Source organism: Diadema antillarum, unplaced genomic scaffold (assembly GCF_040938485.1).
Source record: "Diadema antillarum isolate AM-2024a unplaced genomic scaffold, OU_Dant_1.0 seq00000586_RagTag, whole genome shotgun sequence".
NCBI lineage: Eukaryota > Metazoa > Echinodermata > Echinoidea > Diadematoida > Diadematidae > Diadema > Diadema antillarum.
In genome coordinates, this window is record NW_027271520.1 from 2,315,804 (window position 1) to 2,553,699 (window position 237,896).

The 237,896-nt window shown below is 38.9% G+C and overlaps 6 protein-coding genes and 1 non-coding gene across 7 annotated transcripts; 6 read left to right on the top strand and 1 right to left on the bottom strand.

Annotated features, from left to right (window-relative positions):
- The first annotated feature begins 7,331 nt into the window (after positions 1-7,331).
- On the top strand, positions 7,332-47,148 carry LOC139735599 (uncharacterized). Its single transcript, XM_071646355.1, has 16 exons — positions 7,332-7,463; positions 8,279-8,374; positions 11,832-12,063; positions 14,039-14,107; positions 20,249-20,341; positions 32,238-32,384; positions 33,132-33,157; positions 33,792-33,946; positions 34,388-34,554; positions 37,474-37,532; positions 39,545-39,609; positions 40,187-40,322; positions 41,047-41,074; positions 42,263-42,314; positions 44,507-44,621; positions 46,110-47,148. Exons 1-16 carry the CDS (start codon positions 7,401-7,403, stop codon positions 46,194-46,196), a joined length of 1,590 nt encoding a protein of 529 aa, XP_071502456.1. The 5' UTR covers positions 7,332-7,400; the 3' UTR covers positions 46,197-47,148.
- A 3,361-nt stretch (positions 47,149-50,509) lies between these two features.
- Trnat-agu (transfer RNA threonine (anticodon AGU)) lies at positions 50,510-50,583 on the top strand. Its single transcript has one exon. It is a non-coding gene; the product is annotated as a tRNA-Thr (tRNA).
- A 16,155-nt stretch (positions 50,584-66,738) lies between these two features.
- LOC139735571 (solute carrier organic anion transporter family member 4C1-like) lies at positions 66,739-153,113 on the top strand. The gene is made up of 11 exons (XM_071646328.1): positions 66,739-66,842; positions 125,236-125,735; positions 130,627-131,092; positions 134,396-134,492; positions 139,109-139,230; positions 140,356-140,616; positions 142,472-142,670; positions 143,336-143,492; positions 149,832-150,013; positions 150,923-150,987; positions 151,434-153,113. Exons 2-11 carry the CDS (start codon positions 125,421-125,423, stop codon positions 151,892-151,894), a joined length of 2,325 nt encoding a protein of 774 aa, XP_071502429.1. The 5' UTR covers positions 66,739-66,842; positions 125,236-125,420; the 3' UTR covers positions 151,895-153,113.
- Positions 153,114-159,195: 6,082 nt separating this feature from the next.
- LOC139735625 (tyrosyl-DNA phosphodiesterase 2-like) lies at positions 159,196-167,827 on the bottom strand. The gene is made up of 5 exons (XM_071646379.1): positions 167,443-167,827; positions 163,806-164,388; positions 163,046-163,265; positions 161,598-161,765; positions 159,196-160,986 (listed from the first exon to the last, which is right to left on the bottom strand). Exons 2-5 carry the CDS (start codon positions 164,123-164,125, stop codon positions 160,681-160,683), a joined length of 1,014 nt encoding a protein of 337 aa, XP_071502480.1. The 5' UTR covers positions 164,126-164,388; positions 167,443-167,827; the 3' UTR covers positions 159,196-160,680.
- Positions 167,828-171,674: 3,847 nt separating this feature from the next.
- Positions 171,675-181,089, top strand: LOC139735600 (uncharacterized). Its single transcript, XM_071646357.1, has 7 exons — positions 171,675-171,712; positions 173,669-173,741; positions 174,512-174,724; positions 175,621-175,722; positions 176,452-177,315; positions 177,810-178,130; positions 180,944-181,089. The coding sequence occupies exons 1-7, from the start codon at positions 171,710-171,712 to the stop codon at positions 181,087-181,089; spliced, it is 1,722 nt and encodes a 573-aa protein (XP_071502458.1). The 5' UTR covers positions 171,675-171,709.
- A 7,673-nt stretch (positions 181,090-188,762) lies between these two features.
- LOC139735601 (uronyl 2-sulfotransferase-like) lies at positions 188,763-199,407 on the top strand. The gene is made up of 8 exons (XM_071646358.1): positions 188,763-188,768; positions 190,576-190,749; positions 191,606-191,749; positions 192,377-192,459; positions 193,212-193,368; positions 194,684-194,784; positions 195,524-195,678; positions 198,513-199,407. Exons 1-8 carry the CDS (start codon positions 188,763-188,765, stop codon positions 198,671-198,673), a joined length of 981 nt encoding a protein of 326 aa, XP_071502459.1. The 3' UTR covers positions 198,674-199,407.
- Positions 199,408-212,620: 13,213 nt separating this feature from the next.
- On the top strand, positions 212,621-232,950 carry LOC139735602 (solute carrier organic anion transporter family member 4A1-like). The gene is made up of 12 exons (XM_071646359.1): positions 212,621-212,743; positions 215,091-215,612; positions 218,277-218,600; positions 220,306-220,507; positions 222,156-222,252; positions 222,789-222,910; positions 223,787-224,041; positions 227,456-227,651; positions 228,723-228,885; positions 229,468-229,637; positions 231,522-231,586; positions 232,464-232,950. Exons 1-12 carry the CDS (start codon positions 212,714-212,716, stop codon positions 232,733-232,735), a joined length of 2,418 nt encoding a protein of 805 aa, XP_071502460.1. The 5' UTR covers positions 212,621-212,713; the 3' UTR covers positions 232,736-232,950.
- Positions 232,951-237,896: the final 4,946 nt, after the last annotated feature.

The following is a 237,896-nucleotide window of genomic DNA, read 5'->3' on the forward strand; positions in this document are numbered from 1 at the left end:
GGAATAACACAATGTTTCAGACTTCTACGACAGAAACATTGAATTTTCGTCATTTTTTGTACACGATCAAAAGGAAATCGTGAGGTTATGACATGGTTAGATCACTCATAAAAATTATGCATATTCATATCCACTTTACAAGAACTGTTTTGCAGAAATTAGCAAAACTTCAAAATGTCATTTAACTTCCTTTTTTTTCCATCCAATTTCAGTCAAATTTTTACCGTTGAACTCGCTAGATTTAACTTTTTTTATCAGACTAACTTATATTTTGAATGGTTTTCCCCTTTAAGGGATAGAAACTTACATTGCACGTCAATTTTCTTTTCGGCACGACCGCCGTGGACAGAGCATCTGAGAAGCTGTTGGTTGTATGCCGAGGATGGCCAAAAGGTGAGTACGCTTCTAACATCGTACTTATGAGAATGACAGTTTTTGTACCTCACATTCATGTTGTTGTTCGCTGCGGCTACTGACGGAGCTGAATAGGAAAAAAATGAAGGCAATATCGACGTTGTTAAAAGTGAAAGTTGAATGTTGTACGAGTGACGCTTGCCGCTGGCTTGGACCTGCCCATAGGGAATGTGGGGTCAGGTAACACTCACTGTAACTATAAATTGTCACTGCCTTTTCGACTAATTATTATTATGAGGTGGTGGTCTTTAGCGAGCGTTTTGGTGTACAGTAGGACTCCACTTATCCGACCATCGATTATCCGGATTCTCTGTTATCCGGACATCGACTGGCTGACATCTTTTTTTTTTTTATGTTTACATGTATTTTCAGTGCCGAATCTTTCTCGAAGCAAACACACGTTCAACCATTATCGTGCGAATACACAACGGGACATATTCCATTCATCGCAGCGGACTGTTAGTAGCTTTTAAGTCAGTTCGTAACACGATGTCAATGACTGGCGCCACGCTTGTCTCTGGCACTGAGTGCACATCAGTGGTACAGTACAATGCAGCGGCAGTATTTGACGAGTCGCAATATCGATCTCATTGTCGGTCAATATCAATCAAACATTACATGAAAGGACATGAAGGGATATTTTACTTATATATCCGTATCATATGAAGCATGAAACATGACAATGCCATGAAGCTAATCATATAATATCTGTAAATTGGTAATAACGTGTGTATACCCCTAGCATGATGATTATGTTAGAAAGTGCTGTATTTGAGCATACTCTCTTATCCGGCCAAATCGATTATCCACCGGGTCCCGACGTGACCGGATAATCGAGGTCCTACTGTATTTGCGTGTGCATATAGTGTGTGTGTGTGTGTGTGTGTGTGTGTGTGTGTTCGTGTTCCTATTACCTTGCGAAAGCTTGCGAAAACTCTCTTTCTGCATGTTCAGGTTGTACATCATGGCGTGCAAGACTTGTTTGTCATGTCATTGTTACGTGTCCATTTGGGGTTTTTCTTTTTCGAGAACAGAAACGAAACAGACAACCTAACTTTACACAAAAAGATTTTAAAAAGATAGACAACTCACATCGTCTTCCGGTACATCTCACTCCTACGTCTTCATGATGATCGTCATCGCTTTGTTTAATTCCCCAGGCCCCGTGATCGCAGTCCCCAAGGAAACTTTCGTGCCCAAAGCAATACGGTCCGTCCAGCCATATCTTGCCCGTGCCCTCTCCGAAGTGAGCTTCACCAAAGAAGTGGGATGCCGATTCGAATCCTAGCTGTCTGCAGACCACCTGAGCGTCGCGAATATCCCAACCATCGTCGGTCATTGTACCCCACACGTTGTTACACTGGATCTCAACTCGGCCCTCAAAGTTACCAGATCCACCGACAAGTCGCACTTTACACATTCGGACATTTAAACACACGCCAACACACAAAATAAACAAAATATGGATAAATAATGTTTGTAGCACAAACATTGTTACACCGGCTCTGAAATCCTTGTTCGTGATCGTGGTCATTTCACTTTTTCATTCATTCACTTCAGTCATTTATTTTTCCATTTCCAACAGAAACACATAAATAATTTTAGAGAAATTGAATACATAAACTTCATCATAATACATCATAAAGTATAAATTTACAAAATATTGTCAGTATACAGAAATACTGGAAATGGGGAAGCTGGAATGCTATAAACTGATAAAGCAGTGCTTGTATAGGGTGTATTCCCTCCACACGTAATACAACATGATTAATAGACTGATAGTCGTAGTAAGCTGAACCATCAAAACGTCCCACTTCACACAATTATTCATCACACACACACACACACACACACACACACACACACACACACACACGAATAATGAATGTAGAGCACATTATGATATAGTGCGTTATCTCGAATGCACTATAAAAATCGTATATGCAAGTCATATTTGAATGATAGTCTTACTTACGTAAGGCACAAAAAAGTTGAATGGGGCCTAGAACTTGGACTGATTTACATAAGAGCTAATTCTGCACTCAAAGTGCATTATTAAATGGAGATTATAAAGCCCATATAAAATATAAATGTATTAGATGACTGAAAGCAGCAATATTATAAAGTAGAACACATCAGTGAAAGTTTGAGAAAAATCAGAGAATCAGACAGATAGATTAAAAGATATAGCTTTTAAAGTTTTCGGTGCCAACAAAGGAGACTACTGCATAAAGAAGTCATAAAGAAAATTCAACATATTTTCAGATTCCAGGGGGGCGTTTCATGAAGGAACTTGTCGGATAAAATGTCCGACAAGTCAATTATATCCGACAAGTTCAGAGCAATCAGCCAATAAGACTAAAGAATTTCTCAAAACTTGTCGGATATAATTGACTTGTCAGATATTTTATCCGACAAGTTCCTTCATGAAATGCCCCCCCCCCCCCCTGGCTTCATGAAATAACATTGGATATACATCTGTCAGAAAGCAGGGGTATAACCCATTATGTCAGTAACAAATCAATGGAATATAATTTACGCTCTTCATGAAAAATTAAATTTTGTGGAATTTTCCTTATATTTTCTGCACATTCTTGTCCATACTGACATCGAGAAGTGTATTGCTCTCCTTTGTCCAGCAAATTCAAAACTTGAGGGTGGGTTATATTATATGTACCCGGATACACCTGACGAAATGGCGAATATAAGTACAACATGACCGTCTTTTCATCATTTCGTCATTTCGCCATTTCGTCATTTTCTTCATTTCGTCATTTCGTTGTTTTAAATTTGTGTATTATATGTAATACATGCAAATCTTTTTCTTATGTCTGTTTACCCAGGATGTATACCCAATAACGTTGCTTGTAATCATACATATTCATAAATTAAGCTCATTAATGTTCGCATGCTAGGTCATGGAGCTCTACTGCTCCACAATTCACTATTGCTATTGCCACACCCATTCACAGACTATCATATCTCACACTCATACATAATGCATATTTATTTACATAAATACATATTCCTATGTATTCATGATCATTACTATTCATGAGCTCATTGATATTCATTAGCTCCACCACTCCACAGCTCCACTGCTCCACGAGGTGCATCCGGGTACATATATTTACTACTTGGGTTGTTTGATTTTCCTAAAACTTTCATAGTCGTCTACTGCTGATATTGCTGCTTTCACTCAATACACATTTATATTTGGGTTTTGGTTTCCTTTAAGTCAAGAATATGGCACTACCGGGTTGGCACCATATTTTTCAAATCATAGAATTTTTCCATGCAAGCTTTTAATCAAGAATTACCATGTCACCTTAAAGAAAGCTGTAAATGTTAAGTGATGCCATTGTAATCAACCACAAAGCCTGTCATTAAGTACACTAAATACTTGACACATGAAACCTGCATAGTATTCAGCGGGGTAATATATGGGATTTATTCATTTCATATCTATAACATCTTATCTATCCAGGAATCCTGTTACGATGCTATGGCATGTACTCTTATTATCATTGCCCAATGATTTATTTATTGGGCTATTTTTATTGTTATAGGAAGAACGTCATGTAGGCCTACTTCACGTTTTGACTTGGGATGTCATTATGTAATTCAAACATTAAAGCCTTAAAATCTGTAAAACCTTATCCAATGCATAATACCCTTTCACTGTTCTTTTATAGCAACAACGATGATTATATTTGGCATGTTTGGTTTTGATATCAGACTTTCCTTCTTTGTGTAACACGTACGTGTAATGCTTCATTGTGATGTTAACAGCCTGTCGATATCTATGTTCAACATTCGTCTTGCAGTGTCTTGCTGTCGTAGATATTTGAATCCATTTTTTTTTAAAGATAAAGAACACATATTTGTGGTAGTAATCTCCCTCGACTGTTACAAATTTATACAAGTGTACTGTATGAGACATGGATGTGGCAATCTTTACAACGGCACATCCTTATATAATTATTATGTTATAACACCAGTACATTAAGGTTTTAATGTCTGTGAGTAAATCAGACAATCTTGTATGAAACTTTGTTCTTTTCCACGATAGAAAATATCCGTGACTCATAACTGTAATAATTATAACAATGACTGAGGCCGAGAAACAAAGGTTCGCGCGTGAAAGTTGAAACTGGAGGGGTTTTAATGCGTTTCCTTTTCAATTCACATTGCATGATTACTAAGACATGAGAGCACTTTGGGGCGAGTAAGTCTCACAGTGTTAGTTATATGAAAGGTACTTAAACCTGAAACACAAACTAAGACAAGGAAATTCAAGGAAATTTTTGAGGTACCAAAACTTTTTATTATCTTTAAAATTCATTCAATCCCTTAACGGTATAAGGACTACAGAATGAGGAAGTCAAGTGTTAACAGAATCAAAATACCCCAAGGTTTGAATATCATATTCTTTCTCAACTGGCAGTATATGTTTGCTTCACGGCTACAACCTTGTTATGATTTTTGTTATTTATTTTGTTTTGTTTATTCTATACTGCAGGGATGGCCTTTTAATTTTTGTAAAACTGCTTTCCATCGACAAAATCATTTTCATAAGTGCTGTTTTCCACAGTATGGTATCGGTTTTGATTGATAAGGAAGGAACAACTCACATTTGCCCCCTTGACAGTAATCGGTACAGCCGCTCTAGGATGGACGTTACGACATTCGCAATTTTCTTCCTTTTATTTTGGGCAACACAATTAATCTCTTATTGACCAAACTAGTTTCCTATTGAAATTATCCATCAAATTATCTGATCCAAGATTTAAACAGACTGTGTAGTTTGTTTTAATCTTGAGTGAAAAAGGAAATACTGCACGCTGAGTAATGACAAAAATTCGTATAGTTGATTTTTTTTCGACAACCACGCATTCTTTTAGTAGCAACAATGAACTTCAGTTACAGATGTATACAAATGGGATTTCATGAATCCAAGGTTCTTAATAAGTAGAACATAAGTATCTTGTAAGTGTTGGCTTAAAACAGCAATGCGGGTGCTAATAAAAACCTTGAATTTATCTAGATGATTAGGATGTACGTACTGCAGACGACTAGTGACAAATTTTAGCGTTCTTGGCATTTTTGTCATTACCTTTCCTCATGAGAATGTTTTGCAGATGATTTTATATCAGATATCATGCAGGGTTCGTATTTTGGTGCAATGTTTTTACATTCTTTCACCAATATTATTGAATATTTGTTTAGATTCTAAACATGTCGGTCATGCTAAGCTGCAGCCCCTCCAATACGCGCAGATTTCCGTCGCGTCCACAATCTCTGTAGTTTTCCCATTTGTGATTTCGATGCCGTTCAAGTACCAGGTAACTTCCGTCGAAGCCAAGACATCAGACGCAGTGCAAACAGCTCTCGCTGGGCGATCTGCTAATAATGGCGTTTGCACCTGCAGCATCACTGACGCAGCTGTTGTCGTGATAGCTGGAGAGAAATAAATATTGATAATGATCATCAAATGAGAAAATACCTAAGGTCTAGACGAAAAATCATGACACTCTCACGGAAAATACCAAATGTTTTGCACAAATTTGTATTTCTTTTTTAATCTTGACACAGCTTTTTTCTCTGGCTCACTTTTGTCACACGTTGATCAATCGAGTATCAATCGATGAACACAACGAGAAACGTAAAAACAATGTTACTGGAGCTAAAGGATGTGAAACTCTATACTGTCTTTTATGATCACACTCACCATAAGTTTCAGCGAACAGTAGTAACTTGATAAAAATCAGATGCATTGGATGCGCCATTTTCTCTGCCAATCTTTGCCTGTTGTACAGCGAGGGTTTAGGCAAGATGTCTACCAACACGGAAGGATGAGGAATGTTTATGTAGTACATTTTAGTTTCTGACACTTGTTTCAGGCACGCGACCCCATAACATGCAGAATATTGATGCGCGTAACAATAATTGGCCAATCAGAGTTAATGGTGATGTCATTCTAGAAAGTAATGCGATCTCCTTGTCTAGTCACTCTTTATTCTGGAGCAGTGTCCAATTTCGACGATCATTTCTGTGGTTTTCAAAACGAAGTAGGCACATCCTATACAATTTTGTCCGCCCACTTTCCCAACGAGATTGGCCTATGGATCGATTATCAAATCTATTTCAGGCTTTCAAGGGGGAAAAAAAGTTGTGAATTGCTCTGAAGGATGACAGTACGCTACAACTGTAAAGCAAAACACGAAGCGAATAAAGAAACCATTAGGGCCTATAAGTGCATATGACACATACAATAAGTGTGCGTTATAAACGCTAAAAAGTTTATGTTAGTAGGCCTTGTACCCTACACTTCTCGGAACAGTCAATAAGTCTGTCACTTTTCACGAATTGTTGGAAAGAGAGGGACATTTATAACTTTGTAGATCACGCTAAATTTACGTCCGAAGTTACTAGTCGATTCCCTGACAAACCATCCAATTGTAGGGGTTGTTTTGACTTCGTGGTTGTGTTCTGATGAGTTGGGTTGTATTTTGTTTTGTTTTGCTTAGTTTTTGTTTTTGTTTTTTTCTTTTGTTTTGGGACTGGTGGCGCGTGGGGATGAGAGGGGGGTTAAGGCTCAATATCAGTTTACTGTCTGTAACCCACCTGCCTCTCACACAGCTGGCCTGGCAGCCCTTATGGTTGGGTCTCTCGCTGTTGCTGTGTGTTTATAATATTGGGTGCTGTATTAATAGGCCTATTCATATTGCACTATGGCTATGCCTTCAGATCTGCCAATGCACGTATGCACATGCCTATTGCCGTACTGATACCGGGACCGCCCATTGTGCTGACCCACTCCACCCCACAGCAGTGCCCCCACCCTGGCCCCACCCCCACTCCACTGCTATCATATATTTGAGCTAGCTAGCTGAGCCGAGAAATCCTGGCGTAGTGTGTGTGGGTCAGTGGCATTTCCATCAACCCTTGACGCAGAAAAGGGCCGAGATTTGGAACGTGTCACGATGGCAACTCCTCAGAAGGTCCAGAGTTACATCGAGAAGCACAGAATAAATGCATTATTTGAGGTAAGATGGTGTTCATATCGTGTAGAAATACACTGCACTCGTCTACAAGTAGATTTCTAGTATTACTAGGCAGACAAGTTCGAGTTGTGTGGTCCCGTACCTTATAATCGGTGTTGTTCATCCGGCCTACTGGAGACTGGTTCACCACTGCAGCTGCACTGGTTGATCATTGACATTAACTTATTGTTGATGTTGATTACCCTTCTTCTCACAGAGAAAACAGGTGTAAAGTTTAGATCTAGACCTTTAATAGGACAGAAAAAGAGAAGAATTCAGCGCCGATGTCAGGCTGACACATGCAAAAATCTTCTCTCAGACTACAATTAGAAATATATTTGGTAAATGGTAAAAACAAAGGGAATCTTCTTGGATTTTTACAACACATCTAAACACAGTGGATGTACTGAATAAAGGCAGACCAGCTCAGGTCCTTCTTAGGAGCACATGCACATACAACATACATTGTAACCTGTAGCTTTACATTATTTATAGAATGAAAACATGTCAAGCGTTTGGGCGCAAAGAAAGTACCTGTGAATATGTAGCAAATGTATTGCATGCACTAAGTCTCATGAATTCTATTCACACAGAAATGATTGTGTGAGTGTGTATGTGAGAGAGAGAGAGAGTGAGAGAGAGAGAGAGAGACACACACACACACACATTCATAAATATTGTGGATGTTTTGTTTGCCTTCTGTTAACGATTGCAAATGCAGTGTAGAGATTTTATTTACTTATTTACCAACAACAAACTGCTCTTGTATGGTACATGTACATTGTACCTTTATTTTGTGTCTATATTATTGTTTGCAGGACTTAATGAGCAGACTGGTTCACAACTTGCCAGCAGAACCAGTCCCCTACCTCATCAAAATACTGCAAAAATTTGATGAAAAGGCAAAGAAACAGGTAAGGAGACTCAGCAGTAAATGATCGTAACTCTCCCCTTCTCCCAGTCAACGTATGATTGCTAGCAATACACATATCATTTGGATTTTGTGAGTATCAATAATGCATCATATCTGTTTAACTTGTGCAGCATGTACCATCATGGAAATATTGTGATGGGATGTTCTATTATTATTTGTATTGATTATTAGTTGTTCGTTTTAAAATAATACTGGGCTAAAACATAAAAATTGGACAAATTTGATGCCATTTATGTCCCCTGAGCTAGGATAACTGTTTTGCAATATTTTATTTCACTTAATTTGAATGTTAGAGTGGCTATTGATACTGTGTAAGGTGGGTTAAAAGGCTGGCTTACTTATAATGTATCTATTCAAATTTATGAATAGTACATGTATGTTTTGTGTGAGGACAGAGTAGTTGTGAGCTATGTCATCCCTCTGTAATCTAAGTCTAATACTGGTACCTGATATCCAGTTTGCAGGAAATTTTATTCTGAAAGTCAGGGAAGCTTCAGAATATGCATGATAAATGTTAGTATACAACCAGTGTGTATTGGCCTATTGTTGTTTGAAGACCGGATACGACACTTTCGATGAAGAATTTCATTTAAAAGCTTAATATGGTTCGATGAATTCAATGCATGTAGGAATCAGGAAAACATATCGTATTGTAATCCTGCATTGTTTGTTTACATATACTTAAGGCCAAGTAAAAAAAGAAAGTAGTTTCTCGTCCGGGTTTTTTGAGCAAGGCGATGAGGGAGGTCCTTACTATTTGATATCTTACTATTTTTTCGAGGATTGTCAAAATGAAAGTAATATGTGTTTCTCGTCCGGTAATTCTGAGAAAGGTAACGAGAGAGGGCTTTACTGTTTTCTATATCGAATCTATGAAATGAAATATCACTCTGGTAGCTGTGTTATGAGAGAACAGGTCCCAAGTGTATGTCTTGTCTGCACTCTGTGCATTTTCAAACAAATAGATATATGTACCATACTTGAAACGAAACTTCATGCATGCAGAAATACATTTGCTTTTTCTTTCCACTACAGATGTCAAGGGGAAATGACCATCTTAATACTGGTGTTTAGTGTTGTAATGGCATTTCTGATACCAGTGTACTTGCAATTCTGATGTATTGTGCTATTAATTGAAACAGGTATAAAACGTGCATGTCTTTCAACAAATGTACGACTGAGATTAATTCCATTATATTAAAAACACTGCTTTATTTATCATTTGTGTTTGTGACTTTTTGAGTCCACACAGCTGGTATGTATCTGCATTTCTTCATAGTACAATTGTAGCACATTCAACTGGAAAAACTGGCTTGTTCAATTGCAGATGGATGTCAAAATGATACTGATATGGCATTATAACATTAAACATTTAAAGATGTTTCTTCATGTTCTAAAAAGACATTTGATAATCACTCATCATTTGGATGATGAATGATTGCATACCAAAACTACATAATTATGTAGTAAAACGTGTACCTGTGCTGGTATAAAGTCACATTCTCCCTTCATTTCTTCCATGCCCATCATTACAGTGCTACCAAGAAGCAGCAATGATATAAACAGCAAAATACAACGTGTAATGACAATTTCAGTTCACGCTCATCAAAACTGCTTATTACTTTTCAAAGTTTTGGCTATCAACATTCGTTCGTGGGTGTATTTTGTTTGTTCGTTTGTTTTGTGTGTTTTTCCCTCGTGAAAGACGTAATGATTTTTTCGTATCGAACGTAAACTGCATGTTTACCGTAAACAAGCCATTCAGCTCAGCTCTGATGGCGCATTCGATTCATCGAACTTGCAGTAACCTCTCATAGGCAGGCACCCTAGGAGCACATGGCGCATTCCTGATTAAACTTGAAAGTGAAGCCACGTGTTTGCACATCGGCGCTTCCACACACAGCGCGGCATTTTGCGATCATCGTTATAGCAGACTTTCCGATTCCAGTCAGGGGAAAAGGAATTGGAATACTTCGGAAAATACTGATGTTTAAAATCCAATAAAATGAAAAAAGCCTGAAAACAACGCATGATTATGTTTTCATAGTAAACGATAATTAGAAACACGGAACAGAGTATAGCATCCGCTCACAAAGAAGCTCTCTTGAGAAGATGAAAGCATTCCACGTCCACTGCTAGATAGTGGAAGCTTCCATAATCAGCCCAGCAAATTTTTGGAGGTACATACTTGCACTTGTACACATTCATTGCGAGAAAACAATCAATCAACGCTGAACATTGCGTAGTTTGGCATCTTTATCGTGCTGGTGACAAGCTCGATGCTTCGGAATGTGTCATAACGTTATGTTTAGAGCCTGTAGGCCTCATAAGTCGATGAGTTTAATTCAAAATAGCAAAAAGAGGGAGATTGAAAAAATAAGAATTCTGGTAGAAAAATACGAATTTTGGAGCTGCTGAGTACTAATTTGTGCTTCCAAAGGTTGGCAGCTCTGGTATTTAAAGCCGTTGGTTCGCTGTGCACACGTGCGCTTGAGATCGGTTCTCTCCATCACTGCACTCCACGATTTTTTTTCCAGCTCCAGAACGCGCGCATGCTATTATGCTGGCTGGCTGGTTTCCTCTATTATGTGGTTACATTGCGCAATCAATCTAGCAGCACATGAAGCGGGCAGCGAGCAACAGCACGAGAAAAATGTACAGAAGGTGCTCAACGTCCTGTCTACATCACGACGTACCGAGTGCGCTGTACATCACAGCCCAGGCCGCGCCCGCGCCCCCGCGCCCATCCAACTACAGTTCAACTGCTTTGTACGTGGGTCATTCCTTCTTGCCGAGCTCGCAGTGTGAAATGCATGCGTTATTACATACGCACTACAGAAGCTACAACTGTACTACAGATAAGTAGAGGACGCAAGGCGTAATTAGAAATGAGACATCACGATTGGTGTTAGGTGAATTGTCGATTTTTTTTTTTTTTTTCAGCGGCCGAAAAAATAGTAAAATATCAAATACTAGTAAGTCGATGCGGCAACTGAAAATTGATGCGGGCGGGGAGCGGGCTGGGACGAGAATTATGAATTTCTTGGTATTTTCAGCGCCATTTTGAAAATAGTAAATAGTAAAAAAATCGATGCGGCGGCCAAAATCGATGCGCGCGAGGACGAGAAACTGGTTTCTTTTTTTACTTGGCCTAAGCTACTGTAAACGTTTCAAGCAATTCCCCCAGTATTGGGGGGGGGGGGGAGGGGGAGGAATGACTTAGAAAAATTTGTCAGTGGAATGCTACAATAATAACTTGATCTTGATCTTGATATCGTTGATGTACAAATGCCTGGTGTGGCTATACCGTAACATCCCATACAACTAATATCTGATTATAAAAATAAGATAAATCATGTGGTGAAACCCCCCAATTTTTGTATCCTTTCATTATCAATGGTGCGTGGAATGATGAAAATGGTGTTATGAAATTCTAGTTCAAGGAGAATCCCGTTGCACCCAAGATCAAGACACCCAGCCCAGGGCTCTCCCGCACGGGGCCCAAGGTGCGTCCGAAAGATCCCATGTCGAGGAGCACCCCCACGCTGAAAACCACGCACCTCAGTCGCAGCACCCCGCACCTGTCCAAAGAGACTACCAGCCCAGACAAGGGTGGGGCGGTGGGCGGAGCAGCGGGGGGCAAAGGCGTCTACTCCTGGCAAACTTCTTGTAAGTTACCTGCAGGTTTCATAATCAACCCATTGCTTTCAGAAACCAGTTGTACCATATATCAATCTACCGAAAGTTGCCCTATTTTGCAGGCAATGAGTTAAAGATTCTCTAAATTCATTCAACATGAAATTCTGTTGTGATCATGTTTATATGGGAGCTTTGATAGATTTTTGCGACGTGGACGTTCAGAAGAAAAAAAAACCTGTTGAACTACGGACTAAGCATATCGCTTTCAAAATCGAAACTTGCATCGCCTGAGTTTTCACGTTGAATTGTGGTCCATCATTGTGGCCCCTCAATTCACAACACAGAGAGCTACTTGATGCACTGATCAATGGGAGCCCCATTTTACTTTTTATAGGCTGGGTCTTCAAATAATCTATTTAGAGCTACTTTGCAGGGAGAGAGAACGGCCAACGCAATCGTCTAAATGTCTGCGTCGTAAGTCTAAAGCTCCCTAATATGTCATTTCTCTAGAACTTCACATAGAATTGTACAAGACTGTATGTGACCATGCAGTATTGCATCTTCAAGATTATAGCATTTTAACCCCACATGAGTTTCAGTGACATTTCCTCTTCCAGACTACATTATGTATCTTCAAGAAACCATCAGGGCTGGTATTGATGTGTCATGTGTGAGTTTTCAGTTTTTGATACTGTGCCTTGCAAATTTTCTCATGCCATTGTTCCGCTTAAGCTCTTTTACCTCTGACATCACAGACAAATTGAGACGATTTAATCTACACTTGAGTTAATTGAATTTCTGTCACATTAATGTCCTGACAAGCTTATGCCATGGCATGAAATCATTCTGAAGATAAAATTTGATGTACATCTTCCATTGTCTGTTGTCTTTTCTCTCACTGCTTTTATCCCCTTTTCATGATAGAGACAGGGTTTTGAGACTTCAGCACACAATAGCGTTTCTGCAATATGATAAGTCATTCAGATTTGAACATCAATAGATTGCAATATTTTTGGAAGACTAAGCCGTGCTTGGTTGAGGCATGTTTGATATGCATTTTTTCTTCTTTTTAAAATACCAGTTCAGTACAGTGACGGAGGTTCATGTTTAAATTCAGTCAAATTTCCCAAAATGCTCTTTTTTGCTTGTTTAAGTAGTTTAAAAGTTATATCACCATATCATCATTATTATTACTTCTTCTTTTTTATTTAAATCTAGATTGAAGTTAAAAGTTAGTTTACAGCATTTCTGTGATTACAGGGGGAAAAACGTAATCAAATGAGCACTTGTTGTCAGTTGTTTCAGATAAATACACATGCAGAATAAACATCATCAAACTTGATGTGTTTGTTACTGGATAGTCTCTGTATGTATACTGTATGTAAGGGTCAGTTAATTTCATAGCAGTTTCCACTTTTACAGGTTAGAATTTGTAATTTTTTGAAGAGCCCCTGAAGTGGTATGCACTATCGCAAATGAAGGACAACTCTCTAGGGGCTCGACAGGGGAAATGACATTTGGAAAATCTGAGCTATGTGGTCCTACATGCTCACAGAGTGTCTAATATTGTGAAAATATTAACCTATGAAAAAGATTAGAGATTAGGATTAATGCTAGATAATTAAAATTAACCAAAATTTGTGTTTCTCTGGATTAACAGTATTCATTATTTTCAATGAACTTTAGTGATGGATTAAACCCTTCAGTAAACAGTTTTCTCAACATGCCGATGCCTTGATAGTTGCAGCATTATTCTCAGAACTTTTTTATGTGTTTTTTTTATAGCATTTGAACATCGTACAGCTTAGTCAATCTTGAAATTGAGCCGTTGCAATTGTGATACGCTGTTTCTAAGATTAATTTTCATGATGAAGCTCCTCTTGAATGTAACTCTTAGCCCCTACTCCTTTTCTGCCTAATCACTAATGCCTAGATGATAATTTGGCACTGTTAACCAATCCTTGCTCCCCAAATGCCACTGCTTCTGTCTCATTATTTACTTTAGCTGTTCCCTCCAGGGAAATACAGAGAGGATATCAGAGGCCCTGGGCCTCAAACATGAAGAGGGACAAGTGTAAGTTTGTATCCAGCTCTGTCCCAGCTCCCCACATATGCATTTCTGTGCTGGCTCTGTGAATCTGTGCTTACTGTTTTTCCTCTGCTATATATAGCGACTTTGCTTGCAAAAACTATACTTAGAACAGAGAAACACTCACATACTTGTGAGATGCTTCAACCGGGGTTATGATAGTTTGCTGAAGGTAACATAATGGGTTATAGGCATATCAGATTCCACTATTCATTTCTGAAAAAAAAAATATATATTTTTCTTTTTTTTTCAGATAGATTGACTAATTGAAAATGAACACCATAAAAAAAATTATATTGAAATTCAGTTTAGTATACATGTATTTAAAAAAAAAAGATCAGGCTTCATGTAGTGTATAGGTACATGTACATACATGTAGCAATCAACGATGCAATGTGCATGTAAATATTTTCAAATTTCCCCATTTGAATACTTTTTGCTTACATACAGGTCCTATGCACAGTGTGAAATGTATCCCTGGTTGCCTGGAGTAAGGCTGTTTGAAAGAACACACTTTATACACATACACAAAACACCCCCAAACTCATTTAAAACAGCATCCAGAAAGCTAACAAAAGTAATGGAAGAAAATTGGTCAGGAACGGTGTGAAACACCTGTCACTCATCAATAAACCCATACGTGTAGCTTGCAATATTCTCATGGGGCCTGTGTAAAATCTGTGGGTACTTTAGAATCTTGTAGGGAGAGGGTTAAAGTCAATCTTCAGCCTGCCGCACGGAATGAAATAAGCGTGAGCATTGCATGATTATTCCCAGCCAAGCTCTTGCTTGTAAAGTACCATTCACTGTCCCATCCACGTCCCCTTAATTCTCATGACAGCAACCTGCATGTGTATTACACACAACCGAATCCACCCCCCCGAGTGAGGGCTGATCAAACTCTGTACCCATTTTCAGCAAAAAAAATATTGCCCTTTGAAGTGACAAAAAAGAGGTGTATTGCAGTATAATTTAGGGGCAGTTGCCTGTGCTGGTGTGTATTATATTATTTCATATAGTGTGCAGTTTCATCTTTCTCTCTCACAGAAACTCCTTTAATAATTCTCCTTTTTTTTTTTTTTTTTTTTGGTTCTTTCTCTTGTGTGTGTGTGTCAGAGCAGTAGTCTTAAAGAGTTTTCTGTAACTTTTTCTTTTTGTAATAGCTGTCCTGCCAGTTTTACCATGCTACCCTGTGAGTGAATTTAGTGTGTGCTAGACCAGGCAGGTGGAAAGGAGAACCCGAGTGGAAACTATTTTTCAATGCCTAGAAATCAGCATTAGTTATGGATTAACGTGCTGAGATTAATTGACTGAAACAACATTGATGAATCAATTCAGTTGTGCATTCTCTTTGCCTGCATGCCCGGAAACTTACTATAAGCGTAACACCTTAGCCTAACTGTGATATCTTCTGTAAATCTTTGAAGTCCAGTGCTCATCGCTGACACTTGGCCCTGCCTCAGACATTTTCTTGGAGATCATGCCTGTGAGGGGCTATTTTATCCTTCTGCTGGCAATGGGGGCTTAGCTCTGTGCCATGAGACAATACAAGTCTAACAAAATGCACTGTTCAGAGCAACAGCACCAAATCATAGTGTGCTATTTGAGGAAAGTAGCAACACTCTGCTCACTTTTTTATGTGATTATTACAGCGAGAGGGCGTTTAACACAGAATATCGCATTGCAGGTCTCCTAGAGGTGAGCATTGTGATCAATGTGCAGCAGAGCCCATGGTTTGCGATTAAAGGGGTCGGTAGTTTTGGTTGAGACCTAATTTCAGGTTTCTAACATTTTTGGGTGAGATAATGAGAAACCTCTTATGAAAAATGAAAGAGCATGTAATTCTATGAGGAATTCATGTTTATTTGATGAAAATTGATTTTGAAATGGCTGACATATCCAAATCAAAGCGATTCTAATAAAGTGTGGGACCCACATTTTATTACGATCGATTTATTTTACTTTGTTTTTGGATGTTTCAGTCATTCTAAACCCGATTTTCATCACATAAACTGTGAATTCCTCTTAGAATGGTGTGCTCTGTACTGTATATCATGAGTGTTTTCTTGGTATCTTGCAAAAAGGTAAAAGCCCAATTCTCATCTCCACCAATACTGTACCATCCCTTTAACCCTTTCGGTGTCAGTAACTTTTGACAGTTTGTACAATGCTATGGGGTTTTGTGTGCCAAACAGCACTCAAAGCACACGAAGGGTTAAAGTGCAAACAAAGAAGAACATCACATGGTGTTGGTGACAAGCATTGGATCAAGGAAGCTCTTCTTGAGTGTTCTATCCTCTTTCCACATCTCTGGATCTAGACATATTAAAAGATATTTCTTCTTCCCTCTTTTTCGCTGTCAATGGCTTCAAGTATTTAGCCTTCTTTCTGTTTTTTCCAATCTTGCATGCAATTCCTGTAAGTGTCCATTGCAACTGCTCCAAACAATTCCTCCCCTCTCAATTTCAACACTTTGAATACCTTAGATAGCAGACCGCAAAGTGTCTTCTTTGTTATACCATGCTGCGTAGAAGAAAGACATCTCCTGTACTGTTGTGAAAGTCTAGCTTGGTAGACTCAGTTTTGAGACTGAAAGAGTTGGATTCGAATTTCTGTGGTCCATTGTTCCCTCTGCTTCTGTAAATCTGTGCAATTATGGTGCTAGCTTACAAGCACATGATGCTCAGGAAATTGTCGATTGATGTTTGTCAGTTTTTGAGTGTAATGAAAGAGCACTTGACTTCCAATATTTCCTTCCAAAGGCAGAAGCAATGTTTCCCTGAATGCATGGCATTAATAAGTTAAAGGGATGGTATAGTTTTGATTGGGATGGGGGATTCAGATTTTAACTTTTTGTGAGGTACAGTGTAATCCGAAACCACTTATGAAATATTATGTTATGTACAGTGTGTTAATTGTCATGATAAACTGATTTATGTTCATCAATTTTACATTCAGACTCAGGGTTCAAATCAAGTTCAGGTTTTTGTATTTCTTTACAGTGTACACTTTCCACTATGACAACCTAATTTACCATAAGTAGCAAAATATGTGTAAATCAATTAATTACATCATATTATAGGTCAAGGTATTGGAGTGCAATCATTTATTTGAATCCTATTCTATTCAAGGTTTTGTCACTTTAGTTTGTCTTTTGTTTAATTTTCTGTGTGTTCTGTTGGCAATTTAAAGTAAACTTGAAATAAACTTGAACTTGTTGAGGTCAATTGCACTAATCAACTCCAGTGAAAGCACTTCAATCCCCAAGTTGTTACACTTTTTCATCAAAATACTAAGAAAGTCGTTAATGAGCTGTAGCAAGATATTACAGTTGAGTGATCTTTGTGGAGTAATGAGTTTTGTTGAACCCTTATTGTTGCTCCGTTTATCCTTTTTGAAAATATCTATTTATCTCTTTTATTTCTGCTGTGATTAGTAGATGAAGTACATGTACCTATGTGCAGCGTGCATTCAAGCTTGCATGGCAAAAATGTGGCTCCATAAACATTTCCATATTGTGTGATCACCTCATTATACTGACTTTCAGTTTACTAGTGAGATACATGTATTATGTTTTTCTATGTCTTTTTGAGTCCTGCAGTGAGTGTTGATTGTCAAGTCATTTCTATGATCTGTAGGCAGCAACTTAGCAGAAAACTTTTACTTGTAGTATTGTCCATGGATTGGCATTCACATCTGATTTCTCATCCATCGAAGTTTATATTATAGATATTTGATATGATGCCCCTGATCACTACATAGGTATGCATTTAACACCGTGTTCATGAAGGACTGAGTAAAGTTGATAGGTTCTGAGTAGTTCATTCATGTTAGTCATATAGTTGTACAATTCCTGGTTCAAAATCAAGTCAAATGCTTTGTTCTTCACTATCAGCTTCATGATTTACCCTCCGAATTACGCATACAGAAGCAGAATTATGTACTTGTGTACATCCTGATGTAATGATGATAATCTGAATGCATCATCATGAAATAAAAAAAATAAATGTCGGTAAAAGAGATTAATGTTTTTGAGGAGTCCCCGAACCCTAACCAGTTCTTTTCCCTTTAAACCTGTGAAGAAATTGCAGCCCAAAGGTAGGACCCATCCAAGCCCCTCTCTGGCTTCCACTCTATTTCACGATGTGCTGAAATGTTGTAGACACGGGGAGAAATAGACCAAGGATATTGGGAGAAAATTTCCCGGTGTGAACAAGACACTACATGATACCTAACACTCTGAATTGATCAAATGTACTGCAGGAACAGCCAACTCTGCAGTACTTGAAAGTTAAAGTGCCTCATTTAAGTCAAATTTCTTCCATTTGCAAGTAAATTTTTGGACCATATTAAAGTGGTGTTAATTACACTTCCTGTACTCTCCTGTAGATAGTTTTAACGCATACATATTATACAAATTATGTTTTTTGGGGATAGAATATCAGTAATTACAACCCTATCCCCTCCCTATATATAAAATTGTGAGGTTATTATGTAAAAAAAAGCAAAACAAAACAAAATAAGATGAAAAAGAAATGATATGTATGATAGTAATTTTCCTTTTTGAAATAAATAAGAAATAGATAAATAAATAAATAAATAAATAGATAAATAAATGAATAAATAGATGAATAAATGAATAAATAAATAAATAAATAAATAAATAAATAAATAAATAAATACATAAATAAATAATAAATGAATAAATAAATGTGTGCATATACACATATGAAAGAAATCTAATGGTGCATTTATTCAGCAAAGGTCAATGGGAGATCTGAGGTGAGTTGACCTCATCTCATTTGCATAATTTTATTCATGGTTGCAACTGATATCACAGTGTAGTAAAGGATACAAGGCTTGCCTCACATAGCAACAGCTGATATCTGTGTACTTGATTCCAAGTATGATGCACTTGATAACAGGTGAATTGGATAGTGGGGTATATTCATGTACATGTTTAATATATTGCAACCATCCCTCTGCCATAATTTTGAACCTTCTCAGTTCTGAATGAACCCTTATCACTGACCCAACACCTTTTGGAGTTGAAGTAGGCTAAGAATCAATAGCTACGTTCACACGCAGTTGCCAAACTTGAAGTTTAGGACAAAAACTTAACTGTCGATGATTAGCTCCACTTGTGAATTCACGACGCGGGTTCACACGCGCACCTAAACTTTAAGTTACAACTTACTAGCGAGCCCCACTCGATTATAACGAAAGTGCAGTCTTTGCTAAATGACCTTGTGCCCATTCAAAATAGCGCAGCGAACGAGACGCGAGGTTCACGCTAACTCACAAGCTCGTTGATTATTGTGTCCATACGGAGCGAAACTATGAATGGGGACCCCCCGTGGCTCTTGGAGAGAGCGTAAACCCCAAGATGTCTCGGGGTTCTAATCATCGACTGAACTTTAAGATTGCTAACTTTTGAGTGCGTCCACACGGTGCTAAACTACAAGGTAATCATCGAGAGTTAAGTTTTTGACCTAAACTTTAGGGAAAAGTTTAGGAACAGCATGTGAACCTAACTAATGAGGGGGAAACTATGACCTTGAGTGACCTTTGTGTCATTTTTCCTGGAAGGTTAAGGCTGACAGGGATATTATGTAGTGTAATCAACTGATGCATGGTCACCTTGCGACAAATTTTTTGGACTTGTAGGAATATGTTTTACCATTTTGCTGGTGTTTCTTTATAGAAAATATGGAATGCTGAGAAATGGTCTGTCAAAAAAAAGTTGCACATAGTATTAGAATAATGTAGGATGGACAGTTTTACTTGATGGTTAAGAAATGAAACATTAACATTTCGTGAGATGAAAAATATGATAGAATGTCAAGCTTGAACTTGATACTAAAAAGATAATAAAAAGAATCATTATATTTGCTCTACATCCAGTATGATGAGCTCTGATGTACAGTGTACCTATTATATATTTCAAATACCAAATCTTACTGTACTCAAAGCAGAACACATAACATGGGTTGGGGGTGGGGGGAGGAAGGAGAAAAAAAACCCTCAGAAGATTATTGACAAGATATGAGTGTATTAGAATGAAACAAAACTAACCGTAGTCTGTTGATTTCTATGCCATTCCCTAATGGGTGTGTTCCCACCCAGCTGTCCCCGGAATCTACGGTGAGGACAGGGGCTATGAGAGACCTTGGATAGCGAACATGAAGAAGATCAAGTATGAACAGTCCCTACAGAAAGGTGAGTGTGCCGTTTGAATTTTATCTCCATGCAATCCTTGGGAGGTTGCTATGCAATATTTTCAGTTCATTGTGATTGGCAACCAATTAATGTACATTTACAAAAGGGAGCACTTTTGTGCCAATTGATAGACCATATTTATTCTCATCTTGTGGCAGTCATAAAAGTCAGCGGTGTCATTCCAATAAGAGTTGATATCATGTACTGGATCAATTATATTTTTGTTTTTATCATTGCAAATGATATGAGCACATGAATTCTTTTCCTCAATTTCTTTCTTTCTTCTTTTTTTCTATTTCTATTTTTTTTTCTTTTTTTTTTCTTTTTTGGTCTTATCAGGCGATCTTGATCCACATTTTTTATATCTCTTGATTTTTTTTCCCACTAATTCCCCAACTCGTTCTTTGCCCCTTTTTCTTTTGTTTCTTTTCCATGTACAACCTTCCCCATTTTCATTCGGGTTTTTTTTGAGTGGCAGAGAGAAAAAAAAAACACATTTTACAGGCATTAATTTTTGCCATCACATATGGAAAACATTTTCAAGCAACACAATTGCATGTCTGCCATACTGAAAAAAGAAAAAATCATTTTCATTTTCAGTTTGTTTAAATTTTCGATTTTAAAATGTCAATCATTGATTGCATCAGAGGTGCTTTAAACATGAGTGAAATGCCTTGTTTCATCATTGCCACCATCAGCAAATATTAATGCAACACTCGCTTTTATTTACACCCAGAATAGTCATGTTGACCCTTTGAGGACTGCATGTTTTCTTTTGCTTTCTTTTCACATGTATGTGTGTGATCTATAGGCATTCTCCATAGACCACAACTAGAGATATATTTTAAAGGGCTTGTATAGTTCTGGTTGAGACCTAATTTCAGGTTTCTGACATTTTTTTGGTGAGATAACGAGAAACCTCTCATGAAATATGAAAGAGCATGTAATTCTATGAGGAATTCAACATTTATTTGATGAAAATTGATTTTGAAATGGCTACGATATCCAAAAAAGAGTGATTTTGATAAAGTGTGAGACCCACACTTTATTATGATCGCTTTGTTTTACTTTGCTTTTGGATATTTCAGTCATTCCAAACCCGATTTTCATCAAATAAACTTTGAATACCCCTTAAAAGGGTATGTTCACGTTTGTACTATACGTAAGTGTTTTCTTGGTATCTCGCAAAAAGTTAAAAGCCCAATTCTCATCTCCACCAATACTGTACCATCCCTTTAATTATGTTTCCTCCATGTACCATGAATGAATTAACAAGGTGGCAGATATAGAGTAGTCTACCCAAAAAACATAAGTATGTGCATGCCTTCTCACCCTTTCGCATTTGACTTTTCTAGACTTGACTTTATGTTCCTTGTCTGTAGTAAGTCATCGCTCATGTGCCTATATCATTTGCAAAATTACAATACTTGCATGCATCAATAACACTGGAAAGTGCATCGCATCAGTATATTTAACTTCATATCGGAAATCTTGGTACATATGTGATATTTGAACCCCCCCCCCAAATTTTTGGTTTCAGCTGACATTTAACTTGCATGCATGTTGTACAATGTTTTATGATTGTGAGAGATCTATATACATTGTAGTTGCATTATTTCATGCATATTATTGAACAAACACTCAACAATATTTTGTACTTAGTATCCATTATTTCATGAGACTACTCTTGTGCATTTAGCACATTTCAGCAATAATGGGGAATTATAGGAACAAGTACACTTTTGTGGTTTTCCTTGAATAATACAAATATGCTTTATATGTAACCCGCTACAACAAAAGGATCCTTAAGTCGCTGACGGGTGAGCCGAGAAAATCGAGTTTGAAGTCAGATCACCAAAATCTGTCAAAACGTTCGGATTTCTGTTTTTAACATAATTTTGTAGTCTAATGTATCTTCTATCATCTGCCGAAATTTCGAAGCTAAATGATCAAAGGGAAGGCCTGAAAATAGCATTTTTGTGGTCCATGCTTGGCTCGTCCGTCAGTGACTTTAGGATCCTTTTGTTGTAGCGGGTCACATATCGTCGCTCGGGCGACAAGACCTCGTATCTACAAAATGTCAAATGTTCAGGAGAGCCAAAAAACATGGCGGCCAAAGCACTATAGCAAATGGGATAGCCTTTCCTTTGACATGCTGCAGTGGCTTCATTTTGGGAGTAAGACAGTTGGGATTTGGCCAGGACATCACTTAACCCATTATTTGACCATTAATCCAAAAAGTCTTTTTCACCAAAATTGCAGATACGAGGTCTTGTCACCCCAGCGACGATATATTGATTATACAATATATGCAGTGTATATACATATCATGTAATGGTTGCAGGTATATATGCTATTTACTTCAATGACATTGTTTACCGGTGGACCATCTCACCACATCACCATATAAGGTCACAGACAGTCAAGCAAGGGAAATAACAAAATGGGATGATTTTTTTTTTAAGGAAATTTTGTTTGAGATTTGCTACTTGTTCAAAAATCAAGAGGTTGATGTCATACATGTAACTACCTCCCATCTGAAGTAATATTGAAAGGTCTATGATAAAGGTCTTTAATTTGCAGCCTCTAAACAAAGTGTGATTCTATCATGTTATGCCAGAGGTCACATCTAATTTTCTCAGATTTTTTTCTTTTCATCTACTTGCTGGCTTTCTTACCATTTTGCAAATTAGTCTTTTGTTGTTGTTTTTTTCATTTGAAACAGTGGAAGAGGAATTATTGGAAAGCTCTGAACCTTGCTAAAAAAAATCTGAAAATACAAATCTGAAAATACCAAATTTAAGATACAATGTTTGCTGACTTTCTCAGGTGTTTGTGGTGATGATTCATATGCAATGAGTTGAACTTTTAGCCTGGAAGGCATGGTATCTACATGTAGTCCCATGCATTGATATTTGTGAAGCATGAATGAGTTACCGTATGCCACCTTCTACCGATCTGGCTTGAATGATTTGACAATGTTCTGTTATCATCTTACATGATGAATTGTTTTTGCATTATGCATATTTTTGAAGGCAAATTTATGATGTTTTGCATTAATTTCCCCTTAATTTATCCATTTTTTTATTCTCCCCCTGTTCTCTCACAAATGTGATGCTGTCCGTATTTATTTTTGATGTGAATAACATTCATATTCAATTTGTCCTGTTTGATTTTGCTGTGTGATGCATGCATGCATTTTACTTGCACTTCTAACTTTGTGTGCCTTCTTTGTTTCTTGTCATCATAATTTGCCGTTGATTTTATTATTTTTATGTGTGCTTTTACGATGTGAATTTCCATGGGATTTTTAATCATTCTTTTATTACAATCGAATAGAAAAATATAGTTGACCAATATTAATTAAGGATAATTAGGATATGCAATAAATAGAGGGAAAAAACACAAATGTCATACCAAACTGAAATAGAGGGAAAAAAAATGTTATATCAAACTGGTCTACATCGGCATCTTTCCAAGCTACAAATCTACTCCGTGTAAGGTATTATAGACCGCAAAACAGTACAGTCCTTTACAGTTTACTTGGTGATGGAGAAATTGCACCTTTTTTTTTTCTAGTGATTTGAAAGACCAGTACCAAAACTCACCTGCATTTTCATGCATGGAGATTATCAAATCATATTTTGCATTTTGTTCTGACTTCATTTTGTTATTTGGCCCCTTGGGTTTTACCAGTGAAGACACATTGCAGGGCATTTAATAATTGTGTTGACTTGATAGTAAACCATCTCCATTTACAGTGTGAATATGTGGAAGGTGATAAAGTCAACTGAATTTTTCTTCTGTGCATGAGGTACAGAGCACTGCCCCTTTTGTAGATGGAAGCCATCAACCTTCCAAAATTTTTATATTGATATCAAAGCAGGATACAAGTTAAACAGTGGGGACCCTTTCAGAGCAAAAGTAATGTGACATCAAGTCTACTCTGTGGCCATCCATAATATATCAGATTAGCTCTGTTGTTACAGTTCTTTTTGCTCATAGAAATTGAAGCCTTAATGTTTTAGTTTTAATATGAATATCATTGTTGATATACAGATGCATACATTTTGGGGTTGTACATGGTACTGTACCTTGTAGAGTACCATCAATGCTAGTTAGCCATTGAATGACCCATTTTGAGCCTGATTTCCGCGAACGGTACATCTTGATATACCCCTCCCCATGAAAGATTTTTTTTTTTTTTTTTTAATTGTGGACTATAGTTGTTTTTCTTGTCTTTTCCTCTTTTACTTCTAATACTCTACATGTTTGTAGCATTGTTTTTGGTCAGTGTTAAATTCAGACTCACATATATTAGTTTGACCGATACTGGTAAAATGATATTTTGTAGCTTGCTTATTTTCATCATCATTTCAACTAATTGTCATGATGTATTTTGTTTTCCTGTAGGCATCATAACTTTTTATGGTTCATTCTCTGGTAGGGTTATATGAGTTTTCTTCATCTTACTTTTTTTTTCAAGATTAATTTTTGACATACTTCTTGTAGAGAGAAGCAAGTGAGATATTTAGCTTTGTTAGAATAAATTCAATGGCTGTGGGATTTTGTCAATTTCAGACTAGAGTTGTATTATTCTTGTAGTCTTGGTAGAGCAGTAGAGTTGGTACTAACCACACTTTACCGTAGATTAAGTGCTTTGCAGTCTATTGCTTGCATTCCCCCATTTACTTTCTGTTTCTGGCCTATTAGTATTGTCGTGGTATTTTCCTTGGAGTGTTTCCCAGTAAATTCATTAGAATTTGGATTGTATTGCTGACCAAAATGGTATTGATGTTTTGCAATGTACAGTGTGTTCACTGTGGATCTCACTATTTTTTTTTTCCAGTGTGAGGCAGGGTAGGAGAGTTAGGAGTTTACCAATTAGAATGTTCAAAAATTTCACTAATGTTTGAAACTCATTCATTTTTGGAAGGATAGCTTGTGTCTGCTGAAATAAACACAAAGTTTTAAAATTCAATGTGCTGTGGTACACAGAACCAGGGAGGTGAACAAGACAGGAAGCTGTTATCTCCTTCAATGTTTAAAGGTGCATAGTCCCGGTAGTGTAGAGGGCGCTGTCGAATGAAAGTGCCAATCACTGTTAGCATTGATATGGAAATTGCAGAAGTTGAGCTGTCATCAAGAGTAAAGTGCGTAGGTGTTGCTAAGTAACATTGCCTTCGTTGTCTTCTCTGCGCATCGCGCAGTCTGTAGTAATGCCAGGGTGCGTGCATATGTGCTTGTTATTATGACATCACAAAAGAAGTTTGCTAAAGCTGTCATCCCCCTCAGCCGAATCATGAGCCGAACTGTGATCGGACCACTGACTACAGTGAATCGGACTTCTTCGGACTTGGGGAAGTAGGCCACAGCGTAAGCGCTAAAGAGGAGTCGATAGCGTAGGTCTCTATAGGAAACTTGCACCTTGCGCCCGCGTACGCATTTGACTAAAACACCAGGACCATGCACCTTTAACAAATTATATGCACAATGCAAACTAAAAAACAATGATACATGGATCATTAAATTCATTTATTTGAACGACTAACTCACATTTTGTTTACACTTGCCGAGTATGGGCATTTCTTTGATCATTAGTCATTGAGAATGTCATATTTTTCTACTTTCTGTGCTCTGGACTTCAATATGTTTCTTTTCTTTTTGTGGGGGGGGGGGGGGTCTTTTTTGGAGGCATTTGTGGTTTGTTTGTTTGTTTGTTTGTTTTTGTTTGTTTTATGAGTTCCGCTGTGAAAATTTTAATTGTCTGCCGACAAATCTTGATTTTTCAATTGATGTATCGATCAAGGCTTTGCTGTGCAGCCCTTTCAAAATGGGATCTGTTTTTTATGGTTTGCATCTGTCTGAGGAGAATTTCATTCGGGGGGGGGGGGGGGGGGGGGGGAAACAGAAAAACTTTTTCTTCTGAACTTTCCGATGATGCATTGACAGCTTAGAATTAAAAGACCTTTGACTCATCAAGTGCAAGGAACCAATTTTTTTTAATTGGTTTTTAACAATTTTGCTATTAATTCTTAGTGTTACATTAGATAGAAAAAAAATTTCCTTTATAGAAGCTTTTTTTGTGACATATTTAATTGTTTGAGTTGCCATATTATTTTCGAAAGCCTTATAATTGCTAGATATATCATTTCTAAAAAATTATCATCATTCTTAGATTGGGAAAATCTTAAAGAAGTAAAGTTCCTGTATTTTTCTCAAATTGGCAAATTATTGTTGTTGTCTTTTATTTTATGCAGAATCAGTATTAAAAATAATAAACTTGGTTGCTTCTATCTGATCTTTCTCTAAAAAAAAGATATGCACTGGATTTAAAGGGGAAGGCTAGTAACTGATCAGTGGGAATCAGTGGAAATGCTGGGAGATGATTGTTCCAATCCTTATGGGATTCATTCAAGAGTTCATTGTATATCTATTGTTGTGTGAAAATGATTTGCTTCAGAACGGTCTCATATTCAAGTAATGTGCAGATTAATGCCCCGTCACTGACCAGGGACGCTAACCTGGAAGCATTAAACTGCACATTACTTGAATATGAGACCATTCTGAAGCAAATCATTTTCACACAACAATAGATATACAATGAACTCTTGAACGAATCCCATAAGGATTGGAACAATCATCTCCCAGCATTTCCACTGATTCCCACTGATCAGTTACTAGCCTTCCCCTTTAAGCATTGCCAATTTGATGAAATTTGACAGTACATTCCCCAAGGTCTTAATGTGATATTACTGTAATACAAAATTCTTAGGATTGGAACCTTTGTGGTTCTTAGCTCAGCTGAAGGTACATGTATGTAGTTGTATGCACCGGCTGTAACATTGGATTCCTAACGTTCATGTAACACCGGGTTGTAGAGGGTGTCTGTTTTAACAGGTGTTTTTTTGGGTAGTTGTGGAATTGTTTTATAGCTGGTTATTATGTCAAATAATCTTGCAGACTGTATCTTCTTCTGTGCTCCTGCCTAGCAAGAATTCCCTCTGCCTGTCTGGTTTGTATCTTCTCCCTCTCCGACTTTCTCTTCTTCTTTTTTTTTTTTTTTGTCTATCTGTCTCTTTGTCTCCACTAGAGTCTCCAACTCTCCCATTTTCAGCGGGAGATCACCCATCTTGAGGCCATTTTTTCAAAATCTCCCTCTCTTCTGCTTGAGTTTGATTGTCTCCCACTCTAGCTACATGTCTTCGGCTTCAGATTTATTTTCTCCTGGTTAAAATTCAGCTTTCTCTTGCTCGACCTTTACTAGTTTGGTCCCATGTGTTCAAAAAATATCAAAGCCTGAGAAAGCACCAGGGAGCGTCTATAAACATGGAGCTTCTTGAGACCTTTAGCAGGTCCTGGACCCAGACTGTAAAAGGGACATTGCACTTCGAGCTCATGATGTGTGCTACACATGAATGATGTTATGTAATTTGCATCTTCATCATGCAATCAATGTCTCCACCTTGCTTGGGGGGGGGGGGGGGGGGGGGGTCTCGCTCGAGGCAGGAAAATCTCCCATTCAAGAGATGCTTGGGGTTTGAATTCTGTGTATCTATTTATTTAGCTATCCATCTATCTATTTTCTATCTATCTATCTATCTGCCTATCTATCTATCTATCTATCTATCATCTGTCTATATACATCTATCCATCTATCTATCTATCTATCTATCTATCTATCTATTTATCTACATCTATCCATCTATCTATCCATCTATCTATTATCCATCAATCTATCTATCCATCCATCAATCTATCTATCCATCCATCAATCTATCTATCTATCTATCCATCTATCTATATATCTATCTATCCATCTATCTATCTATCTATCTATCCATCTATCCATCTATCTATCCATCAATCAATCTATCTATCTATCTATCTATCCATCTATCTATCTATCTATCTATCTACATGTGTCTATCTGCCCGCCTATATTTCATTCTCAGTCTGTGTATCTCTCTCTTGTTTATACTTGCCTTTTCTCATTTTCTCTGCCACTCTTCCTAGCCTTTCTTCAGGCCCTTTCTAGTAGAGCAAAGGGTCATACATTTGTCTCCTGTGTGACAGACATTTTAAACTCCTTTGTTTGAACCATACCCCACTTGTTTCAGTTTCTGATCAGAATGCAAGTCAAAGCCAATCAGATGGTAGAGTTTCAATTCTGGTAGCATGATTCATAAACTGGGTTTTGATGCATGGTCAGTGGGCAGATATTAATGATGAAGTGCTAGCTAATTTGCTGTAGGCAAGGCAGTTCATTTATTTAAACTGTCAGTGTAATAGCTGTGTTGAATTAACCCATTACTTCTTGGGAGCAGGTGTACAGATGTATGATATCGTTGTAGAGTTGTTCCAGCACAAAGTTAATGGCTTTATCTAATGCCATCATACATCATTCAATTGGCACATTCACAGTCATAAACATCATAATTGTTCTCCAGAACATGACTTATGAGACTTGCACAGATGCAGACAAGTGTATGGTTGTGATTATCAATTTTATTCTTGAACAGCCCTTCAATTCACTCTTTACATACTAATTCATTTAGTTACAACTTTTCAATTTTTAATTCTTAATTAGTTTATTTACACATTTGTATATGCCCAGACTGATTGACAAATTGATAAGTATTTCTAATTGAGGGGGCTACCAAGTTTGTTTTTTTTTCCTATGGAGAAGCTGCAGCTCAAAGCAATCACTGTGAATACAGATAGACTGTTAGACAGCTTGTTTCATGTAATGGCCAGGGATAGATGGCAATTAACACATGAGTTTGGCCACAAGACAGGACCTCTCTTTTTTTTCTCTCTCTACCATAGTTGGGGAAATTGCTTCATTGTAGATCTAGATAAATTCTTATTTTCTCTTGTGTCAGTAAATATCAATGTTGATTCCTGTTTGTTTAAAACCAGGTTTGTATTTTGTTAATGCTAAACTGGAATCTTTGGTAGAGAACTGAAAGTGCTAGATTTTACCCCCCAAAAAAGAAGAATAAATATTTGAATACATTATGATTATTATTTTGACTCATGCTCTGAGGGAGTACTACTTTGCCTTGTTGCAATTGTAGTGGAGCTTGTTCCTGTTTGTTGTGAATATTTTGTGTACTCCACCAATTACAATTTATACAATTTTCTTTTATTGCCTCTTTTCAGTTAGTTTTGATTCATTTTACCATATTTTACTGCATTTATTGGTTTATTTTATTTAACGCTGTTTTCTTTTATTTCATGCTATTGCTTTTTCTTGTTTCAAATTGTCCGTGTAGAGAAGTGTGGTAATTCTCGCTATCGCCAATGACGTAAAAAGTACCCGGATGTGGCTTTCTCGTCAAGATTTAGTTCACTTGGTAGCAAGGGCACTTCCGGCGCGGGGCATAATTTGCACAACGCTAGCGTGCGCGTACGTGTACCTTACCTATAGCGCAGCGCCGACCACGGATACTAGTACAGTAGGCCGCTGTACTGCCCGAGCCAGCGAGTGGCCAGGCCTGTCATGCATACTCGTACACTGTAGTCCCCGCCGCCGGCGGCCGGCCTTTCTTGCTAGCATGCACCACTCACTGCACGCAGCGCATAAGCTAACACATACCGGTACGGCGTACATCACAGATCAGTCATCTCTGCATACGCTGAAAATATGCTGGAAAATATTCACCCACCTGGATATACAGTATATCGTCATGGAATGCCCATCTTTTTTATTTATTTGTTCTCTGTCGAAATGTCGCGAACACAATCGGGAACGAACAGTGATCTCGAACTTATCCTGTCTCCAAAGCAATTTCTTCCAAGTAAGTACACGTACGTACAATGTACGTAGGCACTGTACTAGGTCTACATACCTAGTGCTACTACCACTACTAGTAAGTCGCGCGTGCACGTACTGCGCTGTGGAGTCACCCGCAAACTTCACCCACGCTGCCACGTCACGTCTCGCATGCCAGTAAGGGTCCTATTTCTGCAGATTTTTTTCATTTATTGTCGTGCGAACAACACATGGCAGCTTCGCAGCAACAACCAATAGTTGTAGTAACAGCAATTTCTTAAGAATGGAGAAATTTCAAATCATATTAAAGCTGTAATTCAAGTCGAGAAAACCGGAAGTACACGTAGAATACAGTCGGTTGTGTGTGTAAATCGCATTAGTCACGTATCACGCGCGTACGAACGGAAGTGATTTTGCTACCGGACTATCCCATAATGCACCGTAAATGACGCTTAAATCAACATCCGGGTACTTTTTACGTCATTGGCGATAGCGAGAATTAAAGGTACAGCATGTACAAGGTCCCAGAATTCAAGAGGGGGCTTTTGGTTTGCTTGCTGCCGTCTTTATTACAAAGATTAATAATGTAAAGCTAGATATCTGTCACTCAAAGAAGATCACATATTTACATACAACTTTTTTCTGTGGCTAGCCAGTGAGCAAATTGTATTTTAAAAAGAATTGTGCACATTTGAAGTACAGCTCTGAAGGCGGAACCTGACAGACACAATGGCCGAATCAAGAGACAAACCAAAACTGGCATTATTTACAATGTACAACCATTTTTGACACACTTACAATGTATCACCTTATGAATGGACTTCATTTGAACATTCCGAATATATCAGATGTGTAGGCACATGTAAAATGCAACAGCGCCCTCTTGTGTCCAGGGTCCACTTCCCCTTTAAGTTCTATGACAAATCTTGGCAGCAGTGCTTAGTGTGGGGCTGTGTGGTGCCAAAGGTCAAGTACCCTTCAAATTTTGGACTAGTCCCAGCGCGATCTCTAGTGCAATCTAATCACCTTTAACTGTGCTTTGGGTTTAGAAATATTATAGCAATGTTCTCCCAGCATCTCAAATAAATGCTTACAAAATTAACATGACACACACGAAATGAAAACATCTGTGCATGCAGACTGCCAACAGTGCTTTTCAGTCAAATGCTTTTAGTTAGTAGATAATGCGTTACTTGAACTTCAGCTTTGAAATGCACTATAACTTACAAAAGGAAATTTTGAGTGGATAGAGATAATGCATGCAGTTATCACAAGCTACATTCATGATTGCAGCTGTTGCTTATGCAAGTGTAGCCTTCACCATTCTGTGTGCTCTTGATTTACAATTTTGTAAGTGAAATAATTTGTATAATCTTGTAATGAATTCATGGTGTAGCATGCACTTCATTGCCCATTTAATGTTACATGTATTGATATTCTATTAAGAGCATGATGATCTATGTCTGTAATGATGTCACTCTCATTAATTTGCCTTGATTGTTATGCTCCATGCTCCATGGCAAAAGAATTTTCATACCATTTGAAAACTTAATAGTATGAGGTGATTCAAGTCATAGAAACCCTGTTTGGCCCCAGAGGTAACTGCAGATTTCTCCAGGGCAAGCATTCAGTCCTGCACCAGTTTGTTTTGAAATGTATTGCTAAAGATTTGCTCTAATTGCTCTAACAAACTCTAGAATATTGTAAATCAAATACAGAACACTTCCATGTGATAGTCCAGGCCTTCAGTGAAACCAGTATGAAGTCCTCAAACAGTCCTGTATACAAATACAAGACAAAAATTCAGAGAAAGGCTGGAATTACAGACTTAAGTCTTCATCATGTAGCAAAACATTGAGGCAAAAGTCAGATGCATCTGTAGGAAATATGCAATCTTGCTTGTTGATACACAACACAAATGTTATATCTTACGTATGAATGAGCAACATCAAGAGGAATGATTGAAATGAATAGATGTTTGATTCTCCAAAACCTTATAAAAGTATTTTTAAGCTATAGTAGCTATCTGGTTTGTTATTGTTTGTTTGTTTGTTTGTTTTTTTGCTCATTGTCAATTTTGTCATATTGCTCCATGCAACCCACACTGCTGTCGTCCAGCCCGCAAGCTGCGGAAGAGCTCCAGTGCCGGAGGGGCAGAGGAGGAGTCCAGTAAGTCCACACCGTCCAGCGAGGCGGACGTGGAGCAGATCTTTGTCCAGTCCCAGGAGAAGCCCCCACAGAGGCCCAAGACCCTCTTCAGTCCAGGTGAGGCAGACCCTGTACTTTCATCTGTGCTTACTAATACTTACTTGAAGATACTTATGTACTTACTAATATTTGCTTTTAAATACTTACTTGTTTTACTTAATACATATATGTACTTACTTATACTTACAGTGTACTTGCTTGCTTACTTATTTTACTTGATATAATGTACATACTTACTCACTTGCTTGCTTACTTACGTATTTTACTGAATACATATTTTCTTACTTACTAAAGTACCTACTTATTTTACTTACTTCCTCACTTACTTACTTACTTACTGACTGACTGACATACTTACTTCCTTACTTACTTCCTTCCTTACTTTACATACGCTGTACTCACATGGTACCAGTACTTTGATGCAAACTTAGTACATGCTTACCTAGTTACAAGTGTACTCACTTATTTACTACCTACTTATATATACTTCATCAGACACAATGACAGACAGAAAGTATGAACAATGGAAGGAAAAACTGAGAATTTGCAACTCTGTCCTTTGTGCTTCTTCCTCTATTCTCCAGTATGTTTGACTGATACTTCATGTACACATTGTATCTGAGTATAAATGAAATACATTTTTGCTTTTTCATATTTCTGAAGTAGGGCAGAAAGATAATGGGGATGAAAAGAGAGAAAGCAAGAAACATAGTGAAAGAGAGAGAGAGAGGAAACAATTATAAGATATAGTTTATTTTTTCCTTACTCCTTGATGAACATTGTCTGTCTTTTTTGTTCCATCAGGTGCACAAGCGTGGGTCTCCGAAATGGTATGTATCTGTTTACAGACCTTGCCATCTAATGAAAACTTCTAACTGTAACCTGTAATATACGCGAACAAAGGAGAACTGACCACAAATGTATAATTTATAAGTGAATTAAATAAACTTCTAACTATAACCTGTAATAACTGCAAACAAAAGGGAAACTGACTAGAAATGTACATTGTATGTAAGTCATAAGTGAAAAATTTTCCCTTATGTATTACCTTTAATGTGACATCAGCTTATGACTCGTGCTGCTGCAATGTAGCAAACTGCAAAGCAAGGTCAATGTAACATAGCAAAACATTTGCAGAAATCTGATGTTTCTGTCTGGGAGAATACCTCCTAGCATTCAAAGAAAAGGAAAAGAGAGCCTTGTAATTTGAGTAGATTTTTATTATCATTCAGTTACCGAGTCCCAACATCTTAGATAAACTTTGATGTCTATTGTAAACGGCTCTGTTTTTTTTTTTCTTGTCGTTGTTGAAACATTGTAAAATTCACATACATGTATCACCCATCATCACAATACCCTGATAAAGTCACAGCCACTCTCTGCTCCTATCATGCATCTTACGTTGCCATGGGAACTCCTCTGACTCTATATCCTACCCCCATTCTCCCACTGTGCACTCTGCAGGACACAGGGCCATACAGACCCCCTCCTCCCAAGCCCTACCAGCCGCCAGACCAAGTGGAGGAGGCTTTTCTGAAGGAGGAACTCTCCACAGACAAGCTGACCAAACTTTACGACAAGGATTCATCCTCCAAGCAGGAATCAGAGCAACAGAAAGTGTAAGAGGGATTTTTCCTTTAATTCACCATCTTATACATCATTGTGGTGATGTATGTTGGTGTCATTTTTAAAGTCCTCTTCTTCTTGGAATACTAGATTGAAGTGAGTAAAGTTACACATCAGTTTATAATTATAGCATGCATGTTTTTTAGGTTTTTATTGAAGAAAAAGCATAACATACAAACAAGAACAAAACAATACATGTATTATGATTTGATACAATCAAACAAGGCATTACACATTAAACATTTAACTTACTAAAAAGTAAATGCTAAGGTTACAATTTTTCAAAGGCAGTGTTATACTCTGTTTTTTGTTTCACACAAATATAAGAGAGCAGTGAAAACATACTTCTGGTAAGGGTTTGAGAATCCATCCTGCACCATTTCATATTTGCTCTCCGCCCTTCACCCCAACCCCCCTCATCACCTCCCCTGCAGTCAGGAGAGGCGGGCCAAGCCAGACCAGAAGGCCAAAAAGCACAAGGAGGCGTTGGCAGCCCTGGTGGAGGCCCAGAGGAAAGTGGAGACCCTCGGTTACCTTGACAGCGGAGGAGACGCGGGGGACCCTGACCAGGGAGGGTACGAGGAGGCCACAGACATGCTTGGTAACATCTCTTGCATCATTAACTAAAACCCTAATGCTACGTTTACACCATGTTCCCGGCGGCCACAGCAGCCCTGTTTGCGCGAAGCATAGAGATGAGATATTCTCCTGTTTTTTCCCCCTCTGTATTCTAGTTGTCTCGCCCACCGGAGGTGAAGGCGAGACTAAGGGATCCAAATGGCGTCCGTCCGTCGTCCGTCCGTCGTCCGTCCGTCGTCCGTCCGTCGTCCGTCGTCCGTCCGTCGTCCGTCACAAATGTTAAAGTTTACCTGCAAGACTCTCTTATGATGCATAACTTGGCAACTGTTACAGCAATGGCAGCCACACTTGGGTGATAGAAGCACTAGGGGTATCTTCATGTTATGGTGTTGTCAGAAGTCATGTGATGAGGGCAAAGGTCATTTGAGGTCATATATTAAAGGGTATGTGCAAGACCCTCTTTTCTATGTTAAAGTTTACCTGCAAGACTCTCTTTTGACAAATAACTTCACATAAGTTGCTTGGATTACAACCTAACTTGGGTCATAGATGCGCTGGGGGTACCTTCATGTTATGGTGCCGTTGGAGGTCACAGGATAAGGTCAAAGGTCATTTGAGGTCATACGTTAAAGTTTACTTGCAAGACTCTCTTATCACTCGTAACTCGACACATGTTGCTACAATAGCAATCAAACTTGGGTGATGGATGCACTTGGGGTACCTTCATGTTATGGTGCCGTAAGAGGTCACATGATAAGGTCAAAGGTCATTTGAGGTCATATGTTAAAGTTTACTTGCAAGACTCTCTTATCACACATAACTCAGCACATGTTGCTACAATGGCAATCAAACTTGGGTGATGGTAGATGTCTCTTGGGAAGTTGAAGGTAACCACAAGGTCAAAGGTTACAGACAGGGGTCAACGAACTTTTAGGGCCCAATGTTAAGTTTTTAGGGTGCATTTCGTTTATGGCTCATAACTTTTGATCCCTTTGTCCGTTTGTGACCAAACTTGGATGGAACATGTCCCTTGGGGAGGTGAAGGTCGTCACAAGGTCAAAGGTCACAGAAAGGGGTCAACAAACTTTTAGGGCCCAATGTTATTTTTTTAGGGCGCGTTTTGATTGTGGCTCATAACATTTGATCCCTATGTCCGTTTGTGACCAAACTTGAACGGTAGATGTCCCTTGGGGAGTTAAAGGTCATCACAAGGTCAAAGGTCACAGAAAGGGGTCAACAAATTTTTAGGGCCCAATGTTAAGTTTTTATGGCGCGTTTCGATTATGGCTCATTACTTTTGATCCCCTTTGTCCGTTTGTGACCAAACTTGGATGGTAAATGTCCCTTAGGGTATTGAAGGTCACCACAAGGTCAAAGGTCATAAGCAGGTCAATTAACTTCTGGGAGTTATACAAAATATTAATTCCTTGTACGCGAATGGGCGAGACACAATTTGGCGATTGCCTTGTTTTCTTTGTTCCAGTCCTAGCTGCAAGGAACATGTAGCTTTCTGACTCTATTACCTCCACCAAGGGGGGAGGTTATGTTTTCGTTACCGTTGGTTTGTTTGTTAGTTAGTTCGTTCGTTCTTTCGTTCGTTCGTTCGTTCGTTCATTCGTTTGTCTGTGTGCAAAATAACTCAAAAAGTAGTTGACGGATTGAGATGAAACTTGCAGGAAAGGTTTAGAATGACACAAGTAACAAACGATTAACTTTTGGTAGTGATCCCAGTATTTTGGGGGAATTTATGAAGAATTTTTGATATATTGGCAGGTAGTGTCAATGAACTTGGGAGTTCAGGCTGCGCATATTTGAGGTTTGCATGCACGCTCTAAAGTGCGTGCTCTAGTTTCTGCTAGGGTGAGGCGCGCGGTGCAGCTGAGGGTTTATGACGTAACAAAGGCTTCTATATTGGGAAATCAGGCGGCTTTCAGCACACAATGCAGTACGTATGGGTGGAAATCACTGATCTCTGTGGAAGAACAAGATCAGTGCGGGTGTAAATGGGCTGCATGCTTGGCGGAGGTCTGCGCGCTCAGTGCTTCTCTAGTTACAGCATCTGGTCAGGCTAGACTACACGATATTTTCATTCGCGTCTGAGTACGAACTGCCTCCAAGTTTTGTTAAACCCTATTATGTGCCGTTACATTTTCTTGTGTTCACGTTATTATTTATTATGACCTACAAGGTTTCTCAATAGCGCTGGACTGCCGTGGCAAATTTTTTGACAGTTTAAAAATCTGACATGGCATTCATGGCAATCACATGCTGTCACGTTTGCCCATCCCGTGTTTCGGTGTTGTCTCACATCTATCCCGTTCTGTCAACGGTGGGTGAAACGTGACTGCCGTGGCCGCCAGGAACATGGTGAAAATGCAGCATATCTCTGCTTTGTTTGCTCTCTGGCACAGATGCGCATGTATATGGATATTAATTGTCAAAGAATGGAAATTTGATAAATCCCCCAATTCCTAGTGTGTCACCATAGCTTTCCTATTGGACTGAGGTATATTGCTACACCTGAGTGGGCTTGCTAATCTACAACTGAGTCAAGTTAAGATGGATTTCCAAATATTCATAAAAACGCTTGGCTCGTTAAGCTAAGTGCAGGGCACATAAAGGATTAATACAGTACAGAGTTATGAGTGGGTAAGGGCTGTACAGAGCACACACACACACACACACAAAGGGAGTATACATGGTTGAGTTTTGTAGGAGGTGCCTCATGCTGGATGTGATTTGTATTGGTGTAGTATCCCATTAAGTGCTCTTCATCACCTAAAGGTCAGCATCATGCAGCAGTGTGTTCTCTGATCTATATTAACCCATTAAAGACGAGTCCTGAATATACTCGATTAACACAGGTCCAATGCATGCGAGTTTTCTCTCAGTATGGCAATGAACTGAATGTTTTGTTTGTTTTGTTCCTTACTTTATGAAGAGGATGCCAGTGATCTGATGGATGAGGGCATCACAGATGTCAAAACAACCGGACAAAAGGTGAGGCTTATCTTTTCCAGTCATTCATGGGGACGATGTCTTTCATTGATGCACTCTAACGAGTTCACATTTTCATGCATGTCCCGTCTTTTTGAAGACTTCATTATTTATGTCCAAGGATTCCTCCATTTCACACCAAATCAGCTGATGTCTTTTCATTTTGTATCATCATGTGCTAAGCTCAGAACTTACTCTTTATTATGTATCTTGCACATTCCACTTGTGAATAGTGTGATTATGATATTTTTGTGCATAGAACAGAAACACAGAAACTCGCACTAAAAGAGAGTCAGGGTTAGAAAGTACAATGATCATGTGATTTATGCCTTTTTGTCTCGCCCACCGGAGGTGAAGGCGAGACTAAGGGATCCAAATGGCGTCCGTCCGTCGTCCGTCCGTCGTCCGTCCGTCGTCCGTCGTCCGTCCGTCGTCCGTCGTCCGTCACAAATGTTAAAGTTTACCTGCAAGACTCTCTTATGATGCATAACTTGGCAACTGTTACAGCAATGGCAGCCACACTTGGGTGATAGAAGCACTAGGGGTATCTTCATGTTATGGTATTGTCAGAGGTCATGTGATGATGTCAAAGGTCATTTGAGGTCATATATTAAAGAGTATGTGCAAGACTCTCTTTTCTACGTTAAAGTTTACCTGCAAGACTCTCTTTTGACAAATAACTTCACATAAGTTGCTTGGATTACAACCTAACTTGGGTCATAGATGCACTGGGGGTACCTTCATGTTATGGTGCCGTTGGAGGTCACAGGATAAGGTCAAAGGTCATTTGAGGTCATACGTTAAAGTTTACTTGCAAGACTCTCTTATCACATGTAACTCGACACATGTTGCCACAATGGCAATCAAACTTGGGTGATGGATGCACTGGGGGTACCTTCATGTTATGGTGCCGTAAGAGGTCACATGATAAGGTCAAAGGTCATTTGAGGTCATACGTTAAAGTTTACTTGCAAGACTCTCTTATCACACGTAACTCAGCACATGTTGCTACAATGGCAATCAAACTTGGGTGATGGTAGATGTCTCTTGGGAAGTTGAAAGTAACCACAAGGTCAAAGGTTACAGACAGGGGTCAACAAACTTTTAGGGCCCAATGTTAAGTTTTTAGGGCGCATTTCGTTTATGGCTCATAACTTTTGATCCCTTTGTCCGTTTGTGACCAAACTTGGTTGGAAGATGTCCCTTGGGGAGGTGAAGGTCGTCACAAGGTCAACGGTCACAGACAGGGGTCAACAAACTTTTAGGGCCCAATGTTATGTTTTTAGGGCACGTTTTGATTGTGGCTCATAACTTTTGATCTCTATGTCCGTTTGTGACCAAACTTGGACAGTAGATGTCCCTTGGGGAGTTAAAGGTCATCACAAGGTCAAAGGTCACAGAAAGGGGTCAACAAATTTTTAGGGCCCAATGTTATGTTTTTAGGGCACTTTTTGATTGTGGCTCATAACTTTTGATCTCTATGTCCGTTTGTGACCAAACTTGGACAGTAGATGTCCCTTGGGGAGTTAAAGGTCATCACAAGGTCAAAGGTCACAGAAAGGGGTCAACAAATTTTTAGGGCCCAATGTTAAGTTTTTATGGCGCGTTTCGATTACGGCTCATTACTTTTGATCCCTTTGTCCGTTTGTGACCAAACTTGGATGGTAAATGTCCCTTAGGTTGTTCAAGGTCACCACAAGGTCAAAGGTCATAAGCAGGTCAATTAACTTCTGGAAGTTATAAAAAATATTAATTCCTTGTACGCGAATGGGCGAGACACAATTTGGCAATTGCCGTGTTTTTGCAGGGAGTCTTTAAAAAAAATGAATAGATAACACAGGAACATACAGCATTATTATATAATACATATTTTCGAAATTTGCGTCTGCAGACCAACATGTAAAAGCACTCTTGAGGGATCATTTAATGAAACTCATGGTTCTAGTCTTTCCTGTAAAGTGTTGTTTTCTTATTTTTTTGCTTTTTTGTGTCTCCTTTGCCTCGAATTGGAGCAGGTGCGGAAACGACCCCCAAAACAGGTGACTGAGGTGAAGGTTGGTGTATGCAGTAAGTGTGCAAGGTGAGGGTTAAGGGCATGGTCAGGATTCATGAATAGATGCTGTCTCTCGTCTCCTCTGCTCCACCTGTTCCTTCCTTCACCATCCTCCTCCATCACTCCCTTCTTTCCTTAGCATTTATGTTGTCTTCTGTGGTTTCTTCTTCTATGCTTCTACTTCACTTCTTCTCTTTTTATCTTGTTCTCCTCTATTCTTCTTGTTCTCTTTCCACTTCTGTTTTTTTTTAACCTCCTGAAGTCATTAGTCGAAATATCTGTTACCTTGATGAGAATGACTGAGTAACAAATCAAGTTTACCTCTATTATTGAATAGCAGTGAAAGGTTGTATCCATGTCTCAGAAAATTCAACTTTATAGAGAAAATCGTAAACAAAAATAAGCAAAATCTTTTTCTGACAATCATGTTAAGATACACTTGCCTTTGGCCAAAGTTTGACAAAGTCTCAATAGATGTACATTGTGCCTAAGATCTGACTGAAAAGAAAGGCAAATTGAGATCAAAGGTCATTCTCTTATTGTGTACTTCTTTTCTTATTTCTTGTTTTGTTTTGCTCTTTCTGCTGCCCAATCCTGAATGCAGTGTGATCCCAGGTGGGGCTGGTATGGGGGCGGGCCTCACCCAGGGCTATGGGGCCTACGCCAGCATCGACAGCTCCAGTGAAGTCTCCTTCAGCTCCAGCTCCGACTTCGAGAGCGCCTCGCAGGTGACGGGCCCCGTAAGTCATTTGAAAGTTTAGGCTTTGCACTTTACGTGTTGGTTCTACAACATGTAAAGCACTGTGGCGTGTTTGTGCTTTCTCAAGTATTAATTGGTCAGGTTAACACGTTCCCTGATCAACAGTTTTTCTGGTTACCTGATTGGCAAGTAGACACTGTGGCAGGTTGGTGTTGAGTTGACAGTTTGTCATTTACCACATTGAGCTTTTCACACTGTCAGGTTAGCACTGTGGCAGGTTGACATTGTGTGAGGTTAACACTGCAGAAGGATATTTGTCACTTTATCACTTTGATCTTTTGACACTGTCAGGATAACACTTTGGAAGGTTAACACTTAAGTGTTTAACACCTACAAAGGTTGACACTTTAGCAAGGTAGAACTTTACACTCAATACTGCTGTCTTATGGAGAAAAGATTCAAAAACTACTTTCACCTGTCAATTATTAGAAGAGAATGACAATTATAATTTGTCAGGGTTCCCCCCCCCCCCCAGCCATTCATGCAATGTTTTAATATGATAATATGTTTACCCCGGACCCCTTCTTCCTGCCCTCATTGGTTTTGAGGCATGCCCCAGAACCGCCCCCATTGTGGAGCCCAACTTTCACCTGTGAACCCTGTGCTAGGTTCAAGAGTTAGCAGCCTTAAATAATTCCCCCCCCCCCCCCATGAAATACAACAAGCCATGTCTTGATTTTGTTTTAATTTCTTTTTATTTACAGAGACCGATGGCATGGGAAAAGGCACAAGGTAAGCAAAGAATATTTCTTGTGAATTCAGGTGTTTTGTTTGGTTTTTTCCTGTTCTTTCTATGTATAATTGTCATAAAGGGAGAAGAGTGTATTCTACAATCACATAGGAAAGAAAATGATGGAAAGACTGAATGTAAATTGAAGGAATGTATTCAACATTATGTCAAAGTGTGTGTCGGAAAGAGTGTTATGCTGTGATAACTTTTCAATTATTTGAATCATGGCACCCATGTGTAGCGATATTTCACATACAATAGCTCTATGTATACAAAGAAGTGGTATTATGTACTGAGATACCAACTGTTACTTTTTTGCAGTATTTAGTACTGTTTTTTGCTCAAAATACTGTACGTTTCTTGGAAAATACCATTTTTGCAAATTTCATACAACAAATGTCAGTTGCAGGAAAGTTAGAAAATACTTCTTTTCCTTCAAAAACGTGCTTTTCAGCCATCAGAATACTGCAGTGCTATTTGTGAGGTTCGCATCCCTGTGTGTATGCCATTTGCATTGTATCATTGTATCATAATAATGCAGAACATGTAAGCACAATGGATTTCTTCATTAAGGCACAAGTTCATACATTAATCAGAATAATATATTTGATATTTTATGCTCCAGGAGGCAGTTGTACAATTGAACAAACTTGTGAAGTCATGCTCAGTGGTATCTAACTTTTTATTCCTACAGATAAATTTGTCAAAATCAGTGTTTCTTGTTGTTATTATTAGAAACAACCACAGAAACATATGAAGAGTTTGTTCGCAAAAACCGATAAGTCCATTTTTTAAGATTCGGAAGTACGGTCTCTGTCATAAAGTACAAAATAATACCTCTTAAATGATATATTGGTCACTACATATAAGAGTACATTTTTGAGGTTATGGTCAAAAGAAGCAAAAATTTTCTTATTATTCCTTTTATTTTTCTTGACTTTTAATCGCAAATATCTCCATTTGGCAAATATGGACTTATCGCTTTCTGCAAACAAACTCTTCATATTTTCAATATTGGGTGCCATGATACTAAAATCTCATATGAGAATTGTAACTGCATCATTTCTTTTTTTTTACCTGGTCACAATTTTCATCAAAACTGAGGATGATCTGAAACAGCCACATTATTACAGTAACTGCAGCTTGAAATCGTCTTATCTACAAATTGTATTCAATTTATGTTTATTTAGGTGAAGAGACAAGACCAACAACATCCATGACTGCAAGGAGTATGACACATGAGTGAGTTTCTTTCTCTCTTTCTCTCTCTCTCTCTCTCTCTTGTATGGCCAAATGTGGTGGGTTGATACCTATCTGATTATTACTACAACTTTATAGTTACCCAATACGTCTCTCGAGGGTTCAGTATTACTGCAACAGCTGTTATTTTTGCGAGGTGAAATTTTTGCAAATTTGGGGAATCTTTTTTGGGGGGTTGCGAATTTAACAACACAAGAAAATATCGCGACATGCTAGGGTATTGATGCACTTACAATACTGTAAACGTGGAAATTTTCGCGGTACATTAATTTTCGCGGATTTCGCGCTACGTTCGGCTAGCGCGAATTCAAAAACGCGCGAATATATCTTCACAATTTTCTATGCACATTTTGAACGGGATGAATTGTGTGCGCTTCATCGATGATACTGCTACGTAGTACAATGTACAGGCATGTTTACGCTACTAGTACTGTGCGAAGAGACGATAGATTGCTGTGTACTGTAGCATGCAGTGTGCACCGCGCGCACCGATGCTACATTCCCCCGTGACTACGGTACTACAGTCACAGCTGTACTACGTATTTGAGTGCTTGTACTCGCAGTCGAGCCGCTCGCTACGTCGCTTGTCGTACGCTGGCATAGCAAGCTATGTAGCAGAGGCTTTGGATGAAAGCAGTGAATGTGTACTACAGTAAAGTAACCTGCTGCGGAGCGCGAATTTAAGAACCCGCGAATACGTTTTCGAGCCGCTCAGCGCGAAAAATTAATCGCGCGAAAATATTGACGTTTACAGTAGTCTAGATGTCAAATTGCAAAAAAACAAAAACCTGGCAAAAGTGTCTGTGACCTTCTCTTTGCCGAAATATCTGTACGCAAAAATAAAAGCTTTTACAGTATTCGCCTACTATATTTTTCAGTGTGCATGTGTTTGTGTTTTCCATTTAGAAATGGTACTGCCTTTTTGTTTGTATCCTGATGGTTATAAAAACCTTCCAATCGTTCTGAATTTCGAGGAAAGAATCTGAATTTTGACCATTCCCAGTTCTTGTTTCAGTAGGAGTTTCCTATTTTTCTTCATAATTTCTGTACATACCCCTATGGGAATTGCTCTTTCTTTCCTACTTTTGAGCCAGATCACATTTTTCTGTCAGAAAGGTTGGAAGGTCAGGTCATATAAGATGTGTGCTGTATGCCAATACATTGTGTCCGTTAATATCATTGTGAGTACTTGTTCGTATTCCGTCTCTTTTTGTAATGACCTTCATGAAAGTGCGGAAAAAGAAGAATTAAATTAAATGAAATGAACCCATCATGTGCTCATGCACTAAGCTGTTACTTGGCCAAACTTTAAAAAAAAAAAATATTTACATGTAGGGACCCAAACAGTGCAGGAACAAAGTCTGAAAATGTTTGCTGTGTGTTGACTAGATTTTGAGATACATTTAGTTTCAATACTGTGAGAATTCCTTTTTATTTTTAAATATTACAATGATGATTCATTAACCCTTTAGCTACTGAAGATTCTGTACATAATAGCCTGTTGTTCCCTGGAAGGTACAGCAATATTACTCTTCATTTCAACAACTTTCTAAATCATGTAAAATAACTCACTGCATGTTTATTTTTGTCTATTATAAGTTATTTTTGTTTGAAAGCCTATTGACTTTACCAAGACATAGGTGTGTAACAGAAATAATTCTGACACACTTTTGTTGACTTTTGATCTCTTTCAAATTACGTAATTGTATGTTCTATATATGACCCTGCATCACAAAACCAACAAAAAGTTGCCAGACATGGATTTTTGGTTAAGGGCAGATTCTGAGAGAGCAGACTCTAAGCTTTAAAATGATATATACCTCGATTCAAATTGACTCTCCCAACCTATGTAAATATTTGAAAGAAAGCACACACTCTGGAATAAAACACACTTTCCCATTCATGTTATGATCCCAAATTTAGGAATAATGTAAAAGAAGAGTAGTTCTTTCAGAAAATATGAAAAACTCAAGATTGACTTTGTTGACCCATTTCACCTGTTTTGAGTCCTCATGTAAAATCAAGGGGTGCGACATTTATTGGTTTTGTGATGCACAGTCATATATGAAAAAAAAAGATGATAAAGCATAAAACTATCAAAAAACAGATGAGCAGTTTTGGGTTGTTTTGGGCATTTCAGTTACTAATGGGTTAAAGTTCTATGTCTCCCACAGCCAAGCGAGTGAGCTCTTCAAGAGTTCGTCAGGAAGGACGGTGAGAATACAGAGCAGCACTGAGGTCAGGACGTCACAGAGATGGGAGACGGGATCGTACACATCAGGGACGGAGGTTGGTTCCCCTCTCACTTCCACCTTCTCTTGCCCTGGAAATCTTATCTTGCTGTGGTTTAAAGATAATATAAAGTTTTGGTACCTCAAAAGTTTCCCTGATTTTCCTTGTCTTAGTTTGTGTTTCAGGTTAAAGTACCTTTCATATAACTAACACTGTGAGACTTACTCGCCCCAAAGTGCTCTCATGTCTTTAATAGTAATCATGCAATAATGGTTTCATACCAGAGCAGAGCGGGCTCTGAAAAATTTGAACGAGCCATTAGTTTGACTCGACGCGGTACCGCGAGAATCAATATACACGTATTGTATGAAACCATTATTACATGATTACTAAGACATGAGAGCACTTTGGGGCGAGTAAGTCTCACAGTGTTAGTTATATGAAAGGTACTTTCACCTGAAACACAAACTAAGACAAGGAAAATCAGGGAAATTTTTGAGGTACCAAAACTTTATATTATCTTTAAGTTGTTTTTGGGTGTGCTGTTTGGTGGGACACTTACTAGTTGTAGTCAAGTGAAAATGTTATAGCATCAAGCATTAAAATGATACGAGACTGTTATATTCACTTTATTTTTTTACATTTTATTCATATGAAGTATAATTGAACATTATATGTATTCAAATTAACATGTAGCTATTTGACACAAGAGTTTATATGGGTTGATGTAAGGCACATAGAGAATTATCATGGATAATGTGCTAGATAAATCACTATTATTATCATCATTAATGTTACAAGTAAGTTGTGTCTTTAGTATGATTCCAGTGTACAGAGCTGCCACGTGGGTGTGTTTGCACAAAAGTTACAATCTTTTCCTTCTTTCCTTTTTTCCTACATCAACAGTAAAAAAAAAAAATGTATTTGAAATTTTTAAAGAATATGCATGTTCTGTGCATTGATTGGGTATGCTTAGTGTGTTCGGTTGTTTCAAATTTATATGATATCATAAATATAATATATATTATTATGTTACTGACAGCAGCACTTAGGTGAGACACTTAATCCTCATACTCTGTAAAAGTGGATATTTTCGCCCGACTAATTTTTCGCCCTTGGCCGTGTGAGAAGACTTTCGCGTGTTTTTAATTCCGCGGAATCAAGACATCAAGTACTGGAACATATGGCAGGCAAAAATATCAGCGTGCTTTTATTTTCGCGCTAGCTTCTCGTTGCGGGAAATGTGCGAAAATTTCAACACCGCGAAAATTTCCACTTTTACAGTAGTCTGTAGTCCTTCGGTGAAGACTAAGAGCTTTCAGTCCTATGGTCACTTGCAAAGAATTTTTGTTCCTTTTTTTAATAGTGGACATGTAAAACAAGTCATTATTCACTTCAACTTTAGTGGCAACTTAGAAATTTTGATACAGAGGCTGCAGAGACATAATGTGCAGTGGTCGGCAGTTTAATTTATGTTTTGACTAATACCAATGACAGTCTTGAATCCGTCATCATCTTTCCCCATTGCTCCTTGTTTCTTCGCAGTTTGATCGGGGAGTGAGCCGGACAGAGGCACTTCAGCAGAGCCGTTCCTGGCCCCAGCCGGACTCCGACGGGGACTCCAGCGTGTGAAAGACTGAGAAACTGCCCCCCTAGATAGAGTAGCAGGGACAACTAGCCATTTTGGGTGGTGAAAGAAACCAAATTTAAAACCAATAATCACCGCCTTCACTCTTTGCTCTCTTTCAATGCCAAATTTTGCTCATGACAACAACATGCTGCCAAAATTCTGCTGTGGTTACTTACGACACTGTCATCGTACCATGGTGTAGTCATATCAAGCACATTTAGGTGAAAGACGATGCTTACCAAAGCTGAAAAATTGATTGTGATGGCAAGTATTTTCCCTCATGTAGAATGGCTATGTATATTATACATCTACATCATTTTCTCCATTCCATTTCGAGCAAAGAAAAAAAAAATCCCACTCTTCAGGATGGGCAATCTTGTGGAAAAACAATAGTGGGAAGTCTTTATAATACAAAGTTTTATTACAGAAAACTTTTATAAGATAAAGTTAGATTAATGAATACTCACATTCAGTTTCATCAAGGTTGAACATAATCTTATTAGAATGAAAAAGATGAGAAAAACTATATATCGTTATGTGTGCCATAGATGTGATGCATTCCTTTTATTTTGTAATTTTTTAAGACACAGAATATTTCTCTTGATCCACTTCAAGATTAAAGATGGTGAGGTATTTGGTCGCTGGCATTGTCCATTGACCTAACTGGAGGTGTCTTGAATAGGCAAAGTCACCTTGGGTGCTTTCAGTTTGCGTAACCACTGTGATCTGCCACTCAAAGACTTTACTCTAAAGGGACTGTATAGTTTTGGTCTTTTAACATTTTTTTGAGAGTTAACCCGTTGAGGACGGTTTGATTTTGTTACAACACACATTTCCCATAGACGCCTGCCCGAGTATACTCGGGACTCGTCCTCAACGGGTTAATAAGAAACCACTTATGAAATATAAAAGAGCATGTAATTCCAAGAGGGATTCAACATTTATTTGATGAAAATTGGTTTTGAAATGGCTGAGATATCAAAAAAAAAAGAAAAAAAAAAGAGCAATCCTAATAAAAAGTGGGGCCAACCGTTTATTAGGATTGCTTTGTTTTACTTTCTTTTTAGATGTCTCAGCCATTCCGCAACCGATTTTCATCTAATAAACTTTGAATTCCTCTTAAAATGGCCTGCTCTGTATCATTTTATATGCATTTTCTTGATATCTTGCACAAATTTAAAAGCTCAATCCTCATCTCCACCAATACCTATACCATCCCTTTAATACATTGGCACACCTCTTCACAAGTGCACAATGATCATTTCAATGTTGGTCTTTCAATGGCGTGATACTAGTATTGAACTCATGATAGCTATCTCTCAGGTCCCGGTTTTTGAGCCGCAGTTGCAGAATTATGAGTTGTTCCCCAGATGGTAGGAAGAGGCAAACTAGGTTGTTCATGATTACTTGAAGCATGCTCAGATGAAGTGCCATTTTCGTGCTTCGGTGACGCAGATCCAGGAAATCAAGTGTCTGCAGCTATGAATATATTAGTGGAGGAATACTACAGTGTATTAGCAAACATGTCACAGTACCCAGATATTACTGTTATTCTAATGTCAGATAAATGGTGATCAGCAAATTATAGTCTTGAATTAAGACCCCGCAGCTTCAAAATGAAATGATGGAAAGAAGCATGCTGAAGATGACTGTCTCACAGCCTTGCATGACTTGTTGGGAGTCTTCATGGCTGCAGAGTATACTCACTACTCAGAGGTAAAGTATTGCCAACAGATCTGTGTAGTTTATACGAATAAAAGTGGAAGACTTGAAGCAGGACCAAGTGGCATGTGATGTATAATGGTAACTTGCACGCTTTGTGCAAACCATATTCAAGAGTTAATTAAAGAGAGGTCCTGGAGAATCCAGGATTCAAGAGGGCGCTGTTTCATTGACAAACAGCAGTTTTATCTGAGAATGCCGAAATATGTGCCACTGGACACCATATTATTCGGTAATTTCGACACTTAGCGCATCTGCTGCATTCTGAATGTCTGAATGAAACCAATTGTGACCCGCTACAACAAAAGGATCCTAAAGTCGCTGATGGGTGAGCCGAGAAAATCGAGATTGAAGTCAAATCACCAAAATCTGTCAAAACGTTCAGATTTCTGTTTTAACAGAATTTTGTAGTCTAATGTATCTTCTATCATCTGCCGAAATTTCGAAGCTAAATGATCAAAGGAAAAGCCTGAAAATATCATTTTTCTGGGCCATGTTTGGCTCGCCCGTCAGCGACTTTAGGATCCTTTTGTTGTAGCGGGTCACAATTTGTCATGCGAGTATGTCAAAAATAGTCAGAATACAGTGTGAATTTGTTTGTCTCTGGATCAGGTATGTGAGTGAATAAAGCAAATCAAGAACAATTTAATCTGTACAAAAGTGAGTGCATGCAATAATATGTACCCGTGATCTACTTTGATTGACAGTTGACTATCTTTACATCCTCAATCTTTGTAATAAAGATGGCAGCTATCATCTTGCCATCCAACAGCGCCCCTCATGAATCTCAGATCCGTGTGCCTTTGAGCATTTTCTTTATTGATAAGATGTTTTCAGGTGTACAACAAGGAGAATCATGCGACCAAAGGCATGTTCCAGGAGTGTCAGCCTGTACTAATTGCAAAACATCGTAAGATGGTGACCTGATGTGGTATATTAACTATGTTGACATTACTATGTAGTAACTCGTTAGACAATCCTCAATTCTTTTCCTTTCTGCTTGTTGTAACGACCATGACAAATCATTAAAGTTATGAAGCAAATGACCTTTATAGGAAGAGTAAAGTCTATGCGACTTACTAGTATATTATATTCCTTCTTCATATTCTATCCTAGACTGATCTTACAATACAACCATATTGTATGCATTTTTTGTCTCTTGTTTTTTTTTTTTTAGCATGAAAGCTCCTAGATTCATGTTCTTATTGTAATAAGGTCTGAAAGCTTTCCTATGTATACAAAGAAATATTCCTTTACACATTTTTCTCTATCATTTGTGAAATGTCTTACTTTATATATCATCAGTGGCTGAAATATTTCTTACTATAAATGTAGTACCAGGTACTTAAGATCTGCATGCTGTAATCCAGAGTATACACTTTGTGCATGTCCAAAGTATGCTCAGTCAACCTAGCCTGGATTTGACTCTTTGAATACAGAAAATCTGCATGATCAGAGTCAGGATTTTATGGCATATGTATTGGATTCAGAAAGAAACAAATGATATCAATTTCATACTGCAGTGGCTTTTGGTGGTAGTCATAGCCAATGGTCTCAACTTGTGTCATTTATACTGGATTCAAGTCATACATAGTGTGTGTTGTATTAGTTTATTGGCAGGCTGTTACGTTACAAGTGATGATAATGAAATATGCCAAGTAAATACCAGCCGTGTTCATTTCCAACGTGAAAGTAGAAGACTACACAAGATGCATTTTTGTGCGTTGAGTGTTGCCAGTAGAATAAGTGTGAGCATGTGCATATACTTGAGTATATGTTTGTATACCACTGTGTGTTATATGTATACCAGTATATTTACAGTATATCTATCTCTCTATATCTCTATCTCTCTATCTCTCTATCTATCTATCTATCTATCTATCTATCTATCTATCTATTTATCTATCTATCTATCTATCTATCTATGATTAAAAGAAGAATGAGTCTCAAATACGCCATCTGTAGATCCAACAAGAAGGTTTTAATTCACAAAATTTTCAGCCTGCCTCACGCCTTCGTCAGAGTAGTGTATACTAGGACAACGATAAGTTTTTGCAAACATGAATCCTAACATCATAACATCATAACAATGCTCTGAGGCAGGCTGAAAATTTTGTGAAGTAAAACCTTCTTGTTGGATCTACAGATGGCGTATTTGAGACTCATTCTTCTTTTAATCATAACATTCGAAGTCCAACACGTGGAAAATTCCAAGATGAACATAATCTTATCTATATATATATATATACATGTATATATATATATGTATGTATGTATATGTGAGTGTGTGTGTTCATGTGAGTGTGTGTGTATTTGTATGTATATATATATATATATATATATATATATATATATATATATATATATTTATCTATTATTATTCGTTTCTGGTCAGTTTTCCCTTTCTTGTTTCAGAATATATTACCAAAAGCTGCATCGCTTCGGCGATCCCTCGCATTAATTCCAAAGTTGATTTACATCCTTTGGGTTTATGTCAGGTTAATGTGTGTGTGTGTGGCACACATACACACACTATAGATTCTGACCACACGAGCAAAGAGAGTTAAGGGTTTGGGACGAACACCGATCTAGGGCTTTCAATAGCTCAGTCGGTAGAGCACCGGTCTAGTAATCCGGAGGTCTCGGGTTCGAATCCCGATGAAAACCCATTTTCTTTGCTCAAAGTTCTCACTATTTATATATATATATATATAAAATAGAGAGAGAGAGAGGGAGGGAGACATACATGTATATTACCTTTCTTGCAGACTTACCATCTGTTTTGTATATGTATTTATATTTTCTCTTATCTTGCTCTCACAGCTCTTGTTCTCACACTTGTACACCTTGTCGATCACGTTCTTGTATATTTTCGCCGATTTGATTAGTATTGCCGTCAGTCACTCTCTGTGTTTGTTTGAATTCTGTTCTTTTATTTTTTTTTTTTGCTATCTCATTCAATGCACAACTATTTGTAATAGATTTCTGCCAAAACTCTTATAAGCGTCACGTTCAGTCAAAGTCATCTCATTTTCGTGGATGTACATAAAAGTGACGTGAAGTTGCGCAGTTGAGTTTATGCTCAAAAATAGAGTCCGGGTAATTTTGATATCCCTTTAATTACCACATCCTGAGTACCGGACATGGCCTGGTTGACTTACTGACCCAGATTTATGTAGAGAGTGCTGACGTATGCATAATTAATGTCTACGTAAGCACTGCGCAGACAAGGCCAAAGATGAGTGTGGAACTGCATGCCCACAGTCCAAATCAATACCTGCATTGATTAGATGATTTTTGACTGATAGAGAAAAGTGTATGGTTACGTAACCATTGTGGTGATTGTAGTCACGTGAATGATGACGTTGTATGGAGAAATGTATGTGCGTGGCCCATATTTTGCGCATGAGTGAATAGTGGCCGGAAACATAATTATCCAGAGTACATGTACTTGTTTCTGCCCGATGACATCTCGTTCTCTACCCCACATATCACGGGTCGAGTATCGTATGGCTCTTGATCATGAAAAAAAAAAAAAAAAAAACCACACACACACACACACACACCCATCGTCATCATACAGTATTGATGTGTAGTAATTTTCCATTTGCAGATAGTTAGCAACACGACTTCGTATGTTGGCACTTTGGAGATTAATACTGAATACTGAAAACCTAACAGATCAAATATGTGTGTAATACTATTAATTATATAGGCTCTATATATCCTATGTACACGTATATATGTGATAAAAACCTAAAATGACATTACAACTCTTCAACCTGGCGGGGAAGAGCATGTTTTAGAAACAAGACATCAAACAGGTATATAGGTCTACATATATATATATATATATATATATATATATATATATATATATATATATATATATGTATAGATAGATATGTATATATGTATATATATATATATATATATATATATATATATATATATATATATATATGTATATATATATATATATATATATATGTATAGATAGATATGTATATATGTATATATATATATATATATATACATTTATAACATTATATAATATGAAGAGTTTTCTTTCAAAATTTTGTCAGAAATGTATCTATTTTTTCAGCAGTCCCATACAGCAAACTCTTTCAAGTATTGAAATTCTTGTGAGAAAATGGAGAAATCAGGCTGTGAAAATTGAATTTTGTTGCGAAAGGTGCTGAATCCAGTAGGATCCAATCAAAAACTCATGAGCATACTTGACAGCACTTTGACCCCAGAGTACTTGCTGTGTACGCTATAATTTTCGCGTACATAAATTTTCGCGAATTGCCGCTGTCACACATTTTCGCGAGTGGTTAAATTCGCGATTGGGGGACCAGAGAAAATATGAAGTGGCAAAGAAAGTGTGAATTTTCAACTTACTAGCAAATAAGAATGATACTAGTTATACACTGCATGAAAAAGACTTGCCAAACTCTGTGAACTAGTAAGTTAGAATTCAACATTTTTGAAGTGGTTAAGTCCATCGCGCTAGATTTCTGACGAGTGGTCCCCTAGATTTCTGACGAGTGGTCCCCTTGCGATAATGGATTGGCTCTCTGCAGTATTCGTAAGTAGACGTGGACGTGCGTAAACAAGCTTAGCCAGTATGGTCTGTTCGGTAAGCCGTGACATGGTAGACTGGTACTAGTACTGAAATGTTCGTATCATCAAGACAAGGGATTCATTTTGGAAGGTAATATTTTCGCGCGTTGTTAATTTCGCGAATAGCTCCCGACTCGCGAAATTCGCGAAAATAAAACCCCCGCGAAATATATAGCGTATACAGTATTAAGGCTGCGCTGACTAGCTTTCCTGCCTGTGTAGCTTTCCAGATGACACATATATTACTTGATTATTGGCTGTGAAATGTTACATTTCTATGCGAACAACTTCTCTAAAGAGAATGAGGGAACGGGGAAGAATGTATATTAGAGACAACAAATAATCGCAGAAAAATACACCAAGTCACAGAAACTGCTCAATACAACATTTACGTATTGTACATCACCATGCTAAAACTTTTGTTGCTAAATCCCTAAACTCCAAAGTAATATAATAATAATAATGATAAATCAGTATTATATAAATATTAATTCTTTAAGATTTAGTGTAGACACGTAGATTTTTCTAAGGCACATTTTCTCACTTCTCTTATAGGATGCTATTATGGGACGTAAAGTCATTGCATGAAAACAGTTAGAAGCATGTGAAATGTAAAAAAATGATAATATTGGCCCATCTCCTTACCATCAAAAGTGGATGTAATACCTTTTAGAAATGAAGTCTTCATACACCAGGTGTATTATGATTCGAATAAGATAACTATAGGGTACCCCAAGTTGTATAGTATAATTCACTGCAACTGCAGCTATTTTGGTGTTGATTGCAATTGATCTTTGGTTTTTAGCTGTAAGGTACGACGGCAGCCATACCCCCATTAAAAGATATATATGTATATAAATAAATATATATATATATATATATATATATATATATATATATATATGACATACAATTGCTATAGCATTGACAACGATGATGATGAAAATCCAATTGATCTTTGGTTTTAGCTGTAAGGTACGACGGCAGCCATACCCCTATTAAAAGATATGTATATATATACATACATATATATATATATATATATATATATATATATATATATATACATATTTATTTATTTATATGTATCATATACATATATATATATATATATATATATATATATATATATATATAATATATATATGACATACAATTGCTATAGCATTGACAACGATAAATCACACTGCTAATAATAACAATAATGATAATGATGATAAGTGTTAAGTCACATGGTACTAATTTAGCCAATCACAGGTTATGTCATGGTACGCTATACAAATTTACCACATCGCTTTGTGTACGTGATTAAGGTCAGCCGACAGATGTGCTATAATGACTATCGCAGACGAAGCAACAAAGCATGTAATACTCTTCAAAGCCAGCCTTCCCGCCCCCTCACCATCAGGTTACACTATTGGGATCGGCCCGCCGGTATACAACATGATATAATGTGCGTACAAGCGGGACTCGCTGTTTTCTTGGAATCGCTATTAGCGTATATACGGTCCTGAAACATTCATGTATATCTTGTATCATACACATGTACATGTATTCATACACTCTATCCACACTTATATGCCTACATAAATTCACAAGCTCAATTACGAATGAAATTATGAGTGAAGTCGTACAGAGTTACACTCGTGAACACTTACAAATATATGTAATATATGCACATGCACCAGGTACATGATTATACATACATACATGCATACATAGGCTACACACATGCATACATACATACATGCACCCTTACATACAAGGCCCTACACACATATACAGTTATTTCAAACATACTTATTATTTACAAACATTTATACAAAGACACGACTCACGTGCATATATTCAAGTATACATGTACAGTGTCATCTATAATGTTCAGTGTCAGCTAATAATTATATGAGTATATAAGTAACGTGTGAACAATTTGGAAATCTGGGGGCTGTACATCTCTTGAAGTAAAACATAAACAAAAACAAAACAAAAACAAAACTTTTGACGAGTGTGATCTTCACATAAATGAATATGACATTCCATAATATTATGTAGTATCATAGTAAACAGAAATACAAAACCGAAGTCAGGTTAATGACGGAGACACAGACAGACAAAAACAGAAACAAAGACCAGGATATTACGGACATTGACATTGGCAGGGACATCAACTTCGACGTACATAAAAATGATAATAATATGGGACCCACCAATTGTACATACAATACAGCGGATTGTGTGTAGGCCTATACAAGAATCCCGTTACATACGCAAAGTTTGACATGAGAAGACGATTCCTCCGGTCCCCCCACCCCCCCCCCCCCACCCCACCACCACCATCGATCATGAAATATTGAACTGTGCGAATTCATCTTGTACCCTCTGCATTATGCTGCCAGTATGACAGTGAATCTGCAATCTAATGTTATGTTGGAAAATGGAATAAAGTAGAATTGAACTGACTTGGAATGAAGAGAACTAAACCGAAAGACAGTGATCTAATGAGACAGCAATACTGCTGCAGTCGATTGCAGATCTGTCTCTCAAGCTGACGAGGAGACATTTTGATCTGTTAATCCTTTCGGCACCTCTGCTTGCAAGTAACATCAACATCTTGCATGTGGTAATAACAGGGTTAAATCATCTGTGGTTACTATACTAGATTGATATGGCAGACAATTAGAACCTCTGACCATCTAAGTTGGCCCCATGTGATACAGCGATCTGCATCGTTGTAACCGTAAACCGCTATACCCATGAATAGTTGCACGTATTCAAATTGATAAAGTCTTTCTCATGCAGGCACGCCAAAGTATATACATGGCACTGACAGAGATGCCAAGTTCAAAAAACTTTTATGAGTGAGATTTTCATGACTCGGCGTCTCGGCGCTCGCGCGCATGCGCTCGCGAACAAGGGGATGTCCCCCCTCCCATGGTAGGGAGCTTTTTTAAATTATTAGCTCTTGATGATGCGATCTGGTGCATACTTAAGTGACTATTTTTTTACTAATTTTGAAAGACAAAAGGGAAATATACCTTCAATTGCAACTATCACTTTAATCCTTTGAGCTATGCTCCTTATTTTTGGCCCAAATTGCAGACTTCACCCGATGCGTGAGAAAAATGGTTGCCATGCGTGAGATCGTGAGACAGACCCTAAATGCTTGAGTCTCACGCAGAATGCGTGAGACTTGGTAGCTCTGCACTGATTTCAAGTTAACCCGTTCCATTTAGAACATTTCAATGATTTTGATGAGTTTGCATGGATCGGCTATAGTGAGATGTCATAGGCAGCGGCAATGCTTGAGACCCTCTGTGTTTTGAGTGCTGATTGACATTGAAAAACTCCATGGGCCCGTTGCATAAAAGTTACAATTATGGTAACTTTGCCATCCAATGGTAACTTTCATGGAATTCTTGATTTTGATTGGCTGTTGAGTATTGTTGCCATGGTAGTTACCATTAAATGGCAAAGTTACCATAATTGTAACTTTTATGCAACGGGCCCCATATCATTGTAAACACTGTCCAAAGTCCCTTGCACGAAAAGAGGGTTAATAAGCTGCCCTCCGGTTTACATCTCTGCTTTGTATACACATTTTTTTTTTGTATGTATGCCAAATGGGAAGAAATGCTTGTTAGCATTCCTCTCAATTTCCAGCATCTCCGTATACTTTCCATATCAAAATTATTTTGCAAATGTATACATTTCCTTGTAATATCATACATTGTGATGTGATTTATGTATGCAACTTCTGTAAAATAGCTTATGTTTCTGCTGGAAATGGAAAAAATGAATGGATGAGGGAATGAATGAATGAATGAATGAATGAATGAATGAATGAATGAATGAATGAATGAATGAATGCACTTTCACGGGAGATTGCCACTATCAACAAAAAACTTTCTGAACTGGAAGACTCTACATCGTTGAACTCCGCCAGGCTCGACGAAATTGAGAAAAAAAGCTTCCAGTTCTGGAGAAAAAAATGGCGGAAGAAATCTCTAGGCTTCAGAAGAGTCTGACATTGATGGAAATCTACTGTCGTCGCATGAACCTATATACTGTTCTACGGAATAAAGGAAACCCCGACGAAAATGTGGAGAATCTGCTCAAAGATACCTTTGCCTACCTAGGGTTAAGCCACGAAGAAGCCTCCACCATCGCCCTGGTCAATGCGCATCGACTTCCCCGACGCAATGCACCCACCCAGCCCAACGAGGGCCCTGCCCGAGCCCCAGCCCCTCGCGCCATCATCGCGAAATTTGTCTACATGAAGGACAGAAATAAAATCCTCGCTGCGTTTGATGAGCGTCAACGCCAGCGCCAGCCACGGGCATCCAACGCCTCAACTGCGGCTGACCCGCAGGAAACCCGCAGAATAACAGTTCGCACGGACCTCCCACCCGCCCTTAGGCTGCGTTCACATAGAAGTATTCGGTATTCGGTATTCGCTATTCGGTATTCGCTATTCGGGCACCGAATACACCATCACCCGCACCGTCAACTCACCATCCCATGAGGTGAGGATTTCTTCCTCCTACATCCCAGCAAATCTTATTAACAATTTCTAAACTGCATCAAAATGTCAGTCTACATGCTTATTTTTGCTAAAGGGCAAATCCAGACCAAAGTGTCATTATTTCATAAACGAGAGACGGTATACGCTGCAAGAAAATCGAACAAGTTCGATTCCCACTTTGCTATACTTTTCGCAGCTATTCGTACTTTCGAATAGTGCCCTCTGATGTGAACCGGTGTGAGGAAATCCTATCGTTCGATTCAAGCTATTCGCGTGCCCTCGAAAAACGAGCCCGAATACCCGAGTAGTATACTTCTATGTGAACGCAGCCTAAAAGCCACGAGAAGTTCCCTCGTGAAAATCGCGTACAACATGAGGAAGGAAAGAAATGTCTCCACCAGAATATCAGTGGCTGGTACCAGAGTGCTGCTCTACTGGAAGGAAAGAGGCACAGCAGTGTGGAACCAATACAAAGATTAAATCTTCATTCCAATCTTCGGCCAAATCATTTACTGCGTTCGCTTGCTTTCTGCTTTTTTTCTCTGACCCAAGGATTTATCAGTAAAAAACCACAGCGTCTACGGTAAGCGACGAATCCTATCGCAAACTCTTAGCGCAACTTAACTGGTTAGCTCTCTATTCCACATTAATTTTGAAGAATTTTGAATTTTGGTGCCCTTTTAAACTTCATTTACTACACAACTGAACTTTGATGCTAATTCACATCATTATCCTTTTTGCGAGAAGGCTGAACTTGATGTCAAAAGTGCTGATACAACCTGTGACTGTGTATTTGAATGCTCTGTATACTAAACTAGTCGCGTTTGTCACGTACGAACACCGTCTACAGTATGTTTCCCAATCAGTTTGTTAACCAACTTCAATTTGAAATTTATAACCGGTTTGGACACGAATGAACGTCGTCCATAATACGCTTCCCAGCAAAATCGTTTCTTATAAATTGAACCAAAGTCCATCAGAAATATGTCATTTTATTTGATATCACACAAACGAACGTCGTCCATAATAGATCTCTCAGGTAATTCGTATTTCACACTTGAATCAGATTCAGTTTGAAATACGTAGCGACAAACAGTATAATCAACAATACTTCTGCAGTGTTTTACGCTGTAACCCAGTGTTGTTTTATTACCAAGGCAGTCGTTGTAACCGGATAATTGTCATTTATCTTCCCCGTGTTGAATTGTGTTGAACGACTTGCCTAAATTGCTGTGAAATAATGTAATATTTGTTTTTCTACACAATTTCACGGATTGTTCATTGGTATGTACGTAAACGGCTTGACATGATTCCTGTTGCACCTAAAATTTAACTGTAGGTTATATCAAACCCAACTTGATTGATTTTAATACATTACCTACAACTTTTATTGCTATTGGGTTTTTTTTCTCAACAACAACAACAACCAAAAAGTAATAACATGGGTACATTGTACCACTAATCTGTGAACAGAATCTGTATCATACTAATACTTTTTTTCCCTTGCTTACAATAGAAAAGGGTTGACAGAAGGAAAAAAGAAAATGTCATCTCTGCTCGTCATTGTGTTCACAAGTTTAGGGAGGAGTGGTGGCCACAAATTGTCTCTATTGGAATCGGTTAAAGAAATGTGTAATTCCGTTCTCGTGTTAATGGTATTCCTGCTTCTGTTCTCAGAGGTTGAGACAGTTGCGTTTACCTTGTTTGATATAGTAAGTTTTGATCTATGCACATTATGTTCAACGTCATTTTTTCCTTCTGTTTTTTATGGAAGGTGTAATTTTGTTGAAATGCCAAATGCAAGTTCCACAAAGATTTTTTATTTCTTTCATAAATGTGCCAAGCGTGCACTTTTAAATGCCTATAATAATATCACTAAGTGTACAAACACAATTCTTATTTGTGACCACGTGAACTTGATCCTTCTCTTTCTGGTATGCAGATATTCCAGTAGCCAAATTCAAACCCCCTGTCATTATTCCTCACCCAGTGAACACAAGCTGTTAACTAGTGTCAAGTGTTTCTTATTTTCTGGTCGTAACCGTTCAACGGACATTTTTGCTGTCAAACTCTGTACGTACGTAGCTACTCAAATGTGTCACATTTTTTCAAAGGGAAAAATAGTCATTCCAGTGTCTCTGCCTGCTTTTGATACAGTTCTCTTGCTGCTTGTACCCACAAACACAGGTGTTTTTGTTTGTAAATCATTCCGTGAAATTTCTACCTCAAGACAAAAATTGTACTCGTACGTCATAGTCCATGGGCCAAGACCCGAAAAATGGGTTGTTGGTACCATCTGAGGTGGCACAACCTTTTTGGTGTCAGTTTGTTTGTCGGGCATAGATATGCTCATCAAGCTATGATAGCATTTCCAAATGAGTAGCTTAGTCATAATAAATGAATTTTTAACCAATTTGGTCTCGTTTTTATATCCCTATACTTCTGAATCGAAACTAAACCGCTATACAAAGAAGAGCACTGCCTTCTGTATGTCCACAGGTGTTCTGTTGTAAACGCGGTGCGCTTAGTCTTTATTCAAGGCAGCGAAGGGAATATCCAAAGGGTTATGACGTCCACAACTGTCACGCGGTGCGCTTAGTCTTTATCTAGACCAATGTACCGTTATCATATCTAAAGTTCCTCATATAAGGGATTATCTATACTGTTTTTATACCACCCTAGCAACAAATAAATCAGTTTTAAACAAATATCACTCCGTTCATTTACAATATCATTCATTATAATGTATCGTAGTGTACCGGTACATTGTTTTTGCATTATCTTATATTGTTGGAGGGAAATAAAGCGACATTGGCGTGGTATCAGCGTTTTCACAGTAGCGTTATCGCCGGAAAATGATAAATAATTGAAAGATACGGTAAAATTCATGAGAAATTGCTTTTGTTGTTGTTGTTGTTTTTAGATAAAAGGATATACACTGTATCATACGCTTTGGATATTCCCTTCGCCGTCTAGAATAAGGACTAAGCGCTGTGAACATCATAACCTTTGGATATTCCCTTCGCTGCCTTGAATAAAGACTAAGCGCACAGCGTTTACAACAGAACACCTGTGAACATACCATAGAGCTGCATTTTACAGCTCTATGGAACATACAGAAGACAGTGCTCTTCTCTGTAAAGCGGTTAGTGTCGATTCAAAAGTATAGGGATATAACAACGAGACCAAATTGGTTAAAAATTCATTTACTATGACTAAGCTACTCATTTGGAAATGCTATCATAGCTTGATAAGCATATCTATGCCCGACAAACAAAATGACACCAAAAAGGTTTTGCCACCTCAGATGGTACCAATATCTGGCCTGGCCCATGGACTATCAAGTTTGGTCGACGCATAATGCTTGATCATGTTTTGTGCACAGACTTTCCTTTGCCAGGTATTCAAGCATCTTACATAACTCAACCAGGTGAATGTCATCTTCTCTCTAGACAGCAAGCAGCAAACAAGTTCAAAAGCAGAATTTTGTGTCAACAAGTTTATGTAATACCCACTGTTATGATACTTTTTCACAATGGCTAAGTCAAATAGTGTGAATGATATGAATAATGAAATTGTTGTTATGTCTGCTCACGCACCAGACGAAGAGGATGTACCTGTACATGCCACAAATAGCGAAGAAGGTGATAACCCTGATATAATTAGTTTTTTGAACTCACAAGCTCACGAACTGATACTTGATGTTGATGTAAACGACAGCAGTCCTCAAATGCCACCCACAGAATACCACATCGAAGACGATTTAATTTCATTATCTCATTCAAATCCAAACCAATTTTTTATTTCACACTTTAACGTAAGGAGCATAAACAAAACTTTGATCAATTCAATATGTTCGTGAATCAAATTAAATTTGATAGTCAAGTTATCGGAATCAGTGAAACCTGGTTAAAGGAAACATCACCTTCTTCGCTATTTACCATTGATGGCTTCACACTTTTGACTAACAACAGGGCAGGTAAAAAAGGCGGCGGAGTTGGGCTTTACGTCGCTCAAAATTTGAATTATCAACTCTTAGACGAATTCAGTTTAATGTCTGAAGTTATTGAGAGTATTTTTATTGAAATTAGGGTTCCAAATAGCAAAAGTATTGTTGTAGGTGAAATATACAGACCTCCAAATACAAACCCCACTGAATTTACTGAATCATTATCCGTACTTCTAGCTGATACATATTTTGTGAACAAGAGTTGTTTTATCATGGGTGACTTTAATTTCAACCTTTTAGATGGTCACACCAACTCCACATGCCAAGATTTCCTCAACGTGATGCTATCCGAGTCTTTTTCACCTCTTATAAAGAAGCCCACTCGAATTTCTGATGTCACAGCAACTCTAATTGACAATATTTTTGTTAATAGTCCCCTTTCTAATATCACGTTTGGTATAATAGTGTCTGATGTATCCGATCATTTTCCGATTTTCGCTGTTATGCCCAATTTTAACATAAGGAATGCCTCTTTTTATTCGCCCAGTTCTGGTTTTCGAGAAATTGCAGAAACTAATCTTAGTAGACTTAGGGAGAGACTAAGATCCGTTGATTGGTCAATTGTTAATAACCAAAGCGATGCAAACTTAGCTTTTGAACACTTTTCACAAATACTGTCATCTGCATATGATTCCAGTATACCCGTTAAGCCATTTACTCGTTCAAACCGTAGAAAAGTTCCCAAAAAAACCTTGGATTACAAAATCTCTCCTTAGGTCTATTAACCGCAAAAATACCCTTTTTTATAAATACAGAAGTGATCCTAACAGTCGAAATCGGTCTCGGTATGTGCATTATCGCAACGTTCTTACATCATCCATACGTTAGCCAAAAGAATGCATTTTTCAAAGCAATTTATCAAGTATAAAAATGACATCAAGAGTACGTGGAAGGTGATAAATGAAGCGCTGAATACTAAAAAGAACATTGACCCCCTAGGCATATTATCCATAATGATAAGTATATTGAAGATCAAGCTGATGTGGCAGAAGTATTCAATGAATACTTTGTAAGCATAGGACCTAATCTTGCCAGCAGTATTCCACACTCAAACACTGATTTTTATTACTTTTTAAAAGACCAGAATCAGCAGTCTCTTTTTTTCGAACCAGTCATTGAAGAAGAAATCAAAGATATCGTGCAAAATTTGAACAATAAGAAAAGCTCTGGATGTGACGGAATCACCAATTTCCTCCTTAAAAACATCATTAATGAAGTAGTTACACCATTAACACACATTTTTAATTTATCGTTATCTACTGGCATAGTTCCACAAAAAATGAAAATAGCTAAAGTTGTACCAATTTTTTAAAAAAGGACAAAAAGAATCTGTGATAGATTATCGCCCTATTTCTTTGTTAACTTCATTTTCAAAACTTCTTGAAAGGTTGGTATATACGCGCACACACAAATTTCTCGAAAAGTGTGAAGTTTTATGTAACTCCCAGTTTGGTTTTAGGAAAAACCACAGTACGACCCATGCCTTACTCACTTTTATCCATAAAGTTACTCATGCTATACATGATGTCTCCCACACTATTGGAGTTTTTCTTGATTTTTCAAAGGCCTTCGACACAATTGACCATGATATTTTGATTTACAAGCTACGACATTATGGTATACGTGGGAAGGCTTTGGACTGGTTTCGAGATTATTTATCAAACAGAAAACAATTTGTGAGTATAAATGGTCGTGATTCTCAGTTAAAGTTAATTTCATGTGGTGTTCCATAGGGCTCCTTATTAGGCCTACTATTGTTCATTTTGTACATTAACGATCTTCCTAGTTCCTCGCCAATTCTTTCCTTTATATGTTTTGCTGACGACTCCAATCTGTTTTTTACACACAGAGATCCTTATACTCTTGTTAACACAATGAATAAAGAACTTAAATCTGTGCAATCTTGGATATACGCCAATAAATTGTCACTTAATATCGATAAAACTCATTGTATGCTTTTTAGCAACAGTCTTAAAACCCTTCCTTGTAACATTAAGTTTAATGAAACTGAATTAAATCAAGTTAGTAGTATAAAATTTCTAGGGCTTTTTATTGACAGTGATTTGTCTTGGAAATCCCTCGTCAGTTATTTAAGTAATATTCTTTCCAAAAATACGGGTGTTCTTAATAAACTGAAGAATGTTTTTCCAAGTCAAGTCCTGCTTAATCTTTATTCTACTTTGATTACTCCGTACCTTAATTATGGTATTCTTGTTTGGGGGAATGCACCTAGAAATCTTCTTGACATACTGTTCCGTGTTCAAAAACGCGCCATCAGAAATATCAACCATGTTGGATATTTGTCCCACACGAATGATTTATTTTTCAAAAATAAGATACTGATAACATCAGATTTATTTAGTTACAACGTCGGCATATTTATGTATAAATTTTCTGCCAAGGAGTTACCGGATGTTTTCACTCGCATGTTCAGGAAAAACTATTTGATTCATAATTATCCTACCCGCCAAAGTGACGCATTTCACCTTCCACGTACTCGAACAATTTTCGCTAAAAAAACGATTGTGTATACGGGCCCTAGATATTGGAATGACCTCTCCCCCGAAATGACAAGCTGCTTGTCTTTATATTTAGTCCATGGGCCAAGACCCGAAAAATGGGTTGTTGGTACCATCTGAGGTGGCACAACCTTTTTGGTGTCAGTTTGTTTGTCGGGCATAGATATGCTTATCAAGCTATGATAGCATTTCCAAATGAGTAGCTTAGTCATAATAAATGAATTTTTAACCAATTTGGTCTCGTATTTATATCCCTATACTTCTGAATCGAAACTAAACCGCTATACAAAGAAGAGCACTGCCTTATGTATGTCCACAGGTGTTCTGTTGTAAACGCGGTGCGCTTAGTCTTTATTCAAGGCAGCGAAGGGAATATCCAAAGGGTTATGATGTCCACAGCTGTCAGGCGGTGCGCTTAGTTCTTTATCTAGACCAATGTACCGTTATCATATCTAAAGTTCCTCATAAAAGGGATTATCTATACTGTTTTTATACTACCCTATCAACAAATACATTAGTTTTAAACAAAAATCACTCTGTTCATTTACAATATCATTCATTATAATGTATCGTAGTGTACCGGTACATTGTTTTTGCATTATCTTATATTGCTGGAGGAAAATAAAGCGACATTGGCGTGGTATCAGCGTTTTCACCGTAGCGTTTTCGCCGGAAAATGATAAATAATTGAAAGATACGGTAAAATTCACGAGGAATTGCTTTTGTTGTTGTTGTTGTTTTTAGATAAAAGGATATACACTGTATCATACGCTTTGGATATTCCCTTCGCCGTCTAGAATAAAGACTAAGCGCTGTGGACATCATAACCTTTGGATATTCCCTTCGCTGCCTTGAATAAAGACTAAGTGCACCGCGTTTACAACAGAACACCTGTGAACATACCATAGAGCTGCATTTTACAGCTCTATGGAACATACAGAAGACAGTGCTCTTCTTTGTATGGCGGTTAGTTTCGATTCAGAAGTATAGGGATATAACAACGAGACCAAGTTGGTTAAAAATTCATTTACTATGACTAAGCTACTCATTTGGAAATGCTATCATAGCTTGATAAGCATATCTATGCCCGACAAACAAAATGACACCAAAAAGGTTTTGCCACCTCAGATGGTACCAATATCTGGCCTGGCCCATGGACTAATTCCTTTAAACGCAAATTAAAAGAGTTTTTATTGAGTGCATATCTTGCAGAAACTGAATAATGTTATTGTAATGTCTTATGTAATATTGTGGTATGTTATTGTCCGATTAAACATTCTTGTCAACACGCTGCAGATTCCATTTTGGGTCTTGCTGTCAGGCTTTCCGAATTCATCATTATCAATTCCACACTCTACTTCGCTTCCCTCTCTTCCTCTTTCCCTCTTTCTCTCTCTAACTTTCTATACAGAGCTTGACGGCGGACACCAAATGGCTTGATAGCTGTACATGTTACTTCTTGTGTCTTACTGATCATACCCTGGCGATAGCTTTCATGCAACAACAGTTTGTAGTGTATATACCAAAGTAGGCTTTATGATTATACAAATCATGTTGTACTCCTGAAACCAATGATAACTCGGTCACAGTAATAGTTCACAGTTTAGTTTTTTTTTTCTTATTTAGCACCCTTACATCATCTGGTCTTATCTACTATCCGTTCTCCGTTTCTTTTTCACAAACACTGATTACTCGGGGCTTACAGCCAAACAAGCTTGCTTTCATGTAGGTCCCGCCATACTTTTCTTTGATCAACCCCATCTCGATTTCGAATTTGACCAGTTATTACATATAATTACTGTGTTATCACCATGTATATTGTTGTGTTTTGCACATTGTTTACAAGGTGAAAGAACTTGTTTGATTTCTGTTATAATGTCCATAAATGAGAAGGATATAATATGATATGGAAATAAAATTAATTGAATTGAAAAAAAATTGAATTGAATGAATGAATGAATGAATGAATGAATGAATGAATGAACGAACGAATGCATAATTGAATGAATGAATGAATGAATAGATAAATAAATGAATACATGAATGAATAAATGAATGAATGAATGAATGATTACTTTCACGTGACATAACATCATCACGTGATTTCAGGAAATGCAGATTAGTGGAAAACTTGGTAAAAGTTTTACTGTGACACCACGGATTGTTGAAGAGTTTCCATTACATTCAAAGAAAACTTCAAAAACTTTTCCACAGATTTTTAAGAAAACTTGTTGTTCAATCATTCACTAACTCTTTATCACATAATAATCTTGGTGGAAACGTCCCGTCAAATCAATTAAGATACTCATCTCTATTTATGCTGGCGCTGAATGAGTTTTAAATACACCAGCACTCATATCATCAGATCATAAACGCTTGGCTTAATTCTATCTATCCTCCAACATCTATCCATATTATAGGCCTATCTATCCATCTACCTGTCTATATCTATCTATCTATATCTTTCTCTCTCTATATCTATCTATCTATCTATCCATCTATCTATCTATCTATCTATCTATCTATGTATCTATCTTTCTATCTATCTACATTGTATCTATCTATCTATCCATCTGTATATCTATCTATCTATATTCTATCTATCTATCTATTTATCTATCTTTCTATCTATCTATCCATCCATCTATCTATCTATCTATCTATCTGTCTATCTATCTATCTATCTATCTATCTGTCTACCTGTCTTGGCTGTATCTACCATCAGTATACCTATTATAATCATTACCTCTAAGTTTTTCCATAACCAAATAAGCGGGTCTCGTTTGCATTCATAGGTAATAATCGTAATGCTACAGTCGTGAGATATTTAATTCCATATCACGTCTGTGTATGGTATTATGGAAATAATCACAGTGCGTGGTCGGCTAACAAGCGCATATCATAACTTATATTACCAGTTTGGAGAGACTGTGATAATCGAAAAATAGACTCACCCCGCCACGCAAGGGCGCTATGACGGAAGGACACGAAATTACGCCTCGTATACTGAGTAGTTAGCGAGCAGGGGGGGGGGGGGGGGGGGGATTGGGTAGAGAGAAAGGGAGAGAGTGAACGCATTATGATGTGGCCGCGCTTATGCGAGGAAAAACCCAACGTTGCCTCCTCCACAGCTCATTTCGCAAGCTCTCCCTCCTTGTGTGTGTAGTCAGAGCACCGGAGCTGTGGAATTACTGCGAAGTGAGACGGCATCGAGTTGCTCGTAGACTGCAGCTATCCACGTTGACAACACGTAAGTACTAACACATGCCTGCATGCATAGTAGTTTCTCTCTTGTGAAGCATACCCGTATGATTCTGTATCAGTCGCGATTTTTTGTCTCTAGGAATAGATGACATCGCGCACCCCTATTGGAGATGCGTCGTGTCTCTTTCAGAGAACTCACTGTATACATGTGACTACTCGTAATAGCTACATGCGAATCTGTTGTTTTATCTTTGAGTCATGAGTATGTTGCGAATATTGTGCCCCTAGGCAGGCAGAGAGACATCCGTACTGATTACTCGAAGCGAAGATATTCTTATACTTCTCTCTCCACATCGTGTTACATACAGGCAGTAACACAACTGAAGTTTCATAGCAGGCTTTACTTTAATATCTGGAGCGCGTTCAAATATTAGAGGGATTAGTCCAGGCTAGGTTCCATAGAAAGTGCACCTAACCTTGTTTATCAATATATACAATGTTTTTTGATGGTTTCTTGTCAATTCGAGGGTGCTGATTCCAAATCCGATTGATGCCACTCGCGTAACCTTGAGCATTTTCGGCAAAATGCAAAAATCTAAAATGGCCGCCAGATATGCTAATTTGGCCATGATAATCCCATTTATGTCAATTTTATGACCGATTATTACATCAAACATTTTAAAATTTTTGCTCCTTGAGTAATTCTATTTGCACATGCTAGAAAATTTTCATTTAATGTAGGTACATTTAGTATTTTAAGCTTATTTTCAATTCAAAATGGCCGCCATTCCTATACTCATGTACTTTATGAATGGCAAAAAAAAAAAAACCATGCATAGAAATAGAAAACGAATTTGCTGTTTTTCCAGTCACATACCTACGCTGTTATCAAGTTTTGCATGTGCAATGCAAATCTGATGAGTGCCACTTGCAACACAAGCAAACAAACAAACAAACAAACAAACAGAAAATATATTCTTTGTAATCTTATATGTTCTTTTCAATACAAAAATTCAAAATGAATGCCACTCATATACCCCTGTACAATATGAACGATAAAATGTACACGGAAATAAATGAACTTTCTCTTTTTTTTCTGTCATGCAGCAACACTGTTTATCAATTCGGGTGCTGATTAGAAATCAGAAGAAATCAGAAGGTTGTTTAAGGCTGTTTTATTTGTGATGCAATCATCCAAATTTGCTTCCTCAATCTGAATTTTTCACAAGGAATTTGGGAAAAAGCCCAACAAAACTTGAATTGATCATCACGACCGTTTATCAGGAATTATTAGACATGAACATTTGATACCTACTTGCCTTGAGATGTTCAACTTCATAAAATTTACTCTGATTTACTGAAGCTAAATCTCAGATAATAACACAAATGAAATTTCCAAATAACTGTCTAAAATTCACTACCTAAAATAACTCTAATCTAAAAGCGATATTATACAAACTGTTCAATCCCCTCTTCCGAGAAGGAACATGAGGCAGGGGAAAGTTGAAAAAAGGGACCACCCCACTTCCTTCCCTCAAAAAATCTCCGATATCAAAAAAAAAAGCTTTTCATGTTCACCCAGAGTATATGATTTGCTTGAAAATACAAATGACAAATGACCTTCTGCCTGATCTGTATAAAGTAGATCAGATTCACGACTGGTTCTGTGATGGCGTGATTTTTCACCTATTATTTTTTGCTCAAGGTTGGTTAAATTTAACAGCATGAACTTGTGTACTTGCCACTGTAAAATTGGTTACAGCTCGTTATTCCGAAGGTTCGTTATTCCGAAGGCTCTTTAATCCGAAGATTCGTTAGTCCGAAGGTTCATTTTTTCTTCGGAATAACGCCACAAATGTTCGGATTAACAAACCCTTTTTCATTTTCGAATTAACGAATCTCTAGGTATAGGGAATTTGTGTGTTTCCGATTGACGACCCTTCGGATCAACGAACCCTTTTTCATTTTCGGATTAACGAACCTCTAGGTATAGGGAATTTGTGTGTTTCGGATTGACGACCCTTCGGAATAACGAACCCTCGTACATAGCGAACCTTCGGAACAACGAACAGCACCCGTAAAATTGACACATTTTTGTGTCTGGAGATGAGTACACTGCTCTTACCTTTCCTTCAGTGATGAATTGTGGAATTATGAAATATTTACCAATGTTAGTACAATGCAGGTGATTCATGATAAATATAATGGGATGAGTCCATTTTAGTCAAGGGGCTTGTTTTACACCTGTTTGCCCCCACCTCTGCTGCTGCCCAGCCCTGCCCGACCGCGACCCCTGCAATCCTGCACTTGCCTTACAAGGTACTTAGGGGTCACTGGGTGATCTTGCCATAGAAAGAAGGTAAAGACGTGGGGACTTGCTTGAGCACTCCTTTACAGAAGATCCAAAGCCCAACCTTACCAGCAACCATCCACAGAGCTATCTGACAATAGACATGCTGACATTCTTGCCTAAAATGTAGCCATGATAGGTGAAAGGCTTCACTGTTCTCGCGAAAGATGAATTTTACCACCAGTTTTCTCGGAGTGAATGTCTTTCCGTATGATGTCCAGGGAGACTCTAAGATTTCTAAAGTGCTGCCTCATTCTGAAAGCAGTGCTATAACAACTTCACACTGCTTGTCTTTAATTTTCAGCACTTGCAGCTTCAGGATTTCGCAGACCAACTGACTTAGGACTCTGAATGATGGCCTCCTCCAGGGTGGCTATAAACTAACTCAACTCCTTTTACCATGGTGACATGATAATCACTTCATGAAGGAAGTTTGCTCGTGCAGATGATCTTTACCCTTACGTCTCATAGAATGTCCTTGGATGACATTAGCCGAGTACTAACCCATCTCATGACAATAGAGGAGTAATTCTCCTTCTGGAGACTTTGCCTCAACCTTTACATGATTACCATTAAGCCCATGCCTTCCATCTTAGCAACCATCTTGCCAATGCTATAATGTTCAAGGTAGCCTTCTGTGGCAGGCATAGGCTAAGGAAGTCTACCCTCCTTCACTGGTGCTCAATCACTCTCCCTCCTTACGCTGGAAGGAAAGGATGGCAAGTGTCCCCGTGCAGTGGCGTCTACGCATACCCTGATCTTGGCTTCCAGTCATGATAACCTGATAACCTGACCAGGGCGCATTTCATGAAGCGTTTTGTCTGACAAATTTGTTCTCAGCCAATCAGATTCAATGGTTTTTAGGCTTATAACAGTTTTTCCAAAAAAAGTATATATATATATATATATATATATATATATATATATATATATATATATTCATTTATATATCTGACAAAACGCTTCATGAAATGCCTCCCTCCCCCCCCCCCCGAACCTGCCATCAATGTGTCTGAAATCCCACAAGCCAATCTAGATCTCCCCCCCCCCCCCCCCTCTCCCTATCACTGAAAGCTTTGTCTCTGGCCTGGCAACAAAGCCAGACGGCCTCAACGGACTTTCATCCTGGTCCTATGGCAAATAATCACCCTCTGACCCTCGAGGAAGTCATGGAAGTGCTGAACATCATCAGATGTGGTTGCAATAAAGGCAATTGCGGGTTGGACTGATATGCATCTTTAGTCCTATAATCCTGCAAATTTGGGGCTGATGTCGCCGGCTGCCAAACATCAAATTAAAGAGATCTTTGAAGACAATAATAAAAGAACAGTTTTGGTTTTAAGACGAATGAATGACCTCATGATGTCAAAGTATATATAATAAACACATGGGAAGTGTGACAGAACTGAAAGAGGTACTTCACATTGGTCCTTGGTTTTGAATAGTTTGAAAGGTATTGCGTTTGGACAGTTTTGTTTATACCTTCACCACTGTTTGTTGTTGTTTTAATTCAAGAAGAAAATAAAGTTTGCTCGATAACATCAAAGCGGTACTCTTAAATCATATCATATAAAGTGATGGAAGTTATGATCCATTTTTCAAACTCACCACAGGACTCCCCCCCCCCCCCAAATTCCTTGCACCATTTCTGTCCCTATTAATAATGGTTTAAGTGAAATACATGTTGGAAGCCTTGCTTTCTAGCTTCCCCTCCATTTTCAACATTATTTAATAAATACCATGTATCTAGATTCTTAACATTGTGTGAGTATTGCATTTTTATATGCAACCTGCATGCAGAACAGGATGGTATATTGATTTTTTGCGTGATGTGTAGTGCACTTATATTCTTTGATGAAACAGAATAAAAGATAAGAAATTGTGTTAAACATCGTAGCTAAGGGTTACCATTCATAATTCAAATAATTCAAGTAATAATCCAAATTTATGTGGTAAATAAGGACTTTCGCATCACTAAAGAATAACTTTTTGTTAAGAACATCCTTCAGATATTATGATCAGCACTAGATCTTAATAAACAATGTAGCTGGATGTCAGAAAAAAAACCCCCAGCAAATTGGCTTTCTATTTCCACATATATTTTTGCCACTCATATTGTACAGAATAAGAGTGATCGACGACCATTTTGAAAAATAGAAATACATGTAGGGCCTATATATTGTAAGTGGCACCCAATATATTTGCGTTGCACACGCAACACTGACTTTATAACAGCTTAGGTATACGGGACAGGAAACACAGTAAATTTGTTCTATATTTCTATGCATTTTTTTACCATTCATATTGTACATGAGCATAGGAATGGCGGCCATTTTGAATTGAAAATGAGCTTTAAATACCAAATAAATCTATATGAAACGAAAATTCTTTTGTAAATACAGATGAAGTAACTCTAGGAAAGGAAATGTACAAAGTTTGGCGGAATAATTGGTAATAGAATGCGCCTTATTCTGATTATCAAATTAGCATATTTGGCGGCCATTTTGGATTTTTGCATTTTACCGAAAATGCTCAAGGTTACGCGAGTGGCATCAATCGGATTTGGAATCAGCACCCTCGAATTGACAAGAAACCATCAAAAAACATTGTATATATCAAAAAACAAGGTCAGGTGCCTTCTAGCCTGGACTAGATGGATAATGGTAAAGAGGCCAGTAATCAAAGTTTATTCATCTACAGACAGGCAGACAGGATCTAACCTGGGTCACGTCACATGATCGTAATACCTTCCCAGTGCAACCTAAATACATGCTACACAGCATGGGACCAACCCACGCATCCTCCACCGTGCATGCTGCCAGTTGCTTCTACATGCCGACACTATACACTTCTAGTTGGCCTACATGTACCGGTGTTTATCTCGTACGAGGAAAGCAGGGAGGCGGGAGAATGAAATAAGATCATGGACAGGGGATGCTGACAAGTGTACTCTGAGTAGCTGAAGAATCCGTTAATATACCCACACCTTTCCCGCTTGATACTAACCTGTCATATTCCGCAGGTTAGCACAAAATATGATATATTTCTATTATGCTAAATCCAGCTCCCCTTCCCCCACGTTGTGCGTATTGCGTCCCGCTGCGTAAAGCTGAAAATATTGAGAGCGCTGTCCTTCCGATACAAGACCACGTCGATATATTCAGGGAGGTGTTACATTATGTACGCTGCACGTATTGCATAAATAGTCAGTTTAATCAAGGAGGTATAGGGGCCATACCTCCTTAGTATTATATTCTGAGGTGACTAATATTATTCTTGACAATACACACAATGCTCCACCTAGTGAAAGAAATTTTCTTTATGACCTGTAGGGTTACAATATGTTTGTGTATGATATGCTATCTAGGCATACGCGCCCTGTATGTTATTCGACTGTTGTAGTATTTCTGATTATTTTGTCAACATCACGCAATCTGTATCCATGGTGACTCCATGATAGCAGGGAGGTTAGACGAAGAATGAAGCAAGTCTAAAATGAATAAGTTATTAGGAAACTTAGCCTAGTTAGAGCAGAATTATACTTATACCCGGCTTTGAAATTATATTAATGTACTTGTTTAATAATGGTAATACAAACCGTCCTAATTGTTATTTGACAAGTTCACAAAAACGGTCAACTTTGACTTACAATGCCTACCAATAATGATGGGTGATAATAATGATAAATCTTCTTTAAGAAAGGAACTTTGACAAATGTCACCCGGGTATAATTATGATCATGTTATACTCAATTATACTTCATAGTTTGTTTGTTTGTTTCTTCATAAATAGTCATGTTATTGAATACTGTTGATATAATCGTTGTAAGAAATAGCAGTTGTAACAGTAGTAGAAGTAAAATCAGAATTAGTAGCAGCACATTGCAATAAAAGTCGCAGCATAAGTAACAGCGATATCGTTATTACATTGTAAGGTGAGTTCTGAAAAAAAAATCACAGCTTTTATGGTTGCAGGAGTTTTAGCGCTATTGCTATAAAGCAATGGCATTATTTAGTTAAAGACTGGTGTGTGTGTTTTTTTTTTACATCCACTTGCGATGTTGTTACATCAAGCTTCTGTGATATATCGTAGTCGCAGACATCCTTCAGTACATTGCATACATGTTTGGAGAAAGATAGCAGGAGATAGGGGCAAGGGGGGGGGAGATGCAGGGGGAGAGATGCAGGGAGAGAAAGAATTACGGGGGGGGGGGGGAGGGGGGAGAGGTTGTTGATATTCGAGGGACGCGGAATATAGCGTCCTCGAATCAAGAGACCATACAGTTGGCTAGCTCGCGCGATAGCTAGCGGGCCGAGACTGTAGCGAGCTTGTTATTAGTCCCCCTGCATGACATTAAAAATTTTGATTAATGTCGTGCAGTGGACAAATGCTTTTCATGCAGAGTGAGCTCATTTGGTTTCGTCTTCCAATCAGAACTAAGTTGTTATTTATCATACTCCTCTATATTCTGCCCATCCTAAACATACATTGTAAATTCATATTCACGCTTTATGTGTATAAACAGGGCTCGGGGCCACTAAAGATTATTGTCGGGCCACCAAATTTCCAGGCTATCTTTTGGAAGCTCGATCCCACAGATGAAATAAAAAAGAATGATGAATTTACATTCTCCCTTTTATTTCGGGCCACAAAAATTTCAAATTCAAAGATGTTACTGAGCTGAACGGGCCACCACAGGATATATATATATATATATATATAAATTACAATGGAATGTTACTCGATGCTATAATAATCATAAATTCACAGTGATTAATATTTTGAGGAATCGTAAAATTTATGGTACACAGATTATGTCCCGGGTTTGAAACAAGTGACTTAAAAGTCATATAAATTGAAGTCTTTTACCAGATACACTGTGAAAACATCGGTGTTAGATTTAACACCATGGGTGTTAAATCTAACACCGATCAAACTTCAATAGAGGACCACACCCACAGGTGTTAAAAATGCACTGTGATGGTGTTGAAAAGTGTTCACCTGACACTTCGTGGTGTTAATTTGACACTGTACCTGGTGTTATTTTGACACTGTACTGGTGTTAATTCAAAAATGACACCACATGGTGTTGATTTGATTTTTGTTGGTGTTAATATCAATGGTTTAACACCCGTCCAGCTTCAATAAGAGACCACACCAGCTGTTGTTACTGTGGTGTACATTTGTTTTCACATTTTTTCAAAAATCTAGTATTTTAATGTAAAATTCTTGATCGTCTTGTTTAAATTAAAAATCAACAAGAAGTGCAGTTACTAAGAAACTCTTCAAAAAACAGTTTTATATTTGAACATGACACCCGGAGGTGTTAATTTAACACCATAAATGAGCACCGAAAATTTAACACCAGCTCGGTGTTCACTATTTAACACCGGACTTTTTGCAGTGTAGACTTAATTACATGATGACACGGTGTTTGATCAGTATACTTTGACTTACAAAATAGTCCCACTCTCTCGACACTAATAGTACATTTCTCCTGAGTGTAAATTTGATGTATTTATCTTTCATTGGGTCAATGTTTAATGATTATCATAAATAATAATCATGTTTTATTATAGGTATCATGGCTATTCACAGATTCTCTGTAGCGAAAGGAGAAGAAAGGTGACCAAAAAGAAGGAGAATGCAAACTCCTTTGATTTACTTTAGCAAAAGCCTTCTTCAAAGGACATACATATTGTACTTCTGATAGAAAGACCCAAAGTCTTGAATGGAGGCTAATTTCATGGCCAAGCAGTCTTCTGTGCTGTCGATGGCGCGCGTTTCCATACACGGCGTTCTGATATGCACCTGCCGCTGCGGCTGTTCGCGGACACTTATCCAATGCGATGGGCGGAAAAACAATATTTTGGAATTGGATACAAGTAGGCGCGTCCTTACCCGAGCGGAGGTATGCCACTGATGCTACTTTAAGAAGGTGATGTCAGTAAATCTAGTCTACAAATTCAGACCAGTGTAAACTAAGCTTTTCAAATGCGCAGACCTTGTAGCGTTTGTAGTCCATGCATGAAGTTTGAATTATGTAGGGGCCTACTTCGCTCTTTATGCCCTCTCACTAAAATTGCGGTTAGCAGACGACGGAAGTACAAAATGTTCGATTCAAGAGCATTGGTGGAAACTGAATTAAGGAATGACAAATTACATAACATGAAGCACCAGTCAGCTCAACCTGTTACTTCTGTCGTCGTTAGAGGGCGTTGATATTCTTGATAGCAAAATAGTACACATGATACTGGCAGATGGTCTGGAAGCCAGACTAACACTGTCGTGACCGTGATGTAAGACAATCCATGTCAGAAGGCTCACTCACGCGCCAAACATATCAATACATCAAAGAAGTTTAATACATATAGAGAAAGATTGGGGTATCAGTTATGAAATGTGCAATTACCAGCAACGACCCCCCCCCCAAAAAAAAAAAAAACACACCCCAAAAACAAAACAAAACAAAACAAAACAAAACTAAGAGACAGAATAATTAAACGCCGAATTACACCATAGGTTCAGTACACTGTACCTCCATACCCCTATGATAAACCAATCAGCCATTTCCACTGGTATTTAAACGGACGCTGTTGCTGCACCCAAGACAACATTCAGATGGTAGTTTCGAGTGATAGAAGCAGTGGCGGATCCAGAGGGGGGCGCAACCGACGCACACCCCCCCCCCTTTATTTTTCGTTAAAAACAAAAGAAATAAAAAAATGAAATGAAACCCGGATGTGGCACCAGAAATATTAGTTGCGCCCCCCCCCCTTAACAGAATTCCTGGATCCGCCCCTGAGAAGGATCGAGATGAAGGAGCGACAAGTTTCTGCCAATGACGTAACGACAACCCCCAGCGAACAAACAAACAAACAAATAGAAACTAGTGAAAATGTGAATTCCTTTTATTCAAAGGAATTGGTACCGATTGTGAACAGTAAAAAATGAAATTCATCGACTTTATAGATAGTAGCACTGTTCATAAAATTCATGGCGCAAATGAAAAACCCCATTGTGCAGGTCGTATCACTTTACGAGGACACACCCTGAAACCGGACGATGAAATTTGATATTATGATAGTTTTTGCTTATTGAAGGAGAATGCGAGAAGACTTTGAGCTGAAAAGAACCTTGCAATGGTTTCATTCCTGGAGAGGCGTGTCATTGAATTTCGATGGCTTGATGTGCCAATAATAATACACTCTCTTTGTGATTATTTCCGCGAACTCCCATCTAAAGCCATATAGCTTAACATCGGAATAACATTGTAATGATAGTAGTATGATATAGAAATTAATGACTGTACGTGGCATTCTGGGGGAAACTATTATGGAAGGCGTGTGCTCATTAGCGACCTTCTTAAAACATCGACAGTAATCTTGAAATAGTGATTTATCATCGAAACTTTGTTTCAGTTTGTTTTATTTCTTCACTGTTATGAAAGAAATCAGTATGACAAATAAAAAAAAATATCACATGAAATATAAACAACTGTACTCATACGAGATATATATTTATGTGAATAGTAAACCCACATACTTTGTCACGGTATATCTTCAAGTATACTTTATAGTGGAGGTTTATATCGATAAACAATACGCTTGTCTTGGATAATGGCCTTTATGGATACTATATGGTCTGCTACAATCGTCGTAGCTTCTATAGAATGAAAGACCAGTTTTCTCCCTCAAGAGAGTAAACCAACTAATTATCATTTTAACGATGATGATGATTGAAATAACTATATTATTATAATCATCATGAACACCACCATCAATACATCATCATCATCCTCATCACACGCACATTGTTTGGTGATACTCGTAGCTTGAAAAATCATCTTCTCCTTTTAGGAGAAGCTACTATAAAAATGTTGACCTATCAAAGGCGAATCCACTCTTTAGTCATGTACAGGCAGACATTTAGTGTAAGCCAAGGCCACTTGGGATGTTTGCTATACCCAGTCGTGGCAGTGTGGGGCACCCGTAACTCGCGGCCGAGCTATATAGTGCGATATGGTTTATCCGCAGAAAGCTTTCATTATCATAATCAATATCGACGAGGGCATGCTGGCCTCCCGAACCATTATTCTTCTTCTTCTTCATCTTCTTCTTTAATTCTTCTTCTTCTTCTTCTTCTTCTTCTTCTTCTTCTTCTCCTCCTCCTCCTCCTCCTCCTTCTTCTTCGGACTTATATGTCTTCAAGCTATGGGTTCCCTTCTTCTTTATACGAGATTGACAATTTTCGTCAAATTTTCCCTTGGGGTCTGGTTAACGTTCAATGATACCTTGGAATAGATACTCCGCCATTGCTATTATACGTAAACCTCGCCCTGAAGAAAGCTTGACCAATCAAGTGAATTAATCCGACAAGAGTAATATCTTTTTCATAGTTTATTTTCCAGACCAGAGGCGTGTTTATGCGTTTCAAAAGTGAAAGTAATGCTATGCACCCTTCATGTTACAAAATGCTGGCATTTCGGGTTCCCTTCTTCTTACGAGGTCGACAATTTATTTTGATAATTATATAAAATCATGAAAAAAAAAAGTAGATTCCTATCTTGCATTGTGATTCAACCATTGTACTGCTAGAAGCAATATGAGCATCTTTAAGGATTTTCATCGTGAAAAATAACACAAACTGAAACAACAAACAGACTATACCTGCTCACAACTAACCCATGAAGTTCCAGTGCCTTCAAATTCCATTGGTATCATATTTACCGTGGTAAGGAGTGGCCATGTAGTCAGATCTACATCCACTTTGCTGACTTCGTGCTATTGGGCTGTTTGATTCTAAATGTCTGAACGTCTTCGTGCAAGACTAAGATGCTTCCTACCCCTGTAGCGCTCCACAGTGTTCATACAGTTTGTGATGGCGGGAAAACTTAAAGTGAATGCTCCTTACTTAATTTTAGTAAAGACGATTAAACAGAACAAAGTATAAGTTTCATAGCAAGAACTGATTTTACGTCATGATTTTCTTGTTATGTTTTTGTTCTAAGTGTATTTCCCTGAAACACTATCGAAAGCAAAAATGTGATATTTGAAATAAAGTTTGATTTGAAGTGATATGAAATGTATTTTATGAAACACGGCATCATAGCATCATAATAATCATCAGAATTAATCAGAAAAGAAATGAAATAATGATTTAAGAGTCTTTCAACTTTGTATGCATGTTTTTATGGAAAGTAATGGGCATTATGAAATCATGTCATTGATCGATAACTCAGTAGAGTACAGCTTCCCTTAAAATTCATCACTGCGTAGTCATGGCAACCCTTCAAGATGTTGGAAGGAGGACAAAATTCATTGTTTTCATGTCATTGGATACAAAATGTAGTTTTTATCAAAGGGTGATTCGTGCATATAGGTCAATGGGATAATTGTGAGTTGATGACATCGTCTGGTCATTTCCATTTGAAATATGGGATTATATTCTGTGAAAATGTGTAGAATCTTCCATTTCATAACTACTTTCGATGAAGTTTTTATCAGTGCTAATAAAATCCTGTTTGTAAACAAATGTCTTGCTACTCTTTGATTTCAAATCTCCTACTGCTGATGAAACAACCTTAACAGCTCAACTATGACACAAAAACATATTTACAAAGAGACACAATTTCAATTTTAATTCAATTTCAATATCAATTTATTTTAAAGACGGAATGTACCAATGAAAACACAACAGATTTGGCTAAAATGAGATTTTTTTTCAATCAAGGAAAATCAAGGTTTACGAACAAATTCATAGTCAAAATCATTTAGAATCAATATTATTGATGCAGTTTTTTCTTCCATATGTTCCACGTTGCAGGGGCCGTCATAACAAGCGAACGTAATGATGTTTGATGATATGGCAGCCCTTTCCTCGTGACAAAACGACTGGAAAACTATTTTAAATCTCGTTCAATCCAATTAGGGATAGCCAAACAATAATTTAGCATATTTAATCATAATTTCTGTATCAATCAAAGCCAAATTGATCTTGGGGTAATATTTCGCTTTAAAGCCAGGGCCCTGTCGTCGGACGAGCAGCAATCAGTGAATGCCTTCCCGCTGGCTGGACAGTGAGCGAGACGCTGCCGCCTCTTCCGCAAACAGCATGGCGGGAAAAAAAGTTTGCGATTGTCCTAATTATTTGGCAGCTGTTCATTTGACTGTTTGAAGATGGTTAAGTCCCTTCCGTCCATTCTCAAACAACTGATGATAACTTTCCAAGTCTGACGCAGAACCAGAATTTTGCTCCGTAGCAGGATTATATCGCGAAAATGCCACAAATTATCATATTTTATTAAAGTACTCGTTCCTTCATCTTGTTGCTGAGGTAGGTTGAGGATGATATCATTCCACACCCTTGTGAAAGATGTATCAAAGCCAAGTGCTCTTGCCATTATGCAAGAAGAATGAACACAACTTATGGTGAGAATCTCTTTATTATTTGTTTCTTTAAATTGTTGTCCATTTGTGACATCACGAGTGTTTTTTGCAGTCCTCTTATCCAGCGATGGCTGTATACTAAAACTTTAAAACGGATTGTCCGATTTCCCTCACTTCACTGATGTTTTACACTAATATCAGTGTTCATTCACTCAATCCGCTGCTATAAAGGCTATTATTCCCCTTTAAGAAAGACGAACGAAAAAGACGAACGAAAAGAGCACATATTCCAGCTGGATACAGTGAATATATCTCTGTATATGCATTGCATTTGGTTTATGTAACCACTTTGCCATGCACAGAAATCTCCTTGCCGCCTTGGACGGTCCATCTTCGCAAATCTTAACCTGAGAATTCTCGATTGGTAGCGATATTTGGTTCATCCTTCTACATAGTCAGCAGGTCATGGTCATAATTATGAATATCGATCGAGTTCCAGAGAAAAGAGAAGAAAATATGAGCTTGAGGTAAAGCCCAAACATCCCAACCATTAACCTTACCTTATACCGTTGTCAAGAACTTCCATTGCTTTCGCACGCGGTAAACTTATCCATGGTCGTGAGAGGGTTAAGTTTTACAAGCATCCACTCTATGCCATGAGCTGAAGTGATTTCGGAGGTAATCATTGCTGTCCCATCTAAGAGCCATCTATGTAATTAGTGCTCCCTCGATCACTGCAAGCTCTAATCGAGCAGGGATAATTATAGCCACTGTCATCAGCAATAATGATGTTTATACTTCCCGATATTCATGATGGATAATCATTCTAATGCGGCGTATTTCACTCTCTGGAGTGTGCACTCATTTATGTTTTCACTGTAGTAGCTTGGGAAGGATATTATTATGAAATACACTGGACAGGATGTCCTGAGTGCCGCACAATTCAGTGCAATTTGGAGAAAGATGAATTTATGAGTGAGTGAACGACTGAGAATTGGATGAAGAAACTCAACCACTAATGTTTTCATATTATAATTTTGATAGAATGATCCGTTTCCCATATTTTTCTCCTCTTATACCCCCCTCCCTCTTTATGACTTATCGCTAATTCATGATGTGAGCAACTTTTATTTGGAAGTCATTGTCATGTAGGCCACTCCGTTGTAGGCCCATCAAATTATACCAATTCATGTTACAAATAACCAACATCATCATAGATATATTAGGTATATTTGTATCACCAGTTACATAAAATTTTCCCAAAGATTGTTTTATAACCAAATAAATCACAACACGTGTAGCAAGTGACGTGATACTTACTGTGCGTATTATCTATAATTGTATTATATTGGATAATATATTTTAATAAATACAACGGTATAAAACATTCCATCCTGCCGGGGAAACGCAGGTTCGAGCGTTACGATGCCATTTTAGGTTTTTATCACATACAATTTACAGTATGTGCACGCACATTGTGTATTATTTAACAAGTTATATATATTTTCCACGATCTTCGTAACCGGAGAAGGTGACTTCAACGAATTTTGACCTCTTCACCATAATAAATGGAGTGTATTTACGGTCCTGTGAAATATGCGGGTAGTATCATTGGGCATCACGATTCCATCATGTACTGGCTCAATGATCTATCATTAGGTGTATTATTGTCCTCGACAGGAAGATTATTACTGTCCGCTAGGAGTCAATTATTATAATGTTAGCTCTTGTTCTGCATTGGAATAACTGGCCACATACCGCGCAGATCCGGTACATGCCATGAGGTCCCTGCTGGGATCAAAGAGCTAGCTCTATGGATTGAGATTTCGCTTTATTCTCATTATTATCAAGTGTTTTGTAAACTCGTCAACCCCCCAAAAATAAGATACAAGGGATTTGTTTTATTTCGACTTCACAAAAAAGTTTGATTTATCAGGCAGTTTCGTTCTTTCAGCACTCTCTCTCTCTCTCTCTTTCTTTCTTCGTAAATTTTCGCAACACGCAAGTGCGCGATAATGATAACAATAATCATGATAGTGATGATGATGATGATGATGATGATGATAATGATAATGATAATGATAAAGGATGATAATAATAACAATAATAATTGTTATTATCATTATTATTATTATTATTATTATTATTATTATTATTATTATTATTATTATTATTATTATTATTATCATCATTATTATTATCATCATTATCATCATCATCATCATCATCATCATTTTTATTATTATCATCATTATTATTATAAGAAGGAGAAGAAGAAGAAGAAGAAGAAAAAGAAAAGCCTGAAATTTGATTTATTTTTGGGAACAGAAAACTGTTGCAATGGCAGGCATACTATAGAAAGAGATCAAGTTGTAGCGAATGCATACGCTGTCGGTACTGGACATGAAATAAAGCACAAACACAGGCACACGCACACCCAACCAAGACAATAATATTCTAACCGTGCACACGCTATCTGTATTACCCTAATTATTGTGTAAAAAGAGGGGGAAACTCTTGCTGGAAACCTACACAGAAAACCTCTTCAAATCTGTTACGGATTAAATTGTTGAGATGCCTTCACCAGACGTTATTACTGTTCAGATGGCGTTCTGCAATCGTTAATTATTATCTTTCCTGCTGCATCTACGTTTGACCGCGTCTCTGTGAAGGTTATACGGCAGTTCTAGTATAAGTGGGGCACACTAAAGCAGCTAGCAGAGCTGTGTACAAACTCCGTAGTTTCGACATGGTCAACAAATGACGTTTGAAGCACTTGCATCGAAAGATTTGAGGAAAAACCTCGACAACTGAATGAATAAAGGTAGAAACGAAACAAAGAAGAATAAGACAGAAATAACTGGCAGTACAGGGGTTGTATTGGCAATGCACATGCAATTATGATTGTAGTATACAACATTTAGAAGTTGTAGTAGCAGTAGTAGTGGAAAGTAGTAGTAGTTGTAATGGTAGAAGTAGTAGTAGAAGTAGTAGTAGTAGTAGTAGTAGTAGTAGTAGTAGTAGTAGTAGTAGTAGTAGTAGTAGTAGTCATGATAGAGGGCTGGACAATATAGGGGTGGTATTTGAAGCAGTGTACAGCGTAGAAGTTGTAGTAGCTGCTGTTGTTTATTGTTGTTGCAGTTGGTACATATTCCTGCAGTATTCTGCAATAGTTGTAAATAAAGAACATGTTCATGACTGGAGAAATGAAATGTGCAGAGATGGAAATTTCGCTATAAAAAAGAAAACAAACAAACAAACAAATCTGAAAACAAAAGGTCCAAACGGTATAGTTCTCATTATCATGTAAATCCGGACATTCACGAATGCATTGCTTCATAACGTATGAGATAATCAACAATGAACCGGCCCGTTAAAGGGTACTAATATAATTATGTGTAGGGCCTATTTATTTTTGCTTTCATGGATGTGTTCGCATTTAGCCGTATACAATGTACATTGCGCAATTTCACTTCACGGTCATTCAAGATGTGTCCTCTCGGATTATGCATGCATTTGTCGGCATTTACTGCGAATGCATATAGCCCATCATGCAGAGGAGTTTTTATCATTTTTTGACAATTTTGTGTTTGACTAAAACGAGGGCGAAGGAAGTCTCAAAAGTGGGCCGAATGAAGAACCCTTAACTATGAATAATGAACCCAACTGGTAATACTGACGTGGAGAGGGGAGGGTTAAATCTCCGCTCGCTCAGAAAACGGCGCGTTAATACACAGTCGTCTGCTCAAGCAGCACGCTAAGCGCATGTACAACGTTTAACGTTATAGGGCATGTACTATAGGAGCTTGCATTCATGTTTGTAGGCACTGCTCGTCGACATTAACCCCCCCCCCCAAAAAAAAAAACAAAAAAAAAAAAAAACAAAAAAAAAAACAAAAACAAAAACAAAACAAAACAAAACAAAACAAAACAAAACAAAAACCAATACAAAACACAAAAAACCACCACCACCACCAACAACAACAACAACAACCATACAAACACAAAAACAAACATTAAATAAAACAAAACAATAGCAAAACCCTTTCTATCCTAGTGAAAGCAATCATCACTCTTTAATATTTGTTATGAAAGAAGGTCCAGCATGGGCAGCCGCTGCGTTAAAGGGAAAATTGAGTCGGACAATTACAATGTAAGGTGTGGTTTGTAGATGTGCTTGTTTGTATAAATCATTCGCATTCTTATTTGCCGATACAGCTATGACTTCCAAAGTGAGAACGTGTTGAAAACTAAAGAGAAAAAAATAAGGCCTATGAAAGCTCGATTAGTAAGTGAGTATAGAGTAAGTAATTTGATGTGTGAAGGGTGGAATTGTTGAATAAATACAAAATTGTAGATAACAGTCGGTATTAATATAAATGAACCGCGAAACATTCACAGTGAAAACCCACTATGCAGCGCAGTGATTTACTGGAATGTAGCAAACTGTCATGGATACACGGTATATTCCTTGGAAGATGTGGGGGGGGGGGGTTGGGGAAGATACAAATATACCATTGAGTGGATAAGGCAGCTCTTACCCTATATACTTCGATCCACTTTTTGGTGTACATATATTATAATGCAAAATGGTGCTTATATTTGTTCAATTGTTGCTGCATATTGGAGAGCCAATTTGATCATGGAATGTATTTTCTCCATTATTTGAGGTTAGTCGTATCATGATAAGACGTAACAGTACTAAAAGAGAAGATCGCAAGAGGAGGGGGGGGGAGCGATAATGTCCTGGTATGATGATATGTCCGCTCAATTTCATTTCCGGGTTCATGTTCGTTGTCCTAGTTAAAGAACAAAACTTCATCAGAAATTCAGAGCAGCACCTGTGTAAACACAATAACGAACACGTCCCCCAGGGCTGTGTGGAAAAGAGAAAATAAGAGGAGATGTTGCATATATTTTTCGCTTCCGCGTAAACGTTTAGGCAGCCGATGCTCGTTTCAAAAGAAAGTGGCTAAATTGTAGTAATCGCTTGATTTATTCTGCAAAATATTCATTAGGTTCTCAAAATACGTGGGTAATTATGCATTATAGCACAAAGTGCTGGGGTTATCTGTTTGTGGAAGTAGTTGCCATATTCGCAAACAGAGAGATGACCTTCAATGTTTGAAGTGAGATAATGCTTGCGTGGTGGAATATCGAAATGGATGAGTGTCGTATTGTTCTAATCTAATATGTATCCGATATACTCTCATTCATAATACATCAATGGTGTTTTCAAATGTTCATCAGTATGCCACGCAGGACACTTGCTTGTAACTTTCTGGGTAACTGGAGCACAAGCAGCAATATTGCGACACTTTCTTTTTGTTTAGCAACTGCACGAAAAATAAATGATCTCCATGTAAGTTAGAATGTTACATTGTTTTCCTTCCTTTTCCATTGTAAATCACACCATCCTCAACCACTTCGTGTATTGTTTCCCTTTTCAAAGCCTCCACAACACCTCCGATTTGTTGTTTTTCACGTGTTTTCTCGTCAAAAGTTATCGCCGTGGACATCGGGTCTCTACTCCCAGCATCTCCCCACCCTTTACCGCTCCGTTTTAGGCTTTTCAGAAACGGAGCACATCTCCACCCCCCCCCCCCCCCCCTCGGCTCTCTCTTTCCTTTTCTTTCAAACGGGATGACATGCGATCGTCTGTTCTGGACGACACAGATAAGGCTTTTTCATCGAACGATTTAGCATTCCACTAGTGTGTAATATCATACTCGTTTAGTGCGATGAACTGGTTGAAGCAGAAAAACAATAACCCGCCGCACACGTATTGCCCAGCACTGTGTTGAACGACGACAACTTTTCAATTCACTTTCCAGGTTCCCTTTCCGCCTAGTGTTTTTGTTTTTCCTCGCTCCTAGCAATAAAGTGTATCAAACAGCACAACAGCAAGGATCCTGCTTCCTTGAAGTTTCATAACTTTCCCTTTAAAAAGGCTTTTTCCCGAATTTGTTTTATTTCGCTGAATAGTCGGATCGTTTCCTGCTAATGATCATTTTGATGGTTAAAATGTAATATATAGTGATATATGATGACACAAAGGATCTTTTTACACTTTCTACAGCACATCAGGGAGTTTCCTGTAAATAATTCAGCCTTCGCTATATTATGATTGCACTGCAACCTATAGAATCCTCCCCCCAAGCCCTACCACCCCCCCCCCCCCACCCTCACCGCCACGCTAGGGCCGTCATGCGAATCATGATCACGACGATTGACTTCATACAGAAGAAAGTTTATTGTTATAACGATAAATGTCCCGCCCGTCCATGCTATTTGCAAAATGAAATTCATGCCTGAAAGCAGCCGCAACCTCATTACTTATCTAAATCCTTCAATTTGTTCGCAGAAACAGTCATGCTCGTGCTGGTTATTGTCATGATATTAACTTTTCTTTCGTCTCTTGCAGTAACATTAATATCCTTTTGCCCTGATTTGGAAGTTTTGATAAAACAAATATGTACAGAGTATACTGTTCAGCAGGACTATATCTGTAAAATGATTCTGATGTTTTGGCGCCTTTGAAATCTTTCGAACGTGTGTTCGAGGAGAAAACGCTTCTTACTTGGCCATTTTTTTTCAGCCTTTTCAAAGTAGAATTCTTATTATGAATGTTACTGTGAAACCAGTATAGGACAGGACAACGATTTGTAATGCCACTCACTATTATTGGTTTAGACATAATTGCACTTGAAAAGGTTTACAGTCCATTTTAAGCCACAACGTTGTCTTCAGTCCCAAACGTTTATGACCAGTTAAAGTATGATCTGCGTTATTGATTGTGGTTTGCTGCAGTGTTTTTTGATCATGTACGACAAATTGCCTGAATTGGGATATCGCCTATCAAACTTGCATTATGTTGCTGATGGCTTCCTTAATGTGATTTTCTCATAAACTTTTAACTTCGTAAATTTTACTGTTTTAAAGGAGGAAGTGTTCTGAGCCTGGTTCAAATGCTGGTTGCTGCGTTTTTCTACTTTTGTGTAAGCATGTGGGAATGCACAATGATAATGACAGTTGCGTAATGGCCGTAAGTGAATTGCATTCATGCCACTGGTTATACATAGAGAAAATTGATGAAGACGATTTTATATTTTCAGTCGGATATAATTTATTTCAGAAATACTGGATATTGCATTTCTTCATTGGTATTGACAGAATGTTACAATCGCACATCAGGTGATATCGGTTACATCTTGGTGTCTTGTCTGAGAGTTCATCATACGTTGAAGTCTTGAAGAAATAATTAGAATGTCCAGGAGAGTATATCATAAACGCACTCGTGTTGTCGATCGCGATCACTGGCTCAGACCCAAATAAAGACAGTGCATAAAGAATCTCCTTGATACTAGACAGCTCGGAGAAACCATGGAGTTACATAATACTATCCATGGAGACACGAATAGTTGGTGTACAGCCATGAGACCTTCGCGCAAACCATGGACCGTGCTCAAACGCATGCGACTTGTTGAAAAGTTTGGCAGGAAGCAGGAAAAGGGACGGGAACGTTTTAGCTGGTGCAGAGTGGTCTTGTTTGATAACAGAGGAAAGGGGGAAATGTCAATTTGCTCTGTAGCGTGGAGGAGAGATTGCTACCAATTAAGCAATTGTCTCAAGGTGACATCAAAAGTGAATTCGAGTACAGCCACATGGCAGTGTGGAAAAGTCTGCAGTGAAGTGAAATAGGAATCATGGCCCCTTTCTTTTTTTTTTCGGCGCCGCCATGCCATCTGAGCAGCTATTACCCTTGGCTATTTGCCACATTGTAGTCTCTCTTCAAGTCTGTTTGACGGTCATCGATCTTGTCACGCGACTGGACAAGAAGTCTAGCTGTAATCATTTCCGAACGTACATATTTTTTTTTCTTTTTGTTGCGCTACATGTATATTACTGCGCTATATTGCTGCGCTATACATTCCGATATTCCAAGGTCTCACTGTAAGCTGAATGCGATGCCTTCTGTCAATGATAATTGCCCCCTGAGGGATTTCAAGCGATGTGTTGCAGTATAGACTTGAATAGGGTGTGGTCACCGGTGACGTGCGCGACATGATCTTAATCTAGCTCCAACCTTCTTCGGTAGATTGGAACGTAGTATATATATTTTTTTCTCTCCCCCCCCCCCCCCAACCAGATCATGAGTCATTCTATACAATATTGAATGGTATATGCTTTGAGGAAGGTTTATGTGTTCATTCTGCAATTGTCATTCCTATAAAGAGTTAGATAATAAAAAGAAACAAAAAATGTGTAGGGGACGAAAGAAAATAATAGTGTGTGTCTCTGTGTGTACTATGTGTGTCCTGATGTGTATCAAATGTCAGTATTGGAAAGTGTGTAACATGTATTGAAGCCCAAGAGCGTAAAAAGGAAAACGCGATCGTTTCATATAATTAATGTTCAACGGGTGTGGACGTTTTAACGGCACCTATAGGGGCACTGGGTGCCGGTCCTGCAGGAAGCTGTCCTGTATCATGCTGAAATATCTGAATTTATTCTTGACTGTGAACTCTGCTTTCAATTTCACGATTCGCTGGCCCCGGCAAGGTCAAAGAGAAATTGACTTTTAAAGGGTTGTTCTGGCTTGCATTATCCTCTTTGAAAGTATGTATACGGTGCAAATATATAATATATATATTTTATTTTACATATTCTATATGTTACATATCATATGTTATATATAATATGTAATATATTATAGAGTATATTATAGGCCTATATTATATATATATTATATATATATATTATATATGTATATATATATATATATTATATATATTGTATATATATATATATATATATAATATATATATAATATATATATATATATATATATATATATATCTTTTTTTAACGGAAGTTGTAGTGTTTCATGTGGGTGTTAAACCTTTCTTCCCTCTTACTTTGCTCATGTAAGGACGTGCTTTCCTTTTCTCGCTTCAAGCAATTTATCTAAATCTAATTTATCTAATTTTAATTGTCTAGAAGTTTTTTTTTTCTTTTTTTCTTCATTTTTAGAGAGAGTGAATAATATGCTTCCAAATGATATTTTCACCGATAAACTTGTCGTCAGTGGAGGTTATGATGGCTTACAAACAATAAGGACAACAACAACAACAACAGCAGCAGCAGCAGCAAGAGTATCACACATGTACTCACACACACACACACACACACACACACACATTCAGGTGGTTGAACTCATCGCACGAAACCACATTAACGTCATTTGGGATGGTGAGCCGCAAAGTGTATCCAACTTTCTGTGTCATTAATACATTTATTAATTGTCTCCTAGTTCTGAACTGATGTTGAGGAAGATAATACACTAGTATCACACCGTGCATCAACGTGGCAATACATTCACACCTACCTTGTTTTGGACCTCTGTACTTGGCGCATAGAACACCGTTCCCTTTTATGTGTAATTACCTTGGCAATCAACATTATTGCAACTCTTGCTGCGTTATATGAAGGTCGAGGTATATAATCCCATAATGGCCACAAGCGAACGGGATGTACAATGTTACCAGTAATTATGAAATGCACGGCTCAGTAGAGTGTGTTCTCGCCCTATAGAGAAAAATCCTCCCCTTCCCCCTCAAAAAAGCGCAAGAGAAATAAACTGATACCCCCCCCCCCAAGCGTTTGTCGTTGACATTATTTGTCCTTTATCTTTTTCGTTTTGCTGATTACCTGTCTATTTTCAGAGGAAACCCCACCCCATGATATGTTCAAAGTGACTTTGAGAGAGAAAAGCACAGTCACACAAAGTGACTTTTTAAAAAAGTTTCATTAGAATTCGACAAAGAATGACAAGCTTCTGAAATATTTGCATGTGTCCATGTAAAGTGGTGAGCGTCACTTTTCTTCTTATACAAGACGATAGTGTCATAACCGTGGAATTGGCTTTCATTGGTTTGAACATGGAGATGATTATTTGAATAAGAGGGATTATGTGGGTCAATAACTTAGTAGCTTTAATTCCTTTGAACAAAAACACTATCCCTGAGTCATTTCGGTGGAATAATTTGATGCGAAATTTATATCACGGTATTGCGTCGGATTTTCATTCTATTAAAGAAAAAATAGGAGTCTGCGCATAGTGAAGATTTGTGTTAAGGTAGATGTGAGACTCTTTTATTGTTACCTGTATTAGTTTTATAAGAAAGGATGTGAGAGGTAAATATGTCAAAACTTTCATGTGTTCATAATGTTAAGTTTTCTTCATTTTAGTATCGTAAGTTGAAGATTGAGTGGAGTATTACTTCAAAATGAAAGCACACGTGATTCGATTGAGAAGATATGAGAGACGAACAGATGCTGTCTTATTAAAAAACACAAACCTCTCCTTTTTCCCCTTGTATAGACTCTTGATGATCACAGCTATAGCTCTGCAGTGTGAGCGGCGCTCGACCACCTTGTTATACGCCGGGCAGCCTCAGTCACTTTCTATTGCGTGCCTGCCTCTGCACAGGTGGCATGATTAATTGCAGGGCTAAGATTGCCAGACGTTCGCGATGTATTCTAATGGGACATAATTGAAACATTTGATTGGGAATACATGTTATGCTCGTCACTGTGCAGACCTCGATGGAAAATCGGAAAGGCAGAAGAAGTTGTCGGAGTGATTTGTCTGGATGTGAAATTGATTAACTTCCGGCATAATCGACAAATTCCGACTCAGTCTGTAGGCCTACTGATAGAAAGAAGTCGAACTATTCGTGGATGTGTAATTGTGATGTTGAGTGCTTACAAAGTTTGCTTTTCTCTTTAGGTTATGTTCTTTGTTTTCTTTATATAGAGATGCACTCTGACGGTAATAACTTCAAGTCACGCATACATTCCTCACGCTAGTCGTCGTAAGATTAAAAATGTGTGCGTCCTGCGGGGTAGGATATGACGTCATGCGATGAAGACAGATAGTGTAATTTTACAAAGTTTGCTTTTCTCTTAAGGTTACGTTCTTTGTTTTCTTTATATATAATAGAGATGCACTCTGACGGTAATAACTTCAAGTTACGCATACATTCCTCACGCTAGTCGTCGTAAGATTAAAAATGTGTGCGTCCTGCGGGGTAGGATATGACGTCATTAGATGAAGACAGATAGGTGTAATTTAAACGCTGTTTTGAGCTAAACATTAGAGTATAAACTGTGCGTAAGATCGAGATTAAACGTCAAGAGCATGCAATTCAAGTTATGTTATATGACAAACAAATTCCGTAGTGTGTATTACTCCTGTTAGACAGCCCTTTTGAAATTCATATACATTCCATAAAAAACAAACAAACAAACAAACATCTGGGTAGATTTTGGTAAGACATTTACCTAAACTCGTCTTCTGGTTTTATTTTTATGTCCTGTAGTTGCTTGCTTTATCGGTGCCTAAGTTGTGTTTCACTTTGCTGTTCTACATCTGTGACGTTAGTCAAGTCCATGATAAAGTCAGGCAGACGGCTACCAATCTACTAAGCAATCTGCGGATCGATTTGTCGATTAATTTGTTACTCTACTGATCACAAGGTCGTTTAGTTGTGGGCCTGATTTGTCTGCGAGAGGTGTAAGCGGCGGTAATTATTTAGCAACTTATATTTGGCCACTCCTGGGGTAGCTGCATATAGTCGACATTTCTACCGGTCTTTTCATCCGGAAGCGGTGCCCTGGAACAACACGCTCATGAAAGCTGAATGCATCGCCCTTCGGCTATGAATTAAACATTGTACATTCCTCTTGTATATTCTCTTCATTACCTTCACTTTACCGTTTACGCTTATTGAGAAATTAACGTGATGAAGTTGGTAACATACGCGCGGCACGCATTCATTTTTTTTTTACCGATACGCACTCGGATGAACTGAAGTGTACTCGCCACTTTTACCGTTGACATTTTGCGTCGATATCGATGAGAGTTCCCCCCCCCCCCCCCGTACAAGAAAGTACAGCGACCTCCGGTAAATTCGTATTCATTTTCCATTATCGAAAGAGGTACGAGTAAAAAGGCGATGTGTTGCGGGACAGTTTTGGAACAAGGAGTTCGGATTGGTTTCCGCCAAGAAGAAAAAGGGGTAGATGTCGCATCATGACATCATGGGGCCCTGTAACGAGACTACTTCCGATATTCGATCATCGACTGTGATGTCAGAGGCCACACGTTATCATGGCAACGAGACTTGAATCAGATCGCGAAGAACATCATCTAGCCCTGAAAAGTCTCTCCCACGAAGAGCCCTATCCGAGGGACGACAGAGTTTGAACAAAGCGTTGTTATGATAAGGAACATCTTGAAGTGACAAAAGAATAAAGACGAATAACATGGGGCGAAAACTTGGAGGAGAGTAAAAGAAGAAAACACAGATGAATGGGAAGAAGAAAGTGATAAAGTCCAGAGAGAGAGAAGAAGTAATCGGAAAAGAATACGAAACAGAACTAGAGATTGTAATTTGTCATCACTGACAAATTAAGGTGATCCGATTTTTTTTTTCAATGATTCGAGTCCTGATCGCAATAGGCATGACCATACAGGTTTCGTCTGTTGTTAAAAACGTTGGCCGTGTGATGTTTGAATTCTCGTTTAGAAAAGGGAGTCATATCTGCCATCTTTGGTACCAAATTCTGTATAGACTGAATAACGAAGATACAGCAACGAATACATATGACCTTTGACCCACCTTTACACTCCCAAGATGGCATCTGAGGAAAAAGTGGTTATTTTGTGAAATGATTCTTGCGACATCGCCTATATACGTGTGCAAAATATGGCAAAGATAGGACATGTATTCACCAAGATACAAAATGCAACATTTATGACCTTTGACCCTTATTTACATACCCACGATATTGTCCAATCAAGTAGTTGTTATTTCATGAAATAATGTTCGTGACATGAACTAAACATGTGCAAAATATGGTGGTGATAGGGTATGTTTTTCTTGAGTTATCGCACATAAAGTTGCAAAAAGAAAGAAATATTTCAATACATCGAAGATAAACTTTAATTTCAACCAAGTTTTTTTTTACGTGATCCCGATATCGTATGAAAAAACGAAGGGCACACTTACGATAGCCAAAAGACTCAGTTACAACCTGTTAATATCTGGGAGAAATTCACCGAAGGGTAAGTGAGCTAGTGCTCGATAAAGACTATCATGTCAATTTTCACATTTAAAAAATTCCGTCCCATAGAGATAACACGTCATAACGAAGATACAGAAAGAAGTACATATGACATTTGACCCCAATTTGCACAGACAAGATGGCATCTGAGCAAAAAGTGGTTATTTTGTGAAATGATCCTTGTAACATGGCTTTTACGTGTGCAAAATATGGGAAAGATAGGACATGTATTCACCAAGATACAGGATGAAACATCTATGACCTTTGACCCTAATTTACATACCCAAGATGACGTCTGATCAAGTAGTTGTTATTTTATGAAATAATGTACGTGACATGAACTACACATGTGCAAAATGTGGGATCAATAGCCATTGTTGTTGTACATCTATCGCACAGAAAGTAGTAAAAAGAAAGAAAAATAAAGAAAAAAATATGTTATTTTATAGAAATTTGAAGGAGAAGCATAAAAAAATCAGAAAAAGATAAAGTTATGAAGGGAGATTAAGACTAACTAAAGAAAAAGAAGAAAAAAAAGTATTTAAAAAATTAAAAAATATATTGGCAGGGGTGAGCCTCGAACCAGGGACCTTAGGATTACGAGTCGGATGCGCTATGCAATGACCTATTTCATGCTCCATAGGCCCTGTGTATTAAGCAAAATGACGCTGCATCGAAGCCACGTGCCATTTTTCAACCAAGTTTATCGACGTGATGACGACGTCGTATGAAAAAATGGAGGGCACACTTACGATAGCCCGAAGTCTCAGCTACAACATACTAAAATCTGGGGAAAATTCACCGAAGCATAAGTGAGCTAGTACTCGACAAAGATAGTCATGTCAATTTTCACTGCCAGAAAAACTGCTCTCCCATAAAGATAACACGTAAACTGGTCAAATTTGACAAGGTTACTTTCAATCCATTTGTACGAGGTGATGCCGTCATCCAACCAAAATTATGTTTTTATATTTATGAAAGAACATTTTATAAGCTACAATATATTGAAATTTGGGTGAAAATTGGCAAAGGATAAGTGAGATACGCTCGAGTAAACTTGAAATTTGATGACGTCATTTTGAAAATTTACTTTTTTTACTTTATTAAGAAATTTGATATCTTTTAATCATTTTGTCAACATCGCCAACCCATGACATGACATGTACAACTCATCAGCTTTCAGAATATGTCAAAAAAATGGGAGGTCACCGTCCATCCTGACGAGTAAAATCCGATTTAAAATTGGCGGTTTTTTGGCATAGTTGCACAGTGTATCCCCATTGACGCACGCGCGGAATTTTGAATTTGACGGGCCCGTATGATGTCATATTGAGTCGGATCGACTTGAAACTTGATAGAAATATTCCTTGACATTGTGGACATCCGATCCGTGTGAAAAAACTGAAAATTTCTATTGCATATGAGCTGTGCGTGCGTATATGCGCGCGCGCGTACGCGTCCGTCCGATTTTTTCAATTTTTCAAAAAATGCTCCAAATGGTCTGAAACGTGTGCAAAAAAAATTTGAGCTCGATTTGAGCATACAAATATTTCAACGCGCGCGTACGCGCGCGTTTTGAGATAAAAATGAATTTTGAGAATATGAATAGAATCCACTTAACTTGAAATATATGTGACGTAAATTTCATTGAAAAACTTCATTCCATTAATGAGATATGATTGAGAATGTGTTTTCATATAATGACGTCATAGTGACGTCACGGTCGACTGATCACTTTGATTTTAGTTCGATTGCCGTCTTTGGGACACGATACATACATGGTGTAAGTTTGAACTTGATAGGCATAGTACTTTCTGAGCTAACCTCTGCACAACTTTTGGGGAGAAATAAAGAAAGAAAGAAGAAGAAAGAATCCGTACAGATACAATAGGTGATCCGAGAGGATACTCGGATCACCTAAATATATCAGAAGAGAGAGAAAGAGGGAAATGTATGTGACTATGCTTGGCCTGCTTAAAGGAGAATTGCAAACCAGTTTCAGTCTGAAAAGAATGGGTGAAATTTTACAACACAATTCTGAGGATTTGATGAAATTCGGAGTAAAAGTATAAGGGAGTTGTGAAATTCAAAAGATTTACTACATTACTACATTTCTCGAACAGCTGATGACATTTTACTTTTTGCATATTCATAGACTACTCAAGAACTGTTTTTTGAAACTTGGAGAAATTTCACAATTTCATAACTTTCCTAATTATTATCCGATTTTGATCAGATTTGCACTGTTGTGCTTGTAAAATGGTTCTTTTTCCTATCCAACTAACTTTTAACTGGTTCAGAATTTTTTTCTTTAATTACGCAGATTGACTGCTGCTACAAGAAGTCACTATTCTAGCGTGAATTGTTATCATATAATATCTTTCATGAATAATGATAATAATAATAATAATAATAATGATAATAATAATAATAATAATAATGATGATAATAATAATAAAAATAATAATAATAATAATAATAATGATAATAACAATAATAATATAATATCACAATAATATAGTAACAATATAATAATAATAATAATAATAATAATAATAATAATAATAATAATAATAATATTTAGACCACGTTGGCTTCCATGCATGCCAAACTATTCGGTCACTTTTAATCCGTGGCATTCTACCTCCAGCTTCAAGCCTTGTTGGGCAAACAGGTTTCCTGCACTGAATCTCAAGTCCTATAATAAACTAGACATGATGTGGCTGGAGAGAAATAGCTCGGAGCCTTGAAGCGAGGCTAGTAATTGGTCACGTCCATTGATTCAGAGCCAAGCCTCTATCAGGCCTAGCTCCATGGTCAGACTTTGAGCGAAGAGGGAGTCCGTAATTGAGGGAGTAATATCGCTGAAATAAACTCTTTACTCGTGTCCGAACAAGTACTCCCTCAGCTATGTCTTTAGTCAGCTAAGTCTTTAGTCGGTCACAAGCTTTGCTTTTGCGGTTCCTTCGTATTTCGCATGTTATAGAGAATTGTCTTTTATGTAGCTACATACGCATCATAATTATTTTGTATTTTGCTAATTGCTTGTTTGTATCGTGTTTCTTTTTTGTTTAGTACATGCACACAATGTGAAGTGAAATATGAAAATAAACAGCTGGAACTGTTCACTGTGTCTCGAGTGTAAGACCAGCACAGTTTCAGTAATTCAATTCAATTCAGTCTGTCATAGATATTCCCGTTTTTTCCACAATCCTCTAAACTTACCGGAGGCAACTATGATCAATCGGTGAGGGCACGACTTTGACATTTTCTTGAGATGTACCGATAATTATCGACATAATTCAAGGGATCTAATCTACGCATTCATTAACACAAATGATATAACAGAAGCTTATCAAAATATCATTGCTTTATGTTTCATATCGCAAAATTGTAATCTCCTTCGTATTAGACTCGGAAAGAAGGGATTATGATGTATTTTAATCATTCTTTTATAATCCCTTTATCCTAAGATCACTAGTCGATCTAAGCGCTAATGGGAACTTTATAAGAAGCTGCTGCTCTCTTGATTCTGTAAAGTTGTTCCATTCTTTGAATCAAGTCCACTTTATTTTTGTCCTTTGTAGTGTATAAAGATTGCGCTTCCGCGGAGAATGCTGTACTTGTTTGCTCGCGCCTCTTTATCCATATATCACCGACAAATTCCCCCGCTTTGTGCCACTGGGTTCATCAGCATTGGATATGTGTGGTTGAAGTACGGGGTAATGTCAATCCAGACGAGGTATACGCTTTTATGGTGTGTGATTTATTTCTCTCTGTTCTCATAAATAGCGTCGAGAATGAGAATTAACGAGGCTTCACTCTCCAGGAACACGGACGACCATGAGGTTCTCCTGTCAAGGAAACCAGCCCGCGACTTAATAGAGAAGGACTGGCAGAAAATGTTCTTCACCTTTTCCGTAATGCAGACTCGCGTCAGAAAGAGGACTTCGCAACAGTAACTCATCGCATCTTCTCCTTTCATGCCGCAGGTGCAGAGTATAATCACTATCGGCCGTGTACTGGTATTCTGTGAGGAGGAGGAGGAGGAGGAAAAGGGGGAGGAGGAGGGGGAATGAGGGAGGAGGAGGAGGAGAATGATGGAGGAGGAGGAGGGGGAATGAGGGAGGAGGAGGAGGAGGAGAATGATGCAGGAGGAGGAGGAGGAAGAGGGGGAATGAGGGAGGAGGAGGAGGGGGAGGAGGAGGAGGAGGAGAATGAGGAAGAAGAAGAAGAAGAGAAGGAGGAGGAGGAGGAGGGATGGAGGGGGAGGAGGAGGAGGAAGGAGAAGAAGGGCAGTAGGAGAAGGGTGAGGAGGAAGAAGAAGAGAAGGGGAAGAGGGGGAGGAGGAAGAGGAGGAGGAAGAGGAGAAGAAAGAAGAGGAGGAGGGGGAGAGGGAAGTGGATGGTGAGAGAAAGAGAGAGGATCAGGATACAATTTATCATAGTTATTATTGTTATTATTATTATTACTACTGCTGCTACTACTACTGCTACTACTACCATCACTGTTTACATCATCATCAATAATGTCATCATCATTGTCATCTTTTCCATAAACACGAATAATAACTATTCCGACTCTTTTGTTCTGAATAGATTGATTCTCTTTAAATTACGCTGCACGTGAAGTCATTTTTATTGGGTCTCGAGTTCCACGCAGACGGATTGCAGCTCCGGAGGTAATATTGTTCCTCTCCCGTTCAAGGTGTAGTGGTCATCGATGAGGCGAAGTGATGGCGGTATTGCAGCGTATTTAAGCACCGAGGTAAAAACATTATGTATACAAAATAGGCCCTCTGACTGGCTCAATGCATGTTCTATTAGTGTCATTCGCAAGTCGGTCTACGGGAGAAGTTTGGTAAGGTGGACCAACCAGCATTTATGGAAGGAAGGAAACATAAAGTGGGGAAACTCCCCTTGACTTTACGATAGACTTCTTTAACTCTCTGTTGCTGGTAACGTTAAGGTGGGCAAAATGTTTAACGACTGTGAAAAATAACTCATCGTCGCAGATACGCCTCATTGGGTACCACATGCCTCCATTCCGTTATTCCTTGCATGTGCCGGTTGTTCGCGAATAATGTTGTTAAACGATGCGACCAAGCCATGGCACGTTGTGTGCAAGATTACCACTGGGCTGTGCGACGGTGGTCTGACCTAGTATAAGTTGGCCAAAATAAGGTGTAAGTCATGGCGGTGAAATGCCTAGCCAATTTGCTGATTAATAACCTAGCCTAAATTACGCTAGCCTTCGATTCCCAGACGCGTGGATTAAACTTTAAGTTGTCACGCGCGAATTTCCAACTCTGAAACTCTTCAAATTGTGATCGCCTGCAAAAGGAATCAACACGATTTACCTGTCCAGCCAGTTGTAGGGGAGCGGAAAGTGTGACCTGAAAAATGTCGATATTATTGCCAAACAGGTCGCGAAGAGTGGCCGGTCCTCCTTCGCGAGAGACTAATTAAACTGTTACCCCGTCTCCTTGTTGCGTCTGCTGGCATCATAGTCGTGAACTTGGGTGCCCCAAAGTTCACAGTTATTTGGGGGATTTCCTGTTCCTTGATCGAAGATTAATGACGTCAGAGGGTAGTCGTGGCATAACTCTCTTCTCGCTGCAATCTCTGCCAATATATTGTTACTCGCCTTAATTCGCCGGGATCAGACGGGTCTAATGCTTTAGGTGGAGCGATCAACTAATTACCCACAATCCCTCATTAAATTTGTCCTCATATCCTTTCATCTTTTCTTCTCTATCCTTTCTGTACCCCCTCTCTCTTTCGCGGATAACATTCGCTGCTTTAATTGAGCAAGAAGTAAACACATATATTCCTGTCAAGACGACAAAAATAATCTCTCAAGATGGACAGAGAGAGATGAGGGTTGTAATCAGGGTTGTTTGGCATTTTGTGATTTCGGTTTTTTTCTTCATCTGTTTCCGTATTGGTTAGTCCATGGTGCAATATTGGTCTCTGTTTTGTGACGATTAAAGCGACACTGCTGCTAATGAGTGATATCGTTAATGATTTGATTCTCTTCTGATTTGTTCCTATCATATTTTGTATGTCTGCACCATCGACAACATAGGTTATATCGATTATTGTTATCATGATCGTTCTTTGTGGCGAATCGCATCCGTCGGAATTGACCTTCATCCGTAAGCCTAGATTTATTTCATTTGTACGTCCTCGTTCGGGTCGTCATCTCGGTTGTTTCCTATGGTTGACCACCTCGTTCATAATTCGCACAGTCCGCACTTATCCCCCAACGATGCGTATCCAAAAATACAGCAGGTACGCATCCCAATTGACCGACCCCCGTCCCCGATCGTGTATAGCCCCCCCCCCCCCCCCCCCCCACCCTCGGGTCTATCTTCCTTACCCTGATTGAACGCGTTTCATTTTGAATCTCATTCACACTGTGGTTCACACGTAGCCCTGGGACCCGTTTCATTCAACTTGTTATCAGTAACAACTGCCACATTTCTATGACAAATTTGCTTTCAGCCAATCAGGTGCTAGGATTTCAGTAGCTTATAACAACTATCGTAACTTGTTATTGATAACAAGTTTTAGGAAACGGGGCCCTTGTTTCCATTCACGTCTGGTCCCCCTTCACACCACGTCCTGTGTCTCTTCAACTCCCTATTCAGTGTCCGTGTTCGTATTCCATCACAAGTCAACCTTGCTAGTGTTCTTGCAACTGTGCGACTGACGAACTATATAATAGGATAGTCAGTCCGAACCATAGGTATCTGTGTCCTCATAGCCTTAGCTCTCATGCAATGGACCACTACTGCTGTAGAACAATGAGGCCCATGGTATGCTTCTTAGAAAGCATAACTGTGCCTTCTCTATACACAGTGTGCCTTCTACCTTTTCCACTTTGTTGAGTTGTGTCTCTGTGAATAAGTTTCTGTGTCTATCGTGTATGTTCCTCCTAAAAAGTGAAGAGAAAGAAAAAGGCGGGAAAAGGGGGCCTCTTGTCTCCGAAGAGAAGGGATTACCTGCCGATGTGAAGCATGCTGTTGACACACAAGATTGGCATGGGTGATACGCGCTTGCTTGGATTCAGACCAAGGAACTATCAAGCCTACACCAAATAACGATTTATTCATTAAATCGGCTTGGATCGTATTTCGAAGATGGCAATAGCCCCCGAGTTGCGTCATAATATTCGTCCGAAGCCTGCCCGCAAGTTTTCAAGCTCTTTTGTATTAAATCTTCCACGCAAGTGCACTATGTGGATGTGTGTGGTCAGAAGGAGATATAGATTCACCATATACGAGCTTTCCTTTGCATATTTGAATTAATGGCTCTGTGTATTGTGGATGAGGCTCCACCGGGATCGTGAATTTTGATAACCGGCGCCATTTTGTCTCTCCGCTGTGAGCTCAGGGAGTTTGCGCTATTCATTATATTCCATGTACCGGCGTTCTGTTCGCCTTTTCTGTGCGTAAACAAATATTTCACGTTGTGATTTCATGGCATTGTGATGCACTGGTATCCATTATTATGTCCAGCAGTATGTGTTTTAGTATTTCTCTCTTTCATTTTTACGATGTACAGAGTGGATTCTTTACGCTTTCTCTCTTCTGTCTTCTGTACAAACTTGGTTGGTGTTTTTTTTCTCAGTTCACGAAGACGGCTGTAAGAAGAAGAGTGCATGCTCTGCAATATGTGCAAACGTTGTTACCTGACACGGCGCGACAGTCGCGAAATTGAAATGCCAATTTGCGTAGGATACGATTGCATGCGGCAGAGTGCAGAGTGCAATGAGACAATAAAAGAAAAGAAAGCCCTTGGAAAAAAGAAAAAAATAAAGAATTCCTAACAATCTCCGAGATTGATTTGTTGTGTTTGTTTGTTTTTTGTTTTTTGTTTTTTTGGTTTTGGTTTCAAAGATATAACTGACTCATTATTTTCCTTGCGCTGAAGTTATTTATGCAACTACACCTGTTAAGAAAAGTGGCAACAACATTCTTCAAGGACTGCTATTGATCATTTGCTCTAATGTCTTTTTTAAAGAAAGGAATGTGAATTTGCCTTCAAGCTGGTGAATTTATTCCTCCATTCTTTGTATACTTTTCACTTATACGAGGTATCTCAAGTGATTTTTGTAATCTTTTTTTATTTTTTTTACATTTTTTTATTTTTAGAAGGGAAATGTTCAGACGACAGTACGTGAGTGTTTTCCCTTATCGTTTGAAGCAGTCATTTATTACTCGAGTGATTAGCTAGTTTCAGCGCCAGGGAAATTGAAGAGCTCCAGTATAAATTGTATTTGGCCTTTTAAGGACTCAGAATGGTATTGGAGAGGGCGCGGGGGCGGGGGATCACATTGTGTGTTTAGATGACCCGAAGACTGGGGGCGAAGCGACGAGTTCGGCATGGTTCAAGGAGGGGCAATATTTTATTCATGGAGGGGCAATATTTTATCATGTCGACCGAACACTATTCAAAGTGACAGACAGCTAGGCGTATAGAAGGTTTACCACAGTCATTCGTTTCTTATCGTATCGAAAGGAGGCGAAACTCATCGGGGTCAGAAAAACGCAGTCATTATGGCCTGTTACCGCTGATTAAACGAGTAGTCCTATCATGTAAGGCGATGGTGAGGGCATTATATTTGATATTGACTGCCATTCCAAGATGACGACAGCATTATTATCTATCGGAAAGATTCGGCTCCAAGTACCCTGTCCACCTTGTGAGAATAGAAAATGTCTTTACCTCATGCGCCGGCACAAAATATATTACGATTGCTTGAGGTTGTGTTGAAAAGCAAATTTTGAAAGTTGAAAACGGGGTAACGTCCCTTAGTTATTAAAATGACTGAAGCATTTTCCCCCTGACTTTCTTTTGCAGTGCCCTGGACAGATAATTTCATGGGTGACATTTTCGCTGTCAAATTTTCGTAAGTTTGTTTGTTGTCTGTTTTAAACTTTCTCTCACCGTTTTTCTCTCAAAAGTCGCCGCTGGTTTCGCGGTGCAGCTTTTGGCGCAAAGTGATTGTCTCCGAGGGGCAAAAGTTTCCCGCGCAAAGGGCAGATTCTCCCTTCAACCATGTCCGAGCAGACGTCCTCTTCCGCGTTTCTGTGTCAACGATTCTCAAGAGGATCAGTTGTCGTGATTATCAGAGAAAACTCGACGCGCCGGTGAGAGTCGTTCAGCGGCAGCTTCCGTCTTTCCCTACCGAATCCTCGGCAGGAAACGGAGAGAGGGCATTGGTTGAACAATCCAATATCCCGCGTGAGACTGTTATCCAAAATTTGGTGCTATTACCGATAAATGACATTTCCCCTCCGAGCAAACATTCTCCCCTGGCTCTTAATAAACACATTTAAATCATTGGCGACTGGTCGCTCAGAGATTATGAAGTACTCAACTTTGCCCTCGCCATACGTCCTCAGTACTTGTGTATACTAGGATGGCGAGAAAAAGGGAGAGGGAGAGAGTGGGAAAAAGATAGTCAGAATCTTGAATTTACGGATCTGTTTTTACTGCTTGACGTTTAGTCTCAGCTCGAGTCCAAGCTTTCCTTTATACCCTATTGTTCGTGAAATGTGGAATTTTTTGCTCTGTTTTGCTTTCTCGAGTTTGTACCAGTTTTCAACGGATACACACATATCAATTTTGCCCTCCATACTTTTTCCTCTCGCATCCCCGGTTAAAGCTGAATTTGATGTGAGTAGAGTTTGATAGAATGTCAACTGCGGGCCGGGCAAGCAGAATTAATTCTTGAAGTTGTACGATATCATTGTCGTCGAAGACAAGCTTTAGCATTGTTTTTTGATCACATCCACACCTTCACATGTCACAAGTATTTCACTGCAATTCCATGATCACCAGTACCTCTTGACACCTGCCTCATGTCGTATAGTATGAAAGACAAGGAAAGAAACATCTACCTGGCCGTAGAAAAGGAGAGAAAAGGGTGTGGGGGAGGGGAGGAGGAGGAACAATCTTTGAGCGTTACTAATTAGTTATTCGTGATGAAATTCACCGAGAAAGTTGAAGCGTCACTAAACCGAGTTGAGGGCGTAGTTTTAATAAAACTTCTGGTTCTACAGCGGCGTTTGATTTTGATCTCGCGGCTGGACGGGAGACTAGGTATACGTCGATTGAGGGTACGTTCTCGACAAGCTGAATCAATAACCGCCTCGCTCGCACGATATCGGGTCGATGCGGTCGACCAGACCATCTACCGCCATATTGCTGCTCTTTGATCATCCGCGAAAACTTCTGAGATACATTCTAAGGTAGAATCTTTAAAGTTTTCTGTCACTCGTTCTCCCGTACTCTCTCCCGCTCTATCGTTTACTTCCCCCCCCCCCCCCGGCTTGTTTCTCCGTATTTCTTCCGCCGGGACGCTGCAGATCATCCACGGTAATTGCATTATTACAACATTTAGAATTGATTATGCAGAATCTTGAAATTCTCCCCTCTCGTTTTCACTGCTGTCCTTTCTATTCCCATATTTACTATCCCTCCTTCCGCCTTTTCTTATTTCTATTCCCTCTCCACTCTCTCTCCATCTTCATAAGGCATAATATCCCATGTATGTCGCTGAACCTTTTTCACTTTATTAGTGTTGAGTTATTCATATAATGCCTGGATCATTGTCATTCATGGAACCATACAGGGGGAGTTTCGCGAAGCACCTGTGTGGATTCAGTGAGTGCACATTCAGTTTTGAAAAGGTAAGTTAGACTCGGAAATCTTGTACGTGCATGGGCTGAGACTCTCTCTCTCACATGGAACCTCAATTTTATGTTCTATCGGAGGGAAAGAGTGTTTTGCCTTCACTCAGATTCACGTTGATCGAACCCAGGCCCAACCCCGAGCCCTTCGATTGAAAGACAGATACCCTACCACCGACTGAGCCACTATCGAACGTCGAATGAATGTATTCAAGTTTAGTCATTGTGCAGCAATATGTGTAGTAAGGTATAGAATCAGTTTGCTGTCGAAAATCCTGAGCAAAGAGTCACTATTTCAAGAATGGTAGGCACCAAATTAAGTATACGTTTCACTTCACATGCATGACAATCTATGTGGCAATCCATAGTTTTGGCATAAGACACGTGATTACCATTGTTTTCTAGCACTGTCGTGTTTCTCCTAGAAGTGGAGTTCACCGGCGTTCCACAGGTTGTCCCTGCAGTTCCCCATGGCAACGTATACCACGAAGCTGGTGGATGTTGGACCTACACCTACTACTCCTAGGCTCCTCCACCATTCCGCTTCAGGAAGTCCCTCCTGCAGGTGTTCCGATGGGATTAAGGTCTGACGACATAATTATGTCCATCTAGTCGTTGATTGCAACAATGGTCGCCTCTAAAGCTGAAGATTGTCCTTATACTTATCCAAGTCACGTGGTGCTTCCTGCCAGACGACCGAGGAATAGGCGAGGAACTGCGTAGTGTATGTCGCACAACGTTCCGTTGAAAGATGCCTGAGGAAGAGCGAGGATGAGAACCTCAAAGCTGTATCCGATGTATCCAAGGGCGGACAGGTGTAACGCTGTTTCATTTTACGAGCATAAAACGTGTTCTTGTCTTTGTGTCTTTACTTTGAGGATGGCCTTCTGCAGAGATATGTAAGCAGTCACTACAATGCTTCGCTATTGCATGGAGCTACGTTGTAGCTCCATGGTTATTGCCTTGGTCTGGACTCTGTATTACAACCGTGAGAAACGAACAGTTGCCGCGTCACGGAATTTTCTTATTACAAATTTGAAGTCTACCCCTGTTTCTTGTTTCCAATGAAACAAGTGATGATGAAATTTGTTGGGAATATGTCATTTGTATATTTGTTTCGTTTTGTCATGTTTAAAAGTGGCAGGCACATGTGTGAATAATCAAGAAAGTACGACATCTCTAGGTTACAAGTGGGAGATAATTAGCATAGTCCCACTTGTACGTTTTTGACGGAACATTAAAGTTAGAAAGAATTCTTATTAGCGCCCTGGCATGCGGAAACTCTTGTAGTATACAGCTACCATGTCAGGCGTTGTTACAGCGTGGAGGTCGGTTTTTTCACCTCTCGATCTAGTTACTGCAATCCAGATCGAATACAACGCCTCTCGTTGCTAATGAAGATGTGGCTCTTCATTGGCTTCAAGCAAGTCGGAAGAATTCTGACCGGACATTTTTTTTAAAGCAATTTTTACTGACATCTGACACTAGGCCCTCCTCCTTCAAATTCATTTGCATGCAAAGTGTTTCTCTTTTCAGCGATTCCTTTCGGCGCCTCAACCAAAATAGCGACAAGGGTTCGTTCAACAAGGTTTCGAAAGGAGTTTTTGGACAGCACAATTATTGTTTTGATGTAGGGAGTTTCAGTTCTCTGACGGACCACCACGGAACCACTTTACATGATTGTTATCGAGGGCGGCGCCATCTCTAAACTGAAACTCCAATAAAGGTCAGGCACTTATGACATCGATTTCATGGTAATGTGGTTGCTTGGCAACAGGGATTTATACGAAGTACGACCGAGAAGGAAGCGTGGTTTCACTGTAGTTTTCATTGTACGTTGGCCGCCATAACACCCAAGGCACGCATCCCCCTAGCGGAGAGATTTAAAAGAGCATCTCCCTGTAAGATAAGAATAGAAAGTTAAACTAAAGAAATATAGAAGAAGAAGAAGAAGAAGAAGAAGAAGAAGAAGAAGAAAGAAGAAGAAGAAGAACGAAGAACGAAGAAGAAGAAGATGATTATGATGATGAAGAAGAAGAAGCAGCAGCAAAATAAGAAAAAGAATAGAAAATGTCGTCAGAGAGATGAGAACAAGAGAAGGAGACAATATTAAGCGATTGCTTTCCTTGCTAATGTTCTATGATCTCTCTCCCCGCCCCTCCCTCTACCCTTCCCTCTCTGATCCTCGTCTTTCTTAATTCAATTTGGTTCTCTGATATTTTGAGTTGTAACCTCAACAGCAACATCCGCAAATATTGTCAGTAGTTTGTAAATGAGATGAATGAGCGTTTGGCTCAGGCTTATATCCAGTTCCTTTGCTCCTGCCAAAATTTCTCATTCTTCTGTACTTTCTGGCGTGCTGTGTTGCCAAGTTCCGTCTAGATCCACGGTGCTTTCGGCATTATACACGGGTTCTGTAATGTATGGTGTGCGTAAGAGATTATTATGAATTCCCCTACACAGAATGCATCGATTCGCCATCTTGGATCGTGCGTCCGTTCGAACTATCGACTCAACAAGACGAGACTGAGATTACAGAAGCCAGTCCGTAATGGCATAATTGATCGGCAAGACAAGTCCCACGCGATCCCCGCTGATTAAGACGCAGTAAAAGAGGTCCGTGGACATATGGCGCGCCTTGGTTTATGTATCTCTAATACGTGATGTTTACGCAAACAATCATTCTCTCCGAGTAGAGCTAGAAGCGGAAGACGCCGCGGAACATTGCCTGAATGCATGCTCAGCACATAGTCAGGGAATATAACAGATAAGCAGAAAGAGAAACTGATTACTGGTGGCTTTATTGCACGCTGTACCCGCGGAAGGGAAGGTGAGGGGGGGGGGGGGGGTTGCGCAAAATGATGTCTATCATATCGGGCACGACGGGACGCAGTCCAATTTGGAACGTAAACATCCCGCACTCAAGAGGAAAAACTTGAGACGAAATCTTGCCACGATTTTCGGCGGAAAATCCGGAGAGGCTTGCATATCTATGATGAGTGATGAGAGACCTGAAATTATGTTGCTAGGACAAGGGTGTGTATCTAAGTAGATATTTGCGTTTCAGAAAAAAAAAAAGAAAGATGATTACTATTTGCATGGTGTTCTTTCACCACACAAAAGACTCCTTTTCCCATTCCTCTGTCTGTACTCGGATCTTCACTAAGTGTTGCAAGAACCATGGACCCTAAGAACCTATCAAATGGGTTATTTTGGAGATAATGTATGGTATTGTTTGTTTGTTTATTTGTTTTTTACAAAACAATTATCATGACAGATTCGTGCACAACATCAGTGGGAGGGATGTGAGTTGTCGGAACCATCTCATCATACCCCAGGCTGCATGTGTTTTTGTTTTTGTTTTTTGTTTTTACACAATGTGTGGTTGCGACTGATATCATGTTTGTTTGTTGTTTGTTGTTCATTTTCCATCTGTGAAGATGGCTGGATAGCCCATATTCAGCTACACTAAGCTGGTCTTCCATGGGGTCCAGTTAAATGTGCATGGGGTGGGACCACTTCATCATAATTTGATGATAACATGTGAAACTTCAAAATACCGTAATGTCAATTATTCTGCTCCTCAGACTTGGTAAAGTCAACCGGGTGCTGCTGCTGCTACACATGGTGTGGAATCGTAACTGAGGTTTAAAGGGACTACAATGCAATGCACAGGCATGGTAATTGACTTGGATTCTATGCAATGCAAATACATGGTAATTGACTTGGATTCATAATAGTGCGATACCCTGACCATGCCAAAAGGAGTATCTGAATAAGTACCATGTCGTAATAATATTTTTACTATTTTTCTTCCGATTTCTTGCATGGTTCCCTGCTATGTCATTTGTTAATCATGATAATATAATTTATAAAAATAATTGATAAAAAAATATTAGTAACATGGAAACATGCAAGTTTTGCTCAGTGTAGAATTAGGTGCATTACAATGTATTTTATTAATTGAAGTCAACTCAATTCATTAATGACATTCATATTTTAGCAATGGTCGACAGATAATGTCAGGCACGCACACACACACACGCATACGCGCACAGTGTATCATTTTGATTGTATGTACATTCATTCATCTCTTTCATTCACTGATTTTTCCATTTCCAACAGAAACACTTATAGATATTTTACAGAAATTGAATACAGAAATTTCATCATAATGCAAAATGAAAGATAAGTTTACAAAATGTTGTAAGTATGCGGAAATGCTGGAAATGGGGAGGAATGCTAAAAAGCAGTGCTTGTAGGGTGCTTTTCCCCACCTACATATTGTAATATAATTATGTAGGTCTATATCTGTTTATGTATACGTGTGTATGTACATACTACGGGCTGCGATACTGGTGAAGTTCAAATTCTGTGCAGTGCATGCTTGCTTGCACCACCATACTCGTTGTCCGACTGCCACGCCCTACCTCCTTGTAAATTCCTTCTCCTTTACATACCCCCCTTTTTTTCCCCACATTGGACAATATCTGTTTTCAATCGCACGTGACATTTCCAGCAATTATGTCTCCATAGAATGGGGCAATTATGTGCAGCTCGCATTCGTGCGTGCGCTATATCGTCTTCATCTTATGTGTTTTATAGTGGCGCGCTCTTCTATTACATCAGAGGAAACACTTGCGTGTCATCGCGTGCGCTGATGCTGTAGAGATTGCGCAATCCGCATCACACGTTAATAAGGAAACGACTTTGTAAATCGATATTATGTATTAATACTATAGCTAGAACAGGAATGAGTGTTTAAAGGCTGTTGGCACCCTTATCACACAACGTGTCGAAGGCAGCTGCATTTTCCTTTCTAGATTGGCCTTTAATATCCGTATGGAATATGTCAATATAAGCCAACAAAGGCACAGATATCAACCTTGGTTTGCTTTCAATATCTTAATTAGTGCTATAATGAGTATGCTGACACAAATGTCGTTTCACATGAAAAGTTAATCCATTTGAGGATGGACTGGATTTCAGGACATCCTCCTTGTAATGCTGATACTGCCGAATGCATATTTAGTGGCCTCAACTTTTGAAAGTGATTCTTGCCAGAAACTGTGGCAAAAAGAGAAAAAAAATACAAGCAAGAAAAAGGAAAGGATTGGCAACAACGCTTACAAATGGAATTACCTGGTTGCGATATTAAGGAAGTGATGTTTTTATAGTTGTATGATTGTATGAATGCATGATCGCATGCATATTTGTAATTGTTCTGGTGTCAGGGTTTTCTGTTCGTCTTTGGGTAAACCTGATAAAAGGAATTCTCTCCTTTCTGTTTGCCCGTGGGTAAATATTATATGGAATTCATTCCCTTTGGTCCTTTCTTGTAATCCTTATACATCATGTTTATTTGTATATCACATTCCCCCCCCCCCCTGTTTAATGACGAGCGTTGAAGTTAGATAAGAATTCGGTTGTCAATGCTAATAGTGCTAATGCTAAAGACAAAGTAATGATTATGGTGGTAATGAGTAAGACAAGGACTAGCGGAATGTGATATGAATGGATAATTGTCAAAGTTCGGAGGTCCCGAATTCGAATCTAGTGTCCTGCCAAGTATTTACGTCCTTGATGGACGAGATGTCTTTACCCACTAATGTCTCTCTAGACCCAGATGGTGTAAAAATGGGTACAGTCAAACCTGTCTATAACGGCGAACCGAAGGAGACAAAAAGTGATCGTTATAGACAGATGGCCGCTATAACCAGGTTCATGAACGTGGCTTTCCTCTGTTTAATAGAGGAATTGTTTTTAGTGGTTGTATGTAGACAGGTGGTCGCTATAGACAGGTGGCCGCTATTAAGGCAGGCTTGACTTGGACCCGGCAATGATGGGGGAATACTAATGACAGAGCCGTCTGGAAGTAAGAAAGATAACACTGAAGAAGCTACCCTGGGACAAGATGATTATGATGATGATGATTTCTGCTACTGCTACTGCTACCATTGTAATGATTCGGGTGATTATTATTATTATTATTGTGATTATTATTATTATTAATAGTAGTAGTAGTGGTAGTAGTAGTAGTAGTAGTAGTAGTACAGTGTAGTAGTAGTAGTAGTAGTAGTAGTAGTAGTAGTAGTAGTAGTAGTAGTAGTATCACTATTATCATCATTTTTATCATTGTCATCACCATCATCGTCATCGATGTAAGTATTAGGATCATTATTTCCGTAAATAAGGAAGAGGTGTTTATATGTTATTCGCTCCTACCGCAGTTAATCTAAAGGGCTGTGAAATGAATTTTGCTCTCGTTTTGAAACCGGGCTAATGGCCTTCCGTATGGCATCAAACTGTGATATGGGGACAGCGACTACCGTATCGCCCAGTGGTCCGACCACAATATCGATGTCGATGAACCGTTAGCAGCAGCCGTGCAAGACGTCGCGCCCCAGTTCACCTAGCCTTAGGTCAAGACCGTAATGTGCTTTTTTCCTCTCTGGGATGAGCCGGTCAACAGGAAAATGAATTTGATGGTAGCGATAAGGAAACGGATAATGATGATAACAATGATTAGAATAGTAGTGATTGTGATAGACTATACATAATTCCAGTGGCCATACTAATTGCAATGATAAGAATAAAGACAACAGCAACAACGTTTACTAAGTCTCATATAAAGGGTTGTAATTCACTTCAGACGATGTTTTGCCTAATTGGAATGGATTGTGAATGACAATTGAATTCTTGACGTTAGTCCATCTTCATAATGCACGAAAAGCTCGACTAATAACTGATAGTATTAGTAAACAAAATATTTCTGGCGTGACGTTGCGGTGATATTGATTAAATCTATCTGATTAGAAAAAAACAACCCCATGGCGTATTGATGTGTTGCGATGCTCATCTGCGCTTATTGACCTGTATATGTGTGACTCATGACTTACATTTCCAACATAATCGACGTCGTCTAGAAGAGAAAGTGGTGAACTGGGCGGAACCGGACAGAACTTGTGCTAGATATTCTATAGGCGCCCAGAATCCGGGATGATTTGATATTTCTGTAATCGGATGCGACATTTCCCCTGATATTCTTCGATACGAGCGACAATCAATGTTAACAAGCGAAGCGGCGATTAAAATGTCCTATCCCGCAAATTGGGAAATGATGCGGTTGTCAAGGCAACGATGTGGTATTTGTTCTAAAAAAATAAAATAAAAAAAATCTGATATCTGTACCGATGTTTGGAAATGACGATATAAAAATTTTCATTAACCCAAAGTGGATCATGCAAAATCAATTTTCTATGTGGACAGGCAAACATCCATCTCAATCGTCACGCACTGCAATACCAAAGCAATTATTTGCGTCAAGGCCTAAACAGCACGATAACATAATGTTTACACACGGGCTGCAAATACACATTGCTTGATCATTATGAAGTGATTTAATCGAACATAATTGATCATGACGAGTCTTTAGCTCTTCAAGATTCCTTTTCTTCTATCTCTCCTTCTCTCGCTATCCCTCCCTATATCTATCTATCTATCTATCTATCTATCTATCTGTCTATCTATCTATCTATCTATCTATCTATCTATCTATCTATCTATGTATATCTACCTATACCTACCTATTTATCTTTCTCTGTCTGTTCTCTTTCTTTCCAACCACTTCTTCTTTCCCTCCACTTTTTAAGTTAATATTGTAGTTTGTAAATACTGTTTTCATGTTTTATCACTGTGGTGTGACTTTGGAGTATAGTGTTCTTAAAACGTGTCTCCTTTTGACAAAGGGGGTTCTTCACGCGATACGACGCGACCATCAACTACTCGTGGTATTCGATCCCATGCGTTTCTACGCGGTGCGCTGCATGGTAAGCTATCTCCTCTCGAATTTTTCTCGTTATTTCGAAGATTTGTGAATCCGACAATGAAATAACACTCTAAGAAAATGAAATGGTAAATCAATATTTTACATGTCACTTTTCCAACCTTTTGTTAAATGTTGAATTTAACACTCAAAATGTTGAACTTCCATTACAGAAATAGTAGATGAACATTTTGAGTGTTAAACATGTTTAACATTTACATAAATTTAGAGGAGTAACAGTATTTGAAATGTTGTTTTAACATTTCATTTTTTTTAGAGTGAAAATTCGTTATTCCGAAGGTTCTTTATTCCGTTTACCTATATCAATGCTTATTAATGAAATAGGGTTCGTCATAATCCGAACATTTGTGGCGTTACTTCAAAGGTTCGTTAGTCAAAAAACAAAACAAAACTAAACTACATATAAACCAAACAAAACAAAGCAAAACAAAACAAAGAAACGCTATTCCGAAGGTTCCGAAAGATCAATTCAAAATTAAACACGGATCGTTGTCCCGAAGGTTGGTCGATCCGAAAATAAAATAATATTGGTTCGTTATTCTGAAGGTTTGTTAATCTGTAAATGAAAAGACGGTGCGAATTGGGGAAAGGGAGTGCGTATAACGTTTTCGTATTAACGAATCTTCGGAATAATGAACTGTCACCAACTGACCAACCAGATGGGGAAAAAGCATCCTCTTCCGTTTGGCGTCAATGGACAACGGACGATGACCTGTCACGTGATTGCATCACGTGACTACAACGGACTTGTTTCTTTCACTGATACTTAAGCATATCCATTCAAATGATGAAATGGGAATGGATTCGATTTTGCAGATTTTGTCAAGACACCAGAGCAAACAGGTTAACGGAAACCAAGGGTGCTGCGATTACTTTATAAGTAAACATTATGCGATGTACTGTATCAACATATACCAGCATAAAGCACACACACACACACACATACTCATACATGCAATGATATCGTGGTTTCATTTACATTGAAATATTAAAAAAATATGGGTGTGACCGGCTTCAATTACAAAACAAAAATATAAAAGAAAACCCAATGTTAGGGTGATCGCTTTCAATTTTCATACGATACAAAGAAAAACGTATAGCGCCATACTGTTGGCCTGACATCCGCAACGCGACATAAGATATGCATCGAAACCTGGCTTTGTCGAAATAGAAATGAGCGTTTCGTCACATCTGCCTCTGTATCTGTTTCAATCGTATTTCCGTCATGTGATATTCAGCATGTTTGCCTTCGATCAGCACAGAGAGGAAAAAAAGCCAGGTATAAGAAAGAAATTTGAGGAGAGATAGAGGAGGAAAGGGAGAAGTCACGTAGTGAAAAACGAAAGAATACGTAAAGAGGAAGAAGAAGATGAAAGATAGACGGAGATGAAATCTCGTCTTCAATCGTGGTATTATCAATAGAAACAATGTTGCACATTTAAAGCAATCATTTAGCTGTTTCCAATTATTTCAGCTGGTAGATTCAAATATTATTCTATAACTTTGACCAACTGAGTTTGTGTTATAGTCTTGTATGAAAAAAAAAAAATAAACTCATTCAAAATCAAGTCCATCCAAAGATGAAGAAAAGGGAACCCTTGATTTAAATGGGACTCGAGATGTTATTTTGACAGAGCAAATTTCGAAATATTTGACAAATGGTCTTTTCTAATTAATTCTGAATATGATCCTCGTATAGTGGCTCTTGTACACTCCTAACACCAGTCTTGCAATGCCTCTTTTTACAGTTATGAAAGAGTTTACTGAAAATAGAAATAATTCTTTAATATTTCGCACGATCTCTAAGTCTTTGCGAGTTGCTCGTTTGAATGTCTCTTGGATTTCATCGAGAAATCGTGGCTGCTTTCCGACGGTCGTGCCTAATGGATATGACATAGTTTACTAGGTTTAGGAGTGGAATGCAAACTAGTGTGTTTGTAATATTCGTGTCATGTGGTGGCGTGATAACAACCATTAGATAGCTCTCCATAAATCGTTTCGGCATGCAATACTGTTGTATATACTATACAAACATCATACATCATGCCATACATCACGGTATACTAGCATCAAAAAGGGAGCTCTTTCCCATATCCAAGGGTATAGAAAGCTTCTTAAAATAGCGACATTCGTGACATTAGGGCGCGTCAAATATTTGGCCTAGAACCCCAACCCGACCTCACCCTCGAGTCCCTCCCTTATCGCTCGCCGTCTCTCCACATTCCCAGGGGCGTCACCAGGGGGTGGGGATGCGTTTATATTTCTTCCGGGTTTCATCAGATAAAAGGCTTTAAAAAAGGCCTTCAGAGGAACTTTCTGATTCCACTTCCGGGTTTTTTCAGCTGACAAGCAAAATATAATGATAATAATAATAACGATAATAATGATAGAAAGGCCTCTTATCCGCGCGCATGCGAGGAAGCGAAGTGACCGACCCCATATGAGCGAGAGGGGGAGGGCTTGGGAGGGGGGTGTCCCACCTCTGAGACCATGGGGATTTAAATTGTGCATGCATACATGAAAAGTATAACGTTTTTAAGGGTCTGAAGGGGGAGGTGCGTTCAAATCCAATTCAAATTCAAATTCAAATTCGCACCAACGCACCCCCACCCCCCTTGACGCCCATGATCCCCGACGTTTCCCACATATTCTTTCTCCCATCTTTCCCCCACATAAGCATAACTTTGTGCATAACTGACACGGACTTTCTCTGCTACTCATACGAAAATGTTTCTTTTCATCGTTCTATTGTGGTCCTTTGTATGTCGTCTAACTTTGGCTTGGCATGCGACCAAGTCATGGATAGTAAAGTGCAGTCAACTTCGCCCAAGTCAAATCCAAATGGACGCGAGAAAATCCTTCGATATAAGTGAATGTCGACTTTCAATATACAGTATTAACATTAAATTATATCCATCCGGTGTATATTTTTTTTTCGACTTCACCAATATTTCGACTTGTGCGAGGTCGACTGTATTACACGCTAATATACTACAATCATAATTATTTTTGTCGTCTTCAATGTGTACATTATTTTGAAGGTTAAACCATACATCCCTACTCCAGTGTCATAGATACTTCCTGTCTTCCCTCAAAAGTCAATGGGCAGATGGCCTAATGTGTCAATATGTCATATAGCCTGAGTTGTCACCCAAAGAAATTTACGAGATCAAGCAGATGCCGTGGAAAAAAGTTAAAGGTACTGTTTACCATTGTGAGCAGTGATTTAAAAATGTGTTCGAGATATTACATTTGATGCATATGTGTAGGTCAATTGTATCACAAAGCATCACACCATATAGATTCGTAATAAAGCCTAAAATTTAAGGAGATATCACTAATTTTCCTACTATACCATAGACGGTTTAGTTTAGAAACATTTTTATTATAACTATTGTTCACATTTTGTATATTTAACAATACTTAACATTGATTATATTGATTCCAATATTTACATTGGTTGTTTCTTTCCCTAATTCACATTTTAGAACTATTTTGAAGTACTAAAGCTGGGTTTTTGTTTCATCTGCAAATGGTAAAAAATGCCTTTCACGGGTAGAATTGCCTGGAATAAGGCCAACGCGAAATGGCAGGCAGCGGAGCGTGCGTGACCACTCGCCACACCTGAAAGGTCGCGCGACCTTTCCCGGAGGCAGTCAAGCAGACCGTCCCATATACGTGTAATAGACTTTTCTTCTCCCAAGCCCTATAATAAGCCCTCTTGCATACCCAGCATACCCAGGCAAATCCTCATAATTGAATGCTCTCCCTACATTTATGTTCCAATGTATGTTTGCTTGGTACCATCACAGCCATCATGACTGAAAGAGGACAACCTGCATCACGTGCAGACTGCAGATTGGCCATATCAGTGCCATTTTACGAGTCGGAGTCATATCAATTTGGAAACACTATTCATTTCATTTAACATCTATGCATTTATTCTTGTTATAAATTAACAATAACAAAAATACATTATGTTATTGCAGTAATATAGTACAATATTACTGCTGCAATGATTATTATTACCATCTGCATTATCATCTTATCCATGTGCCATCACTTCTTTTGTTACTTACTGTCATATCAACTAGTAGACTACGAAAACTGTTCTGCAGAAATTAGCGAAGCTTCAAAATTTCTCAACTTTTTTGAATTTTCATCCGATTTTGATCACATTTTTACTGTTGTTCTGGTAAGATTCAACTCTTTATACTTATCGGAATAACTTATGACTTGACTGGAATTCCTCTTTAAGCTACACCCTGAAGGTGGGTGAGGCAGTTGACCAGGGCACCGTTGGATGATAGGTCAGTCATACCTTCAGCTATGACCAGAAGGAGAGAAAGTTCGAGGTAAACTTGAAAAATCTTATCAGAGCGGTGTTGAATCAGTATACTAATAGTCTAACGTATTTTGTTTCCAAAGGTAAGACTTTGCCAAACTGCTCTGCAGTGTATTTAGCGCAAAGTGTATCATGAGATATTTCAGTAACTAAAAGTGTAGGCCCTATACGTGCCATGTGCATATTCCTGATGACATTTCGCTTTTTTTAGGTTCATAAACAACATTATCCAATGATAGATTACTATCTTTGCGAGATGTGCGATGATTGCAAGCTGGATTTACCCAAGCTGAGATGTGCAAACCGTAATGGCTAAAAGATCTCGTCTGATGGCAGACTTTGTTGCCATAGAACCTGCGATATAGATACTGACGTCATCACTTTGAATAGTCAATCAACAGTGCCGCGGTTATTGTGGCATAATAAAGAGGGAAAATGATATCTGTTTCATAGAGGAGGTGGGGGAGATGTTTGATTCTTATTTTGAGCATTTCTCGGAGTAGGCATATCATTTATTCAGAGAACGATTACCTATCGATTTCTTTGGATATAAGTCCAGGTAATAAAAACACTTAATATTTTCCCAGGTGTCGTAGTAGGTACCTGGCAATGCTGGAGCCCTCTATAGGGGAGAAAAGCGTGCACTGAATAGGCAATATACTGAGTTTATAGATAGAACTTGTGAAGTTGTGACTTTCCAATGTGATGTTTGTTGCAATAATGAAGTGATTGCGAGTCCGTAATGTCTTCAGCACGCAGTCTAAATGCACAAATTGAAATGTGAGTGAATTATCATGCGAAGAAAATTATATTCATATTATTTCATAATATACACCCCATCCATGCCATCGGGCACTGCAAAATACCTGACGGTGCTGGAAGCCAATAGTCAACGCCATACACAACATCCGTTACCAAGCGCAACGTATAACTCCAACCCCCTCAGGAGATTTGCCACAAAGGCACCACGCTGAGATAGGCAGTGGGGTGATGGGGTCTCAGTCTACGGAGTTCGCTGTCCTCCCGAGGGTTTTATGTTTTTTTAGCCACCATTCACGCAACTCTAACCAAAATGGCGTGCCGCTGGCTCCCCAGATCGAACGTAATATCCGGTCTTTGATAAGACAGGGGAAAGGGGTAAATTTATGACGTCATCTTAACGGCGGGAGGGAAACGTGTCTCTTACCTAGATAGAACCCCCACCCAGTGTGATGCCTTTAAACTTGTTTCACTTTGATCCGCAAACTGTCATGGAATCATGTCGTAGTTTTCGTTTTGGTTTTTACACTCAGAAATCAGGACAATTTTGAGGCAGATCATGAGCGTGTTCACTAGAAAATGAAAATGGTCATTCAAGTGACTTTTGAAACTCTGCTGAAACAAACAGTGATAGTCTCTTGAAGTTTCCTCTAGCGAGTAAAAGTTTGTTTTGTGTTTTTTTACTTCAGTTAGGATATAGTTTGTATGGACGGATATGTTCCACCATCATGCTGGTTGCAACTAAGTAGTTATATTGTGGAACTGACATCTCTTGTATTTCTATATGAGTCACTAAAGTGCAACGATTTTACCATGCATGGTATAGGCCATCACGGATGTTTATAGAGTGCAGGGAATTCATTGCATTCTGGGGTGTGACACTTTCGCTGCTGCGTGGGCAGAGGTTATGTGATGTGAGGGCGCTTTTTTTTTTAAATTTAACACAAGACATGGTGATCATCGGCGTGCGTGCCGAACAACTGCCTTGATGCATTCTGTTATATGCTACACTGTCAATTTATTCCAACAACAGCGCATCCTTTGTAGTCTATTTTTCTCGTATTCTGCAGACCTTTTTCTCGGGAAGAATTTGCACGCTTGGGAATGTTTATAATGTATGTGAGTTTTCAGGTTTGGTTGTCACGCGAGAGGAGGAAAAGGTCAGATGTAACAAACAAACAAACGTAATGCTTTTCCTGCAATGTAGTTGAAAAAGGAATCGTGTCGTAGCATTCGTTTCCAGCATTACACCTTATACAGAGAGAGAGGCACAGCCATGCTCTAAACAGACGCGCGTACGTGTATCATCGAAGTAGGACTCGAGAGTGCTGCTCGAATTGCACTAGCTCTGCCTTGCACTTTGGCCCTATACAGTATGCCCCCCCCCCCCCTAAAAGAAAAATACAATCCACTTTTCGCATTGATAACACCCAATATGACTAAACCGTCTAAATGCTACTTCAGGGTGGGTCTTAAAGTATAACATCTTTGCTCTATTTTGCAGAAAACCCCATTCAATTTGGTTAAGCGGTCACAGAGAAATGTGGATTGTTGAAAAGCATGTCATGAGTCTGATTCTTCCAAGTGTAGCACTTGGATGCTCTTGGAAATGGAAATCAATGTGTGAGCACAATAAACAGAACTTGGAGGGAAGAGATTTCTGACATGCTCGACAAAATTCCTCATTTCTCTTTGACCACTGAAGCGAATCGAATGGGGTTTTCTGTAAGATGTAGGCAGTGAGTTATAGTTTCATATCCTGAAATTGCATTTGGATTGATTCACTATTTTTAAAGCTACCGTTGCGGAGGGCGCCGTTGTAATTTTTGGGGGACATTATAGCTGGCTGAAAGAAGACCGCTGGCGAGCATGGCGAGTGTTGTTGCACCCCATTTGAAAACTGCGCAGAAGAGGAGTAATTTTCACAGCAGTGTTGAACATGGACCCAAGCTCTCCTCTTTGAATACGTAGTTATTCTGCGTCAGAGCTACTGCTTTCTGTGTGTGTTGGGTAGTCATTCCCATGCACCCCCCCCCCCCCCCCCCCCCCAACACTGATCTCTACCCCAAGAGATCATCCCCCAGTGTTGGGGAATCGCAATTAGCTGTGTGGTAATTGCCGCTGGGGGCAGCATCATGACAGTGCTGTGACTATAATTTCCAAGAGGTCTCATATGGTTAAAACAATGGAAATGTAATGTGATGACGTCATCACCGTATCTAATTTGCACTTATGGTGCGACCATTCACACTGCCCCGTTTAAAACACGTGACTGTTTAAATTGCAAACTTCATTACTTTTTGTCTGACTGGGATGAATATCCTGACTTTAATTTTGTGCATAAAAGCCAACTTGGTCATTGTGTGACATTGAACTTTATTGGACATAATGCGTCATTTTCCTCTTAGGAACTGAATGTGATGATTTTACATCGCCTGTGATCTTTTCCATCTGTAAAGAGGGGGGGGGGCATACAAATTTCTAACCGAAAAAAGACAAGGTTTTTCGCATTCCTTCCCTCTATACTCACTCAAGTGGTTGATTCTTAAGGTGCTCTTTTTCGTTCGGCAGAATTCTCTCAAAGGATTGCAGACCATGAATACTAAAACCGTAGGGCCTACCTGATAAGAGTAGCACCTGACCTACGGAACATTGTTTACAATCGACAAAAACTGTTGATCGTGATCGCTGCCCCGTGCAGACGATTAGGTGTAACTCGCGGGTCGGCGTGCGCCCATGTCGATCATTGCCAAACACATTCTCTTCTCCGAGACGCACGAAAAGCGCGCGGCGTAATGATGGATACACAATCTTCGGAAGATGCGAAACATCCAAGGCATAGATCGGATCGTGATTTGACATGTGTGTGTGCAAAGCCAGCGTGCTAACACGAGTGTGCGTATGATGATACGCCGCGAACTCGCTCGTATACCGACGTCGTGTATCGGCGGCGAGTTTGGCGAATACATGTATTACTAGTACTGTGCGTTTTATTCATTACCTGGTACTCAGATCGCCAGTGCTCAATTATTTGTAGTTACCTGCGCTGCCTTTTTCTCCCGTGTTTCCTCGAGCAACATTGTATCTTTGAACCCAACTGTGACGTCGATAAGACGTCAGCGACCTGATCCATGGTACTCGCTGTTATGATAAACAATGGTCGAAGTCGGTGGAAGGCTATGTGTAGTGCGTGATGTTTTTTCTCTCTTCTTTAAACAAAAAATAGAAAAATATTCCTGGAGGGCATTAATCTCTGAATTGCTATTTATGACCTGGATCTGTGAAGGTTGGATCGCCAAAGGGACCATTATGATATTTGAGACAATCATTTAGCACCTAGCGTGCAGCAGGCATGGATTAGTTTGATCGTGTACCGTCGGTTTCTCTATATTTTTAGGGTTTTTTTTTTCATGGGTGTCGTTCGATTGTTTTTAAAGGCCAAACAATGTTTGTTTCTACATGTACTGTATAGTTTTCACGAAAATGTGTTTGACAACGGGTAGTTATTCTGTCCTTTCGTCACCACTTAACAAACGTTCTGTGAATGAGAATAAACTGTTTCATGTATGTGATAGTTTGATGGGAATGAGAGTAGAACAAGAAATAAACAAAAGACACATATTCGTTTTGTAAATAGGCTAGGTTTCTACAACATGCGAAATAAAGAATGCCGTTTGGACTTGTGTTAGACACACGCTGAAATCAAGCCGGTTGCTTCTTAATCATTCTTCCTGCAGACCCGTTCAGACTTTTCTTTTAAGGAGCAAATTTTGGATCATCATAATTGCTTCAGAACGTACAGATGACTCGACAGAGAGTGAAGCAAGCGATATCTAATAAATTGGAGCGCCAGGAGCATTCCGGTCGATTCTTACATTAAGGAAATGAGGAGTATTCTCTTTTTTTTTTCAAGAGAGCGCCGTGAGCTTAAAGTTAATCATAATTATTTCAACCACCTCTGAACTCGCGGCAATGGGCTAGCAATCTTCGGTATTGAAGGAAATGAAGAAGTAAAATTGCTGAGTGAACATATGGTATATAATATATTTTCCTTTTCCTTTTTGTCGGGCACCACCATTTGCTACACCTTCAATTCCTCTTCCACCCCCCCCCCCCAAAAAAAAAAATCTACAGAATGCATGCATGTGGTAGTAATCATCATCAAATCCAAAACTAGTTTAGAATTCAAGTTTGAAATGATAACTTTGTAGACATGGCCTTAACACAAACTATACCAAATGCAACACTTTTAGGCTATAAGATAAATGGAAAGTTTTCCATCAGTCTTTAAACATTCTACTTTTAATTATGTGTCCTTAATATACTTCCTCCCTCCCCCCCCCCCCGAAAAAAAAAATCCTGGGTTATACGTACCTGTCATTACACTCCTATACACACTAAAGCCCCATAACCGTTTCGCTTCAGCACTTGTCCATTTTTGTTTGTTTATTAAATGGCTATTATCTATATGCAAGGCTAGACGTTAACTTTTTCTTTTGGTACCCCGATCGGCTTATAGGGGAACCAAAACATATCTTTTCTTAAAACGTGGTGGCCCGACATTCATTATTTTCTGGTGGTCTCGGGTCATCCGGCCACCGCTAAATGGTGAGCCTAACTGGACAATAATATTATGACGTAATGTTCGAAAGCGATGGCTTGTGTGCACGTATGTTTCATTTCATTTCATTACCATATTTTGCGTGCGACGCCAAACAAACTAAACACATGCAAGATTGAAACATATAACCGGTAATTGTAATTGTAAAAATGATGCACAACAATACAGTTGTAATAAAGAGAAACAGTAATTTTATTCAGTGGAAAGTGTACCAGTCAAGAAGCGAATGTACAACGTGGTGGCTGTAGTATGGAATGTATAATGACATCGAAGTGATATGGGAGGGGATAAAAAATAATGACATAAAGTGTCTAATGCAGTCTGAGAAGGATTTTTGTCGAAAGACCCTACAGACGGACTGTAAACTTGTACACTGTATAAAGGATTCTAGTGAAAGAAAAGACATGAGGAACATCGAGACAAAGTGGAACATGGAGGCACGTACTTGCACATACACGACGCAAGTACATACGGCCACATACATGATAAGACATCTATGCATTATTCAGCGGGGCTTCGATCTATGCCAAGAAACCTGTATAGAACAAACAAAAGACAAAGAAAAAAATAACACAGAAGAAGATAACGAAATATGCCCGCACTGGCATCAGGACGTGCACGTTGTGTGCGCACACTTATAAAGTCACATTCATGTACTCTTCATGTACTATTCATGCGCGTACTCTGGCCCCCGGGTGGTTGAGGGCCTCATAGAGAATTTTATGAAAGAGAACGGATCTGATCGTCCGACGATAGATGAAGATAACTCAGTACCCCCATACGCTCTGCATAAACGTTTTTGATTGGATGAGACTTTGCAAACACTTATGAAATCATCGTCAGGATCTTGATTCAGACAGGTGTATACTAGTAAACAAACCAACAATCACACAAAGAAACAGGTGATGTATAGAGAAATAGGTACACTTTATAGTGTGATTTAACGAAGTCCCGTCAGTATAGTAGCCATGGTAACCGTCGACACCTTTAAATTACCGCATGCGGATTATGTGGATTCAAAAGTTAGGAATATGTAAGGTTCGATGCCGCCATCGTTGGATGTGAAGACAACAACATTTTGTGACGTCACGTGTGGACAACGATGTAAAGAAACTGTGAAAAAAAAATCGACTTATTTTTAACTTTTCTAGCATAATGAAAGGGCATTTGGCTTACCTCTTTCAGAAAGCAGGGGAATGATATTACCTTTACATAAAATGTCAGTAACAAGTTGAGGGAATGAGTACTTTTCATTAAAGTGGAGTTGACTATCTGTTAAAGGTTAAGCTATGACGATTACTGTGTACCCACACTTTCGCATGTTACACCAGTTCACCAGCCTTGCGTAGCTTTTCACAATTGTATATAGGCCTACACGAAAAGTGTTGAACTCTCGACGACTAGTCATGCACATTCCGAACTGTAAAGCTTGTCTATGGTAAGTTTCCGTAGGTTTTTCACTAATCGATGGAAAATAATTATGTTTACTGCAAGTGCGTTGTATTATGCAGCTGAACCAAAGTTGATTTGACTTCTGTCGTTCCATTGTCGTGACTTACCGGGATCAAGTCCGTCGCGGTAATTCAATCGTTGGTTTCTTTGCTCGTACCAAGGAGGTATTGATATCTCCTTGCCCGCTCTCTTCGTCAGAGCTTTTACAGAGGTTATAGCAGCTCATATCTCGTCCGTGACGTGAAAGGCACGTGCAATACTCGCTTATTATGGTCATTGACTTGAGGTGACTAATGCAGTAACGCGCCCAGTCTTTCTGATGTATGACTAAGCGTGCTTAAGCAGCAGAAATAGTCTGAATGGAGTTCGTCGTCTGCTTTAAGACGTGACTTTCTCACCTGTGAAACACTTAATCCGCGCTTCGAAGATCGTCACCGAGCTTTGCTGCTGGCGTGTAAACTTAAGTCTTGTTCTCCTGCATGAGCTGTAACTCCAAGATGGACTGTGTGCGATAGTATGCAATGATGCTTTGAAGTTTGTCTGTCTTTAAACGAGCAGTGAGCTCAGAGATATAACGGTCATAATACATCGCTTCTATGCCGCCCGGACTGACAGACGTCTAGACGTTTTGCAGTTGTTTGTTTGGATGTTATATTTGGATAATCATGTGCTGATTCAATGGTGTACACGGCAGTCATACTCATAGTAAGCCTATTGTCTATTATCATGAATGCATTTCATCTACATCTACACTCGTTGTACGTCATGTTGTCTGTCACTCGTTCAGCAGAATTTCGTATAATTATGCAGCTTTTCTTTCGTCTTCTGATTTTTGTTTGCTATTCGGAAGTGGTTGGGATATCCTTCGGAAGCCTACTTGCTGAATAAGAACGCCCATCATGATGTGTAACATTGACTATTACTACAACGTTTTTGTCATTTCCTTCACCTCGGTTTGCAGGAGCGCTGAATTTTAAATTCGATTTCTCCTTCTACGAGCCTGTTTGTACAATCCATGTTATCAATGTTATCTCATGTCAACTTTAACATGGAAAGAACACAAGGTTATTACGCATATTCCTTTTCTTAAGCCGGAAAGAATAACATGAAAGTGAAAAAGGGTATGTGGGGCCAGCAAGATAAATGTCAGAGAGTACTATTCTACTAGTATGTTTTTATTTGCCCAGGGTAGCCTCTTCAGTGCTTTCCATTGCTCTGCACGTAGAGGGCCCGGCCATTATTACTTCCCCAGCATCGATAGGCTCCATTTATACACCTGGGTCCAAAGGGACATCATGGGGTAAAAACATCTTGTCCTAGGTCTGGATATACAAAACACTCGAACTCGGGATCTCCGAACACTGCCAATAGACCGGTTTACTATTACCAGTGATTACATATTCAAATTGATGGATGTTTCTTCCATCCTGACAAGCTGCTCTATTCTGTATATCTCAAAAATACTGTTCAGTACGTTGTACATGTGCTTGGAATCCAGTTTGTATACATCAGTTGTTGCTACGTCGGGCACACCTTGGGCAAGTTTTCGTGTTGTCAAGTAGAACCATTGTCAGAAAATATATGTAAATGATTGTGTTAGTAAACCGGTCTATCATTCTGTAGTCCTATACACATACCGCTAATCTTTGGGTACATGAGCAAGATCCGTCAATTACACTATAATGGGCTGTTTCCATTGCCATAGAAACGGGTATACGCCTTGCTTCGGCCTCTATGTCCTTTCCATTGCCCGTCAATTATTATGATTTCGACTTTACGGCCATGACTTCTTTTCGTATAGGTTATTTACAGTTGCAGTGGGAGTGTGGTGATCAACACTGGCAAAAGTGTGCTTGTAATGGTTACATTTTACAATTTTTAAGCATTTTCAATGAGTTTGGACATCCATGCTGAACAAAGTGTAGTGTGAAAATGCAATGCATAGCCATGTTAGGCGTGAGATTGAACAGGGATATAATGCTTATAATAAGCATTGCGAGAATATTGTTATTGTCGTTGTTATTATTATTATATTATAAGCATTATTATCATTATTATCATCGTCATCATCACGTGCACCCATGCCATAATCATTTTACAGCAAGACACAGAAAAGAAAAGGAAAAGAAATGTATTTTACGATACCAAATGACGGAATAGGGCAGTTTCTCGTCGCGTTGCAGAACTTACATAAGGGAACCGTGCGCTCGAATTAATGTAACTGTTTGGGCATTATGTGAGTCAGTGTGTGTTGGATATGTTCGTGTGTGTTTGTGATGCGTGAGCGTGAGCTATGCCTCTTGTAAACACTTACGGTTATGTCGTATGTGTTATGAACTGACGTTTGTTTAGATAAAGAGAGTCGATGCTAGATAGATAGATAGATAGATAGATAGATAGATAGATAGATAGATAGATAGATAGATAGATAGATAGATAGTAGTAGTAGTAGATAAGTTCGGCGAAACATAGAATCCGAATGCCATGAAACGAGAGCTCGGGAAATCGGGGGGGGGGGGGCGTTCACTACTGAAATGCTACGCGTCTCAAATATAAGTCGTAGCGGTCGGTCGACTGTAAAGAAAGAACAATTTCGCCTTCGGTGAGTTCGCAAATCGAAAACTGTCGTCTGCTTCTCGCAATGTCTACACCGCGAGGAATATGTCCGCCGGTGAACATGAAAGGCATATCTGAATCGCATTACACAATCAAATCGCATTCTCCGGCGTTATACTTTTGACCTTTCAATTTCCTTTCTCCCCGTTTCTCGTGCGTGTGTCTTTGTCTGTGTGTTTGGGTGTGTGTATGTATGTGTGCGCGTTGTGTGTTACGTGTTTTGCTACAGGCACAGGAAGACCTAGTTCTCGTCCGTGCGCCCTGCTGGGGAAGACTGATTCATGCGGCTGGCTGCGGCGACCACAGAGAAAAGCAGCATGACAGTGAGTCTAGCTGCCCGGGAGATATGACAGCCGGGAGAGAGGTGGACTCATCCGCATCGCGCTTTTCAAGCACTGCTCCCGCCTTACTGCCATGGCGACGCAAAGCCAGAACCCCGCGGCGCAGACGACGCCGTTCTTCACGGTAAAGGACCCCGCCGGTCAGGGCGTGCCGTCGGCCAAGCAGAGCACGGAGGTCATCCAGTTCGTCAACGGCGAGACGGGAGCGTCGGGCAACGCGGACAAAGTGGCGGCGACGAAGTCACCGGCGAAGTCGAACGAGCTGGACGACGAGTGCGAGATCGAGGAGTTCAGATGTGGATGGTGCGGATGGCGACCTCAATGGCTGCAGAATTTCAACTCGGCGCCATGGTTACTCGTGACGCTCACTGCAGCCGTGGGCATTGAGGTAATCATTGTAGAATATTTTCCGTTTGTATCATAGAATGCCACAAGGAAACAATCAGTAAAAATTTAGGCCTATAGGCCCATCCTTTTTAAAATGCGGAATGGGCCTGTCCTGGGCCAGCCATGTGAAAGGGGGGGGGGGGAGGCAGACCTTTTTTTTTCTTTAAATACTGACGTATTATAATTTTGTGCACATCTTTACAACAAAGGTTGTTCATGACAACTTCTACATATCCTTATCGAGGCTTGCCCGACATAGCAACAAGTAGGCCTAATACATAAACACAAGACTCCAAATATTTTAACTACGCTAAGAATACACGGGTGGAGGGAATAGCTAGTGACTAGCTCCTTAGAGGGAAATGATATCTGAATTTGAAATACACTAAATAATTAACTGGCCTATCGGCTGCTTATGTCGCTTCGAATTCAGGGAACTTTTTCGTTGATGGCTAGCCACGTTACACATAGACTTCTTCGGTTTGGGTTCTGATTCTTACGTTAATTTTTATGTCAACCATAATTGGGTGGGGGTGGGGATGGTTCAAGTAAATGTATGCCTAACAATAGTTGATTTATGCACGGACATGGCAATGCACCTGACTCATTGTATGACCAATTAGATCACAATATCCTTTTATTTTGGAAGCCCTCCAGTTATAGCCGGCATTAGTGTTTTAAACTGAGTAGGCCTGTACGTGCTGGTAAATGGCAGTTTGCACAATATCCCTCGCTGTACTATTGCAATGTGTAACAAGCCTTGGGGAAAACTCTCTATCTATCTATCTATCTATCTATCTATCTATCTATCTATCTATCTATCTATCTATGTCTGTATGTGTTTGTCTGTCTAGCTATCTATCTACTGTATAGTCTGTATCTTTCTCTTTCTCTCTTTCCTTTGCATGAATTTGGATTGTGTTTTAACCTTGTCTGATGGCCTCTATTTCAAGGGATGTGTACTTCTAATTGAAATTGGAGATTTGTGATGTCTCTCTCGATTTCCTATGAGGTTTGTAATAGTTGGACATCACAAAACTATTGTTCAATCCCCAACTTGACACGGCTGCACTTTGGATCGATCAAAAACCTCTAAAAGTCTCGAACTGATTGTCCGATAATCCTTTCGAACTTTTCCACTAGTTTCTTACTGATATGTCTGCGTTTACCAAATATATTTGTTCGGGGTAACTCGCACTTTAAGCATAAGCTAATAAGACAAATTCTCCACTGCTTTTATTGAATTGTTCGTCATCTAAGTCAGAGATTTCTCTTTCATCATGTATTTTATTTGAATATCATGTTTTTGACACTGCATGCTTCTGCTTCAAAGCAGCACTAACACTGCGACAATGCTTAAGAGAAATTCAATGATTTTCACACGAAGGAGACGTGTTGTAGGTTTCAATGTAAAGTTTAAGAACGAACAGTTACTTCAGTTTGATGTGTGAATGTGAGTGTGATTATGTGTATGTGTGTGTGTATGTATGTATGTATTTATGTGTGTATGTGTGTGACTTCTAACCAGCTGCGTGTTATTTGCATCACCATATCGCACCGACGAGCCAAACATATGCTCCACACGCTCATGTGTTTATCAAAGTCCTAGGCATGTGCCAGTGCTTACAATGACATTCAGCTTTGCATCAGCCAGTGCGACACGCATTATACCGACTGCCATACTTGAACAACAAGCATCGGCTGCCAATACCGCCATGCTCGAATTGTAAACGTCCCTTCTCATTTACAGTGGCATTGATTTATGCAACACACGAGCTCGTAGTCGTGCATAAATCAGGAGGATTAACGAGGTTTTAAAGACAAGGAGTAGATGTTACCCTAAAATGTAATTCTTCACGCACCCTCCACCTCCTTTTTTTGTGTCTTCGTCGGACGTTATAATCAAAACTGAGGATGTGACTCAATTAACACTTTATCCAGGACAATGACGTCATTATGTCGTCATAGCACTTAGAAAGATTTAATTCAAACGATCGCGAATGGCTTTGCGTACATACCCTTAAAAAAGGAAACGGGCGGGGCATGCTCATTTCAGCGTCAAGAGATGGGGTACGAAGCGAATGATGTAGGAGTACGTGATGTTTATTTTGTCGAGTGGGACGGGGTAGATGGGGTGAGAAGTTTGAAGCCGACTGGAGACGGCGAGCGGTGACGAGGGACTCCGTGGGATACGCGTCACCAGCACATTCTTTGAAAGTTTAACTCGTCCAATCCTGGAAAAAGTTGCCACAGAGGTAATCACTTCTTCATCCTCAAATTGGCAACTCTGAATTTTACTGCATATTAATTCATAGCAATCAATGGAAATAGATTGGATCGGACTAGTTGAATTTCATAGATCTGCACATACTCAGAAGGACTATTAAAAACCCTGATTTGAGAGAGCTAAAGCAAGTCTATAACGTGCTGGAATCTGTTATGTCCATACCTGTTTAGAGGTTTTTGAAAATTGCATGAAATTAAATGAAAAAAAAAACACCCCAAAACCAAAATCATTCGAAACACCAATGAACAATGGGGGAAATGCCGTGAGAAGATATAGTAGCCAACCACAGGAATATTCCTGGGACTTGCTGTTGCATTCAAGACCCAGTGCAGTGGAGTTTGGATAGCTCTTTTAATTGTAATGCTGGCTTCATGTGCAACGCATTGTATCGAACACGACTTGACAATACCGACGTGACATAGAAATATGTTCTTCTTTCACAATCACGAAAATTATGATCGAATAATATAAGAGCAGTAAGTGTGAAATATCGTCCCGTATATCCCGCTTTTATATTCTGATCAATTTTATCCTCGGCTATAATTATGTGAAGTTAGGTTGCGATTGTATGTGTTGGGAGAAGAGTTTTTGATGGTAGCGTTCTTCTGCACTTTTGATTTTAACCATTTGTGCACAGATTACTTACACTGTTTCTAGTAAATTTTGAAGGACTCCTCAATTTTCGGCGCTGATCCGCAAACCATACTGCAAATTTGGAGTGTTAAATTTGCAGTCTTTCTGACAAAGGACCCCTTGGAGTACTCTGCGTAATGAATCCCATCCCCTTTGAAATGTGTTACTAATATAAAGTGAAAAAAAATGGAAGTTACTGTTGTTTGATGCGGAAGACGAAATTCATTAAATGCGTATTTCATATACAAAAACATATATATTTCAAGGTTATCTTCAATGTGTATTATCACACATGGCATCGATCGATAATGCCCAGGTGTACAACTAACCATACAGAAACGTGTTTACGTCGTTCCTTATAGGCGTTCATTTGGCTGCTTCATCCCGTAATATTATTTGAGGAAATCCATTCGCGAAATATGAATACCCTTACGGAAACATACCTGAGCGCTGGTGAAAAGCAGACGTGCTAAACACTGCGAACACAATCCACAAAATAGGCAGTGGTTGCTATGGCAACCTTGCCACACGCTATCGGGTGTTTTAGAATTCAACACTTCCATATGCGCTGAGCACTTAGATTAGTCTCGCTGATCGTGCTGACGTTTCGACGTGTGTTCATTAATAAAGGTCATTCGCCACCACAGGGAAGTGAAGTGTGAATCGAAAGAAAAGACTGAGGGGAAGAATAAGGGTATCGGATGATTTGGTTACTGTGTTTTCCTCGATCAAGATTCCACGATGTCAAAAGTCAATTTATATAATTTCTGAAGCAAGGCTCAACTAAGAATTCAACGGGGAAAGAACGACATCCTTGAATAAATAGTGACTGAATTTTGTAACATGCCTGAACGTAGAGTTCAGATGAGCTTGACTGAAGTCAATACAGTGAGAACCAGCGTTTTCCAGTTACCATGATAGCTGATACTGAACAGTTTGACCCAAGTCCATACCAGTACGTTTGTACATCCTTGGTCCATACCAACCAGACACAATAACATCAGGATTTAGATTGAATTTTTTCGTCTATACTGTCCACATTGTTTGCATATCGTTTCATTTCATTTCTTCTTTCCAGTCAGGCGCAGGGATTTCTCACTGTACAGTTTAGATTCCGAGTTTGTTTGTTTGTTTGTTTGTTGTGTGTGTGTGTCTGTGAGGATGTGTGTGTGAGTGTGTGTGTGTGTGTGTGTGTGTGTTTGTTTGTTCCTTATACCTTCATGCGCATTATTGTTGGTAACAAAGTTTAGATAAATCTGATATTACAGCATAATCGGTGGTGCCCGATCAATTTGAGCTTTATCATTACCTTGGTTTGGATCCAGACGTTTGGTGTGTAGGCCTACACTTATTCCGGGGAGCGTCATTGTGCCATGGCGTATAAGAATAACTTCTTCCGGGGCAGGTGAAATGCATTTTGAATGTCTTTACAGCGTCTTAGACTCAATGCACCAAGACGGAGATATGGCCATCGGTTGTCATATAATACGTACACGATTCATTTTATTCATGAATTATAACAACTGACATTAGATATATTAAACTATGCTGTGAAAGCGTCGTTTCGACTGTGTCCTATGCTGTAGGCTCACTAGGCTGCAACCCTGTTGTATAAGGGGTAAAACAGTAACATAGCTCCTATAACCACTTCGTAGATTTGATCGTCAGCACACAATGCTCTTTGCCGATGGGAACAAAATGTCCAGTTATTACAGAAGAAGCTTGAATAAGGAACAAATTCGGAAACGCATTGAATTGTCTATTCACATTAGTCTTTTTTTTACGTACATGTTCATTTAAACTTCACAACGTCGTAACAAGGCCCTGAACATACTCAAAGAGTCCCGGCGGCAGTGTACATGAAATGAGCAAAGTTTTGTAAGACATGTTTGGCCAATTGTAATTATCAAAAAAAAATGATGGAAAATCGTATTGAATATTGATATATCTCATCTCTATTTCTGATCCGTAGGCCATGCTCGTGACTGGGTTTGTCACGAGCACGTTAACGTCTATTGAACGCCGATTTCAACTGCGGAGCCGCGATCTTGGCATCATCATCAGCAGCTTCGACGTGACGAGCATCATTCTCGTACTCTTCGTCACCTTCGTCGGCGGGCGCGGCAACAAGCCCCGATGGCTCGGCACCGGGTGCATCATCATCGGCGCCGGCGCTCTCATTTACGCCCTGCCGCACTTCACCACGGGCAACTACCGCTACGTGACGTCGCTGGTCTCGGCCACCTGCGGGGCGAGCGGGGCGGCAAACTGCTCGGAGCTGCTGAAGGAGGAAGAGACGCCGTCCAGTCTCTCCAAGTATATGTACATGTTTATGGCGGGACAGACACTGATGGCCATTGGGTCTTTACCACTGAACACTCTCGGCGTCTCCATGTTGGACGAAAGCGTGTCTCTAGAGCAGACTGGACTCTACATAGGTGCGTGTGGCAAGCTTGTGATTGTGAAGTAACCGTTGACAGGGATTTAGATAGCGGCGGCATCAGAAACCTACATCAGGGTCATTTTTTTTTTTTTTGGGGGGGGGGGGATGAGGAGAAAGATGGCGTTACAAGTGCATCTTGCTATCAGGATGGAGGTGCACGTTAACTAGCATGGTTGATTAACTAAATCTACACAGGTTTGAGACCCCTTGATCCTCTACCTGAGCGTACAGATTAAATTTACTTTCCTGTATAAAGAGAGGGAAGGAGGAATGTTGCATTCAAATTGAAACTGCATCATAATTGCTTAGCGTTCATATATCTACAACGCTGGTAGATGCCCTTCACTTAGTAAAGGGATCTCTGACCTAAACAGTCATGGTATAGATGATCAAAGTGATGATGTCACAGTCTTTTGTTATAGTTTGGGTTGGAACCAGGTGCGCACCTTAGACACTCCGGCCAGGTGAGGTTTGTTTAGAACTAGTTTCCATGGCGATGAATGGCTGTGACATCACACGTTGATACTTTAAAGTTGCGCGGTTGTATGCTCGTTCCCAATGAAGAAAGAGCTTCGCGGACTGTACAGAATCGATTTGCTATAACTTTGCTATATTACTTGAAGGAATCCGTCTCGGAATTTGAAGTACACCCAGCTGGAAGAAATCAAATGAATTAAAAAAAGACCCTTGGATTACGTGTTCTATCATGCTGGCACAATTAGTATGGTGAGGATATAGCTAGGTCAAAACGTTGTTGTGGGTAGGCGTGTGATTCTGAAGTGTGATTTGTGCCTCCAAATAGGGATCTTATGCATTTTATTATTCTCTTTGAAATGAAGCGACAGCATCGTAATTATTATTTCAGTCGTGGTTAGCATGGCGAATTTTGAGCTGGGGGTTTTCCAATCATAACATTCAAAGAGGAATATCAAATTAGAGGCTGCGGTCTAGACTCCGAGGCAATACCCCTACATTCAATATTATTCGACTAAAGGCCTTCGGATTCATTCAGGAGTATCAAAGGGACTATGCAATACAGATGCATGACACCTTGTATTGATTCATTGTACCCTTATCATCTATTATATGGCTAGAATAATATCTAAATGGGTGCCATATATTGTATGCTAATTTTTCGTCTATTTTCGTCGGATTATTTGGATATGCCCACAGAAAAACTTCTCAATCGAAATCCTGTCAATGACATCATCTGATATAGTACTAATGTGATTGATAAACGACATTGGACTGCACCATCCCCTATAGACTGAACATAACTTGCGTGTTTCCCTGCAATGTCTTGTTCATCATATTAGTAACATTGATTTAACACTGTGATGATGTCACTGAGAGAATTTTGGTTTGAAAGGTTCTTTTGTGGGCGTATCCAACTAATCTAAAGAAAAACAGTAGAAAATCGTTATAAGATATATCGAACGTATTTAGATATTCTTTTCGCCACTTATGTAATGTTGAGGGGTATCATGAATCAGCACAAGTCAACACGAATTTGCATTGCATAGTCCCTTTAATGTATTTTGTTGTCGTGCATGGAAGGAATCGGTTTCTCATCCTGATCGGATTTTCCGTTACACGGGGAATTTCGTGCAACGTTAACCGTCGCAAATCCTTCCTTTATCTGTAAGGTGAAACAGACTTTGGCAGGCAACGCCCGTTTCCGAGTATAAGGTACAGTAGCATAATTATAGAAAGCAATCTCCCCCCCCCCCCCCCCAGATATCCGGGTGGTGTCTGAACAGGTTTTCGCTTATCTCACAATGTGTGACGGACCATTATCACAGAAAGTGATTTCATCATAGTAATCTAATCCATTGCGATCAAAGTAATATTTGGCAGAGAGGAAAAGAAGGGCCCTGTTAATCTTATATCCATTTGCAGTAAAGGGATCCTGGTGGCTGGAGTAAAAGGCCATCGGAAATTGAGAATCCTGTAAGGAATCGCACGTCCTGTCCATATTTTTTTTAATATCTCCAAGTCCGCATAAACATACAGTAGTCTGTTTTAAAAAACGATTTGTTTACGGTTTTTTGAGCCAAGAAAGAAAACAGGTATTCAGATTTGTTAATTCTGACGTCGAACACTCCGTATGTCTTCTCATAATACTTAGCAAGTTAAAAAAGTCAGGGTTTTGTTGAATTCGCCACTTTCTCTGGTTGAAATGAAAACAGGTGAAGAGTTCATACAACTCTTCCTCCCCACCCCCCCCCCCCACACACACACACACACACTTCTATACAGCCGACTGTTGCACTATTGTTTTCCTGTGGAGAAAGGTACCATACTGTATATACATTGTAGGTCATCATGAGACACAACGGTGTGTAGATTGAATCGCAACCTGGGGGGGGGGGGGGGGGGGGGCAGAACTTTGGGCGATATATGTTCATCTACCTTTACTTATACCACTTGTTCATTATTCTTCCCTCTCTCCTTTCTTGGGTAAGGATATTGAATTATTGTTATTGTTGTTGTTATTATTATTATTATTATTATTATTATTATTATTATTATTGTTATTATTATTATTATTATTATTGTTATTATTATTATTATTATTATTATTGTTATTATTATTATTATTATTATTATTATTATTATTATTATTGTTATTATTATTATTATTATTATTATTATTATTGTTATTATTATTATTATTATTATTATTATTATTATTATTATTATTATTATTATCATTATCATTACAATCATTACTACTACTACTACTACTACTACTATTTTTTTTTATCGTGACAATGGCTCGGCGGGTTGTTTTGTTTTAGATTCCAGTACTGATAGGAACTGATTGATAATTGAAACAATCAAATCCTGTCCCTTTCTTTCTTTTCTTTCTTTTTTTTTTCTCTTTCTTCTTTTTCTTCATTATCGCCATCATCTCCTAATTGCATTAAATATCAATTATTACTATTATTATTATCATTAGTAGTAGTAGTAGCAGCAATAGAAGTATTAGTAGTAGAAGTAGCAATGATAGTTTTTAGTAGTAGAATTATTTGTAGTAGTAGTGGTAATAGTACTATAGTAGTATTAGTAGTAGTAGTAGTAGTAGTTGTTGTTGTTGTTGGTGGTGGTGGTGGTGGTGGTGGTGAAGTTAAAGTATCACTTATGATATTGTAAGAAGAAGTTGAAAAGAAGCGTTTCATAAAGGAGTGTATCCTTCCTAATAAATGGCAGTAGTCTTTTCAAAAAGCCATCGACTCCATACCCCTGTTCTTTACTACCATCCTCCATCTGAACGTAATCCGATCTCTCCCGCTAGGCATCTTCTTCGCTGTGGCGTCCCTGGGTCCTGCGGCCGGCTACATGCTCATGGGAGTCTTCTTGAACACCTTCACCGACTTTGCAGCGCCTTTCAGGTAAACCAAGCCGGTTCTCCCTTTCACTTCATAAAAATATAATCTAGCTGCCGCGTTATCCAAATCCATTCTTTGTAATGCCATGTCACTGGATAACAAGGATTAATTCAGTAAAACAAAACGACAAAAGCGCGTGATCTCGAGAGAGAGCGCGCGCACACACACACACACACACATACACACTCATACAGAAACATGAAACCCTTGGCATGAAATAAATTACCGGTACGTATCAGAGCGTTGCTCTGTCTTTTTTTATTATGTAACGTCATCGTCGAGAAAAAATATTTGTTCTTATTAGGATATGATTGGACAACTTATTTGTTTTGCCTTTTGTGTGCTATAACGTATCTTGATACTTTTTTTGATATTTCATTTTGTGTTTTTAATCAGGCTTTGCAGTGCGTCGCACTTTACTTCGAGTAGTTAAGTAGATGGACACAGAGTTTTACATATAATCAATATCATAGTATCATTCATTTTATTGTCATTACTAGTAATACTTCAACTTTTATCATCAAGAAATAGCATTAATTTCTTGTGTTTGCATGCAGTTGTGCTAATGGCATTTTCATTTCTGTAAAAAAAATGGGAACTCAAGGGGTTAGAGATGATTCAATATCACGAGTTCACGCGTGACGGATAGCACTAAATCAATAAAAGTAGTTGTCTGCAACTAAACTCATCTGTATATATATATATATATATATATATATATATATATATATATATATATATATAATTGTTTATCTTCGTAGAACTTAGATTAGACTAGCTAACTAATTAGATACTGTGTCAAAAACAGCGCGGATATAGCAAAAGACAGTTGTTGAAGTAATTGTGCATAGTTTAGGCAGTATGGAATTGTAATTTAACAAATACGAATAGCTGACTGCTACTAGTACTACATTTAAAGATCACAAGTAGTGTGGATATTGCAGTGACAGTGCTCAGCAGAAGTTGACTGGACTTGTATTGGATCGTGCCAACAGAATTCATAATTATTTGGACAATAGCTGATCGCAGTTGTATACAGTTTAAGCACGCAAATCTTTACAGTGATGTCGTGCAGAATCACTGGCTGTATGCCACGAAAAGTTTGACGAACTCTTGTTGTGCCAGACGATTCTACACGTGTATTTTTGCTGAGGGACGCGTGTTGCCGATCGAACTTCTGTTCATTACCTCTGGTCTCTACAGTGTGTAATGTCAGATGACACGTGTCCAACCGTCAAAACCACAAATGTTGGAGGTTTCACAAACAGCTGAATCACGTGGTATTTGACCTTTATTTTCTCTGTATAGATGCCAACAAATCGAGTTAATGTGGGGAATAAGTACCCACTGCCCAAGTGATATTTTCAAGCAGATTCTCTTAGTAATAACACAATCACTTGTGTGACTTTCCATGGAACACAATTTATCCACTAGATTCAAGAGATTCAAGATTCAACTTTATTTTCACTTCCATCAAACAGACAAAGAAATTATAGACATAGCATATGTACAGGATATTTGTAATACTTGCAGAACGTAATTTGACAAGGTACATATGAAAATGAGAAATAGATGCAATTACATCTTTGTTAATATATATACATAAAGCGTGTAAATACAAGTCAACTAAGGATGAGGATGGAAGTGGAGGGTCCCACTAAGAAGTAGAGCTTGTACGATATGGGACCCTCAGAAAATACACAAGGCAGCAATATAAAACAAAATAAAACGAACCGATGTCAACTGACATCAAGATGATTGGGAAGGGAAAAAGAAAGAAAAGGAAAAAAAAGAGAGAGAAAAAAAAGAGAAAAAAAAGGGGAAAAAGGGGAAAAAACTACAGCACGTGCCATGAGCCCCACCCCTCCCCCCCCCCCCCCCGACATATTAATGATGATATCAAATGAGTGAACACAAAATTGATTGAATGAATAAATGAATGAATGAATAAATAAATAAATAGATAAATAAATGAATAAATAAATAAACGAGAGCAAATGAATTAATACATGTAACCAAGGAGGTTTAAGAGATGGAGTTCCAACTGGCTGTAATTATTCAAACAGCTGTAATTTTTTCTATTGATGCACAAAGGAATTCCACAGGCGCTCTTGTGCCTTTGATGACCGGGGTTCCATGCCATTTTTAATCAATCTGAAGATTCATTTTAAACTCTAACTTAATATCGGCTATATTCTGCTTGTTTATTTGTTAAATAGAATGAATGTTTACTTAATGATGAAGCATATAAAACCAAAGTAAATCCCGTCCAGGATTATGTGCAAAACTGTAAACCTGAGCTGTATATTTGAAACTGTACTCTCACTACAAAGCCGATTTTATCATCTTTCCGATCACTTCCGACAAATAAATCTGAAATGGTATAATTTTCAAATATAGTTCTTTATTTATTTGTATGTTAGATTAGTGTAAAGTCATGTAAATTCGAGTAATTTTGATTTTTATTTCATCAATTTTTGAACAATTTTTATTCGCACATCCCCGTGTCTGTACATATAATATGTATCGCTTAATTTTGTAAGAAGGGACAGCGAAAAATAATTACCATCATAAAGATATATCTTCCTTATTTGAGAGTGACTAGTCATGATGCAATGACACATGAATCAGTTGTCTTCCTATTTGTGGGGCAGCTCCAATCTAGCACATACTTCAAATAATTCTGAGTGGCGGCATGAAACATGGGATCAAAGGGAATGAGACTGTTGTTACTCCATTTCTCAAACCTCCTTGATATAACTAAAACAGAACGTATCAATGAAATGAATGAGGTTTCCCTATTTCTTGGTTGGCTGACTTTATACCAACGTGACAACTGCATAAGAGCTGAGTCAAAATATACTGAAGTACATACTACAAATAAATGCTTACTGTCAGTTAATGCCCAATTACTGACGTTTAGCAGTTTAGACGATTGAGCTAAGTCTGTGTTCAAATACCTTGGTGTATGACAATCACTAATACTCCGTTGAACAACCTGTGCGAAATATATTTTTTTAAATCAAGGTATCTCTTCATTTCCCCCTTTTTTAAAGCTAATTTGCGTCTTCGTTACATCTCAGTAGACCACAGCTTTGAAGGAAATAATTATCCTGTGATATGGGCAAGCCGCAGTTTGACTTTTAACAATGAGCTCTAATGCTGTGATACTATGCTACATTTTTGAGCTCAATGTTCTAACAAATTCTGCTTCTATAAAGCACTAAAATTTACTGCCGCCCGTTATATGGTAACCCAGGGCATGGCCCTATAGAAAAAGAAATAAATGATTCAACAAATTTGTGGATTTCTATATTTGGTACCCCAGGGTACGAAAAGACCGCATCAAACTGCGGCAGAGTTGAACACTCCGTCCTACATTGTACCTCTGTCTGTCGGGAATAGTCTGGAAGGACAGTTCGTCGAACTCAAGTCAAGAACACTTCAGGGGTGTTTCATAAAGCTGTTCTTAAAGTTACGAATGACTTAAGAACGACTGGTGATCAGTTCTTGTGCTGAATTATTGAAATTCTGATAAGTATAGCACATCAGTATATGATGATGATGATGATGACGACGATGATGATGATGATGATGATGACGATGATGATGATGGTGATTATTGTTATTATTATTATAATTATTTTTATTATTATTGTTATCATTATTATTATTATTAGTAGTAGTAGTAGTAGTAGTATTATTATTGTTATTATTATTATTATTATTATTATTATTATAGCATCAATAAAATAAAGAAGGGGATGGGATGAGGATGTCAAAATGAGATTAAACAGTTCAGAATGTTCTTTCGCTCGGACAGAAAACAGTTGGGAATGTTTGACTATCACAGGGAAAAAAAAGGAATTTCTTCCCATGCCTTCAGGGTTGCAGGTGACAGAGAAGGAAGACTACTTCCACTGTTCCTCATCTATCTTTTATCTAAACATACAGTATTTCCTTCTCACCAGTCATAGCTCCCTCCCCCCCCCCTTCTCTCTCTCTCTCTCTCTCTCTCTCTCTCTTAGAAAATGTCTTGACCTCAAGGGTCAGGAATAAAAGGAAAAAAAAAAAAGAAAATCACCCCTTTTCGGTCGTTCACATTCTGCAGAACAGGATATGCCTCTGGATATGATCAAAGACTTGATATGATCAACCAGACAGCTCCAGTCGTGTTCTGAGGAAAAAGAGAGAGGGTTGGTGGGGGGGGGGGGGGGTGTGGTGGCTAGCGAACCCCTCCATTCACCCCACCCACACACAATTTAGTCAAAATAAGCAAACAAATGACGACCGTAGATTCGAATTTTCAAAGAATGATACAGTATGCCCAAATATTGGGAACTGCTGAGATAACCGTAGACAAAAATAGTATTATCAAATAATAACTTTTGTCTTTTGAACTTCCCACTTACACAAACCCCATTACTTTCATAATACGTATGTATGTATTTACGTAGGTCCCAATGATTATGTATGCATGTATATAATTTATGTATATGTATGTATGTATGTATGTTTGTATGTATGTATGCATGTTGTATGTATACGTATGATTGTGGGCATTATGTATGCAATATGGCTAATTATAAATTGTATGTCTTTTATTCTGTACCGTTCAGTAAAGACATAAGCCCGGCCGATCCGGGCTGGGTCGGCGCCTGGTGGATTGGGTTCGTCATGGCTGCTGTCCCGGCCTTTGTCTTCGGGATTCCGCTCAGTCTGTTCCCGATGGAACTTCCCGGTAAGTCAGCCTATTATAGCAACAGCAGCAGCAGCAGCAACAACAACAACAACAACGACAACAGCAAAAGCAACAACGAATTCCCTCTGGCATTTAAATGAAGTTGTCCACTGGAATTTAAATGTGTGTTCTTCCGTTTGTTGTTGTTGTCCATCAAAAACTGCCATATGATATGGGACTGCTTGCAAATTACTTGATTCAGCGGCAATCTACTTGTGCGCGTGGCGGGTGCGTTTGTCCGAATGGTAGATGGATTGCTCTGTATGTCTTATGATATTACACTCTTCATAAGACTCAGCTGTTACTGTCTGGCGCTCCTCTGTTTTGTAAAAGAGTAACCGAAACTTCCCCTCTACATCTCCCAATTCTTCCTTTTTTCCCTGCCTCTCCTCAGGGAGGTGGACCTCCCTGCTCTCCTCTATACCTCGTCTCTTATCTCAACCATTGATCACCATTCTTTTTTTCTCTCTCTTTTTATCGACATTTCGGTGTTTTGATTCCGAAAAAAAAAAGTGTGTCATGCAGTCAAACGAATGAAGGATTTGTCAGTCTCATTACGTACAACGTGTTGTTGTTTATCCTGTAAAACAAACAAACAAACAAACAGAAACCTTAAGAGCAAATTTCTCATACATGACGCTAGAGCGTTGGCAAAATACTAATGGTGCTGCTGCTGCTGATGATGATGATGGGGATGATAATGATGGTAGTCATAGTGATAATGATAATGATAATAATAGTAATAATAATAATAATAATGAAAATGGAAGTAATTATGACAATGATAATGATAATGATAATAATAATAATAATAATAATAATAATAATAATAATAATAATGAAAATGAAAATGGAAGTAATTATGACAATGATAATGATAATAATAATTATGATAACCATAATAATGATAATATTTGATAATAGTAATAATAATAATGATGATGATGATGATGATGATGATGATGATAAGAAGAAGAAGAAGAAGAAGGAAGAGAAGGAGGAGAAAAAAAAGAAGAAGAAGAAGAGGAAGAAGAAGAAGCCAAAAGCGGGAACCGATAATTTTACACCGAATCTATGATAGGTAATGATAATTTTCTACAACCACACCTGTTGATCTATTTACAGACACGGCAAGAATACGAAAGAGTAAGGAGAGCCAGGTGCACGCCCGGGGCGGTGCCCACGAGACAGAGCGGCCCGGGTTCGGCTCGCGGCCCACGGACTTCATCGTCTCGCTGAAATACCTCGCTAACAATCCTACCGTCATGTGCACCATCTTCGGGATCTGTGCGGATACCATGCTAGTGGCGGGATTCGCGGCATTCATGCCCAAATTCACGCAGAATCAGTTTAAACAGACAGCCAGCTCGGCAAACTTCATAATCGGTGTGTACTATTTCTTATTTCTGCGTGATCTTCTTTTTGATGACTGTGTGATCTTTGTTAAAGGGATTGTTGATATAGTAATGGTTGAAGTGAAAATTCAGCTTGAAACTTTAACCCTATTCCCACGGGGGGGGGGGGGGCATTTTGCCCCCCCCCCCCCCCCCGACGTTTCGCGTGATTATTCCGCAACGCGTGATGCCTTCGCCGCGACATTTTATGACTTTTTTCTTTCAAGTATCGCGCAACTTTTGAGACTAAATTTGTCGCTCCCGGGCATACCGTTTTGAAGCCACGCCCCTTTGAAACAAATTCGTCGACCCAAAAATTGCTCAAAAACATGATTTTGTGTACAAATCCAATGTAAATTGTGTTTTGCAAGTAATTCATATAAAAATAAATATTTCTACTTTCAATGGCTGATGATAATTTATTTTAGCCTGATTATGCTTTAAAAAGTTTCTGCGACAAATTTTGACGAAAAAAGTAAAAAACAAAGAAATACATAAGAAATTCAGTAAACAATAGAATACATAGGAAATAATCATGAAGCCGAATTTTTGCTTCAATATTATTGTTGAGGATATTGAAAAGAATATGTTCACTAAAAATTAGAAGTCTTGGAGCTTTATTTTTTAATTTATAGGCAAAAAAATATTTTTGCATAAATTAGCATAAATTAATTAATATAAAATACATAAACTGAAATTAGAAAAATCTAACTATACAGTCTTGTAGATTACATTGGCCTCTACCTTAGTGCAAATTTTCGAGAGGATCGCGCCATCCACGACCGAGATCTGAAGGGGGGGGGGGGGGGGCAAAAAGCCCCCCCGGTGGTTTCAAGTCCCTCAAATAACCCGGTGGGATTTATTAGGGTTAAGAAAGATACTTAGAAACCACCGCATGAAATGTTAAAAAGCATACTATTCTAAGAAGAATTCAAAGCTTGTTTGATGTAAATCGGTTTGGAAATCGCTGAGATATCCAAACGCAAAGTGAAACAAAGCGATCCTAATAACAGGTGGGTCTCACCTTTTATTATGATCCCTCTGTTGTGGATATCTCAAAAAGTTTAAAACCGTTTTTCATCAAATAAACTTTGAATCCCTCTTAGAATTTTTGCTCTTTCATATTTTATAAGAGGTTTCTCATAATCTCACAAAATAATCATTAAAAAAACGTTGGAAACCTCAAGTCTCATCTCAACCACAACTGTGCAATTCCTTTAAAACTAGTATTTCATACTTTCCATTGACACGTAGCGTATGTCAGTGGTACGTGAGCTTCGGCAATGGTGTGTTATCTTTGTACAACTCTGGCTATAATAGTATTAGTAATCTGTGTAACATGTGTATGATCATTGTCCATGGTGCTTAACCTTCGTTCTTGCTTTATAATGTGTGTAACCACACGGGCTTCTAATCAGCAACGTGTAATCTTCGTGATTAAGGTGTAAACCAGGCGATGTGTAGGATAGTTCGTTATTTGTCAGTAACCTTCATGGGTAATGTATAAACGGCGTGATTGTTTTTAACTTCTTAATACAGCTGCCAAGTGTCTGTGATTCCACAGTAAGCTGCCTGAAACTTATAGGTCTATTCATATTCCGATGAGAACAATATACACCATGGCGTAGGAATTATTTTTCTTGTTGAGATGCATGTAATACTTTGATATGTCTCTAATTCCTCTTTAGGACACTTCAGATTTCGATGTGTGAATACTATAGGTAACCCCACATTTGCTCCTTGAAGTATGTTTCCTGTAGTGCAAAACGAGGACAAAAAAGACGACATAAATGAATAAAAAAGTAATTGGACTTTTTGTTAACTCCCCGCTTTTCCCACACGGCCAGGCATTGCAATGCTCCCCGGGCTGTCTGGCGGAGTGTTGCTCGGCGGTCTGCTCATGAAGCGTTTCAACCTGAAGGTTCGAGGGATGCTCTCATTTTCCATCGTGTCCGGCCTCATCATGATCGTACTATTTGGAACCGTCCTCCTCCGTTGCCCCCAGCAACCAGTTATAGGCGTGACGGCGGGCTATGATGGACAAAAGTAAGCCCCGCCTCCCGTATATTGCAACGGAGCATAATAGTGTTCCTTTTCATAGGTCAGATTACTACAGTTGCAGCGTAGAATATTATGTTTTCCACATCTATAGTGAGTGGTGGTTGTTTAGTTATCTACTGGTCCTTCTACCGGTAACTATCACCATCGTGACAAACTTTTTTTCTAGATTTTTCTATCAATCGGGTCCCAAATCTTGAAATGAAATTATGGATACGATTTTAAACTAAAATCCTCATAAATCGGAATTGGATTCATATTGGAATCGTGTTGTGTAGTTGTGGGTCTTTAGATTCTACTGAACAATATGCACTCACTTGGAAAGTCTCCTGTTTATCTGTGCACAAGTCTTCACCAAATTTACCCCTTACGAAATGAAATGAACATAAAACAGAAACATTACAGTTCGTTTCTTTAAATAGATAGATTTGAAGATTTAGGAATTCCGTAACATTAGTTTGTCATGCGATGTCATAAGTAGTGAAAGTTTCAATTTGCTTTGTCCCTGATATAACTTTTCCCGTCAAGGGCTATTTGAAAACGGTGTGTGGTTTACCTGTAGAATAATGGATCTTGCTCGTAGTTCAAGAAATTTGATCTGGCTTATCTAGCGTCTTGTTTCTGTCACGAGTGGTTTACATTTTTCTTTGCAGCCTCATGGAGTACAACAGCGATAAGTCTCTCGACGTCGAGTGCAACAGCGGCTGCGACTGCAACACGGAGCAGTACAACCCAGTGTGTTTGGATGGGGGTATCGCCCAGTACTTCGATCCCTGCTTCGCCGGCTGTAAGACGGACTACGGCAACGGGGTGAGTCAGCCATAATACGCGGAGCATTTTAAAAAGCGCGCCTTTTTCGGTCTCAAACACGTGGCGGATTTGGGTTATTTCGCACAATGAACACAAAAGTGTGTGGTTGCTGGTACCACTGAAAAGTACTGAAGGTGTTCATGAAGTCATTTATAATATCGTTGAATGGTAAACGTCTTGCTGTATTTTTAAGTTTTGGGTAATGTAGAAGAAAATGCATAAATATATTAAATACTTTAACAGCAACAACAGAAATACTACAAAATTTACAAGATATGAACCACTGATTACTCAATGCCATCATGGTAAATTTATACAAATAGGCAATCAAAATTTCCTTTACCATTCAACATACAATGCATTTCATTTGTTAACAGTATCATTCTTATCATTCTTTTCTGATCGATTTGATAAGCCTTACATAACGATTTCTGACAAACAGCAGACACGGATATCCACAAACAACACTATGAAAAGTATTCATTCGTCTTTAAATCCGTCAAGGATCCACTATTGAAAGTCTTCCTTCGCCCATCATACCCTTTGTCTAGGTCTCCGCTATAAATGATTGCGTAACGCATGAGCCTGAACATTTTTCCCGCCTGTGTAGAATGACGTGTCGTACAACCACCATGATTACATAATCCTTAATCTGTAAGTTTAATTGTACTTTTAATGAACTAATTAGTTACGCAAGACACTAATGGGTGAATAAAGTTAATTACTCCGTGTGCAGCCCTCTGTCGTTATGGTTGGTGACCTTGCCAACTGCAGAAGGGCTGTATTCCCAGGGCTGAAATGTAATGCAACCCCCTGCAGTATATACGTGCCTTCCAAAAGACTGCAAGACCACCTGGGCATGATATATGTTTCTTTTTCTTTCGGTTATTTGCGTGTATGCTATTGCAGTAAAATGACCTATTATTCACTTCTGTTCCTAAATATTTTGATTTTGTAAGATTTTGTAGGATCTCATTTGATTTTCCCCCCAAAAATCAACATATACCTTTTATTTTGTAGGTATTTGGAGTAGTATTGCCAAGCACCTCTGAAAAGAAAGTGTTCATTTATACAACTCTGATGTGTAGTCATAGTGCTAGGACATGCCAAGGAAGTCTCTCACAACTCCTTAGTAATTAATTGCCAGTTTGGTTGCAAAGTTTCATAACATTAGCAGCTACGAAGTAGCTCTTGATATACGTACTCTCTAAGAAAAAAATGAAAATATTCACTCTTAAAAGAGTGAATACAAAAAAGAGTGAATTTAGAGTGAAATTGGAGTGAATTTTGAGTGAAAATGTTTATTTTCACTCATTTTGGAGTGACCTCAGGGATCACTCGAAGATTTTGGAGTGATCCCTGACGTCACTCTAAAACGAGTGAAAAATAAACATTTTCACTCGAAATTCACTCCAATTTCATTCTTTTAAAATTCACTCTTTTTTGTATTCACTCTTTTAAGAGTAAATATTTTCACTCGAATTTTTTTAGAGAGTATATTTCATTCCGGGACAGGACGTTTTACTCCTACGACAATTATTGCTCCGGTCTTATTTCGGGTTAGGGTTAAAGTTAGGGTTGTGATAGGGTTTTAGGTTTAGTTTGATGTGAGGATTAGAGATTTTGAGGATTAGGGTGAAGATTTTGTTCATGGGTTTAATTTATGTTTGGCTGAGCGTGCAGATGTTTCATGGAAGCGATTGTCGCCGGAGCATGTGACATGTCATGGAACCGTTGCATCCATCGGCAATACGCCAAATTGCTTGTGTATTTACCTCGAATTAAAGTTTTCGTTACAGAGCGAACCCCCGACATTTCGTAATGATTCAATCTTAAATGAGTTTAACTCGCGAACTTTTGATGACGTGTGAAAAGCCTTCCGCGATATAACCGAAATGACATAATATATATCAGTGACGTAGGGTCATACGTTTGCTATACTGATAAGTGCTAACTCTCTCGCTACCTCTGACAACTATGCAGTGCTAGATGTTCGTGAAGCTGCGGAGCGATGGAGCAAAGAGGGTTAATAGCAGGGCACGAAGCACACACCTTGCAACACCATGCAATCGACACCTTTTTCCTCGCCCCGCCTCTCCCACTTTCTCTTTCTCTCTCTCCATCTCTCTCAATTTTTCTCTCTCTCTTTCTCTCTCTCTTTCTCTCTCTGTTTCTCTCTTACTCGTCATCTATCTTTCTACTAGTATATATCCGCACCCTCCTCATATTCAATATAATTCAATTCATTTTATTTCATTCATTTTTCCCAACCGAACATTACAATGTGATTACGAATGATCTTAGGTATACATTGATTTTGACTGTGAAAAAATAAATGATAGTTAACAAATGAAGATCATACATACACATTGCACTCCACATTACATTCAATATCTTTTTATCTCTATCATAATTTCATCTCTGTGTCTCTCTCTCTCTCCTTTTCTCACTATCTCTCTCTCCTCTCATTAAGAGTTTCGTCTCCATGGCAACACAGATAGAGTGGAAATTTCCGTTTTCCATGAGGCATCACACTTAATTGCCTCTCGTGCGCACCCTTATGAAAAATGCATAGACAATCTTCCTGTAAATAACGAGTCTGGCAATAATTCACCCTGTCTCGCTTGCAGCTCTCTTTTTTCTGACTATAATGTTTATAGATGAATTTATATGTTGAATAGATGAATAAATCAATAATAATAATGCACACACACACACACACACACACACATATATATATATATATATATATATGTATATAATATATATATATATCTTTGCACAAAGTATTTACTATATGTAAATATATATGCATATATATGTATGTATCATATATATATATATATATATATATATTACATACTATATATGTATGAAAATTTCTTTATTTTGCACCTTTTTTGGCTTATTAATATAAGTGAAAACAGACTTAATAGCAATATGATAATATTCTCAACAACTACAGCAAACAGCATTAATTAGGATGATGATGATGATGATTATTATTTATTATTATTTTTATTATTATTATTATTATTATTATTTTATTATTATTATTATTATTATTATTATATTATTATTATTATTATTATTATTATTATTATTATTATTATTATTATTATTATTATTATCATCATCATTATTGTTGTTGTTGTTGTTGTTGTTGTTGCTGTTGTTAAAAAAAGAGCAGCAGCAAATTAGCCTTACGCTTGAACCACGAAGTGGTCTCCTTTAGGACTCTCTGCAGATCACTAGGATACCCGTGCGTACTCTACGCGTAATAATCTGGAACCCTGCTTGTGGGGGCGGAAGGATGTTATAGTGGAGAGCATGAATAAATGGAAAGGGGAAAGTAAGGAGATAAAAAAAAAAAAGAAGAAGAAGAAGAAAAGGAACAGACGGCCAAGAGCTGAGGTAAGCCCACGTGATGGTGTGGTGCACGTGACTTTTGTCCTCATGTGAAAGCGCATTGAACCCTTGGATGAACATATGCGTCTTGTAGCAGAATATTTGCCCGGCCGTGGTTCTTTTAACGATGATCTGTGCATAAAACCACACCATGAACAAGCAGCTGACCTAAATGAAATTAAACTACATAAAAAGAAAATGGAATGTTCTGTATTAACCTTAAAAAGACTGGGCTATTTTGGTAGCTCGAAAGACTGGGGGGGCTCGGCCGTGGATCGCGCGATCGCCACGGAACTTTGCACAATGGTAGTGTGCGATGTAATCTACAAGATCGTGTTTTTAAATTTTCCAAAATAGACTTCTTTTATTTTATTTTGATTAATTATGATAATTTATGCAAGAAATCAGAATCTTGCACCTAAATCAGTAAATAAAGCTCCAAAAGTGCTCATTTTTGGTATAATTAATCTTTGTGGCATTCTTAGCAAATGTACTTGAATAAAAATTCGGCATCAAAATTGATTTCTTATTTATTTTATTGTTTCATGAATTTCTTATGTATTTCTTTGTTTTTACGACCTTTTGTTTTTGTTGTTTTTTGTAACAAAATTTGTCACAGACACTTTTTGAAGCATAATACTCCTAAAACAAACTAATTTTAGCCATTGAGAGTAAAAATAAGCATATTTATATGAACCATGTGAAAAAACTCAATTTGCATTGACTTTGTACACAAAATCACATTTTTAAAGCCATTTTTGGCCTCACGTGCATGTACAAAAAGTCATGTAACTTCAGAACCGTACCCCCAGGCGTCACAAATTTGGTGTCAAAATGTGCGGGAAACTCAAAAGAAAAAAGTCATGGAGCATCGCGGCGAGAGCATTGCGTGTTGCAGAGTAATCGTGCGAAATGTCGGGGGGGGGGGCCTCCGAGGCCCCCCCCCCCCCCCCCCCCCCCCAGTGCAGTTAGGGTTAATAATGCCAACATGGAAAATGAGAAAACCATGAGAATTCCATAGTTCAACATTCTTCTTCTTATCGTATGACATATCATATGCAGTTAGTTAGAGTGATAAGTCCAGGCTGCGGAGCCAGGCTATGGCGTCTATTTCCCAGAACAGATATAATTTTATATCGGCCAGAGTTATAAATACAAATTAGATGAGATGATTTCACGGTTTCATAAATCTCACAAAGTGTCTCTCTTTCGAATGAATTCAAAGATAAGAAATTACATTCTCACATCAAGTTATCCTAAAGTTGTAGTGCGTGAGCAATATGGTGACTCTGTGAGAGGGAGATTGATACACATAACATGTATTCATACATGGACATAATTGAATATTTCTGTATCAAAAATGTGAGACAGTTGAATAGTGACCTTACTTTCACGTGCATAATGTAATTATGATCATAGTAACCAATACTAGTAAACTTTTTTTTTCTGCAAAGACATGGCAGATCTCGTAAAGCCTAAATTTTCACATTTTGTCCGATTTTCGTATATTTCTACCCTTCCGTTCGACCTTTCTTTTCTACTTTATATCAAGATGTATATAGTGAAAGTCAGCAGTTTGTATTTTTATAAGTACTAGGATATCATTTTGACAAGACTCTTTTCACAATGATATAGCTGGTATGCATCACCGTGATTATTCCTGACATGTAACTCTTCTGCTTGGAAATGCAGACTGTCTGTCGGTTCTTTAAGGAGTTTTTCCACATTCTGTACAATTATCAATTATGCTTTGTCCCTTATTGTCAGGGATTCACCATTTTCTAATCGCTTATCGTTTTTGTTTGTTTGTTTTTTGTTTGTTTGTTTTTTTTTTGTTTTTTTGTTTTTTTGTTTTTGTTTTTGTTTTTGTTTTTGTTTTTGTTTTTTTGTTGTTTTTTTTTTTTTTTTTTTGGGGGGGGTCATATTCTTTCTTTTGTCATATTATACAAACACACACACACATACCGGTACACTTTCTTTTTGTTTTTCCTTGATGATTATTGATTTCATTCAAACGCACACACACACACACACACACACACCCACACACACACACACTGCTGTTTCCAAGAAGACAGATCCGAATACTTTTCGAAATACGTGCATGTGTAGAATTGTTTATTTGCTCATGAATTACAACGCGGGCGCCTTCATAATAGTACGAATGTAATTCCGAGTTACGCTCACACAGTACTGCCCTGCCTGCCTGGTTTATGCTAGCGATTGACCTTTTGAGAGGTCCCGCAGGCGTACCGGATCCTCGTCTTGCTTTCTGCTCGTGGAAGCGAGGTTGCCCCCGCCGGCGAGGGAGACAAATTCATTAGCGCCGTGAACGTGATTAAATTAGTTCTTGTGATGTTGTTGTTTAGTTTAGTTATGTTTATTGCTGATCGTTCAGAGATTTTCTCTCTCTTTTTTTTCACTATCGTGCTTCTCACACGTTTTTGCGTGCTGTGTTTGCATAATGATTTCACTGAGAATAATTCGATACACCCCAAAGCTCATGTTTATGCTAAATTTGAGGTCAAACGCTGCGTATTGGAGTACTAGTGATCGGTTTTCTTACCTTAATTTTTCTTTCTATGTTATATAATGCTCGTAGGTTTCATAATATTCGTATTTCTGTTTGTATCTGTGAGAGGGCATGCGCACACTCATGAGAAAAGCTCTGTGTGTCAGAGAAATTTGCCTTTGTATTTGTTTGATAACTAAGACTTTTCTTATGGAAAATACCCTCTTTTAGATTTCAAGTGGCAAATCCAAGAAAGAGAGGCAAACTGAATCAGACTCGACACAAATCACAATATTTTGATGCTATAATCTGTTATCTACCAATAATAATGATCATTACTCTGCCTCTGAAGAGAAGTATTACTAGCCTGATAGACATTAATATCCACCCCTTTTTATTTTATTTTTTTTTCATGACAGACCTACGGAGAATGCGTGTGCCTGCTAAACTTCGTGTCGGCAAACTTGACGTGGCCAACTCAAGTGCAGCACGGCGCGTGCGCGTCGGACTGCATTCTCCTTCCAATCTTCGTTGTTGGCTCCGCCCTCCTTTTGTTCTTCCACTTTCTGCCGTCGGTGGCGCTGGTCAACACCTTGCTCAGGTACGTTGCTATGGCGTCCTGTCGCCTTGTAGAATGCTATACGACATAGGTTTTATCGCGATGTGTGCCGAGCAGTAGGCCTACGTATAAGTACCTTCACCAACTTCTAGTAGACTGATATGCTAGTTAGAGTTTGTGAATCAAATTTAGCCTTGCTAACATAAGTTTTACGATGCATGTAGACGGCAGTTTATATCACCAATGCCAATTGCCCTTTAAAGGTGTTACTTTATCCACCTCTCACGCTCATAGCCCAGACATCTGCTTTCAGATCAAAGTTAAAGTGACTCTGACGAATTTCTTCAATGACCAAATGTTCGTCTGTGAGATATAATAATACGAGAGACAAAGCATACCTTTGTATCATATTGAGATCGGTTTGACCTTCATGATGATTATGAGATAAATGATGTAAAAACACTTTCGTGGACGGTCTACCAGGAGCCTTACTTCGGTTCCAGTTTTATTGGTCAGATCGTCATTCAGTACCCAGTAATGAAACGTAGAGTCTCATCTAATTGATGTTTAGAATTTCGGAAAGTTCTCCCCCAGGCTGCAGCGGTTGTGCCCCGTTAGTAGCAAAGCACATTATCTTTATTCCCTAGCTCTTTGGAGGGCACTTTAAGCCATTGCTCATGTGGTTTCTTTATTCTACTAACCTTCATTCCTTCCTCAGCAGCTACGTAACAAACCATATTACATAGTGCAGATATTGGCATTGTTTTCATTATCATTTTTCATAATTGCTATGTTATTTTTGATATCATACTGTCGTCATTATAATTATTATCGTAATTGTTATTATCATTATTAGTGTATTTTAACAATTCTTATGATCACCCTTATCAATAGAAGTAGTCGAAGTGTGAGAAAAATCGTCTTCATTTTCCTCGTGACTTTTCTCCGTAGATGCGTTCCAGAATCGCAGAGACCGATGGCCTTGGGTGTCAATTCAATTTTGAATAAATTACTAGGTAAGCACTATGACGTCAGCTTGAGAGTTTTCATCAGTGGACAAAAAGTTTTCTGAACCAAGACTGACTTTCTTGACTCAGACGGACAAATGTAGGTGTATTAAATGGCTGCCTGCCGATACTGGGGTAATGGTGCTGGTTGGGATTTCTGAAAGAGTATAATGCTTTGCTGCCAAGGGAGCCATTGTTTTTGTTTGTGTGTGCGTTATGTTTGCGTGTGAGTGTTTTATGTTATTTTTTCTCCGCGTGGAAACATAGTACGAAGCAGATTATAAATGTGGATAATGGTAATTATCGTTATTAATGCTCTTTTTGTTAATTTGATTATGATAAGTATTGTTAATGCCATTGTTTTTGTTAATAAGAGATCGTAATCATTATGTTAATTTGAAGCGGACTTCATGCTCAGCTCTTCTCACGGTCCCTCGTTTCGCTCCTTTTTGCAGGTGCTACACCTGGCCCTATTCTGGTGGGTGTAATGATGGACGGAGCCTGCCTTCAGTGGCAGAACACGTGTGACAGCGAAGGGGCTTGTTGGATCTACAACAACGAGAACCTGTCCTGGCGAATGTTCGGCCTCGGTCTCATCATGAAGGTTGCCTCCGTGTCGCTTTTCAGCCTGGCGCTCTGCTTCTACCGCCCTGTCAACGACCCGCCCAGCAGCGACTCCGGCGCTCAGGCCGCCGCAGGCGCCGCAACCAACACCAACACCTCGGGAACAACGGACCAGGCGAACGAAGCTGTTGCCACGGCCGCATGCGGAGGAGAATCCTTCGACGTTGAGGGCGCTGTGGCGCTGACGAAGCAGCAGGCTAGCCCGTGTCGGCCTTCGCGCGACCTTGCCCTCGGCCCAGAAGAAATCGTGCCGCTAGATGCGAGAAATGTTTCGTATCACGACGCTAGGTAGTAGTAGATGCTGCATTATTCCTTCAATATTCATATCGAAGGTGGTCCCTGTACACAATTTTTGATGCCAACTCCAAATAAGCCAGTTTAGTTTTATGACAGCAGTGAACGGTTTAAAATAAGAAAACGTAATTATCCTCACTCGGCAACCACATAATAACGTGATTTCCTTTATAAGTATTGTAAGTGGCTTGCACTTGATATCACCGCATAATTTATATGTAGTCTTCTCACAAGGCAAACCAAAATATATTATTCAGTTTGGTTGAATTCATTCTTCAGTGTGTTCCATGTTACTTTGAAACAGCGTTAGGTTGTTTGAAAAGTGAATAATCACAAATTTTGTCATACGCGGCAAGAGAAAGCATAATTTTATGTTTGATTGATTCTTTGTTTTTGTTTTTATTTCTGTTTTGTTTGTTTAATATTGATGGACAGAAGTGACCCGGTAGTTAAATGAAGGCTACATGATTGTCCTTCCGGTATTAATATCAAGGTCATGTGAGGTTTGATGCTCATGTCCGCATCTGTAAACATGTATTCGGATGGGATGACTGTTTTCTGCTAAACAGGACTACCATCTTTCGGTACATGAATTCCGAACTCTTCATATCATGGCGATATTGCGTTGAAATGTATAGACATGTTTAGTGGGGCAATAAGAACCGAAGTAACCATTTCAGTCTGAAAACGGCACGTGCAACTGCCATAAGATATCCAAAATAGCTCGATCGATTTGATGAGCTCTACTCGTCCGACGTCGTTTTACGATGAAGAATAGCAACAGCCATTTTAGTTTCAAATGTGACAGGTGCTGTTGTTGTTGTTTTAAAGAAAGAAGAGAAAGAGAGAAAAATTTGGGGCCCTATACAACAAATAATTTGCTCCATAGTCACAGGTGTGACTGTTAAAAGATATCAGAAGAGTTCGAAGGAAATGACGCGCTCTACTTGTGTGATCTTGATTTACGATGGTATTCAGTTGACATTAGCGCTTATCATCCATGACAATGATAATAGTATTATTAGTATGTTTGGATTTCATTTCCCTTTAGAAAAAAACTGAAGAAGTCTTTCCTCTTGACCTCACTGGAATGACGGAGTGTGGACTGAAAAACTTTGATGCTATTTTGATTGCTAGTGCACTGCACTGACCAGATGCAGTGAGGTGATTTAATAATAATTATTGAATGCCTGTGTGCTAGATGGTAGCAGTGGTTATAAAGGAAGCTGTTTTGTGTAGCACTTTTTCCGCACCATTGAAAAGTGACACGACTTAAAGGAGTCATGCGAAATGTCGCTGTGGCGCAAATTCGGAGAAGGGAAGAGTTTGTATCGCATCAATTGTCAACTACATGTATGAATATTTGGACAAAATTCTTGTATGCTTCCTTGTTTGCTCACTATAGTATTTGTTTCTATGTTTGTTTCTTTAATTGTTTTAGCGTTGTGGTGTGTAACGCTGTCAGGGAGCTTTAGATTTTCGCGACGCGGATTTTCAGAGGGGGAAAAAAACTGTTCTGAGCTTGCGCAAAATCGCTTATCAAAATCGATCTATTTTTATCTCGCGTCGTCTGAGTATTCACTACGCGTTCTTGGCTGTTTTTGCTTCCGCTCAATTCACGACGCAGAGAGCTATTTGATGCAGTGATCATGATTATGGGGGCGTCATTTTACTTTTTATAGGTTGGCGTCCTCGCGTAAACTAAAGCTACTTTGCAACACGACGCAGGGAGAGAGGAAAACGTCTAATGCGATCGTTGTCTCAAACATCAGCGTCGGAAACCTAAAGCTCCCTATCCATTGACTTAGAGGTGCTATTTACCCAAGTGAAAGAACAGCCATAAAGTCGTGTCATACTCGGTGTGATCCACGCCCAATTTTTCGTCTTTTTGCCTGCGTTGGCCAAGGCGGCGGCGTCAAATCGGCTCTCGCTGTCTATTTTTTGAACTTTCAAATCGAAGTCGCGTCGCATGTCGTATACAACCAAGGCGATTACCAGAACGTTTGATTTTTCAATGAACTCTCCATGCAGTCAGCACCTTTAGGCTGTGCCATTGTAAGCGTCATTCTAACAATATTTTTGAAGATGTCTGATTCTTGGCAGTTTTATTGTCGACAACTCGTGGAAAATTATCCCCCAATCAGGACCAAGTACTTTTGTATCCATCCGCCACTCGCTGTTATAAGAGAGGTGTATTTGTGAAGGCTATTGTATCATGCTTTGTGCGAAGGTGGAATTCTGATCAATATAATAATTGTTGTATTTTCATATTATGTGTATCATACCGGCGATGAAAAAGAACGAGAAAAGGGAGAATGCTATTTTTATCTGATTATCGACAGTTTCACTTTTGATCTTGTTATGTTGGTGACATTCGTCTTGACGTAGCACGATCAACGTACTGTAAGTGCATATTATCGTGATGTGTATAGTGTTTATGATGCGTTTGTTTGTGCGTGAATGACTTTGCGTGTTTGTGTGTGTGTGTGTGTGTGTGCGCGCGCGTGTGTGTGTACGTGTGTGTACGTGTATGTGTATGTGTGTTAGGAGAGGGAATGCAAAGGGAGGACGGAGGAGTCTTATGTACATTGTTATGTTTCCATGGTTACAATTCAACGAGATTCAGATGAAGACGACATACTGGTACAGTGTATATAGTGAGAAAGAAAAAAAAATAAGAGAAAAATGCTAATGTTGCTTCCGAGATACCGAAAGTGGCCGAGAAAATATTGGACTCCTCAGTTTCTCATCTGGTGCTTAAACCCTGTCTGTACCAGGGACTTTGGACAGTGTGTACAATGCTATGGGGTCTTCTGTACCAATCAGCACTCTAAGCACACAGCGGGTTAAGAGCGGTTACATGATCAGATGGGATTGAAGAAATGTGTCATGCTTCTGTTGGTTTTTTTTTTTTATTGATTTAATTATCTGTTGATTGTTCCAAGCATAGTAAGTGTATCATAAGTTGTGTACCAGTATTAGTTGTGTATGACACATGGATTGAAAAATCCGACTTGTCTCTTTTTCATTGAAGTATTTGCGTTTTCTCTCTAGAGTTAGTCAAGTTCTTAGCCGATTTTGTCAGACAGAAGTAGGCGGCCTTTCATTTACGTTGTACATGTATTTGTCAGTTCTTTAAGATTATCTGTGTATTTTGTTTGTTTGTTATGACATTTAGTTTGCGGTTACGAATGGCTTTTGTGTACAGATTGTCACTGCTGCGAATAGAAACATTTACTGGGTACGAATATTGTAGAGTTTATAAGCGAGAACGATGTACTGTAAGCACGACTGTCACAGGAGAATATAATAAGCACACTGCACCAATCTTGCTCATCAGAAACTTTGTGCACATTCGCGTATTGCGTCTCATGTGAGGGCGCTATTTAAAACATGAAGACGTTTTGCTGTTTCCGTCACGCAAGAAATGTATGCTGGTAAACATTGTTAGTGTATGGAATGTCTCTAAATACATTGTGTCGTGTTGCCATTGAGGGTCAGTGTTAAGATGCGTCCAACGCACAACTAACCGGAAAAAGGGGTTATTCTAGAATGGAGTGTATCCCATTCCGTCAAAGTGTATGACATTAATCCGTCTCAGAAAAAGGCAGTAGACCATCGTGTAGTCGTCATAGATTATAGTCGTCATTGATGGCTACGTTTGTCGGCTGATATTACCCTCAAAGAAATCAAATTTCGCTTATCGATTACAATCATGCAACAACAAATATACCACGAGTGACGTCGATGACAAGCAGGACACAGCCTAGTGCTGTTATAAATTTGGCTATCTTGATGTGATGTGAATACAAGTGTATACTGTAATACAGCACAAAGGCAGACAAGGCTGTTATTTCCTATGACTCTTGTGTAGTCTGCGAAAAAAAAAGTACCATACATTTGTCGTACCATGGTGCAAATATCAATTTTGTACGATGTGATCGCATAACTGTTAGAGGGCGCCCTTTTTAATGCCTCCGCTCCATAGGACACTGAATTCATTTTCATTTGTGAGGCCATTGGATCTCATTGACATGATTTAGGAATAGCAAGGCAAAACGCAACAAACAAACAAACAACCCCCCAAGACTCTCGGTGTGTTTATTGATACTTGGCTGAGGTATGCTTAATGAGATGTATTTTGTCTGCCTAAGTTTTGGCGATGCTCCACAAGACAAAAGTAACGACGATCACTGAATTATGCCTGTAGATGCCATTTTTAAGTTATCCTTCGTTTTCTTTTTAGAGAGCCAAGTCAGTATACAATTTGGTAAGAATGCAAGTGAATTCAGAAAGTGTTGCCCGTGTGCGAAGAGGGATAGAGGTCAATTCTCAGGGTCAGGGGTCGAGGTCAATGACATTCATCTTATTATTGTCAAGAAAGTGATTAGCCACACTATTATAGCTGAATGTAAGATTTGACCACTCCGGCGTGTAAGCGGAGGCATCCCAGTCGACCGCAGGCTGACTTGCGAAGATCTCAGTCCGGAAAATCGGAAGTTCATTGCCTAGTCCAAACCCCTGCATCTCGTCTCCTCCATATCTTTCATTGCCATCTACTCTTGAAGTCATGTAAAGGCCATTATCTCTTTAAATACAACCAATATCTATCACCCGAAGCTAGAGATAATAGTATGTTTGTGTGTTTGTTTTTTGTTATTATGAGCGGGAAAGTAATCCTGTCAAAACGTTGCTATTGCTCTGATTCGCCTTAGAAATTATAGTCAGTGCCAAGGTGTCAATCTATCCCCTAGTACCAGATTTATTGCATACTTGCCAAAATTGACTGTCGTTTTAAGGTAGTCCAAAGTACTCCGTTTATTACTGGCAAAGGAGTAAATTGATTGCAAAACTTACAGGTTACCGACGATTAAGATGGTATCAGTAATGCTTAAGATACGAATTACAATATGGCAAGATTACAAAAGGATACTGAGTACAGGTGCAAAGAATGGTCGTGCGCGATGACTGAATGATGCCAATTTATTGTGTAAAAGTACGAATTTGTCACTCAACCGGCATGTACCATACTTGTACTGTTAATAAACAGGGCACTGTTACCACTTTGGGTGAACATGTGACACAAGGGTTGAAACCCGTGCATCCTAAATGTGGTATGAGGTTAAGGCGTAGCTGCGTGCTCATTGGTTTTGTATAATATCATTTGGCTGTTTGTTTCTCTGTTTCTTTGTGTTTTTCATGTACAGGTGTTAATGTCGTAGATACTTATTATGCTGTTACGATGAATAGGCAGTTAGCTGTTGATAGGGCTTGTTTGTCAAATCCATTTCTGTTGATATCGTCATCACATTCGGCGGTTCTGGCTGCTCAGTCATGTCCGCTCTTTGTTATGCCGGTTCCGTCAGTCTGGGGTCATCCCACAAGATCGACACCCACGAGTCATACAGCCCACGAGTTCGACATTGAAAACAGGTCCATGAGTCATACAGCTCACGAGTCATACAGCCCACGAGTTCGACACTAGGTAAAAACAGCCCAGAGTTCAACAGATACAACACGGGGCTGAATGTGTCGGTCTCGTGGGCCTTGTTAGCTTAGTGTCAAACTCATGGGCTGTATGACTCGTGAGCTGCATAACTCATGGGCTGTATGACTCGTGAGTTGTGCGACTCGTGGGCTGTATGACTCGTGGGTGTCGGTCTCGTGACGTGCACCTGTTAGTCTTACACCGGATAAAGATACCCTGATGGAATAATATTGGATCAAAGACAAATTGCTGTCTGGATGAAGTGAATGTCGGAGTCACAGCTTATATTTATATTGAATATTTTCTTCTCTGGTTCAAATTTAAAGAAAAAATAAACAAATCTATTTTCTGTGTTTGTTATTATAGAACTCTCAGGTAAGACTCTAAAAGGAAAACAGAAAAAAAAATATTGTATTGTTTTATGACGTCTCACGTGAAATAAATTGTTTAGATTTTAATGTGTTTTTATTAATGTCAGGTGCGTCACTTGTCATTTGTTCATGTGTATGTCACCGGATTGGGTGGAAAACTTTTGAAACAAACTCTAACGCATGATGTCTGATTTATGCAAACATATTAGGATAAAAAAAGGCCAGAAAGTTTCAAAAACAACGAGCGCAAGTAAAGAGTGATGTGTGATGATAATGCATTGTGTTATGTAAATCAGAGAAGTCATGCAAATCAGAGAAGTCACGATTGCGACATCATCATCATCATCATCATCGTCATCTATTTTCTGTGTTTGTTATTATAGAACTCTCAGGTAAGACTCTAAAAGGAAAACAAACAGTGATACCATTAGTATTCAAGTGTCACAGAAAATTCGAGAATTAAGCGTTACACACGTTACACCTCAAATAGCAAGACGTACAATACTTCAGTGTAAATTTTCGTCATCACCAGCGTCAATTTCACATAATCGGACACAATTATACTTGTAACCTTTCAGATCTTACATGAAAGGAGTAATTTTCCCCTGGCATACGATGATTAACTCAGCGAATGCAAAAAGATTCGTATCAGCATTCAGTGATTTTTTTTTCGGAAAATCAGAAATCCATTCAAAAATGATTGTTTAGAAAAAGTTTAATTAATTCCTTGTGCTACGCTGAAGGCCTTTTTTCCCCTTTTTGCTTGTCAGCTGATGAAACCCGGAAGTGGAACTACAGAAATATCATTAGGTTCACTGCCCCCACTACCTTTTGTTAGCAGCATTACAAATTCACAAGTTAATGTATATTCGTTATGTCTGGACGCATTTTCTGAGATTGCTGTAACATACACAGCAATAAGTGTCGGATTGAAATTGAAACCTACAGGGAATAGTGACAGTGATGAAAAAGTAATAATGATAAAAGTGTTGTGATAATGATTAAATAGATGTAATAACATTAAACAAATGACAACGAATGCAAAAATAAAAACAACGACCTTTAGACATTGTCAATAATATTATTGTCATTACTTCGCTGGCATGTTTACTATCATCTTCATTTATAATAATCATCATCATTATCATCATCTTATTATCAGAATCAACATGATCATGCTATTAGATACAAATTTGTATAACAAATCAAAGTGATGATGATGATGATGCTGATGATTACTATCACAACAATCGATGGCTTAGGTGGTAGAAGGATTAACGGTGCACCACGTATTCTTTCTAGGGTATTTGGTGGCCCTGAAAGGGGCCTACCCAATCCTGACGTTTCGGCAAGCATGTTCTCGCCGTTCTCAAGGGAACGGCGAGAACATCGGAACATCGAAACGTCGGGATTGGGTAGGCCCTTTTCAGGACCCCCTCACATACCAAAGAAAGAATATGTGGTGCACCGTTAAGCCTTCTACCACCCAACGTTCTACCGCCACGGAAGCCTTCAAGATTTAATCGATGGATTATTTAACCAAAATACATTTATCAATGATCAAGAATGGTGATTATTATTCATAGGCTTAGAATAATCAACTGACCTACCGTTCTTACTCAATATTAAGTTACCTATTGATAGATATGTTACGCGGTTGCCACTTTGAGTAATGGATTTGCTGCATTTATTGTCTTACCCATCGGCTGCCAGTGTGAAATATATCGTGCATGATAAATTTTCTAGAACCCTAGGTCTTCTAAGTGATTGCGATCCAATATTTCGAAGCGATTAAGTTCAAGAAACTAGAACGCGTCTACAAAGACTCTCGCGTGGTGACCATCTGTTTTCTTCTTCGTGCGATCACTTGCAGTATTAGGGAGACCATGGACCTGCTAGGTCCATGGGGAGACGGAAGAATTCTACAAAGGACCACTTTCCTATTAAACGTGCACGTCTTTGTTCCAGAGGCCGGGCTCTGCAGGTTTTTAAACCCCTGCATTTGAAGGTAGGCCCCTCGTCCTTAACACGTGAAGAGAGTTGTATGCAGTCCTTGATAATAAATAATAGTTGATATTTTAAAGCGCCTTTTGCCATTGGATACAAAGCGTTATGAGATGTCATCCCCGATCGCCATAGGAGATAAAATACACTCTTTTTTAAATCCAGGCAGCGACAGTACAAGTCCAGTACATATTTAGTGATATCAGAATAAGCAGTTCTTCAAATTTTGTTTAAAGTGATCCAGTGTTAGCGATGATTTCCGAAGAGGAGGGAGCTTATTCCACAGCCTGGGAGCAGTTAGTAGAGGAGAAAGCTGCATCGCCAGCAAGTTTGTTTGATCGTGGTTGAGTGAAGGTAACTGATGATGAGAGACGAGTGTGCCTAGAGTGAGAATCTTGTACCAGACACTCCCCCAACGCACTCTTGAGCTCTATTGTTGACTACTTTGTAGACCAGTAGGAGAAGCTTGAAGGATATTCTTGCTTTGACTGGCAGCCAGTGGAGTTGACGTATGAGAGGAGAGGCATGACAACGTGAACGAACATGGTACACAAGTCTAGAGGCAGTATTCGGTACTCTCTGTAAGCGATCCACATCAGCCTGACTGATTCCGCCAAGAAGAGCATTACAGTAGTCAAGTCGCGATAAGACAAATGTACGGACTGCTGTGTGGCAAGTAGAAGCGTCAATGAATTTTCTGATCCTCCACAATTTTCAAATGTGATAGTTAGCTAACTTGCAGATCTGTGAAACATGAGTGCTCACCCTTGCATCAGAGGAAAAGATAACTCCTGGATTGCGCACATGATTAGAGGGAGAGATGAGAGTTGTGTTGTTAAAACAAGTGGCATTTGCGTGCTGGTCAGGATAAGACTCCAAGATCTCTCACTGAAAAGTTGTTTTTTTTTCCATCCTCAAGCATCAATGCTTCTCTGTCACAACCTCAAAGTCACACATAACTCCCCAGTGGTTGCTCGGGAATCTGTTATTGCAAGCGGGAACTCTCTCTTTCCCGATGAGTCCAAATGACGTCACTCTCATGCACCGATCCGATTTCGAGGCTGGCCGCATGTAGACTCGGTCCGGTCGTAGTTTGTGGATTGTCCCGGTTCGGGATTGCACGTTTTTGTTGACCGAGGTGTCTTTCGTGAACTTGGTTCGCTCCTCTTGCCCAAACTCCACCCACAGGTCGACAATACCAGCTGGGACGCCCCCTGTCGGCGCCACCTGCAATACCATCTGCACAATTGCATGTTTATCTTAAGACATCGAACGAGCAAGAGACCCGTATACTGGTAGTCTAGAAGTTATTGAGAATAGCATTTGCCGTATGCAATGCATTATGCATGTTGATTTGTATGTATTGATTCATTACACCTTCGGATAATCACTTATGTCGTCAATAGAATGTCTAAGATATGTATCATAATTATCATGTTTCATAATACTTGTTTAATATTTTTCTTCATAAACTAGGATACATTGATACGCCAACAGAAATCTTTCCAAACCAAGATTCTGTCAGTCACATCATCTGTCAATCATTGAAAAAAAAATGTCTACAACTTGTTTCAATTACTGCTCTCTTCTTGGTAGATTACGAAAAACCCCTAGAACCTCCCCACAATTGTTGGTCCATTTTCCTTGTTCGTTTTTGTTTAGATTTCTATCGCTTCACTAAGATTGCTTTAAGACATAACATGAAGAAAACGTTTGGCTTTCCCTTGATAAAGATGAAGTCCTCCGTTTTGCTTTTGAGATGTATATATCAGAAACATTGAAATGAAACTGAACCTATAAAGTAAAAGAGTGTGGCTGTAATCCGCCTCGATCCTTACCTCATAGTCGAGGTTGGTGTCCCCACCAAAGATGACGATCTTGTCGGGATCTTCTTGTTGCATCTCCCGCATCACCTGGCAGAACTGAAGGATCCTCTCCGGTCGATTGGACGGCATGCTTTCGAGATGCGACGTCATCAACGCTAGCTCAACGTCCTCGAAACAAACCTTTTGCACGTGGAGAAGAATAACACGAGAGAGGATGATTCAGAAATACAAGTCGCATGATAAAGTCGTATATCCCTTTTGCAAACGGCACGAAATTTAGCCTGATTCAAGAACAACGTCTCCCAAGATCGTGTATGAAATCGTAAATTGAATCACCTCAAAGTTGTTGTTGTACAGGTGTTTTAAAGTAATGAAAAAACCAACAATAACCACTATATATCGCTATTGGGAATTCCCCTATATGGTCATCGACATACTGCGATTCATAGTAAACAGCAAACATGCAAATGCGTGCAATTATTTCTTTCTTTCTTTCTTTCTTTCTTTCTTTCTTTCCTTCTTTCTTTTTTAGGAATTTCTTTGACTGTGCACTGCTTATGGGCATGGTCGAAAGTTGTTAGAGTGGTATGCAAGTTATTGTTTCTATGTTGGGGAAATAAATTATTGGTATGAGATTGTCGTCACAGTGTTAATGTTGTATATAGGACATGAAAACAAAAAAGTTTGAAAAGTCATAGCTTTCTCCTCCCCCTCCTCCTCCTCCCCCCCCCCCGCCCATTTTGGAGCAGTTTGGACTTCCCCTGATCTAAATATAAACTTTGCGTCTATTCTTGATATCACCAATGACAGGTAAGAAAGTTAAAGGGAAAGTTTTCCAAATACACATGTTGATTGAATGAATGCAGCAATATTAATAGAAGACAGTGAAGATATAGAAAAATCGGACAATCCGTTCAAAAGCTTTGAATTTTTAAGGTTTCAGAGCCGTCATCGCTGGATAAGAGGACTTAGTAGTTCATGACATCACAGCAGAACAACGATGCAAATTAAGACATTATAAAGGGGATTCTGCAAAATTTCATTTTTTTTTTCTAGCATAAGGAAAGCCAGCAGTTGATTGAAATTACTCCTTCCGGAAAGCAGGGGGAATGATGTATATTACACTTAACATTCATTGTACTCCAGTAACAAGAATGTTTATTTTTCTTTTATTTTTTTTTTCAAATCATTCTGTGGATTTCTTGCTATATTTTCTTTATACCCTTGTTTTGCAATGGCGTGACGTCACAAACTACTGTGTTCTTCTCATCCAGCGATGGTAACATGAAAGCTTTAACAATTCATAACTTTTGAACAGATTGTCCGATTTCATCCAACTTCACTGATGAGTTCTACTCTTCTATATGGCCTACATTCACTCAATCCACATTATAATAGGCGATAGTTCCCTTTTATGAAAGAGGAAAGGTGGGAATACTGATGATATTGCCATGGCCTACATGAACAACGAGAAGATTCCGAGACGAGCGCGAGTTCGGGTACGCCAGCACCCGACTCTTTCTGATTGCCATGTCGCGTGTCTTTCTGATCAGCGCGACGGTGAAGTACGCGCTCAGCGTTCCGCCCGTGGCGATGCCGAAGGAACCACTCATGCTCTCGGTGATGACTTCGAGCGTCCGTGGGACGACTTCCTGGAGGAACACGACGTCGGGTGAAAGTCTGAGATAGCCGCAAGATGAAACCAAACGTTGGAGAAAAAAAAAAGAAAGTTACCCCAGCCCTTTCATTTTTCTCTCTCTTTATAGGGCTTCGTAAATGTGTACAGTTAAAAAAAAATAATAATACATAACAGAAACATTTACAGTGCTTAAAGTGGAATTCATTTTCCAGGAATATGGAAATATACACTTAACTCTTACCGAAAACAACAATATAGCTCTTTCTTTTGATTCACTTTTTGTCCAGTATTTGATCATTAATTCTTATTTATTAATATTCATCGGTTTCCTTAGTGCATGAATACGTAATATAAAAAATGATACACAGAGAGTAATGAATAGCAATTTGAATGATTAAAAATGAAAGAAAATATTTGACCGTGTTAACTGGAACAAAGTCGCAAGAGATCATACACTGCATCCCTTCCCTTGTTTTCATTTTTTCAATTTTTGCTGACCAGCAGAAAGTTTGTGAATTAAATGTGTGGGGACCACCCCCCCCCCCTTTCCGTTGCCCTTTTATATTTTAATGATATCTCACCCTTTTAGTATATCGCAGACGGCTTGCGCCCTTTCAACAGTGTCTCTGACGTCTAGGCCATTCATGTTCCATGTAATAATGCGAAGATTGCCTTCCGCTTTTGGTGACGTCACGGGGTGCGAACCAGCGCCCTCTACGAGCGGGGGAACTCGTGAAGGGGCTGGAGATGCTGCACGCCTCAGAGGTGAAGGACTTCGCTTCCAGCGAGGGTCCCGGACTAGCCCGGCTTCTGGCGGCGCCAGCAATGCAGACCGTTTCTTCCTTGTCGGCGAGGTTCTGGCTTCGGGTATACGAACTTCCGAACCGTTCGTAGACGCCATGGCAGTATATATAGGTTTGCTTTGTTTGTTTGTTTGTTTGTTTGTTTGTGTGTGTGTGTGTGTGTGTGTGTGTGTGTTTGTTTGTTTGTTTGTTTGTTTGTTTGTTTGTTAGCGTGTGAGAGTTTTGTTTCAAGTGTTTTTTTCAAACACCATCGACACCCTACCAAGAGATAAACACAGCATCCATCCTGCCTGTTCTTCCACGAGATACAGTACGTAGGCCAATATCTCTGCCCACACTACGGGGCTAAGAAGGACGCTACCTGCGTGGACAAATGAATAATCACACTGAATAATAGGTTGCACTTAAAGGACAGGTTCACCATTATAATTATGCATGTGGATTGAACGAATGCAACAATATCAGTAGAACACATCAGTGAAAGTTGGAGGAAAATTCGGCAATCCATTCAAAAGCTTTGGAATTTTTAAAAAATTACTATGCAGTATCTACTGGATGAGAAGAGTACTACAGCGTGTGATGGTTAGAAAGAAATCTGGACCTCCGTTTGAAGGACAAAGACGTTATATTCTCTATTAACATTTTGCATACTTTGAGTTCCGATTGGTACAGAACACCCCACAGCATTGTGCACACTGTCCAAAGTCACTGACACCGAAATGGTTGATACTAATTCAATGCCCTTATTGGATGCCTTGGTTGAAAATGACAATACTCATGACAATTTTTCCTGTTGCATACTTTCACGAATTATTAATCACTGATCGTTAAAGAGGAAATCCACCCAAAGTACTCAGACCGAAAAATTCCTTGCAAAACGTTCCAAAAAACGACAAAAAATCGCATAAAAGATACAGGTAAAAGCATATTCCTGTACATTTCCCAACTTCTTTATTTTTGGTGGTTTTAAGGCAAGTTTTATATTCATACAGCTAAAATATGAGATTTTTGTCATTTCTGTTTATGAAATGAATAAGAAATTGTGAGAGCATGACATCATCAACTTGCTGACTTGAATATTCATAAGGGCTAATCAGGAAGTGCTTTCCGAAAAAAAGAACAAAGAACAAATTTAAATTTCAAAATTTCGTCTGACTTCCTTATTTCTTATCCGATTTTGATCATGTTTGCACTGTTCCACAGGGAATATGTTTTCTTTCCTATCGAATTGATAAAATTTTAGAGTAGATTAATGTTTATTCTTTAATGTATGCAAATTTGACGAGGAGACATTCCATCATAAAAATGCACCCCTTCTACACACACACACACACACACACACACACACACACACACACACACACACAGGCCTACAAAATATGAAAGGGGTGGTGGTGGAGAGGGTTTAGACAGTCGATATAGGCTTTGAGCACTTCATCAAAAACTATACATCAAAATCCAAATATTGGATCATGAAAGACAGAAAAACAAAGACATCTGGATAAAATATTGACACACTAACCCCGCCTACCATGCCTATCAATAGTTACATATCACATGTATTACGTAGGTATACTATTTCCTGGAAAGTATGGATATTTATTATCATGTAGGTTTTTCTGCATCTTTTGGCCTGCGGAAATTCAAAACATGCACTCATTCCGGGCCTCTGGTGCTTAACACTTTCTGTGTCAGGGACTCGGGATTGTGTGCAGAACTCTATAGGGAGGTTCATTAACCTATCGCCACTCAAACCACATAAGGGGTTAAGCGTATCCCAGAGGAAGTTCGCGCTCAATTTACCTCAAAAACAACACGAATCCGATAACAATAACGTTGTTATTACAGTCAGCTCGAAAGTATAGTCATAATGAGTCACAGACAGAATTAAAAAAAAATGAAATAAACCAACAAAGCAAATTGAACAGAGAAATTAGTATGAAAACTATAAGTAGGTCGCAAAGGCCCTATTCTTGTCCTGTCATTTGTTCGCGAATCTGCCTTTCGTTATAATTATGTCGTGGCCTGAGATTGATTGGGGACATGATAAAAAAAAATCTCCGGCTATGGCTCAACTTTTATTTTAGTTATTAAAACGCGGATGTGCAAGTACTATGCCAAGTGAGAGAAGGAACCTAATGATAAAACCTTAATATTAATCATTGACGACAACTATTATGATACAAGCAGTCATATTTATATACGTGTATGTAGGCTACATTGATATCTTGAATAGGGCTTGAATCTCAGTGGGGGTATAGGCAAATTTAGATAATTATTTTACAAGTTCACCTCTCAGCCACGGTTATCATGAAAATGGAAATAAGTGTAAATTTACACTCGGAACGAATCCACTCAGACACCCAACAAATGTCAATGTTGACACTCCAAGTTTCAGGCGTCAAGGATATGACAACATATCATAGCTGGGGAAAAAATCAAGAATTTGCATTTTACATTAGTAGGGTTCCTCTGTGTATGACCTTTACGTTTCATAATGCATCAGAATTACCGTCTGAAGGACCGCCACAGAGGTTTCACCTTTCCCATGAAATTTAATGGGACTTATGAAGACAAAAGCATGCGTGCATCGTGTAATTATGTATATACAATACGTATTACATATCATATCATATGTATATGTATATATATATATATATATATATATATATATATATGTATATATATATATATATATATATATATATATATATATATATATATGTATATATATATATATATTTATATATATGTATGTATGAAGACGCCTTCTTCAGGAGTCGTAAAAGACTCCTAAAGAAGGGGTAGGACGCCGAAAATTCAAGTCGAAATAACTTATGCTTTGTTGGCCACAATTGTATTACCGGTTTGTTTCTTAATTTCATCGAGGAGCCAATATGTGAAATCTCAACACTTATATACCTAGACTGAATATACGTATAAATATATATATATATATATATATATATATATATATATATATATATATATGTATATATATATACATATATATATATCATGTAATACGTATATGAGAAGGATAATTTAATACAAGTCATTAACCCCTTTTAACACCCTGTTTATCGTTAGTCAGGTCTTTTTCCATGCTGAAAGTCTAAAAATCTGGACTTTAAAATTGATACACATGAATGCCAAGTCTTCTCCCAAGTTACATCTACAAAATAAGAAGCAAACCTTCTATCGCCTGTATTAATTCTCGTACTGTCGTATGTCGTATGCAACTCAAAGCGCCTGACAAGGCCTAGAGCATAAATGATATACGTTGGGCTGCTATATGCTAACGAAAAATATGATTACGCTACTTTGTTTATTAAGCGCACGCTCAGTAGGTATACCTATATAACTATACCAAAGATAATATTGAGAAGCAAAACGCAAGACAATTAGTACTCACGTGTTTCGAACAGTCGGGTCGAGTCAAGTTGTATTTTTCTTGCAATCCAAAATACATGCGTTGGTGGACATTCTCAGTAAGTTCATACATACAGTCACGTCGTGAGCCTACACGCATTCGGGCGTGTGTGTTGAAGAGATCTCAATCGCACACTGCTTTGGACAAAAAACGGCATTCCTTCTCGTCAAATCATTCGCTACTGGTGCTGATAACACAACTAATATTGTATCATGTGTTAAATCAGGGAGGTGAGATCACCTCCCTGGTTAAATGCTAGGGGGAATTTGTCTACGCAGAAAACTCCGAGTAATTTAGTTTCCCCATAATGTGTATTTTTTGTGTGTTTTCTTTGGCGCTACGCTCGACGATTTCTCTGAATTGGCTATACAGTGTGATCCGTAGGCGTGTGTGTGTGTGTGTGGGGGGGGGGGATGAATACAACAAAAGATGCCGAAGGAGTGTATGGTCTGGTAAATAACATTTTTTATTCTTCTTCTTCTTCCCACGCACGCTATAGATCCATTCAAACGGAAGCATGTTAACCGATTCCACAAGAGGGAAAAATGGTCGACGACAATGAACAATGTAGCAAGTCCAAAGTACGGACTCTGAAAAAGTTAAATGTGATCACATGATGTCGTAGCGGGATGATTTATCATTCTGCAGCAACCCCCCCCCCCCCGCTCCTCTCCTTCATCCCTCCCCCGACTCCAAGGGGTGTAGGGGGTATTCCCTATTTAAAGTTCCCATTTACCTTTGAGAGCAATGATTAAAAAAAAAATCAAGATATCACATTTGATGCATATGTGTATACGATCTGTTGTATCACAAAACATCCTACCATATAACATATTTGCAATAAAGTCTATCATATCAGGAGATATCAGTATTTATCTCAATAAACCATAACTGAAGACAATTTAGTCTGGGAACATTTTTTATTATAACTATTGTTCTTATTTTGTGTATCTAACAAAACTCAACATCGATTATACGGATTCAAATTTTTACAGTGGGTGTTTCTATCCCTAACCCACACTTGAGAACTATTAAAGCAAATGCCAGGTTTTTGTTTCATCTGCAAATTGTAAATTATGCCTTTAACCAGCATAGAGTTTTGATGGTAGAAAAGAAAACCTGCATTTGGACGGAATGTTCATCAATCTGTATTTATTCATTCTCTCTTATAAACCATCTTTGTTATTATCATTGTTGTCATAATCATAGCTGATAACCGTCATCACTATCGTTATATCACCATACTTTGAATATCATCATTATAATAGCAATTACGATTTTGATTTCTATTATTCTAAGAGATATCATGTATTGTATTCATCATCATTCAATCATTCCTGCCAATAGTAAATTTTCTTAAAGCCTACGTGACTGCAAGATGAATATATCGTCCGATTTTGATATTTGATATGAAATAGGAAACGCAAAGGAAAGGGTATGAACCCAGCTTAGAGTCATAACATCTTTTGTAGGCAAGCAGATAATTAATACCTTCCGTTAGCTCGGACTTTGGATTTATAATTACAGTAGTAGGGCTCTCTATTATGAACGTCCATAAATCATGTTTTGTGTCCTCAAGAGAGAGAGAAGAGAAAATACAATCGGGATAAAACGATGGCTTCCATCGTCAAACTTTCAGGTCACATGGAATTTTTTAGTCATTTCCTGATTGTTAAGTCACTGCTGGCGACAACTTGTTGGGTCCCGTGCAAACACTAAGGACGTTCCAGAATCCGACAGGAAATGGATTTCCTTATGGTCTACGTGGCGTGGTCTCCAGCCACGGAAGAATAGAATGTTTGCGTTATGATTTATTGATGAGCCCAATTCCTGTGAATACTAGTGTCAATACCAGTGTTTAAAGGGCATATTTGTGTAATGGGCTATGAGATTCCATAGATGTATTTATGTAATTATATACATTCGTTCATATTGACTTCTCTCTCTCCTTCTCTTTAACAATTGGAGGTACAGCGAGTTTGAATCCCTTCAGATTTCCACGGCCTTATGCCGCAGTCACATATAAACACGGATGCTCAAGGATCTACACGGTGATCCGGGGAAATCCGGGGACGTCCGGCATGTCCGGGGAGATCCGGGGAGATCCGAGATTTTGGTATGACTGTACACACGGTATCAACACGGCAGCTACACGGATAAGGCCGGAAGAGCACGGCGTCTACACGGACAAACACGGCATCTACTCGGATCAACACGGCAGCTACACGGATCAACACGGCATCTACACGGCAGCCACACGGTCCACCCGGATTGCTCTGCAAACACGGCAATCCCCGGATGACGCCGGATGTTTTTGACCTCCAAAAGTTGCCGTGTTGGCCTCCCGGCGTCAACACGGATCTCTCCCCGGATCAGATCTGGGGTGGTCCGGGGTGATCCGGGATGTCTATGTGACTGGGGCATTAGCATTATTGGACCCGGGTATCGGACAAGATGTGTTTACTTACCATTCATTCCTTGATCATATTACGTTTGTTTTGTTGTTGTTTTTTTTTTTCGTGAGGGACCTGCACATTACAAGAAGTGTGTGTTGGTGAATCCCACCATTTTAAACGTACCTTTAATTATTATAGCAAGCCTATTCCTTTCAAATGATACTGGGGACGGCCCCGGACGCTGTGGCATAGTGGATAAGACTCCCGACTCCAAATCGGAGGACCCGAGTTCGAATCCCGCCGAGCGCTTACGTCCTTGGACAAGATGTTTTTACCCACCACGTCCCTCTCGACCCATACGAGTGTATAAATGAGAACCTTGCAACGCTGCGCGGGGTAATGATAATGGAAGGGCCCTCTGGTAGAACTGTGGCGACACTGAAGAGGCTAGCCTGGGTAAATAAGCTCTTATCTTTATCATTGTTCTTCTTCTTCTTCCTCCTCCTCCTCCTCCTCCTCTTGTTCTTATTATTATTATTATCATTATCATTATTATTGTTATCATTGATTACCGAGTGATTTCATTACAATCGTCATTTCATCTCACTTCCTTGCGATCTGTTTAAAATAAATTTTTGATTGAACTGACCTGAAACTGAGACAAGTCATATTGCCTTCTTTTCTACTAGATTATGTCTGAAATCGCTACTTCGCAGAAGTATGGCTGATACCTAAAAATTCCACAAAATCTCTTTGAGTTTCTTTCAGAATTTATTGAAAATCAGCGAAAGTGTCATGTTTCTCAGAATCCAAACTCTAGGCCTACTCTTAAAAGTCATAATCAAGCTCTATTATCCGTGATGATATACGGAATGCCACTGTATGTTTCACTCTACGTTTGAATGGTAATTATTATTAAGTAGGAAAATGTATTTGTACAATTTTTATCATGACAATGAGGTGATAATTTCGTCCCGAGTTAATCCCGTATAGCAAGTAAAGATAATTTTAGAATGAAAGCACACTCACACACACACACACATACACACACCGACACAAACAGAAAACACACACTCAGAAAATTTTAATTTGAATTCAATTTTCATTTGCTTTCGTGATTCGTTACAGTATTGTTAACTTAATGTATCTTTCTTTGTTACTATATTGTATTGATATTGTGTTATTTTGTGTATAAAAATGTTTTGCATTGTTGGAAATGAAATTAACGAAATGAAATGAAAAACCCAGGGATGATTTTCATTACAGCCTAGAATTTAATAAGGAACAGTACGTATAGGGCGGAAGAGAAAACATTGCGGTCAAATTCATTACAATTACTCGCCAATTGTCGTGTAGGAAGGTCATCAAAATATTGCTTTGTTGTTGTTTCATAATTATTGACTTTGTGCATGCACTCAGTAAAATACGTTGTCGCGATGGACGGAAACCACGTGATTGCTTCTTTGCTCGTGTAATGGACTGCGCATGCGCATGCAGTGCTCCTCGAAGGAGAGTGAAATTATCGGATGCTCAAGGAGTTCTGGTAATAAAAATAGTTGACATCAAACGGTGAATAGCGGCGGATGAAGTCATAATACAGTACACACAAAGGGTGTGACTATTATGTGGAGGTGAGCTGTAATATTTATAGGAAGCGCTCTGAGGACGTTTGATATTACTTTCTTAGCGATTCGTTGAAAGAAGTACTACAACTTGTGTTTTAATGGCGATTAGTTATATAGAAATATTCAATAGAGATAGAGAAAAGAAAATATGAATGAAACCAACGTTTTTGTTATTGTTTGAGGAAGTCTCTTCTTACCTACGGATGCGTTTCAAACGGACGTAAATCAATGGTAAGTTAAAGGAGAAGGTATACGGGATCATTTCTTATTCAGCAGTTGAATATACAGTTTGTAACTGAGGTTGTTATTTCAGTTGATAATTAATTTATTGATTATCTTGTTTGTTTCTGTCGATCTTCATTTTATTGTCTTAATTTACTGATAAAAACAGAAGCTTACGTTGAATTTCAAATTTAGGACATATTCAAATCTTACATTTGGCTATTTTGTGAACGTTCCTTGTTGACCGGTAAAAAAAAATGGAGCCTTATTCGATGGAATAATTTAGATTCCATCAACCACATTTGATTTGTCTTATAACAATGAATATAAACATGATCAAATGTTTGTAAAACAATTGTTATTATCAACGCATCTGTAAGGGTATCATTCTACATCTTCATGACCATGATGACATTTCCGTAGTGGTAAAAAACATGAATCCGTGACCAGGAATATGTTTGCGGAAGAACGTTCGACCTATACTTCATAGTCGATTACCTTTCTACAGAAACTGAAACCGAAACAGTGTGAACGTAATAATCATGCTCTTTTCATTTCCATGTTTGCTCATTATTAATTTACTTAAAACTTCAAACCTTACACGTTGGCGATTTTGTCATCAACAATATGCCTTCATATAGAGGAAACAGTCAAAAGCACATTAATATTAAATCGAAATATCTACGCATTTTCCGGATTCGGTTTCATCAAATACAATTATATTGGTATCGCTTCAACCTGGTGTAAAATCTCATTTCCGCTTTCAAAGCTTCCAATGAATGATTTACATTTAAAGGGGTGGTATAGTATTGACTTAGGTGAGATTTCAGTTTTTAACGTTTTGCGAGATATTGATAAACCACTTTATGAAATGTCAAAGAGCACACAATTACAGCGAAATTGAAAGTTTATTTGATGAAAATCGGTTTTGAAATGACTGAGATTTCCAGAAAAAAAAAGGTTAAGTAAAGAGAGATTATAATAAAAGTCGTGGCCTGTCACATTTTATTAGGATCGCCTTTTTGGATATCTCGGCTATTTCAAGACCAATTTTCATGAAATCGGCATCAAATAAACTGTGAAATCCTCTAAGAATTACATGTTCTTTCATATTTCAGAAGAGGTTTCTCATTATTATTGCTTCTCAACAAACAAACACACACAAACACGCACAAGCACACATACACACAAACACACACACACACACACACACACACACAATTAGAAACTATGCAGCCCCATCTAAACCACAACTGTACTACACCTTTAAACCTTTTTGTGCCAAGGACAGTTCTATACTTCACTAATCGAATTTATTTACCAATCTGTACTCAAAAGCATGCAAAGGATTAAAAAAGTTTACTTCCTTAACATTTCATTAATTTGTAAATTCTTTGACATAATTCCCATAGAAAACTTGTTTTAGAATTCATCACTCTTCTAGAACACTTTTCAATCTAAATTACTGCATTTTTCCTCTTTTTTTCTTGTGTATATTGCAGACAGTTCTTCTGAATACTTGGCAGGTGCGGAAAGGCCTAAAGTACAAAGTAAATCACAATTTATGACAATTTGCAGTAGACAAACATGAAAAACATACAAATAGTACAAAAATAATATGTATCAAGTGTTAAAAATAAAGTTGAATATTGAATCTTGAATCTTGAAAAAGACATTGGGTGAAATAATGCCAGTGACTTGGTCGATAGTTGAGGAGTGTTGACGTTGTTTCTAAATAGTATTATTGCTGGGGCGACATGCAATTTTTCGGTTCGTCGGAAAAATCATTGGATATGGCGGTGCCTTGACTTTTCGCTGTTCCCCATAATGAGATAGAATTTGTAAGGATGTACAAACCCATGGTAATAAAAATAACATATATTCACGGTCACGACGTCGTACACAAGTCCTTGTCCTGTTGGAGATGGCAATCTTTTTTTAATTAATTGCCCTTTCTTTACCCAGGATCAACCTCGGGCTAGAATCACAATGATTATTGTCGTCATTGCCATGGTAACCTGTTCGTCGTTCATCGAAGGTAACTTGTTAAACAAGACTGCCTTGATTGCTCCCTATTTGTTTGAATAATTAATAGATTTGCTTTGATAAAAAAAAAATGGAAATATGAAAACACTTAATCCACCTTGAGCGTTCTAGCAACTATACTATTCTTTTTCTTTTACAAGCTTCATGGACTGCAAACCCTGTATTGTCTATTGAATACAGAAATCAGCAACTTGTCTGATTTTAAAGTGCGTCCAAGTTTGATTTTTTTTTCTTTGGGGGTGAAATTAGTGTGTAGTAACCATGGTAACGTAGGCTACTGGTATGATAATAATGATAATAATGACAATAATAATAATGATAATGATAATACTACTACTACTACTACTACTACTACTAATAATAATAATAATGATGATAATAATAATAATAGTAATAATGATAATACGTTCTGCATATACAGCGCATGGTATACAGCAACGTCTCTATGCACTTGGAACACTTTCTTTTTTTTATCGTTGTCAATGCACCGCTTTACAAAATGCGGCTTAGTCAGATGTCTTAGGTGTTTCATCCTCGTTCGTTCATGTGCATCTGGTTTATCAATTATTCACCCCTCCTGCCAAACGCTGGATTTATCTATCACTTTTCCTAGTTTGTTTTTCTTTCTCTCTCACTTCACTCAACGTTTATCGAGCCACTCCTTTGTTCGCCCTTCTCACCCTCTCCCCCTCCCTAATCATACATCATCTTAAACTTCTAATGTTCTCCTCAAAACAATCACAATTTTGATGGTCCTTAAAGCCTATCCGAGCTCGTGTCGAGAGGGCTACCATGCGAGCTACGTCGGGCTCGGTGTCACCAGTCGATGTCAGGTGAGAAGCGTCAACGGTTCCTACGTCCAGTTCACCCCGAAGCTGGTCTCCCGTGGTTACGCGGGTGTGGCCTATAACTCGTCATCTCGTGGGCCGGAGTGCGCGCGATTTCAGACCGACTACCACATCTGCAGCATCCCGCGTAAGGCTTAACTAAAACACTTAAAAAAACCCAACAAAAATAAATGTGCTGGTGCTTGTGCGTCTGGGCTTGTGCACGAATATTTGTATTGTGTTTGTGATCATTATTTTTAATCATTTTAATGTATTTACCGGTATATCGTATTTTATCCGCACGGACTTGCGGAAGAACAGTCTCCGGACTGAAGTATGTGCTGTGATTAAAATAAATGAATAGATGAAATGAAATGAAATGAAAATGGTGATTATGAAAATGCCAGTTGCGAATATCAATGAAGCATTGGAAATAATCTCGATAATGATGACACGGACGAAAAAAAAACACAGCAACTTTCCTGTATGGGTATGAAAATGACAATAATGATGATAAATGAAGCTCTGCAAGCAGCAGTGCTGGTGGTTATAAAAAAAGAACAATAACATATCCTAACAGTGAATGATGTTTATTGAAATTGCTAGAATGGACCAAAAATAAAGTATAACAGTAAATATAATGATCATACGGGTGTTAAGCGGTATAATGATATCAAACAACAAATAATATCAACGTTGCAAACATACAGTTGCAGTAGAAATGAATCTGCAGCATTTCCGTCAAAAATCTGTGCAATGAAGTTCTCCGGCACATTTTTTTTTTTTCGCATCGCCTAACCTGGCAGACTCGCCGACATGGCTGTATGATGCAGTCACTGCAAGAAATCTTGTCTGATTGTGCTATCAAAATAATGGATGTTTATTTCTAATGATGAGAAGTTGGTTGAGAGTCGTTTCATATGTTTTTATGCAGCATTAAACACACACCTATTCACACAACACGTGTCAGCAGAAAGGCAGCATAATGACTATATGAGAAAGAACATGAGTTTATACAGTCCTACTTCTATTCGCTGATTCCAGACTGCCTTACACAGCCCTGCAAGAACGGAGACTGCGAAGAGACAGTCACGGGTTACACCTGTCGCTGTCTCTCCGAGTTCACGGGGAAAAACTGCGAGATACGTGAGTTGGTTACGACATCTTTTCATATACAAGCCAATTTAAAGGTTTTTGCTCTGAAAAAGATAAGAGAAGAATAAAGTAAGAGCAACAGAAAAATGACCACGTTTGATTAAATGTGACATAATGGAAGACAACGCTGTAATTTTAATGTTTCACACATTTTCATGAAACAGTGTTACCAGATCTTGATCTGAATGTTTGATGGCGCGACGATGTTATCGCCAAAGTGTACATTTGCAAGTAATGTGAGAAAGAGATAAGAAGTACCTGAAATCTTGTTTGCTTTTCCTAACGATGAAGAATACTACATTGTATAGTAATAAAAGTTTCCAATGTTAAAATACTTTCAACAAAGTTTGGTAATGTTTTAATGTATACGAAAGACTTTTTTCACTGATCAAAGGAAAAAACACACACACACACGCACACACACACACACACACACACACACACGCACACACACACACACACGCACACACACACACACACACATATATATATATATATATATATAATATATACTTACTACACGATGTCGAAACGGCTTGAAAAGACTTTAGCCAAAAACTTTTAATACGTGATCTTTACCTCCTCTCTCCTTCCATCACTTTATTTTGTTTGTTTTTTTCTCACTGTTGCTCTCCCTCTCCCTTCTCCCTCCCTCTCTCCCTTTACTTTCTTTCTTTCTTTCTTTCTTTTTCCATTCTCTTTATCTTTCTCAAAATACAGCTGCAAATTTAACGGCAAAACCAACCACGAGCACATCGGCAGATTTGACGGACATAACCAGTCAGTCGATTCCTTTCATTGACGAGAGATTGACCAGCCCCCGAAAAATGTCGACGCAAAAGACGCGTCCAGCAACAACCTATCATGAGCGTCCGCCGTCAGCGAAGACAGATGCTAGACATGCCTCAACCGCGATGTCGACAACGGTCAAGAGGAGCGTCGTAAACGAACCGACGCTCGCGAGCACAGTGACGCCATTGACGGACACAATTTTCTCCTCGTCCGCGCAATCAATGACCGAAAAAGAGGACCTCATAGCAACGTCTGATCTAGCGACGACATCAGAGATAGATGAAACCTCGTCGCTTTTGTCGAACATCTCGACTGCGACGACCACAACAATGGGGGAGGATCGCAATGCTTCATCGCCACAGCCCGTGACAACAGACGCAGACATTGATTATACTGTGACTACGATGACAGTTTACGAGGACATCGATATAACATCGAAAACTGAGGCATATAATTTGTCGCTGCTGAACGTAACCACGAAATCGTCTCAACAACAAACAAGCTTGCAGATAGGGAGCGAAGTGTTCTCGACGACGGTTCCGTCGATATCGGAGAGAGATATCGAAACAACGCCGTCTGTCACGAACCGCACAACGACTCACAGGGACGTCGAAATCCTCACCTCACTGCTGACGATCACAGCCGAGACTGACGAGATCACTACAGACATCATCGGGACCGAAACTGAAGAAAACTCTCTCTCATCTACGATAACCATCGGCACGGAAATGCAGACACAAACCGAATCTCCTGATGACAACAACGCAATGTCGACTAAGCCAATGTTGCCAGGTGCAAACTTTTTTTTTTGCAATTATATTCAGAAATAACTAATTCTTCTATTTCGCCACCCTTCTTTCCTCTCTCTTTATCAAAACGTGCCTCTCTCTCTCTCTCTCTCTCTCTCTCTTTGCTTATGAATATTCTAATGGCAATAATGATGGTATAATCATATAAATGATGATGGAAATGATAATGATAATTGCCGTTTCTTGCGAAATAAATGGATGTAACACAATTTTGCCAATGCTGGGCTTTACACAAATACTTCAACACATCATGTTTCTATTCATCTAATTATCTATCCATCTATCTGTCTGTCTATCCATCTATCCATCTATCCATCTATCTATCCTTCCATAAAACAATCTATCAATTTTATGTATAATATAATACATAGAATAAGGCTACATGTAGGTAGATAAACAGGTGGATTTCCTTTTCTGATGCATCCGGTTGAATTCCTTCTTTTTAAATTTATTCCGCCTGCCATCAATCTCACGCAGACTGTGTGAATAGAACATCCGCGCAGGCTCGCGTCATTTGTGATCAGCGCAACACGCATCTGCCTATGCCCCATAGCGACTCGTACCTGCTCTCGCTCATCAATGATGTCCGTCACCACTGCGGCAGCGGCAGCGGCAGCTCCAGCCATGCCAGTGGCGGCTCCAGCGCCGGCGATCCGGAGTTCTATATCTGGCTGGACTGTTCTTGCTGTTGGCTTTGGATTCTCCAGCAGTGGACCACGGTGGCCTTTGGTGACTGGCTGTGTGGAAAGCCTTCACAAGGCAACGGTGTCTCGTTTAGTTCCGTCTATTCAGGATCAGGTGAGCGCAGTGTTACGGGGCGTTTCACAAACAATTTAAGTCAATCTTTAAAGTTAACCTGTTCCCTACAGGAACCTGGTGCAGCGTGTAATAAGTCTTTGGGGATCTCAGAATTCAGTATGGAACGGGTTAAGATCGAATTAATATCACTATATGCCAAATGTGTCTTCACTGATAGTCTTAATTACTTCCGAATAAAAATGAAGATTTCGGAGACTTCACTTGCATGTAGCCCATTCGTACACGAAATGAAATAAACACGAGGATTCTTTTTTTTTCTGTGAATAATGAAAACAATTAGAAGTGGATTCTGGAAAACATTAAAATAATATGATATAGTAAGCTTAACAAGGAAGCCAGTGGCATATCACATAGTTTATCCTTAGCAGCCTGCATCTGTGGCGCCCCATAGAAGACTGTGGACCACATCCAGGTGCGTGACCTGTTGAAACAAAATGGCCTGAATTAACGAAGGTGGTACAATATTGAAACCATGGTTTAAACCAAGGACAATTTGTATGGAGCGTCAAGAGTCGCATGGCCTATTTCGTTAGGGTGGGATTTCACGGAGCACGCGAACGATTTGCGAAGGACGCGAATGGCAAAATCCAGCATTCGCATTTTGGTCTGCAAAAGATCGCCAAACGAACGTGAGGGTTCGGAAGCGTCGTCAATTGTTCGCGAATGTCGTTTTTACTTCGGCGATAATTTCAAAAAAGTTTGAAATTTTCTGCGAACCTTTTCCGCACACTTGGTCGTGATTTGTTCGTGAATTGTTCTCGAAAGTGTCTTTAAAGCCTCGTCATATGCGCAAGAGCTTCGCAAGACACGCGCGATGTTCGCAAAATGTTCGTGAAACCGCAAACAGACTCCGAAACTTTGGAGAATGTCTCGCGTATGTTACGCGAAATCTGCGAAGTTTTTCCGATCATTTTACGACGTAATCGCAAACTGTTCGCGTACCTTTTGAGACATTCTCGCAAACGTTTAGCGCACGTTTGGGGGATGTATGACCTATACGTTTTCTACAAATAAAAATCGTAGCATACACCTAAACATCAAACAATTATTAACAACTATAGTAACAAAAGAAATTAAAGACTAGCAAAGAGAAAGAAATGTTTGATATACACAAAAAAAAAATCGCAGAATACAGTTAGAATTAATCTAAAGTATGTAAAATTTCATTTGAAGTATAGAGATTATGTGTTGAAGGACCTGCAAAAAAAAAAAAAAAAAGATCATATGCTTTACTAGTGGAGATACGTCCTAGGAAAAAAAATGTAGGCAAGCACACAATAGAAAAATGAGAGAAAAAGAAAGGAGAAATAGAGGAAAGAAAAAATTCAACTCAAGACAGCTTCCACCTCTCCTTGGGTACATTTTCTCCCATGATTATTGAAAATTTTTCGTTGTTCGCATTTCCGTCGCGTGTTCTTCGTGTACGTAACATGCTGTACTTTAGCAATGATACACACGACATTCGCACATACGTCGCGGAAACTTCGCACAAATTGCGCAAGAATAGTTTTCGGCTTCATTGTCGGAAAACATTCGAAGAAAAACTTTTCCGAATGTTGGATTTTGGATAACTTCATAACGAAATGACTGATTTTGTAACAAAATAGGCCATGCGACGCTTGGCGCTCCATACAAATTCCTCATGGTTGAAACCATGGTGTCAATCAAAAGAGCGTAGAAAGCAATTCTCGGTACCGCCAATAGGTGCCGTGCGCAGAGCAGCGTTTTAGATGCATTATGGGATAGCCCAGAGGACACAATTGCCCCGGTTTTCAAGGTTTTGGCTGCAGAATATGCGCTCAGGTCACGTCCTGTCTTTATCCAGGAGTATTTTTGTTGAGAATTTCTTCGCTTTCCACCATGTGAACAGCACATTAAAGTCTTGAAGATGTGAACCATGACTCTCATGACCGCAAATCAGTGAACTTTAGAAACTTTCAACTCTTTTAAAGCTGAATTATACCCAAGAAAAAAAGGAGTAACAACGTAAAAACAGACAAATAACTCAACTGCATCGTATGGAAACTGGGACAACCGGAACTGACAATGGCGTCGAGGAATCCCACATTTAGCAGCTGTAACAGGGCTCTTCAGCAGAAGTTTTCTGCCATATTGGCGATACCGAGAATTGTACCTGGGAGCACCTTCGTGAATTCAGGCCAAAATGAAAACCCTCTGACTGCAGATGGAGTTCAAAAATAACTCATGAGTAGGAGGCTTTCTCCACAGAGCGCTCGAACGATCCAAATCTGGCATGGGATGTGGTAAAATGTATGGTATGGTGTAATTGGTTCGCTTTGGTTCGCTTTTGAGCGCTAGAAGGCAAAACGAACTATTCCAATGCGTACCGTTACCATACCATACCATACCAAGTGACAGTAAAACATGCCTCATTTCAAAGGGTCATAATGCTTTGCAACAACAGGGTCATGTACCTGGCGCGCTTCCGTAAACATACAGGTGTTCCGCATAAAAATAACGAACTCTTTGTATTATGCCGTCGTGCCTACGCTTTTGGAGTACATCGAGAAGTTGTTCACTTTTGATGCGGTGCAGTAAACTTCCACTTTTTTAGTGCAGCGCTCAAAATAAATGGAGGAGTGGTACGCACACTATGAAGTGATAACAATACTCGTTCTGAGAGCAGCATTAACACTAAAAGACTACTGGTTAATCAACAAGACTATAAATCATTATCATTATTTCTAATCCTTCCCCCCCCCCCCCCCCCCCCCCCCCCATAGTCCTATGTACACAATGTTTACTCGCATTAAACTTTATTTCGTTTGCAGACCCTACATGGGAGACTAACAACGGAGTCCCGGGATGCATGGCGGCCAGAGAGGTCGGCGGGATGCTGGTGTTCAGCAGCTTCCCATGTGCACTCGAATCTAGAGGCTATGCCGTTTGCGTTCAAGACGCTAATAATAACTATTAAAAGGGGATATGGCCGTCACCGTACCGTTCCCTTGGTCATACTGACATTGCTACTACTACTACATCTACTATACTATAATTGCTATACTACTACTACTACTACTACTACTACTACTACTACTACTACTACTATACTACTAGTACTAGTTATAACAGTATCATACCTAGTGGTTATGATAAGAACAATTGTGATTATGATTATGATTATGATTATGATTATAGTTATTCTAATGATTACAGTAAAGATACAACATTAAATCGAGCAATGGTATATGAATAAACAACTTTGAATCTCTATAAACGTGACCGGACACAATGTTTTTCATACCTTCTGAGCGTCAATTATATCATCTTCTCTTACATAGAAAACAGGCTCAACTGTTGCACTGGGAGCAGTTTTATGGGTGCAACTTTGCATCTTTTAGACCAGAAAGGTGCAAACTTGCACCTTCGAAGGTGTCCCCTTTGCGACACTGACCAGTGTGAAAGGTGAAAAGTAGCTCCCGTAAAGGTGCTCCCAATGTGACATTGGTAAAGGTTCAAAGTTGAACCGATTTTTCTCAGTGTATATACATTACAGCAATTGTACCTATACTGCAATTATTCTTCTATCATTATTAGTATTGCCACTAAAGATAAAGTAGTAGGTCTACTATAGTTATGGTGGCATTTATGACAATTGTATGACAAAAATGGGTCTGTCTGATGATGTTGATGATAATGTGTCTGTAACAAGAATCGATGATGATGATAACAATAATGAAATCAAGAGCAAACTTTAAATCGACATAACAGCTTCACTCAAAATAAAGTCCTGACCTGACTGAAGCTTTCATAGTACTGATCGAGGTCTGCTTGACATCATTGAATACTAAAGGAATCTATTCCAAGAAGTTTAGAAGGTATATAAAGAGGTTAAGAGTTAAGCTATTGCACCTCCCTAATCCCATTGTGTATTTTGTCCGTATACCGGTACATGAAACTGAAGTCGTAGGGTTAGATCGAAATGCGCTAAAAAATAATTAGACAGATAGATTGTGAATAATGTATAGAGCATATAGAGAGACAGAGATGGTGGGGACAGGAAGGAAAGAATTAAAGAAAGTTGATAATGTGAAGGTATAGTGTCATGAATATGCATTTATACAAAGTGGGTGTGGCCTGTTCGGACGACATGGATCGAGACTTGGACGATGCCGTGTGAGGCGAAGGAAGAATAAAGTTTTCGTTACTTTACGTTTGATATCACTGGTGATGATGATTTGTTTTGGTGTCAGAATGTGTAACATGTTGTTATGCCACCAGGAGTTCCCTCCATTCCGTAATAGCAGTTTACCTGAAATGTGATTACTATCGACGAGGAATGCATACACCTTATATAGCAACCTACAGGGGCCCCTGATCATTTTCGGGATGGGGAGCTGTGGGGCCGCGGGGAAGGGGGCAGGGTTCAATGGTCCAAGTTGATTGGTCTTTACTATTGCCCATAATGACGTCATGAAGCGTAATATACGTTTCTCTATCCAGCGACAATTGTGTCGAAACTTTAACATTCATGACTTTATATTCATCGGTTATCCGATTTTCCTCAAAGTTTCACTGATGTGCTCTACTAATATTGATGCTTTCACTCAATCCACATTGATATTTGGGCTTTAGTTGGTTCCTTTACCAAGGGAAATTGTAGGTATATATAAAAAAAATGATTACTTATCTATCAAAAAGGAAGTTGCTTGATTAAGAATTTTTCCTTGTTGCTAATTTTATGCATTCGATTTTCATAGCAACTTAATTTGCGCGTGATATGATAACAAAAGAATTTCTGTATGATGTCATAAACTTTTTGAACTGGAAATGAACGAAAGATTGAAAAACGATAAAAACTCGATAAAAAGGAAGGGAAAAGAACATAAAGAGAAGTGGAAGGAGAGGAGCAGGACGAAGAAGAGGGGATTGTATAAGAGGAAGAAGAATTAAACTGGCCACGGACAATGACGGAGAACAAGTTCCTTGGTTTGCTTCGGAAATATGTCATCAGTATTTGTTATCAAATGTTTGAGGGACAAACTTCTTATCTTCCTTCATTTTTTTATCTATGTTTTATTGAAAAATTATACAGAATCACACTATTTACAACAATCAACTTGATTAGAATAACACAATCACTGAACAATGTAGAGGAATTGTAAAAAAAGAACAAAAAAGGCAGAACATTAAGTTACCATATTATACAAATCAGATCTCGTTCAAGAGCGATATTCCGAGATGGGGAAGGAGAATAAGACAAACAAACAAACAAACAAGTAAACAAACTAATGAGTGACCGATTAACAGTTTCATCCTCCCTTCCAAGTGAAAAAAAAAAATTGTGTACGACAGACAGTCTTACCGACCGCACGCTGCTTGTGACTGAGTTCTCCACAACGATGATTATTGTACAATGAGGCGGGCTCTTTGCACGATCACGTCATTAAAGTAATGTCTGAGGTTAAACCGTAAATAGTAGATACTATGTTCACATTAATGTTAAGTAAAGTAATCATTCAGAGGGATTGCTTGTTTCTTATTTTAATAATTCCAAACGTTTTGTGTATTCATGTAGACTGTTTTAAATCTAGTCAAGGTTCGTCCAAACCTTGACAGTTTGAGCATTCTAAACAGCAAACCGAAAATCTTGTTCCCTATTCTTCGGTGAGGGGGGGGGGGACCAATAAAAAGCACCTGTCAGAAAAGAAATAAAGAGATGAATAGAGAGACAAAGAGAGAGAGAGAGAGAGAGGGAGAGAGAGAGGAGAGAGAAAGAAAATGTGTGAGGGAGGGGGGATAGAGAAACCAGCGACCCGATTCTGAATAGAGATCGATTGTAATGTTGTTTGGACTGAAGAGAAGATCAAACAAGGGATACCAGCGCCTTATTACCAGTGCTTTCGCCGAAGCGAATCGTAGGGGTAGACGCCCCTGTATTGAGGGCTTTCGACGTGTTAACGAAAATGCACTGTCCCTATAACGGTGTGTGCACTACAACTGTATAGGCAGGAAATTGTTTCACTGCTGGTATACATGCCTGTTTGCCATCCCTTCCAAACCCACTGCTACTGAACTGCGACTTCCCCGCGTGCTACTTTACCGGACTATCCGTGGCGTCACCGGTTGCTATTGCGCTGGAATGCTCCATGGCCCACCGGCCAGTATAAAAGGTACGTCATGATAATTATAATTCTTTATCATTCTCCGAAGAAAAGTATGCCACATTAATGGCGGGTAGCTATCACTTCAGGCCGTTCTAGGGCAATTATCCCCTGGACAATTACCCCAGACCCTTCCCCTAACCCTAATCTTTACTCTAACCTTATCACTAACCAGTATTTAGCCCGGGGTAACTGTCCCGGGGGGGGGGGGGGTGCTCTGATACGCTTCAGGCGTTGTGAGCGAATATCATGTTATATTCTGGTATCAAAACAAGTGCCAGGTTCGTCGTAGAAAGTGCTTTGCCCCAACCATGATAATTGAAGTAATATACTATGTAGAGAGTTAAAAGGAATTGATAAAATCCACATTAATCATAAACTCTTGTGTAACAGTATAACGTTCATATATTGGAGATGTCTCTCTCATTGTGTGCCATGGAGGTGGGTACAGTATCCTGGCGCTAGTTTTGATATACATGTACATTCACTTTCTTTTTATTTTATTCAACTTAATTAAAAAGAGTATGCAATATTAAATACATGGGCTGTATTTATACACAACATGCTGGCCTTTTGATACACCTGTCATACTTTGTTTCAAGTACCGATTAGGGTACCCACAGAGATATAACGTAAAATATAAGTCTGCTGCCATGACCAAAATAAAGTGGGAAAGATTTCCTTATGTCCCCCCCCCCCCACTAAATTACTATTTTGTATACTAATAACAGAATAATAAACTGAATAAAGATTATGCCATTTATGGGAAGACTTCCTTTTGAGACATAACCCTAGCATAACCTTTATTTAGTTTATTATTAGTAAAAAGAAATAGTAATTTATTTATTTTGTGCAAATTAGGGGGGGGGATATAAGGGACTCTATTCCATAAAGTGATAGACCAAAGGTTAATAAAAAAAGAAATGGCCACACGTACTCGCACAGAATGTTTCAAGTAATATTTTGGTCTTACTACAGTGATACCTGTGTATAATGAATTACCCATTAGGACTAGTTGTATAGCGGCTGTATTTTCAGCGCATTGTGAGACTGGAATGCCATGAATATCGTGAAAAAAAAAAGATCTATAGCAAATGATTGTCCATGATGTGCCGAGGTTCTATTTAACAGGAAGTAAATCTAAATCATCTGAACTTCTTGTACAAGGTTTTATGAATATTCCAATTCGACATTCAATGAATGAGTAAAAAACACTTAGAGGAAATTATCATAGCAATGTTAAAAAAAAATAAGTAGGCCTACACTTTGAAAATTGTATGAATGATATTTATATTCATGAGTAAAATTCAGGCAAAATAATATACGGCAGATAGGAGATGAATACTACACTGTATTGCTGCCTATGAATCTAATTACACTCTTTTTTTTAGGGGGGTAAATTTACCAGTCGAATTTGCATATTGTATTCAGGGTAATATGGCAGTGGCATTCTACATTCTACGTTCTACAGCATGCATTGGTTGTAAACTATTGGGAAATTTTGTTAGTCTCAAGAATATTTATACGAATGCAATTGTAGAATGGTCATTTCAGATGTCCCCCCCCCCCCCCCCCCGTCACGGTGTTTGATACACCTGCTGGAATTATTCAGTAGTTACACCCAAGAACTTAATGGACAGCTGCCGCTCCCTCTTTTCACCGAGGAATATAATTAGCAACTCTGGCAAAATTTGAAACGGTGTCGGTGTTTTTATTTATACGTGGGTTAGAATACAAACATGATAGTCTGTTTCACACATTCCTATGGAAAATCACCTTGAGTACGTCGACTTGACGTGCATTCTTAAGATTCTTTCATTATTACGCAGTAAAATCAAAAGGAAAGATGAGTCCCTTCAAGTGACACAAACAGAAGAGGGCGTGTCAAACTATATACATGTATTATGTAAGAGGGGATAGGGTGCAGTCAGAGATTGCTGGATATAATGTGTGGGACTTCTTGCCCAATACTAACCTATGCCTAACCTACTTTATTCTTCGAAAGTGTCTTCAGCCGTGAAAAGGGTTTCTGTTGGAATGTTGACCAATAATGGCCTAACTTTAAAAAAAATGAAAAAAGAGAAAAGAAAAGGAGTTTCCTGTTGTCTATGGTGATCTTACTTTATGAAACCCACTAAGAGCTATCGGGTGGTGCTTTTACGAAGCTCAATCAACACGTTAGGCTCAAGAGTGTGCATTCTGTCCTAATACCATCAGAGATTCCACAACTAAAGCCTTGTGAAAATATGGCGGAAAGGGAGCACAGGTACATGAACTATCATTCTGCAATTTGTCCAAAGTTTACTTTTCTTAACTAATGAATATCATCGTTATACCGCACTGGGTGCCGGAACTAGGCTTTGCTATTTAACAGATTCTTCTGATGGAAAGAGCACTGTGTCCCGCAGTGTGTGCACAATGCGTTCACGTAATCGACTACCATGCGAAAAACACTCGTATTTAAAGGACAAGTTCACCTTCATAAACATAAGGATTGAGAGAATGCAGCAATATTAGTAGAACACATCAGTGAAAGTTTGAGGAAAATTGGACAATCGATGCAAAAGTTATGAATTTTTAAAATTTTTGTGTTGGAACCGCTGGATGAGGAGACTACTACAGCTTGTGAGTCATATGCGTACAACAGTATAAAGAAAATGTAAAGAAAATTCAACATATTTTCACTTTTTTTCGCATAATAAAAGAGCACTTGACTTGCCTATTTCTAAAGGCAGGGGGAATAATATTACCCATAACATTTGTCGGTAACGAGTCGGGGGAATGTGTACTTTTTTCAAAAGATGAAATTTTGTGAAATTCTCTTTATATTTTCCTTACATTGTTGTACGCATGTGACATCTAAGTTATTCACACACTGCAGTAGTCTTCTCATCCAGCGGTTACTGCACAAAAACTTCAAAGATTCATAACTTTTGAACGGATTGTCCGATTTTCGTCAAACTTTCAATGATGTGTTCTACTAATATTGCTACATTCTCTCAATCCTTATGTTTATGAAGGTGAACTTGTCCTTTAACTGTGTGAAGATGATTTCACAGTGTGGAGGGTGTGATTTTTCACAGAGAGTTCACAATTTAATGTTCTGTTTCACACTGTTAATTGATGTATATCACAACGTGTTCACAATGTAATCAACGCTCGAATTTAGTGTGCAGAGAATTCACTCTGTTCACACTGTGTTCACACTGTGTTCACACTGTGTTCACACTGTGTTCACACTGTGTTCACACTGTGTTTCACACCGTGTTTCACACTGTGGGACACTGTGGTCTTTCCAGTAGGGATTGCACGGCGTTTGGAGACTAGTCAAACAAAGGACGCCGTGTCATCAATAATATCGATAATATCGTCTCATCATATTGTTATGAGTCATAAACTTGATGTCGGCCTCTAAGTTTTTCTTTCTTGCCTCTTTCTTGCCACTTTCTTTCACTCTGTATGAAGATTTAAAAGGGGTAACTCTTAACGAACTATTTTAGCATGGTCCATGATTAAAGCATGTTAATTAATCAGATTCTTTCAACTGTTCGTTTAAGTTTTACACACTACCAAAGACTTTGATAGTACGCATATTGTTCTTTTTTTCTCAACTGGGATTGCTTATTGAGGGTTCATGTACACCAGTATCGCCTGGCTGTTTCTCCTACAATAAAAGAGTTGGATGGACGCGTTCAATCATTAGTTGAGCATGAACTGTGACTATGTTCTTATATACGTGTATTTACTAGTGGGTTTTTTTTTCAAGCTTTAATAGGGTGGCTCTCTGATATTCAGCAAATACATTTTGTTTGACTGTTTAAACATTAATATGCCTCGAAAGGTCAGGTTGTATCAGAAATAACAACCTGCTTGACTGCCGGTTGGAGTGCTATAGTATAGCTGTAGCATAAATATGACATCTCGTAAGCCAGCGTCCTTCCACATTCATATCAATGTGTATGCCGTAGTATGTTCCCCCTTTTTCTTCTTTTTCTTTCTTTGGATTGTTTTGTTTATTTTGTTTGATAACTTGCTGAATCTAGTGAGCTGAGATTGTGTGGAAAAACACTCATCCGAGACGCTTTTTTGGCTTCCTGACAGGAGGGAAGATTTATGTCTTTGTTGTCTGTTCGTATCATTTTTTTTTTATGTGTGTGTCTGTGACGTCACCAATTTGCAGATCAGGAGCACAGGCCTCTATTGTATCAGTCACATACAGACATCGTGTGGCCGCTTTAATAGCGCTGGAATGCGCCACCGGCGCCAATGTTCGACACATCAGTGACGGCGCGAGGGAGTCGAGAGAACTCTTTCCCGCGATTTGAAAGGATGCGCAAAGCACGACGTTTCGTCCTCGTGGTCGCTACGCTCGCCTCCGCGTGCGCCGTGTACTTCTTGGTGCTCCTCGGCGTCGAGAGGAGCGGCAGGCTGCTACCGGGCGATGTCGAGTCCGTCGTCGGCCGCGATGTCGCAGAGAGAGGCCTGCATGTCGGTAAGACATCAGCACGTAATAGCGTCTTTGTCTTTTGGATATCCATGTGGTCTCCTTCTGGTTTCAATGTGAGGGGGAAAGGAGGGGGCCAGAAAAGGATAAAGGATCTACTTTCTTCTTTTTTAATGTGGCGCACTTATTACTTCACTTTTTAACTTAATGTGGTATTCTTTGGTTCATACTTAAACCTGAAGGAGCCTAATTTCTACAGATGAATTGGATAAAAGAAATTGAAAAGAAGGGAATTGGCGTTATCATCCTGTTGACAACAGCTACAATGACTAAACTTTATACAACTGAATTTGATTTTATTGAACTGAATCAAATTTATTCGCAATCATTATCATTATAGTTCGTTTAACTATAAGATATTTCAACTTGGGTCTACCTCTAAATCCCACAATGATCACAACGTGACAGTAAACAAATGAACTAGAAATCAAGGCTTCAAGTGTTTTGTTTAAACCTGTGCCCTTTAGTACCTTGCGTGGACTTTCCACTTGTTCCTTGACTCCTAAGTTGTTTAATCATTGGCGGTGTACTCTTTTCCGACTTCAGATAAGATTAGAATCCATTGGAACGAATCTTGCTGCCTACAGTTTACACTGGATCAACACATCAGGGTACCATGAATTCAATTCCCACTGAAGGGGAAAAATAGATATGTAAACTGTTCTCAAAATGAGGCGCGGCCTTTAAAGTAGTTGACCTTTGATGCTAAGCTCCACTAAGACTTGTAAGAAAGTAGGCAAAGGATCTACAGACACTACAATCTGCCTATTCTTTAAGCTAGCTGAGTCAACTTTGTGAAGAATAAATTCCCTTAGCAGAGGAAAGTTTGCGCACATCTTGTCAAGCACCTTAATGGCAGACGTAAAAGATTTGTTTTAATTTTGTACAGTAATAGTGTGTGCAGATTCACTTTCGATTGGTGAGACGCTTCGTTTTATTGTGTGTGACCATTTCAAAGTGCGTAAACACACCGTCGCGGTTCTTCCATTTAATTAGTGGCTGCGGTCGAGAGGGGACCTCGTTTGTCGTCACATTGACGTCACAATGTACTACAGTATCTGCGAATGAACGTAAAAATAGATCACGTGACCTGACCTTGCCAATTATCGCACAGTCTGATCCCTGGCATTAAAATCCACTTAAAATCCATGAAAACAACAATCACACAATTACTGAATCAATGTGAAGTGAAACATTGTGCTGTTATTATTGTTATTATTATTATTATCATTATTATTATCATCATTATTCGGAATTTGCAAGCCAATACAAGTGAATGATCAAACACCCGACAGACAAATAAAACAAGTGTATAATACAATGGATACAAGAAGTAAGGCTTTCCCTGATGTGATTCCCCAAGGTGCCATGTTGAAAAAAAAAAAGCAATTAAAATCACTATGGCCCTTGGGCCTCTCCAACCAACTTAAGGAAGAATATCAGGGAATAGCTAAAACACATACAAATAACTTAACATATGAAGAGCTTATTGCAAAATGAGATAAGCGCCATTTCTAAGCATTTCAAAGTAAGTCCGTCATCAGATAGAGCAAAAGTAAACCTTTTCAGTAATACCTCACTTTTGACATATAACAAGGAATATTCTAGAAGTTATGATTAAAAAACCTCCTTTATTTTCTTTGTTTTTCAAAGCAGATTTAATCACAAATGTCTCAACTTAAGAAGAAGGGAGTTAGCTCCTTTTGGGATAAAACTCCTCATATTGTTCTGTAGAACCATGTAGTAGCTCCGTGGTAGAACACGAAGTAGGCCCCTATGGTTATTGCATGATTAGTTGTACTGTATATTTGTGCTCGAAATATGCCAAGAGACAAAAGCGAATGCAAATCTCTCTGAGAGTGTGCGTTTTCTTTCTTCTTTTTCAGGAACCCTATCTTGCCCAGTTGATCCGGAGTTTGCAGCGACAATAAACAACACCGTATATGGTCACCCCATTCTCGAGCTGAAGGTATTCTTCTTTTGTTACGTCATCGCTTTCATAAAGGGAGAAGGACAGTGTTTCCTTAACTATCTTTTTTTTTGAAAAAAACACCCTATGCTGACAATAGAAATGTCCTTCTGAGATTGTTATAACTGCTCAGTACCAGAAAGAGAAATCACATTTCTGAGGCATGATATTGTATTTTTTATGAGAATTTTCTTTTCACTAGTACTGTATACTTTGCTAGTCTTTTGTAAAGGCAATGAAAATATCTCTTTCAAAATGGTAAGATTTATAATTTTTGTTATTATTATTTGTTTAAATTTGTGCAAACTTTTCAAAAGTCTCTTATTTCCGTAAGTCATAAGATTCTCAAATTGGCAATACAGGGGTTAATGTTTCTCTGTCAAATATTGGCAACATCTTGTGTAGCCGACTTTTTTATTATTATTTGTGTATATTGAATCTATGTAAGAAGTTCCTTCTAATCGTTCTTAGACGTATAATTATGCAGTAAAATTCAGGGTTGATAATCTCTTATTTAATTATTTTTGTTTGTTTGTTTATCCATTTATCTGTCTATATACTCAGATGTTAACCTATTTTTCATTCTGTCGATATTATTACCATTGTTATTATTATTATTATTATTATTATTATTATTATTATTATTATTATTATTATCATTATTATTACTAGTAGTAGTAGAAGTAGTAGTGTCATTATCATCATTTCTATTTTCATTATCATTATCATTATTGTCATTGTTGTTGTTGTTGTTATTGTCATGGTTACTTCCTCTCTTTTTCTTTGCAACAGAGCCTCCCCAGAACTTTATGACAGGGTTAACATGCTAATCTTTTATCTTTTTTTTTAATCGAAGGGAAGCCAAGTGCTCTATGTCAGCGTACCGAAATGTGGGAGTAGAACCTTCGTTTGGATCTCCTGGGCTCTGAAGGAAGCCAATAACATCAGCGATATAATCACTCTGCCATACCTGCTCAAGAAGCACTCCCCAGCTGAAATGGTGAGGGGATCGAGGGGATCGAGGGGATCGAGGGGTGGAAGTAGGGGTGTGGTGAAAGTTTGAAAGTTTGAAAGTTTTTTTTTTTCTTTCCTTGAAAAGAACGGAATTATTATCATCTTTTATGGGGCAGAAGATTATGTGTAGCACAGGTAGGCATGTAAAATGAATATTGAATATCTTGATTTACCTTGAGTCCACAATGTCATCAAAATATTGCATGTAAAAGCGATCAATTGAAGTGAAGAGAAACTTACTAGGATTTTTCTGTTTTGTTTTTGTTTTTCCAAACTGACAAAAATTCTGGTATTGCAACGTTGATGAGTATGCCGGTCGGATCGTGGTTTAATATACTTTATACGCCCAAAGAGAGAGAGAGAGAGAGAGAGAGAGAGAGAGAGAGAGAGAGAGAGAGAAGTATGCATGTGTTACATTACAAATGGTCTTAGCAAGCTTTTCCAACATGTCCAAGCTGCATTTGGGGCGCAACAGAGAAGTGTGACAAACACTAAACAGCACCTCGAATTCATACCCAAAGATCGACAACTTTTTACATCTCCATAGAAGGGATCAAAAGAGCAATATATATTAGACTCAGAGATATTTTTTGTCCATTTGTCCTTCGTCCAGAAACTGTTGATGGATAAGAATTTTGAAGCATCTCCACCAAGGTCGCTTTTTCATGGACATATTCGCTTCTTTCCTCCTTCAAGGTAAGTTTTTAAAAAGAAAATAACACAAAGAAGATAAGTTAAACTCCTATTAACGCTGCATGTTATTGTCCAATCCTCAACATCACAGAAACGTTGTGCAAGAAAAAAAAAACCCAGACCACTTACTCGCCCCATGGAGCTCCATGCTCGCCCAGTAAAAGGTGTTGACGTGAAATAGCGATTGACTCAAACCGTGATGTTGTTTATGACGACTTATTCCTAAACGTTTATCAAAACCTTCAATTGTTGGACTTGCCAAGATAAGAAATGTTTAACAGATTCTTTTTTTTTAATCATTCTCTCTTTCTTCTCCAATGGTAGTTTTATGTTAATTGTCTTATATTTTTACTTTCAGGTTCCAAAGTTGGAAGGCTGTTTGATGTAATATACCGTGTCATTTCTATAATTTCCATGTTGAATATGAGCGTTCGCCTTTTGAACATTCAGGAAAGAAATGAAAAACGAATGGCAACAGACAAAAAAATAGCAAAAACAAATGAACTCAAATATGCACTATGGAGAAGAAAGTGAGGGGGTATGGGAAAAGATGTAACTGGATATTAGTTGCGTTTGTCAGCAATTATTGAGATAAAAACGAATGGAATAATGTAGTCGCCATTGGTCACTGGGTTTGAAATTGATTGCCAGACCTGAGACGGATGGAGAAAATTACAGTTTCAACTTCTTCTTCTTCTTCTTCTTCTTCTTCTTCTTCTTCTTCTTCTTCTTCTTCTTCTTCTTCTTCTTCTCAGCTCAGCAGTGCATCCAGTCTTCATCAGCATCATCCGGGACCCACTTTCTCGCCACGTGTCCTGGTATTACTTTATGAGGTTTGGTGATGCTGACATGAAAGCGAGCGAACTCAACAAAGGACTTTCACAATCGGCGGACGTGGCGGGGATCAATGAGGTATTATACAATGGTTACATTGCAGTGTGATCGCCATGGGGCAGATTCATACAAATATGGATGGACGAATATGATTGATCGGGCTTAATGAGAGTAGGCGGGGAAAAGGCTGCGAATGTATTTTATTAATGGGCTGGTTCTAGGACCGTGAGGGGAGGGGCATATCGGAAGGGGCTGGTAATGAAGTTATTTAGGTGTGGGAAGAAGACTATTGTGGAGAAGGAATTTGGAAAGGTGAGGGTTGCGTTGGATTTGGGGAGGGGGGATTCAGGCAGAGGAGGGGTTTCTGTGCGAAGGGATTTGTTTTGGGGGAGGAGTTTGATGGGGGGGGGGGGGGTCGTTCTGGGGTGGGGTTCGTTCTTGGGGGAGTTTTGGTTTATAGACAGGTACTAGTTATTGAGAGGAGTTTTGGTGGGAGTGGGATAGGGCGGGTTTGATTGGGGAGGGATTTGGCTGAGTAAGATGTTGGGATTGTCGTGGAGGGAGAGCTGTGTGTGTGTGTGTGTGGAATTGATCTATAGGCCTACAAAATGGTGGGATTTGAGTTTAAAACAAGTTGAAAGTGGAGGAAAGACGCATTTTTATTGACTTTGGCACACGGTTGATTTACAGGGGATGTTGAGTAACCGATCAGAGGGAATCAGTGGGAATGCTGAGGGATGATTGTTCCAATCCTTGTGGGATTCATTTAAGAGTACATTATATATCTACTGTTGTAGATATATTATTAATGCCCCGTCACTGACCAGGCACGCTAACCTGGAAACATTAAACTGCACATTAATTGAATATGAGACCATTCTGAAGCAAATAATTTTCACACAACAATAGATATATAATGTACTCTTAAATGAATCCCACAAGGATTGGAACAATCATCCTCCAGCATTCCCACTGATTCCCACTGATCAGCTACTAGCATTAAAAGCAAAACAAAACATTGCATGCTGATATGGTTCATAGTCATAGATACGCGTCGTGTCATACTATGGTACTCCGAAGAAAAACACCTGCCGTGCAGCTTGTGATTCGATTCAAGTTGTTACGCAATAATGATAATATCACGTTGCTATAAATGATAATACTATGTATCACGTTCAGAATTCCAGAACTTAGCATCAAAACGCTATAAATAAGATATTACTGTAATAGCTTATCATCCTGTTCATTATCACTGTCTATTCGTATTATCATTATAATTATGACTATTATCATTAGCATCATCATCATCACCATCATGCTGCTGTCCTTGCTTTTGACAATGTTGCGATTTGCTGAAATGCATGAAACCCTGCCCTTTCTCTTTCCTGCGCAGACTTATGACGAGTGCGTGCTGAACAACAAAGCCGACTGCGCATGGCCGTACTATCTGCACATGAATGTTATCACTTTTTGCGGTTATGAGAAAAAGTGCGAGTAAGTGACCCTCGACCCTTGACCCTTGACCCCGTGAAGCGCTCTGAGGAAGATCATTGAATGAAAAATGTCTACAGGAAACGCTAGAATGTGTGTAAGAGTATACATCTTTGCAATGACGCAGACCCAAAAGATTGATGAAGACAATGGTTTGGGTCTATCATTATGTATACATTTTGTATGAATGTAGCCCTTCTGTATTATTCATTGTATTGCTGATACGTTTTGCAGTACATTGTAAAGATAATGAAAAAAAAATACTTTGTTAACAACTTATGTTTATACATAAACATGTATGGCACAAACTCTTTATGTATACAATCATGTATATGTGTGTGAATGTACAACAATGATACAGGAACCAATAAATCAAATCAAATCAAATCAAATCAAATCAAATCAATGTTATGGTCTTTATAAATTTTGAAGATGATTGAAGGAGGACACGCCCAAATAGATATCTCATTTACGGATAAACGAACCTTCGGAATAACGCAACTTTATTTCGTTTTCAGAATTACAACTTGCAATCGAATTTTCTTTGCACTCTATTCATTCAATGCTGTTCAATTCCGTTCCGTTTAAGCCATGTCAAATCCAGTCATCTAAATTCAGTTCTGTCTTGTTTGTCCATAGTCAATTATCATGAGTTTCTGTCCATTCCTATCCATCCAATTCAACTCACCACAGCCTTTAGTTGTTCAGTTTGATAGTCGTTTGGATTCCATTGTCTTTACAGTTCTCCGGAGACTGCCCTGGAGCAGGCGAAAAGAAACGTGGATAACTTCCTCTTTGTTGGTATCATGGAGGAGTACGAGGATTCGTTACGGGTGCTGGAGCGTCTGATACCAACGATGTACAGGGGTACCAGCGAACAGTATTTCAAGAACAAAGGTTAGTCTCAATCTGCGGGCTACATATTTCATTGAAACAATATAGTCCATGGGCCAGGCCAGATATTGGTACCATCTGAGGTGGCAAAACCTTTTTGGTGTCATTTTGTTTGTCGGGCATAGATATGCTTATCAAGCTATGATAGCATTTCCAAATGAGTAGCTTAGTCATAGTAAATGAATTTTTAACCAATTTGGTCTCGTTGTTATATCCCTATACTTCTGAATCGAAACTAACCGCCATACAAAGAAGAGCACTGTCTTCTGTATGTTCCATAGAGCTGTAAAATGCAGCTCTATGGTATGTTCACAGGTGTTCTGTTGTAAACGCGGTGCGCTTAGTCTTTATTCAAGGCAGCGAAGGGAATATCCAAAGGTTATGATGTCCACAGCGCTTAGTCTTTATTCTAGACGGCGAAGGGAATATCCAAAGCGTATGATACAGTGTATATCCTTTTATCTAAAAACAACAACAACAACAAAAGCAATTCCTAGTGAATTTTACCGTATTTTTCAATCATTTATCATTTTCCGGTGAAAACGCTACGGTGAAAACGCTGATACCACGCCAATGTCGCTTTATTTCCCTCCAACAATATAAGATAATGCAAAAACAATGTAACGGTACACTACGATACATTATAATGAATGATATTGTAAATGAACAGAGTGATTTTTGTTTAAAACTGATGTATTTGTTGATAGGGTAGTATAAAAACAGTATGGATAATCCATTTTATGAGGAACTTTAGATACGATAACGGTACATTAGTCTAGATAAAGAACTAAGCGCACCGCGTGACAGCTGTGGACATCATAACCCTTTGGATATTCCCTTCGCTGCCTTGAATAAAGACTAAGCGCACCGCGTTTACAACAGAACACCTGTGGACATACAGAAGGCAGTGCTCTTCTTTGTATAGCGGTTTAGTTTCGATTCAGAAGTATAGGGATATAAATACGAGACAAAATTGGTTAAAAATTCATTTATTATGACTAAGCTACTCATTTGGAAATGCTATCATAGCTTGATAAGCATATCTATGCCCGACAAACAAACTGACACCAAAAAGGTTGTGCCACCTCAGATGGTACCAACAACCCATTTTTCGGGTCTTGGCCCATGGACTAATATGGTTTAAAGGCATACAATCGTGGCGAGTGGTTTGTGCGGCACGGAGACGAACGCAACACGCTGCCTCCCCCATTCTGTATCAAATGTAGTGACCTCGAATGAGAATAGCGCTGGCTCAATGGGTTAGCGAACAAAACTCTAGACTACAAGAGCTCTGTGCTACACATCTCCTGGCCCAAAATGGCTGTCCGAGCGAGCCACGAGAGCTTCCGAATGGACGCACATTCTCAGTGCGCATGCGCATGAAGAGAGGCCAAAAGAGCCACTCGTCTTCTGGCCTCTCTCCTCCAATCACCGCAGCTCGCGGTCACAATGTTTGTGTATGATGCGTACACACACACGCACATACACACACGTGTCTCATTGGCAGCATTGTCCCACACGTTTATGGATATAGCACCGAGTCTGGCATTGCGCAATTGCATGCACAAACTTCGGTCGTTCGGAGTTTACGTACCATTAGGGTTGACAATCGTCTGCCTTTAAAGTGAATATTATTCAACAACAACATCAGCACCAAACACAACACCACCAACAAGGGAATAGTCCATCAAACAATCACTCCCTGGTATGTCTAAATGTAATTCGTTAATCCATTGAAAAGGAGGTGTGTGCAAACGAACCTTCGGAATTACGAACCTCATTTCATTTTCGGGTGTATGGACCTTCGGAATAACGAATGCTATGTCACAAGTGAGGTTTTACTGGAAAGGTTAAATCTTTCTCTATGTGATGGCGCACTTACTTTTAAATGTTTGAAAATTGCATTTAGCTCATTTCGAAATAAATCTCTTCATTTCGTACGAACTGTCGGAAGAAGACGGAAAGCGGTACACCGTGATTATTGTTGTATAGAAAAGAGTTGACAAAATACTGACCAGCATGTAGTATCATCTTTTAGTTTTCCTAGACCATCATTTCTTCGTTTATTTTAACAACGCGATAGACAAAATGCGTTTCATTCTAGCGATGCTATCGAGTTCCATGCTCAAGGATCACCCCACTGTGAAAACTTTCCATCACAGAGGAAAAACCCAAAGCATGCATTTCAAGAGCATTTCTTGTTTCCTCGTCCTTGGAAGACCGAAAATCTAAATGAAGGGAAATATAATTATACATATACATATTATTCAGGGAAAGTGCTATGAACTTACAACATTTTAGTACCCATCACTAGAGGGCGTTAATGGAATAAGAGACACGACAAGAAGAGAAAAGTAAAGCATAACATGCTCTCAATTTGACTAGCGCCCTCTAGTGAATGCTACTTAAAAAAATTAATGCAAGTTCATAAGACTATCCATATTTTTCCCCATTTTTCATTTCATTATTTTACATTTCTTGTCCAAAGCATACATTTTGAATATGTTATCATCTTTTATGCTATGCCTTGGCTCAGAAAAAAAAAAATCTCTTTAAGCATAGAAGAGTGGCTGCAAGAAATGTTATGTTCAAAACATGATCGTGTCATAGGTTCTGCCAACTGCTTTCTCTGCCGACAACTGAAGCTGGGAAAGGGGAAAAAGGTATAAAACGGTTAATTCTGACCAGTTCCGTACGTTTTTCTTATTCCATCAGGTAGTTTGTTATGTTCACTCTATAAAAGACGAAGATTTGACATCACTGTTTTGGGTCATTGAATTGGGATTTCGGGAATCTCTTTGACATTCTTCTCTTTACTTTTTTTCTTCACTTCACAGGAGAGTTCGCGTCAAATTCAAAAACTGCTTTCAAAAAGGAGCCATCTTCTAAGGCAGCGGAAATAATGAGGGAACGACTGAAATACGACTACGAATTCTACTACTACGTCAGAGAACGGTTCCACAAATTGAAGAAACATTTAGGAATAGGACCGTGCTGAGATGTCTTTCCCCCAAAATGATGAAATGGCTGAAATATGAGAACTCCAATGTCCACGAAACGAGGAAAACCAACTGCAGAGACATTGTGGAAGACATTACAGGTTGTCATGGACAAGGAATAATGCAAGTGCTTGGATGTGTTTGCTGCAGAGCACATGACAGATTCAGTGTAGCTCTCTTCACAGAGGCAGGAAATAGGAATAAGTGTACGCTTATCATCATCATTATGGGTATCTAATTAGCATTCTATTCCAGTACATGTATACTATTGAGGAGTACACAAACTAAGGTATGCGCACTGGTTGCTGAATGTCATTTTTTTTAATGTCATACTTTGTATGATGCTGATGATGATAAAACATTATAGACATTTCTTTCGAGCAACAAATCTACTCATGGGTGCTACAAACCTCTTGAAAGAAGCAGTTTATTGGCATTGTATGGAATATGTGGTGGTTTTCTGTCTGACACTTTGTGCATATGCCACTCAAAAGAGTCGGTCAGCAAAAATAATCGTGTCGATGGAAGTTACTCCCTGTACCCACGCGTAGATCCAGGAGCATCATTATTCAGCAGTTTTGTAGCACACGTAAATCTAAACTGACAAATTTTAAATGTTGTTAGAGTGGAGGGCGATGACCGTTTCTATTTATATGCATCCACGTTGACTGCAGATTTGTGAAAGGCAGACATTTTGACAAGTTTTTTCTTTCAGAATAAACACAGTACTAAACTATTCGTATATTTTCAAAAATCAAAATGTACAAAGTGTAAGTATAGTTATTCATGGTCAGCTGCAGCAACACCAAATTCTTGGACTCAACGCAGAACCGTTGCGTTTATGTATTTTAATTGCACTGTTACAAATTTGTATTTTTTTTTTTGTTACCAGTGCATTGCATGTGATGTTTGAATTTTGAGATCAATCAACTCGTCCGTAACCAATGTTTGATTAAAGTTTTGATGGTATTACCATTTCGAACGGTATGAACTGAGCAACAATACTAAAGTATCCGCAAGGGTTATGATCATGATGGTGTACCGATGGTAAAACTGCCTGTAACTACAAATAATAAGAAGGTGTGCTTTTTGTCTTTATTTTTCTTTTGTATTAATCTGTAGTTAGTTGGTAACAGAGAAACTTAGTACATTACTTATTACATTTCTTGATAAAGGGACAAAGTAGTGCATGGGGTATTTGGGTGATTGATTTTGCCTCAGTCAATATAGCGCGTCAGCTGCCTCAATCCGTGACCCGGGTTCAATTCCCGAGTCTACAGAGTTCAGCAGTGTTGTGTGTAATCATACTGTCGTCTTCAGGAAGAGGCAGTGGACCGAATGCATAAAACAAGCAATTGCTTGTAAGCAATAAAATTGCTTCAAGCAAAAGCACAAGTTCGTCTAGCAAAAGCTCTAGTTCAAGCAATTGCTTAAATCCATATGCATAACCTTTTGCTTGTGCCCATACCTTTTGCTTGTCCCGCACAAGCAATTGCTTGCGTTTTCAACAAAAGGGACGTCACGCCTGGTGCGAACACAAGAACAAAGGCGAGTGTGACAGCATGTATTTGAAAGGGCTTGTGTGTGTGGAAACATTTCCTGACATAGCAGAAGACTTATGAAATGACACTCATAAATGCACACACAGACGCACACATACATCTACACACACAAACACACACACACACACACACACACACACACACACACACACACACACACACACGTACTGGCTGATTCCTATCACTGCTTGATCTCTCAGATCGCACGTGGAGAGAGGTCTTCTTGCTCTCCACCATCGCCAGACATCCTACCAGTTTTTCATCACATTTTTCGTGCTAAACACCGGACATTCCCGTTGTTGAAACGAAAAAGTTTCTTACACTACTTAGTAGTAATTTCTTATAGATTTATACCACTCCTGCACAAGTGTGGCATTTCTACAATGAATATGAAAATGATAGTTAGAAGGGTAAAAGCTCATTTTACAGAGCTTGGAATATCGTAAGCAATTGCTAGCAAGAACAAGCAAAAGGTGTGTTTTATGCATACTGCGGGCAGCAAGCAATTGCTTGTGCTTGCTAGCAAAAACTTCTGCTCGCAAGCAATTGTTTGTTTTAATGCATACAGAGTAAAAGGCTAGCACAAGCAATTGCTAGCGTTTATGCATCCGGCCCATCGATAAAAAGGTTTGTTATGATGATGGAAAACTGTAATCATAATTGTAATGATGATAATAACATTGCAACAAGAATGACGATTCAGATGTGTACGTTATACTGCCTGAAAAGCGTCAAAATGTATTTTGACGCAATCTTCTCCGCGCTTTGTTTGTTTGTTTTTTCATAACTAAAAGGAACAGTAATTAGGGGTTTGGGTGAATCTATAATGGACAGAAAGTACTGCTTAAATCGATAGGATTAAAAGATGTAACCTTGAGTGTCAAGACATGTAAGAAGTGTTATCTTTAATACTTCCGATGAATTTCAAACCACGCCAATGAAGAAAGCAAACATCTCATATTTATTTATGTTCTTGGCGCTAAAGATTGTATGTGTTGATTTTTCCCGCCAAAATGACTCACAGGTATTGATGTCATGATTTCAAATGCCCATAGAAGTGCCTATTTACGCCAGTGTCATGTTTTGAGTGCTTATTTGCACATAGACCCCATACACTGCCATAGCATTATACACACTGTCCAAGTTCCTAGGACAGAAGGGGTTAATGTGTTATATACGCGACAACTTCCTCGTAGATTAAGAATTCAGGTGAATTAGTGTGTGATCAAGGTGCAACCGTATATGAATTGATATGAATGGAATTGAGTTGAAATGATTTGTTTTACATGGACGATATCAAAGTAAAACATTAAATACTTATAAGCTAGCCACCACTAGACCGACGTCTTATCCGAAAAAAATGAAATAGGATTTTTGAAGGATTATATGATAGTCAATCCGAAAACAAGATCGTTAATCCGGAAGCAAAACAAGGTTCGTAATCCCGAAAGTTTGTTAGTACGCACCTTCATTCCATTTTCGGATTAACGAGCCTTCATTCATTTTCGGATCAACGAACCTTTGGATTAAGAAACCTCATTTCATGTTTTGATTATAGAACCTTCGAAATAATGAATCTTATTTCACTTTCGGATTAACAAACCTTCGGAATAATAAACCTTATTTCATTTTCGCAATAAGAATCTTTCGGAATAACGAACCTTTTTTTTCCGTATTCGGATTAACGAAGATCTAGGTATAGGGACTTTACGTGTTTCGAAACAAACTACATTCGGAATAACGAACATCACCCATATCAGTGGCATCAATTGATGTTAATTGCCTTTCTACGAAATCATTCTTGACATATTTTTGTTCGTGACTTTGGATTTCTTCATTGATGCCATTGCTGCTATCAGGTGTTTAGTGACGTATACAAGAATGATTTAGGAATGCTATATTATATGTTGTGTCACCCGATTTTAACAACCTAGATAGCTCTAGAACTCTATTCACTGTAGGGTATAGATTTGGTGCCTTCTTCCATCAAGCTGTTCTGTTTTATTTCGAGGCATGTCATCATTCATGAGAGAGAATTTCTCAGGTTGAATTCATCATAATTATATAAAAGCGTTGATGTCATGACATGACGTGACATCGCAACCCCAGTCCTGCCTGACGTGGTGGCGTGACTGATTAGAACATTGTAGAAACGAAGGATCTTTCCAGTATTTTTGCTTTCCCCTGTATTGATATCAACAACTTCAAAAGCAGCAAAAAGAACCACAAAGGCTTTATCCACTTACGATAAATCTTGCAAAAGAATTTCAGGACTTTATTATTTTCGTCTCTTCAAAACGAGTTGAATTTCTTCTTTTTCTTCTTTTAAAGGGGGGGGGGTTCTCCGACAAAACGGATTGTTTTATGGAGTTTCTCCGCATGTGTAAAAAAATCCATTCTCCAAATGGATGGAATTTGAACTCTGCAGAGGAGAGCAAACATTTCGAACAAATTTATCTAGTTCTAATCAAAATATCATGCTTTATTCATTTGTGTCAGTATTATACCATTTTGTGACTATCGACTTGACCAGCTCAGTCCATTGTAGGCCTACACAGCAGAATATACAATCCACTCACAAGCCCACACATAACAGGTCATATCAGACTAGACTTCAAATAACACGTTTTATTTGCCATGCATTTTGCGATCAAAATCTCTTAGTCTTGTTCTTGTGGTGGATGGTCACGCAGGCAGTGTCCCGTCCTGCACACCACCCCTTCATCTACTTTGTAAACAATAATTCTTTGCCACTTCATTATCAGGATAAATTATATCATATTCTTGTGATGTAAGTTCTTCCGTATGTGTGGGAAGATACTCAACACTGCGAAGAAAGGAGCGCATGAGCGAACTTACGTTTGAAATACCGTGTTTCACTGCAACTAAAAACTCCTATATGCGTGACAAATAAAATTAGAATAAAGGGAGATTTTGTTTTCAATACTAAGAATTATTGTGTGTGTGTGTGTGTGTGTGTGTGTGTGTGTGTATGTGCGTGTGTGTGTGTTTGTGTGTGTATGCGTGTGTGTGTGCGAGCATGAACAAAAAATCATTCATTTGAAGAAAAAGTATAAGATAATCCATGTGGCAGGTATTCAAACATTTATTTTACCACGATAAAATGATGATGAGGGTTTTATATACAACACAAGTCAACAATCAACATACATTTATAACATTGTATACTTCTGTAACATATGAACATATATCTAATATTATCTAATATATCTAATATCACTCTTCATCTTCTACCTATCTATTATCTATCTGTCTATCTAAATCTATCCATCTAAATCTATCCATCTATTCATCTATGCATCTATTTATCTATCTACTCATCTACGTATTTATCCATCTTCCTGTCCATTTACATCTATCCATCTATTTTTTATCTATCTATCTCTTTATCTATCTATCATCTATCTATCTATCTATCTGCCTGTCTATCTATCTGTCTATCTATCTATCTATCTATCTATCCATCGACTTTCTATATCTCTCTGCTTTTACATTCATTTACCGTTTAACTTTCATGAAACTTCCAGAAACCTCGTTAAACGAGTTAATGCAGTTCGACAGTGACGTCAGTGTGTGACACATCCACAATTCGGTTGTCATTGTATAACTATAGGCCTATGTATACAACGTCATATTCATTCATTTCATTTATTCCCGGTTTCATTTCTAACAGACGCCAGTCAGAGTAAAACATTTACACGAATACAATGTCATAATAATGTACTTGCACAAAATCAGAACAGTATTCAAAATAAAGGAAAGCATTGTGAAGGAAAGTAAAGCATTATATGACGTGACTTTTACGACTTTACAGCAACAAAGCTGTTGGAAATGAAGGGGACTGCTTTTAAAAAAAAGCAATGCTTGTAATTTGTAGTTTTCTCATGAACAAGTGCTAATTACTAAACTTACAAAACTAAGACAGATTGCCTTAAAAACAGAAAGAAAAGACAAAGAAAAGAAACACACACAAACACAAACAAAGAAGCACGAGCAGCTCTCTTATATAGAATGTGTTTGCATTTAGGTGGAGTGAGAGTTGGTCAATGCCAAAATTCGTAGGAGACCTGAGTATTACCTTGGGCTTTACGACCTCGCCACACTGCAATGGCTGCTTTGCAGAATTTTTAAGACTGAAACCTTTTCACTGTCACTGAGAAAAAAAAAAAGAAGCTGAAGAAAATGAGAGAGGGAGAGAGAGAGAGAGAGAGATCGAGAGAGGGGAAAAAAGTGTTTGAGCAAATAGGCTCTCACACTGCCCTGGATAACTGCACTGGAATCCGTACGTGCCACTTGACTTGAAAAACTACAGTGGACACAGTCAATGGTTGGGAAATCGAGAAATCTTTCCGCTAAAAGCAAACAGCAAAGGATAGCTTACTTTACTTCTTAGGTAAATAGAGGTACTCAGTGGCGGACAGACGACCGCACATACAGACTTGGGGGCCTTTACCATTCAGATTCCATGCCGATAACATGAGATTCGCTCGCTGTTTCGGCCTATCAGCGTTAATTTGTTAATGGACGAAACGTCGCCTCATCTTTTGCCCGTTCGCTCTCTTCCGATTGAGCGGGGGATGATGCGGGAGTGATGGAGTGACCTAAGATTACCTGTCGTTAAAGTATCATCAATATCTAGCGAGGTTGGCTGAATCACATTTACGGTCCGGAGACAGAGCGTGGAAAAAGGATTCCGGGTAACATTGCTCATCTGCAAAATTAATGCGGAAAGCCGCGGCGTGTAAGGCGCCTCCACATCAGTAGCAGTGATAGTTATCATTAGGTGTCGATCGGGCGTGTCTTCCAAAGAGCCAGAAAATAATCTACCTAAACCAATCAGTTTCTGCAATAACTGCGACGGTAAGTTGTAAGCCTATGTTATTTGGTCTTCATTTCACTTGTTTTTTTTTTTGTTGTTGTTTTTTTTTTTTTCAAATTCATCACAGCAAAGCGAAACGAATCAATAAACTGCTGCATTGGCCTCCTGGAAAATATTTCATGCCACATGTATATAGCGCACCCAAAAAAATTGTCTTAATGTGACCATATGGTGCGATTTGTTTATGTTTTTGTAATTGTGGTTGCTGCTGAGTGAGAGCAGGGCCGGGAGGCGTGTTTTTTTTTAGACGGCACAGATTGGGGAAACTAAAAATCTATCGGGGACCCTATCCCTAAACCTAACCCTAATCCTAATCCTAACCCTAACCATCAAACCCTAACCCTAACCCTGACCCTAACCCTAACCCCAACCCTAACCCTAACCCTAACCATAACCATAACCAAAAACCCTAACCCAACGTTTTTCCCATAGGTTTAACACGCGCCATGCCCCAATCTGTTCCGTCTTTAAAAAAAACGCGGCCGGGAGAGTGAGGTTAAAAGTTACCCATTTATAGTCCGCTAGGGGGAGATAATTTCTTTTTGAACTTGGCCATAACGCTGTTGTTTTTGCTGTGCACGGAGAGAAATACTAATACACACAAAAACACCCACAGAATCATGTGATATGAATGTGGTGTTGTTTTACTTTCTCTATCATTATTGCGCACATTGTTGTTTATCGAGTTTGTATGTTCTTATGTTCGGTTTGGATATCTGTGATGATACGCCCTTGTTCCAGTCAACATCACCTTCATGTACTTAGTATATAGGCTTACGCCACGAGCGAAAACAACAAGAAGGATGTAAATTCAAAGTCATGAAAACAACAAGTGCAGCATAAAAATCATGTGCAAAACCTGATCGTCTATATCATGTCGTTCCTATTAGTTGTTTGTAACCAAAATCGGATATGAGAAGGTTGTCGTAGAGCGAAGGTAATTTGGTAGTAGGCCAAGTTTAAAGCACCAGCTGCTTTTAATAATAGGCTCCAACTTTATGGCCTTGAGGGGATGGGTGGGTGGGGTGGGGCGGGTGGGGCGGGTGGGGGGGGGGGGGGGGAGGCACCCTCGGTCACGGCCATGCGCGTGATTCTGGTACTGTTGACATGTGATTGTTCACCCTATATTTGCCTGTTCATAATGGTCCTTGCCGTTGAAGACATTCACGTACATTTACTGCATTTTGATCAAACTACGTCTTTTTTACACTCCATAGGTTGACTTAACTGTTCAGTTGTTCCGTTTGTCTTCGCCTTACATGTATTTTTTTTTTTCGGGGGTGCAACATCAGGGTTGGAATGTCCCATGGTCTTGAATTTTGAGTCAGTATGGATGCAGTGAAACAATGTTTTGTGCCTGTCTACACTCAGAAGAAAAACTGAGCTCTCTATTTCATCATAATCGTAAGTTGTGCCTCGATTATTTACAATGTAAATATTATCACTAATCAGTAAGCAACTGCTAATTGAGCTATAGATTTGCATGCACTGTGGGTTTACACACTCGGCGTGATACAGTAATACTTGAACTTGTATGCTCGTGTGTGTTGACGTGCACTTCCCTCGTCTATCTTTTGATGGTATGGTGTCGTTTGGGTTACTGTTGATCATTGTATTCTAGCGCTGGTAAATATAGCTCAGGTATCTGTAATACATTGGGCCGAATGCATAAACGCTAGCAATTGCTTGTGCTAGCCTTTTACTCGAATCCGTATGCATAAAAACAAGCAATTGCTTGCAAGCAGAAGCTTTTGCTAGCAAGCACAAGCTATTGCTTGTTGCCCGCAAGCAATTGCTTAGAGACCAAGCATTTGCTTAAAAACGTATGCATAAAACATACCATTTGCTAGTTCTTGCTAGCAATTGCTTACGATTTTCGAAGCTCTGTAAATGAGCTTGAGCTTTTTTTTAACCGGAACGTTCCCTTTTAAGTATCATTTTCATATTTATGAAAGAAAGACCACACTTGTGAAGGAGTGGTATAAGTCTACAAGAAATTACTCATAAGTAGTGTAAGAAACTTTTTCATTTCAACAACGGGAATGTCCAGTGGTTAGCACGCAAAATGTGATGAAAAACAGGTAGGATGTCTGACTTCGGTGGAGAGCGAGGAGACCTCTCTCCACGTGCGATCTGGCAGATCCGGGCTGCTGTAAGCTGCAGTGATGGGGAATCAGCCAGTAATTCGTGTGTGTGTATGTGTCTGTGTGTGCATTTCATAGCTCTTCTGCTATGTCAGGAAACGTTTCCACACACACATACCCTTTCAAATACATGCTGCCACACTCGCCTTTGTTCTTGTGTTCGCACAGGCGTGACATCCCTTTTGTTGAAATCTTAAGCAATTGCTTGTGCGGGACAAGCAAAAGGTATTGGCATAAGCAAAAGATTATGCATATGGATTTAAGCAATTGCTTGAGCTAGACCTTTTGCTAGACGAGCTTGTGCTTTTGCTTGAAGCAATTGCTTACAAGCAATTGCTTGTTTTATGCATTCAGCCCAATGTATAGGAACAAGTCAAAAGTTCAGTCAAAATGTGATTTGGTTGTTCCGCTGCATGATCTTTGAATAGTTCTGTGTGGCCACAGTGCATTCCTTCTACCACATTCACCCAGGTTGCTAGTGCATATTGTTTTCTCCGTTAAGGGACCAAAATATTGTGGAATCAATTACCTATTCAGTTAAGGCAAATGTCATCTACAAAAACATTCAAATCTGATTAAACTTAAAACGTATCTGTTCCTCCATACACTGAGGACTATAACTGCTGTCTATAATGTTCGGAATAATTCTTTATCTGGTATGTGTTTGTTTGTTGTTAGCCATTTTCTTCTCTGTTGTCATGTTTGAACATCTATATACTGTAAAATCTATCTTTTCATTTTTGAAGCGCCATGAGCACTGAAAGGTGGACCTGTGCGCTATACGGTCTATCGATCAGTAATGATTGGCTGATCGGTTACCACCATCTGCTGTAATTGTACATTGTACATTGACCATTGACAACCTCCGCCCATCCCCCTTGTTCGTCACCTCCTCCCCCTTATACCCACCCTAAAAACCTTCCGCGAGTCTAAGTGCTGGATATAAATAGTGATATGGGTGCCCGGCGTCCCGGCACGTCATTGGAGAAACTGATGTAAACCGTATAATGTCCCCACCCCCCCCCCCCCCCCCTCCCGAAGAAAACCAACAAATACAACGGAACCCTCATCAACGAATAGTGAATCAATCCGAATACAATTTCAGGGTATGAAACTATAACTTATTACCAGATCTTACCAAAAAAAAAAACCATTCGATTTGTTTTAGTGGTCAAAGAGAAAATAAGGATCTTTGTAGAGCATATGAATGTCAGGAATCCCTTACCTCCGAGTTCTGTCCATCGTGTTCACACATTAATGTTCAGTTCCAAGAGCAACCAATTAAGTGCTACACTAAACCTGGAAGAAACAGATCCATAACATGCTTTGCAACGATTCACTTTTCTTTGTGGCCACTCAACCAAATTGAATCAGGTTTTCTGCAAAGTAAGATGTTATATTTTTAGACCCTGAAATGGCATTCAGACAGTTTAATCATATTAAAAGTTATGCAATGTCGAGATCCGATTGCATTCTTCTTCTTCTTCTTCTTCTTCTTCTTTTTTTTTTTTGGGGGGGGGGGAGGGGGACATTCTGTATAATAGCTATTGACCTCTACGCATTGTTCCATCGACAGGGAGGGTCCGCTAATTTCTGCATGGACTAATATAACTGTCTTCTAACCACGTCCAGTTTGATGGAGATGCTTGCGTTTTTCTTTACCTTTATCAAGCTGCTTTCGCAAGAAAAAGTGATTTACTGGCTGCTGATTGGTTTTCTCCATCTGTTGCCATGGTAGCATTCAAATTACTATCCCCATTGGCAAGCGACACAGTGAGTTGGCCCTATACACGTGAATCAGTAATCGTGTTATTCATTATGTTCGTCGATGACATTAATACAGACAAGCAGTTTTTTTTCTTTCGGAAATTCGTATTTCTATAAAACAATTCGCCAGGCTCCTTTCTAAATAGTGGTGGTGATGGTGGGGGGGGGGGGGGGGGCGGGCGGCGGCGGTGGATTCCCTCCCCCGTTTGGTAACCCCTATAACAGTGTTTAGGATTATATTAAACAGAATTTATCAATTTTAATTAAGGGATAGCATCACGTCTGTTGAGAATGAGAAGGGCGTTACGTGGTCTTGAACACAATGGGTTTTGTGGCAACTTAACGCCCTTATCATTCTCAACCAACGATCAGATGTATAAAGTTCTCTATCTATACATATTTCCCATAATCATGTGTTCTGATGAGGAGGGCTATAAGGCACGGCACCGAACCTCCACATGCATGCTGTGATATCGCATAATATCGATAATCTCTCTACATAATGTGACTGGATGTCAAGAACCTTATTCTGGCCTCTGTCACATTAAGGCTCAATGTCGCACCACTGCGAGGAATATCGTTTCAGGGGAATTTTAATCAAGAACAGTCATGTGTCTTATATTGATAATATGATATCATCATTGCTTATGATTTTCATTGACATCAATATTCAGAGATATAGTACACGCTTGTTGGACGCGCTTTCATGATCTTTTCATAATTAGACAACTCCCCACATATAACTGTAACACAGCATAATGATATATGGCCTGTAACTCGACCCTTGAAGCGACGGTATATGACTATAAGGTCGCATCGCATACATTAATTATGATGTTTAGGCATATCATTATCATGAATATATTGCATCAAACAGCATTAACTGCAACGCTATGGACGTACACAGGAGTGTGCACTCTGCATAATGTTCACTCATATAGTGACACATCAGGTAGTATGATAATGCTTGGATCTTGTATTTTGCATGATTATTTTTTATTCTGATTGCCGTGCACCCTGTGAACGAGAATCTACCATCAGCTATTCACGACTTTCTGTTGCCCCTTTGTCTCGTAGCTTAGAATGATATTGACTGAAGATGATTAAACAAGTGGGGTAACAAAAGACGGCATGTTAATCATATTTTGTTACCAACACCGCAACAAAAAATTGTAATCATGTTAAACAAAATGAGCAATGATCACAATGTAGCACATGAAGCGTTTGATCGTAAAACGGGTTGAGAGTCTTTTTTAAAACATTTTAAAGCAAGTCCATTATCAGACAGAACAATACTTTCCATGGGTACCTCACTTGTCTCATAGCAAGGAATACTCTTGACGTTATGATTAAAAATGTTCCTTATCATCAAATTATTTTCTTTTTTTTGTTTAAAAGCTTTAACCCTAATTATTAAACTCAAATTAACATGAATGAGTTGCTTTTTTTGCAAAATCAAATTCTTCATGTACTACTATAATTAAACAAAGATGAAGAGGAGGATAAGAAGAAAAACCTATAAAGAAAAAGGAGGAGCAGAAGAAGAAAAGAAAGAAAAAAGAGGAGAAGAAGAAAAGAAATAAAGAACAAAGAGAACAAGAAAGTTAGTATAATACAGAGCTGGAATGAGACGTTCCATGACATAGAGAGAGAGAGAGGCAAAATGTTTCCTTTATTTAAAATGATCCCAGGTCACACTTTCAAGATCGATCAATCAAATCTTTCAGGGGAAAACACTGACCTGAAACATTTCCTGAAACTATATATTATAAACGAAATAAAGAGCGCATATAAAAAAAAAATTATACCATTCTCATATAACAGCACTTATTTTTTAGTGGTTACTGGTCTGAGATCGGCTCAGATTTTGCATTTCTTTGTGATTGTCTGTTACTGCAGGCATGAGTTAATGATGTGTCAAAAACGCTCAATTCAAGTGTTCAAGACCGGTATTATGGAACATTGTGTCCTTGTATAACAAGCAACAGAAAGAACAGAAATGAATGCGTAGAGGGAAAGCGAAGAATAATTGAAACGTTGTAGTGGAACTCGGTTGCACGGTTGAAAAAAAAAATGGTTCCTGATGTTTGGAAAATAATATGATGATGTGATCGTATGCTACCACAGTTTCCAATATTGTGCAAACGTGAGGTTACAGGCCTTATGTGGAAAAAAAAATGGATTGGAGAAAAAAAAATGAATCCGTAAATCTATTGACTGAATATTTATAGGCCCAAGTGTTATTCATTTTCACAATATTTAATGCATTTTAATGATCCGAAGGTTACATCCCCCCTTTATGACTCAAATAGATGACTAAAGCAGACCTATTCAGGGAATTGCCTCATCTTGAAAAACAAATTAGGCCTATACACAAACCATGGAATTATGAAACCCAAGAAGAGATTTCCTCTACCCAGTTACAGGATCGAGACAGTCAACTCCCCAACCCCACCACCCCTCCTACCACTCACACCAAAACGTTTTTCAGTCTCCCGATAACCAACTGCCAATATAACTGTAGCGGGTCAAAATAGCGTTAAGGCCACCAGTTGTAGTGTGTCAAAATAGACGTGAAATCATGAAGAAATGTTCTCGATCTTGTAACAAACTATACTTGTAGAAATTTGGGAGATAAATTAATGTTGAGAACTGAGACGACGCAAATAAGGTGAAGTGAACGCAATGAAGTCTGGTAATGCTCTGAATTTATTCCGAGGACAACTCGCCCTCGGTAAACTTCTCCATGAACATAATTTACATAAACAATATTTACATATATTCAAATTATCTTATAGCAACCAATAGAAATAAATGGAACAGAGGACTTTAATAAAATGGAGGAGTCTTATTCAATAAATCAACCAATAAGTAAAGAGGGGCATGAGATGATTGAGGGAGGAGGGGGTGATTACGTAATAATGGGAGCTGTCTGGGCTCAACTCAAGAATCAGGTGTGGGATGGAATGAATGAACACACCTGAATAGAGAAAGAATGAAGGTGACAAAACTGAGCAAGAGGAAAGGTATCTGAAGTGATGGTCATGGAGGTGACAACTGAATATCATTAACTTAACTGAATAAATGCCAGACTGCAAGGCAGTGCTGAAAAGCAAACTAATGCAAATGAATGCAAGGTCTAGACAGACAACAAAATGAGAGTAGACAAACCAGGTATGTATACGGCAAAGTAAGCAATGACAAAATAACGGTCCTACATAACGATTGATGGATGGTCATCAAAAGCTTTTACGTCGAATCTTGTGCCTGGTACTCCTTTTTCTGATAAATATGGAAACGACCACCGACCGAGCCCGCTCACAATCAGGTTTAATTGAATGGTGTAAATCGGATGTACGCGTGAAAGTTGTCCATTGGATGCATTTTCCATCACTCACAATAAACTGGTACTGTTAGTGCATGGACCCTACAGGGTCCATGGTTAGTGTTACTGTACGCGTCTCTCTAGGTAGCTAGCTCTGCCTAGCGCCTGCCTAGTTGGTGCCTACATACGTACAGCAGCATCAATGGATCGGATCACGGAGATAGTAGGATGACCGGGGTCTAGGAAGACGTGGTGTCGGCCTGCTTTATCTTCTTTCAAAGGCTTAGCTGGCTTAAGTCAGCAGTTGTTTCTTCTAATACTCTCAGGTATCAGCAGAGAAGATGGACCAAATCATTCGAGGAAATCTCCAGGTAAAGAAACCAGTCGTAATCATTAAATGGTTTGACGGATTTCATGCTTGCCGCAGACAGACAAACAGCAGCCGGTGGTGGTCACCAACGGGGCCTTCCCGTGCTACCTCCCCTACGCTCTGGCATGAAAACACCCGTACTCCACGTAGTTTTACTCGTCTACCGGAAGCGTGTGCAAGCACACAAACGTTCACATTGTCGATCTTTATGAATGTTATTCTTGATTATCGGTGTAGAATGTGGCAAGATGCCGCACATACTAATGACTAGCAGAAATATACTGCTGACTTTTCGGACATGAAAGGGCAAAACTAGGCATGTTTGTTTCACACCATCCAGCCGGGCACACAACCAACCCGTGCCCGTGGGCTATTAAAGTTAATGTGATGTGTGGGGAAACGAAAAATCTGCGTATCAGTGGAATTAAAGGCGGGTACTTTGAATGGGGATTCCACGGGCCTTTCATCAGGATAGGAGGCCTTCCTAATCCTAGTATCAATAGTGAAAAACTGGCAACTCTCAAGTACAGTGTAAACTAGGCTAACATTGTTTGTATACATGTGTAGTTTGCTGTGTTTACTATGTAAGCAATGCGACCTGGTGACCTCAGCTGATGACTTAATTGTCACCATGAAAGCCTGATAAAGTCACTGAACTGAGATTTTCTGTAACTACTCCTCCATTGATTGTATAATTTATAGCTAGATACGTGTGGATTATTTATTTATATTCAGATGTGGAGCTTTCTAATAATCATACAAAATTACTCTATAGAGGTATCATGACCCACCCACTTATTGATCTAAATTAAACAAAACAGAACTGAACAACAACAACAATAACAACAACAACAACAACACTGCCACAAGACACAAGCATAAAACTGGTATGAAAGAAAACTCACCAGAGTCCAGAGATATATGATTTAAAAACACATTTATTTAGATCTGTAAATGCAGCGGAGCTGCTTGGACTTCAATGAACATTCAATGGTAATATTAATAATTAGGTCAGTCCAGAAAACTATAGGCCTATAGCAGCCTGCCTCGATAGTAACAACCAAAAAGTCTCAAATTACCAAAATTCTTTTGACTTTGAAATTTTGACAGCAGATAGTTAACCAGAGATTTTGATGTTTCAGATGTTCCATTTTCTGGGGAAATTACTCCATTTGGCAGTATTATGAGAGTTACCATGGTAATGAAACACATTGTTGTTGTGGCTTGCTGTTGAAGTGTGCTGTACCCCAGTGCAGTTCACAGAACACACACAAAAGCAGGAAGGATAGAAATAGAATTGATTGTCAGATTAGTAATTTATGTGGGGTTGGTTTACATCTTGGTGAGATCTTTCTGGCATCCAAGTAAAACCACACTGCTTGACGCAGTGAAAGTACAGTATTTGCGATAATTTAGAGTTTAGCCAATTATAAAGTGACATAACATTGCTATTAAACATCATAACATCAGCATTGACATTAGAGACGGCGTTGGCAATTAAAGTGGATATTGTTTCACATTGAGGTATTACAAAAGGTTCCCCCTCCCCATAAAACAAGGAAGAATGAGTGAAAGTTGAGATTTAAGAAAAAGAGATTTTCAGCTTTTAACGACATTAAAGAATCCATCAAAGTCTTGTGTGCTTCATCAAGACAATTAAATGATAGAAAACCAACAAAATGTAGTAGAAATTTTACTTTGAGGAATGGAGCTTTTGAATAGATTCTGTGCCCAGGCACTCAGCTGAATTCAACTTTCGAGTAAACCCTCCAAACTTGACCCAATACTTGATCAACAAGCCCTTTCCAGCACCTTTTAAAATCCAAGAGGTAGTCAGTAGGGAACACAAAAGTGATTAAAAGGAGATTGCATGTACCGGTACATCAATAGTCTCAATTCATTGACAGTTGATGTCCAGACAAGTCACCCTTCACTGTGTGGAACAAGAAAGGGATTGAAAACCCCAGGTCAACCAACTTTGACAGGATTATTGATCAGATTATTGGACCTGAAACTTTGGGCATGCACTCGTTACCAGCATTCTTTGTATGGCTGTGTCGCAGTATAATCCAGGCTGCTATGGACTCTTCCTTAAAGTTCTGTGGAATTATCAGACAATTTCACACATGTAACCAGACATTGTAAGCTAATGGGTGAAACTGCAGAAAACTAAATTGAGGCAGGAAAATTGGTAAAAAGAAGATGATGTAAAACACTAGAACTCTTTTTATGATTAGCAGAATTATGTGGGATGGATAAAATTTCAGAGAATGAGAACTTTTGTCCTGCATAATGATGACTTCTACTGTAATTTTGTACCACTACATCATTTCTTTCTACTTGATTAGGTGGTTGAGGCAGACATTGAGCCCCTCTTCGAGGCTAATATTGAGCCTGTCTTTGACACCGAGACGACTGGAGAGTACGACACCGGTATTATGATGGGACAGGAGCAAGGCCACGAGCCCCTGCAAGACAGCAGTCCGGAGAAACACTACGGGGCAACCCAGGAGGTGCCAGGTTCAAGGCCCAGGGACTGGGATGACATGGACGGGCTTGTATCAGGGATGAGAGCAGGAGGCAGTGGAGGGAGATGCAATGTGGATATTGATGGTGATTTTAATGGGAAGGAGGAAGAGGATGAGGATAAAGAGACATCAGAAAGGAGGACTAGTCTTGATGGGAAGAGTGCAGAAACGGTCAGGGACGCTGACGGGATTGCATCCTTCCAGGATAGCAACGGAGGATCGCCGGAGGACAACGATGGCCCAGAGAGCAGTAGCGGCATTACGACCGTCAAGATAGCAGATGGTGTTGGAGCCGATCGTTCCCGTTGCGGCTGGTGCGGCTTTGCTCCAAATGTTTTGCAGGTGAGAGCTGTCGGCGGAAAATAGAGTAGTTCAAGGATAAACCAAGTAGCACAACAATGTTTTTAGGGCAACAAAATCTGATTAAAAAAGAAACTTTTGTCCAGTTATTCTTGCTGTTTGAATCTGACAAATTCAGACAAACATAAAAGTGAAAGCTCAAGCACTGCCAAAAAAGAGTTGTAGGAGAGTTATATTGAGACCTCCAAGTGGTCTTGTAGTAAAGGTGTCATTCGTATTACAAAACTCATAGTGCTATGAATGTTGCTGATTATTCTACCCCTTTAATATCACAAAGTTGGAAAAGATTGAAAATACAGAAGTGGGCCATACTTTCTTAAATAACAATGTCAGTATGGCATGGGGGGGGGGGGGGGTGGAGGGAGAGGGGAGGGCAAAGAAAACAAAGGCTCAAAACCACGCTCAAACTTTTTCCCCTAGATGCCTATTAATATGCCATCTTAAAAAAAGGATGAAAGGATTGAACAGTTTACTGGTGAAATCTCCTCTGTAGGCGATTAGTACAGATTGTGTTAATCTCCAAGTATAGAGAAGTTTTTCCCATTTGAACTGACCAGTACCTCACTGAATGAAAGACCTTTTTTTTTTTCTTTTTTTTTTTGCAGAGCCTTTGTTATTTAAAGTAGACAAAATCTGAGCTTCTTTCAAGTCCAGTTTAGTCTAGACTCCCTCCCTCTCACCCCCCCCCCCCCCCCCCTTGAAAACTTACTGGGTCTCCTTTACGTTGTAAATGCTTTTCATGTGCAAATTAACCTAGTTGTGTGGAGGAGTACACATACCCAAAGAAGGCCAACTGGAAAGCTTTAGCATTGTAAAACCAGATATTTTTTGTGATGGTTGCAAGAAACTTTCACAAATTTTGCAAGGAGTCAAGACTTGCAAAAGTAAAATGCTCTGGAAAGTGTGTGTCGACCCGATGCATTGAATGAATGCCAGTGGCAATTCACTGTAAGTTTCATGCCACAGAAAAGGCCACTGGCTCCCTTTCGCAGTTCATTCTCCATTACATGTATGTTTGTGGTTTTCCTGCTTGGAAATATACATTTGTACCTATCATGGTACATATCCATCACTCTCAGATAGTTCACTTCTTGAAGCATGTTGATTTTTAAAGTTTCTTGTTTGAACCCTATTTCTGTATAATTTATGTATGTTTACACAGTATCAGAATTAATGGTTCGATATTACAAAATTTAGACTCGTGTTGCTTAGAAAATCTTTCAAACCAGAAACTGAATCAAACAATGCCTGTCATGTGATGATAGATAGTGTAAGGTTACTCATCATGTGACTTTTGATAGAATTTTTGGCTAGACCAGTCTAAAGTAGCTGATGCGCTCAAATTGTCACAAATGCATGTTTGTAAAGAAAGTTTATACACACTACCTACCTGTATGTTAATGATAAGCTCTATTCTGACAAATGGTGAAAAACTGTTTTAAAGCTTGCCTTTATTATTTTTTTTTTGTGTTCTTCTTCTTCCACAACATACATTGTACATGTATCCTACAGTATGTAATTGTGTGTGTATGGAATTAATACCCTTATCTTTCCGTGCGATGACAGGGGAGCATGGTCAGGTGTCAAGTAGAGAAATCGGATCACCTCCCAGTCACAAGCACCGATTAAATGTCTTTTTACCTTTAATACTTCAGATTTTCTGAATTGCCAGTAAATTGCTCGTTCGAGGTGCACAATATGTCCCAAATGTCACGTTCAGTGGAAGAGTCTTTCTCATTTTTCCCCCTTTACAATGTGCACTTTGTACATACTCTCTGCGCGGTGATTGAACATTGCATGGCTCCCAAAGTCCAGGTTCCTGACCTACTTGTATGTACCTACACCAATGCTGCACACTGGCACTGGTCCGACAGTCCCTGACCAGTAAAAATCACTGTCAGACAAGTGACTTTTTTTTTCAGGAATAGACCAGTAAAATATGGAAAACTTGGTACCTACTGGTCCAACACTCATGATGGACCAATAGAAAAAATGGGTTAGTGAGCAGCCCTGCCTACCCTGCACTCTGTCCCACCCCCTGAATGATATTTGTATCGGGCAGTCACTCCTAGCAATAGCTCTCACATTCTAATCTCACTGTATTGAAAGCCAGCTCAGTGGGATACCAATTTATGCCAAACTTTGGTAGAGAGGAGTACCGGTATTGCAGAGAAAGTAGGACGAAAGCTTCATGGTAGGCTTTGAACCCTCGACCTTTCATCACATGCACACTGAATGTGCAAGCTACTTGTACAGTATCTAGCCCATTTTACCTCCTTTGGGGCAATATTGAAGTAAACTTACTTCAGAACCATGAGTTGTTGTTACAGAGTACATATTGTACATGTATGTACGTGTATCACCCCTATGTCTGTCAATTTTGCACAAAAACGCAGGAAAACCTATAGAAGTCCCCAAGTGCAATAAAACTTAATATACAAGTAAAGTGTAGTATTGGGCTTGACATTGGAAGAAATTATGTAGTCGCTCCCAAGATTGAATAAATTTGCAAATGCATCACTTACAGGTTAGGTATGAAAAAGAAAAGCATACTCCTGAATAGCCTAGAAGCCAGGCTAAATTCTTCATGTACAGTGTGTACAATGTATCTCAGTAAAATAAGAGTTTTAATTGTGAATGTCTCAGGTTTTCAACAGCCCTCGAGGCTACCTCTTCTGCACCTGCTGGCTGGCTCTGCTCCAGGGCATGACAGCCTTCGGCCTGGTCTACATCAGCATCACGGCGCTGGAGCACCGCTTCAACCTCGACAGCTTCCAGAGTAGCTTCATCTCCAGCTCCTATGACTTCTCCGCTCTCTCCGTCTCCATCTTCGTGACGTACCTCGGGGAGCAGGGCCACAAGCCGCGCTGGATCGGCTGCGGCTCCATGCTCTTCAGTCTGGGCTCCATCATCTTCGCCCTGCCGCACTTCCTGACCCCGCCCTACCAGGTGGGCGGGGCAGGGGAACAGGTGGGTGTGTCTGTGATCTTTAGTGGTGACACTGAACTCATTCATTTCAATCATGGCTGTCCAAAGGTCTCTTCCAACTTCTTGGGAATGGATAAGTGTACAATGTATGTAACCTTTGTGGTAATCGAATGAGTTACTCACAACATTGTGATCTGCTGTATCTGTCCAAATTTCACACATAACTTCCCACCAATGATTGCCACTAACTGTTTTTTTTTTTTTATGTAAATTGTTTGACTAAGATATGCCTGATGTGGCAATGATTTCAAAATTCAAAATTCAAATTTTCAGTTGTAAAGTCAAATGAAAAATTGAATTCTATGAGAATACCCAGTTTGGTTCCATTTTGTTGCCATAATGTTCCATGACCTTAGAAGTTAAAATAAAAACCCAGCCAAATCCCATGAACAAATGAGCTTGACTGAAGCATGGAGAAGATAGTTTGAGGGGATGGGAAAGTAACTACCTGCAATTTCTGATGATTTTATGTCATTACAGTATCTATTATGATTGTAACACCAGTCAACTATACAGTCATACCATGTGATTCAAAGAGGGGCACTAGTAAAAGTGCAACCTACTGCCATGAAGGGTCCTCTCCTATTGTTACTTTGCTCAATTTTCCACAAATAGATTAAATTTATTTTGGGGTCAGTTTCCCTTTTGTTCGCATTTCCCACTGTTCAAAAAGCTGCATCACTTTGGTGATCTGTCGCATTTATACCCAAATTGATTTATCCTTCAGATTTATTTTAGGTCTAAGTGTGTGTGTGTATGTCATACACACACACACACACACAATGCCATAGCTTCTGACCACATGAGCATTGAGAATTAAGGGTTTCTGGGATGAACACTGTCATTGGGGCTTTCTATTTCCATTCAATCATCCCCTTCATTACCAATTTTCATGAAACGCCTCCGGCTTCACCAGTCTATCTTTTGATTTAGTTATCATTTCGTATGACCACCACTTGTATTATGTCGTATTATGTTTTCATATGTTTTCGTTGCTGGTTATATGTTACTTGATATTATTTGTAATCTGTATTTGATCTTGTAACCTTTGAATTTGATGCAGGGCTCCCTTGCAAAGCAGGCCATTGGGGCTCTGAACGGGACAAACCTACTTTTAAAGAAAACACGAATGAATGAAATAAAAATATAGCTCAGTCGGTAGAGCACCAGGCTATCATCCGGAGTTCTTGGGTTCAAATCCCATTTCCTTTGCTCAATTTTCCACTCTTGTACATTTGTAAGTTATATTTATTTCTGGTCTTCCTTTGTTTGTTGACTTTATATACACCTACTAGAAATTTGAGGTCATCTAGTGATCCGCTTCGTCTCACATACTCTGTTACTCGCACCTTAGCCGGTGATAGGACATTTACTGTGTCTGCTTCAAAGCACTGGAACAATTTACCACTTACCGTTAGACAGTCTCCATCAGTCAGTGTGTTCAAAAAAGCCTTGAAAACACATCTGTTCAGTAGCAACTAGTTCGTAGCTGTATATATAACATTTATCCAATTATACATATTGTCGTACATGTTTTGAATTGATTGTAAGCGCTTTGGGCCTTGTGGGAAAAGCGCACTATAAATAATAGTAATAATAATAATAATAATAATTTGTGTTTATTGCCAGACAGGTGTGCAATGACCTTTCAACCATGTACCTTAATGATGACCTTTGATCCCCCCAGGTATGCCACCGCCCAGAGCCAAATGAGACGGTGTTGTCATTGGGGTGTGACGATGGAGCTCCAGACTCCAGCTTGCAGATGTTCTACTGGGTGTTCATCTTTGCCCAGGTCCTGCATGGACTTGGGGGATCCCCCCTCTATACTCTCGGGGTCACCTACATGGATGAGAACATGCACGCCAATGACTTTGGGCTTTATCTGGGTAGGCAGGCACCACAGTTAGGGAATAATTTTCCTGGTATTGCATAGTGATTTGCTTTGTATAGATGAGTTTACTTGATGAGGTATGTGTATCACACACAGTACCGGCCTGCCTGGCTGGCCTGATAAAATTGTATGTGATGATGGGACATGGGATGAAACTGTATGGGGCCCCCATACATTTTTTTTTTGCCCCTCAGCAAGTTTTGAGTCATGGCTTGGTGACGTCATTGAAACCTTGTCTATATTGGATATGACTGCTAGACAATTTGTCATTTGTTTGCAATTTCATCACATGGAATTGTATACCAGTTTGTTCAAAACATATATATGTCGGCTACTATTGCTATTCAGTTTCAAGAAGGGATATTATTCGCTGTATCGTACAATATATGCATAAAAATGACTGTATTTACGGATGATTTACAATAAGTGCGATGGCGCAGTGAATAAGGATTTAGACTCCTGAGTAGGAGATTGTGAGTTCAAATCCCGTGATGTGCTTACAGTGTATATGCTGAGGTGGTTTCAGGGCTCAACATTACTGGTGGCCCAAATCCACTAAGAATGGGTGTCGGGCCACCAAATTCATCTTTTGTTTGACCGATCGGGCAACTAAGATTCAAAATGGATTGTTACTTTTGCTTTCATTTCAGGCTACTACATATTTTTTTTTTTTGTGCCACAAATTTCAGATTAACAGATTTTAGTGGCCCAAGGGGCCCAAAGGGGCCACCAATCAAACAAGTTAGTGTTGAACCCTGGGTTTGTATCTGTGTGTCTGCATCTTATACACAAAATTCTGAAACCATGCAATATCTTCCTGCAAAATTTTGGAAAGGACCATTACTTCTCAATGTCAGACTGTAAAGAGATACAATACATTATATTTTGCTAAACCCTTTATGATGTGCTCACAGGCGCTCATCTTAACCTGCCAAACTTTTTCATCAGTTTGCAGTACTGTTGTAAACCATTCAAACTTGACCTGCATGAAGGTTATTAACCCTTTGAGGACAGACTGATTTTGCTGCAACATGCATTTCCCATGGACACCTGCCCGAGTATACTCGGGGGGGGGGGGGGGGGGGGGGGGGGGGGGGGGACCTCGTCCTCAACGGGTTAAAGTTACAATGTAAAGGTGTAGCAATGTGCTTTAGTCCACAAGGCAGATCATTTTGGCACAATAGGGATTAGAGGGATAAGGTAATCTCTATTCATTGACAGTTAGTTTGTAGACATCTGTACCAGTCGAGGGGGGGGGGGTGAAGAAAACACTCCAGCTTGCATGCAAATCAGCCACAAAGCACAGGAAGGATACTGTAAAAGTGGAAATTTTCGCGGTGTTGAAATTTTCGCGCATTTCGCGCAACCAGAAACTAGCATGAAAATAAAAGCCCGCGAATATTTTTGCTTGCCATGTGTTCCTGTGCGTGATGTCTTCATACGCGGAATTAAAAACATGCGAAACTCTTCTGACCTGGCCAAGCGTGAAAAATTAGTCACGCAAAAATATCCACTTTTACATTGTACAGTAACATTTTAAATTTTTTTTTACATGTTGCAGAATTGATTTATTGCACAGTCCTTTTGTATTTGAGTTGCTCACAGCATTTTTTCCCCTTTCACTTCCCACCTTGTGTCTGCAGGTATATTCAATGCCATTAATGCAGCGGGCCCCGCCCTGGGGTACATTCTTGGCGGGGTGTATCTGAAGCTATACACAGACTTTGACATCACAGACAGGTCAGTTCCTCTGCTAAGGAAAGGTTAGTTTGATTTTGTTGGAACTGTCTATGATGCATGTACACACATCTTTAATTGAATAAAGATGCATTTCTTTTTTTAAACTCCATGAAGACTCAATTTTTCTTTTTTTTTAATCATTAGATATCAAAATACTCCCCCTTCCCCCTCCAGAATGCAAAAACATGAACAAACAAATTAACAAATTAACAAACAAACAAACAAGTTGTTCCAACCTCCAGGAGGACAATCAAACACACACACACATCATTTCTCTGACACTGGACGATGATACAGCCACATCATCACCCACCATATATTAGGAAAGGACATACCCTGACTTTATCCCTTGAGCGCCATGTCTGCAACTTCTAGAAGCCTGTCACCACTTGGGTTTCCTCAAACGAAACATGCATGCAAATAAATTTATTTGCATATATGCATATTTATGACAAAATGAGCAAACAAAAAGACAACAAGATATGATAGATAATGATATTGTTCAATTGTTCAATCGTTGGTCACTTTTCTTGCAGCGTACCGGTGTCGCCGAGCAACCCGACCTGGGTTGGGGCGTGGTGGCTTGGTTTCCTTCTAAATGGCACCTTACTCTTTCTCATGTCAGCACTCATGATGGGGTATCCAAGGTCACTGCCAGGTCAGTCAAACAAGTTGTGGTAAAGAGGGGAATAAAAGATGATAATAGCTATTTTAAAGATTTGAATGCTTAAAGAGATGAATACCATTTTCAGAGTTGTTAAAGTAATGTCATTATCAAATAGATGGATATGAAGAATAGCGGCTATGAAAGGGTGCGTTTGAGCACTCTCCTGAAGTGAACCGAAGTGTACTGAAAATGTGGACCACTTCCCTTATAAAATTTCCGGTTAATCTATTTGGTCAATTGTCATGCATTGAGTTTTACTGATCCACACTGAGCCATGTGTCCGGTAAAATCTGAACGCATGGCTCAAGTCTTGTATAGTGTAGTATGGTGTACCAGACGCATGATGAGGAAAATGGTTGTATTTCATGAAGTTATGGGCCCATTTTATAAAACAATGATGCACAGACCTATTTTGTGGATCAGTGAGAATTGGATGCTCTCATTTAATTTGAGAAACAGTCTAAAACTCACTGCATTTGTGGGTTTAAACAGTTCCAAAGTTTAAGCTTGTGCATCCATTTCTCACCGATCCACTCTGTCCTGTGCATCAATTTGTGTAATGGTCTTTTCCACTGAGCTACAACAGCTTTTCAAGCTGTTATTGAGGATGAGATTTTGGCAATTTATGGTATTAAAATGGAGTCAAAAGGGGCCTGTGCTTTTGATCCTAGCAAATTCTTCTATTAATGGCAAAATATCAGCAAACATGTAGGGTAAAGCCAACACATATAATAAATTGACTACACATATCATGTACAGTATCGGGAGGGCTAGGGACACAACAAGAAAACAAAGGGGGTGGGTCAAAAGTTAATAAAGGCAGGGAACCAAACAAGTGAGAAGAATTAATGGTGTTGTCACTAACAGGGGCAAAGAAAATTGCCAAGGAGCGGAAGAGCGAGGTTCAGAGAGGCAAGGAGTTCGAGACGGGGAAGGGGTTCCGCAAGCGGCTGAGGGCCTTTCCCCAGGCCGTGCTCAACCTCCTCACCAACGTCCCGCTCATGTGCCTCAACTTCTTCACTGTCTGCGAGTGGCTCTTCGCCGCGGGACTCTCCGTCTTCGGCCCCAAGTACCTCGAGTCCCAGATGAACATGAGCTCCAGTACAGCAGCCTTTTATAGTGGTATGTCTTGGCCTCACGTATGAATTGCAGTTTGGAATTACAGTTGCCACTGCCTCATCAGGACAACGTGGAGTACAATTTTCTCCCAATTAAGTGACTTTCTCTGTGATTAATATACACTAACTAGAACAAACCGGTTACATAATCTTTTTTTTTTACATTTATTGGAGACAAATTTTATTCTATTCTTTATAGCATATTTTGGAGGAAGGGGAAATAAACTTGTGACAGTGATATAGATGTTCACAAACTTAGTGTTAAAATAATCATCTTTCAAAGAAAACTGGGCCCACATTTTTTTTACCATTTTTGTTCACCAATCTGGCGTAAAATTCAATGTACCATTGGTATCAAAGAGATGCTAATACTCCTTGGAATTCTTTGAACTCCAATCTTTACTGGTAAGTCAGGATTAGAAGTCAACTTCTTGTGGTAATCAAGCAAGGGCTAGATAAAAAAAACAACATTAGGAGTTACATGTATTATTGTATCCCCCGAACAGAGTTCGGAGGATACTATGGATTTGGCCTTGTTGCGCCACCGCGTCCGCGTCCGCGTCCGCCACAGAGATTTTCTTGTGAGCACTCCACTGGCTGCAGTTCTTCTTAGATCATCTTCAAATTTGACATGAAGGTGTATTATGGTAAAATGAAGACGCCTATTGTTTTTGGTGATGGAGCCCTCGCTTGTTCAGTGTTTATACATGAAAAGGTAAATTTAACAGGGTCTGCTTGTGTGTGCAACGCTGGCCTTGTTTCTTGACCGATTCTTTTCAAATTTGGTATGTAAGTGTATCATAGTCAAATCTATACACCTATACCTATTGATAATGTAAAAATTGACAAATACAATAACTACTTGAAATTGACTAATTGATCACCCAATTCTTTCAATCAAATGATCACCTTATCGATACTTTTTTCCAAATACGTCTTGAACGATAGTGATATGTAGTGTGCCGTGATTAAATACTAAATCGGTGGACATGGAATCTTGATATTATTTGTAAAAACGTACATGTATAGCTAGAACGCCCATACAAAATGTACATCAGTACTGGAACAGAATTTAGACATGCAGTGCACAAGTGCCAATGGCTATGATCTGATTTTATTGAAGTATGTATACTTTCTTCGGCTATCACAAGTGAATTATGGCTGTTTATGTGCATTCTAACTGTCCACAAATTTGATTTTCAGGGTATTGGTACACTTTAACATAAATGCACAGGAAGGATAGTACACTGTTAGCACCATTCCAGCCATGGTGTCAATCTTATGGTAGTGCTCTGATCCAGCACCTTACAACTCAGCACATCTATATGAAGGTCTTGGTTTCACTTTATTCAGACTTCGGGAATTTGTGATGATGCATGCAAAGGAAACAAGCCAAATAGCTCTATCACACACACACACACACACACACACACACACACACACACACAAATCCCCCTCAATAAATTTTTGATGGTTTTGCAAGCTCTGTTTGATAGGCAACTGTATGTTTTCCATCTGAAGAGGGCTGCATACGTGTACCTCTACAGAGTTCATAATAACAGGCATTGATTCATTGAACTGTACATGTCTTTCAAGTATTGTTCATTGGTGTGATCTCTCTCCATTGGCTGGTTCAATCAAGTACAGTTGTAGCATAATGTACATGAATGTATGCCATTTGTACATACAACTGTACATAAAATTTGCTATTTATGAATGACTGCAGAGCTGACACCGTAACAGAATGCATGATCGCAGTTATATATTCATATCCATATATATTCATATATTCATATATTCATAACCATATATATTCATATATCATATACTCATATAACATATATTCATATATTCATATATCATATATTCATGTAATCATATATTCATATATTCATATATTCATATAGTCCTATATGTAGTATGGACCTGTTGATTATTTGTGATTATTCGTAATTATTTGTAATTATACAGATACAGACAAGCCTGGTTTCCCATAGACCATGTACAATTTACAACCGGGCCAAAGGCGGGGCCTAAGGCCGGACCCAAGGCCACGGGCCTTTGCCCGGAACCAGAGGCCCAGAGCCCAAGTGGGCCCAGTGGTCCAGGGGCCCGGTGGCCCCCAGGGGCCCGGTGGCCCAGGGGGCCCGGGGGCCCAGGGGGCCTGGTGGCCCAGGGGCCCAAGGCTGGCCCAAGGCAGGCCCAAGGCAGGGGGCAGACGACGGGGGCCACCAGACTGAGACCACAAAGAGTACCAGTCTTGACTTGCTGTGATAATGATGTGACAGGGCTGTGCATACACATATGTAAATACACTGTACAGGGCTGTGCATATTATGTAAATACACTGTACACTAACTATACACAGCCCAGTCACTGTATAAATCGCGACAGGGCTGTACCTAAGCAGCCCACAACACAGAGCAAACACAAAGCGAATTTTACGCTTGCATTTAGGTTTGATACTTGACATCCTTTTTTGTCACCTCAAACTCATTAAAGACAATCTTCATTAATGAGACTTCATACGTACCTGTATCATTCCTGGGGTTATTTGTGCGAATTCCGCGATCTGGGTACTATTCGCAAATTTAACATGTGAAAATATCAACTCTGATCATGTCACATGCATGTGTACATTTCTGTGTTTACTGCTGTACTCCATCCATGAACATGAATTCAATAACTACTGTTATATCTCACGTATCTCACAAAACTCACGTAAGCTCTGATTCTGTATAGCAATCACTTTCAAAGCAATCTATTGATACATTTCTGCCAGCTAAAAATTCTTAAATGTTGGTTCACCTATGTGAACGGGTACATCAGAAACTGAAGCCTAGGTGGTGGGTTAAGCAGAATTGCTGCTGTCTGTACAGTCCCACTCTTATGTTTTCATGTTAGTCTAATGCTAGTTTGTGGCAATAAGAGAGTGTGCCAAGCAGTTTGCCAAGCAGGGATTCAGCTGGAAGTCGAAAGTGATTAGCCATTCTGATATTAGAATTCAACAATACCATTTAATAATTCCATACCACCTAATACCCCAACCCTATCAAATTCTTTAGAATTTCTGCTATCAAAACAATGATAGAATAATCTGTGCAGTTTAATGTTTCCAGGTTAGCGTGCCTGGTCAGTGATGGGGCATTAATCTGCACATTACTTGAATATGAGACCGTTCTGAAGCAAATAATTTTCATACAACAGTAGATATATAATGTACTCTTAAATGAATCCCACAAGGATTGGAACAATCATCCCTCAGCATTCCTACTGATTCCCACTGATCGGTTACTAGCCATCCCCTTTAAAGGTATGTATTTGTATACTGCTTTATTTTTCTTTGTTCTTTGTTCTTTGTTTGTTTTTATTCTTATAACCTGATCATTTCATGTTGAAATCATCATCACTTCTTTAGGTCTGCTGACCATGGGAGGCACAGTGGTCGGAGCTCTGGTCGGTGGCTGGGTCATCCAAAAGCTTGACCTGCGGTTCAAGGGTCTGGTGGGTTTTGGTATAGTCTGCGTAGTGGCCTGCCTGGCATCTTCTTGTGTCTTCCTCCTTAAGTGCCCCAATGTTCCCATGGCCGGAGTGACCGTCTCCTACAAAAACAGGTGTGAGGAAGATATTCTGCGTGCACCATTTTATCCCATTGAGGACAGACTGATTTTGCTACAACACGCATTTTCCATAGACACTTGCCCAATCGAGTGTACTTGTGACTCGTCCTCAACGGGTTAACATATCTTTCTGCATTTATTCGAATCAATTAATTAACATGCATGCTGCAATTAGATTAAAACCAGCATTCGCTGTCAGATTTCTTTTCTGGGTTTAAATAGATTCACTTTAAATCTAAAATATTTTTTCTCTCTCTCCATTATAGAGATTAGAAATTTCCAGTTCTATTATTCTGAGGAAAGGTCTGACTTACCTATATCTACACTGTACCAGCTTATGAAAGAAATCAAGCTTTCAGGGTTGCAAAGGGAACACACAAAGTTTACTTTAATGCTGTGTGTAATTTACTTTCATTTCAAATGATAATGAATAACAAATAGAACAGGCAAGCAGGGGGAAACTGTCAGGGTGTCAACACATGTCAAATACATGTAACTTATTTTAGAACAATTATTTGTGTTTTATCTTTTTTTTTTTTAAGTAACCACACACACTTTATGTGGTCCCATATACTCTTTCCTGTGTTAGTTGCTCTGTCAGAAAATGGTCTCCTACAATTTTTCAAATTTGGTCAATTGATAGCTGCTGCACAAGTACGATGCAAAATACATCACTTTAAAGCACCTGTATGTGCTGCATTCCAGTCATGCAGAAGACACTTTGAATTGTTTACTTACTCATTCCTCTCTTCCCTCTTTTACACTGTAAGTCTGACAGTTGTAGTTACAGTCAATTTCTTGAAATGTGTCTGTGGGAATTACTTGAAAAATAATTAAAAATTGAACATTGTCTGAAACTACTTGATGAAAACTGATAAAAATTGTGCAAATTCACTAAGCTTATGTGATTTTATCAGAATATTGATGTGGCTAGAGAATTATGAAAGAATCAGAACAAATCTATACAGGTATATCTGATGCACTTTGTACCAAGGTAGGGGTACAGATAGAGTATTACAGAGAAACTGCAATTTTCTTTACATACAATTTATCGTGTTGCATCAGTTCCGCTCCCGTTAACTCTGGTACGAATATCTCTGCCGCGTGCAATGCGGCATGTGACTGTGGGTCAGGATACGACCCGGTCTGCGGCAGCGACGACGTCCTATACTACTCAGCCTGCTACGCCGGTTGCTCCAGAGAGTCCGGGGAGGGCGACGACGTTGTTGTGAGTGTGTAAATGTAAAGTATGATCAGATGATGAAAATGACGACGATGTTGCCGATCACACTTATAATATCTGTACTAGTGGCAATGATTGTAATGGTAAAAGTTGTTGATGGTACTACTGTTGCTGCCTTTAACTGCTATTTGATACAATGATTATGATGGTAACAGTGATGATAATGATACAAATAGTAAAAGTGATTATTATGATGATAATAATAAAAATGCTCATAACAAATGATATTACTACTGCTACTTCTACAAATAATAGTAACAATAATGATAATAATAATAATAATTAAAATGATAATAATAGTAATAATAATGATAATAATTATTATTATAATTATAATAATAAAGTAGATAATGATAGAAGTAACAATATTGATAATGATAATAGTAATGAGGATTATTATGATGATCATGGTAATAATGTTCTTTCATGAATCATTGTAAGATAAGCAGGACCACCACTGGAATGAATTTCAGTAGGATATATGAGGGAAGTGTTGCAAAATAATGTGTGCCCACTTCATTGGTGTTGGAGGTTATTTCATTCATGTGTGTGTTTCTGTTCTTTCAGTATGAGAACTGTACCTGCATCGAAGGAGAGTCAGGTTCTGGTCAGGGAACGGCAACGTCAGGGAAGTGCCCAGTGTTCTGTAGCTCAACCAGGCCGGCCCTGGTCATCCTATTCCTGTTCCTGGCCTTTGGCGGGATGGTCCTGGTCCCGATTTGGACGGCTACAATTCGGTGAGTTTGGCAAGCCAGTGGCCACATGAGTCATAGAGTGATATTCCCCACCATTTTCAAGTTAGCTTTAGTACTTGAACAGAATGGTTACATTCTTTAAAGGACAAGTTCACTTTCATAAACATAAGGATTGAGAGAATGTAGCAATATTAGTAGAACACATCATTGAAAGTTTGAGGAAAATCAGACAATCCGTTCAAAAGTTATGAATTTTTGAAGTTTTTGTGCAGTACCCGCTGGATGAGAAGACTACTGCAGTGTATGAATAACTTAGATGTCACATGCGTACAACAATATAAGGAAAATATAAAGAAAATTTCACAAAATTCCATCTTTTGAAAAAAGTACACATTCCCCTGACTCGTTACCGATAAATGTTATGGGTAATATTATTCCCCCTGCCTTTAGAAAGAGGCAAGTCAATTGCTCTTTTATTATGCGAAAAAAGTGAAAATATGTTGAATTTTCTTTTATATTTTCTTTATACTGTTGCACGCATATGACTCACAAGCTGTAGTAGTCTCCTCATCCAGCAGTTCCAACACAAAAATTAAAAAAATTCATAACTTTTGAACGGATTGTCTGATTTTCCTCAAACTTTCACTGATGTGTTCTACTAATATTGTTGCATTTTCTCAATCCTTATGTTTATGAAGGTGAACTTGTCCTTTAAGTAAAGGAATTAGAAAAGTAATGTAATAAGAAGATTAAAGAATGAGAATAGCAATGACAATGATAACAGTAGCAATGGTAAGGACATAGAGTGGAGGTCCCGTGTGTAAGAGAGTCATAACCCACACATGTAACAAAGATTCTGTTTCATTCATTCATTGCAAAGAGCAGGGTGCATAATCTAGTTGAGAGGTCTGCCCCCAGTACATACAACTGGACCCCAGAGAAGACCAGCTAGTGCATCGGAATATAGGCTATCCAGCTGTATTGTCAGGTGGAATATGAAAGCAGACAAACATATTAATGACATGCGTTTGGCACAGAATTGCTTATTTAGTTCCTTTTGATGCAGCCTTTATGCCCAACTGTAAACCAAAAGTTTCCTTTATATTCTGCTCTTTTTGTCAGACACACAGTAAGAGAGGAATTTAGTCTCAAGCCCCTGTTCTCTTAAAACAACTAGAAAAGCACTTGGAGAGCACAGACCTCCACCAAGCCAGCTTCCCAAAATAGAGGCATTTTGTTTAATACGTCATTGCACGGCGCCTTGTTTTTCCGAGCAGAGCATGTAGCACGCTCTTTAGTGCACGTATGTATGTAAACCACCAGTACCCACCGCTTGAACCCCAAGTCTGTTGAACTTATATTATGCCAAAAGATGAAAAATCTCTCAAAAATCCAAAAAAAAATAACAGATCGCTACCAAAATTGAATGAGGTGTTCCTTCTGTCAATATTGATTTTTTATGCAAATTTCATTTTAATCCGTACACAACTTTATGAGTTATTTTGCAAACAGACTAACCAACTTCGATGATCACTTAACCTCCTCCTTCCTTGGCGGAGGTAATAATTCACATCACTGTATTCTTTGATAGAGATGTTGTAAGGTGATACCAAGTCATGTGTTCTTTGATGCAGATGCATACCTGAAAATTGGTCTCCACTGTGTGGAGGATTTTGCATCGTGTCAAAATTGCCAAGTCTCCTCCATTCTCCAGGCCAGGCTCCCTAAGAATTGAAATACCACTCCGCATCCTGTGAAAGGAATGTTAAAGCCTCCCCAATCTGAGGACCACTTTTGCCTGTCTTGATACATCCAACGCACAAAACTAACAGCATCTTCCCAATTTTTGCCGTTTGTAATCTCCTCAATTTTGACCTGTGAGTGTCGGCATTCTTGTCATTTTCGTCTCTTTGTATCATTCTACAGCTGTGTGCCACACTCCCAGAGAACATTTGCCCTCGGTCTCCAGAGCCTCATGTATAGTGCTCTAGGTAAGTCTGTCTGATTATTCATTTTCTTCTTATTATGTTGTGTGCGTGTGTGTGGATGTCAATTTGTCTGTATATATCTACTACATATGTAAGGAGTTTATATTGCATAATTATGTACACAGTCAAACCTGCGTTAGCAGCCACCTGTCTGTAGTGGCCAACTGCCATAAACAGCCAATGAATAATCCCCAGGTTACAACTCTTGATATTTCTATGTGTTTATACCTTGATTTAGCGAGAAACATGTCATGTGACAAGGTACTTGTCATGGTCTTTAGGTCCTCAGTGAAGTGAGGTTCCCCTGTGTGTATGATTGTATGATGACAGCAAGAATGGGATTTGTTTGCAAATATATGTGTCTGCATGCTGGTGCATGAATCTAAGGCCGCGTTTATAAGATTTTGCGTGCCTAGAATCATTGTTTTGAAACACTGTTTTGAAACACTGTTTCAAATCACAGTTTCCTCAGGAGAGCGTTTATAAGATTTTTTCCTCCGAGCGTGTTGGGGCTCTCGCTCAGACTGTGCCATTGCGCAACTCACTCTGCGCAGTTTTTCCTCGGCAAAAGGTCAAACAGGGTGCGCGCAAGGCATTGTGACGTCATTATAAACAGTGTTTGAGATCGCAGTTGCGTTTATAAGATTTTTGAAACACTGTTTTGAAACGCACTATTTTGTGCGATTTGAAATAATGTTTCAAAACACTGTTTCAAATCACGGCTAGCGTTTATAAGATTTTTTTTTCGAGCTAGAAACACTGTTTGGCTATCTGGCCAGAAGAAATATCTTATAAACGCACCCTAAATTTGTTGAGTGTGGAAATAATTCTACGGAACAGAGTGGGTACTCTTAAATTGTGTGTTTTTTGTTTTTTGCAGGAACTGTACCGTCCCCAATCATTGTGGGATTCTTTATCGACAAGTCCTGCCTTGTTTGGGAGGAGGGCTGCGACGGGTCCAAGACCTGCTGGCTGTACCAGAATGCGGACCTGGCCCGGGTCTTTCTCCTGCTGGCTCTCCTGTCCAACGCGGCGGCGCTGCTCTTTCTCTTGGGGGCGCTCTTCAGCTACAAAACTCCCAGCAGGAAAGGCAGAGGAGGAGAAGGCGGTTATGACAGACTGGAAACTCAGGACGAAACGGACGGAGTCTGATGCAATGCTTCTGCATACCACCTTGCTATTTATGTGATGATGTCGTTTCTATTTTTAACTCATTCATAACCATAAACAATCTGCTTGCTTACTGTAAAACATGATATATTCAGGGCATGAAATTTTCGTGAATTGGAGCCGACGGCCTTTTTTCGTGGCATTACATTTTCGCTAATTGCCACTGGCGTTCAGTGCATATAGTGTAGATAAGAACTTTCACGTGCATTTTAATTTCGCGAACCTTGGCGCTTGCGAAATTCACAAAATTAAAATGCACACAAACATTCCTTGTTTTACAGTAGGTAACTGTAGTAGCATTTTATGTGATGGTCTGAGAAGGTTGTAGTATTTATTAACTGCAGTGGTGACAGGGTTCAAGAAGTGGCAAACATTTGATTTTGATGATTGTGATGATGATGTTTGCACTATTTATTAAGATGACGATGATTAACCTTTTATGTGACCAGGCATTCAGCCTCAGATGCTTATTAACCCGTTGAAGACGATTTGATTTTGCTGCAACACGCATTTCCCATAGACGCTTGCCTAGTATACTCGGGGCTCGTCCTCAACGGGTTAAGGAGGAGCTGATGTTCGTATTACACACATTTCCTGTAGACATCTGCCGCAGTGTACTTGGGATTAGTGTTCAATGCATTAAACGACAAGTCCACCTTCATATACATAAGGACTTAGAGAATGCAGAAATATTAGTAGAACACATCAGTCAAAGTTTGAGGAAAATTGGACAATCCGTTCAAAAGTTACGAATATTTTAAGTATCTGCGCAGTCACTGCTGGAAGAGAAGACTACTACAGTGTATGATGTCACATGCATACAACTATATAAGGAAAATAAAAAGAGAATTTCACAAAAGTTTACTTTTTGAATAAAGTGCACATTTTTTCGACTTGCTACTGACATATGTTAAGGGTAATATTATATCCCCTGCCTTCTGAAAGAGAGAAGTTGAGTGTTCTTTTGTTATGCAAGAAAAATGGAAATATGTTGAATTTTCTTTATTCTTTCTTTATATCGTTGTACTCATGTGACATCACAAGCTATAGTAGTCTTTTCATCCAGCCGTGACTGAGCAGAAACTTCAAAAATTCATAACTTTTTAACGGATTGTCCGATTTTGCTCAAACTCTCACTGATATGTTCTCCTGATATTGCTGCATTCACTCAACCCACATGTCTATGAAGGTGAACTTGTCCTTTAATTTGTAAGGCTTTTTCATGAGCATTCAGTTAGTCCCGTTGAGGACGAGTCCCGAGTATACTCGGGCAGGTGTCGATGGGAAATGCGTATTGGAGCAAAATCAGTTCGTCCTCAACGGGTTAACTTAACCTAGTTATAGAGTTAGCAAGCCCACTCAGGTGTGGCGATGTGCCTCAGTCCATCAGGATGGCCATGGTGATAGAAATAGAACCAGGTTTAAAGGTGCATAGTCCCGGTGGTGTAGAGGGCGCTGTTGATGATGCTGCTGATCACCGTTAGCATTGATACGAAGATTACCGAAGTTGAGCTGTCATCAAGAGTAAAGTGCATAGGTGTTGCTGAGTAACGTTGCCTTCATTGTCTTCTCTGCGCAGTCTGTAGTAATGCCAGGGTCCATGCATATGCGCTTGTTATTATGACATCACAAAAGAAGTTTGCTAAAGCTGTCATCCCCCTCAGCCGAATCATGAGCCGAACTGTGATCTGACCACTGACTACAGTGAATCGGACTTCTTCGGACTCGGGGAAGTGGGCCAAAGTGTAAGCGCCAAAGAGGAGTCGATAGCGTAGGTCTCTATAGGAAACTTGCGCTGTGCGCCCGCGTATGCATTTGACTAAAATACCTGGACCATGTACCTTTAAGTAATCTCTATTCACTGACAATCATTTTGTTCCAATCAAGTAAAGAGAGTGTCCCAGCGTTTGTGTCAGTCATAATGTTGATGTTCTTTGAAAGAGCATTTACACACAGAGACATCCATGAATAAGAATGAGTTGGGGAAAAAATTCTATTTTCTTTGAAGTCTGGATTCTTCTAAACAAAAGATGCATGATGAATTTCTAGAGCAAAAACACACAAAAACATTGAAAACAGAAAGCAAGAAAAAGGAGTACTCTTATGAGAAACATGCCTTTCATCAGCTCTCAAAAATGATGTGATGTGAAAAGCCAATTTACTGCAGTATCAAAATGGAAGACAATCATGCTATGCGCCTGTAGGTGAATTGAATGTGGAGTAAATCACATCGTATTGTGACAAAACTGATGCAGGGCGTAAGTGCAAAGCCAGTTGTAAATGCCAATATATGGTATATCATATTGAAGGACATGTATTTCTCACTCAATTTAAATATCATGTTCATTTAGGAATGTTACTTTGTTGTTGAACATCTGCCTGGACTAGATGTTGCGATGTCAATCATTCATTTGCATAAGTAACATGCATGCCATGTGCAATATTGCCAATCATTTTTGTCTTGAAAAAGGAAATACATGGAAGAGCTTGTTTTTAGTGTTGTTTCAACTCCAATATTGATAACTTATTTATGGGTTAAAATTGCATATCACGTAATGTGTGTTAATGTGTGGGGTCAGAAGTCTCTGTGGAATGAGAGTAATATACTGGATTAGACGTCAATATTTTTGTGTGATTAATTTTTCACGCCGAGCTGCTCAAAAACATATTTGCCGGTTCGTGAATTCACGCCGAGCTATTGTCGTCATATTTAAGATATGCAGAGGACACTGGAGATATTTCGCAGGTTTTAGAATTCGTGCTAGCCAGAAGTAGCACAAAAAGAGCAAAAATTAATGTACCACAAAAATTTGTGCGTGTACAGTAATACTGCGTCTTGGCTTTCCTCAGTGGCTTAACAATGGCCTAAGCTCAATCAAGTACTGAGAAATCGAAGTCCAAATGTACATGTGGATTGAGTGAAAGCAGCAATATTAATAGAAGAGCACATCAGTGAAAGTTTGTTGAAAATTGTGTTGCAATTGGGATAACTATAAAAAACATTTGCTGTTTGTACAGACAAGGAATTACAGTGGGGGACCATTATGCCTATTAAAAGCTGCTCAGTATTGCTTTATTAGCCAACTGCAACATTATAGCAAAGGGGGAAATGCAAAAATGGACACACCAACAAAAGAGCAAAGAAATTTGTAGTACAGTGCACTCCCGTTACAACAAACACGGTTATAACGAAATTTCGGTACAACAAAGTAAAACTTCTGGTCCCAAAATTATCGCCATTATTGAAATTAGAGTCTATGGTACAAAATTCGCTTATAACGAACACGGTTATAGCGAAATTTCGTTACAACAAAGTATTTTCCGAGCGCCACTGACAAAGAAAAACGAAAGAAATGTGCTCCGTTATAACGAACTGAGGATCGCTTTCGAAAATACGTAGCGGAACAAGCATCAAATAGCGTCTCTGCATGGGTGAACGCGTCACATCACTGTGTGTTCGCTTGGTGTGTCACGCACAGTTTCCGAGGGGAACTTGCGTTATTGTAATACAATAATCTGAAATTGAATAACTAATTATTCACGTAGATTTCCAGTGTATGACCAGTAGTCAACATACAGAATTTGATATATATGGGTGGCTTCCTTGTTTTCGTTATATATCGCATTTGTTCGGTTATAACGAAATTTCGTTATAACGAAAGAAAACTGCCGGGTCCCGAGCATTTCGTTATAATGGGAGCGCACTGTGGTGCAGTGTGAGAGATATAGAAAGAGAGAGAGGTATAAACGTAGAAAGAGAGGGTGGGGGTGGTCATAGGCAAGCTGAAGCTTAGTGTATCACTCCATGTATACTATATACCACATGATATATTTCTCTGGTTCGTAGCCATTAATTCGAAGTCCCTCACACTTTTACTGCGTTTATCATGTTCAGGGCTTGTAGCTGTAACATAACAGTGCTGATTACGTTGTCTCATCATTCATCATTCGTGAACTTTGGTAGTACATGTATATTTTTCGAATTATTTGCACAAAGTTGTCTAATACATTCCCAACAGGACTAAAGACTGAGAATTTTGTAACTTATTTGTCAGTTCATACCTTGTGTTTATCACAGTACTATTGAGATATCTTATGTGTAAGATAAATATTTATACACTTTTTTGCCTCAAACTCAAGCAAGCACATTAAATAATATTATCAAAACACTCTGCATTTGTATAAAATTCTCTTTTATTCAGTCTCTGTAGGAACTACTTCAATTCATAGTACATGTATTTAGAATACAACTCATAAAACAATACACAATATCATTATCATTCCAATTATCATATTCTAGAAAGTTTTTGATGTAATCAGTATTGCTCAAATATATATACATACGAGTATATATTTTTTTTTTTCACAGCAAATGTATTAGCAGCTTCAAATACAAATTTAATTTCGTTTCATTTAAAAAAATTTCCGAGCAACTAGCATGTATATAACAAACAACAAAACAATGTAAGTGTTACATGTCTTACTTTGGATACTTGCAAAGTAAAGTTTTAATAGTCAATGTTATTTTGAAGAAAGTGAGGCTTCCACATTATTTTCCTTCTAGAACATTCTAGAATCAAGTGAAAGTTACTTTGTGATCGCCCATTTAAAATGTTATTATGAAACTTCCATCAATATGGACAAGCTATATTTTGAGAGTCGGGCACTCTTTAAAAGGAAACCCAATACATTGACACCATTATGCATGCAGTGTAGCATCATCAGGTATGATACATATCCATATTGTTACACTGTATGTATGCTATAATTATGACTGTTTTTTTTTTCTTTTTTTTGGACATTCATGTCTGTACGTTCGCAGCTGAATGCAATGAATAGGTTTTTCAGAAACCCTCTGCATTTATTACAGTTTGTATCACACTTTGGTTGGTACCAGAGCTATATTATTATGATTATTTAACATAAAAATATATATCATTTTAACCAGACAACTAAGGACTATACAGTGTACTGACTGACAAACATTTCTTATTTAAATTATTATTATTCATGTGTCCAAAGTGGAGGTATAGGCGTCAGTTAGTGGTGGATAAAACACAATCAAGCAACATCTTGGTTAGCCATACTCGGTCAGCAAAGAAACTGAAATGTTAGCGAGGGTAATATCGACATTCATTACATG

Excerpts from the sequence above, each read along its gene's own strand:
- LOC139735602 (XM_071646359.1), top strand. The coding sequence starts at position 212,714 with ATGGACCAAATCATTCGAGGAAATCTCCAG. Across the intron at positions 215,613-218,276 it reads TTGCTCCAAATGTTTTGCAG|GTTTTCAACAGCCCTCGAGG; the intron begins GTGAGAGCTGTC and ends TGAATGTCTCAG. Across the intron at positions 218,601-220,305 it reads TGGGCGGGGCAGGGGAACAG|GTATGCCACCGCCCAGAGCC; the intron begins GTGGGTGTGTCT and ends TGATCCCCCCAG.
- LOC139735625 (XM_071646379.1), bottom strand. The coding sequence starts at position 164,125 with ATGGCGTCTACGAACGGTTCGGAAGTTCGTATACCCGAAGCCAGAACC. Across the intron at positions 163,266-163,805 it reads GTCTGCGATATACTAAAAGG|ACTTTCACCCGACGTCGTGT; the intron begins GTGAGATATCAT and ends CGGCTATCTCAG. Across the intron at positions 160,987-161,597 it reads ACACCAACCTCGACTATGAG|GTGGCGCCGACAGGGGGCGT; the intron begins GTAAGGATCGAG and ends ATGGTATTGCAG.
- LOC139735571 (XM_071646328.1), top strand. The coding sequence starts at position 125,421 with ATGGCGACGCAAAGCCAGAACCCCGCGGCGCAGACGACGCCGTTCTTC. Across the intron at positions 134,493-139,108 it reads GACTTTGCAGCGCCTTTCAG|TAAAGACATAAGCCCGGCCG; the intron begins GTAAACCAAGCC and ends TGTACCGTTCAG. Across the intron at positions 139,231-140,355 it reads GTTCCCGATGGAACTTCCCG|ACACGGCAAGAATACGAAAG; the intron begins GTAAGTCAGCCT and ends ATCTATTTACAG.
- LOC139735599 (XM_071646355.1), top strand. The coding sequence starts at position 7,401 with ATGGCAACTCCTCAGAAGGTCCAGAGTTACATCGAGAAGCACAGAATA. Across the intron at positions 39,610-40,186 it reads GTATGCAGTAAGTGTGCAAG|TGTGATCCCAGGTGGGGCTG; the intron begins GTGAGGGTTAAG and ends TCCTGAATGCAG. Across the intron at positions 44,622-46,109 it reads CGTACACATCAGGGACGGAG|TTTGATCGGGGAGTGAGCCG; the intron begins GTTGGTTCCCCT and ends GTTTCTTCGCAG.
- LOC139735601 (XM_071646358.1), top strand. Across the intron at positions 190,750-191,605 it reads ACCCCATTCTCGAGCTGAAG|GGAAGCCAAGTGCTCTATGT; the intron begins GTATTCTTCTTT and ends TTTTAATCGAAG. Across the intron at positions 192,460-193,211 it reads CGCTTCTTTCCTCCTTCAAG|CTCAGCAGTGCATCCAGTCT; the intron begins GTAAGTTTTTAA and ends TCTTCTTCTCAG.
- LOC139735600 (XM_071646357.1), top strand. Across the intron at positions 174,725-175,620 it reads CCACATCTGCAGCATCCCGC|ACTGCCTTACACAGCCCTGC; the intron begins GTAAGGCTTAAC and ends CGCTGATTCCAG. Across the intron at positions 178,131-180,943 it reads TTCCGTCTATTCAGGATCAG|ACCCTACATGGGAGACTAAC; the intron begins GTGAGCGCAGTG and ends TTTCGTTTGCAG.